The sequence below is a fragment of the Neofelis nebulosa genome, chromosome 4 (genome assembly GCF_028018385.1).
Source record: "Neofelis nebulosa isolate mNeoNeb1 chromosome 4, mNeoNeb1.pri, whole genome shotgun sequence".
NCBI lineage: Eukaryota > Metazoa > Chordata > Mammalia > Carnivora > Felidae > Neofelis > Neofelis nebulosa.
The window spans coordinates 13,381,229-13,669,586 of NC_080785.1; the positions used below are offsets into that span (position 1 = coordinate 13,381,229).

A 288,358-nucleotide genomic window follows, 5' to 3' on the forward strand; every position below is an offset into this window, starting at 1 on the left:
AAAGTAGGAACAGGTGTTCAAGAGTGGGTGAAGATGAATTCAAAAGGGGGGATCAGCGTTAACAAAACAGGTGACAATCAGGACAGCATGGATTTCCGGGGCACCTGGGTGGCTCAGTCAGTAAAGCGTCCGACTTTGGTGCAGGTCATGATCTTGCGGTTCATGAGTTTGAGCCCCACATCGGGCTGTCTGCTGTCAGCACAGAGCCTACTTCAGATACTCTGTCCCCCTCTCTCTTTGCCCCTCCCCTGCTCACACTTTCTCTCTCTCTCTCAAAACTAAATAAACACTTAAAAAAAAAAAAAAAAAAAAAAAGACAGCATGGATTTCCATAGGGAAACTTTCCTGTGCTGGAAAGCAGCACAGATTTTTATTAATTACAAGAGTACCCATTTCAAATCCTTATATTTGAGTGAATTATTGAATGAGTATTAAATAATTTTTTGAGTTTCAACATTTTTCTTTTTTAAATTTTATTTATTTTGAGAGAGAGCGAGCATGAGTGGGGGAGGGGCAGAGAGAGAATTCCAAGTAGGCTCCTTGCTGTCAGTGCAGAGCCTGAGGCGGGGCTCGATCTCACTAACTGTGAGATCATCACGTGATCCAAAATCAAGAGTCAGATGCTTAAGTGACTGAGCCACCCAGGTGCCCCATCAACACACAACTTTCTGAAAGAGAATTTTAAGTTATGTCAGAATTAGGCATTTTCCTAGCAGCTTCAAGAGGCAAGAATCAATTTGAAAACGAACAGTGCAGGGGTGCCTGGGTGGCGCAGTCGGTTGAGCGTCCGACTTCAGCCAGGTCACGATCTCGCGGTCCGTGAGTTCGAGCCCCGTGTCAGGCTCCGGGCCGATGGCTCGGAGCCTGGAGCCTGTTTCCGATTCTGTGTCTCCCTCTCTCTCTGCCCCTCCCCCGTTCATGCTCTGTCTCTCTCTGTCCCAAAAATAAATAAAAAACGTTGAAAAAAAAAATTAAAAAAAAAAAAGAAAACGAACAGTGCAGACCAAACGATATTTATTCCTGTAACTTTAGAAATGAATACATAAATCCCAGAACAATCCCAAGATTAACTTCTGCTTACACATGACCAAATGCCAAGTGGTATGGTGATCCTTAATGCTACATCCAAATATGACTTATTCCACAAAATAACAATGACAGCAACAGCTATTGTTTCCTCCATCTGAGATTCTAAGCACTCTTCATCTGTTAACTCACTCACTCCTGCCTTCATAACCACAACACTCTACACCTGAGAGCTCCATCAGTGACAGAAATGTGGATTCAGATTTGCCCTGGGTCCTGTCTATATTCACAAGTTTGAGAATTTTTCATGATCTTAAGAATAGTCTCATTGACTTCTTGACTCAATTCCTGTGTAATTGTATTAAAATAAAATTTATTAAATTTATAAAAACTGCTTCTATTTTTCTTAATGTTTATTTATTTTTGAGAGAGCAAGCGAGCAGGAAAGGGGGTGAAAGAGAGGGAGACACAGAATCCGAAGCAGGCTCCAGGCTCTGAGCTGTCAGCACAGAGCCTGACGCGGGGCTAGACCACACGAGTCGTGAGATCGTGACCTGAGCTGAAGACCAGACGCTCAGCCAAATGAGCCACCCAGGCACCCCTGCTTCCGTTATTGTTTATAAAACTCAAGTTTTAAAAGCTAACATGCACCTTGGTTAGTGCAGAAAAAAAACAAACTGCTTTGAGTTTTGCCCAATCTGAAAAATAAAAAATTACTCCGCAGTTGATAAAGGGAAATGATAGCAAAATGATAAAGGAATACCAGGACTATTGAAGTAAAACGACCACCACCAGACTGGTTTGGAGCCTAATATCCAAGGGTCTTGATTCTCGCTCCACTGCTTTTGTCCTCACGCGATGGATCTGTGGGAACTATCTCTCCAGGAAGTGCTCTTGCTGCACAATTCACTGTCGGTTACCAAACCGGCCTCACCCACTGAGGGCTTCACATGATACGCTGTGCTAAAATGTTGGCACGCATTGCCTCATGAATCTCCAGTAGCCTGTAGGTGAGTCTGCATTTTAAAATGAGGTAAGAGGGGATCACACAGAAAGGTTAAGTAACTCGCCTAAGGCCAAAGGTCTTGGAAATGGACAGAACCAGAATGCAAACCCAAGTCTGTGGAACTGCAGTGCTTTTGCTCCCTCCCTCAAGTTCATTACACCGTTATTTACATCAGCTCATCACTGTCCCGATAAATTTTACGCTAAAGCTAGTAATCAGTTCATTTTGTTGACAGCAATTAAAATACATGCCTACACCGTGAGAGTGTTACTATACTGACATTTGCCAAAGACTGTTTCACTCGCTTCCAAAACAACCATACAAAGAGAAGCCATGAGATGTGTCCCCCATGGGACAAGGCAATGCAGTAGTGTCCCTCTGCTACTGACATCATGGCACCGGAACCACAGGAGGGTCAGGAAGAGCCCTGTAGTCTTGAGCCAGGCCGAAGGGCACCCGGGCTCCCACCTGTGCCCTCTGTCACTCTACAGGGAAACAGGTCCTTTGGATCCAGGCTTCAGATGACCAGACGCACACCGCAGCATCCCCACAAACATATGCTTCAGCTTGCTGTTTCCCAGAATGAGAATGAATGAGTGGCTAGCAGGATAAAACATGGTAATGAGTTCTCCAATTATCTTCACCATCTCAGTTCCTGGTATGAAATAACTGGATGATGTAATTAAAAAGGCAAGAAAGTAAAGCAGGAAGAGAAGGAGGAAGGAGAGGATGATTTTGATGGCCCTCTTGTGGGCCTCAGTGCTTGGATCTCTGGAGCTGGTGCCGCTTTGCTCCATACGCTGTGTGTGCCTCCCCAGAGAGAGGATGAGCAGAAAGTAGGAGGCCAGAGACACAATCAGAGGAGGCAGGTTCCACAGAGTCCCAAGAACATGGATCAATTTATATTCATTTCTTTTCTTTCTAAAGTGCTCAGTCACATTCCCTGTGCCATCGATCCCACCGAGAATAGAATACATCTTAAATTCATGGATCAGGGACAGGGCACTGGCACACGATAAGACCAACGCACCCAAGATCATCTGTACGACCATCCTGGAAACTCTCCACTTGAGCCAGAGGAATGTAGGGTGAGAGAAACTGGCAATTTTCAGGCAGTAGAGGACACTGAGACAGGTGGCAAGCCAAATGCTCAGGTGGTTTGTAAATGTCCAGAAAATATCAATAATTTGCATTATTATCCCTTCATCATGCACTTTGGAAGAGAACACAATTAAAACACCATCAACCAAAAGAATCCACAGCAGAACGATCCTGGAGAGAGCCAGGTTAGTGATGATGAAGTCAGACAAAGAGATTGTCTTATTCTTAAACCAACTGCTGCCATTGACCAACACTATGAAACCATTCCCCAGCATCCCCAGAATGAACTGAGTGGCAGACAGAACCAGAAACACCCACTTGTGGAGCCCTGACATGTCAGCTACTAGGCAGACCGGACCTTGTTCTGTTGACATACAATCTCTGTGCTGACTTGAAATTTCTCCCTGTGAATCTGCCACCTTTCCTTGTCGCTCCACTGTACCTGTCTCTTGTCTCTGCCCAATTTAGTCTGTTGTAGAGCAAAGTTTAGTGAACCCTCTCTGGATCTTTCAGGTTAGTCTGTCCTCTTCACAGATGACATGGACTGTCACATTCCATCTATGACCTAAACTCAGCAGCTCTTTGCCAAAATGCAAATGGAGTAGTATCCAGTGTCACACAGAGAAGGAAGAGATCTGACTCGCAAAGAAGGTGAGGATTTGGACTGGATTTCAAAAGGAGGAGGGTTCCAAGCCACCCAGGACAGAAAGGGGCATCACCAGAAGAGTCACACAGAATCACTCCGAAGAGTGAGAAGTCTTATTCCTGGGGAGGAGGACCCAGGGACACACACAGAGATCAGAATTCCACCAGAAGGCACTATCAAAGTCACCCTGGAGGGAGGGTTAAGTGCATGAAATAAAGTTCAGGGCCACTGGTCCTGGATTAGAATTAAAAGGCGTGCCTGTTGGAGTATGCCTTACATGAGGAGGCTCCAAGTTCTTCCATAGTGAGCCAGATCATCAGAAATTCTTAACTACCTGAGTATGTGAATAACAGTAATCAATTATAGCATATAACCTATTCACTCAGGGTGCATGACTACTGTATCAATATGTCAACAATAGTTCAGGATGACAGAAATCACAGACAACCTCTTTGACCCAAGAAGCCTTATTTATGTAAAGCAATGCCTTACAAATTTTGACCATGGCCAGCATTAGTACTTTCTATATGGCTTTATAAATATCTACCTATCTATATACATACATATATACGTATATTATATATATACATATTATACTCAGAACACAAAGGAGTCACAAAATGATGTTTCCCCTTTCAACATGTGTGGCACTCTGATATTTTATTTGTTTATTTATTTATTTATTTATTTTACATCCAAGTTAGTTAGCATATAGTGCAATGATTTCAGTAGATTCCAGTGATTCATCACCTATCTATAACACCCAGTGCTCATGCCAACAAGTGTCTTCCTTAATGTCCCTTAATGCCCTTCCTTAATGCCCCATTTAGCCCATCCCCCCAACCACAATCCCTCCAGCAACCCACAGTTTGTTCTCTGTATTTAAGAGTCTCATGGTTTGTCCCCCTCCCTGTTTTTATATTATTTTTGCTTCCCTTCCCTTATGTTCATCTGTTTTGTATCTTAAATTCCACATGACTGAAATCATATGATATTTGTCTTTCTCTGACTAATTTCACTTAGCATAATACCCTCTAGTTCCATCCACGTAGTTGCAAAGGGCAAGATTTCATTCTTTTTGATTGCTGAGTAATACTTCATTGTATACATAAACCACATCTTCCTTATCCATTCATCTGTCAATGACATTTGGGCTCTTTCCATACTTTGGCTATTGTTGATAGAGCTGCTATAAACATGGGGGTACATGTGCCCCTTCAAAACAGCACACCTGTATCCCTTGGATAAATACCTAGTAGTGCAATTGCTGGGTCGTAGGGCAGTTCTATTTTTAATTCTTTGAGGAACCTCCATACTGTTTTCCAGAGTGGCTGCATCATTTTGCATTATAACCAGCAGTGCAAAAGAGATCCTCTGTTTCTGCAACCTTGCCAACATCTATTATTACCTGCATTGTTAATGTTAGCCATTCTGACAGGTGTGAGGTGGTATCTCGTTGTGGTTTTGATTTTTATTTCCCTGATGATGAGTGACATTGAACATTTTTTCATGTGTCTGTTGGCCATCTGGATCTCTTCTTTGGAGAAGTGTCTATTCGTGTCTTTTGCCCATTTCTTCACTGGATTATTTGTTTTTTGGGTGTTGAGCTTGATAAGTTCTTTATAGGTTTTGGATACTAACCCCTTATCTGATATGTCATTTGCAAATATCTTCTCCCATTCCGTTGGTTGCCTTTTAGTTTTGCTGATTGTTTCCTTTGCTGTACAGAAGCTTTTTATCTTGATGAGGTCTCATACTGACAGCATGGGGCCTACTTGGGATTTGCACTGTCTCCCTCTTTCTCTGCTCTTAACCCACTTGTGCTCTCCCACTCTCTCTCTTTCCCTCTCTCACTATAAATAGACATAAGCTTTTAAAAAAATCCTAAATTGTTAAGTCCAAAATGTACATCTTCATGCCATACACTCTTCTGAGCTATATACTCCCATATCCACCTATATAACTTTACTTGACACTATCACAGACATCTCAAATTTAACATGTCCAAAATAAAACTCTCAATTTACTCTCATTAAAAAAACAAAACTATCTCTTACTCTCAATCCTCCCTATTTCAGCAAATGGCAACATCATCCACCCAACTGCTCAAATCAGGCACAGCCTAAGGATTAACTTGATTCTCTCCCACATCAATCTATCAATGATGTCTCCATTGTAATCACAAAACGTATCCTGGGGGCGCCTGAGTGGCTCAATCCGTTGAGCTCCCGACTTCAGATCAGGTCATGATCTCACGGCTGTGAATTCGAGCCCATGTCGGGTTCTGTGTTGACAGCTCAGAGCCTGGAGCCTACTTCGGATTCTGTGTCTTCCTCCCTCTCTCTCTGGCCTTTCCCCGCTCACGGTCTCTCTCTCTAACTCATTCTCCACTTCTCATCTTTTCCTCTGTAACAGATTCTCCATAGAGCCACAAGAATGACTTTAAAATGTAAACCAGATCATTGCACTCCACTACTTGAAACACTTCAATGGTTTTCCAGTGCAACTATCGCAAAATATAAACTCCTCATATCGCACACTGAGAATCTCTTCTGCATGTCCTCTTGCATGCATCAGGACTCACAATAATTTCTGCCATATCATATGGTCTGAGTTAAAGAACAGGCTTTACTGGAATAAGAGAAAACTCCTATCAACACCAGAAATAAAAGCATGGCTCCTCTTCATCCTCCTATGATTACACGGAGCACAGTTCGGTTAGCAGTGTACTTTCGTATGCCAATGGAGGTGTCTCACCCTCCCTACTGTTCTCACAATTCTTGTAATAACAGTGTGAAAACAACTTTGTCAGTAGGAAAACAAACAGTCTTAGTGCCAGAAAATCTGGATTTGGGAAGCCAGCTATTTACAAGAGTTGTCTGAGAAAACAGCGGGCCGACACACGCAGACTCGGAGCCCACAGGACGTTATAGCTCCCGCTGGTGTTAGAGTCAACAGTTCTGTGGCAACTGAGCTTATGCGAAGCACTTTCGGGTGGGAGAAGTGAAAGAAAGCCTTTTCCCAGCTAGCTTGTGGTCCCGACAACCTAGATTGAAGTCCTAGAGTCATTTTTTGGACTTTTCTCATTGCTATATAAAACTCCTACAAGAAGAATGGTATTTCCCAGGTTGTCTAGGACAATCCTGGCACGTGCCTGTCACTCCAAGTAACTATTAACAATTCCCCCATATCAGTGCTTTCCTCACTGAACCGTCAGGCCCTAGGCGCAGACCTTGACACACAGCAAAACTTCGGTAAATATATATTGAAAAAATAAGTTTTCTAAAGCTAGCTTATTTTTTTAGCTCAAGTTTTAGATTAATTTTTTAACTGCCACTGACTCAACATTGTTTCTAAAAGTTATTTTTGTTACTGGAATAGCTGTTAACTCATTTACACAGCTGCATTCCATCCTGTGTGCATTTATTTACCCATTCTCTGGCTTGCTGATTGTGCTATTATGTACATTATTGCTAAGAACACCTTTGGACAGGTTTCTTGGGCCACAGGGGCAAGAGCTTCCTATAGGTGTACCTTAAAGATGGAATAACTACAGGGGCGCCTCGGCTCAGTCAGTTGGGTGTCCATCTTCGGCTCAGGTCATGATCTCACGGTCTGTAAGCTCGAGCCCCATGTCGGGCTCTGTGCTGACCGCTCAGAGCCTGGAGCCTGCTTCCGATTCTGTGTCCCCCCTCTCTGTCTGCCTCACTCATGCTCTGTCTCACTCTGTCTCTCAAAAATAAATGTTAAAAAAAATTTTTTTAAAGATGAAATAACTACATGAAATTTCAACACAAATTAATGCCAAAATGTTTTCTGAAAAGGAGTTGCCAATTTACCCTCTCCCCACCAGCACGTAAGTTTCCACCGGTATACAATATCCTCCCTCACACCCTGTTCTGTCAAATGTGTTTTCATTTGCGAGTGTGGAGGGCTTAAAATGAAATCTCATTGCAGCTTCTGGTTTGCATTTCCGTGATTATTTTTATTTATTTTTTCAAATATTGGAAGTACATTTAATGTTTAAGTTAACATATTGGGAAGGTAGGAAATCAAAACAAGGTGGAAAGAACAAGAAACTACAGGCCTGACAAGCCATATGGAGAGTCAAGTGGAAAGTAAACAATTGAGAATACAATAAGTGCATTTAATATACAATATATGTGTAAACATTTTGTTTCAGTTTTAGTTAACATACAGTGCAACAGCGGTTTCTAGAGTAGAATTCAGTGATTCATCACTTACATACAACAACCAATGTTCATCACAAGTGCCCTCTTGAATCCCCATCACCCATCCAGCCCATCCTGCACCCACCTCCCTCCAGCAACCCTGTTTGTTCTCTATCATTAAGCGTTTCTTACGGCTTGTTTCCCTTTTTTTTCTTTTCCCCCTTCCTACATATGAGTGAGATCATATGGTATTTGTCTTTCTCTGACTTATTTCACTTAGCATAATACACTCTAGCCCCATCCACAACATTGCAAGTGGTTTTCCTTATTAATGAAGTTGACCACTTTTTCACATATGAATGGATTATTTATATTTCACAGGCTCTGTGTCTTTGCCCATTTTTCTAACCTGTTGTCTCCTTGTTGCTTTGTAGGCCTTCCTATATTCTAGATCGTATTTTTTTTTTGCTTTGTAACCCTTATATATTCTGAGTTATATTTCAGTTATATGATTGCAAATATCTTCTCTCCAGTTTGTGACTTGTCATTTTGCTTTCTTTCCAGTGACTTTCTATAAACAAGTTATTTTTAAGTTAAATGTATCCCTCTTCTCTGTATTTACATTTTTGTTTAAAAGAGAAAATTTCTATGCCACCAGATCATAAAGACATTGTATTATAGTTTCTTCCAAAATTTTTAACATTTTGCCTTTCACATGTCTTTAAATCACCAAGAATTGATCTTTGCATAAGGTGTAGATATCTGATTTCATTTTCTTCTGCATGGATAACAAATCTCCCTGGCATAATTGAAACAATCTAGACCCAATGATCTATGCCACTTTTATCACTTTCTACATGTGCATGGTCTGTTTCTGGGTTCTCTTTGCTACACCACTGCCCTGTTTACTCCTGTATCCATAGAACAGTTTTTTATCACTATAGCTTTCATTCTAAAAAGGCTTGCCAACTGGCAGAGCAAGTCCCCCATCTCACTCTTCTTCAGAAGTATGTTGTGTGATCTTGGACCTTTGCGAATCAACGCATCTTTAGAGTCAACTTGTCCAGTTGTCCCCAAGAAACTGGGAATTTTTGTTTTGATCTGTAACATCAATGTGGGGGAGGGTTGAGATCTTTACATGATTGATGCTTACAATAAACATGATTTACCAATGTGTTTAGTCTTCTTTTAATGTATTTCAATCAAGTTTCATAATGTGCTCCACAGAGACCACACTCTTGGAAGACTCATTTTCTGATGCTCTTGTACACGGCATCTTCACTGCTGTTTGCAGTTGACTTTTGTAAACTGATCTTATTTCCAGCAACTTTTAATTATTAATCTACAGATTCTTTTCTTTCATGGTTTCTGTGTAATCACAGCATTTGTAACTTTCTTCCTTTCCATCTTAATACGTTTTCTTTCCTTCCCAACTATGCTTGCTAAAGCCTCAGTACAAACAACCTGTCCAAGAGAAGTAGTGATAAGACATCCTTGCCTTTTTCATTTTACGAAAAATCCTCTTCTAATTTCAAGTCTGTTTGAGGCACACCTTTGACACATATCCTTTGTTTTTATCTCCAAACCACGATGTCAATATTAGCATGTCATCAGGGAACTCCCTTTTTTCAGTGTGTCGCCTACTTATGCTCGTTTCCGTTTAGTTTAGAACCTGTCACTTGAAGAAGTCCCTTTCTTCCTGCAAGCCCAATGCTACAGATTGAACTGTGTCCACTCAACATTCACATATAGAAGTCTAATCCCCAATGTGACTACATTTTGAGATAGGGCCAGTAAGAAGATAAAGTGAACCCAGGCTATAAGGGTGGGGCCCTGACACAACTGCATTAGTGTCCTTATGAGAGACACCAGAGAGTCCACGCTCTGCCAGCACAAATAGGAGGCCATGTGAGGACACGGTGAGGTGGTAGCCACTTGTAAGCCAGCAACACGGGCCTCCCAGGAAACCAACCATCCTGCACCCCGTTCTGAGACTTCTAGCCTCCAGAATCGCAAAACGTCTGTTGTTTAAATCACCCACTCTATGGTATTTTGTTATGGCGGCCCGAACTTAGATTCCCTAGAATGCAATAAAAACTATGTCATACTTAGGATCTGGTTATTTTGCAGTGGGACACCTCCTCACTCCAGATTAGCTCGTCTGCTATACTGCCAGGAGAAGCAGAAGGTCAGTACTTCTGTTCTTATTTACGTGCTACTTTAGTAAACAAGGGGCTGTTAACTAAGGGTCCTCATTTCAGGCTTCAGGCAAAATTAAACTATTTGATGAAAAAAAAGTTTGTATTTACCCTTTTTAAGGTATTTGCTAAGGATCCGCGTACATTTTATGTCCCAGTCCCTCCCCAAATTAAGAATGAGACCTAGGTTAAAAGTCTGAGACACTGTGGCAGTAGAGGTGGTATTTTACTTCTACCAGTAGTGAACGGTCTTAGAAGAGAAAGAACTGAAGTAATGAATTGTGTATATGGAGATAAAGAATGTGTGAATTAGTAAGAATTAGGTTCAAATGCAAAGCACAAATAAGTGGCTTAAACAAGGTAGAGATTTATTTGTGTCTCCCAAAGAAGTCCAGAGGTAGACTGTCCAGGATCGCGATGGTGGCTCCATGGTCATCACGGACTCCAGCCTCTTCCATCTTCCATCCTGCAGATAGTCTTGTGGTCTAAAATGGCTACTGGAGATTCTCAGCCATCATGTCCACATTTCAGACCAGAAAAAGCCAGGTGAGGGTCTGGAGAAGCACAAAGGATGAGCCTCCCAACAGAGCTAACCATTTAAGGAGCTTTCCTGGAAGCACCACCAAATGGCGTCTGCTTCTACCCCCTTAGCAACAGTTAACTGCAAAGGAGAACAGGAATGCAGTATTTCAGCCGTGCACACTGTCACCCCCAATAAAACATGGGCTCTGTAAATTAATGGGTTCTGTAGAAAGGATAATAATGGATATTGGGCAGTGTATTCATCATGTTTCTTATTTTCTGTATTTTATTATCCTTTGACATCCTGGAGTCTGGCAGACCTTGGGAGGAACTAACTCCTTCCCAACATTAGCTAATTCCTGGAAATAGTAAACACTTGCCCAAGAGCATGTCTTTCATATGCAAACCAACCGATCCTGATTCCATACCTGCCATCAGCCTCCTTTTATCAGGCTCCTGCAGTCCAGAACACTGTTTCTCTGCTCAAAGGTACCAGACAACTAGAGACCCCCCCCCTTCAGCCCGGAGCCTGGTGAAAATCATTCGTCCCACGAAAATCACAATAAAAGCTTTAGGCCCGCCCCTGGGGCTCCCCCGGTGGCTCTAGTGGTGCGGCATGTGCCCTCCTCTTGGCAACTAGAATAAACTCCTCTTTCAAGACAGTTTCTTTATGTCTGTCATCTTACCACACCGGATTAACACAAATCCCACCTACATGTAAAATGGGTAAGCCACTGGAAACCTCTCCCACGATACGGTTTTCCACAGCAGAAAGCTGGAATCCTGGCAACATTTGTTATCTCGCAAAATATGCTTAAAATGTGTTTGGCAGAAGAAAAGGAGTCCCTCATCTCCACTTCTCTTCTGAGCTCCACTCATTAATCATCAAATAGAAGCCAGGAAGTCTACAACTCAACTATGTTCAGAACTACTCCTGATCTTCCCTCTTCTCACACCTGTTCCCACGTTCATGTTTCTTAGTCCCAGAAACAAAACGTCACTATCCACACAGCTGCCCGAGCAGCTTCAGAATGATCTCTTCGTGGCCCTTCTCTTCCCACCAGCACCTACTGTCCCCAGGGTGTCCTGGACAGGAGTTCCATGCTCTCAGTATCCCTAACCTGGAGCGCAGCACGGGATCTGGCACATAACTGTTGCACAGTGAACGAACCAGCGTGAACCCCAAACTCTCCACATGTCCCCTGTAATGCACACCCTGCTAACCTTTCGAGGCTCTTGCAGGAGCTTCCTAACGGCCTGAAAGCTTTCCCCCTTCTAACCCTTCACAGGCCTTCACTTGTTTCTCAAGCACAGTTCTGATACGTCCATTTCAAAACATGCAGCTCCCCACTGCCAAAGTCCTCTGTAAGCTTTCAAGGCTCTTTATGATCCAGCCCCAACCCCTTTTTCATGTTTTATCTTTCACGGATCCATATGCGTTTATGTTTCTGGACCTTTGTTCATGCTGTTTCCTCTGCTGAAAACTAATCTAATAACTATTCTCATCTGTGTCCACAGGACTTTATTTCTACCATCACTAGACTACTCCTCACACCACAGCACGCTTTGTACACAGGCTCCTGCCTCTGTCCTCCCCATCCAGCCCCCATCATCCTAGATTGTGAGCCCCTTCAATGCAGTAATCCTGTTATATTTATCCCTAAATCCAGGCCTGTATGCTTGCAAGGTTTAAAGCAGGTGCCCAAGTGACTTTTAAGTTTAAAAAGATGCTCAGATTAACTGTAAATAGCCACGGAAGATTAAAAGCAAACCAAAAAACACTACAAAAGTGGACTATATTCTCAGTAATCCACAGACATTAACAACAAGAAAGGTCAAGTACAATAAACTAAAGTTTACAGGCTCCCAGAAGTGTCCCGTGAGACTGGGGAGATGGGCATGGTGACTGAAAGGGATATGCCTTGTTTAAAGTAACTACAAACAACAGTAATAATGGCCAGTAGGCACTGAGCACTGGGTTCAGTTAGCATGTGCCAAGTTATATGTATTATTCATTGTGTTCCTCCCAGCAGGCTTATGAAGTAAGACTACTATCATCCCTGTTTTATTCACAGGAAAACAAAACGACAAAAAATCTGAGGCAGGGAAAGTTAAGAAACTCAGCAGAGGTCACTCAAGTGGTAAGTGAAGCAAATCCAGGCTGTGCGACTAACATAACTATTAAGTTAAACCACCTTCTTTTCAAAGGACAGGTGCGGCAGGAAAACTGCAAAATGTTAAGGTGTAGACCTGTATGGACAAACACCACCCTGAGGTCCAAAGCAAACAGATGAAGAGTACAGACAAAAAAGAGAAATTTCATTATTGTGTCTGCATGACTTGGGACAACCTAAAAAGCTACACACCATCCTATCACAGGCAATGACAAGAAATCCCCAAAACAGCCACAAAAACATGGAACAGCACAAGGACATATACAGTAGTGAGGGGAGGGGGGGGGGGGTATAACGCCGTTGATGCCTGCCAACAGTCTCATTCTCTAAAAAGTGAGCCTGTCAAATTCTTGCACAATCTTGCTGACAGTTTCAACTCTCAGTAGGAAGGAAACAATTAGAAGGAACAATGAAAGAAGGAGACGCCATAAACCTACTTTAACCAGTAAAGAAACATGGCTTGATAACAAGGGATCAAGAGGAATCAGTAAAGATAACCTAGCAGAAAAATTAACTGTGATCTATTTTCCTATAGGATCATCAGACTGAAAATGAGAAAGAATAAAGAGGTGGTGGTATTTCTCCCTAATTCTACCCCAGCCAAAACCTATGATGTAGTGGGACTCCCAGGGTGACTTAGACACACCCTGCAGGGCTAAAAGTTAGCAGTGGGGGTTCTGGATAGTTGGGCCAGTGGAGGTGGGACGCAGTGGGAAGCAGACTGTAGGCAGAGAACAAAATGCAAACTTCACATACCTACACTCAAACTCCAGCTGTGCCTCTTATAAGCTGCATGACTTTGACATGTTACTTAACCACGCAGTTTCAGGTTTCCTCACCTGCAAAATCAGGATAATACCACCTCTTAGGGTAATAGTGAAATGAGACAATGATAAAAAGCACTGAGCTCAGGGCCTGGCACCTAGTACATACACAAAAAGGTCAGCCTTCAATATGGTCATTGTTTTCCCTAAGAGATTTCTCTGTAACTCACGAAGTTTTCTACAACGATTTGCTTGCTGTTACTCCCACCAAGCTTCACAGCACTTAATGCAAACCCTGACAGAAAAATAAGTAAAGTGAGCCTGCCTTCATTTTCATGTCAATGTTTCAGTGCAATCCAACCAAACATTTTGAAAGCCCTATAATGTCACTTTGCTAGGCTAAGCTGGACAGGGACAAACGGGTAGTCTGAGTAAAAGATAAGCCCACCTTCAAGAACTGCACAATCTCTTTGGGGAACAAAGGGAAACCACCAATAATTCCTCCTGAGCTGCAAAGGTTAGGCTGCAACCCAGTTGGCAATGACAAGAAATCCCCAAAACAGCCACAAAAACATGTCTTTGGTATTTTTGGATGTCTCTGGGTCAACTGCCCAGTCGTTTTTAAGAAATGAATGACTCTTTGAAAACTACTGACAGCAAACAGTGGATCTCATACGGGTTGGTCTTTAAAGTCAATTGTTGTAGGTTATATACACGTATTAAGAGGAAAAGAAAAGAAAAAGAAGGGAAAAAAAGGTAAGTGAAGTATCTGAGCATGCACTACAAAGATGCAGACAATGGAGGGAAATACATGAAAGATATCTTGTTCGCCTCTAGGACAGCAAGCAGTAAGTACTAAATGAAGGTCAATCAGCAGTGCCAGCCTGGCTTGGAAATAACAGAAAGATTTTTGTTTTCCAAAAGTGAAAACAGTTTATTTGGTTTTTATTGTCAAAAGTAATATAAGCTCAAGGCTAAAAAACCGTAAGAATAATAAGGAAACTCACACATAATCCCCCCATCCAGAGATCATCACAACCTTTTGATGTTTCTCCTCCCAGACTTTTACTAAACATATATTCATATCTATTACTTCTTTTTCAAAAATGGGAGAGTACCACACGTGCTGCTACCTTCTCTCCCACACCTCCGTGTATCCTACTCATCTTCCCACCCAACGTGGAATCCCAAAATCAAAGTCACATGGCAGTTTTCCACAGGAATATTCCCTGACACCGTGAAAAGATGACAAAGGGAATGCAAGACACAAAACGTGGGGCTACAAGACCCCTACCGACTGTTAAAGCTACCAGGTTCCACACATCTACTCCGAGAGCAGCTTGGGAGAGGTACAGAGTTCTCAGCACCCAGGGCTGCCCGAGGAAGGGAAGGGCAGAGTCCATGCTCTGGGAGCTGCCCAGTTGCGGACCTCACATCCACACCATCAGCCTCGTGCCGAGGCCTCTGCACCGAACGCCCGCCTCTGAAGGCCCTGCTGCCCAACCTCAGAGCCTTCCAGGCAACCTGCAGCGGGAGGGCGGCGACGCCTTCGGCTCACAGGGATCCGGCGGGGTGCACCTTTCTGCCCCTGCGCCCTGGACTCAGAGCTGCTCTGGGCTGGTCACTGAATTGATCTGTTCACCTATTACCTTCCCAAAGCACAGATTCATCACACTATTTAAACAGGTATACTAATCTGCAGAACTTCTCACAACTTTTAAGGAGTATAAAAGCAGCTTTTGCTAACGAAGAGTTGCCCAAAGATCAATTTTATCTACATTTTCCTTAAGGAATGTGGCATAAAGAAGTGAGGGCTACATCACCAGACAGTTTTAACGTATAAACTCACAAAGCAGAGTTCATGTACTGATTAATGGTCCCAGCTGCAGGAAAAAAGACGGCTGATATGAGGAAACGGCAATTCCTTTTCTACTGTTCCTGGACAAGAAGAGAGAGAAGCTGAAGAATTCCATCTTTACCCTGACCCAACTGTACCTTAAGTGCAAAAAGGGGCTCAGGTGTGGGTCCATCAGGCAGCATGTGAACCGGGAACCCGTGACAGTCTAGCATGACCTAAACCACAGTCAGCACCCTGCTCTCGGGCACAGGGGACAAGATATGCAGTCCAGGGCACCAAAAAACAGGCTGGGCTGGAGGCAAAGCTGGAGCCTGAGTGGCCGAGACAGAATGAGGGACTGCTACAACTTGAACTGGACAACCAGCTCGACAGTGGCCAATTCTAAACAGGCACAGCCAGCTAGCAGACCTGTGGAGGTCTGATGCAAACCTAGAAAGTACAAGAGGCAATGAAAAACAGACTTTACTTTATGTAATACTTATTAGGAAATTACTAGTACTCTGTAATTTCCAGAATCTCATAATGAAAGTAATCGTGTGTACACAGTGATCTTTGTATGTGCATCAAGAGACCAGGTGGAAAAATAAAAGGAAAATGCCACAGCTCAGGCTCTAACCTACAGAGGCAATGTCAAAGGTAGTTTAGGGGACTCCCCCAAGTTCTGGGTGAGACTAAAAGGATAGAGAATGGGGCTTAGAAAGACAGAAACTAGTGGAACCAGAGCCCCTGTGGCATCACCTGGAAATGAACTAGTTCATCCCTACTTATATTTTGGGTCTCTACTATTGATGAACTCTATTTCATAAGTGTTACTAGTGAAATCTGTCCAAAAATAAAAGATGTGAAGAAAGTAGGTTAGTCTTAAAGCTAGGTTTATGTTAGATATCAACCCCTGTTCAGCAACCCCCTTCAGTTTGGGCTGAAGCTTAATATCCCATTGGGATCATTCATCTGTCAACATTTATCGAGTACCTATTCTGTGTCAAGCACTGGTTAAGGTGCAGGAAACAAAAAACATACAGTCCTCGCCATTTAGTAAGAAACAGTCCTCGCCAAACAGTAAGAAAATCATTATTCACAACCATGGGATAAAGGCCTGACATAGAATACTTAGTGGCTAGGGGCGCCTGGGTGGCTCAGTCGGTTAAGCGTCCGACTTCAGCTCAGGTCACGATCTCGCGGTCCGTGAGTTCGAGCCCCGCGTCAGGCTCTGGGCTGATGGCTCAGAGCCTGGAGCCTGCTTCCGATTCTGTGTCTCCCTCTCTCTCTGCCCCTCCCCCGTTCATGCTCTGTCTCTCTTTGTCTCAAAAATAAATAAATGTTAAAAAAAAAAAAAAAAAAAAAATTAAAAAAAAAAAAAAAAGAATACTTAGTGGCTGGATCAGTACTATAATACAAGCGTGTATAAAAAGCAAGAGGCCATCCCAAAGGACACCTATCCTTTTGCCATAACATAGATGAACCCGAGTTCATCTGTTTTATACTCTTGTACACAGAAACCATCCCTAAAAGAATAAACAATTAGCTACCAAGGTTTATGAGACAAGGGGGAGTAACAGTCAAAAGTATTATTACTCATTTTATATAAAAGAATATTTTAATTCTTGTCCTTAGGAACTATAAAGACTATACGTGATTTGGAAATGAGACCGTACCAAACAATGGCCAAAGAAGAATCGTCCACTCTATGCCTTTTCTTTGGTCTGGTCACTCAGAAATATAATATTATCTGTAAAGAAGCCAAAACATAAGTATTATTTTCAGAACTCTTTCTCCATCTCAATTAATCACTCCTCTATAATACACACAAACTTAAATGCTGTTAACTAAAGGACTTGAGAAAAATTCCCAAAATGTGAAGTAACTCCTGCTGTGTTCATTAGTGGCATAAACAACAGGCAAAAATGGAGCTAAAAGCTGGGCTTCAGCTATTTTTCAACAACTCAGACCTTGTCGGAAGACGTGTGATAGTTCCTGTCTTCCCTGAACACAGTTATAACCGCCTGGCAGTAACTTGCTACAAAAGAACTAGTCACCGATTTCAAAGTTTGCAATGCTCTGATCGATGCCATGATACCAGGCAGCACATCCACACACACAAGAGGGCCAAGGCACAATGTTACACATGCTGGAGGTAGAGAGAGGACAAGGTCCAACATATGGCCTGTTAGCAAACACAGATTTATTGATTTTTTTAAGTAGGCTGCAACACTCACACAGAAGACATTCTAGTTTTAAATTTTAAAACACCCTGATTTTTATATACTCATTCTTGGGAAAACTTTTACTACTCCATATCACAGAGAGAGCATTCTCATACAAGAACATCAGACATTGCACTTAAAACGTTGTCCCAGACAGAGTTAGTTCAGGACAGGCAAAGGAAAAGTAGTAGTACTTCCTGTATAACTTGAAAAGATCTAGATACCCGTAACTTTAAAATTACTTAAAAAGTGGCTATTACATGACAGTATTTATGACTAGTCTTCTAAAAATAGAATATTTTGGTAAAGAACGGTTATTTCAGAAGAGATTAGAACAGACACCACAGCATAAAATGGCAAGAGTGCCATCCACTGGTGATTAAGTTCTAGACATGGATCCCTAGGAGGAAAAAACATGAACCTACAAAACCAAGCAACCGAATTTAAACTCTATTTCTTTCAATTCAAATGTTACTAAACATCTATTCATTTTTACTACTAGCCATAAATTCACTTTAAAAGCTCAATCAACTCACCCATGCGGTGAATACTAGTTACAAGAAGAAAACAAAATGGCAGATAATCTGAACTGTTTCTACTGAGTAGCTGGTTTGGTTCAGAATAATTCACACAGTCCAAAGTTTACCCACACTTTTGGTTTACAACAGAGCATGAAAGTATTAAATAAACACATAATTGATAAAATAAACACAAAATTGATAAAGACTTAGAAATTCAATTATTTTACTAGAAAGTGGTTTGGGGGATCCTGGGTGGCTCAGCTGGTTAATTAAGCATCTGAGTCTTGATCCCATCTCAAGGTCTTGAACTCAGGATTGTGAGTTCAAACCTGTGAGTACAAGCCTCCATGCCCAGTGTGGAGAAGGAAGGAAGAAAGGAAGGAAGGAAAGAAAAGAAAGAAAAAGAAAGAAAAAGAAAGAAAAAGAAAAGAAAAGAAAAGAAAAGAAAAGAAAAGAAAAGAAAAAGAATGAGAAAGAAAGAAAAAAGGAAGGAAGGAAGGAAACAAGGAAGGAAGGAAAGTTTGGTTTTCCACGTTTCCACATAAAAGTCTATTATTTTGTTATTTTTTAGAGAGAGAGAATGCACATGCGTGTGCAAGCAGGGGAGGTGCAGAGGGAGAAGGGAGAGAATCTTAAGCAGACTCGAAGCTTAGCGGGAAGCCCAACACGGGTTTCAATCTCGCAACCCTAAGATCATGACCTGAGCCAAAATCAAGAGTCGGACACTTAACTAAGCCCCCCAGGCACCCCCAGAAAAAAATTTTGAACAGGTAGGTATCTCTGGAGACATGGCTCAAGGAAGACTAGGGCATCCAGAAATGAAATACTGTCAAGACACTCAAGAAATTATGGAAGCAAAATGGTCACAAAGGACCTCATCTAAGGTCTGATGAGGTTACAAAGATAATTATATTGGTTTTCAAGGTCAATACACATTCAAAGAAACCAGTAAGAGAATATATTTTTTGACTATTATTTACAACAAATTAGAACTTATCAATATGGTTAAGACATGAACTCTGGAGCAAAGTAAAAGAGAACGATAAAAGGAAAATCTGTCAATTAAAAGAGACTTAAGTTCTCAAGAGTTCTCGCCTCCAGAATTATGAGAAAATAAATTTGCTGCTTAAAAAAAATAAGAAAGAGACTCAAGATATAAGCCATGTAATATAGTGTATGGACTCGTATTTATTAAGCAATCAAAAAAATTTAAACATTGTGATGTCTGGTAAAAATATTTAAATTATTTCTTAATATTAGGTGTGATAACAGCATAGTAGCTATGCCTTAAATAGGAATCCATATCTTTCAGATATACCTATTGAAAACACTTATGGATGAAATAATATAATGTCTGAGATTCACTTCAAAATAATCCAAGTGTAGGGGCGCCTGGGTGGCTCAGTCGGTTAAGCGTCTGACTTCGGCTCAGGTCATGATCTCGTGGTCCATGGGTTCGAGCCCCGCATCGGGCTCTGTGCTGACAGCTCAGAGCCTGGAGCCTGTTTCGGATTCTGTGTCTCCCTCTTTCTCTGACCCTCCCCGGTTAATGCTCTCTGTCTCAAAAATAAATAAATGTTAAAAAAAAAATTAATAAAAAAAATAATAATAATAATCCAAGTGGAGGAAAAGTGGGTTGGGGCTATAGAAGAAATCACACTTGTCATCAGTTGGTAACTGTTGAAGCCAAATGATACATTTCCTTTTTTTTACTTTTCTATATTTGTGTATGTTTGACGTTTTCCATAATTTAAAAAAATCAATTTTTAAATGATGTCTAACATTGGCGTATCTCAAAAGTTCATAAACTGAGACATTACTTTCTTTCATTCCCATCTACTTATTAAAAAAAAAAAAATTAGGTTTCTCAGTATTTATGTCCATAAAAACAAACAAAAGAACAAAATTAACGTTTAACAACTGTCTTATTAATTTTTCCAAGAGGTTAAAAAAAAAAGGAACCATCTCCCTCATTAAAAAATGTATTTCTGGGGCGCCTGGGTGGCTCAGTCGGTTGAGCGCCGACTTCGGCTCAGGTCACGATCTCACAGTCCGTGAGTTCAAGCCCCGCATCGGGCCCCTGTGCTGACAGCTCGGAGCCCAGAGCCTGTTTCAGATTCTGTGTCTCCCTCTCTGACCCTCCCCCATTCATGCTCTGTCTCTCTCTGTCTCAAAAATAAATAAACTAAAAAAAAAAAAATTTTTTTTTAAATGTATTTCTAATAAAATTTCAGTTTTCATATTTATATATTAAAATTGTTTCAGTCACATATGTTCTAAAAACAACTATAATGATAACCCAATCAAAAAATATATAACATTTAGAGCCTTAATATCACATAATTTTTTAGTATTTTAAAATTTCTATTTAGGTATGTATTTTTGTTACAAACATAATATAATGAATAATGAAAAGTTCTGAATTGTACAATATATGTTAAAATACCTTTCTTAGGAGAAAATGGAAAAACAAGTTCGGAGAACAAGAAATAACAAAATTTCCAAATGCTTAAGAGCTTGTTCAATTTTTAAAAAAAAATGATGAGTATCAAACTGCTATGGTATTTAGAGCCACTGATACATTTCAGGGTAACAACTTCTTATTGAAAAAAAATTTTTACATCAACTTACGTATGTCCAAAAGGACTATATCTTTTCAAACTTCTTGTAGAATTTTCAAAACAGTTTGAAAACTCTGCTCTAGGAGATATCTTTTTTTTTTCTTTTTAATGTTTTGATTTATTTTTGAGAGAGACAGAGCACAAGAGCATGAGCAGGGGACGGGCATGGAGAGATGAGGACAGAGGATCGGAAGTGGGTTCCGCTGACAGCAGAAGAGCCCAATGCAGGGCTAGAACTCATGAACCATGAGATCACAACCCAAGCCAAAGTTGGACACCCAACCAACTGAGCCACTCAGGCGCCCCTAGGAGGTATCTTCTTAATCTTTAAGCTTAGTGTGTCCATGTTTCCTACATTGTTTGCATTTTCTTAGGAACTTAAAAATCATCATGTTCTGGGGTGCCGGGGTGGCTCAGTCAGTTAAGCATCCGACTTCAGCTCAGGTCATGATCTCACGGTTCACGAGTTGAAGCCCCGCATTGGGCTCTGTGCTGACAGCTCAGAGCCTAGAGCCTGCTTTGGATTCTGTGTCTCCCTTCCTCTCTCTGTCCCTCCCCCATTCACGTTCTGTCTCTCCATCTCTCTTTCAAAAATAAACATTAAAAAAAAAAATTTTTTTAAATCATCATGTTCAGCACCGAGCAGGTTCTCAATAAATCTGCACAAATGTCTAATGCCCCTCACAGCGGTGTAACTCTACCTTGGCACAGGCTTCTGCCTGTTTAGGCCATGTCCTCAGACAGTAAAGTTTTTTTTACTTCAAACAGTAAGGACCAACAGACCCTCTACTCAAAAGTTACTTGTGAAATGAAAGTGAGCACAGAGAGAATTTTCTGAAGGAACTGTAGAAACCATAGCAAATCCCTGAGCCACACTAGCAATTCTCACGGTGAGTTGCCTGACCATCTCAGCATCTGTACCCAAAGTCCCTGTTAAAGTTACTTATAAGAAGCCAAGCATTTTAAAAGGGAAGAGGGAGGAGGGAACAGCTGTTACCACAAGCTTCTTACCAGCTATGATTGTTGTTGCCTGTCGCCTCACATTGTTTTTATCTGTGTATTCACCATAGTCGACTTTCCCTTCCACATAGATACGGGACCTGATAAAAATAAAATTCACTTTTCAGTCCGGATATTCTAATCTGTTTGAAAAGAGAGTCAGGTGAGAGCAGGAACAAGTACATACTGAGGATGAATACAGAACCAAGTATAACCTCATTTTTGCCACCGCATCTCAACATTCAAAATTAGGAATATTAAGAGTACTAAAACAAAGTCCACACAGACCTGACACATTTAGGTAAGAAGGACAACGTTCTCAGCCTTGAGCTGACTGTGGTTCTTCAAGTTGTAAAAACTAAAGTGACTTTAAGACCATGAAATGGGGGAGGGGGGGCGCACCAAATGGCTCAGTTGGTTGAGCATCTTGACTCTTGATTTTGGCTCAGGTCATGATCCCAGGATTGTGGGATCAAGCCCCACGTTGGGCTCCTCGTTGAGCATGCAGCCTACTTGAGATTCTCTCTCCCTCTGCCCCTCCCCTGCTTGAGCGTGCATGTGCACACATGCTCTCTCTCTCCCCCTCTTAAAAAAAATTTTTTTTAAAAGACCATGAAATGGAAGAGCAACATAGTGGCATCCTTTAAATCTCTGGGACTGACTTCCAATCTGCCATTTTTCTTCACCTTTTTTATTTTTGACCCCCTAACAGATTTGTTGATTTTCACTTATTTTTCAATTCCTTTCCATAGTCATGTTCATGAATTTATTTTCCAGGGACTTAGATCATTAAAATTCAAAACAGAGGTTCTGGCGTAGTATTTTACTTAGACTTAATCACTAAGACCATTTCTGCATTGTTTAGAAGGCTGAACTAGAAGACAACTATAACTCTGATTTTAAAGGATAGAAAATGCATGCTAGCATTTATTTTCAGAGTCTACCCTTACCAAAAAAGCGTAATATAGGAGACAAAACTGGTAAAATGATCGGGTGTCGAATATACACATAAACCGCAAACAGATATTTTCCTTGAAATTTCCTGTATTTATACGTATATGTAGATGCACAAATTTATTCGTACATATATAAAGGACTAAGAAAGTAAATAGAAAAAAAGGAACACAGTTTATTGAAAAGAAACAGAAATTTTAGTTATTCCTGAAATTGTTTTCCGTGAAATCTATTTTACTTCTAAAAAATTAGCACATTTCTAAATAAATTAACTATGAATACAACTGCTGTTCAACATACGCTTTTGTCTTTCCACGGGTTTGGAGATGACACTTTTTATCTATACACTAAGCATTCCAAAAGGGAGCCGAACTAAAATTACCAAATATAAAACAACAGCTGTGAACACTGCCATAATACCTCACCTGTGCCAGGCTACACACATTCCAGATCCTGTACTAAGGACTCCATGCAGATGCCAAGAGGCAAGACACCCGCCGTGGGGATCCCTGGCTGCGGTGGCATAGGAACTCCTAACAGCATGGGTTGCACCTGCTCATACGGTGCTCAGTACACTTTGCCTTCTCTCTTGCCTCATCTGCTTCTGTTTATGTATACCTATTATTTGGCCTAAATTATAAATTCTTAGCAAGTGAAACCATGTTCTATATATCTGTGAATTAGACACACGGCGACACACCGTGCATATAACACTAAGCTCTGAGTAAGTATCAAGTTAACACAGAGTTATTAGAATAAAGGAGGTAGGCATTCCCTGAGAACACCGGTTACCAGTTTTTTTAAACCATTCAATCTGTCAGATCCTTCTTTTTCAACTTACCCCTTTTTCACATACTGATATGCCACATCTCTGAGGCCTGGTCGGAATACTGATATTCTGTGCCATGTCGTCTTTTGACTGACATCACCTAAATCTCAAGAATAGAAAATGTGGTTATAAACGCCAGCAGACCAAACCAATGCCAAAAGACAACATGCCCAGCAAAACCAACGTCACAATTTCGAAGAGAAAAGCACAGAATCAGAGAAGATTCTTTCTAAAAGCACCTCATATCTAATTAGCTAAGAATAATGTCTATTTATTGCTGACACAATTAAAACCCCAGTCTGTATACTCACCCATTTGGTATACTTCACTCTCCCCTGACCGCCACATCTCATTCGTTGCTAGAGAAAATATTGTGACCGGGTTCTTCCCTTCCACCTGTCTCATGACGGGGTCCTGACCCACTCGCCCAAGGAGCTGCACACGGTTCAGAGCTGAAACAACGTGCAAATAAAAGGAGCTTGAGAGAAAGTACAGAAGAGGAACAGCTACAAATATTACTTCAATTTCAATCTCAGCATTGAGCAAAACCCAAGTTCTACACGTTCAGAAGGTAAGTTGAAGGGACAAGTAAAGGCCGTATCGGAGAGAAAAGAGGATTGGCAAGAAAGGAGAAAATATTCTTTGAGAAAGTAGCCCACAAACAAACACTAAGTTCTTTACTTTACCTTAAATTCTTTGAAATACCTTTTTAAAAAAAAAAAACCGTATGGTTAAAAAAACAAATCTGAGATCTGAAAATCTTTATAAATACACAGGACTACTCCATGAAAGAACAGCTTTCACAAAGCTTCACTCTCTCAGCCAAATAGCACATGACCTTGGAAGAATTAGATAACCAGATAGGACTCAAGGAGATTCTAGAAGGCCCCTGCAGCCTGATGGGGCAAGGCCACGAGTGGAGAGCCCAAAAGGAGCCAAAGGCATGACGATTACCTGCGTGTAACGCAACCAGTGCACCTCTTCTACCACACATTTAAGAACAAACAACATACTTTAAACTTGGAAATTAGCCGCTACTTACATCTTTCAAGAACCAAGCTGCTGGCTATTTCAGACTCATGTCTCACGAACTGATGAAACACCTAAAGGGGAATAAATCAGTGAAATGGTTTTAATTTGGGGGGAAAGGTACACCCAAACAGAAGACCTGCTCACACTCAGTCACCATTTGGTTGACAGGTCCTACAGCATTCACGCCCAGAACACAAGCAGTGCCCTTCATGTGTCCCCCCACCACAGTTCCAGGAGGACCATGCAAATGCTTGAGGGCCATCTACTACAGAAGCCCAAAGGTACACAGAGCCAGACGGCATGCCCAGGAAAGCTAATTTAGAATCCTCTCCTGGTTCTTTCGCGGTAACCCTCCTGATTATGGTGCTTCCATAGTTGTGCAAAAAAAGGTCAAATCATATATATGCTGGAAAAATTCATGCTTTTGATAGACCAAAGAGAAAAGTCTAAGACAAATCTGATTCTCTGATAAGGTACAAAAATAGGACTATTCAAGTCAGTCTGTCAGAGGAAGGCAGTAACTGACACAAACTGGTGGCGGCATTCAATGATCTTGCAGCTATCACTACTGAAGACCAGCTAAGTGCTTTACCTCTTACAAATTAATCCTCAGAATAAATGTATACACTGTGTAAAATTATCCCTACTTTGGAGATGAAAAAAATGAAACTTAGGGAGATTAAGTAACGTGCCCAAAATCCTACAGGAAGTAACTGGCAAGTCATGCCTGGAACCCAGGGCCATCCAACACCAAGGCTGCCACTGTTCCCGCCGCCCTCTGCTGCCTCCTTAAGGACATTCTGTTCAAGGGCTACTGCCATGGTAGGAGCACAGGTCACCAGGCACATTGCTGATTTCAACGTTCAGAGAGCTAACCATTACATCAGAGAAACAGGTATCATATGGTAGCACTGTTAATATAAAAAGCAAACATCCACCAACCAAATGGACAGCCATTCCTGGAATACTGTTGACTATGGAATCCTACCACTGTGTTTTGGGGCGGCAGGTGGTTAAGAAATAAAGATGGAGTTATAACACAGCAAAGACTCAAGCAAACTAGAACTTGTGTCATACTTCTAGAAATGTACCAATTTAAGTACTGAGGTAAGCCAGAGCTCCTCAGTCTTATAGGATAATATGTCTCATTTTGGGCATACAAAAATTAAGACCTACTAGAAAAACAGAAATAGGTAAAGAATTAACTGGGATGATTTTTAAAATTAAATTCTTAACTTTTACATCTAGCTTTAAAGATTTCTTAAAGCATTAAGACAGTTGTTAACTTTTCTGTTTCACATTTACACACACACACACACACACACACACACGCAAAACGTTAAAAGTCTGTATAGGTTAAAGTGAGGATCCAAGAATACAGAGTTAATTCTATAGTAGAGGGAGGGAGATGAGAACAGGTTTCACAGAGCAACAGCTTCTTCATTAGTCTTAACAGGATGGGGAGTAAGAGGTGTTATAAAGGATCTACAGGGGCGCCTGGGTGGCTCAGTTGGTTAAGCGGCCGACTTCAGCTCAGGTCATGATCTCGCGGTCGGTGAGTTCGAGCCCCGAGTCGGGCTCTGTGCTGACAGCTCGGAGCCTGGAGCCCGTTTTGGATTCTGTGTCTCCCTCTCTCTGACCCTCCCCTGTTCATGCTCTGTCTCTCCCTGTCTCAAAAATAAATAAAACGTTAAAAAAATTTTAAATAAAATAAAATAAAATATCATGACTCCCATTATATACTGGTGGGAAATTTTTGTTTTGTTTTAGTAAACATTATTGACACAAGTAAAATCTACCCCCAATCCTATCAAAGGAGTACACATAAAGTAGGTGGGCTCAAAGGTCTTTTGCCTCTGCAGTCAAAAGCCTGTAGAAATCTGATCACTATGGTAGATAATAAGGCATCTCAACACTAAGAAGGAAAAGTGATTACCTGTAATACAGGTCTCCGAAACATGGCTTCTATTTGCTTTTCCTACAACCTAGTCTTTGGTCTTCCTCTGAAAAACAGAGAGAGAGAGAGAGAGAGAGAGAGAGAGAGAGAGAGAGAGAGAAATAAACGCATCTTATAGCAAGAGCACAAGTTCACTAATCCTAAATGCCTAACTGCGTTCGTAATTTTCATGCGGTGGGTCTTGCGACCATAAACATCAACATCCCTGCACATTTTAGGACTCCCCCAACCCCCCAAAACGCTTTACCGTCTTTTTTTTTTTTATTCCCCTTGGCTTCCTCTTCCTCCAAACCATACAGAAAATACTTTCTGATTTATTCCCATTTGCATTCCACCGACTTTTCAAATTTCTTTAAATTGCAAGCCCCTTAGGGCAGGGATTTTTGTCTGACTTATTCACTGCCACAACCAACATTCCTAAGTTAGTTCCTAACACATGGTAAGGGCTCAGTATTAGAATGTCACCAAGGGACTTAAATCCGAAACTTGTTGCTCCAAAAATTACTGCCTCCAAACCCGTTAGCAAAGACCAAGGAGAGCCCTGGACTCCCCAGCCTCACCGCCGGGGATGGGAGGGCGCCCTTTCTCAATAGTGGCGCTCCCAACCAACAACGTAAAGGGACAGGGAGGTGACATAAAACCCTGAAGTCCTCCGCATGGGTGCGAAGAGAAAAGCCAAGACACCGACACAGCACCACCACCCGAACCACAAAGAGCTGCACGCATACCTAGCAAAGAACTCGTGGCTCCCTCCACCCTCACCGGACGCTCTAGCCCGAACTAACCTGGAGCTAGGGACCACTTCCGGATACAGAGGCGACGCAAGCAACGCGATAGGGTTAAGAAAACGGAAAGTGTGTGGTGTGCGTCTGTAGAAATGCTCCGGCTAGCGCCGCGGAAAGCAAGCCTCCTTAATGCGGTAGTTCCGGGAGCTTTTTTTTTGCCGGAGGGAGCAGAGAAGCAACGCCGCCGGGTGGTGAGTGGAGCTGATTTGAAGTTTCTAAGGAAATGAAATTATTTGACAAGCTTCCCAGCTTGGACCAGGAGGGGGCGAGTTAGACGAAACAAAGGATGGCTGGTTCCTGGGAAAGACTGGAAAGGTCCAGGCCTGCTAAAGCAGTAAGGAAACCAGAAAAGTAGAGCAGGAGCTGAGAGCGAAAAATTAAGGGGGTGACAAAAAATTGGCAATCAAAATAATATTTCAAGAAGACAAAATTAATGCAAAAAATCAGTGGTGAACAAAAAAGCCAAAATTTTAATTAAGCGCAAGATCTGAGCCACGTTGGATCTGAGGCACGAGAAAAAATGCGTGCACCGATACACGTTTTTACATATTAAAAAAAAAAAAAAATCCCAGAGCATTAAAGTACTTGAAGAAATATGGAAAATTTGAAGAGTAGATATATTAAAACTCACAACACTATTTTAACTTTAAATATTTTATTTATACCAAAAACAGAAGTTACAGTAGCTTTACTGACCTTAATAGAAGTAAATTGATCAATAGTATTTACAAAATCTACTTCTTTGCTTATCTGACTTCCAATTGCAGGAATTGCCATGTCTGATGATTTTTCTTGACCAAGTTGCAAACTTAGTTTTAGTTAACTTCAGCTTACTGATCTTGTGGGGTTTTTTTTTTTAATTCTGATATTTTGTTCATTGTGGATTTTTTTCAGTAATTTTAATATTTTTTAAATATTGCATTAAAGTGTCCTTGATCTTGATTGCTGTGTTTCTTAGCACCCTTAAATTTTGCCTCCTTCACTCTAATCTTGGCCCTGCTTAGGAAGAAGTTATGGGGGCCCCACAGATTGCAGGATACAGGCCTCTCTCCTCTGCTGGTCCTGGTACTGTCCAACTTCTAGAAAATGAAGGTACCCTCCAGATCATTCTTTTTTTTGTTTGTTTGTTTATTTATTTTTGATAGAGACAGAGACAGAATGCGACTGGGTTAGGGACAGAGAGAGAGGGAGACACAGAAGCAGAAGCAGGCTCCAGGCTCTGAGCTGTCAGCACAGAGCCCGATGCGGGGCTCCAACTCACAAACCGTGAGATCATGACCTGAGCCGAAGTCGGACACTCAACCGACTGAGCCACCCAGGCGCCCCCCCTCCAGATCATTCTAACAAGCAAATCGCCTTCTTGGGATCCTACTTAAATCCTCCATTGGCCCATGTTTGTCCTTAAAAGAGAAAATATGCCCTTAAAGGAGAAAATAATAGTTGGCATATTCTAGATGTTTATCTCCCATGTTACCTTTTTACCATTTTATTTCAATGTTTAGCTCCTGAAACAGCGTGTTATACTGCCTTCAGGCCTTGCACAGACATTGATCATCCTACACCCCACCAGCTATGTTACTACTGCCAGTGCCTTCCAATGATTTCCTATTTAAAAATCTCAACTTCTACTTGAACGGTTGAGTCAAATGAAAAACGAAATTCATCCTTTCCTCCAAAGCCAATTTTTCGCTTCTAAGCTATTTGTTTATTTTAATGGTCCCAACATTCTCCCAGACTTGAACTTTGGAATCATCTTTAAAAAACGTCTCCCTGATCACCTACATGCATTTGTCTATATCCACTCACTTAGCCCTATAAGTTATTTCATTATTCCACTGACATCTCCCTCTTTCTATTTGCACATACTTTTGAGTGAGGAGTATGAAAAAGGTTGTTTCAAATTAAAAAGCAGAAAGGGTGCCTGGGTGGCTCAGTCAGTTAAGCATCCAATTCTTGATTTGGGCTCCCGTCATGGTCTCATATTTCATGAGTTCGAGCCCTACATTGAGCTCTGTGCTGGCAGTGTGGAGCCTGCTTGGGATTCTCTCTCCCTTTCTCTCTCTGCCCCTCCCCTGTGGGCACTCGCATGTTCTCTTTCTCTCAAAATAAATAATTTTAAGAAAGGGTCACACCAATTAAAAACAGACAGCCTTGGGCAAACTCATAACTTTATAAATAACATCTTAATCTACATAAATAGCATGTTAAGCTAATCTCAGTTCTCACACAGGATTTACCAATACACGTGCTCCTTAGACTGTTGGAACAGTCGCAAGTGCTGCTACTTTCCTTTTTCTTGATAAGCAAAAACATTGAAATGTATAAAATATACAATTTCATGGACGAATGGAGATAAAGCATTTTCCTGTTTTCTACTCGATCTTCCTTCCCCACAACAAATCCTCCAGCATTGCTTTGCTCTCACTGTCCTCAGGGTCTGAAATGCCCTTCTCCATACTTTCAAAATTTTCTACTCAAATAAAGTCCTTACTTTGTTCTCACATTTCACTTTCTTTACACACAGCTTATCTTGTGTTATAATCTAGATGACCACGAAGGTGCCTCCTCTTCCCCAGTGACTGTGAGTTATTAGAGGACAGGGACCTTGTGAATATCTTGTCAAAAATCATGCTTTAAATCAAGGAGAGGCTTTAAAAGGGTTCTGGTCACAGGCCAGAACAAAGAAATAGGAAGAAAAAGTAGAAAGAATGCAGAAGGATGTTCAAATAAGCCTGAAATTAGAAAACTAAAAACAAACAACAAAAAAATCAGGGACCTGGAAGAATGGCTGAATGCATTTTCATAATAGAGATACCCCTTCAAGAATCTCCAGTTTGCATAATTGGAGACTTTGTCATTCATCCATGGACCCAGAAAGGGCCTTCTCAGTGCTGAAAAGTATTGACAGATAACATTGCAGCTTTAATCAGCTCCCATTACCCCCGGCAGTAGTGGAATAATCAAGGGCTCTCATCCTTTGCAGAGCTAGCTGAGAAAGAGAAGTATCTCATAGATGCCCACGGCCACAAAGTTATCTTTGGCCATGCCTTTTTTTCCCCTCTAAATTAGAAAAAGTCTCAGCTATGAGCAGCTATGAGTAGTAGAGATTAAGGCTGGTAATGCTTTATCACAGATAGGAAGCTTTGGACAATATTATTGCTGTAGAAAAACATTTTTTGGAATTTTTAATCAGGTTTTCACTTTGCTTCTAAATCAGTTTTTCTCTAGCCTCATGATAATGGTTGGAAAATTACAGCACTTCCTATCTAAATGGATTACTAGCATCTATTTTAAAGTGGCTCAAAAGCAATTTTAGCAATACTTCAGTTATTAGTTATTATGGCTATGTTTTGTTGTTAGATCATTTTTAAAAAATCAACCTGACAATTTTTATGTAAATCAGGATCGAAATTATGGTTCATATAGAGATAAAAAAGTTAACCATTCAGGCTGAAATGCTGACCTTTATCTTCCAATGTTCATCTTTGTAGAGCTTTAGATGAATGGCTTCTATAAACTGATACGTATGTTAGAGCTTAGTGAAGTATAATAGTATTCCTTTAACTATAAGTCTCAAGATTATCTGTTGGCAGCTTAATGTCAGTGTGTGTTTAAGAATATCTATAGTTCTCAACAATAGCCAAATTATGGAAAGAGCCTAAATGTCCATCAACTGATGAATGGATAAAGAAATTGTGGTTTATGTGCACAATGGAGTACTACGTGGCAATGAGAAAGAATGAAATATGGCCCTTTGTAGCAACATGGATGGAACTGGAGAGTGTGATGCTAAGTGAAATAAGCCATACAGAGAAAGACAGATACCATATGGTTTCACTTTTATGTGGATCCTGAGAAACTTAACAGAAACTCATGGGGGAAGGGAAAAAAAAAAGGGGGGGGGGTTAGAGTGGGAGAGAGCCAAAGCATAAGAGACTCTTAAAAACTGAGAATAAATTGAGGGTTGATTGGGGGGTGGGAGGGAGGGGAGGATGGGTGATGGGTATTGAGGAGGGCACCTTTTGGGATGAGCACTGGGTGTTGTATGGAAACCAATTTGACAATAAACTTCATATATTGAAAATAAATAAATAAATAAATAAATAAATAAATAAATAAATAAATAAATAAATAAAATAAAAGAATATCTATTGTAAAGCACCATATTTATATCCTAAAATATTTAACTTTAATATTGGCAGTGCAATGATGTTAATACTTGATCATTAGTTCCCCGGGTTATCTTGTGATCTCTGTGCGGAAACAGAACTTCAGGACTGAGAATGCAGCTTCTTACTGAGGCAAGGGGTAAACTTAAACCTCCAACTGAACTGGAAGGGATTAAATCGCTAGCCCAGTGATGACCCAGTCCCACTCACACTCAGCAGTGTCTATGCAGCTACCTGCTTATTTAGTAGCTTTGTGGTGCTGTGGAAATCACCCCCCCTCGTCCTCCTCCCCCCAACCAGGCCATTCAGGTGCTAACAGGGGCTCTGAGGAACAGGGTAGAGGAGGGGTTACAGACCTTGATAGTACTACTTACCAGTGCTGAGAAGAACTCTGGTCTATGCATTGCATATTCATAATAATATACCTTTTTCTAAATCACAAATTGTAGTTGACCCCACACTATACTGCAAGGGATATGGCCAGGGTCAGAGAAGCAAGAGATACATTAACTCCATTTTAAAACCTTGAATAAAGATTAGATTTCTTTAAATGGCAATGGGCAATACACAGCAATTTACCCCACTTAACTGCATGGAAATAATTGCAACTCCAAGACAGAAGAAATAATGGTATGATGGTTTATTCAGTTTTTAAAAATTTCTTACTTTGCTTTTTAAAATGCAAGGGAAAGAAGGATGTAAGGCAGCAAAGAAAAAAAAAGCCTACAAACCATTAACAAGCTACCTTTATTAGTAGGACACACTAGAAGTTATCAGTGCCTTTATGACCAACATTATTTTATATATCAGAGCTTGACCATTATTAGCTTTGGGGTCCACAAATCTGGGCCTTGCAGCCAAGACCTGTTACTACCAACCTACTGATTCTCTCACCTATCTACTCATGAAATGATTTCCAACAGAAATTTCACTCTTTGTTAATTACATGTCACAAAGAAGAGTGCTTCACCCATATTTGGCTTTGGACAAGATAAAAACCTTTATTTACAAATGTTCCATTCCTTTAAAAATATATACAGAGAAAAGAATTTCGATTAAAATATGATAAAATCATAGGAAACAAAGCCAAATTCTGATAAAAACCCAGAAGAAATTGGTGACCCCCAGAAAATCAAAACCAGTCATAAATGGATCAGGGCAAACAGTTTGAAGGAGAACAGCCACACTACATTTTCCTCAAACCCTTTACCCAGCGGTTTGTATCATAAGTTAATAGCCAGTTCAGAAATTACAAGTTCTCTAGTCTTATTTCTACCCACCTCACAGAATGGTGAAGTCACTTTTTTAATAAATATAATATCAGAATAAGGGACGGTCTTCATTAAAAGAATAGAGCAGGAAAATCACTTGCTCAAAGTGGCTGAGAATTCTTTTAGGAATGCCATAATTTACCCTGAGAAGCGTTGTTGAAACACATGCACATTTTATTATAAGCTGTTACCTCAACTCAAGACAAAATTATACCCCTTTCTACGTGCAGGGAATGTCCTGTTCCTTGGGAGGCAGTCAGCTACCACAGCCCTGCAGTCCACAGGCTGTGCCGAGGGCCTTGCTCCCTCTTGTTTAGTTCAGAGACACATGCTTTCCCATTAGGCATGAATGTGAAACGTGACCGTGGTGACGTGGCCTTGGGAATATAACCGAGAAGAGAAATGGCTGCCCATGATTGTACGTGGCACCACCACTAATACGAGGCTTACTAGCTTTAGGATCTTGGCAGTGAATGCTAAATTATGAGTAGCTTTTGAAATCTTTGGGCATTCAAGTTGGTTAATCTCCCCATTTGTAAGAGGAAGATGGACACAGTCAATATCTATTTCTGGAAGCTATAAGTCAGAAGGAGGGTTGGTGTGAAGGGAGTTCTTATGGGGAAGACTTCCCACAGGTGAAGCTGGAAGACTTTGCACTTTTTCCTCCCACCAGGCGTTTGGTGCTTCTTGGTCCTGTGGGGGTCCCAGAGACCCCAGGGTCACCATGTTCTTCCTGGGGGGAACAGGCCTGCTGAGCTTCTCTCAGTTCCCTGGCAATTAAAAGGGGAAAAAACATATTACTTGATCCTAAATTAAAGAGAATATTTATGACCAAAACCAACATATAGATTTTTCTTTTTATTTCAGTATTTATAGAAGCAAGCCTGAGCTATACACGGAAGAGAAACTTAGCTCCTGTGATTATCTTTAAAAATAGCTGGTACACACATGCCACGACACGTGGCAGATTAGGTTTCTTAAATCCTACTGATTGGGGTATAAAGGATGTTTAAAATTTTTAAAAATAAAAACCAGATAAAGACACCACTAAAAAGGACTATAAGCCGGTATCTCTAACATAGAGGCAAAAATTCCCAGTTAAATACTAGCAAAACAAATTCAACAATACATTAAAAAAAAATCATTCACCACAATCAAGTGAGATTTATTCCTGGGTTGTGAGGGTGGTTCAGTATTTGCAAATCAATCAATGAGATATATCACATCAGTAAGAGAAAGGATAAGTACCATATGATCCTTTCAGTAAATGCAGAAAAAGCACTTGACAAAGTACAACATCGATTCATGATAAAAACCCTCAACAAAGTTTAAAGGCAACATATCTCAACATAATAAAGGCCATCAGTGAAAAACCACCGTTAACATCATCTTTAATGGGAAAAAACTGAGAGCTCTCCCTCTAAGATCAGGAACAAAACAAGGATGTCCACTCTCACCATTTTTATTTAACATAGTACAAGAAGTCCTAGCCACAGTAATCAGACAACAAAACGAAATAAAAGGAATCCAAATCAGTAAGGAAGAAGTAAAACTTGTACTATTTGCATATGACATGATACCATGATACTCTATATAGAAAACCTGAAGGATGCCACCAAAAAAAACAAAAACAAAAAACAAGCCAGAACTGATAAACAAAGTCAGTAAAGTCACAGGATACAAAATCAATATGCAGAAATTTGTTGCATCTCTATACACCAACAATGAAGCAACAGAAAGAGAAATCAAGGAATTGATCCCATTTAAATTGCATCAAAAACCATAAGATACCTAGGAATAAACCTAACCAAAGAGGTGAAAGATCTTTACTCTGAAAACTATAAAACACTGATGAAAGAAATTGAAGACAACACAAAGAAATGGAAACACATTCCATGCCCATGGATTGGAAGAACAAATACTGTTAAATATTTCACATTTTTCACATTTTTTCATTTTTCACAGAACTATAACAGAGAATCCTAAGATTTGTATGGAACCACAGAAGACCCCAAATAGCCAAAGCAACTCTGAAAAAGAAAAGAAAATCTGGAGGCATCACAATTCCAGATTTCAAGTTATATCACAAAACTATAGTAATTAAAACAGTATGATACCTGCATAAAAATAGACACACAAGTCAATGGAACAGAATGGAAAATCCAGAAATAAGCCCAAAATTATATGGTCAGTTAATCTTCAACAAAGCAGGAGAGAATATCCAATGGGAAAAAGTCTCTTCAACAAATGGTAATGGGAAAACTGGACAGAACATTCAAAAGAATGAAACTGGACCACCTATTACACCATACACAAAAATAAATTTGAAATGGATTAAGGACCTAAATTTGAGACCTGAAACCATAACAATCCTAGAAGAGAACACAGGCAGTAACTTGACATCAACCATAGCAACTTCTTACTAGATAGGTCTCCTGGGGCAATGGAAACAAAAGCAAAAATAAACTATTGGGACTTCATCAAAATAAAAAGCATCTGCACAATGAAGGAAACGATCAACAAAACTGAAAGGCAGCCTACTGAATAGGAGAAGGTATTTGCAAATTACATATCTGATAAAGGATTTATATATTTCAAAAATATATAAAGAATAGGAGTCAACACCCCAAAAACAAATATTCCATTTAAAAATGGGCAGAAGATGTGAACAGACATTTCTCCAAAGAAGACATCCAGATGGCCAACAGACTAATGAAAACATGCTCATCATCACTTATCAGGGAAATGCAAATCAAACCTACAATGAGACATCACCTCACACCAGTCAGAATGGCTAAAATCAAAAATACAGGAAATAAATGTTGGTGTAGAGAAAAAGGAACTTTCTTGCATTGTTGGTGGGAATGCAAATTGGTGCAGCCACTCTAGAATACAGTATGGAGGTTCCTCAAAAAGTTAAAAATAGAACTACCTTATGACTCAGCAATTGCATTTCTAGGTATTTACCCAAAGAATACAAGAACACCAATTGAAAGGGGTACATGCCCCCTATATTTATAGCAGCACTATCTACAATAGCCAAATTATGGGAGCAGTCCAAGTATCCATTGATAAATGAATGAATAAAGAAGATGTGGTATATATATATTGGAATATTATTCAACCATAAAAAGGAATAAAATCTTGCCATTTGCAACAATATGGATGGAGCTAGATGGTATAATGCTAAGTGAAATAAGGCAGAGAAAGATAAATACCATATGATTTCACTCATGTAAAATTTAAGATACACAACAAAGCAGCAAAGGGAAAAAATAAGAGAGAAACAAACCGAGAAACAGACTCTTTAATTATAGAGAACTGATGGTTATCAGGTGGTAGGGGAACGGGTCAAAAAGATGATGGGGGTTAAATAGTACACTTGTCTCAATGAGCACAGGGTGATGTATGGAAGTGTTAAATTACTTATATTGTGCACCTGAAACTAATATCTGACACTGTTAACTAACTGGAATTAAAACAAAACATTTTAAAAGGAAAGAAAGAAAGAAAACATGAAAAAAAATTTAAATAAGGAAACAACCCTACTGGCTATATATGAAAACTGCAGGGGTCTGTGAAGCACAACGCATGGGTCGAATCTGGCCCACCACCTGTTCGTTGGAACTCAGCCATACCCATTTGTTTATATATTGTCTGTGGCTGCTTTCACATTACTACAACAGAGCTGAGTCACTGCAGCAAAGATAGTATGGCCCACAAAACATAAAATATTTACTCTCTAGCTCCTTCCAGAAAAGTTTGCCAATCCTTGGTCTAGATAATTTCAAGAAGGCATCTGCCCCATCTCTGTGGTAGGCCCCCATTACTGTGATGTCTAACGACAGTCACCTGTGCCTCCATAGCTGGTTTTCACAGAAGGTGCACACTACACTTACATACATAATACAAACATATGTGAATATGTATATGTATATATAAGAATATAAGTATTTTTATTTTGTTTATTAGCTAGGAAAATGGAATCCAAAACTAGAGCAAAAAAATATCAAGTTGCGGGGCGCCTGGGTGGCGCAGTCGGTTAAGCGTACGACTTCAGCCAGGTCACGATCTCGCGGTCTGTGAGTTCGAGCCCCGCATCAGGCTCTGGGCTGATGGCTCGGAGCCTGGAGCCTGTTTCCGATTCTGTGTCTCCCTCTCTCTCTCTGCCCCTCCCCCGTTCATGCTCTGTCTCTCTCTGTCCCCAAAATAAATAAAAAACGTTGAAAAAAAAAAATTTAAAAAAAAAAAAAAATATCAAGTTGCTTATTCGGAAGAATCCCTGACTAAAGGCTTGGTGTCTCCACAACATTGCCAAAAAATCACTTGGGGGACTTTTACAGTTTATCATTTCAAGACGGATTGTATATCCAAAAGAAGTTGGATTTCTAAGTTTATTTCAAACAAGGACCATTTTTCATCTTTTATATTTCCAGCAGTGCATAGGGTATGCAATAATCACTTAAAAATGCCTTCAGAACTCTGCTCAAACATCAGTGCCTGACCTTTATACTAACCCCATCCTATCTAATTAATGAATTCCCATTTGTTTAATGAAAGAATAGATTAATGAATGCATGCGTGAATACAAGCTTGCGTGAATACAAGCTTGCGTGAATATGTGATCAGACTGCTTCCTTTGGATTGGAGAGATACTTCTTAACATGTACCAAGACAATGTGTCTGCCTGCCCTTGAAATGTAATGGATTTGTTAAATGGGTCTCTTCCGACCTTAACTATAGGTATCTTCACTGGGTGATCATTCACCAGTTACTTGAACCCCTATTGTCACACAGCATCCCACTAAGAGTTCTTTGCTGGTTGTATTTCCTTGTATTCCTCACTTTGCTTCCTTTGCATTAATGGGAATTTTCTCTCTCAAGGAGTCTAATCACAGAGTCTCCCAGCCCCATGCTACAAAGGGCCTCATGCTGCTCCTATCTTTGTGAAGAGGGGCCTATGTATTTTAATGTTGGGTTCCACTTGAGTCCAGAGAAGACACACCAGAGCAGTCATATCACTGTACATAGTACACAAAGAGATTCTTTCTAAACTCCAGCATCCAAAATCTACCTTTCCAGAGGTGCCCATGCAAGTCTCGATCTCAAGGTTGTGAGTTCAAGTGCACATTGGGCCCCGAGCTTACTCAAAAAAACCTCTACCTTTCCAGTGTGGCTGTCTTGAACTTTTCCAAGTTAAGCTGATGCTGGAGCTCTTCTGCTTTCCCAAGGGAGGGCCGGAGAACTCGACTTCTGGCCAGAGCTGCTGCAGAAGGTCTCTCCCTTGGGTCAGGGTGGATCATGTTCTGTTGGTGTTAGACCAAAAGGAAGGAAATAGAAGCTTCTTCACTGCTGGGAGAATCTCCCTACCCAAGCCAGCTGCGCCCAACCTCTGCTGGGGAGTTTTGTGAAACTGCTTTTAACTTTGCGGGGGAAGAAATAAGTGAGAACTTAGCTCCACCGAAGATGGGAGCATCTTCTCTACACTCTGCATCAGTCATCCACACCTTTGGCCTGCCTTTAAGTATCCTATTTTGGAGCTGGTTGGGTGGTTAACCAATCTAATGCCTTAATTTTAACGTTTATTTATTTTTGGGATAGAGAGAGACAGAGCATGAACGGGGGAGGGGCAGAGAGAGAGGGAGACACAGAATCGGAAGCAGGCTCCAGGCCCCGAGCCATCAGCCCAGAGCCCGACGCGGGGCTCAAACTCACGGGCCGTGAGATCATGTCCTGAGCCGAAGTCGGACGCTCAACCGACTGAGCCACCCAGGCGCCCCTAATGCCTTAATTTTAAATGGGAAGACACTGAGGTCCTGAGATAAAAAGTGGCTTGTTCAAGTTATTGATGGGACCAAGACTAAAACCCAGGTCACCCAACTCCTAGTTCAGTTTGCTTTCTACCACAACATGCTCCTTTTCACTTAAAACTAAGGCTACGCCACCATGGCCGTATTCCTACAGCATTCATCTTCAGGTAGAGGGTGTCTGTAACCTAAAATGGCTTAAATACCGTAGAAAATAGCTAATTGTTTACAGCAATTAGCAATGTTGTATAATGGAGAGAACACTGGGGCACCTGGGTGGCTCGGTCGGTTAAGTGTCCGACTTCGGCTCAGGTCACGATCTCATGGTCCGTGAGTTCGAGCCCCGCGTCGGGCTCTGTGCTGACAGCTCAGAGCCTGGAGCCTGCTTCAGATTCTGTATCTCCCTCTCTCTGACCCTCCCCCATTCATGCTCTGTCTCTCTCTGTCTCAAAAATAAATAAATGTTAAAAAAATTTTTTTTTTTAAATAAAAAAAAAATGGAGAGAACACTGAACCTTCCATTTGGCAACCAATGTTCAGAGGCAGCTCCATGATTTACTAAGTAGCCTTGAGCAAGTCACTTAACTTTGCTGAAACTCACTTCCCCTTTTTTGATATTTGGGAGAACAACATTCACCTACTGGAGTATTGTGAGAAGTACATGAATTAACATACATGTATTATTAGCACCCTGGGCCAGCACTGAAGTACTCAGTATGTATCAACTAAATCTAAGAGCAATTTACACATAGAAATAGATGATTAGGCTTGCACTAAAGTCCACTGTGAGCAAGGTTTGCCTATTCGGAAGAAGACAAGTTTGTAACTAAATTTCAAGTTTTCAGGTGAACTATGAAACTCACATTTAATCCCCAAGAGTAGATGTCTCTAAAGCTGTTTTAGGAATTCTAACCAATCCTGTTCTTTAAGCCATGAAGTCTTATGTATACATTTTTTTTCTTAGTATAATTCTAAACTTCTCAACAGTGTATTTTTTTGTACCTCTGTTTCAACATAACAACTTCCTTTCCTTGTGCCTCCACATACTCAGATACCATGGAGTTCAAGTAACACATAAATTCCTGAACTGACATTATGCCTTTTTCTAATAATGCATGTGATTGGTGGTGTTGTCCGTTATTCATCAATAAAGTAGCTTATGTTTTCTTCTATACACTCAAAATTCAAAATTTTTTTGTAGTCTCACCACTTCAATGACAATAGTTAAAACCCTAAAATAAGAGCAAAAAGACCTAAGTTTGATTTTAGAGTGAATCAATTATCAAAGATGAGAATACAAGTCCAGGAACTGCTCTGAGCCTTGGTTTCCTGAATTTCCCACCTTAACAGGGTTGTTGGGAAGGGCAGAGAAAAAAAATGTAACAGGATTTTAAACTGGAATATAAAAGGCTTTATGATATCCTCTAAGTTTTCTTGAGAAACTTTCGGTCTATCCTATCTATGCCTTTCCTGGTCTTCGGGATCATGATTCCTTTTTTCCTCTGCCAGTGGCACTACCAGCATCTGCTTTCCTCTTTCCCCACCTCCTTGCCATTACATTTTTTAAAAACAGACATTTCTATCTTCTCTTGATCTCATAAGAGATACCACCTTGAGTAGAATGCAAAATTCTTCTGAGAGTTCCTGAGGAAGGTCTGGAAGGTTACCCTCACGGATGTGATGCCACATGGCACCATTGCTGGGTAACGACTCTGCTCCGGCAGCCACTGCAATTGTTAATCCCAAGGCAAATATGTCTGCCTTGGGAAGGTGCCGATAATCCTTCAAAACAGAAGACGGGAAAGCCAGTTAGTTTGCTAAGTGAATTGAGTCTAGATCAGGACGACGGGCGAGAGAGATTACTGAGTACGTAGGAGGTTAAACAGACACAATGGGCAAGGTCACATCTGCTGTGGCTAGTGGTTTATTTCTAGAGAAGATAAAGGATACGGTGCAAATCCACCTGATTCACACTGCTGTGCCCTGAAGAGTTTATTCAGAATCTTAGCGTCATTTTGTTCTGTCAGGCTCAAAGAGACTCCAAGCATAGATTAACTGGTCGCAGATATGATCATCCTGGAAGGAGTTAAATCCTTCCTAGCCCTGACTCTGCAGACATCCTGGAAGGTAGACAATAACCAAAGCTCATTTCACCAGAGCTGGTGGTGCTATCAAAAGGATGATAGCCTGATAAAGATGGGTTGAACCAATAAAGGCTTCCTTTCTACTAGGGAATTCATGAGTTTAGGAAGTCTAAGAAAGACTAGAAACAGTAAAGGAACTTTATAAAGAACAGTAAAACCAGTGATTAATCCATGATTGAACCAGCTTTGCTCATGCTTTTTTTAAGTTTCTTTTTTAAGTTTCTTTCTTATCCTCAGTCTCAATTCTGAATAGGAAAAGAGATAATGTAAAGTTTAATTATAAATATATACTTTTCATTTCTTGTTCTGTGAACCTTCATTTGAGAGTCAAAGGATTCAGTGAATTATAAAATGCCCTCTGTTTGCCTGATCTTTACCTCGTGTAAAATCTCATTAGCCAGGAAGCGACTATCTCCCTCCTCTACCTTTGGTTCGTTTATTGATGTCACATGACCCAAGTCACCTAAAAAAAAGAAAAGAAAAGAAGAAGAAGAAAAAGAAACAGAGCCCTTTACAAGCATGTCTTTAAAACTAGAATAAATGGGAGTCATCAGTATACATTTTATAGGATGATAATATACAGGTTAAGATTTAAGGCAGACTCACCAATTTTATATATCACATTGGCAGAGAGAAACCAGTCAGCTTCATTTTCAATCTCTTCTGGGGCTACAGGAGAATCACTTTGCATCTTATGACAAATGAAGATGTTACCTAAATAAATACAGAATTAACGTAAGTAATGACTCCTAAGCTTTTTTACTCCCAAAGAGTCTTTTCTGTATTTGACATTTTGGCCGCCCTCCTTTCCTCCTCTTCTGAGTTCGTGTAACAAGACTACCAAGGTTTCTTATCTTCCATAGAATCTCTGAACAACTCAGTGGTTAAGAATACCTATTTTCGGGGCGCCTGGGTGGCTCAGTCGGTTAAGCATCCGACTTCAGCTCAGGTCATGATCTCATGGTCCATGAGTTCAAGCCTTGCATTGGGCTCTGGGCTGATGGCTCGGAGCCTGGAGCCTGCTTCCGATTCTGTGTCTCCCTCTCTCTCTGCCCCTCCCCCATTCATGCTCTGTCTCTGTCTCAAAAATAAATAAATGTTAAAAAAAAAAAAAAAGAATACCTGTTTTAAGTGAAACTGACCTCAGACACACCCCATCCTCTGAAGAGGCTGGTGGCTTCAAAACAAAGAAAGAAGCCCCTGAAGATGGTTACATTTCTCTGAGTTTCACATTATTGAGTGTCAAAAACATTAATTTCTGTTCACTTTAGTCAGTGCTGAATTAGAAAGAGTATATACAACAGTAGTCAAACACATTCAGGATGTAGCCAATATTTTCATACTTTGGCTTTACTACCTGGGAAAAAGTCTTTTCTCTGTCCCCTGGCCCTGGACGGGGGGTGATGGATAAAGCTGTTTGACTAAGATTTTCAGGGAAACACATGAAAGAAAGAAATTTTGCCAGCAAACAGCATCTTCAACACTTAGTAGGTACACAGACGACAATTCTAACACAGTGGGGAAAGAACTAAATCTGGCCAAAGGAGCAGAGGGGAGCCATACTGACTAGGTTTGATGTCCAGATGCACCATGCCAGAGTTGTGGATGTACTTAAGCCCAAGGGAAATCTGCAGAAGGATGTCCTTGAGTTTCGGCTCTTGGAAATGATTGCCAGACTTTGTGTTTTCAGATATAGCAGCCTGCAAACTCCCACCTAGGAAAGAACAACAGAGAGCAGCCCCACAGAATGGAGAAAAGGTATGAATCTTAATAGATGGAAGCATAGTAAACATTCAGTAAATTCCTCATGAATGAGTTCAGTCCAACAAATCTAGATTATTGTCTAGATAACAGTAATATCTGCCCTCCCGTCTGTCTATACCACAGACATATTGGAAAGAATTATAGGACTTTGAAAGAAAAAAATAAAGTGCCGTAGCCCAGGTATCCAATATGTGGTGACATTGCCTTGAGTATGCCCTGCCCCAGCTAACATTTTCAAAGTGTTACCTGATTATTAAGCAGAAGGCCAATCAAGCCTGGACAGATGGCTGCTATTAGCATTGATGATTAGTTCAGAGTCCAGCTAGTAATTATAGGCCACTAGTAACTTTAATGTAATGAGTTCGAAGTTTAACTTCAATATACACCTAAATCCTTTTTGAGCCACAGTATTTGCACATACACTACAGACTCTTAGTTTATCATTGTTATCAGTAAAAAATAAGGCCTGGAATCATGTGACCCCCCCCCTCCCCCGCCACTGCCAATCTTGGGTACCCTGTCCTAAGGATTTAGAATGCTTCTGAACCCTTTATTTTGTTAATCTGCATTTATTGGCAGCCTCTTCAGTCAAATTGTAGAGTCCTGGGTCTCCCTGGCAGTTAGAGCTCCAGCCCTCAAGTATGTGTCAGAACAACAGGATCTAAGATACTAATGGTTTTTAGGAAATCCATATTTTAAAGTATCCTATGTAATATTCAGTTTAAAGATTGATCTTTCATGTTAAAATAATTCAGTTAAGAAAGAAGAAGAGTTTCAGCCCTTTCCAGAAACACAAAGAGGGCTAAAGTAAAGGGTGTGTCTTTTTCCTGGGAATCTTCTTAAAAAAAGATTCTATGTTCTATAGATGACCTTAGCTAGAAAGGAAGAGTATGTTGAAGCTTATTAAGACCACAGCCACCTCAAGTCTGTTTGCAGATGAAGTTGTGAGGTGTGCCAAAGAGAAGGAAGCATGTATCCAAGGCCCCCATGTCTACTGGAATTCATTTCCCGCTAGACTGGGTGTTCATCCGAGACCCCCATCTTATCCATCCTCACTTTCTCAAGGTCTCGCATGCACTCTGCACATATTCTGGACTGAAGGTCTATCCTGGCAACAGAGGCAAAGGAAAGACAAAGACAAGGAGCCCATAAAAGGTATGCAAAGAAGAAGCACCCTAGCGGCACTTAGCAACCTTTTAACGTGGTCTTCTAGATTATAAGCAGAGATATTGCCGATTCCTGAAGAGCTACAGGTGTTGAGTAAGGGTAACTAGACCAGTGCCAGCAGCACTTTTAATTACTTAGAAGCCCTGCAGGTAATATTCAAGTTAGCCAAGTAATAATTAACAACAGTAAAAGTTACTGGAGAGCATTTATGCAAAGGTATTAGGATATCTTTATTTTGCTACAGCTAAAGCCAATGGTCTCCCTCTTATTGAGGAGCATAATTAACTGTTCTTTGCCAAACAGTATTAAGGAAGTCTGTGTGTATAGACAGAGCAATACTGAATGAACGATAAACCTCATCCCTCCTAATCTCAGCTATACCGGAGCCTTAACTCCATAACCCAAGATGCCATCTGGAGACAATACTGTAACTGACAGGATTGTGCCCTAGGAGGAAACAGCCAGCTCCTGGACAGCTCTTCTCAAACCATCTTGGTGAGATGAGTTGCCAAATTCTTTTCTTTAGATAAAATAAAGATACTTCCCCCACTTGGCTGAGGGAAAAAGGAAACTTAAGAAAAACAGATCTATGTTTTTCTGTCTGCTTACGAAACCTGACAGACACTAAAACAAATAGCAAATGCCTTCCAACACTGAAATGTAAACAGCAGACCAACAGGATATTCTGTTCATACATTTGTATTCTCAAAATCTTGATTTTATGTTGCTCTCTACAACACAAGCATATTTTCCTGCTGGTAAAGTTATTCCTTGTTTGGTGGGAAAATATAACCAATATATGGTGTTCCACAGATGGTGAAGACTTCTGGGTACCACATCACTAGAACAAGGGGAGCACGCTTCGTAAAACTTCAGTGACAGAAGACATCACAAGAAAATACTGCCTCTAGCGAGAGGTTAATCGTTCCATCCTGAATAGTTTGGAATCCTGGTGGTTGCACAATGGATTTACTGCTGGAAAGCCTTCAGATTTCAGAGGCTGACCCACAGGTGACGGGTAGGGGATCTTGGCAAGGGTGAGGGTGGAAGAAGGAACATTTGATTGGTTTAGAGTTTAGGAGGGACAGTAGGGGAAATCAGTTAACTGCTGGTCTCTACTAGTTATGATGTACATTATCTAAAACATCCAATTTATAATCTGAGTAAACCATAACTCTACATGTTCTAGCCTGACTGCTTTGACAGGCTGGGGGTACAGAGCTAAGGGTGGCAGGCATGAGGAGGAAGAGGTGAGAAAGAGGGAGAGACAGAGGGTAGAAGGAGAAAGGAGTAGCGCTAGCTACTCTGCTACCTTAATCAGGCGCTAGCTACTCTGCTACCTTACAAATACTTTGGACTTAACTCTCCTTTATTTAGAGCCACAGGGCAGAGTCTCAACATGGATTATCCGTAACTACAAACAAGACAAGTATAAGGGTGTGCTTTATTTTCCGTGATCAGTTCACATTTGAAAGCAATGTATATGAATTACATTTTGATAAATCAGAACTACATTTTAATTGGCAAGGACACAGTGAAGTTAGTGGACCACCAGGGCAAACAGACAATGATTCCTCTTCATCTATCACATCTTCTTGAAAATCTGCTGCCTGGAAACATCCAAAAGCTCTGTATTCCTCCCACACTTGACTCTGCTGATCTTATTTCCTGTTATAGGGTCACCTTAGTCCCATCAGTCTCCTTACCATCTGCTAGGTCAGACCCATCCCCAATGTCATGCCCTGTGCCTGCTTGCTGTTCCTCTAATAGATGTCTTCTTTGCTCTTCCTTAAACTCTGGTAATCCTTCTGCAAAGTCTCTTTCAAGTCTTACCTCCTTTTTGAGATTTTCTTGGGCTACGCTAGTAACAACTGTTTCTGAGTTCTCAATCTGTATCAGGTTTTGACGGTGTGCTAGCATTTGATGTAGGTTGTTCCGATTTTTCAAAATAAGAAGTATTACTGTCTCCTAAGTAGATATTACTATCTCTTTACTCAGTGGGATTGACATCCCAGAGATCACATAACTGGTATGCAGTATAGCTGGGTTTTAGACCCACTCCTGCCTGACTTTCAAGCCCAGGCCCATCCCACCACACTGTGCTGCCTCTTGCTCAAATTTGTCTTCTCTGAATGCTTTTTATCCATAGCTGTACCACCTGGTTTTGCACCAAATGGTCTCATGTGGATTCACTGTAAGCGAGCAAGTGGAATACAACTCCTCAAAAGACTTTTCTCACTCTCTGGTACAGCTCACCCTAGAACTTAACAGAATGACACGTCTGTAGAAGGTATTCAAATGTTGCAAAGAACTAGAAGAGGACTTCTAACAGGAACCATCACTCCACCTTATTCTTTTTTGAACACTTGAAATCTTTACAATGCCCTAAATCAGGTTAGATTTGTTTTGTTTGACTTTCTTGGTTAATTTTTATGATTTGCCATTATCTTTGTTAGTGGTTGAAAGTCATGAAAATAAAACCAATCTTGGGGGATGGGAGGGGCAAGAATAGGGAATCTCAGGTTACAGTAAGGAGGAATTAGGAAGAAAAGTCTCAACATCTCAATCACAAGGAAAGGGTCCATTTTTTATCCTGAAGAGACTATTAGAAAAAGGGATTTTTCCCTTTTCAGAAAAAAAAAGTTCACAGTTAAGACTACAAGGAAATCAGGCTCTAAGGAAACAGTAAGAGAAATGCCATTAATTTGCATCATATGTGTGCCATTTTCTGTGTTTCTAGTGTTTCATAATATTGTTTACTTAACCTACTTGTAGATATAATGATAAAGCTTTGTCAACTGTCCTCAAAAGTCAGGCTATGCTTACATACTCAGGGCTATCTGGTGGCTACTAAAATTACTCAAAGACTGTGCTATTAGAGAAACTTCAGCGTAGGTGTACATGTTGTGGGGGAGGGGAGCAGGTTTGAGAGGGGTGCCATTATCCAATATTGCCATGGCCAGAATATAGATCACCACTCGTAAAAGGATGGCAAGCTTCTATTTAATTTGGGAGCATTTTCCTATTTTACCACTGAACATTTTGATGAAAAATATCTGAGAATAATAATATGTAAAGATACCGCTAGGTCACCCCCTTAATCACAGAGTAGAAATACGTTAGGCCAAAGGACTACATTTTGCGATGTAAGTAGCCCAGAAAAAAAGTTTGACCAGTTATTTGTGTATGTATGGTCCTGAAAGACCTGCGAGAATAATCTGAAGTCACTGCATTTCATTCCCAGCGCTCACCCCATGCCCTTCCTCTGGTGAGAACACTAAGCCTCAAAGGTAACAACAATCCTCAAATTCAGGAATCCGCTTGAAAATTAATCAAAAGTTGGCTGTGTAAGTTTACCACCCGCTCCCCAAAAATGGTACAGAGTATGACTTGCTTCTCTAAGAATATCTAGCAAATGGTAAGAGGAGGATGATTTACCATTCAAACCACTGGGGTAAAGGTTTCTAAGTATTGAGTAAAGTGTGAGGGGATTAGTAGCTTCTGGGTGTCAGCCACACATCACCTCTGAAAAAAATATGAAATAGTATAAACCCGAAATTCCTTTTCAATGCAACTTCGTGTCTCCTGCTCTCTGCTTCCAAGCAAAACTGTAGTACAGACCTTTTAGGTAGGACTCTGCTACACGTGGCATAAACTACAAGGGGGAGGCAAAGATTTTCTTCCTGGGGACTAAAAGTTCATCTCCCTCTCCACCACTGATAGTCCACATACTTACCGTTGCAGTATTCATTCTGAATGATCATGTGGTCATCTTCTGCCCATGCAGAGTAGTAACGTACCACATGGGGGTGATGCCCAAGCACTGCATGAGCGTAAACTTCATGCAAAGCCAAACTCCTAACAGACAGACAAGCATCAAGAAAAATGAATCAATATACACACAAATGTTTCTCAAAGACAAGATATGAGGCGTTTTTTTTTTTCAATGTTTATTTCTTTTTGAGAAAGAGAGAGAGAGAGCAAGCAGGGAAGGGGCAGAGAGAGAAGGAGACACAGAATTGGAAGCAGTCTCCATCCAGGCTCTGCACTGTCAACACAGAGCCCAACATGGGGCTTGAACCCACAGACTGTGAGATCATGACCAGAGCCAAAGTCAGACGCTTAACTGATGAGCCATCCAAGTGCTCCATGATATGAGGCATTATTAACAGTGGCAGAATGTTGAGTGCTCATTGCTTGCTTACTATTTTACCTCATTTAATTGTCATAACTACTCAGTAAGATATAGTGGCAAGGATGAAGGCTTTAGAAAGCTCAGTGACTAGCCCAAAGTCAAACTGGTGATAGTAGACCTAAGACCAGAACCTTGGTCATCCTGGTGCCAAAATCCATGGTGTTTGTTTGTTTGTTTGTTTGTTTTCATTGAACATGGCATATGTAAAGAGGAGTCTTGGGTTGCTATTATATCAATGGCAGACATGCTTTGAGTCTTAATTTCACTGTATCACAATTTAAAAAAATATATTGATGGGCTTAACAAGAGGCCCACCATAGACTTGATGAAGGATATTGTGATGGGTCCTCTGTCTTCTCTGTGAAGGCTAGAAAGTCATAATACTGCACTCAGCCAATATGATATAGTCACAGGGACAGTCTTGGGGACTGCCAATATTCATGATTCATTATGGAATAGGAAATCCAACACAAAAAAGTAGCATGTGGTACTAGATGAATTTCAGTATAAAAATGAAGAATTCTAAGGCCCATAATTTCAGATTCAGCAAATTAAGCATTACATCCCCACAGTTCACAAAATACATTGGCTGAATCTGGAAATATTTGTTTTCCTTGTAAAAGGAGGAACTTTTGAACAATTAGTTCTGAGAATGAAATTTAAATTTTTCTTAATTTCTCACTTGTAGTCTTCAAAACATTGATTTCAATAGTCATAATGAATTTAGTAATGAATTCATTGTTAATACAAAGTGGAGATAACCAATGAGTTAACACTAACTTCCTGCTTGGCAGTATTTCTAATGAATGAAACAGGAAGAAAATCCCTAAATCTATTCATTAAAGAAAAAGCAGTTAAGACCAGTAGTAAAAGCCTCAAGAACCATGAAAAAATGCAACATGATTGTTCCCAAATTATCATGGTACATTTTAGGAAATAACTTATCTCTGACTTGGAAAATTCAGAAAAGTTATAAATGTGAGACCACATACAATGGAGGGGGTAGCAATGGGTATGTTTTTAATGACATCAGTGCCATTATTTAAAAATGTTTTGGGGCACCTGGATGGCTCAGTCAGTTAAGTGTTCAATTCTTGGTTTCAGCTCAGGTCATGATCTCATGAGGCTCTGTGCTGGCAGCCTGGAGCCTGCTTGGGATTCTCTCTCTACCCCCTCTCATCCCGTCCCCAATTCATGCTGTCTCTGTCTATAAATAAACAAACAAACAAACAAAATGAAATGTTTTAACAAGAAACAACTTAACAAATCCAAGTTTATACTTCTAGTACATTTCAAAGGTACTTACTCATTTGATGATCCTGCAAAAGGTTTCATGGAACGTTTTATTGCATAAACACATCCATCCAGCCTCTTAATACACTTGTAGACTGTACCAAATTCACCAACTCCAATTTTTTCTACCTCCAAGAATTCTTTCTCGTAGCGGGAAGCCATGTTGGTTTCTCGTAGAACACATCTCTGAAATATTTTATTAAAAAATTAAAATAATTCTAACATATTACGAGCAATAAATTTAAGGCATATTCCTAAATTTCTCTAAGTTTTCAAAAAGACTTTCAAAGCAAATCTATTGGATTTTGTCTGTGTATTTTTTTTTTAATTTATTTATTTTTGAGAGGCAGAGCTCAAGCACGGGAGGGACAGAGAGAGGAGGAGACATAGAATCTGAAGCAGGCTCCAGGCTCTGAGCAAGCAGTGAGCACAGAGCCTGCGTCACAGGGTTCGAACTCACAAACTGTGAGATCATGACCTGAGCTGAAGTCGGATGCTCAACTGACTGAGCCACCCAAGTACCTCTCTGTGTCAGTACTCATAGTAGCAAGAACCTCCCAATTGCCGACTACCTTCTTTGTACTCTTTATAACCATCTATACAACTCTGTACTTGCATTGTTTAATGTTTTTTAAATTTCTTTGGGGGTTTTTTAATTTTTATTTTATTTTTTAATTTACATCCAAGTTAGCATATAGTACAATAATGATTTCAGGAGTAGATTCCAGTGATTCATCCCCTATGTATAACACCCAGCTCACCCCATCAAGTGTCCTCCTTAATGCCCCTTGCCCATTTGGCCCATCTCTTCACCTACAACCACTACAGCAACCCTCAGTTTGCTGTCTGTATTTAAGAGTCTCTTATATTTTGTCCCCCTCCCTGTTTTTATATTATTTTTGCTTCCCTTCCCTTATGTTCATCTGTTTTGTATCTTAAATTCCACCTGTGAGTGATGTACTGGCATCCTTTAATAGGTTAGGTCTTTTTCTAGGTTATTTCTGTTGTCTGCAATATTCTTCTTCTCATTCTGTTTTTAGAGGGGACACACCTGCTCACAGAAGAGCTACTGTCCTCAGCTGAGAGAATGGCTGGGATCTGGGTGGAACATGTTAAGGGGTGGGGGGGGGGGGAAGGACACCACCCTCTGACTCCTGTCTACTTGTCTCACACTCTGGCTGCTAATACTTTCGTCTCAAGTTGAGTAAACTTAATTTGTGTTCAATTTGCCTCCTCAAAAATCTTAGTCTGGAGAACAAAATTATCAGATCGATTACCTCAGTTTATAAGCTCAGGTATAGCTCAGGTATAGCTTAGGATCTCAGCTTCCTGGCTCACTAGCACTATACCCCGTTGCCCAGCTAGTAAGTAACCCTAGACACATCACTGAACTCCTTTATTAGGTTTCTCATCTAAAGTAAAGTGAGGATGATAGCAACTACTCTTCCGGGTTCTTTTAAGTATCACATGAGAAGACGTGTGCATGTGTGCCTGTGTGTGTAACTTAGTTCAAGGCCAAGCACACAGTAAATTCTCAGTAAATGATAGCTAAGATGACAGAAAATCTCCACAAATTTATATGAATCTCAGTCCGAACTGATTTATCTCCATGAGGTCCTCATTTTTCAATGTCCCCATTAGCAAGAATTTTTTCATCTAGCTTTGAGTTTAAACCATCTTGACTCCTACTACCTCTTCATTTCAACAAACAATGCCAATCAGTCTCCATTAGCAAGATCTAGAATTTTCATTGCCTTTGGCCAATCTCAAGTTCTCTTTTCTCCATACCTGGAGTTTCTACAGCTACCAGCCCTCTCTCCATCTCTTCAAATGGTAACACATTTTGTAATCAAAAATAGTAATCGTTGGGGCGCCTGGGTGGCCCAGTCGGTTGAGCGTCCGACTTCAGCTCAGGTCATGATCTCACGGTCCATAGGTTCGAGCCCCACGTCAGGCTCTGTGCTGACAGCTCAGAAGCCTGGAGCCTGCTTCGGGTTCTGTGTCTCCCTCTCTCTCTGCCCCTCCCCCACTCATGTTCTATCTCTGTCTCTCAAAAATGAATAAGCATTAAAAAAAATTTTTTAAAAACATCAATCGTTTTTGCAAAATGATACCATAGAATCAGACACACCTAATTATCTCCCGCAAGGAAGCCAAACTTCTGGTCAGAGGCTTCAAGGCCTTCTACCAATTGCTCACCCACTATACCTTCCCAGCCCCATCTCAGACACCAAATAAGCCAGCTTACCATCCACATCAGTCCCCAACCTCAAGCCCTCCCCCTCTTGTATACTGAATATTGAACATAGGCACGTTTTCATATTATAAACATCTTAATGGCAATTTAAAATTCCACTTTAAAATATAATTTATTTGGCCATTTTTTTATTAGACATTTAGGAGGGTGTGGTTTTTTGCTTTTTGGGTTTTTTTTTTTTTTTTGTCTATTACAGTTAAGGCTGCGGTACACATCTCCGCTGATAACATTTATAGTATTATTTTCTTAGGCTAGGTTATAAAATGAGGGATGCTACCTCAAAAGTTGTGAACACTATTTAAAAATCAATAGGTACGGACACATTTAAGAGCTAAAATTTTACATTTAAACTTCCAGCTTTATGCCATTTTTCTCTGTCCTGTTTTTCCATTTTGGGGGGCCTTAAATATCTTGAATTTTCCCTTCACTTCTGTACCTCCATAAATATAGAATTTTTCCTGAAATCAAAGATAGAAGCAGTAGCCATTAATTTAAAAACACTCCAAGGTAATGATTCAGCAATATGCAGGTCAGACACTGTCTGATAAAGTAAGAACTAAGCAAAGAATGTAGACCCTGATGAAGAGTCCAGATAAATTCAGTTGCAAGGCACATTTGTAAATCTATGAAGTTAGGGGTGGGGGTGGGGGGGGAGAGAGAGAGAGAGAGAGAGAGAGAGGTGATAGACGAAGTGACCGAGTCATGACAGCTGGAACAGAGAACTGTGCTCACCTTGGCAGGCAGCCCTGGTTCTACATCGCTTTCCCCTGGACCAGCTTCTCCACTTAAAAAAAGAATAACAAAAAGAAATGATATCGATGTAGGATTAGCAGTATAGAGCTTGATACTATACTAGGTTCTGGGGCTCTAAGAGTGAATAAGACCATTCCTTTTCCCCTTCAGTTTTTATTTGGGGACAGGGATAAATAGAAAATTTCAACATAAGACACTAGGAAAGAATAAGAACAAGATATCAAGGGATACTATAGACAGCACCCAAATCATGATGTCACGAGTAAAAGTCTTTCCCAAAAGAGAATGAGTTTCCAAGCTAAGTTTCCAAGAATGAGTAGGAATCAGCTAAGGGGCAGGAGTGGGGTTCTAGGCAAACAGAGCAGTGCTGAGGAGTGGAGGGGAGAGTGCACAGAACATGTGACACTAAGCACTCTTCCCTGCCTCACTTCCCCTCCAACACCCACCTCCCCTGAACCTGGCCTTGCACTAGGTTCACAGGCAGACCATCGGTGTAGCAGAATAAGCTCTCACACTGGCTAAGAGATTTTCAGTGACTTTGCAAATCAGCTGAAGTCTCTGACAGACCCTCTCTTTGGCCTGAGCACTTGCATTCAGGATCTCTAAGCAAGATTTCAATTACTACATCAGCCAGCTCTAGATTTTTCTTCTGCAGAAGTACAGGGTAGAAATGGCAAATGGAGGATGACATAACACTCATGGAAACAAACTGATGCTGGACGTTTGTGACTTAAGTTTAATATTACATTCTAATACTTCATAAAATAACAACACCACAATAAGGAAGGGAGAAAAGTACTTTCACAGAAGCACTGAGAGATGTTACTCGAGTATCCCCACTTTCATTGCAGGATTGCAGGAAATTCAAATTAATGGTGTTTTCTGGCTAGCTGCAGTGAGAGGTGAGTCCATTAACTCTGATGGTTTCTAAAGAATCCTCAAGAGCTAAAACCAATTCTGGGTAACAAAAGTGGGCCTGTGTACTTGTGCTAAAGTCCCATTTACTTAAGATCCAGGAGATAGTACGGAGACAACCTATTCTGGCCACAAAGCTGGTTAATACAGAGTCACTGATTCCAAAAGAAATATCTCAACCTAACATTAAATGCTCTGCGGACTTCACATGGTTAGCTGTGCATTTATTTAGCTGAGTACATATGAACACAAATGACTGACTTCCATTCTGTAAAAAGGAAGCCTTGAAGAGACATGGTCAAGAAATGTCCCTGAGTAATCTGCACAATCCTCATCTGGACAATTTCTACCATTCAGCGGCTTTGTGGAGCATGCAATTTGGCTTTCCATTCTTAGCACCTCCAAACGCAACACTATCTTTTTTCTCAGTAGTCGATCTGCCATCACCTGTGGAAAAGTTCAAATCCTTGCTCTATAGCCCCGAGTCACACAAGCTAGACTTGAAGCAGTAGTAAAAGGTGAGCTACACCTTGAAGGGTGAGCTACACCTTCCCCGGGGCTAGCCTTCTGTTAACCAGAGGAGACCTCCTAAATGCAATTCTGTAGCTCATTCAACTTGCTAATGGAAGTCAGCGGTCTATGGCTTACTCTGCCCTATTCTTTTATAGAGAAGGGCCCTCACAGTACACTTCAGAATGGGGATATGCTGGAATCTCTGTGCCAAAAGCAGGTCACAAACCCACATTAACATTTAGGAAGGAGGGGATGTGTGAACTGCATTCAAATAGAGAGTTCTTGTTCCTAATCTTACTTTTACACTCTTCCTTCTACTTGACCATAGTAAGATCAGTTCTCAAAAGTTAGAGGCAACAGTACACTTACAGATCTCTTCGGGCTTTCCTCTTGCCATTGGATTGAAGGAATTGTTTTCTATAGGACTCTGGCGTAAAGGGATTAATATTGACCAGAGCTGATGAGGTCATCTCATCCACAAGGGGAATAGGTGTGAGCCTCAAGTGCCTAGAGCCTCGGGAGGGGAGCTTCTCTGTTGAAGAAATCACTGACTGGCTCAGCAGACACTGAATGAGAATGACAAAAAGGGAAGACAGAAGGAGTTTAGTAAAAAAAAAAAAAAAAAAAAAAAAAAAAATCCATTATCAGCTAGTTAATATTTGGACCAAAGAATGTTATTGCTGAAAAGGAATCAGAGGTTATCTGGTTCAGTGCAAACTAGCTGCATTGTAACTGGTCCTGTTATGAAAAGTAAAGATTCCTGGTCTTCCTCTAGATATTCCAACTCAAGGAATCAACACAGGAGTCTGTACTTTTGTTAGCTCCACTGCCTTCCCCTGGGCAATTCTGATGACCAGAAAAATACCAACTCTACTTCTATCACTAACTTTTTAAAGATGATAGGCTGAAGCTTAGACAAACAAAAAGGACTCTAAAAGACCTGGTCCTTATGTTCTCAATGTATGCTTTAACTCCCCCTATATCATTCATCCAAACATTTGTTTGGTGCCTACTAATTAGTAGATACTGGGCTAGATGCTGAGGCATACGTAGGTGAATTCCATCTCTTAAGGAATGCACAGTCTGTTGGTCACCAGCCCATCAGTCTTGCAGAAGTATTCACTTTGTACAGGAAGGATTTCATAGACTATCTAATCACGGAAGAAGCTTCCAGTTCCACTTATAATACAACACCAAAGGAGAAAATTTCCATAAAATGGGGTAAAGAAATTGAAAAATAATCATCTGAGCTTTGTAGTGGCTATAACCAACATACCAATAAGTAGGAAAATGTGCTGTACTTCCCACTCCAAGTGGAGTACAGTAAGAGAACATTAGGCCTACAAACTTACCAGAACTAAACAAAAGGACAGAGGTGACAGGCCAAAGACAAAGAATTCTGAGGAAACAGCAGAATGCCATTATGACCTAAGTCAGGGGCCAGAGGAATAGTTGTGTTATGGGCATAGCAGTAGACACAGGGCCATGATATAACCTCGTAATCATTTACTGTGGGGCTCTTTCTAAAAGAATGCCACTATTTGACATTCTCTGTCCATGGCTTTCAGAGTAGAAGCAGAAGCTAGACTATAACATGATTCACTCTATAAAAATGTAATTCAAGAATGTAAGGATACAAAGAATGAATATTGAAATTAGAAATCCAAAATGATAAAAGCAGAAATGAAGGAAAATACAGAGTACACCCAGTAACCTAACCATTTTTTTTATATGAAGAAAAAGGCCTTGCTGGCGTCAAGTTTTTACAAGGGTTTTACAGGTCTTAGAGTTTATAGGATGAACAATCCTGGGGCTATTGTCAGACAAAGCTATCAATGATAAATTCACAATTTTCCTGTAAGTGTATTATAGGACTGAGTACTTGCTCAAAGTACAACTGTACTATATAATATTTCTCAATTGTCTGTGACTCAGGCAATGAACATAGAATTACAGTAAATCAGTCCCTGAGAAGCAGTTTTTTGTGATACTGATGATTATATGGAAAGTAAAACGTATCTATCACATATGAAACAGTGGGGCATCCACACCTGAAATGATGCACATCCTGGTGACCACACTTCAAGGACAACAAAAAGAGCCTAGACATTTTCTGACAAAAGGAAGGAGAAGTATCCACATCAAGGCAGACAATATCAGAATTCCTAATCTGGAAATATGAAAGCCGATAGATTTTGTGAGCTCTGCTTATGACACAGGGAAATATATGAATTATATTAACATGGATTTTTATTGCCAGAATAATAGAATAATGAGTAATTCTTTTGGAAATTCAAAAGAACTTAGTTTGAACAAGGTTTATGAAAGGAAGTTCTGCCTAAAAGTAGAGCAGACTGAAAGTTTCTGGAGAAAGATGTCCAGATTGAGAGTATAAATGTGTTCCAGGGAGTATAGCTAATTCTAGAAGTAACAGCTCTGGTACAGAGGATAGAGGGGAAGAAAAATTGAGGAATACCTCCCACCTTCAAGACACAACATCCTAGTGTCTCAGGACTTGGAAAGACTTTAAAGGCCCAGTTGGTACAATTAGTCCCCTGATGCTTGAATCCCCCCTATAGTGTTCCTACCAAGTGATCATCAACTAGTGTTCAGTGCATTTAGCCACAGGGACATACAGCCTCCTTGGGACGCTCTTCTATTTCCAGGTAGTTCCGCTAGGAAGTCTTTATGGTGACCTGAAGTCACTTCACATGATTTCTAGTCCTATCTCTTGGGCAAGCCCGAACTAGGCCAATGCTCCTTTCCTGTGCATTCTTGTCTTTGGCATAACACCACTGCTGATCAGTGTCCCCTCTCTCTCTTCTGATCCAAACTATATTCCTCACAAAGTGTGCATTCTTCAGTAGCATTTCCAGTTTCCCTTTCAAGCTCTGTTCTTTTTCTGCCCCTCAAATCATGGCATTTCCAGAATTCCTAACTTGGACCACTTCTCTTCTTACTCTGGCACCCAGGCTACTTGAACTTATCTGCACCCAAGGCTTCAACAACTTCCAAAATGCTAATGACATCCAAATTTAGATCTCCAATTTAGTGTTTTCCTGCACTCCAGACTCATTTATCCAATGATTTACAGGACATGTCTGCTTTCTCCAGACCTGTATGTCCTCTAGCATCAACTATCTTGATTCAAGATATCATCTACTCAAACAAGACAGAAGCCTCACAGGACCCTAGATCCCTCATTTCCCCCTCAACCTCTCCATCAAGTTGATGAGAGAACAAAAGGCAAGCTAAAGTCTATTCAGACCAAGAAATTCATATAGCCCAGGAATGAGGATATTGAAAAAAATGCACAGGACTGACTTGTTAATAATGAGGGGAAAATCTTTATATCCAAAAATAACCAGTGGAAGGTAATATAGGGTTTATACCAGGCTACTTATTTGGGCAAAAATGCTTTAAAACATTGAATTAAAAATACATTTGACGGAGTGAATTTAACAGCTACAATAAACTAAGTGTGCCAATATTATACTATTTGTATGCAAGTAAATCTGGAAGGTACCGTCCACACCCCCCTCCCTTTCAAAATCAGTAGAAAGGCATGGAACATATCCAGGAGAGGACTGGCAGCTTGAGGTCACACAAATGCCTCCTTGCAAAGGCTAGAAGTTCCTACTAGTGTTTGTTGAGATTTTCACTGGGTGGATCGAGGCCTTTCCATGTCCAACAGAAAGAGCCACAAAAGTCACCAAAGTTTTGTTGCAAGAGATTATTCCTAGATTTGCCCTCCCACAATCCCTCCAAAGTGACAATAGTCCTTTTACTGCATAAATAACCAAACAAATAGCATGAACTTTAAAAATTAAATGTTTTCTACATTCAGCCTGGCATCTACAACCCTCTGGAAAGGTGGAGAAAGCTCATCATACTTTGAAACAACACCTTGCTAAACTTAGTCTAGAGACCCAGGGAAACTGGGATATTCTTTTACGAGTAGAACTTCTCAGGATTAGGACTGCACCAAAGCAACCTCTAGGACTCAGCCCTTTGAATGGTATAGAAGACCATTCCTTACAGTGGACCAGTTATTGGGTGAAGGTTCTAATACTTTATTAAATTATTCACTCAAGGCTGGTTTAATTCATAAGTTACTTAATGAATATACTGATCACATGCTCCTAAAACCTGATTTAACTGTAACTGGAAGTCCATCTCATGTAAGCCCCAGAGATGTGATTTATTTAAAAGATTGGGAGTCTAATACAGCAGGGCCTTATATCCAAAATGGAAAGATCCAGGCCACGCCCACCCCCACCCCCCCACCCCTGGGAGACTTGGTTAAGTGTCCACCTGATTTCAGCTCAGGTCATGATCTCAGTTTATGAGATTGAGCTTTGCATCAGGCTCTGTGCTGACAGTGCAGAGCCTGATTGGGATTCTCTGTCTCCCTCTCTCTCTGCCCTTCCCCTTCCCCTGTTCATGCGTGCACACATGTGCTTGTTCTCTCTCCCTCTCTCTCTCTCTCAAAATAAATAAATGAACTTATTTTAAAAAATAGAAAGGTCTTTGTTGGGTCATATTATATACTCCCACTGTAGTCAAATTAGAGGGATACTCTTCCTGGGCTCATATCAAGAATAAAACCTGTACCTCCTTCACAGAAAAACCAATGAACAAACTGACATGCCTTCTTACTCTTGTGAACCTGTACAAGATCCCAAACTGCTCTTCAAACAACGATGATCTTCTTTACCAACCATGGAGATACTTCTTCTCTGTCTACACCGGACCCAGCTGCCTCTCCCTTGTAACTCCCCTGTATGTTCCCCAACTGAACGGTGTTGGCCCATAGGTAGGGATATCTATACAACCCTATTCAGCAGGAAGAAGCTAGAAAGAGACCTTCTGCTTTCAACAATCTTAAAGACTTAAGGGTAAGATATGAGGAGAAAACAAAAAGCAAGCTGACAGAAAAACACGAGCTGACACCCCGTAATTCCCACCTTCTCCCCGCTTAAGGTGGGATATATAACATTCCTCAGGCACTAGGAACTGCCTAAGAACAAAGGCAAGGGAAAAACAAATGGGCAGTTGATAAAGATCACAGGCATGTAGGACAGGAAACTCCACTACAGTTTGTAACTGTCTTAATGATTTACAAGAATAACACAATAAGAAATCTCCAGGAACCTACTGACTCCTATAGGCCTTTCCTGGAGCCCTAACATCACCTTCACCTCCATAGGATGGAAAACCCTATATAATCAGTCACTCCTCACAATCACAATGCAGCTCTTTCTGTCCACAGGTCCTGGCCCCAAGCTGTAATAAAAACACCTTTTCGCAGCATAAAAGGTCTCAAATTCTTTCTTGACCATTGAGCTCGACAATCCCACATCAAAGTCACTTACCAAATCCTAAGCATCTCTCACTTTCTCACTGTCCACCACTGACCTAATTCAGGCCTTTCTCCTTTGTTAGCCAATCTGTCGTAAATACTGCTGTGCCTCAAGGTCTCTCCCACAACATGCCAGCCTTCACCTGATGGTCAGTTCTTCAAAAAGACCTCTGATCAAAACCATTTGATGACTGTCTCTAAGTTTTCAAAATAAAATCTCGGGGGTTTCTGGGTGGCTCAGTCAGTTAAGCATCTTGACTTCAGCTCAGGTAATGATCTGACGATTTGGGAGTTCGAGCTCCACATCAGGCTCCATCTGACAGCTCAGAGCTTGGAGCCTGCTTCGGATTCTCTCAGTCCCTCCCACACTTGCACTCTCTCTCTCTCACTCTTTCAAAAATAAATAAACACTAAAAAAAATTTTTTTTAAAGTAGATCTAGTTCCTGGCTACCTACTCTGGCCTCACTGCCTGCCCCCTCTCACATACAGGCCCCTGTCACTGAGCAACATGCAATTTCTAGGTGGGACATGATCTTTTCCCTCTTAACTCAGTAGATGCTTTTCCCTTGGCTTTCAGTTCTCGTTTCCGTCTTTACCTAGTTCATTCCAACTCATCCTTGAAGACTGCTCTCAGGAAGGGCATTCCTGATCTTGAGACTCAATTCCCAATCCTTTCTCAGCATGCCTGATCCGAACTTTATTGTTTCAGTTGTTTATCTGTATTTATTTTTTGGGCGCTTTTTGATGCAGTGAATAAGGTTTTCCAGCAGAAGGTGCAATAGCAACGTGCTCCATTTTAAGTGAGTGAATGAAATGAAATATACACACCGTGTCCCATTTCCTTTCCTGTGTAGTCTTGCTCAGAGCCATGTTCTTTCAGCCCACTCTCCACCTAATTTACATACGTCAAAACCACTCTGGAAGCACCTGTCATACAGTGTCTGTATCACCCAGTCTTTCTGCTGATTGTAAGCACTTTGAGGGCAGAGACTGTCTTGTACCCCTTGCCCACACTGGCTTCTGGAAAAAATAAAAGGATTATTGGTGTTGGGACCATTGAAAAACCCACAATGGACACCTAAGCGTATGAAAGCCGTTTGTCCACAATACAGTCAAGAAGCTTAGTCCTCCCTGGTAGTCGTGGTGTGCACACTCAGTAGGAACTGCAGAGACCTGCTGACAGTAACTGTGCTACAAACAGAAGCTCGGATGTTGTTCTGATGGCCTTAAGCACCTCAAGCTGAGCCAGAAGAAAGCGGAGTTAATACCAGTGCCGAGGCTCACACACCATGGCACTAGTCTGTCAGAGCTAACCCTGCCCCAACCCTGATTTTAATGACGTGTAGATATAACAGGAGAATAATCACAGCAAGAATAAAGGACAAAGCCGACCACCTGGGACCTTTGCCTATTTGCCCTCCGCAGCTTATAGAGAAGTATCAACAAGTAACCTCTTTGCTCACATAGAAGAGCCGGTCTCTCACGGGTCCGAGGAGAGGGGAGGATTTCCTTCTGGGAAGAGCAGCAGCAAAGATATGTGAATGTGTTCCAACAGTGAATGTGAACACTCTTTTATTAGGAAATATTAGTAAATAATTACATAAAAGGAGAGCTGGTTGGCGTAATGGAAAGAACAGTAGTAGACTGAGACCAAAAGATCAGGTTTCTAGTCCTGCCTCTGCCATTGGCCGAGCCAAAAGCCAGTTCAACTCTTAAAACGGTGATCTCGTTTGCAGAATGCACTAGGGCTCTAGATCTTAATATTACTTCCAGTTCATGCTTGGGATTCTCTCTCTGCCCCTCCTTCGTGCTCACATGCTCATGTGCGAACGCCCCACCCTCTCTTTCTCAAAATAAATAAATATTTTAAAAAATATTCCTTCCGATGGCTCAGTCAGTTAAGCGTCCGACCGACTTCAGCTCAGGTCACGATCTTGTGGTTCGTGAGTTCAAGCCCCGTGTCGTGCTCTGTGCTGACAGCTCAGAGCCTGGAGCCTGCTTCAGATTTCTGTGCCTCCCTCTCTCTCTGCCCCAACCCACTTGCATTCTGTCTCTGTCTCAAAAATAAATAAACATTAAAAAAAATTTTTTTAAATAAATAAAAATATTCCTTCCGGTTCCAATATTCTTCAACCAGGAATTTTTTCCCCACCAAGATTTATTTGTGGCCTACACCAAATAGTTGCTGATATCAATGGTTTTGAGAAGACAGCTAGCAAGGCATTTAGTTCTGTTTTCTGGGAACTTTGAACTCATCTTCATTTTCACCAATTAATATGTAATTGAGGAGATACATAGCCTGTGAGGCAAATCTGCCAGATACACATAAACGAACACATCCTCCTTCCCCATCAGCAGAACCAAAGGAGCACAGATCCTGGGGGCTTGGGTCCCCTTTCCTCCACAACTTACTTACTTTGGGAGTGAAGGGGCTCTCACAATGCAGCAGCTTGCTCCTGCTATCTGGCTGGGCTGGTGTCTCAGGACATTTTCGAGAGTGTGACACTGGAGTCCTCAGACCCTGATTGGGACTCATCTTGTCTGTTTCCTGAAATGTACCGATTTCATGAATGCTACTGAGGGAAGGTCTGGGGGGGGTGCACTTTGCCTCTGTCTCCTGAACTTGAGACTTGTCTGGGGTTTGGCTCTGGGCCTCGCTGTTCTCTTGTGCTTCCTCCTGCCCTTCATGCTCACCCTCTTCTTCACAGTAGGAAAAGTTTAACTTCTGCTTCAGTTCCTTGTTAATACCTCCATCATCCATCTCAGCAGAGAGCTCTACGGCACAGGCAGGGAGGCCTATCAGAAGGGAGCACTAGGAGCTGCAAAAGCAAGGAGGAGAAAAATATGTAAGCTGGCAGACCTCCCAATTTTAGCCTGCCTTTCCTTCTGCCCACTAACAGCTACACAAAGGCACACCATTAGTTTGCTCCCTTAAGTACCACATATGTGTAAGGCCTCAGCTTATCCTTATTTCCATTCTGATTAAAGAAAGCGCTAGTGTCTCTTAGAGCAATTAAGTCCAATTTATGTATAGAACCCCTTTGGATATCCCACATAGTCTCCCTGAACCCGTGTGCTACAAAACACTAGTGAGATAGTTGGATTCCTTTAATTTAGCACGGCTTTAAAAATACCCATTAGCCAATTCGGGAACAAGCTCATTATCGGAAAGAAATGATTTTCACTCTTTTCCACCTAGCGTTTAGAAATATCATGCTCTCCTCTGTCCCCCACCCCCCACCCAGTGGCTAATAGCAGTTAATTAGAACTCAGCATCACCAGGATATCATAATCATCCTTAAATGGTCTCCTAACTTATCTTGGCTGGAGTTCATCTCCCTACCAGAGAGGTGCCTTAGATTGTTGCCAGGCACACCTGCCATAATTCAGGCATCTCACATCCTCCACCTGCCCCCAGGTATTAGCAGTTAAAACTTGCAGGGAATAAGACAAATTTTTAAACTGACAAAAGAAAGCCTAGAAAGATCAGTGACACATAGAAGCAGGTATGTATCACTTGAAAATGGCAATTACTTTGCCCCCAAATACCTTATTTTGTATAAAAAAAAAAAAATTTTTTTTTTTTTACTCTTTAACCTACATCATTTAATTTCTTCCTCAGAGAGGCCCCCATGGGAAAAGTAAAAAAACTCTCTGAAGAAAAAAAAAAGCCACCGATATCACTTTAAAGGAGAAACCGTGTGAAAGGCAATCCATGAAGAAGAAAATGATATACATGAGCCCTCCTGTGACTTCGGGAGACACTCTGAAAGTCCTGGACACGTGGAATTACCTACATGATAAACGTGGGCCCAAAGAGAGAGGTGCTGGGGATAGTTTGATCTCGACCAAAACAAATTTAATTTCTCTTCTCTTACAGTCTTTGTCTTCTCATTGCCCATCACCTCTCTTCCATTTCCTATCAATCCCTCCACACCTTTCTCCTCTCTGGGTCTTTCCCATTTCTGACCTGAACCCATGAGGGGTGTTAATCCAAGTGAAACTAACTGGGAGGATGTGAAAGTATTTTTCCAGCTAAAAGCTTTCTTCTGCTCCAGCTTTTTATAGGTGGGCACACCGTCCGATCCTTTGCCCTTCCCTAGCTCACAACCACCCATGCAAACCTTCCCAAATGATTCCACAGGGGAAATAGTATTGCCCATAGCATACAGAAGCTCACGGCTGCCCTTTCTCAGGTTTTCACCATCTCAGAAGGGTCAGAGACATTGAAGTCATCAACAGGGGAAGGAGGACTCAGGTTATAAGGAAATAAATAGCTATTAACTGAGATTTTGGGTTGAGGAGCAAGTTTCTTGTTCACAAATCGGCAGGTCGTGTGATACTATTCCTTCCCTACGGTCTTGATGTTGACCAGTATTCCCATCTCAGGCCTCGGCCGGTCATTCTTGCCTGTCCAGGCCAGCTGGAGGCTGGCTCTGCTCTGAAGCAGGATAGGACTTGCCCAAAGCACTCTGAGCGTATCACAGGCCTGCAGGCAGGTCACCGGGCGGCTGTTTTATGGGGTGCTAACTAGACAGACCAAGTTGTACTTTACCATCACCACCTCCCCCTTTCCTCTTGGCCTTGCTAGAGTTCTCACCCTTATTTCTGACCACACTGTTTACCTGGGGAGGGAGCTGTGCTTTCATGATGCTTTGGGCCCCATGTCATCAGTGGCGACTTTGTTAGAAACTTGTGCCATTCACCTGTCACTGTCATGTATTGTCCCTTGGGCAAATGATCGTGCTAAGGCTTGAGAATAAGAAAGGCATAATAACAAGTACAAAAAAGATGCTCCCAACTTGGAAAGTAGAACAATGAGAACTAGGCAGTTGCTGACCTTGGTGGCCCACAGCCTCACTATTTGGGGTGTTCTTACTCTTTGTTCTCAGTTTCTGCACTTTATAAAAAATCCCATCTTTGCCTCACTGCATGCTGATACCCTAGGCAGCTATCCCTGGCAAAGAACTTCACATCATGAGATGACATGTCAAAAGGGGAACCCAGGTAATCTGTGGCAAGAAGAGAATGCCTGACACATAGTGGGTGTTCCTTAAATTGTTTTTGAGTAGACTTTGTACTTGGGAAAATAAATTAATGTATCTCAGTTTTCTTTAAAGTACTCAGTGTTTGGGGCGCCTAGATGGCTCAGTTGGTTGAGTGTCTGACTCTCAGTTTCGGCTCAGGTCACAATCTCAGGATTCGTGAGTTCAAACCCCGTGTGGGGCTCTGTGCTGATGGTGCAGGGCCTGCTTTGAATTCTCTCTCTCTGCCCCTCCCCTGCAGTCTCTTGCACGCACACTTTCTGTCTGTCTCTAAAAATAAATGTATAAACTTAAATAAATAAATAGGGACTCCTGGGTGGCTCAGTCAGTTAAGTGTCCTATGTTGGCTCAGGTCATGATCTTGCGGTTTGTGAGCTTGAGCTCATTGAGCTCACTGGGCTCTCTGCTGTCAGCACAGAGCCCGGTTCAGATCCTCTGTCCCTCTCTGTCTCTCTCTGCCATCCCCAGCTTGCACTTGCTCCCTCCCTCTCTCTCTCAAAAATGAATAAACATTTTTTTTTAAGAAAGGAGAAAACTATTAATAAATAAATAAATAAATAACTCAGTGTTTTACTTTTTAGAAGTTTGAATATTTTTCTTACCGTACCAGGGGTTGCTGCGCTAGAGGAAAGCAGTGTTCCCAGGAATGAGATGTAAAAGGAAGGAGCCAGCTTTGCATCCTAGGGCTAAGATCCCTAAACCCTGTGCTTGGAAGAAGTTCTCTCTCCCACCGCTGAGTGACGAGAAAGCGTCTCAACCCAGAGCCCCACTCTGACCAAACCTTGGTGCTGAGGCGTTTGAAACACCACTGGTAAGAACAGAAGCAGGAAAGTCTGTCCATTCAGATCGGTTTAGAAGAGGTGGAAAATTGTATTCACCTTCGGGGTAGCCTGTTCCTTTGTAAAAGTAAAGCTAAGCCCACAGAAAATGAGATATTTGGGAGTCTATGGCTTCAAGGAAGGACATGCTGGCCTCATTGTTCCCTCAGGAGGGAGAATTGCAAACAATGCGTGAACAGGCCAAAGCGAAGCTCTCTGGCACATTATTTATTGAAGACTGAATTAAGACTGAGTCATTCCAGACTCTGAAAAATTACCAGTGTTGGGTTATGGTATATTTAATGAGACTGCCCCATTGGGAACCCTTGGGAGGTCTGGTTTCCCAAGCAAGAAAGGGACGTGTTTGCCGTGAGGCTTTCTGGGAAGCCGGCAGGCTCCCGGACAGGAAGTGAACACCTGAGGAGGGCTAAGGCCGGAAGCAACTTTCCGGGGCTCCAGCCTGTTGGGCCTGGACTCTGAAGACTGGAGGCAAATCTGAGGGAACTCCAGGGTGACAGAGGGGGAAGTTGGCCTTCATCGCCAGAACAGACCCTGTGAGGCAACAGTGCCGCCATCAGCATGCTCAGACTAGGGCCTGTGGGCCTGTCGACTCAGGGGGGATTGCTCTTCCACTCGCTGAGGACACCAGCAGACTAAACGGTATCTCTAAGGGCCCTGCCCACGCCAGCCCCATGGTCTTCTTTGTCCTTATCTTGCTCAGTCTCTCATCACAACCGGAAGTGTTGCTTCGTCCCTGAAGGGGAAAGTTGGCAGTAACTTAGAGAAAAGCAGAATCAGTTCTTCATCTGTCGTATATCATATGTCACCAGCTCCCAGGACAAATCTATCAGCAGCAGTGACAGGAGGTGCAGACTGGAGCAGCTGCCCTGGGTGGGGGCCCATTGCAACGTGAGGTCTCAGATGCTCCTGACTCCTCTAGCAGCCCAGGGCAGTCAGCAAGGCCAGGAGCCTTGAAGGGGGACCTTATCTTGACCTCACAGTAAATCTAGTGATAATTATATAAATCATAAATCATTAACAATACTTTATATTTCGCCACCACCAAATTTTGCATTTCAAAGTGCATATACAACTATACTAAGTAGCCTTGACTGCAGAACAGAATTCCAAGGAAAGATTGTGGGCTGAGTAAGATAAAGCCTAGAGGTCATTCTATTTTATTTTTTTATGTTTATTTATTTTGAGAGAGAGGGAGAGAGAGAGGCAGAGATAGAGGGAGAGAATCCCAGGCAGGCTCCATGCTGTCAGCACGGTGCCTGATGCAGGGCTTGAACTCATGAACCGTGAGATCATGACCTGAGCTAAAATCAAGAGTCAGATGCTCAACTGACTGAGCCACCCAGGTGGCCCATCCTGGAGCTCATTTTAAAGCCTCATTAATACTTTTCTTCTTGCTTAGCTTTTCCTTGCAGAAATGTCCAAGCAGGCCGAGAGTAGAGAAAATACAGTATCAGGAGCCTTGTGGTATCAGTAATGTAGCTTCAAACAGTCACACTCACACAGCCTTGCTTCATTTATATCTCCAATTGTCTTGGGGTGGTGGGTGGGAGTATTTTAAAGCAAATGACTGATAACATGTCCTTTCACTCATGAAGACTTTCGTGCCATTAGTAAAATCCTCAGATTAATCTATTCTCTTCAAATCGACTATAAATCTACCTGATGAATAAATCAGATTCTAACAAACTGCTTCTCTCACCAGAACTTGCCATTTGCTAAATAGAAGATGTCCGTCAAAATAACTGTTAGAGACACATGACTCACAAGACATGGGATTCTCCTTAGAACAAGCACAGATTGCTAACCTGACATCCCAACAACTTAGAGACCGTTGGTGTGCTACCCATATTTTAAGGGGTAGATATTTTGAAACTACGGTATAGACTCAGTAGTCTGATCTCTTCCCTATTACCCACAGTTGGGAGAATTTATGTGGCCCTTGGCCATTCCCAGATTCTCCAAAGTTAGACCAGATGGGTTGTCTTTGTGACCTAGTCCAAGGCCATCCCTGCCACCACAGAGGTTAGATATCTGTGTCTCTCTGTTTCTCTCTCACGCACACACACTCACTCACTGCTTTACGGGAAGGAATTTGTAGGAACGGAAGAGAGCAGGATCTGCTGTGTCCGGGTCTTGACTTAGTATCTCTCTGCTCCCAGGACTGGGCTCAAGAAGTTGCTAGTAACTTGGTCAAACATTCCCAGCCCCTCTTCATGCTTCTGATCCAATTACAAGATCCCCACACTGAAGTTTTACCTTCTTAAAACAAAACAAAGCAAACGTTTAGTGATTTGGGGGAAGTGTGATCGGAAGAATTAAAGCTCTTCCACAGAGGGTAACCCCCAGAAGCTGTAAACACGGAAACTGTCAGAAGTGGCAGCCTCTGAGTCGGGGAGAAGGGGTGCAGGAAGGTTGGGGGACAAGGAAATTGCTGCTCACTGTATGTGCCGTGTGCAATTTGATTTAATCAAATGGAGACCTGCTTATTAGAATGTTAAAATAATATCTAAAAATTTAAATGGGCGCCTGGGTGGCTCAGTCAGTGAAGCGTCCCACTCTTGATTTCGGCTCAGGTCATGGTCCCAGGGTCTTGGGATTGAGCCCTGCATCAGGCTCCAACGCTGGGCATGGGGCCCACTTGGAATTCCCTCTCTTCCTCCCTCTCTGCCCTTCCCTCATTCGTGTACTCTCTCTAAAATAAATAAATAAATTAATTAATTAATTAAAATTTAAATGAAAATTATATATATATTTCAAACTGGTCGATAAAGTGCTTCAATCGCTCTGCCCACTCCTCTGCACCTCCTGACCTCTGAACTCTGCAGGTCCCTTGGCTCAGTCTCCCCTGCTTTTTTCTCTGTGCACATTCACTTGTCGGAATAGTGTGCAGCCCGCGGCCATGAACCCTCTACAAGCCAGTGACCCCCAATGTATATTTGCATCAGGACCTCTCTCCTGAACCTCCGCTCTGCAGTTCCCTAATCCAGCCTCCCTCTGGATGTCCAATAGGGCATCTCCGTCTTAACATGGCCAAACCCACACTCCCGACCTCTCCAACCAAACCTGCTCCTCCCACAGTTTTCTCCTTCCTCCGTAAGTGGAAACACGCTGAGCATGCTCTCTCCGCACCCCTGCCTCCGGTCTAGGAGAAATCCCTGCAGTTCCCCTGGCCTCCTACTGGCACCCCCTGCTTTCCCGCTGGCCTCACTTCAGTCTGTTCTGCAACAGTAGCCAAGGGGTCCTCCTGAAAGGATCGGTCCTGCACTCACATCCTCCAGGGCCTCCCATTTCACTGAGAATACACAGTCAGTCCCTGCTCCGTGGCCCACGGGGCCAGAGGACCCTCCCCACAACCTGTCTGGCTCCAGACTCCTCACTGTTCCTCCAGACACCACAATCTTTCCCTGCGTGTCTCACTCAGCCCCTGGCTTCCTCTGGGGGTCTGCTCAAAGGTCATTTGTCAGAGAGGCTTCCTTGACAACCCAGAGTTCCCACCATCTATTCTCTGACTTCTTAACCTGTCTCACGCTTCCTCACACTTACCACTACATCATATTTATACATTTAATGGTGCATTTTACTTTTTTTTTTTTAACGGTTCATTTTAAACATTGTGTCTCCCCATCCGACCCCCAATAGAATCTAAATTCCATCAGGAGAGGGGCTTAACTCTCCCTTGATGCTCTGTTTTCATTACCGGGAAGAGGGTGTGGCGCACAGAAGATGCTCTGAATCAAGGTGTGGGCCCTGCATGCATCCGATGTATCTTCATGTGGGCGCTACTGCAGAATGAGTACCTTTTAAGAGGTTTCAGATTTTAAGTTTCCTACTCCATTGCAAATTCCAGGGGCCTAAAAGGGAGGAATGTGTTGATTTTAAATAACTTAGTAATTTTGACTATTCATTTTATTAATCCCTATAACCATTTCTGCCTCCACCTGAGCTCCGCCTGTGTGGTACATGATTTATTGTGCTTTCAGCTTGGGTCAAACCAACAAATGCCTGTAGCACAGGCGATCTGGAAGGAAACAGTGCAGGCAGGTCTGACGTATAGCTAATATGGTCTAATGTATACAGTAGATATTAAGAAGGCAGAAGTCTGGAACAGACCAGGTTCACCAGGATGCCTCTGGATGCCCCGAGCTCTGGGTCCTCAGGACAGATGGGACTTAAGTTCACAGGACAGAGAAGGGTACAGATATTCCTTAGGCCACAGGAAGATTATTTTTTTTCAAGCCCTTTATTCACAGTCTTAATTTTACCCTCTTACACCTCAGCTTGTCCCACAGTCTGGACTCTTGTATGGACCAGTAGTATCCGTCCTAGTCAACTAACTATGCAGTTTGGTCACGGAGGTAGTGTAACCTGTTCCTTACCTGGGAAAATAACTGTCAAAGAAATAGCTGAAGATTTTTTTTTTTTTTTAATTTTTTTTTTCAACATTTTTTATTTATTTTTGGGACAGAGAGAGACAGAGCATGAACGGGGGAGGGGCAGAGAGAGAGGGAGACACAGAATCGGAAACAGGCTCCAGGCTCCGAGCCATCAGCCCAGAGCCTGACGCGGGGCTCGAACTCACGGACCGCGAGATCGTGACCTGGCTGAAGTCGGACGCTTAACCGACTGCGCCACCCAGGCGCCCCTAGCTGAAGATTTTTTTAAAGGGTAGAGAACACTACCTCTCAAAAAAAATTAAAACTTATAAAACTTGTAAGAATAGTCACATCAGTGGTGAAGAATACATAAATTAGTAAACATCAGGAATTTAATATTGTAATTTCAAGGGGAATTATTAATCATAGGAATTGAAAGAATTATTCAATAAGTGGTGTAGCAATTATTAACTAGTCAATAAAAATTTTAGACTCTCACTTCATATCACGTATCAATATAAACATGGATTAGATTAAGAAATCAAAAATCAACATAAGAAATCAACATATAAATAACTAAAAGAATAAAAGTGAATATTGAAAAAATTTCTGGGCAGGGACCAACTTTCTAAATGTCAAAGCAACATAAGAAATCACAAAAGAAGTGGGGGAGCCCGGGTGGCTCGGTCGGTTGAGCGTCCGACTTCGGCTCAGGTCATGATCTCATGGTTTGTGAGTTTGAACCCCGCATCGGTCTCTGTGCTGACAGCTCAGAGCCTGGAGCCTGCTTTGGATTCTGTGTCTCCCTCTCTCTCTGCTCCTCCCCCGCTCATGCTCTGTCTCTCTCTCTCTCTCTCTCTCTTTCTCTCCTTCAAAAAAAATAAATAAAAACATTTTTAAAAAGTTAAAAAAAAAAAGAAATCACAAAAGAAGTGATAAACTTGACAACACAAAATTTAGAACCTCTAAATTTCATAAAGCAATTAAGCAGCATTGAAATCATACAATAAATTATAACATTTATTTGTTACAATTTGTTAATATTTGTAATACTAACAAAAATTGTGCCAAAAGACTAATATTCTTACTATTCTTACTATATAAAAACCTCATGTAAAATGATAACAAGAGCATAAAGACCCCAAAAGTGAGGAAAAGGCATCATGAACAGACAATACACTGAAACACAAATCACCAACATATATTTTGAAAACATGATTAGATTCAGTCAATAAATGTTAACTTAAAAACAAAATGTCGGGGCGCCTGGGTGGCGCAGTCGGTTAAGCGTCCGACTTCAGCCAGGTCACGATCTCGCGGTCCGTGAGTTCGAGCCCCGCGTCAGGCTCTGGGCTGATGGCTCGGAGCCTGGAGCCTGTTTCTGATTCTGTGTCTCCCTCTCTCTCTGCCCCTCCCCCGTTCATGCTCTGTCTCTCTCTGTCCCAAAAATAAATAAAAAACGTTGAAAAAAAAAATGCCATGGGACACCTTGGGTGCTCAGGCCATGATCTCATGGTTTGTGAGTTCGAACCCCACATTAGGCTGTGCACTGACAATATAGAACCTGCTTGGGATTCTCTCTCTCCCTCTCTCTTTGCCCCCCACCCTCTCAATATAAATAAACTTTTTAAAATGCCATGTTCATCTGACAAATTGGCAAAAAGTACTTTAAACGGCAATATCTAATTGCGACAAAATGAAATCCTTACATACCCATGAATCAACAATTTGGCAGTATTATCGAGAACCTTAAAAACACAAATACATTTTAACCCAATATTGCTGCCTCTGGAAATCTGTCATACATAAGTCAACAACCCGAAAAGCTGATTGTATCTGCCCTGTCACCCCCCCTTCTATATTTCATTTCTTGCCTGATAGCTGCCTTCCCTGCCAGGCTATAAGCCTGATGAGAAGCGATATCTGCCTTCTTCCTGGCTGCCCCATCACTGTGTGCAGGGCTCGGCATATAATAGGTAGTGTTACTTCAGTGAAATTGGCCAACACTTTAGGCACAATGAAAGGGGGAAGGGCTTGAGTGTCCAACAAGGAGAAAATGGTTAAATAAATTTTCAAACATACATACAATGGGAACCATTAAAATGATGCATACAAAAAGTTGCTAAAAGGATAGGAAAATGTTCCCGGTCTGATGTTAAGGAAAAAAAATACAAAATTTATGTATGGTATGATTTCAACATAAACATGGAAAACTTTTCATTATATCATGTATTTTAAGATACAGCATTATTTTTACATGCCACTAAGAATTTTAAAATGCCCCAGGTGAGGAGTCGAGCACGATACCCCATATACACCTGTGGCAAATAAACCTTCCACATGGACAGGGCCAGGTAGGGAAACTTGTCTCTATCATTGGCTGGAGGGAAGAAAAACATGTCGCCCAAGAATTTGCACTATCAGCCGGTGTTTGCACTAGCTTGCGTTTTGAATTCACACTACCAGCACGGTCCAAAGAACCTCAAGCACAGGACTTAACTCAAAGTACTCTCTGGTTGGCTGTGCCTGCAGAAGGCCGGCAAAAGTAAACACAAATCTCCTCTGTGAGAACTCGATCTCAGCGGGGCTGGCAGCAATCAGGAGTCACCATAGCAATGCTAGCAAGTGAGAAGCTGCACCCGAGAACTAGCGAAAAAGATAAGCAAAATCTTAACAGTGGCCAACCCAGTGGTGAGATTATAGATCAAAATCACTTTTATATACTACATTTTATATACATTATGTGTTTTATATCTTATAGATATATAATGTAGATATGTTCAGTATTTGGGAAAATAAAATAATTTTATTTTAAAAGAGATATATGGCATTCTAGGGGAACTCATTTTAAAATATAATATCATCCAGGGCGCCTGGGTGGCTCAGTTGGTTGAACATCCCACTTTGGCTCAGGTCATGATCTCGCGGTTCCTGAATTCGAACCCCGAGTCGGGCTCTGCACTGACAGCTTGCTCAGAACCTGGAGTTGCTTCGGATTGTGTGTCTCTTTCTCTCTCTGCCCCTCCTCTGCTTGCTCGCGAGCTCTGTCTCTCAAAAATAAATAAATGTAAAAAAAAATCTTTTTAAAATATAACATCATCCTAGGGTCCCTGAATCTGACTGCCCTTCATTTCTTCTTGCCCTTCACACTCCTTTCCCACCAGAGCTATTCTAATAGCTAAATTTAATTAGTTTCTTTTCCTATCATTTCGTGAAATTCAGTAGATACAGAGAAGATAAATCTGATGGTCAGATGTAGAGCCCTTTCAGACTGTGAATGTGTTAAGAGGTCTGTCATCACCGTCATTAACATTTTTGAGCACGTGTTAAGTAAGTGCAAGATGCTAGGTTAAGCCTGGCAGGAGGAGCCAGTTGTACGGAGGTGTTAAGTCTCTACTTTTATTCATCTGCTTAGTTGACAAATGCTTCTTGTGCACCTGTTATGCAGGGCAGATAGACATGGTGGCTGGTGAGCTAGGACACATACGTTAATAAGTGCGGGAAAGGCTCTAGGTTTAAGGTTTGGACATTTTAGTCTTTTGTTTATATAGCAAATTATATATAGCATATATATCTGAATATATATAGGATGGAGATTATGAGTTTATTTCCTGGCACATTCACAACTTTTGGTACCTACACAACTTGAAGGTACTAAACTAGGGGGTTCTGGGTGGGGTTCACACAAAAGATCAGGAAAAAGAAGTCCCTTAGGGGAGAAAGAGAAAAGTCAGAACCAAAGCTGATGGCTTTGGAAATTGAGGATTTTCTATGAACCCCCCGTTTTATATTTAGAAATTATATTTTGAATGCCCCAACCCTTGGGTATATCTGGTGGCTAAGTAATCAGAGGAGGTGGGAATAAGAAATAGCCGTTAAAATAAGAAAGAATGAGGAGAGGAGAGAGACGTGTTCAGACATGACTCCTCCAAGGTTCGAGGAGCCCCAGCAGTTTGCCTGCTCTCAGAAGGATCTGGTGGATTTATGCACTGGGTGTCACTCAGGCAGTGCCGAAGAAGAAGCCTATCCTATGTGCCAGAGATACAATGAAGACACGATTTAACCCCTCTTCCTAAGGAGATAATAAATGACTGCCCGGGGCTGCTGTTTCCAAGCCAAAATCTATGACATAACCATAATCTATTTATGCGGCATTTAGCCTACAGAAGGGGGACTGCTTTCATCGTTTGGCTCAACCTCCCCTTCCCGGGCCCAAGGGCAAGTAAATGACCATCCACCACCTTCTCTGGAGGTTTAGTCACTGAAATGGATGAGCCCCAGGCAGGGTCCAGGGAAGGCCGGGGCCCGGCAACAGCCGACTGGGTTCTGCACGCAAAACTACCTCAGGCAGCACACCCAAGCCCACAGCTCCAGGAGGCCTAGGCCACATCCAAAGCCCAAACAACCCCGGGGCGGCCAAGGCTCCCTCTCCCGCTTCACTTCCCAGCCCAGCGCAGGCTTCAGCCACACTTCCAGGATTATGTAACACATTTCTGTCATGGTCCATATGACCAGGGAGATTACAAGAAGAATGATGGCGTATAAAAATTCACGGTGGTACAGTTATCCGACGGACTCCCAGGTGAGAAGGCACCTCACCCCAGCACAGGTGGACGGATCCAGGTGGATGCGCGTCCATGCCGCCAGACGTTTCCCGTGCACCGGCACACACATGCACCCGCGAATCCCAGCCAGGCACGCAGTTGGGCGAAGCCGGTGGGGAGGACGCCTTCTCCGGCTGGATCGGAGCGCCGGCCCCGGCGGGAGGGCGGCGGGAGGGCGGCGGCGGCGGGCGGGGCGGCGCGGGGCAGGTGCGGCTTCGGGCGGTGCGACGGCCCGGCCCGGCCCGGCGAGGGGAGTTCCCGCAGCCCGCCCCTGCGCCCGCCCCTCGCCGCCCGCGGCTCCTCCTCGCTTCGCCATGGTGGAGCGGGGAGACGCGGCGCCGCTGCTGCGCTGGGCCGAGGGCCCCGCCGTCTCCCCGCCGCAGGCCCCGGAGCCGCAGGCCGGAGGCCGGGGCTGGGGCAGCGGCGGGGGCGGCCGGCCGGCCGCGGAGCCGGCCTGGAGGCGGGGGCCCGAGGAGCTGGGCGCCTCCGAGGTGCTGCTGCAGCCCGGGCGCCTGGAGCTGGGCGACGTGGAGGAGGACCAGGTGGTGGCCGTGTTCGTGGTCACCTTCGACCCCCGCTCGGGTGAGAGCCGCCGCTCCGGGGGCCGGGAGAGGGTCGCGCACCCCGGGGCTTTGGGGGCGGCGGGGGAGGGGCTCGCTGCGCGCGCACCCTCACCCACACACCTGCACCCCCCACCCCGCCGCCCCGCTCGCTCGGAGCGGCCAGAGTGCCCCCGCGAGGTCCGGGCGCGGGACGCGGGGCTTTGTTCGCGGAGCACCCCCCGACCCCCTTCTCCTTCCCGTCCCGCGCGGCCTCCCGGCAGATCCGCGGTCCGCGCCCGGGTCCCCACAGCCCTGTTTGCACTTCTCCAGTGCTGCAGGATCCCGTCGGCGGCCGCGGCGCGCTGCCTTTTGTTTTCTGGCTCTGCTGAAAGGTGTTTTTTGTTTTTTGTTTATTTTTTTCCCCATCAAGAGGAGAAATGCCCCCCAGGTGAACTCCTGAAACAGATTGTACTGAACTTCCAGGTTTTCTGCTTCCCCGCCCTCGCTCCCCGTCACTCCCCGCACGGTAACTTTCCAAGCGGCCAAGTTCACTTGCTCTGGCAGCATCATTTTGAGGAATTAGTGCCGGGAGCATTAAGGGATAGGACTGAGGGATTAAACTGGAGGCGGATTAAAGGAGAAGCCTCCTCAGGTAGACTCTTGATGGTTTGTATGGAGAATTAAAGGGTTATCTAAAATAATCTTGAGCCTGATTAACCAGGAAGGAAGTGTCCAAGTGAGCGGTGAAAGACTTCGTGGGGGTTCAAAAGTGAGTAAATACACTCTCTGGGAAAGCCTCAGGTGGTTGCTGCGGGGCCTCAAGCCGGAGCTCATCAGCTCTCAGCATTGAAGGAAGGAGTGCCTATTCCTGGTTCTGGGGTTTTAGGAAACCCAGATATTTCTGACCCTAACTCCCCGAGGGGAGTCCTGGAATGAAGAGTGCCTGGTAGTGAATGGAAATAACTTCTTCGTGATCCTCCAGGGAGGAGCTGTAGAACTCATTCACAAGAACCTGAGGGTGGCCGTGGGGTGGGAGGAGAAAGGCCTGGGATCTTCAGGTGGCAGAAGATAGTGTCCAGGCCGGGTAACTGACCTAGGGTCCGGGATGATAAAGCAGCAAGATGCAGGAAGAAATAGCGCAGAATAGAAAAATAGTTGGTGGAGGGACTAGGCGTTTCAGCCTCCTGTCTATTCCTTGGCCCTTATCCCATTGGCGTTCAAACTTTTTTGATTGGGTGTGACCCACTGTTGGAAGTAAATTTGACTTCACGACCACTACACTCACAGGCATACAAATGAAACTGAAACCAGTTTCATGAAATAGTACTAACCCCTTCTACATGTGGTACATACTGGTATTCTCCTTTTTCTTAACACCTGCTGGTTGGGACTCCTAGATACCAGTGATTTCAGAAGCTACTGTTTCTGACCAAAAGCAGTCTTTATTGGTAAATAAAAACGGATACTTTGTAACTAATAATATTCCTTATCCCCTATCCCACCATCTACAGGTAAATGGACGCAGGCATGGGACTGTGGGAAATGCTGAAGGCTAGCTAGAAGAAACGGCAAGAGAGCACTGACAGGGTCCGATTCCGCAGTGGTATAGCACTGGCAGTAGAGTCTAGGGAGGGGAAAGAGAAAAGCCCACTAACCACAGATGCAGTTGATGACATTAAAAAGCACTACAGAGCTGGGACCCGCCCCCTGCCTTGTCAGTCCCAGCTGTGACATCATTTGGATGGGTATATGTATATGGAATATACATACAAGGGGGTATGTATGTAATGTTTTCAAATTAAGGTTAGAGCGGACAGAAGGGATTGTAACTGGTCCTTGGACTCTTTGTGCAGGCGTTTTACTATCATGGTGTTTCATGTAGTTGTAATCCTCTATTTTGATCATCGTTCATACCCAGTTTATACATGAGCAAGCAGACCAAGGGTGATTAAGTAATTTAGAGACATTAACTAGCCAGTACATACTTGACTCTTAAGTTCAGTTGTCTAATGTATACCACACTGTGTGAACCTCTGCCCCCCCAACTTTTCATCTTTACTGTGTCCAGAGGGTAGAGAGGAAGGGAAGGAGTGGGAGAGAGGACAGGGGAAGAGAGAGACAATGTGTGTTTAGCTTTGGTTGCTTTTGGTTTTTGTTTTTTCTGAAAGCTGCTGTTCCCTGCCCATAAACCTACCTCTCCTTTGTCACCTATCCCAGTCCAACAAGTCTCTTTGCATCTTGTAAAAATACTCTGGAAAAAAAAAATACTCTGGTAGTACCTCTATAAAGTGAAAGTAATATGGTGCATCTCCTAATGTAGAAGTTGGAATGAATGAATGCTGAGGTTCCTGGATCCTCAAAGGTTAGCACTAGGGCTCAGAGCTCCTGCTGTGTCCCTTATCTGGCGGTCGAGGCAGTCACTGTCCGGAGAGGTGAGATGCCCGTTCTCAGTTCCTCAGTGAGCTGGAGACATCACAGGACCAGACCATGTTTCCTGGTTCAGTTCTGTGTCCTCCTCACTCTGCTACTGAGGCTGATCTGCTATGTGTTACTCTTTAATCTTGGTCCATGTTGTTCAGTTGGGTTAGAGCACAATGCTAGTAACCTTGGTCCACCAAGACTTTTGCCTTCCTTAGCCTTTGATACCAAAAATAGTAAAGCAATTACTGGCTTCTTTATAAAAATCAGAACATATCACAGAGCTTCTCACGTGGGAGAGATTGGAGTTTTTTCTCTTGCCTGCCTACCTACCCACTCCCCGGTGTTTCTTCCACCTGTGTCCTGTTTCGTTCCCTAGGAGCCCCTCCCTTCTACCCTGACCTACCCAGTCATTTACTGCCCAGCCCATGGCTATTTCATTCAGCTTCCCATCTGGTGGAAGTAACTGTTGGCACTCGTGCACACGAGAGGGCGAGAGAGAAGATGTGGGAGGAGAGAAATCCACGGCTGTGGTGCACCTTGCGGCGGGGGGGGGGGGGGGGGGGGGGCGGAGAAGGTTGTGAGTAGCCTGTGGTGAAAGCGGATGTAAGAGGGTGTGAGGGAGGAGTGGGTCCTGGTGAGGGTGTGGGAGGGTGTGGGTGGACGTGCGCATGAGCACACGCTTCCAGCAGGAATACGCTTAGGGATTCTCAGGCTGGTGTATGACAATGGGAGAGAGCAGTTCTTTTATACTTGTGGATACAAGTTTTGGGTTGGGCATCTGTAGGAAGGATCAGAGAAGAGGGTAGAGGCGTAATGCATGCGATTTTCATTGGATTCATGGTTTGAAAATTGCGGTCGTATCTACAAATGACGTGAGGACCGGGGCCTCAGGTTCAAGTGCAGTAGAGGCGCGTGCTCTCTCTCTCTCTCTCTTTACTCACTCACTCTCACACACTCACTCACTCTCACACACTCACTCACTCTCACACACTCACTCACTCTCACACACTCAGTCTCTCTCTGGAGCAGGGAGCCCTGGGATGGCAGTTCTGGCCATCTGGGCTACAAAGCTGCTATTGACAGCAGGCCCAGATGCTTACTATGCAAGCCAGGTGGGAGGGTTTGGCAGCCAGAATCTTGCTCTTTCATTGTGATCAACCCATTATTCAAGCCTTCGATTCTTAATTTTTATTTTTTTTTCTGCCCACTTGTGTGTGAGCCTGCAGCAGGTAAAGCTTTGGACACAATGAATTGTTGGGGCTGTTTCTTTATAAGAGGTTCACCTTATTTTTATTTAATGTTTATTTATTTTAGAGCACAGGCAGGGGAGGAGCGGAGAGAGAGAGAGAGAGAGACAGAGGATCTGAAGTGGGTCTGCCCTGACAGCAGTGAGCCCGGTGTGGGGCTGGAGCTCACAAACCGTGAGATCATGACCTGAGCCCAAGTTGGAGGCTTAACCCACTGAGCCACCCAGGCGCCCCGTAAGAGAATTGCTTTAAACTGCTACATTCCCCCCAGCCTGAGTTATTTCATGGGGGGTCTGCAGATAATTCCTGTGTGGCGTATGCTTGCTTTGGACTGCTGAGGAGGGCACAGGGGAAGGCTGAGGGGAGGAGAGCTGAAGTTTTTGAGATAATCTCTTTTCCTTTTTGTTCTTCCGGATGAGGAATGAATTACTACCCGTTCCTCCCTCAGCCGCTAGCCACCACCTAAAGTACATCTAAACACCTGTTTCATTTAGTGAGTCTAAATGCCCCTAAGTTTATGGATTTGAGATCACTCACACACCAATTTTAATCTCCATACGGTCTCCAAAAGTCCACACCGTATAAGCATGTTCTTTTCCACAGCAGACATGAGGGGGCACGGCGGGATTAAGGTTAGGTGTGGTGTCTGAGACCCAGCTTGGAGCATGGCCCACGTCCCCTGACTTGTGCAAATCGTAAGTGGCTCCAGCCGTGACAGGGGCAGTGACAAAGTAGAGTGAGAACGGAAGATGTGGGACATAATTTTGAGATGCAAAGAGCAGTCCTAAGCACGGCCAGCTCAGAGGGCAAAGAGAGGGCGCTTTCTGCCAACCAACCAGGAGGTCCTTAGAATGATTAACTGCCACATCCTTTCCCAGAGTTCCCTCAGATGTCAGTGGAATGCAGTTGTGGTTAATTTCATTAATCCCACGTTGGCAGAATCTTCCCCGGCTGTTGGTGATTCACCTGCTTGTGGTTTTCAGGGAAAAGTCAGTCTGTGGCCATCTGCTGTGAATTCTGTTTCTTAAGAGAGTCAAGCAGGAATAAGAACCATAACACCCACCAGTTACTGGGTCCCCACTATGCGGGGGGTTTCGGGGACCTGGTCTCTAATCCTTCTGACGCTGCTCATCACGGTAATGGCTCGGGGGGGTTGGGGGGGGTGGGCAGGAGAAGATGCCCTGAATTCACGGAGCAGAGAGGTCAGAGCCCAGAGGCCAGCCAAGTCTCCAGGGCCAGTGCTCCCTCCTCACACCGCTGCCCAGGGTAATACGATACAGAGTCTGTGAACTGGAAGGGTTTTTCCACTTGAAATTAATGCATCGGAATTCAGCCATGGATTGGTTGAGGGCTGACTTGAAATCACCAGGATTGATTTCTTCCTGCCCCAGGTTTCTTTATCCTGACTCTTCTTTTGCTTCGCGCATACTCTCACCCTAGGTGGTTTTAAAATTATTTAAGACCATTTAAGACCAAAAATCAATAGAAGCTATTTCCGTTTCTGGTGTTTGGAGGCTGAACCAAATAATCTTCTGAGGTTTCTTCCCTCTCTGGCATTTGGTGACGCCCGCCCCGCCAAGGAAATGGTTCTGTAGAGGGAAGGTGGGGAGGGGAGGCGCCACGTACCCCTGGATTCTTGCCTTTCTTCCCGAGACAAAGTTCCTTTTTACTTCCCAGCTAAAACCAGGGCTCGTGTCTATGCTGATGAGACGATGGAATGGGTGAAAAATCAAGGCATATGTTGGGGAGGGAAAAGGGGGCACAAGGCTCTGCTCCTGAGGTCAGAAGGAGCTGTAGGACGTGTGCTGATGCAGCCACCGATAGCAAGACCTCAGGAGGAAATCCTTGATTGGAAACCACCCAACGGGAGGGAGGAGGGGGAAGGAAAGTCACGCGTTTCCCGTTAGAGATTATTTCGGTGAAGATCCTTGCTCTGTCTACTTTAAATACTTTGAGATGAACTTTGTAACAGGCAACAGCAGTAACAGCCCACATCTGTTCTCCCAGAGCAGTGGTGGTGCCGAATCACCTCAGTGTACACGGAAACAGTCCCGTTTGCAGTAGATGGGACAGAGCAGATCTCGCCCAGTGCAGGAGTTCATCAAACATCAACCCTGGGAGGCTCTGCCGTGGACACAGCTGCCAGGCTGACCTTCCGAACCGTGGAGAGGCAGGTTCAGACCATCTGTCCATCTGCACCAGGCTCAGCCTCGCCCTCTGGCTTCCCCTGGATGACTGGGCTGCCTGCGCAATAAGCTGGGAGTCCAAGTTCCACGGGGACATACATATTTGCCTTTGCATGAGCCCAGCCCCTGGCACTGGCTGCCAATTATGTTCTGCCAATATTTATTGAATGGCCGGCTGGACGTACATAATGCAGATTGCCACATGTGACCCTCGTGCGCTCATGTGGCCCTTTCCCATAGGTTGTCTTTGCAGCTAGAGATGAGGCTGGGCCTCCAGGTGGGCCCACGGTTGCGAAGGAGAGAAAGTGAGGCGGGAAAGCCCTTGTCATTGTCAACTCGTCTCTTTTTGATTGATTACCCCTCGGATGAGCCCTTCTGTAGAATCCTTTTGGGCCCCAGTTTCCTGGCTGAGTTCTAAAATATGGTGAGGGTATTTGGGAAGCCAATAATAGTCCGAAGACCAAGACCGGGGTAGTTAGCATTCAATGGGAAGTTTTTCTGGCATGCAATGGGTTTTATTTTTACAGAATCACTTGTCTTTAAGTCTCTACAAATTTTATATGTAAACTGGCTTCCAATTTTTGTGAATGGTGTAATGTTTCTGGAAAGGATGACCTTTAGCCATGATGCCTCGTTATTACCCTACTTAGTGTAGATTGCCCCCATTTATTTTCCTTTTGCAAAGTCCTTTCTGCTTACCTTATGTTTTTTTCACATCCCTATCATTTAAATTATGTTCTCCAGTTTGTTGAAATTTTTTAAACCTCAGAAAAGTTGGCGGAATAGTACAGTGAATACTTCGAGCCCGTCCCCATTTGTGGACATTTTGCCATATTTGCTTTATGCGTACACATCTCAGCTCTAATGTGGAACGTGCATTCCTAAAAGTCACTGTGCTGTGAAAGACTTATGGTAAAAGTCACAAGGTTTATGGAGAAGATGGGGTCAGGGCACAGCGCTCAAAAACTGTCAGTGACACATTTTTTTTTTTTTTAAAAAAGCGAACCAAATAAAAATGGTAGGACAACTTTACATATGATAACTAGTTAGGAGATGCATAAGTACTCAAAGTTTGGCACTTTACCTTAAGACACCTGGGGAGGTGGAGCCTGTGATTTATGGTGAAATGAATGGAAGCGGAGCTGTGTGACATTTGATGGACAACAGTAGGCCTGGAAGTGATAGTCAGGGCTCTTAACTCTGAAGAAGGTAATGTGTGAGTGTTTGAGGTTGGGGGGGGGGTGTGTTTTGTGTATTTCCGTGCGTCTCATTTCAACTGGGTGCAGTTTTCTGCATTCACATTGTGATCCTTGTGATCAAAATCACCTATCAGCAAACAGGAAATCCCCTACGATCAAATGGCTCCCTAATGTATCAGTTGCTTTGGATCGAATTCAGCTGGCGTTATAGCAGAACTGACTATATATAGAGGTGTGCTTATCTTTTTCTGCTGAACTATTTGACAGTAAGTTGCAGACATCATAACATTTCTTTTCTGAATACTTCAGTACAAATCTCCTAAGAATAAGGCCGTTTTTCTACATGACCACAATATCATTACCAATCCCAGGGTAATTCACCTACATTAATTGATCCGTTACCTTCTTTTTTTAGTTAATAAACATTTTTTTTTACGTCAGTTTCAGATTTACAGAAAAACTGAGAAGAACGTGCAGAGGGTCCCATATCCCACCTTTGCACCCAGTTTTCCGTTTTATTCACATCTAGCATTAGTGTGGCATGTTTGTTACAATTGATGAACCAATATTGATAAATAATTATTAACTAAAGCCCATAGTTTACATTAGGGTCTACTCTCTGCATTGTACATTCTCTGGGTTTGAAAAATGCACGATGTGGGGCACCTGGGTGGCTTAGTCGGTTAAGTGTCCGACTTCAGCTCAGCTCGTGATCTCATGGTTCCTGAGTTCGAGCCCTGCATCAGGGTCTGTGCTGACAGCTCAGAGCCTGGAACCTGCTTCGGATTCTGTGTCTCCCTCTCTCTCTGCCCCTTCCCATGCCCCCCCCCCCCCCGCACCGGGAATAATCATCAAAAAAAATAAAAATGATTGCTTTAAGTACGTATAAATATTTCATGAGGATTTGATAAAAGGAGTTTTAACATTGTTTAACAAAGCACACCAACTGTGAAAGAAATATAAAAGTTTTATCCTTGGGGTGTCTGGGTAGCTCAGTTGGTTAAGTGTCCAACTTTGGCGCAGGTCATGATCTCGTGGTTCGTGAGTTCAAGACCCACATCAGGCTCTGTGCTGACAGCTCAGAGCCTGGAGCCTGCTTCGGATTCTGTGTCTCCCTCTCTCTCTGCCCCTTCCCACTCATGCTCTGTCTCTCTGTCAAAAATAAAGAAACATTAATTTTAAAAAAAATGAAAAGAAAAATGCACAATGTTACATACGCGCTGTAAGAGTATCCTACAGAAAGGGTTTTATTGCTGTAAAAATCCTCAGTGCTCCCCCAACTAATCCTTCCTTATTTGCTGATCTTTTTACTATCTCTTAATTTTTTCTTTTCATGGATGTAACAGAGTTGGAATTATATAGTATGTAGCCTTTTCAGATTGGCTTCTTTCTCTTAGCAACATGCATTTAAGGTTCCTTTATGTCTTTGTGGCTTGATAGCTCATTATTTCTGAACAGTATTTTATTGTCTGGATGTTCCACAGTTTGTTTATCCATTCACCAACTGAAGGACACCTTGGTTGCTTCCAGTTTGGGACAATCAGAAATAAAGCTGCTGTAAACCATGGGCAGGCTTTCGTGTGGACCTAAGTTCTCACTCTTGGGATAGATGTGAAGGAGCATGATTGCCTGATCATACGGTGAGAGTATGTTTAGTTGTAAGGAAATGCCAAACTGTCTTCCAAAGTGGGTGTACCATTTTGCATTCCTACCAGCAACAAATGAGACTTCCTGTTGCTGCGTGCTCTTGCAATTAGCATTTGGTGTTTTCCATGTTCGGGATTTTGACCATTCTAATAGGCATGAGAAGAATCTTGTTTGGATTTGGAATTCCCCAATGACATGTAATTTTGAGCATGTTTTTCATAATCTCATTTGCCATCTGTGTATCTTCTTCGGTGAGATCACTGGTCTGATCTTTTGTCCATTTTTAATATTTTTTTAAGTACACTCCACGCCTGGCATGGAGCCCAACATGGGGCTTGACTGAACTCACGACCCTGAGATCAGTACCTGAGCCGAAATCGAGTCAGATGCTTAACCGACTGAGCCACCCAGGTGCCCCTTGTTCATTTTTTAAGTTGGGTGTTTATATTTTTCTTAATGTTGTGTTTTAGTTCTTTGTATATTTTGGATTTAAGCCTTTATCAGGTATGTTTTTACAAATATTTTCTCTGTCTATGGCTTGTCTTTATTCTCTTCATAGTATCTTCCACAGATCAGAAGTTTTTAATTTTACTGAAGTACAACATACCAATTTTTTTCTTCATGGATCGTGCTCCTGGTGTTGTACCTAAAAACTCATTGCTAAACTCAGGGTCACCTAGATTTTCTCCTTTGTTACCTTCCAGAAGTTTTATAATTTTGCATTTTGCATTTAAGTATACTATTCATACTGAATTAATTTTTGTGAAAGGTGTAAGTTAAGTTCTGTGTCTAGATTCTTTTTTTTTTTTTTTTTTTTTTGCCTGTGGTTATCCATTGTTGAAGAGATAATCCTTTATCCATTGTATGGCCTTTGCTTTGTTGGCAAAGATCAGCTGACTGTATTTGTGTGGGTCTGTTTCTGGGCTCTGTGTCCTGTTCCGTCGATGTGTCTAATCTTGTCTAATCACTGTCTTGATTACTGTGGTTTTCATGGTAAGTCTTAGAATTGGTTAGTGTCAATCCTCACTTTTTCTTCAGTCTTGTGTTGGCTGTCTGGGGCCTTTGCCTTTCCATATAAACTTTAGAATTAACTTTTCAATATCCACGAGTAATTTGCTGGCATTTGGATTGAGATTGCATTGGATCGCCAGCATAAGGAAATGTGAAATCCCTATGCTCAGATCGTTCTTTAATACTTCAATTGTGTTGGGGCGCCCGGGTGGGTCAGTCAGTTGAGCATCTGACTTCCGCTTGGGTCATGATCTTGCAATTTATGGGTTCAAGCTCTGTACCAGGCTGTCTGCTGTCAGCATAGAGCCCACTTCGGATCTTCTGTCCCCCTCTCTCTGCCCCTCCCCTGCTCACTCTTTCTCTCAAAGATCAATAATCTTAAAAAAGAAAAATACTTCAGTTGTGTTGACTCTAGTTCAGCAAGCAATGTGTCAAAACTGACTATATAAAGATATACTTTTTTTTTTCCTGAGCCTTTTGATAGTAAATGCAGACATGATGATCCTTCTAAATTCTTGAGTATAAACCTCCTAAGAAGGACATTTTCTTACATAACCACAGTATCATTACCCCTAGGATAATTAACATTAATTCATTAGTTGGCTCTTTAAAAAATGCCTGCCTGCAATAAAGCTGTTTTTCTTTCATTATTGTTATTACTACGTAACACCCATCCTGTACCGTGCTAAGCAGTGTGCCGTGTTGGGATGTGACGATCAACGAAGTTCCTGTCTTTAAGAAGTCCCGTCTCCTGTGGAAATAGACCTCTAAGACAGTGATTACATAGGCTGGCATGAGGACTGAAGTAGCTTCGTCTACTTCATTTACTTTCCTTTCATTCAAGGAGGGTGTCAGTAGGTAAAGGTGAGGGTAACTGGTCCCAGAGCAGTACTCTGGAACCCGTGCTCATTCCGTGACTCGCCAGCCTGACCCTGATGGAACTTTCCCCTGAGGGACTTACATCCATCTAGAAGTTAAGACTGTAACTACCAGGATGTCACTCCCTCCATCTGAGTCTGTCAGTTTCTGTAGCGCGAGGACCGGACACGCACAGAGGGACGAGGGTGGCGGCTTTGAGAGCCACGCTGAGGAATGGGGGCTTTCTTCTACAGGTCAGCGGTGTCAGGTAACACGTGGGTTTGGCCATGAATACCAGGGACCCAAAGTAACAGTGGCTTAATCAAGATAGGAGTTTATTTCTCTTTCATGCAACAGGAGATAGCTAGCCTAGGGCTGGAATGCTGGCTCAGTCCAAGCAGCCATCCAGGGACCTAGATTCATGATGGCTTGTCACTACATCCACATTCTAGACAGCAGGATGGAGGAAGGGACAGCACGTACACCTGCCCTTTAAGGTACTTTTTGGCAACCATACACCTCACTTCTGTCCGTTTCCCATTGGCCAGAATTGACTCATGTAGCCGTACCTACAGGCAAGAAGGTACTGAGGAACGTAGTTGTGATTTGGCTAAATATAGGAGGTTTTGTTCCCTGTAAGAGTGGATATTGAGGGTCAACTTGCAGCTCCTTGTGCGCTGGCATTTCTTAAAAAAAAAAATGTCTTCAGTAAAATTAGTCCCTTAAGATGCTTCTTCCCCCCACTTTGGTGGGCTGTACAGGAGATGCTTGTTAAGAATAGGTTTATTAGCCCCCAAAATTTGGAAACATTAAGGTCTCGTAGAGGTCCACAAAGCAGAGTAACATACTAAAGGCTCTGAGAAGTTCTGCAGTAAAGAAATGTGTCTATCCTTGTTTACCCTAAGATAATTTGGCCAAAATCCCTTTTGAAAAATGTGTTTTGTTTTGTTTTTGTTTTTGTTTTGTTTTTGTTTTTTTGCAGAAGCTCTGTCAACAAAAGCTTTGGGAAACACTGCTTTGGGAATTGTTAAAGATCTCTTAGTTAGCCCCGATGAAGACATTTTTACGGTAGTTCTATTCCTAGGGATGTTGTCGACGGAAATGTGTGCATATTGTATCAAAGTTTAATCGAAGAAACAGAACCGCTAGGAGATGTCTAAAGGGATTTATTGCAAGAATTTGATCTTATGCAGTTGTGGGAGCTAGGTAGGCAGGCTGTATAAGGCTGTGGTCTTTCTGCCTGATGAGGGAGCTGGAACTCTATTGGGCCGGCAGTTATGGAAGAAGAGAGTATAGTTGGGAACATGGAGAGAAGCTGGAACTCATGTACAGGAACCCGGGTCAGTCTGCCTCCAGCTTTCAGGATGTGGGTGTCCTGATGAAGTTGATGCCCTTCATTGTGGAACTAAACACACACCTGGCTTAGGAGTCAGAGAAGGTGAAAGAAGATCCAGGGGAAGGTGGGTCCAGCATTCACGGGCCTGGCTGCCACCCCCAGACCCCCGAGGTGGTCCGCAGACGAGCAGTAATGCACATGAGCTGCCTGGTGCTCCTTCCCCAGCCTCCTGATGTGCATACAATATGCCGACTGCTGCCCTGCCATATCACTCCCACATCCCACATCCCACCCGTCTCACCTGGAATTCACGAGGAAGGCAATTCTGAGAGACGTAGTTCGGCCTAGCCAGGCTGACCTATTACAAAGCCACCCCACATGTGTTCACCAGATGACTTAAGTATAAGACGTTTGGTAGTGGTCTGTTTGTAACAGCCTCAAATTGGAAATAAGCTAAATGCACATCAACAGTGAAATAGATAATCTGTTACATGCATAGGATGGAAGTAGCTTCGTGGATCCGCATGAATGAATCTTGCAAAGAATATTGAGCAAAAGAAGACCCAAAAGAATGTAAACTACAATTGCATCGATATAGATTTCAAAACAGCCAAGCGGATTTACAGCGTTAGAGGTCAAGATAATAGTTCCCGTTGAGAGAGGGTCACGAGGGGGACAGCGGGGCTTCTGGTGTACAGAAGGCTTCTCCTTCTTGGTCTGGGTGCTGGTTACGCAGGGATGTGCATGTTGGGGAAATTCACTGAGCAATAGTTAGGATTTGTGTGCTCTTCTGTACTTAGCTGTCAGGAAAAAAATTTTGTTTCTTTGTTTTAAATGTTTATTTTGAGAATGTGTGAGCAGGGGAGGGGCAGAGAGGGAGAGAGAGAATCCCAAGCAGGCTCCATGCTGTCAGTGCAGAGCATGATGGGGGGCTTGATCCCCAGGCCGTGAGATGATGCCTGAGCTCAAAATCAAGAATTGGATGCTCAACCGACTGAGCCACCCAGGCACCCTGGTGGTGTTTTAACAAGTTTTTTTGTTAGAAGTCATGGATCGGCTGGGTTGGAGGAAAGAAACAGCGTTAGGGCTCTCTGAACCCATTATGGAGTGGCAGCGAGGGAAGAAGGCAGTGGATAAGAGAAGAGGCAGGTTGGGTAGGCGAGGAGGACAGAGTCTACCTGAGGGACACTGCAGCAGCCCTGTCCCAGGCTGTCCCTTCCTAGGCCAGCCACCTGTTCCCATCGCAGAGGGTTAGGGCCGTGTACACAGGCTGAAGCAGGAGCTCGCCAGCAGAATCCCCATGTGCTCCGAGGCAGGGACCATGATCCTGTATATCGGGGATAGGCCCCAACACCCTTATAAGTTCCCTGGGTGCCCTGATGCACTCCACAGGCCGAAAGCCACTGAACCACAGAGATAGTAGACGTGCACGGAAGGGGAAAGATGGAAATCCCTTTATCCCCAAGTTCACCCCTCTTTCAGTGTGCAGCATGCTTTTCCTTGTCTTTAACCCGGACACGCACAACATCATTCTATCCTTTCTGTTTTATAAAATCCTAATTCCCCTTTACACGCTTTTGGGTTTAGCTCTTTGTTAGAGCCCTGATTCCTCTCTTGAAAGAAAACTATTTGAAAGCACCTTAGGCTCTGAAGGTGAGGCCAGATAACCCTCCGTGGTGTCTGCCACGTTTGGAGACTGGACCCATATGTAGTAGACTGATTATGCAGCTTCTCTGATGCTTGGAGTACGATCTGAAAGCACTGTTGGCTGGATTATTCACGGCATCTCTAATGCCTAGGAAAGTAGGGTTTGGGGTAGTGATAAGAAGTTTGTTCTAAAATAAAGTGTCATAATCCGTCCCACCCCTGTTTATACTCACAGGGCCATTGCCTACTCCTGGGCAGGTCACCCAAGGCCTGCCGCATCTGCTGCCCTCACACCGCCCCCCCCAACTCTTCCCACCTTTCTCTGCCCTCGAGAGGGTCATTTCACATGTTTCTTTCCCACTTGGCTGAGGCCTGTGCCAGGTGCTCAGAGCACAAGGGAAGTAGGCGAGCCTCTGTCTTCAAGGAATATATATTCCTCTTGTACTGGATACTTGGGAATTTGTTTAATTTTCTCCCCCTCATTGTAGTTGGGAATTAAAAGCTAGAAGCAATCTTACAGGTGAGTCAGCCTCCTCACGTATTGAATTGTCTTCATTTTACAATAAGGAAACCGAGGATCCAAGAGCTTTTACCAGAGGCCACACAGCTTGTGACAAAACCAAGCCTTGGAGCCAAGTCTAGCCTGGGCTAAGTGCGTATTTAACTGCTCCCCCCACACCGCTGTCAGGTGACTGGTCTAGCTTCATGCAAGGAGTCCAGGCCCGGCCTGGAAACCAGCTCTTTTTTTTTTTTTTTTTTTAAGTTTATTTATTTATTTTGAGAGAGAGAGAGAGAATGAGCAGGGGAGGGGCAGAGAGATTGGGGCACAGAGGATCGGAAGCAGGCTCTGTGCTATCAGTATACAGTCCAGTGCAGGGCTTGAACTCGAGAACCATGAGATAATGACCTGAGCCAAAGTCAGACACTTAACCCACTGAACCCTTCAGGTGCCCCCAGAACCCTAGTTCCTGGCAGCCCCTGCAGCACACCAGCTCAGCTGGTTAGGGGTGACTCTGAGCAAGTGTTCTATTTGTCCCATTGTTTCCTCGGATGTAAAAATGGGAGAACGTTGAAAATGTGGTAGTTGGTTGCACAGCTGACTATACTAAAAGCCGTTGAGTTGTTTGCTGTAAGTGAGTAGATGGCACGGTGTGCGAATTGTATCTCAAGCTGTTAGAAAAATAAAAATAAACTCACGCATAGCTCGATACTGTTATTTTGAAAAATTTTGAACACACAAGAAAACAGTAGGGAATATTCCGTATGTGTTCTGTCCGTGTTCTGGGTAACAGTGCTGTTGTGCAAATCTCCGATTCCCTCAATCTGATAGATGCTCATCGCTGCTCACATTCTCCTCTCTCATAGCGTTTATCCCCTGGAACTGTAATCTGTGGTCTCCTTGTTGATCTCTGGATTCTAATCTCTTTGCAGTCAGGGACTATGTCTTATTTGGCTTTGTAGCTCCAGCATCCAGCTTGGTGAAAGGTCAGTAACTGATGATGAGTGAATGAGCCCCAAGGTTCTGGAAGCAAAGAATTGAAGGCCAAGCCTTGGATATGGGCCTCACCTAGGGAGAGAAGAGAAAGACTTTGGGGAGGAAGCAGAGCTACCTAGACAGAGAAGTAGGGAAAAAACCAAAATAGTATTTTCTCATGGGAATCAAGGCAAAAGAGGAATACACTTTTGAGGAATTCTCAAATTCCACAAAGAGGTCAATGACAACGTGAATTAAAAAGAGTTCAGGGTTGTCAGAGTCATCAGTAGCTGTAGAAGGACAAGTTGGAACAAGATCTCAGGGGGTTAGGGAAAGGAGACGGGGGTAAGAATCATGCCCTCGGAAGTAAGGCCATGAAAGGAAGGACGTTTGAAAGTAGCTATGCAGAATGGAGCACCAAAGACCATATCGTCACTAGAAAGAATGTGCTCCTCTCTCGGCAGAGGGCAAGGCTCCTTTAAGGCCTGTCTCCTGGCCCTCTGGAGTAACTGGGGAACTCTGCCAGCGTGTGGGTGGTGGATGAGATGACCCACTTAAGCGTCTTGGTGGCTGAGCCAGCAGTGCATGTATTGGGCAGCCGTATGCCCTCAGCCCTTGTACTACGTCCTTTTCTTTGAATGACTTTGTTTCTTTTAACTTGTCACCTTCCTTTCCCACAGGGAACATGGTGGAATGGTGCTTACCTCAAGATATTGACCTTGAAGGTGTTGAGTTCAAGTCTATGGCCAGTGGGTCCCATAAAATTCAGTCTGACTTCATGTAAGTATTTCAGAATGTAAATCCCTGTACCATTTCTCTCTTCTCACAGACTTTCCCCACAGCGTAAGGGCTCTCATCAGGGGCTCTTCCAAAGGTGTGTAGAAATGCCCTGAAAATATAGATAGATAGATTTGTGTTTATATCAGTTTTCCAGCAAGAAGGCCCCCAGCTTTCATTAGGTTCCCAATGGGTTTCATGACCCCCAAAAGTTAAGAACTATCAGAGGTTCTCTCTCCCTTTTAAGAAAACGCTAGGTCTTACTTGAGGTTTGGCTTTGTTGAAAGAATGGACTTTCAATACAGTTTGGGTTAACTTAAGCCATTTGTGGGCTAAAACTTGAAAGTCCAGCTTTCAGTAAGGCCAAGTTATAGTCCTGTGTAATTAAGATTCGTGTGAGGAGCAAACGAATAGAACACGAGGGTAACGAGAGTAGCTTTAATCTTCTCCCTGGGCTGAAACCATGACAGAAGTGTAAGAAAGGGGGAGGAGATAAAGTGACAGCTGTGGTCATCGGCCCTGTTAAAAATCTCAGAGACTCAGGAAGTGAGGAAAGAATCGACGTGGCTTATGCTACTAAAACAGAGCGCCCTTCCAGAGGGGCCTGAAGATGAATCTTTGTTTTGGTTCCTTATGGCATCAGTAGTTATGCAGGAGCGAAGGGATCTGTCCATGGTCATGGGCAGTGCAGCAGCAGATTTGCCAGAGGTCAAGTCCTAGCTCCTGCTGGGTGACCCTTGGTGAGTTGGGTAATCTCTTTATACCTGGGTTGTCTCCTCTGTGGGGTTGAGTGGCCTGGACTGACATCCCCTTTGGTTCTAAAACATTGGTCTTCAGGCTGAGAGCTGTGTCATGCAGACCCCTGGACGCAGCTCTCTGTCTTCCTCGGGGCTGCATCTCACATTAAAAACCAAAGCCAGGGGCGCCTGGGTGGCTCAGTCGGTTAAGTGTCCGACTTCAGCTCAAGTCATGATCTCGTGGTCTGTGAGTTCGAGCCCCGCCTCGGGCTCTGTGCTCACAGCTCAGAGCCTGGAGCCGGCTATGGATTCTATGTCTCCCTCTATGTCTGCCCTTCCCCTTGCTCACATACTCTCTCTCTCTCTCTCAAAAATAAAAAAATAAACATTAAAAAAAATTTTTTTTTAAACAAAACAAAAACCGAAGCCAAACAAAATTTCTCTTCTCTGATTTTGAGCCCCACGACGCATTTGGTCCGTTTTAGCTATTTCCGAAAGGGACCCTTCTTCGGCCTGGCCTGCTTCGCCAACATGCCTGTGGAAAGTGAGCTGGAGCGTGGTGCACGTATGAAGTCTGTGGGCATCCTGTCTCCGTCCTACACCCTGCTTTACCGGTACATGCACTTCTTGGAGAACCAGGTTCGGTATGTGGCTCGCATACATGTGCGGGGTGGCCGTGGGAATCTGCCAGCCAGGTGTGTGTGTGTGTGTGTGTGTGTGTGTGTGTGTGTGTGTGTGTGAGAGTGATGAGTCCTCAGAGACATAGGTTGTGTGTCAGAACAGCAGATGCCCTTGCTCGAACATCCATGGCCACATTTCACACCTCAGGTGGTGGTCTTTTCTCTGTCAACCCAACTCATGGCCTAAAGACTCTTCATGCTGGGGCGGATTTGCCTTCGGTCTGTGTCAATACTGTCCTCAGTTTTGTTGAATGACATAATCTGTTAATAAGTACGTGATCTTTGTTTACCCTAAGCCACAGCAATTACCTCCTTCACCCCAGGTGGGCAAATAGACTCTAAACTCTTTTTAAGCCTCATCATTCATTATTCGGGGTCATTATTACTGCTTGTGGTAATAGGAAGGGAATCTTTAACAGAAGCAGTGAAACTATTCGTTATCTTCTGTAGTTTTTCATTACTCTCATTTCAGATTTTGAGAGAAATCTATCCCTAATCCCTGAGGCACTATTAAAATCTTAGCACCTTTGCCTCTTTTCGGGTACACACATGTGTATACTTTTTAAAAAATATATATACTTGGCATCATACTATGTATACACTTTTATACTTTTAGAATTTATTTGAATTTTTTAACATAACCGTCATTCTTGATGACGATCTTTGAAAGAACATGAAATTTGTTGCTTGTGGGAAAAAAAGTTTATTATTTAAAATGTATATAAAAGTACAAAGAGGGGCATCTGGGTGGTTCAGTCAGTTAAGCATCTGGTTCTTTTTTTATTTTGTTTTAATGTTTGTTTATTTTTAAGAGAGAGAGCGAGCAAGCACACAAGCAGGGGAGGGGCAGAGAGACAGGGAGACAGAATCTGAAGCAGGCTCCAGGCTCTGAGCTGTCAGCACAGAGCCCTATGTGGGGCTCAAACCCATGAACTATGAGATCATGACCTGAGCCGAAGTCAGACACTTAACCGACTGAGTCACCCAGGTGCCCCACTTTTTATTTTTTTAATGTTTAGTTTTGAGAGAGAGAGAGAGGGACAGACAGACAGAGTGCAAGTGGGCGAGGGGCAGAGAGAGGGAGACACAGAATCCGAAGCAGGCTCCAGGCTCTAGGCTCTGAGCTATAGTGGCGCTCGAACCCATGGCCTGTGAGATCATGACCTGAGCCAAAGTCAGATGCTTAACTGAGCCACCCAGGCATCCCCAATTCTTTTTTTGTTTGTTTGTTTTTTTAATGTTTTTCTATTTTTGAGAGAGGCCAAGTGTGTGTGTGTGTGTGTGTGTCCCTTTTGATCTATAGATAGATCTTTTATTTTTAATTTCAGGAACGTTTCCTCCTGTAAGAAAATATTCCACTTTTCCATTCCATTTTTTTCCTTCTTTATGCACTGGTTAGGCATATGTCTTCTCTGCATTATCCTCCGTGTATATCATTTTATCATTTTGATGATTATTTTAATAATTCTGTAATGCTAGACCTGTTCTCTAAGTTGTCTTCATTATTCACTATGGTTGTCTGAGTCCTGACGTCAGCTCAGGTCATGATCTCACGGTTCGTGAGTTCAAGCCCCGCGTCAGGCTCTGCGCTGACAGTGTGACCTGTGCTCACTCGTTCTCTCTCTCTCTCTCAAAAAAATTAAACTTAAAAAAATAAATAAAATATTCATTATTCAGTGTGGTTGAGCATTTAGCGTGTTGTTGTTCACTGGTAAGTTCACTTGGTAAGTTCACTGGTGAAACCGTGGTTCTCTTATTGAGAATCCCCTTGCCCGTTTTCCTCCGTGGCTCCTAGCTTTGCCTCCTAGGAGATTTTGTACCCATTTTCTGCCACAGCCACTTCTGAAGCAGGCATGGGGGAACGTGATCTCCCTGAGGCTGCACACCTAGAGAGCACATTTCTTGCTGGTGTAGGTTGGTGGGTGTAGTGGTTTCTTTAAGGGTGGAGCAGTCACAGGCTTTTATAGGCCAGCCACATGACAATACAGATCCCTCAAAAACCGAATAGGCTTCTGGTCTGTTTGCTTCTAGTCGGTCCCAAATTAAAGTATCTGTTGCAAAGGATTCTTTTCGGTCTTAGTTTTTAAGTCAGTGGACTGTAGACTGGTTACTGTTGTCTGTTCTTGGCCTATCCATCTTTTTCTCATTTAAATGGCAACTACCATAAATACATACGTAAATACATACATAAATACATACATATATATATACACACACACACACACACACACACGTGTATGTGTGTGTGTGTGTATATATATATGTGTGTGTATATGTGTATATATATATATATATATGTGTGTGTGTGTGTGTGTATATATATATAAAATATGACGCTACCTTGAGGCCATACCCTAAATCTGATCTTTGCAAATGGGTCTGTCTCCCATGACTCTACTCTTAACTGGAGAGTTTCATAAAAGCTTTGAAGGAAATTCTTATCTCCTGGTTTTGGGGTACAAAAGCGGTTGGCTTTTCTAGTCCCATGGGATCTCAAAGAGTTGGAGCCTCAACTAACTTATATTGCAGAACTCAGAACACACTGTCCCTTGGGCTGTATTTCTTTCCATTTTGGCCTGCAAAGTGGCCAGTTCTTGCCTGTCTTCATCTTACTCTTGTCGCAGCTCACTGCAAATGAGAAGCAATCAACGTTTGATTTCTAAGTGCTTCCCCTGGAGGTACAAGTTCACATGACACGGGGCCTGTCCAAGTTACTGAAGTTCTAGCAGGTTTTTGCTACAGGGGGACAAGGGTTACCAGCTTTCTAGTCTACAACACCTACTTCCTTACCACCTTCCCGTGCCAGCTGCGAATTCAAATGCCACAGTGTCTTGTCTGATACCGCAGCAACTCATTTCTGGGCACCACTTTCCGCTTTAGCTAGAGCACAGGCTACGTTGCTACAACAAAGAGACCCAAAATCTAGTGACTCAAAGGAGATAGCTTTTCTAGCACAGCAGTCCTGGAGGGGGAGAGGCAGTCCCGTGTACTAGATGGCTCTGTTCTGCTGGGTCATCCTGGGACCCAAGTCTTTCTGTGTCCTATGCTCCTGTCTTCTAGAGTATTGTCCTCATCTGCATGATAGAGGAGGACTCACCATTACCAGGTCATGTTCAAGCCTCCAAGAAGAGGAAGAACTCAGGAATCCCCCAAGTTAAACACATCACTTCTGCTTACGTGCCATTGGCCAGTTCATTCCTAGCCACACCTAACAGCAAGAAAGTCTGGGAAATGTGGTCCTTGACTAGGTGACTCTGTAATGCACTACAATCAGAAAGTTCTATTATTCAGGGAAGAAGAGAGTGGCAGTCTCTACTACTGGCATAAAATGAAAAGTCTTATCCCAGTTCCAATATTCATCCAATAATCCCAGCAATTACTGTTAATTTCTCTTCTATCTTTCCAAAATGTGTGTGTGTGCACAAATACAAATATATGTTCTTTTTTCCCCTCCTTTTCATGCAAAAAGTATCAGGTTGTACATGTTGTTTTACACCTTACCTTTTTCAACGAACAATATATCCAAGGAGATATCAGTACAGAAAGTTTATCGTTTCTCACCATTGTATTATATGCCTTGCCTAGAAGAACTGTGCTTTATCAAGTCTCTTATTGATGGACATTTGGTCATTTCCACTCTTTTGTTGTTACAAATAATGCACCGAATACCTATGTGCAAATATCATTTCACATATGAACAGAATATGTGTACAGTAAATTTCCAGAAATGAAATTGGTGGTTCAAGGGGTAGCGGTATTTGTAATTTTAATAGATTCTGTCCAGTTGTTTTCCATAAAGATTGTACAATTTTGCCCACCCAGCAGTAATGCAGGAGAATGCAGTTTCCTCACAACATTGCCAACACAAAAATAAAACTTTGAGGTTTTTGGCATTCTGTAGGGTAAGACACCATGCATGAGCATGGTTTTAATTTGCATTTTTCTTAGGAATGAGATTGAGCACCTTTATATTTATTTGAGTCACTTGTTTTCCCTCTTCTGTGAACCATTTCTAGCCTTTGCTCATTTCTGTTTTTTGTTTTTTTTGGTTGTTGACCTTATTAATTTCCAGGAGATCTTTGTATAGTAGGGACATTTGTTCTTTGCACTATAAATTATTTTTCCACTTTGTCATTCATCCTTTAGCATTACCTTTTGTCATGCAGATATCTTTCTTGATTGAATTCATTAATCTTTTCATGGCTTCTAGATTTTGAGTCACAGCTAGGAAGGTTTTCCAGCTTGCTGATTACAGAGGGCTTGAGGTGACATGAGAGGGAGGGACTTGCGTGACAGTGTGAGGGGGAGAGGAGCATGTGAGGCAGGTGCAGGTCCGGGCACGGGGCTGTTAGTCTAAATTAACTAGACTTGGTTTCTGAAAACACCGAATCTGTGTTTTCTGTCCATTCTTACTTCTTGTACCCAAACTTACTTATTAGATTTCCTCCATAGACCTGGGCTTCAGTATCTCTCTAGCTACTCCTTTCTGTGACTAGTTCTTTTTTTTTTTTTTAATTTTTTTTTTTTCAACGTTTTTTATTTATTTTTGGGACAGAGAGAGACAGAGCTGAACGGGGGAGGGGCAGAGAGAGAGGGAGACACAGAATCGGAAACAGGCTCCAGGCTCCGAGCCATCAGCCCAGAGCCTGACGCGGGGCTCGAACTCACGGACCGCAAGATCGTGACCTGGCTGAAGTCGGACACTTAACCGACTGCGCCACCCAGGCGCCCCTCTGTGACTAGTTCTTATTAATCAGAAGATACTGGAGAACTGTCTTATAATTTAAAAACTAAATTAGAAAAAGGGGAGCGTTCTAGCATAAAACAGGCTTATAAACATGTTAGTTACCATATCTCTGGACCCTCCTTCGATCATGATTCAAACAACCAACTGTAAAATATTTTGGGGACAGTTGGTATAATTTGAATGTGGACTGGCTATTATTTTGCATTCGGGCTTTGTTACTGATTTTGTTAGGCAAGATAATGGCATGGTGTTCAAGCTCTGTTTTAAATACACTTTATCAATTAGAGATGCACACCAAAGTGTTTATGGGTAAAATATTATGATAAGGGATTTTCTTTAAAGCATTCGAGGAAAAAGTGGTGTGGGGGCAGGGATACGGTGTAGATGTAACCAAACTGATAAAATATTGATCATTGTTGAAGCTAAATGTTGGATAATGGGGCTTATTATTCTTTTTTCTACTTTTTGTAGAAGTTTAAAATTTTCCATAATGAAAAGTTTAAAAGGATGAAACATAAAATTATCACATACTTATTGTAGAAGACTGAAAAATAGACAAAACAAAACAAAAAAAAAACAAAACCCCAACCATGATCCCACTAGCCAGCCCTATCTGCTGTGAACATAGCCTTCTGGTCTTTTCCCTGTATAAATATATACATACACAATTTAAAAAAATATATATCAAAGTCATTCAGCATCTAAAATTTCTAACTTCATACATTAACCTTTCTGTGAATGTCGCTCATAATAGTTCTCAACATCATGGTGATTTCAAAGCCTCTCAGTACGTAGACGTATCATGGTTTATTTAACTATATCCCTGTTATTAGGCTTTTGACTTGTTTCTTATTTTTTGCCACTGTAAACATGAGCTGCATTGTAGGTAAATGATCATTCGTATCCAGATATGGTTGTTTAGGTCACCTTCCCAGAAATGGAATCGCTGGGTTAGACAGTATATGCAGTGTACAATTTGATACAGATTGCAAGTGACCCCTCAGAAGGCTGGTACCATTCTATACCCACACCAGCAGTAAAAAAAAAAAAAAAAAAAAAAAAAGCCTATTTTTCTGTACTTGCAAAGCCAGAAGCCAGACTGGGTCAGACCAGCAGTGAATACACCAGAGTGAGGAAGGGTACCTATCCCGCAGAGGCATCTCGGACTCTGACGCTGGCCACTTCATTGCTGGGTATGTAGGGGAAGCCAGGATTAGCTGCAGTGGGCATCTTTGTGGTCACATGAGCTTATGTTATGTCCGTGAAGGGGCTTGGGCTTAAGGAGAACCCCAGCATCTCTGGTCCTGCAGGGGAGCCCTCAACTTAGCCTAGAAGCCTGAGGCTTCAGATCAGTAGTATCTATTCTGCCGTCATTCTCTAGTTTTTACAATGTCCTATGTTTTGGACACTTTCCCTAGATGACTTGGCCTGCCTTTCAGTGCGGTACTATGCATCCTGAGAGGCAAGATCACCCAGAAACTCACCCCTTGCACGTCTTTGAAGCTCACCATCCCTTCCAGCTCTCAACCTTGCTACAGTACCTTTGGGGTTATCTTGGTACTGAGGCTTGATAATCAGTGTTGTTTATTGCAAAATCTCCAGTGTGTTCAATTTTGACGCTTTCATACAACACTTGTTTAACATTTATCCAGAACTGCCAATTTATATTCCCATCCGTCCTCATATTCTGTCTTCCATATTAGTGCCTTGTTCCGTTCCATCAGTCAGTGATATCTTAGGCTGTCAGAGGACAGGGTCCTGAAACTAGCTTTTTGTCAAGGGACTCTAGCTTAGTGAGCTTTTTCTTTAGAAACTCAGTTCAAATATAGCATTTAAGGCAGTCAAACAGAAAAGCAAGCCAAGAACCAAGAAAATGAAACCAGCAGCAAACCAAGAACCTAGAAAATGAAAAATTATCATAGCAGTTACCCCCAGCCCCCTTTAGTGCAGAAAATAGAGTATTGAGAATACAGTAAACTGATTCTCATTGTTCTTTCAGGGAAATTACATCCCAGTGAAAACACTTTTGAACTTAATCATTTTTGAGTTATTTTGTATTAAGCAAATTTTCATCAGTTTGACACATGTCCTTGAAGAGTATCTGGAATCTGCCATCTTCTTAGAATTAAACACAATTTAGCCACCACGGGGTTCCCATCAAGCACATGAGTAGGAGTGAAAAAAGGATTATAGGCACCCACTCCTCATGGTCATTTATTGTTATATCACATGACTTCCTTCTTGTGCAAAGCTTAAAACAAGGTATAGGAACCCCCAAATTAGCCTCCACTCTAAGAGGAACTTATCTTAGTAGTGTGTGTGTGTGTGTGTGTGTGTGTGTATTTAATTTTAGAGAGAGTAGGGGAGGGGCAGAGAGAATCCTGAGCAGGCTCCAAGCTCAGCATGGAGTCCAGCGCAGGGCTCGATCCCACAACCCTGGGATTGTGATCTGAGCCTAAATCAGGAGTCGGATGCTCAACAGACTGAACCACCCAGGAGCCCCTGTAATAATTTTTTTAAATGTAGTTGATTTTTTTTAATGTTTATTTTTTTGAGAGAAGGAGGGAGGGAGGGGAAGGGGCAGGGAGAGAGGGAGACATAGAATCTGAAGCTGGCTCCAAGCCCTGAGCTGTGAGCACAGAGCCCAGTGTGGGGCTTGAACTCACAAACAGCGAGAGTATGATGTCGGATGCTTAACCAAACTGAGCCACCCAGGCGCCCCTACTTGATGTTGATTTTTTTTTTCTTCTTAAAAGGTGAATTTGCCTGTAGATCTCTTCCAGGGCTGGGCCTGAATTTGCCCCATTTACCCAGTGTTTTGAGCCCTCACTGTGCACCTGCCTAGATGCTGCCGGGTCGCTGGGGAGGAAGGAACCTAATGTTTGTGAATGACTGAAATGTGGCACAAGGCATATGAGGCTCTCTTCCTGCTTTATTTCATTTAGCCCTCAAAATAGTATTGAGTTGGCACTAGTACCTCTCTTTGAGGGAGAGGGGGCAAACAGCGGATTTTAAAAAGCTTAGTAACTTCCTGGAGATCACCCAGTGCAGAGTGACAGCTGTCACCTTGGCATCAGGAGCTGGAAGTCATTCTGGAGAAGAGACCGTTTGAGGGCAGCTGGCTCCCGGTTGGAGTAGGAAGATCCTGACTCTGAGCAGTTTGAGGAGGTCTGAGGTCTGAGCTTGGAGTAGGCCAACAACGATGGACTGGGGCGGTGGGGGGGGGGGGGGGGGTTCCCTGTTTTAGTCATCGTTGCTCCGGGGGCCAACCATAGTTTGTATGCTGAGTCTCTCTCACTGCAGTATGATGGAGATTGTAGGGCGCCAAGAAGATAAGACTAAAACGGCTTTACTGCCTTTTATTCCTCCCTATATTTGTTTCCTAAGGTGGTCGTAGCAAAGAACCCAAATCTAGGGGACTGAGAACAAGAGAAACCCTCCCACAGCTCTGGAGGCCGGCAGTCCGAGGTCAGGTGTCCGTAGGGTCAATTCCTTCTGGGGCCATGAGGGACAGTCTGCTCCTTGCCTCTCTCCTAGCTTCTGGTGGTTTGCTGGTGATCTTTGGTCTTCCTGGGCTTCTAGATGCGTCTCTCCCGATGTCTGCCTTTATCTTCATGTGGCGTTCTCCTTGTGTATGTCAGCCATGTCCAAACTTCTTCCTTTTGGTAAGATCAGCAGTCATATTGGCTTGGGACCCACCACAATTACTTCACTTCAACTTGACTCTGTAAAGACTCTTGTCTCCAGAGAGGGTCACATTCTTAGGTACTGGGAGTTAGGACTCCAGCTGATCTTGTTTCTGGTGGGGTTGGAGGGGGACAGTTGGACCCATAACACCCCTATCAAACATAGTGCCCACAGCAGTCCTGCGCTTGACTCAAGGCAGGATTCTCCATTGTCCAAATGGCCAAGGGCTTCACTGAGGCTTTCTTGGTCTTGCAGTCGGTTGACAGGGTTCCCCACAGCCCAGTCTCTGTGGGCCTGAGCAGGTGGGGTGGGAAAATAAGAGATTCTGAGTTTTTCCTTCCTTCCTTCCTTCCTTCCTTCCTTCCTTCCTTCCTTCCTTCCTTCCTTCCTTCCTTCCTTCCTTCCTTTCTTTAAATAATTTTATTACTTGATGCAGAAAGTCTGAGGCCTGGTGACATCCAATAATTGTTTTCCCTCATTTGAGACGTTGAGGGGTAAGTTCCCTCTGAGTCTTCTATAACGAAGCAAACAAGCATGGTTTCTCAGCAGAGAGCAGCTGTAAGCAGGGGATTTGTGGCCTTCCACGTTGTCCCTTGGCTCAGCCTTCCCTGGGAGGCGCCACACCCTCTTCAGCACACCTTGCTGGAGAACAATAAACATTAGTCACGGTCTGTACATTCTGTCGGTTTCCCTCGAGGAGGCGTGTGTCCCATGGTGTCAGGGAGAACCAGACCCCACGTGAGGATCTTCTGTAACCCCCGAGGGGGCATTCTGGGCAACCTTGAAATGAGGGTCTTTTTGGTTTATCGCTTCGTCCCCAAGGGTTCCAGCCCTTGGGGCAGGGCGACCGAGGGGCAGAGCCGGGGCCAGAGCTGTTCTCACTGTGTGTGTGTGTGTGTGTTTGCAGACACCAGCTGGAGACGCCAGGACATTACTCTCATCTGGCTGCGTTCTATGAGGACAAGAAAGGGGTGCTCCATGCCGGTCCGGGGAGAGGCGGCAGCCTGCCCCCTGTCTACTGGCTGCCTTCCATCCACCGATACATGTACCCTGAGATGAAGGTGAGGCTGGCCAGGCGCTCGCGTGGGCCTGGGCTCGTGTCTGCTACAGTGGTTGTTGATTATTTTTTTGATTCATAAGGAATTTATGTCTTGGGCTTATGCCCAGAGTCTGATTTTGATGGAATAGGTTTCTGACGTAAGCATTTGGGTTCTTTGAAAACCCATATGCTTTCCAGACATTTCTAGAACCATGGTGCAAAGCCATATAGGATGATAGGGCAGGCCAGTTGTGGTAGATTCCTAGCCGAGAAGAAGTGGATTTGTTTCTGCTGTTTGCTTTAGATATTTAAAGCCAGACGTTGGAGTCGAAAAGATGAAAGATGAAGAATTTGATGAACACATGTTGTATTTCGTAGTTACCATATTATTAGTATTTTTTTTTTTTTTTAAGATTTTATTTTTGGCACACCTGGGCGGCTCAGTCGGTTAGGCATTCGACGTTGGCTCAGGTCATGATCTCACCAGTCATGGGTTCAGGCCCCACATCAGGCTCTGCATTGACAGCTCAGAGCCTGGAGCTGCTTCGGATTCTGTGTCTCCCTCTCTCTGTGCCCCTCCCCCTGCTCGCTCTCTCTCTCTCTCAAAAGTAAATAAATATTAAAAAAAAAAAAGATTTTATTTTTTAGTACTCTCTACACCCTCCATGGAGCTCAAATTTACAACCCAATATCAAGGGTCGCGTGTTCTACCAGCTGAACCAGCCAGGCTCCCTGTAGTTACCATATTCTTGATACGACTTTGCGATGCACTTTTTCTGAAGCACTTAGCTTGTGTACTAGAATATGTTCGCTTACAGTTGACAAGTGTGAGGCGTTGGTAGGGTACAGAGATGACTGTGAACATAAAGCTCCTCCTTCTCCCTCCCCTGTAGGTGGCCACAAGGTACTTCAGGAGAAACCTAGGGCTCCCCGGTAGAGAAATTACGCCAGGGCTTTAAGGGTAAACTCTGGAAAGGCATCTTGGAAGAAGGGTTAGTCCCTGAAGTATTTGGCCAGGTGAGAAGTGAGGGAGGCTAGTTCCAGACTGAGGGAACAGGCCAGTGGGGGCCGTCACCTTCTCAGCCCCTCCTGTGAGGCTGGCTTTCTGCCAGCTATTTATCTATACCTGTTGCAGCATATTTTGTTTTATTTTTAACTTTAATTTTAATTTAATTTTAATTGTTTGTTTATTTTTGAAAGAGAATGTGAGCAGGGGAGGGGCAGAGAGAGAGAGGGGGTGACACAGAACCTGAAGCAGGCTCCAGGCCCTGAGTTGTCAGCACAGAGCCCAACGCGAGGCACGAACTCACAAAACGGTGAGATCATTACCTGAGCCAAAGTCAGACGCTTAACCGGCCAGGCTGCCCAGGCGCCTCTATTGCGGCATATTTTAAAGTAAATGATTGTTTACTCCCTGTTTCCAGATAAGCCAGCTGTGGTCTGTAAAGGTCCAGTGACTTACCTAGGGCCTTACAGCTAGTAGGAGATAGAGCCAGGACTGAAACACAGGACTGGTGCCAGAGTCAGTGCCAGCTGCTTAGCCCACCACCTTTGTGAAGGGGTAGGCGTGAAAAGGCACAAGCAGGTTCATGGAGCATGAGCAGGCCACAGGCATGCCTGAGATCCCGCGGGTTCGGCTCCAGGCCATGCAGGAAAGCGAAAGCCACAGTAAAGTGAGTCAGATGAAATTTCTGGTTGCCCAGTGCATTCACAAGTTATGTTTATACTGTGCTGTAGTTTATTAACTATGCAATAGCACCATGCCTAAAAAACAATGCACATCCCTTAATTAAACCATACTTTATTGCTAAAAAATGCTAACCATCATCTGTGCTTTCAATGAGTCATAATCACTGATCACAGTTGACCATGACAAAAAAAAAATAATAATGAAAAACTTGAAATATGGTGAGAATTACTAACATGTGACCCAGAGATGTGACATGAGCAAATGCCATTGGAAAATGGCACCAATAGGCTGGCTCGATGCAAGATTGCCACAGACTTTGATTTTATAAAAAAAAAAAAAAAATGCAGTCTGCAAAGCCTGATAAAGTGAAGTGCAATAAAACGAGGTCTTCCTGTAGCTGGACTGGGACAGAATTCCTATGTCCACTGAACAGGAGAGAAGAGAGTGGAAAAATAGATTGGAATCAAATGGTAGAGAACCTTAAACACTAGACCATGGAATGTGAACCCTAATAAGTACCAGTTAGGGTCTCGTCAGGAAAACACAAACTATGTTAGATATTCCAGGCTACTTCCATACAGGGAATCCGTGATCTAGGCACTGGAAGACTGAAGGAGCAAAAAGGGAGCAAGGTAATACAGATACTTCTAATTGGAGACGGCTACCACCTCATATTAGTTATCGCCGCATTAAAAATTATCCCCAGATTCACGGTTTGAAATAGTACAAATGTATTATCTCACAGGGTCTGTGAACTAGGAATTCAGGCATGTTTTGGCTGGGTCCTCTGCTTCATGGTCTCCCATGACACCACGTGCAGGGTATCGGCCAGGGTTGGGGGCTTGTCCGAAGGCTTGACTGGGGCGGGGGCAGTACCACTTCTGGGCTCATGTGACTGTTGGAGGATTGGTTTCCTTGAAGGCTAGTGGACCAAGGCCCTCAGTACCTCCGCCTCTTTGTTGTCCTCAGTCCATAGCCAGGTGGGTCTCTCCAACATGGTGGCTTGCTTCATCAAAGGCAGCAAGTGAAAACAAAAGGGAAATCAGAATCCTTTGTAACCTAATTATAGAAGTGACAGCCCTGCAATGTTGCCATATTTTGTTGGTCAAAGCAAGTTACTCAAGAGGAAGAGGGGATTACGTACGGCTGTAAATACCAAGAGGTGGGGATTACTCAGGGCCCTCTTCCAGACTGCCTGTCACACCCTCATGGGGCTGGGGTAACTGGAGAGGTGATGTCATCAAAACCGTGGCAACCTGAGGAGGAGTCCTACACAGCCTGTGCTCAGGTGTCTTAGGCACTGTGCACCTGCTGTTGCCGGACCCTCTGGGGGGTCTGGCTCAGCTGGAGCTGCGGCTGCTGGGAGAAGCTGGAGGTTAGAATCAGACGCGTCCTCTGCTGCTGGCAAAATACCAGCATGAGTGAGAAAGCGGAGAGCTCCCTCTCCCTGCCTTCTGCCTTCCAGTCCCCAGTCATTGCCTCCCGCGGACGAACTTAACTGGAAGCCAGCTGCCATGGGAGTCCAGGGAACATAGTTTAAGGATTTCCCCACCCCATGGCATGCCCTGAGAGGCAATAATCAAGAAATGGTCAGAGGGTCATTAGGGCGTTCTGGGTCTGTATTGACTGAACCCCACTCTTTTTCTCACCATTCCAAACTCTGACCCAGCTTTTGCTCTGAGTCCAGTTGCTGCTGGGCTATCTTGAAACCTAAGCAAGGTGACCTGGGTCACCAGCATCTGACCTGGGTGTCCCCAGATTCCTCTCCCTAACAGGCCACAAAGGAGGCACAGAGGACAGAAAGTAAAATCGCCAGCTGCTTTTCTCTAGTGAGGGCTGCTCATTAACATGCCTACCAAACTCTAGTTGATGTGATGTGGGAAGAAGTGTACTTTGTTGGTTGCAGATGGAGATGTGACTGGTCTTCCAAATTTGTTAGGGGGTGCCTGGGTGGCTCATTTGGTTAAGCGTCCAGCTCTTGGTTTCGGCTCAGGTCATGATCTCACAGTTCGTGGGTTCAAGCCCCACATCAGGCTCTCTGCTGACAGTATGGAGCCTGCTTGGGATTCTGTCTCCCTCTCTCTCTGCCCTTTCCCTGCTTTCCCTCTCTCTCTGCCCTTTCCCTGCTTTCTCTCTCTCTCTCTCTCTCTCTCTCTCTCTCTCAAACATAAATACATAAAAACATTTAAAAAAATCAAAATCAATTTGTTAGTACCTATTGAAAATACAAGTACCCTTTGTGTTAGCAATCCCACCCCTTAGGATCTGCCCTATATTTATAACCCAACAGAATATAATGATGTCTGTATAAGAATGTTTAAGTCAGCATCGTGTAGAGCGGTGGAGAATTAGAATGCCCCATATATTATACAGCCATTATAAATAACGAATTAGAGCATACATAGTTGACGTGCAAGGTTTACCAGCAAGTGTTTTTGTGTGAGAATAGCAAAGTACGGAAAACCGTTTGTGATACGATCATATGCTTTCGTAAAATAGTCACAGCCTCAGGTGCAGAAATGATAGATACACATACGTGCATATATAAACATGAGGCGGTGTTTGGGTGTATATACTAGGTTATTAATATATGTATTACCTGGGGATGAGATAAGGTATGGAGGGATGGTGCTTACATATGTAAAACAGGAAAGGACCAGGGAAAAAAATGGCAGCACTGAAACAATAATATATATGATACGACTCCACTGGCTGTTTATGGACTATCACATATAGGTACATATAAAGAAATTTGTCTGTAAGCTGTCTATTGAAACATCATATTTTGTCCCCACAAGTTAAAAGAACACCATACATATATAGTTAAGTGAATTTTTACAGAGTGAACACATGTATGAAGAACATGTAAAGTCGGGGTCAGATCTAAGGCCGTTGCAGAGTCAACACTAACTGGCAAGGGGGGAAGGACGGCCAGAGGCCGCTCGGAGGGGTCCAGCAGTGGCTGGTAGAGGCCCCTCCTTGGGAAGTGGACAAGTGGGGAGAGAGAGAAGGGAGCAGACGGAGTCCCTGGGCGGGGGCACAGGAGAGGCGAGGGACAGAGAGAGCCCAGGCGTTGCCAGCACAAGCCAGGGAAAGAGTTCCTTGTAAAAGCTGCAGCAGAACGAGGCCCAGAAGGGAGAGGTGGATTTTAAGAGGAGAAACGTCTGTTGTGTCGTGTGGTCGGACAGGGTCAGGTCGAGAGGGGTGCGTGTTCTCTGCCGCGGCCTCCAGAAGAGGGTGGCTCTTCTTCATCGTGGCCACTTCCCGCATCGCCCTGGTGCAGCCCAGGCCCAGCTCCTCAGCTACTGGCAGTTGTGTCCTATCTCCGGGCCTCGGCACGCGCTGGTCCCGCCACCAAGAACGGCCTCCCTCCAGTTACCCTTCATGTCAAAGATGAGACACGCTGCCTCCAGGAAGTCTTCCCTGTCTCTCTAGAATCAGTCTCTCCTGTGCACTCCTGCAGCCCTGCCCTCTCCCATTTCGGCTCTCAGGGTGGGATTGGCTCCCGTGTGCACCTGCTTCTTCTAGTAGTCTCCAGGCTATATGGGGGCAGGGGCTGGGCCTTGCCATTCATTGTTGGGCTGAGATTAAACAGTGTTTGTGCAAAGTATGTGAGAACTATTTCTTGTGTGTGTGCGTCCATGCATTCATGAATGAATGAATAAGATCAGAATTAAGGATTGGTCATTTATTCTGGGATCCTGGGGCCCAGGACACATTTGGACAAAATGCTGGCAGGCCCTCCCAGTGCTTGGGGCTTGGGGCCTGAGGATCAGCGGAGGGGAGCTGGGAGGGACCTGAACAGGCCTGGGCTCCCTTTCCTCTATAGTTGCCTTTGTTTCTTTCTTATTTAAATTCAAGTTAGTTAACATACAGTGTAGTTTTGGTTTCAGGGGTAGAACTCCGTGATTCATCACTTACACATAATACCCAGTGCTCATCAGAACAAGTGGCCTCCTTAACACCCATCCCCATCTAGCCCATCCCCCCACCCACCTCCCCTCCAGCAACCCTCAGTTTGTTCTCTGTAGTTAAGAGTCTCATGGTTTGCCTCCCTCTCTGTCGTCTTATTTTTGCTTCCCTTTCCCTATGTTCATTTGCTTTGTTTCTTAAGTTCCATGTATGAATGAAATCATATGATATTTGTCTTTCTCTGACTTATTTCACTTAGCATAATACACTCTAGCTTCATGCATGTCATAGCAAATGGCAAGATTTCATTCTTTTTGATTGTGGAGTAGTATTCGATGTGTGTGTGTGTGTGTGTGTGTGTGTGTGTGTGTGTGTGTGTGTATTACATCTTCTTTATCCATTTTTCAGTTGATGGACATATGGGCTCTTTCCGTAGTTCAGCTACCGTTGATAGCACACTGCTGTAAGTATTGAGGTGCATGTGCCCCTTTGAATCAGCATTTTGGTATCCTTTGGATAAATACCTAGTAGTGAATGTTGGGTTGTTACCTTTGGACTTTTGTGAAAGATTGTGATTGTAGGAATCTGACCAGATGCGGTGGCTCAGCGCCTCTGCCCCTGGAGATCTGGGAGAGGGGTAGGCACAGGAGCAGGACAGGGACCCTCAGCGGAGGGCAGCCTTTCTGCCCACTCGGGACAACTGAGAGGCAGTGGTGCTGGGGTGCTGCCTGGGAAAGGGAGGCTCTGGTGCTGCGTGTGTCTCAAGGTCTCCTAGCCAGCAGGCCCAGCACTCTGCCTTGGTGTGGGTACCGCTCCTCTGAAGTGCTCTCACCGGCGCCCCCCAGGGGTGGCGAACGATACTGCTTCTGACACTTGAGCTTAGAAGTGACGCTGCGCATTTATTTGTTGCATCGGCTCCTGTGTATTTCATGTGTTTTCTCTCATAATCCTGGAGAGCCATGTGAGGGATGGGATGGCCTCCCCGTTTCGCATGCAGAAAGTGAACCGGAAAGGTTGGCTACTTTCTCAAGGCCTTCCCTTACTAAATGGCAGAGCCGCGTTGGAATTCAGCTTTTCTGAGGTCACAGCTTCTGGGGTATTCCTGGCTCAGGGCTCCTAGAAGTAGTCTGCAGGGGCCGATAGGCTCTTGCAATTATCGAGAAGGAAGAGGCTGGACCCGGCGTGCATTGGTGGTCAGGCCGGGGAGGGGGCAGGGGGTGTGGGTCTTCCTGCCTGCACAACGCCTCACCTCACACGGCAGCGGGTCCCTGAGTACTTGGGGAGCTGATATGAGACCGTTGGCTCATCACTGTACTCCTTCCAGGGCTCAATCATGGTTTCGAGTTGGATGTTCTTGTTGAGAGGTACTGTCATTTCAGAGACTTTTCTGACTCTTCAAAAGTTAGGTTCAGCCTTGTGTCCTCTGTGCCTCTCTCTCCTGAGTACTTAATGATCCCTAAACTCAGACCTCACTGTATCAGGGGAGCTGTTGCAGTATCGAAACCCAGCATAAAGGTGAGACTTTAGAGGGAAAAATACCATCTTGTGTGGAAGTAACCGTCCCTTAAGGCATCTGTTGGTTGTACTTTGTGATGTCTGTGGTGCAGGGGTGTGGGGAGTGGTTAGCACACATCTGCACAGGACGTTTTTCACATTTTTTTAACAAACTCTTCTCCTCTCCTTTATTTTTTCAGATCACCCACCCAGCCGGCTGCATGTCTCAGTTTATCAAATTCTTTGGAGAACAGATCCTCATCCTTTGGAAATTTGCCTTACTTCGAAAGCGCATTTTGATATTTTCTCCCCCTCCTGTGGGCGTTGTATGTTATAGAGGTAACTAAACACCAAGGTTGGGTGTTGTGTCGTGAGTTTCTCGGGGCAGAAACTGCTCGAGTCTTTGCGTTGTTGACCGAGTTCAGAAATGTTGGGGCTGTCCCAGGAGGGTCCCAGGTTTTCAACCTGGGAATGCCAGGGCCGGACTTGCATTCTAGAATGTGGGCTCTGGCGGCCATGAAGAAGGTTGGTTGGGGGACGTATCCGTGGTCTAGTAAGAGGTAGGTGGCGAGAGGAGATGGGGATTCTGATACAGTAAAGAGGAAAACTTGGCAAGAGTTGGTGTGTGATTGGGTTGGAAGGTTCTGATGTGTGTGAGGTAATGGAGGAGGGGTCCAGGATGACGAGGATGGGGGGGGGGGGCCACCAGATGAGGGTCCAGGAGGAGTAGGGGGTGGAATGACAGCACTGGCTTTGAATACGGTGCGTGTCTGCTGTGAGGCCTCCGTGAGGTGGACACAGGCGCTGGTGCGGGTGGGTCAGGACTTGGGGGGAAAGCGAGGCCGGCGTGTGGAGTGCCAGTGACCGCGGGACGGATGGCGTCACCCGGGAAGAGCACGAGTGCAGGGAGGTGATGCGGGCACAGGAGGTGGAGCAGTAAAGGTGCAGGACAGAGGAGACTGCGGTGGGGCCATCAGAAGCAGGGAGGGAGCCGGGAGAAACAGGGGTTATTGCAGGCGGGGGTTCGGAGATGGGGGAAGGTCAGCAGTGCCAGAGTCTAAGCGGGACGCGGTGAGCTGCACACTGGAAGCTGGAGGGGGTGAGGCACCGTTGGCGCGACTGGAGGTCCGGTTCCGCTGTGGGACCCGAGAGGCTCGTGCCCCCGCCCCACCCCTCAGAATGCCAGAGCCTCCTGTGACTCCGGTGCCAGGACAGCGCAGAGCCAAGCCCTCCGCGGCGTCCTCAGAGGCTGACTGCTCCGAGGGGGGCGGGCCACACTCCTCTCTCACCTCCCCTGTCCCACAGTGTACTGCTGCTGCTGCCTGGCCAACGTCTCCCTGCCTGGCATCGGGGGCGCCATTCCTGAGTCCAAGCCTTTCTTCTACGTGAACGTGGCCGACATCGAGAGCCTGGAGGTAGAGGTGTCCTACGTGGCCTGTGAGTACGGGGCCCTCCCTGCACCCCACCCGCACATCCTTGCCCCAGCTCCCCGGGCCGGCTCTGCCAGAAGCCAGGCTCTGGCCTTCCAGCTCGCTCCCCGGGGGCCCCTTCTCCTCTCCTCGCAGTGCGGGGCTCCCGGACCCCTTGTTTCCCCGGTGGGGTCGGGCTGGTGCCTCTCAGCAATGGCCTCCGGGTTCCCATACCCTGAGCTTGGCTGTCACAGGCACCACGGAGAAGATTTTCGAGGAGAAGCGGGAACTGTACGACGTGTACGTGGATAACCAGAATGTGAAGACGCACCACGGCCACCTGCAGCCCTTGCTGAGGATCAACAGCGCCGACCGGGAGAAGTACCGGCGGCTCAACGAGCAGAGGTAGCGGGAGCCGGTCCCGGCACGTGCGTGCCCACGCGGGGTGGCGGGCACGGCCAAGGCCAGCACACCCTGAGAGAGACGGCCCCGGGGCACTGCCCTTCTCAGTTCAGCCGGGCCGGCCGACTGCCCGGGAGATGGGGGACGAAGGGGAGCCTGGGGCGGACGAAGCCGGGCTCCTGGCGTGTTGGCCTGATACGCGGGCGGCGAGCGTGTGGAGGTGACCTCTGGCTGATGGGCTCGGAACCGGGGAGGCCCAGGGAAGAGCACGAGCACCTGGCGAGCACAGTGTTGGCAGCTTGCCTCTGCGTCATCTCCCGCAGTTCTCAGGAGTTTGGTTACCCCGTAAAGTAAACGGCACCCCCTGGTACCGGTGGCGAAATAAATACCATCACCATCCCTATCCCTGTTTTAGGGGCAGTTACGAAAGATTGCCACTTGCCTGAGGTCACCCAGGGGCAGAGCTGGCCCTGGACCCTGGGGGCTTTGGCTCCAAGGCCCGTTGATTCCCTTCCTGTCTCCCTGCTTTCGGGCCGGGGGCAGGGGCCGCCCACCCCGTGCAGGTGCCTGACCCACGACCTGGCCGATGTCCGGGGTTCTGTGACGGCACCGGAGTGTGACGGGGGCCTCCTTCACCACAGGCAGATGCTGCTGTACTCCCAGGAGCTGGAAGACGACTACACCCCCTGTGAGGAGGACCTCTTTGTGCTGTAAGTCAGCCCGGGCAGCGGTCATGGGGCTTCCCGGGATCCCTGAGCGCTCGCCGCCTTGGGCCTCGACCCCTCCCGTGTCACGCTTGGCAGGCCAGGGATGGCCTTTATCGCTGCCGGGTACACTGAGAGCTGGGCTCCGTGTGGAGTCCACCGTGAGCCCTAAATGCCACTGGGGGACACCCAGCGGACAGGGAAGAGAAAAACGCAAGTCCTGATGTTTTGTCTTTCCGTTGAGGGTGTGCATCCAGATGTCCACTGCCCAGAAGCGTCTGCCCTGCAGGGTGCGGGGGCTTCTCATCTGTTGCTTCGCTCGAATAAAGAGTTCCTTGCGTTCAGTGTTACGGGACAATCAGAAATGTTAACTTTTGAACCTAATGAAATCCCCTGATTTCAGATGTGTTGGTTCGTGGTCGGGGGCAGGAGCCATAGTCTTCATACCTTACAGCATTTATGTAACTTCTGAGCAGCTTGTGAAACAGCGCTCAGCGGGGCGGACAGAACTGTAATTGGAACGGAAACCAATTCTCCTGGCTTCCTGTCTGGCCTTCCTTCCCCAGGCCCCGGGGTCGGGGTGAGGAACATGGCACTTGCAGCGAGAACCATCTCTGGCTTGGATGTTGAGAACTTAATGTGGACATTTCAACAGAGGTGTAGTTCTTGGATTCTACTAAAGCGTACCTCCCCACCCATGCACGATGCTGAGAGGTACAAGTTTTCGGAAATGAGCCAGGAGGCTCGTCGGGGTCTGATGCATTCCACTGCACCTGAAATTCACGAGCAGTTAGAACTTCTTTGGGCACTTAGATGCCTTGGTGGAACCTGAGAGCCCCTTGGAATAGATCTGAAAAGTCTAGACAGTTCACGCCTTTTCTGAACATGGCTCATAAATTTACGTGGCACCATAAATTGGTGACACGTAAATCACACTCTTGTGTATAATACCCCGCCCCCCCGACACACAAAAAAAGTAACCAAAGGAAAAGAAATACCCGAGGATGGTGGGGAGCTAGGGCAGTATTGGTGCCTACAGTGGGGCTCCACGGCCCCTTGGCCTTTCACTCCCAGTCGTGGTGGCTACAAGACATCCCCGTGCCTGCCCCAGCCCCGAGCCCCACCTCTTCCTGGTGGACGGCCAGCCACAGCCTGGCGTGCTCTGCGGTGGCTCTCAGGCTGGAGAGCCTCTCAGGGCCCTGCTCTGTTCCCGCTAAGGCTCGTCCATGCTGCTGGCCCCAGTGACCTGTCCGGGGCTTTGAAGGTGAATTTTAGTTTCTCACATTAAGTCTTGACCTCAGAGCTAGATCATCAGGATTTTTTTAGGGTTTTGTTTTTTCTTTCTCTTCCCCTTCTGACTAAGCAGAACAAAGAACACAGTGTATGTAGTAACCTTCCATAGGAAAGTTTGTTTTTGGCAGGCAGGCCAAAAGTCCCCAAGTTTGGGGACTTTGCAGGTCATGCCATGATTAATGCCAGCGGTTTCTTTGCTAAAGTTGGTGTCACTTTAGTAACCCTTGAACTTTGGTCCTAATTTTCTTATTTTTTAGAGATCATTCTGATTTTTGAAAGCATTTAAAAGCATATTAAAGCAATGTAGTTTTGGTTCCCCATGTGTGGATTATTTGGTGACCCTTTTTTTTTTTCTGCCCTCCCTTCCGTGTGTCTTATCTTGTGAACACAGGTTTTTCCTAGAGCAGAACAACCGGATATTTCAGACTCTGTTAGAGGTGTCCGCCAGTCAAGACAAAACTCTGACTGCTGAGCACGCCCGGGGCATGGGTCTAGACCCCCAAGGGGACCGGAGCTTTCTGATGGACCTGCTGGAGGCCTATGGCATCGACGTCATGTTGGTCATTGACAACCCCTGCTGCCCATAGGAAGAGTGAGCCCAGACCGGTGAGCCGCTCCTCATGTGGGGAGTTCACACTGGGCCCCCAAGGACCTCCTTTTTTATTAAGTTGACACAAAGGAATATGGTTTATACTTCCCAACAAATGTGATTTTTTGCAATCTCCTTTCTCCCTTCCTTCCTAGTGGTAAGATGAGACCACCTTGGTTTTGTGCCCTGCCCTGGTGCCATGTTGGAATGGACCACTTTCTCCCAGAGCTACTGCCTGGGTTTTGTCATAGGCGTCATCCGAGTGGCTTCTCTTGTGTCCTGGTCGAGTGACTTGAGGGGATGTGGTGAAGGCCATGTGTCACTGGGAGCGGGCTGAGCTTGGAAACACTGGGGTGGGCTGTTCAGAAAGTCTCCAGGAGTTCGTCCCTTGCGGTATTCTGTCCAGGGTGGCCTTGTACGTGCATCTCCTCAAGGTGGAAGCTAGAGCTCATGACCTTTCGAGGTGTTTTATCAGTTCTGGGAGTCCAGTGTTGGGATCAGATCCCTTTTCCTGTTCGCTGGGGCAAATCTGTCTTCTCTGTTCACGTGAGTGGAGACCTCAAAGAGGAACAAGAGGATGTTTCCGTCACAAAGCATGAGCTTCTCTAAGAACGGAATGACAAGAAGAGGTTTCTTACCAGCCAGCTGGAAAGTAAAATTGTAGCCTGAAGCGTTGAAACTTTCCTCAGAGTAAATTAACGGTGGCCACTCAACGTCAAACTCCTCCTTTCTCTGAATCCCGCTCCTTCAGGGATGGCCCTGGAGCTTGCAAGCAAATTCATTTTACAATTGAGCTTCCTTTAAGGGCTAACTATGCTCTTAGAGCAATGTTTGTTCCCACCAAAGGTAGAGCAGTTGGGGTTCAAAGAGGATAGAGCAGAAGATGTTTCTCTGAGAGTTCTCTGGACATATCACCAGCAGAGCCTCGGGATCAAAACAGAGATTCACTGGATTCCATATTCCAGCAAGGATCTGGAGTTGGTTACTCAGAGTTTGAAGCATGGAACAAGACTGTGTACCAGTCTGGAGCCCTCACAAACAGATTTCTTGTCAGCAGAGTTGACAGTCCTTGAGCTAAGCAGTTGGGGCCAGAGACAGAACACGTTTGTTGGAGAGCAAATTTGATAGTGCCTTCACCTAGAGAAGTGGTTGGAACCCCCGAGCGTCAGTGATGAGTTTACCTGTGTCCCCGTGACATGTTTTGGTGTGGGACGGCTCCTGTGGGTCCCTGCCTGTTCTCTTTGGCTGTGCATTCCAGGAAGGCCAACTTGGTGAGACCGTAGGTATTTGAAGCCAGCTCCTGTGAGTAGAGGTTAGGGCTTTTTTTGGCCATAGTTTAGGATTTTGACTTGGGCTCCTGGGTTGTTGGTGACCTTTCTTCCCTCTCGATCTTCTTGCCTGGCTCTGTTACTGGAATAGCCATCCGTGTATCCATGTCTGTGACCAGGTTCCAGCCAGGCTACTACACACAGCAGAGAAATGACTTTCAAGTGGATGGCACACAAGTCTTACAGCTTTTCAGGGCTCACTGCTTTACTCAAAAATATTTTCACTGTAGTTCCATGATAGGGGATTCACGACTAAAGAAATTCACATGTAAAAATGCAAATACGTATTGATTAATCAAAGTAGGTTCTTTTATGTAAATATATAAATAAGTTTGGGCATTGAAATGTAAACTGTACAACTAATACACTTTTCTCCTCTGCAGTGTGGATTTAGCCATTTCAGTAATATAGATGTTTACAAAAAAAGCCTTGCCGCCTCTTTCCTTGAAGAGCAACCTTCTCTTGTCTCTGGGGAAGGAGCAGCCTTTCGGACTTGGGTCAAGTCATGGTGACTTTTAGTGCTATCTGAAGGCTCAAGGTTTTCTAAGTTAGGGGGATGGTCGATCGGAAGCAGGAAAGGTCGGATTCTCTTGGTGGACGCAGGCCCCCTTCCTCTGGAATTGAGGGGTTTGTTGGAAAGGACTATCTTAAAGCACGTCCGTCCCCGCGCCCTTCTGCATGCAAACACTTGTGTTTCTGTGGAATTGTAACTCCAAGCTCATAAGTGCTCATGTAAAGGTCGTAAGGTGAAAATAAGGTTTCTGTTCTTTCCTTTGCGTGGCGGGTCGGGGTTCTGGGTTCCCTTTAGCTGCAGACTCTTCCAGGCGGTTGTCTGGCGGCTGTGGGCTGCCCCCTCACCCTCGGGCAGGGGGCTGGGGGCTGGGCACGGAGGGGAATAATACGAGTGAGCCTGGGCTCAGCTGACCCCAGGACAGAACTGCTCCCCCTCCTGCCCTGTATTCCCTCTGTGAGGAGACCCAGCCGTCCTTCCCTTGCCAGTGTCATTATCAGCCAGAAGCCCAGCACAGCACCTCTGGCTGACTGAGCAACATGCCCCGTTGCTCTGTAGTCAGTCATACGGAGGTCCCCTTTGGAAGACTTGCTCTGTCCCCCCCCTCCCCCCGCTTCCATCCCCCTGTCCTCTCCCCAGTGTCTCCAGTTAGCGGCTGCCCCTTCTCTACAAGGGGAACCGGAGAGTGAGGTACCCGGCAGGGCTCCCTGCAGTTACAGAAGCTAGAAGCCACGTGGACCAGCTTTTCTGTCACTGTTGAACTATTTCCTTAAAACCCTTCTGCTTTCGGTCAGAAGACATTGGTCAACGTTCTTCTTCACCGCCTCGTAGATCGATAAGCTCTGGAGGGCGGGGATGGTTACCACCGACCCTTGGGGCAGAGCTGGAAGCCTAGGTGGGGTGGCTGGACCTGTGGTAGCCTTCTGCCCTTCTGTGCTGTTGAATCTCACCCCCTCCCCTGCCTCCTCTCAGCTGGCTGGGTCCTTCTGAGAACTTTCAGCCTGGTCTAATGCCATGCTATGAGCCATGTGGTCACCTGGAAACGTTGCTGACCTGAGACACCTGGGCTGCTGCCGCCGTTGAATCAAGGCAGAAAAAACCAGGTGGCAGGACTCCTTGTGGGACCAAGAACCCAGGCCTGGGGTTTACTGACGTCCCGCCAAATGCGACAAAGGCCCATTTAGGTGGATTTTTCCAATTCTGCAGGCTCGGCAGATGGTAATAGCCAGCCATGGGGAAAATGTCTGGTTGCCCTCTGGCTTAGGCTTCTTTCTTCAGGAGTCAGAAAAGGTAGGATTTATCTCCTACGAGAGCAAAAAGGGTGGGCCAATTTGTGTAGAATTAACTATGGCTTTAGACAAGCACGAAGCACTCCTTAGGCCCGGTGTCTGTTCCAGTACCATTGTGCCACCTGGGGCCTTGCACGGTCCTCCGGCAGCCAGGATGGCCGTGAGTCAGAAGGCTCTCGCCTCCCACAGCCACCATCCAGCATGGCACTTCTTCCACTCGGCCGGGGAGGGGTGCCGAATTCATTGGTAATGATAGAAATAACTTGGCCCAGAATTTGCATCTATAGCTTCCCTTGTTTTGCTCCTCGTGAAAATCAAGATGGGAAATTGAAGTGTAGCACAGGGCACAGATCATTCTAAATACCACCTGTGAAGACTCATTTATCAGTGTTACTCCCTGATATTTTAACCGGAAGATAAAAGTAAAGAGAAATCTGAGCTGAATCGCTGTTTTTCATTCCGGTGGCTACGAGGACGAACTTGCTATTCGTCTTGATCCACTGAAAGCCCTTCCAACACAGTAAAAAGATGAGATGATTCACCTTTAAACCGAGGCCTTCAGGGAAGCTTTTGTAAAGGGCAGTCATGAATTAACGTTTTAATGGTAGGACAGCAACCCTCTGAGAAGAGGCAGGGACCTCAGGGACCTTTTTTTTTCCCCCTGAAACTGCATAGCCCAGGGAATGGATTGAGATGTTTTCCCCAGTCCCCATACAGATCATACTTGGAAAGGTAAAGGAGCAGGAGGGCGTCGAATAAAATTGTAGGACAACGTTCAGCTTGACACTGAACTTTCCTTCGTAGGATGCCAGTTCTGAAATAGGCAGGAAAGTCAACATGGGGACCAACACGTCATGCGGGGGCTTTCACCTCCCTGTCCAGTTCCTCACTAGTGGGCTCAGGATCTGAGGTCCAGCCCCAGGGTCTTCCCGCACTTCGTGCCCTGCGGTGAGGCTCCTCCAGAGCCGGGGTGCTTACCTCCGCTGGCCCCCACCTGCCCCTTCTTGTTTCAGGAAGATCCCTCTCTGATTTCAGGTAGGGGAAGAGAAGGGGTCAAGGGCTCCTCTTACCCCTGAGTCCATGGGTTTCGAAGATTCCATCTGATGACTAATATACCTCTGTTCCCAGGAGCTGCTAGGGCACTGAGTGTTGGGAGAAAGGCTAACTGTGAATTAAGTTACTGTTTGTCTTATGAGAAATGGGAGTTTATTTTTATGTCGATATTATTATGTGATGAATTAAGTGTGCAGATGTGGAAACGGAAGAAAATCTCAAAACTAGAATCCTGGAAGAAACAAGTTTTGTAACTTGGAAGCAACTGAAACCTCATAGAAGTGTCATTATTCGTCTTTGAGCGTGAATAAGGACACTGTGCTGGGAGCCTTAGCCACGCTCTCTGGGAGGTGAACGGGAGGGTCTTCGAGAGGATGGCACGGGCAGCGACCTCAAGGGAAACTCTTGCTTCACGTGAGGAGGCCGATTAGCAGGCCTCTTCCTGAAGCCACGTGGTCTTCTGCCTGGCACTTTCTCTCTGGAGCCAGAAGATGGGGGCAGTTGGGTAAAACTGCTCATTTAGAAAGGAAGTAAGAATTTTCTAGTGATTACAAAGAATGATGGGGGGGGGGGGGCAGGAAGCCCTCTTTAGAGTTATTCCAGAAGCTCAGCATAGGATGGGCTTTTAGCAGTAACGTAATCTAAATTCAGGAAATTTATTTACTTACCGTAGTGTAAGGATAGGTGTGAATTACTTACGTTGGCTTTAGAAGGCGTGTTTAGACTAACGATACATTTAGTCTGCTTTCCTAAAGACAGCTGGGGAATGCAGGGGTAGAGTAGGGCAGGGCCTTAGAAATTAGCCAGGGAGGATCCACAAAATGAAAAATCCCCAGAGAGGTCATAGAGTTATCTGGTTGCAAATAGATTTCATTGATGTTGGAGTGAAAACCTCCTTAGGCCAAATGAAGCGAAGATAAAAAGTGTTCAAAAACTTGGAAGGCGGCCTCAGGAATAGTTTGACTCGAGTGCCCACAAAGACCATAATGAGGAAAGGTATGAATTCTGTGCTGTTGAGCAGTCCAGCTAGGGCACTTCAGGGGTACAGAGTAGAGGAAAAGAAAATCAACCTCCTTATTTACCCAAGCTTGTTGGCTGAATTTTTTTTTTTTTTTTTTATAGGTCTGGGAAGTCAACCTTTTCTGAAAAAGGAATGGTTGTAGCCTTGGAAAAATGGTTTTCCTATTTCTCCCAAGTTAGGATTAACATAGCCTCCCTGTCGCCTTAAATGTCAAACCCCTATTTTAATACCCCAGCATAAGAGTTCTAGCAATAAGAGACACTGAATCTATTTTTGTTTAAATTCTTGACCTCATAGTATGAAGTTAGTAAGACAGTTGATAAATTTCACCCTGAATACTAGTCGCATAGGTACGTTCTTCTGTTTTGATGGTAATGAGTTTAATGCCCTAAAGAAAGCTGGTGTTAATCCTGAAGCTACGAGGAGTGAATGTTTCTTTAATGATTGTTTTGTGGTACAAATAACATCTGTGTATATCATATCTGTATATATCGGAACCAAGTTGTGTGCAGAGAGGTTGATAGAACTATATTTACAGAAAACAATTTTTACAATTAAAATTCACATTTTAACATGAACGTGTGCGTTTCAGTCCTTCCCTGGCCCGAGAAATGTGGTTTGTGGTAGGAAGGAGGGATGGCCCAGTGTATGAGCAGAACCTGAATGCGGACGTCACAGTGACAGAGCAACCGGGGCGCCTGGTACCTGTTCTCCTAGAGGCCACGGTCTGCATGAACATCCTCCAGGTAATGGGGACCAAAGCTGGGAAGAATCGTGCTGTCCGGAAGAGCCAGGACTGGGCGTACATATACACACCCACACACTGAAGTTTTCCTTCATTTTTAACCTTTGGGGGAGTTAGTGTAAGGGTAAAATTCCTAACATCACTGATGCTGTATTCAACACCAGGTTCCTGCTTTCCAAGGCACATGACCGTATGATGGTACCGACTTCCCAGGGATGGGGTGAGAACACGGCGAATCTGTTGCGTGTGTAAACAAAGCACTGCACGCAGTCATGACAGCCATGTGCCCAGACCAGCCATGGCACCAAGCAAAAGACTTGCGTGCCAGGAAGCATCTGGATTTGTATTAGAAATAATCTGGCTTTTGAGTAAAATTCGTCTTTCAAAAGGTTTGTGCCTAACAGGAGTGTCCTTCACCTGGATGTTCTGCGCCAGGACCATGGAAAGAACAAGAGCATGAACGATAAGAAACCACGTTCTCACAGGAAAGAGCCTGAATCAAGAAGGCAAAATTCACACCAGGGAGCCTAGATTTCAGAACAAATACAGATATTAATCTATTCGATATCCTTCCCCAGTTGAAATCCCACTATTTCACCACAAGGACCCGATTCACTAAATAAATACACATGCTGGTAGCCGATCAGGGAGGGAGCGAGCCGGCTTCTGGGCTCGTCCTTTACAGTCTTATCAGAAAACCAAGAAGGTGTTAGATGCTCCTCGCTCCCGTACAAACTTTTCCTCCTCCCACAGCATCCCTGCTCCCCTCTGTGGGCACCAGGGTGTGGGTCCTCCTTCCACTGCAGGGTTTTGGAGGCCAAAGCACAGCTTTTAACACCACTCTGAAGGATACAGAGCTGAACAGGTAAACCTTGGTTTTTTTTTGTGATCTTCATTCATGAGCTTTTTGTAGCTGCTTTGTAATCCTTTGAAGCATTAGTCTTCACTCTCCAAGGGACTCATGGGCACAGGCATACATACGGTCCTAAAACTGATCTGCCCAAGGATGTGCCTGTCGCCAAGGCCTGCCCATCTGCCCCTTTACACTCCAGTTTCCTCTTTACAAAGAGGAAGGCTCACATCTCCTCCAACCTGGGCATCACCTTCTGGAGTCTGAAAACCTCAGGGGCACTAAAGGTAAATCCCGATGGTAGTATTGAACGTAAAGGGCTATAAAGCCTGGTTAGCAAATCCTTCTCAAATCAGCCAGTTTCTGCTTTCAACAAACTAAAGGAAGATCATTAATAATTTTTGACATGTAATTCCAGAGGAATTCGAAGAACTGTATGTATGACATTAGAATCGTCTCTTCTGCTTATGTGCTTAGATCTATAAAGAACAAGGAATATCAATGATGTTGAGTCCTGTTCTAAGCTGTAAGTAACATGTGTTCTTGAACTCGTTAGGATAAAGAGCATTCTCATGAAGTGTTTATAGTATCCATTTTTGGTAATTAAAAAATTACTGAAATAAAATGGATGAAAACAATATTAGTTCTGGGTTAACACTAAAGAATTTCCATTTATATTTTTTGTTGGCAAGAAAATAGGGCAAGTGATAAAATTTCAAGCATGAAAATAGATCACGATAGCATTCTTTGCTGAAAGTGTATAGAAATAACCAAAGAACCTATTCGTGTATTTTTGTAAATGGAGGAGGAGAGTCAAATTGCTGTATATTTAAATTGCACCAAATATGTTTAAAAGAGTGATGTAACAGCTTTATTTTAAAATAACCAATATTTACATGACACCAGGAAATACACATACTGGCAACTCTTAAGTTGATATCTAGAAAGTGTGAGGGATACACGATCTTCCAAAATACTCGTAGGGGTGCGTGAACGGTGGCTGGTGTGCTTTACCACACTGACCAGCAAGGCTGGGGGACCGCATGGAGTAGAAGCACCTGGGCTTTTAATTAGAAATGCAGATCCCGGGGCTCCACCCCCAGCTTGAGTTGCTAGGTTTTCAGCATGCACCCCCGGGTGGTTCTCATGCAAACCAATACTTAAGCGCTACTGGAAAAAATAATACAAACTAGTATCTTACAGCATCGCGGCTGAGGGGGAAACACCTCACAGGTTTCTGGACTGAGGGGAGGACGGAGACCAGCGACATTCGAATCTGAGCTCAGAAAGCAGCAGCACCCATGGAGAAGCCCGGCTGCACCTGGGGGCCGGCGCGAGGTCGGGCCCCTTTCCCTCCACCGCACGCGGGCCCCCGGGGGGGACGGCGCCACGGAGGGGGACAGTGGTCACACGGAAGGAGGAGCATGCGCGGCGGGGAGGGGCGGGTACTTGCCGAGGCCTCTGCTCCCTTTTGGTCCCACCGGGGGTGCCGGCGCTCACTGGGCCGAGCGCGGCAGCAGCTGCTCCCGCTTCCGGGGGTCGCAGAAGAACTGCAGCTTCCGGGGCAGCAGCTTCACCTCCACGGGCATCGCCTCGTACTCCTCGCTGTCGATGCTGAAAGAGCCCCCCGTGCCCTGCGGAGAAGAGTATTCGCAACGGCTCTCACCCTCGCGCAGGGAATTACCCTCCCGTTCTTTAAAAACAAAAACCCGTGTCCCTGCCTCTGACTGGTGCTGGTTCCGGAAATGTCTCCATTCGGCCACCGGCTCTTTTTTTTCTCCCCCTCCCCTTGTTTGGCTTCTCTCTCTTCCCAGGGTATTTTGGGAGTCGAGAAACAAGGTTAGGATTTTAAAATACTTACTAAAATACGGGGGTCCTGCCACATCTTACAGGAATTCCTAAACTTAACATGTTCTATGACCTAGGAAAACCACTCTGTCCACCTGATGGATTGCATGGTTCTTCTGGAGGACTTGCTTAGCCTTATAGCTAAAGCACAGCAATATTAATATTACAGATGCTACAAAACCTTCCATAATTTGTGCATTTAGTTCCACATTTGCTATGTTGAAACTGTGGTGCCACCCCTGGTGGGGACAGCTTGTTTTACCTACAATCCTTTTTGAATGCCGTGGGACGACGAAGCCTGCCAAAGCCATCTGCAGCAACTCTTTTTCCTGAGGTATTACTCACAGAGTAACTACGTAATTTATATTCCTAACATTTTCCCCACTTCGATGGGTTATTCTAAGCTTGGCATTTTATAATACAGAAAAACTTACTGCCATCCCAAAAGTGGTTTTCCTTATTCTTTATAAAAAATGCGAAGGTAGAATCCACGAGGAGTGTCTGCCAGCTAGAAAATTCTGTGATGGCAGCCTCTGCCTACTTTACACTCGGAAGAATAAAGGCTGAGGAGCCACAAAGGTCGCTTTACACAACCCTGGCTTGAAAACACCGGAAGTCTGCGGGAAGCCCGCACCTCGCACTTCGGTCCCGGTCCCCGACGCAGGCAGGGGGTGCTCTCGGCTCCCCAGGTCTCCCAGAGCCTGGCAAAGTGCTCTCAGCCCATGCTAGGCGCCACGTGCGGGTCTGGCACCGGAAAGGCAGATGGACCAAGACAACCCAGAGCTGGGGGAGCGGAGCCCCCCACCCCCGCTCACCTCAGGAAGCAGCAGGGTGCACTGGCTGGCCTGGAGACACTCGGTGCCAGCCGCCCGCAGCCTGGGGTCCCTCACCTTTTTGCTTCTGTCGGTACAAGAAAAAGCACACTTGGGCACCGGCAACTGCGTTTGACTGCCGGAGCACAGCAAGTTCTTTTGTTGAGAGTGAACAGACGGGCTCGTGACAGGATGAACCGCGGGGTTCGGCGAAGAATTTTCCCACACTGATTCTTGCTTAGCCGTGTGGTATATTCTAGATTGAGAAGGTTAATTTGCTGAAAAGAATGGTGCAGCAAGTTAGGATGGAGTGATTTTGTACCTAATTCTTGGGCTATTAAAAATCCTCCATTTAAAAGTTAGAACGAATTGAAATTTTTGTAGGGAACTTACTAAACTTTTGCTATCTGATACTTGTGAGTCCATCATTACTTATGGAGAAAATATCTTTATTCTAATTTAAAGGAGACATTTCTGTTATAGATGTATATGAACAACCAGTTCTGGGGACGCTCTATATTCACGTTAACAGACCACTTGGCATATACCGCTATCTACCTGGGAGTACAGCGAGCAGACCACACACTCCGCCTCATGCACATACACCCTGGAGAGCTTGTCACGGTCAGTGGAGAGATAAAAGATAGTCCAAGTTAGTCCGTTCTTTATCATTAATTGATAACCAATTCGTTAGTATACGGAACTTCAGAGGTTTCTAAAGCAGCTTCACGATGTTCTATTCAGAGACCCAGAGGAAACGGACATGACTGAATCTCGCTTCCTGTAGAGACCAAAGGAAACCGTGTTACTGCTGCCGATGAAAATGTCGACGGCAATGATGCACAGCATCATGACTTCACCTACACGAAGCAACATAAACATAAGCAGTTTTTGGTCTCAGTTTTGGACGTCAGTATTATGAAGGAAATTTGAGCACAGCTGGCCCCGTGGGCCAGACTCTCAATCAAGACAGTGTGTGGCTTCTGAACAACCTCTAGGAGAAGGGAAAGGCTTTTCCCTTCTTCCTTCTACGACAGTTACAGCAAGGAAATCAAAGGCTGCAGAATCAGCTATTCAGCATTTGAAGACTGTAGCAAAGGCAAGAACAACACAAACCAATGAAAGCCATTCTGCTGCGAGTTCTGGTGCAGACAATGGAGTAGCCATGGAGACAGGGCTGCGGCAGCAGCAATGTCTAATCCTTAGACGGGCACAAGAGGGAGCTCTGGGACAAAGCACAAAATAACATAGCTGAGCAGATTACCAGTTGGCATGGCAACACGCAGCCTCCTCGGAGGGGTGGAAGACTGGTGGGGGGAGGGTTTAGGCCGTTCTTAACCAATAAAACTCTGGCAGAGGTCGGCCTTAACAAATCAGGACTGGAGAATATTTGCTACTGGAAAAGGGGAAAAGCCTGGAGAATGTCCAAGGTACTCAATACCTTTTCAGGTTTTTCATTACTGCCCTGGGAATAGGACAAGGTGGACCGACGTCCATAGTAACCCACCCTGTGAAGTGCTTCACAGCAAGGACTTTCCCACACATGCTCTCATGTGAGACTCAAAGACAACCCTGAGGTAGTGAGATGGGATTACAGTATTCCTTTCTACACACAGAGGAAAGGAGCCAGAGAAGTTAAAGCGTTTGCCCAAGTCATGAGGCCAGGACGTGGCAGATCCAGGTTTGTATCCAGTAACTCTGACCCTGAAGCCAAAATCCTGGACACTGTGCAATGCTACACAGAACCCTTCACTTCGTTGGAAAGGCAGCGCGTGCTCCCACGACGTGATTTTCCCAAAATGAACAGGGAAGGCCAAAGCAGGAGAGCTGTGCTCTACCCGTCAGCCCAGCTATTTGAAAGAAAGGCGGAGTCTCGGTCCCCAAAGCAGATGAGTCCTCTGCCGGGTCTCCATCTGAGGCTTCCTGGGCACGCGCTCTGAAGAGTGTTTCTAAGGATACAAACACTGAACCCGCACTTCCTAGGAGCCCAGTCCACTTACCCTATGGTTATGAAGTCTCCTTTGCTGACAGTGTCGGGTTCAATGCAGATGTTCATGAAGTCTTCTTTGCTCTACAAGGTCAGGAAGACGAACATTAGCACTCTACATTTTGGTGAACGCGGCCTGTTGTCCTCCTTTGCCCCAGAGTTTTATACTTTGAAGCTCTTTATTATACAGAGGCCTTTACTTGCAATAACTCCATCCTGAATACAGTCCCTTTCTTTCTTTTACATTAAGACTCTGGTTGAGGTACAATTTACGTAGCATGAAGCTAATCACTGCTTGCTTGTTTGGTTGGTTCCTACTCCCCAGACAGCGAAACGAAAACTCAGGTTTGTCGGAACTCCGAGCAGGACATTTGTGAGGCTTTCACTCATCATCGGGGCTGTTCTGGTGTGTACGGTTCCCTCCCTTGCGGGCCAGGTTTCAGCCCCACCACCGGCAAAGCCCGGATCCTCACCGTCCGCCAGCATCACCTCACACCGGCTGGAGCCGCTGCTCGGTGTGCGGGGCCCCACTACCTGTGTCTGTGTTTTTTAATGTCCTACGTGCAGTTTTGATATGCGACCAGAGTTGAAGGTCCACAACCTTGTTTCTGCCATGGTAATGTTTTTAAAACTTTTCATTACAGACCACCGAGAGCTCTGGAAGAACGGAGCTATGAGGAAGTGGCTATAAAACCAGACTGGGCTCTTGTACCCCTCCGCCCCCGTTTACTACCAGGCCGTGGCTAGCAATACAAATCTGGCCCTCTGTACATCAGTACCTCTACTTCTGTGTCTGCTTCAGGTAGAGGTTTTGTTTCTTCTTGGACAGGTTCAGAATCTGTTGCCCCAGGATATCTGCTGAGAGCAGACAGCCTTTGCCTAAGACTAAAGAGCGCTACCAAAGCACAACTTTTCTCTCTCTCCCAGGAATTACAGATCATAGAGGGGATGACTGTGCTCTAGGTTCACCTTTTATTCAACAACTTGCTGAGTGTCAACTACCATAAACTCTTCCAGGTGTGTGTGTTACATCAGTGAACTAAAAAAACAATTATTTCTGCTTACGAAGAGTTTATATTTGACTGGGGAGTGGAGATAATCCAAAAAATAAAAATAAACCCTAACCATAATAAGTTATAGAATATACTAGAAACATGTGAGAGTGTATCAGTACAAAAATAGCAAATTACATAGAAACATACATGGTATATTACAGAGTATATTAGAAAACAAGTATATTAGAAGTATAGGAGACTTTATTAGGAACGTGAGATAAAAGAACTAGCACAAGAAACACCAGATGGTATGGGTGGCAGGGGTGTGGGGAGAGGGTGATCTCGAGCAGACACCTGAAGGAGGTGAGGGAATTAACAATGTGGATATCCAGGACTGTGGTTCTCAGACTTCAGCAAGTATCACCTGCAAGGCTTGTTAAAACTCAGACTCTGGCCCCATTCTCAGATTATGGCTCAGTAGACCTGGGGTAAGGCCCGAGAATGTCCATTTCTAACAACTTCCCAAGGACTGTACTCAGAACCACTGGCCTAGGGAAGAGCGATCCACACAAAGAGAACCACCAGGGCAGGCGCCGAAGATGGAAGCATGCTCGACAAGCCCAAGAGCAGTGAGGAAGCCAGTGTAGCTGGAGTAGAGTGAGAGAAGGGGAAAATAGGAAGGAAGTCAGAGAAGAAGGAAGGCCAGGGCCCTAGGGCCTATAGACCATTCCAAGGAATTTAGCTATTAGGCTGAGTGAAATGAGGAGTCATTGGAAGGTTCTAAGCAGAGAAATATGATCTGGCTTCATTTTAATAGGACCTCTCTGGCTGCTGTAGTTAGAAAAGGAGGAGGGTGGGGGGAGCAGGGCAACCACTTAGGAACCCACTGGAATCACCCAGGCAGATGATGGTGGCTTAGAGCAGTGACTCGGGGAGATCGTGTTAAGCACTGGCAGTAATTAGAAGGTGAAGCCACCAGCACTTCCACAAAGATTAGATGTGAGGGGAAAGAGGATGGCTTCAAGAGGTTTGGCCTGAACAACAGAAAGAATGGAATTAGAGTCAACAGCAATGGGGAGTCTGGATGGAGCACCAGCATCCAGGGGTGGAAGTAAAGAACAGGAGCTGTTGTGGACACACTGAGTTTGAAAAGCATATTAGCCATCTAAGGGGAGAAGTTAAGTAGACAGTTATACACAGAAGACTAGGATTTGTTTTTTACAAATAGTGCACGTGCAAAAATCAACATCGTAGACCCAAAGAATTACATGAGAAGACTCTCTCAGTAGATGCTGGAAAGGGACGTGATGAAATTAAGTATCCATTCATGATAAAAAACAAAAACATTTCCCTGAGATCAGGAACACGACAGGGATGCCCACTCTCACCGCTGTTGTTTAATATAGTGCTGGAAGTTCTAGCATCAGCAATCAGACAACAAAAGGAAATCAAAGGCATCAATATTGGCAAAGATGAAGTCAAGCTTTCGCTTTTTGCAGATGACATGATATTATACATGGAAAATCCGATAGACTCCACCAAAAGTCTGCTAGAACTGATACATGAATTCAGCAAAGTTGCAGGATACAAAATCAATGTACAGAAATCAGTTGCATTCTTATACACTAACAATGAAGCAACAGAAAGACAAATAAAGAAACTGATCCCATTCACAATTGCACCAAGAAGCATAAAATACCTAGGAATAAATCTAACCAAAGATGTCAAAGATCTGTATGCTGAAAACTATAGAAAGCTTATGCAGGTAATTGAAGAAGATATAAAGAAATGGAAAGACATTCCCTGCTCATGGATTGGAAGAATAAATATTGTCAAAATGTCAATACTACCCAAAGCTATCTACACATTCAATGCAATCCCAATCAAAATTGCACCAGCATTCTTCTTGAAACTAGAACAAGCAATCCTAAAATTCATATGGAACCACAAAAGGCCCCGAATAGCCAAAGTAATTTTGAAGAAGAAGACCAAAGCAGGAGGCATCACAATCCCAGACTTTAGCCTCTACTACAAAGCTGTCATCATCAAGACAGCATGGTATTGGCATAAAAACAGACACATAGACCAATGGAATCGAATAGAAACCCCAGAACTAGACCCACAAACGTATGGCCAACTCATTTTTGACAAAGCAGGAAAGAACATCCAATGGAAAAAAGACAGTCTCTTTAACAAATGGTGCTGGGAGAACTGGACAGCAACATGCAGAAGGTTGAAACTAGACCACTTTCTCACACCATTCACAAAAATAAACTCAAAATGGATAAAGGACCTGAATGTGAGACAGGAAACCATCAAAACCTTAGAGGAGAAAGCAGGAAAAGACCTCTCTGACCTCAGCCGTAGCAATCTCTTACTCGGCACATCCCCAAAGGCAAGGGAATTAAAAGCAAAAGTGAATTACTGGGACCTTATGAAGATAAAAAGCTTCTGCACAGCAAAGGAAACAACCAACAAAACTAAAAGGCAACCAACGGAATGGGAAAAGATATTTGCAAATGACACATCGGACAAAGGGCTAGTATCCAAAATCTATAAAGAGCTCATCAAACTCCACACCCGAAAAACAAATAACCCAGTGAAGAAATGGGCAGAAAACATGAATAGACACTTCTCTAAAGAAGACATCCAGATGGCCAACAGGCACATGAAAAGATGTTCAACGTCGCTCCTCATCAGGGAAATACAAATCAAAACCACACTCAGATATCACCTCACGCCAGTCAGAGTGGCCAAAATGAAGAAATCAGGAGACTATAGATGCTGGAGAGGATGTGGAGAGACGGGAACCCTCTTGCACTGTTGGTGGGAATGCAAATTGGTGCAGCCACTCTGGAAAGCAGTGTGGAGGTTCCTCAGAAAATTAAAAATAGACCTACCCTATGACCCAGCAATAGCACTGCTAGGAATTTATCCAAGGGATACAGGAGTACTGATGCATAGGGGCACTTGTACCCCAATGTTTATAGCAGCACTCTCAACAATAGCCAAATTATGGAAAGAGCCTAAATGTCCATCAACTGATGAATGGATAAAGAAATTGTGGTTTATATACACAATGGAATACTACGTGGCAATGAGAAAGAATGAAATATGGCCTTTTGTAGCAACGTGGATGGAACTGGAGAGTGTGATGCTAAGTGAAATAAGCCATACAGAGAAAGACAGATACCATATGGTTTCACTCTTATGTGGATCCTGAGAAACGTAACAGAAACCCATGGGGGAGGGGAAGGGAAAAAAAAAAAAAAAGAGGTTAGAGTGGGAGAGAGCCAAAGCATAAGAGACTGTTAAAAACTGAGAACAAACTGAGGGTTGATGGGGGGTGGGAGGGAGGGCAGGGTGGGTGATGGGTATTGAGGAGGGCACCTTTTGGGATGAGCACTGGGTGTTGTACGGAAACCAATTTGACAGTAAATTTCATATATTAAAAAATAAAAAAAATAAAAAAATAAAAAAAACACAAAAACAAACAAAGAAAAAAAAACCCTTAGCAAATTAGGAACAGAAGGGAACTTCCTTCATCTTCTAAAAGGTGTCTACAAAAAAATCCCATCAAGGGGCACCTGGGTGACTCAGTCAGTGAAGCGTCCGACTCTGGCTCAGGTCATGATCTCGCGGTTCATGAGTTTGGGCCTCGCGTCGGGCTCTGTGCTGACAGCTCAGCCTGAAGCCTGCTTCAGATTCTGTGTCTCCCTCTCTCTCCGCGCCTCCCTTTCACTCACACTCTGTCTCTCTCTCTCAGAAAAGTAAATAAACACTTTTAAAAAGTCCCATCAAACTCAAGAATGAAGCAACGGAACCTTTCTGTCAACATCGGAGTAAGACAATGACATCTGCTAGCCCTACGTCTACTTAACACTCAACTGAGGTCCCGGCCACGGCGGTAAGAGAAAAGATTAGAAGGCTAAGTAGTTGAAAGGAAACACAAAACTTGCACTATTTGCAATTGATATGGATGAATCCAGAGGAAATCCAAAGGAATCCATAAATGATAAATAAGAACTTGGTCATAAGATTGTTGATCACATATCTGTAAAAAATCAATTACATGTCCACCGAAAATATTTAAAATAAATTTTTAAGGGATACTATCTACAAAAGCATCCAAAAATTAAGATAACCAGGAATATATCCAACAAAAGACAAAATGTTAGAGAAAACTATAAAACTTCATTGAAAGGCATTAAAAACCTCAGGAAGAGCTATGCCACTTCATACGACAGCAGAGTCTATATTATAGAAATGTCATTTCTCCTCAAACTGATCTACAGATTCAGTGTAATCCTGATCAATATGACAGATTTTTATGTGGAACCTAATAAAATAAACCTTTTAAGAAATTTATAGAGGTCAAAGAGCCAAGAATAGCCAAGAGACTCTTTAAGAAGAAAAACATTGAAGGACTTACAAAATGATAATAATTAAAAGCAGCATAGTACTAATCCAGGCCTAGAAAATCAGATCAATTGAAGAGAGAAACTGCGAACACGTCCATGTATACCTACACTTACAATACAACGGGGGTTTACAGCAGATGGGGGAGACAAGGGTGAGGAAATTCAGTAAATGCTGCCTGGACAACTGGCTTTCTATCAGAAAAGATTATAAAACTGAAGCCCTGCCTCCATCATTCACCAAACTCAATTATAGGTGAAAGTGTTTCTTTCTTTCTTTTTTCTTTTTTTTTTAGAGAGAGTAAAAGTGTTTCTTTTTAAAATAAAAATAGAATCATGTGATGCATACCATACTAGCCTGGTTTTTCACTTAATATATGATAACTATCTTTCCATGTCAGTAAACAGAGAACATTTTAAATAAATGCACCAGAATGTATTTAACCAGTCCCTTGGTTCATTTGTTTCATACACTTTGCTATTATAAATACAGTGAACAAAGCTGAACAAGAGATCCTAATTTGCACACACTCCACACCCCTTAAAGCCTCTTTGACTGTGAATGTACTTTTTTAAACGATAAATGAATTTTGAGCTATTACATGGTGGCATCATTGTCTTTGAATTATTTTATTGCATTTGCTTCTATTTCTACAAAGAGGTGTGGAAAAAGGAAATGAATGTGCTGCTACGGGTGATAAGCAGCACAGTACCCTACACTCTCCTAATTGCATGTGGCTAATCTTGAGCCACAATCACATCCTCGACTGAACTCCATCCATTCACTGGTATTCCATCATCAGAGAAAAGAACGACGATGAAGAACATGAACAAAGTACTAGAAACACACATTATCAGAGACTGGGTATAAAAGCAATGTGTAATTAGAAATTTTATCTTTCTTCTTGAAATCCTCCAGAACAAAAACTATTTTTTCAACCTTACTACATTCACTTCCACCAGTGTGTTCAGAATCCCATCATGTGAGAAGGGCATGTCTACACTATGTACACATCTGACTGTTCCTGTACGATAAATTCTGGAAACATACTTAACAGGGCCAAAGGTGTGCTTATGTTTTAGATGCCTCATAGAGACCACCAAGATGCCATCAGGAAAGGTGTTCTGATTTACCGTTCCAGCAGAAATGCACGAGTGCCCACTCGCCCACCGACCCCGACAGGGCACACTAGCATGCTTAATTTAGGACATTTCAATAGTTATTATTTTAATTTGCACTTCTTCGGTGTTGAGACTTTTTTCTGTTTCCTTACCCATTACATGGGTAACCCTTACCCTTACCCATTTATAAAAGTTACATCTACCTGATAAGGTAGTTCTAAGGATCCCATGAGTTGACACTATGTAAAATTCTTAGGACAGTGCCTCGCTTACATTCAGCAAATGTAAGCTATTTTCTCAGGTTTATATGTCCTTTGTGAATTTCTATTCTTGTCCTGTGCCTGTTATTTATATTAGTACTCTGCCTATTTCTTAAGAATTTGTTATAAAAGAAAGCTATTAACTCCTGCTCTATCACTTCTTTTTCCCAATTTGTCATTAAAAGTTTGGTTATAGTTTCTTTCATTATGAGTAGGCAAATGCATCAATATGATTTTTGCTTTAGATGCCATGCTTAGAAAGATCTGGTCCTCCCCAAGTTTACATCAATAATCACTTAGCTTTCAGTCGAGTGCTTTCATGGTTTTATTTTTCTAATTTAACTCTTTAATCCAACTTGAATTAATCCAGGGGAAGGAAGCTGTGTTATCCAAATCTTATAGAACGGACACATATTACTCTTACAGTTAGAAAACATCAGTACTCTGTTAACATTAGAGGCGAACTCCCCACTGTACTCATACGTTTAATCCCTACGTTCAGTCTCCAGACTGACTGGGTCAAGTGTAAACATACTACTTGGATCTACATAAAACCCGATCTTAGTAACTGGTCCACAGGTTAGGACAACTTTTCTATTAGCATTCTCACTAACATAAACTACTAAGGTTTTCTCTGTAGCAGGGGTCAGAAAACTCTGAATGGCCCGAGAGTCAATATTCTAGGCTTTGGGGCCAGAGAGTCTGTGGCAACTACTCGACTCTGCCGTCATGGCACGAAAGTAGCCAGACAGCATGTATGTGAATGAACGTGGTTCTTCCAATTAAACTTTACTTATGGACATTGAAACTCGAATTTCCTATTCTTTCTGCACATCACAAACTATTCTTTTGATTTTCTTACACCCATTTAAAAATGTAAGATCGATTCTTAGTTTGTGGGTTATACAAAAACAGGTGGCAGACCAGTGTGCCGACCTCTGTATTATGTCAACATTTTTTGGTGCATTGTCAATAGGGGCACGATCCAGAACTTTCTGCACTAACGGAAACATTTTGTATCTGTGCTTTCCAGTGTGGTAGCTACCTGCCACTATGGCTAACGGGCACTTGAAATGTGGCTATTGTGACTAAAGAAATGAGTGCTAGAGTTTATTTAATCCAAAGAGCCACGGGTCTAGAGGCCACTGCACTGGACAGTGTATGTCAACAGACTGGATTCTATGTATGTATATATATCTTTTTTTCTCCTGGGGACCTAAGTCCATACATTTAATGTAGTCACAAAAATAATGGAGAGTCGCTCAGGTAAAAGTTCCACAATTTTCTATTCCCGTGACAAAAGGGAACAGGTCAACTTTTCGTGTCTACTAAGCAGTGGCCGGAATCCTTGCTCAGAGCCCGTTAAGCGGGCTGTTCACTTGCTGTTTCTTTTCATTGCTATTATTCCTTAAAAGCACACCACACCCTCTTCTTCCCGATTCCTTTCCTCTCTCTCGGTCACTTTTCCCAGATACCAAATGCTCTTCTAATAAAGAGGCACACTCACCGTCAGGTCCAGCTGGCTGTTCCGTGTGGTAATGGACAGTTCAATGGTGGACAGCTGCACTTCTTTCCAGACCTTGGGGCTCAGCTCCTGGGACAGGGCTGCGTGGGTGCATGAGACTCAGGTCAAGTGCTCCCGTTAGCGTTCCACCACTGCCCCACCGAGGGCCAGCTGCCGGCTGCTCCGCTTGGCCTCCTAAGCCTGGCTGCTGACTCTCCACCTGTTTCCTTCCCCAGCTCTTACACACAGGATAAAGAGCCACGTGCCAGTGGCATCTCTACGCCTGCGACACCCCCACCCAAGCAGCCACAATAACATCAAGCTTGGTGACAGAACGGGGGAGCCGCAGTTGGTCAGCAAAGGCACGGGCTGCTGCCACATCCGGGACGCTGTGCTGACTCGGGTCCTGCTCTGTGGCGCACACACGGCTAATTCAAGGATCCTTGAAAGGCTCCCCCTGCGCGAGAGAAGTCTCTCGCGCTGATCTGGGGCCCGCGCCAGGCAGTCCCGAACGGACCGCGGCACCACCACACGGCTCACCGTCCTGCGGTTGGGCCCAGTAGGACGCGAGCCTTCGCAGGATTCTCCTGTACAAAGAGGGCCGGGGAGGGGTCTCTTCTGCTCCACTGGGAAGTCTCTCTGTGGGTCCCGTGTACGAGATAGAGGCTTGATGAGTCTGAGGCCACTCCTTTTAATGTGAAGAGAGAAGCTTGTCAGGCACACATCGGTCCAAACTCTGGGAGTATCTCTACCTGCACCCGCCTGGACGCTAATTAATAATCTCTCACTGACTGGAATCATCTCTACTTTGGAGCATGGAGTCCCCAAGCTTTCTTTTCCTACCGAAGGCCTGTCTTCTATCTTGAGAACCATGAACTCCGTGACTGCTGCCTCCACGGCTCTCACAGAGCAGAAGGTCCACGTGGACTAACCACCACTGCTTACGCTTCTCCAAAAACAACCATTTGAATGAGCATACAATCATCCCGTAATGAGTTTATCTTCGGTTTACAGAAAATGACACAAAAATGACACGCATGAAGTCCCGCTGCATCGAATACCTTCTTCACTTCTGGAATCGTACTCCACACAGAGGCCAGAGTGGCTTCAGCCAGCCTCGTGATCCAGCCCAAGGCTTCAAAGTCCATCATTCTCACACTCTAGATTTTTTTGTCTTCTACTTCCTGACACCCCAAGCCCACCTCATCAGTGTCTACAGGAATAATTAAAACAACACCCTAGCCTCTCAGTCCTTGACATCATCTCTAATCCCCGCCCCAAGCCACCCATTTCCATGGCCACATCCTGGTCGTTCCTGTTACCCAGAACTATTCCACCATGGAAGTCTAAAACCTTGATATCCTACTCTCTAACCACACCCCATATTCTTCTTTTGACTGATTCTTTTGTGCTCAATATATCTCTTAGGGTGAACCACTCCTCCCTGTTCTCAGAGTTCCATGCAGTGAATTACAAAGGAGTAACAATTTTGGTTTCTCTCTCTCTCACTCTCTCTCTCTGAAAGCAGCCGTCCTGGGGACTCTGCTTCCTACAGCAGTCTGCCCTGAAGGAGACGTTTTAAGGGGATGAATTCAATTTGGAGTACTCGGAAATCTGATTGTGACCGTATTATCTAAGCTGTGTCCTTTACTCCTGCTGACATTTATAAGGCTGGTATTTTGATCTCCCTCTGCCTGGTTCCTGCATTTGCTTTCATAACCTGGCTCAGACTCAGAAGAGGAAGACAGGGGTGTTCGTTTTAGAGCCCTGAAGATCCTAACCACACCACATTTCTAATCACATTGAGAATTCCTGTCCCTGACCCCATTTCCTTCAGTACCTAATTAACAGTTGATTACTTCAAATAGCTCCTTTCCCATCACTGTTGGCTCTCTTATGTCTTTGGTGTTCCATAGTAGGGGCCCTGAAAAGCCCCTATTCTGGATCAGTCTTATCACTACGTTTCTGTACTTGTACATCATGGCTCAGTGTTATTAGAAGGACAAACAACACTCCAGCTAAGAACTGATACAGGGAAAGGGGCACATGAGTGTCACAATTCTTGGTCTCAGGTTCTCAATGCCATTTGATAATCCTTCTCAACCTCCCTGTTTTCATCTTTCTTCAAATCCCCCCTCCCACTACCACCCACCTCGTTTTCAACAGATCACTTTGCTCCCTACGCTTCAGCGAGACTATCGAGACATCAGTGAGAACTGCCTGAACACTCTGTAAACCTGTTTTCACCTGGACCTCTGCTTTATTTCTCTTCTGTCTCAAGGAAAAGGGCTCCCCTTCCTCTGTTCAAGGCCTGTCCGTGGGCCCCACGCCCTCCTTCCTGCGTGTGCATTTTGCCACCTCAGTCACGCTTTGTGTCTCCCCTCACCTGTCCCTAGTCTCCCTTTCTCTTGTTTCAGGGTATAAAGACACGGCTCTCTCTCCAATCAATAAAAACAACACTCCACTGGCCCCTTATTTCTCACTAGTTTTTGCCTTTTCTATCTCCTTCCCGTCAAAGTCAGGCTTCCTGAAGGAGTGGCCCAATCCTCTGTGTCCACTTCTTCCCCTCCCATTTATTCCCTAACTTGCTTCAATGTGGCTCAGCAGCTCCACTCAGGAGGTGACCAGACCTTCAGAGGCCGCTGAGCTCAGGGGACACTTTCCTGCCCTTATTTAGCCTCTGTGCCGCTGCCTCACGAGGCTCTGGCTCCCACTAGTGTGCGTGTGTCCCCTCCCGGGGACTTCCCTCCCCGTGGGTTCCGGCTCCGGAGGCAGCTTTGAGGCTCTTTAAATGCTTACATTGCTTGGGGCCATCCCTGTATCCCTGACCATCTGTCCTGCACACATCCTCATCCAACCCACAGTCACAATGGCACTCAGACACTTACGATGTCTACACCAGTTTCTTCAGACCAAAGTCACAATTATGTCTCCACTGGCCTGTACCACAGGGAGGTTACACTCCGTATATGCCAAACTGAACATTTCATTTCTCTTTACAAACTTGATCCTACTCTAATATTGGCAATGTTGATGGAAAACTCTAGGCAGCCAACTAGTCCCTGAGACCAGAAATCTGGGGGTCCCATACTCTCCTTCCCACTTGTGAGGGGTCAACCTCAGTATCTCTGTAATCCATCCTCCTTGTCGACACGCACTGTTCTCACCCTATGTGGGCCTCATCCCCTCCCACCTGACTTACTTCCACAATCTTCGATCTGGTGCCCTCGCCTTAACCGCCCACAGCCATCACTCGTCTACACTGCTGACAGGTAACTTTTCTAAAATGCATACCTGCTCATGTCTCTCCCCTGCTTAAGACTCAGTAACTCCCCAACACTTTAATGGTATAAGTTAGATCCCACATTCAGACCTGCCGTGACCGGCCCCTCCCCAACCCCCCAAAACCCCCTTCCTGCCATTCTATTGCACTGGCCACGTGACAGCACAGGGCCATCCCACAGTGGCTCCTCCACTCAGAATTCCCTTGACCTAGTCTTGTACAGATTTCAAACTTTAGTAAAACTGTTCCCTGCTCTGAAAAGACTGCTGTCCCTGAGTCAGATATGAGTGCCCCTCCTCTCCGCTCCCACCTCATCCTTCCATGCTCTCCCAGCACTTGCCAAACCGCGGATTTACTTGTCCTTCACATTCTCCTTCTTGGGGGCAGGAAACCGGCCTTATTTGACTTTGTATTCCAAGCATTAGCAGGGCTTGCCACAAAAGATATTAAAAACCGTTCAGTGGGCACCTGGGTGGCTCAGTAGGTTAAGCATCTGCCTTTAGCTCAGGTCGTGATCTTGCAGTTTGTGAGTTCAAGCCCCACATCAGGCTCTGTGCTGACAGCTCAGAGCCTGGAGCCTGCTTCGGATTCTGTGTCTCCCTCTCTGTCCCTTCCCCGCTCTCACTCTCTCTCTCAAAAACAAACTTAAAAAAAAAAAAATAACTGTTCACTAAAGAAATGGTGGAAACAGTTCACATTCTCCTTACTCTACAACTTAAATAGGTACTCTATTCTTCCTAAATGCACCTACTACTCCACCACTGAAATTATTCTCTTAAGCAAGAGTAACAACGCATTTTGCGTTTTAGTCTGCTTTCGGTGTAGAAACGCATTGCCCTCCAAGTTCATTTTCATAATCATGTAAATTGGTTACCCCTAGTACTTTAGGGATTTCATGTTTTTACATTTCTTTAACATAGTGGGAATTTATTTAGAAGGTAAAGGGAGCTTTGTTTTCCAAATGTTTTGCAATGGACATACATCATTTTTATAGTTAGAAAAACACTTGATACTCTGAATATTAACATTAGAACCAAGGTTTTCACTACAAACTTCATCTGCCAATTTTCAGATTGACCTGCCAAATTTTGTGTTTAGAGCTTTGATTTGCATAAAAGCTGAACACAATAGATCACCCGCAGATAAGGATGACTTTTCTATTAGCATTTCCATTAATACACATTGTTCAGCTTTTCTCTATGCCAACATTTTTCAGTGTATAGTCTATAGCAGCAGCACTGCCCGATAGAACATTCTCCAATGTTGGAAATATTCTTTATTTGTACTGTCCAAGACAGTAACTACTACCCATATTTCGCTAGCACTGTCTGAAGCAGACTTTATTATACACAAGTCTGTACAATCATACATTCAGATACAAATCTCCAATTCATTTCCAGATACTAATACAGATACCCTTACAAATCACTGATGAGATATAGGTCATTCTGTTTCAGGTTTGTCTGGCAAGAATGAGTGAATAAATAGGCAAAAAGAAATGGAATATCAACAACAAATTAAGTATGGGTTTGGTAATGGAGGGAATGAGCTGGTAGAGGAGGGGTGACTGCTTAGTTAACAGGAATGCTTTCTGCATTCGTACCTATGTAAATATCCCCCATTTTACAGCATTGGAGCATGTCATATGTATCTGTAGCAAGGGATTTTTCAAAATCCAAATACACACATCACAGACTAACAACACAGTAACACAGGGCAAATTTCTACATTGTAAATTGCATTTACCTTAAGAGTACTGAAGAAGTGAGCCGCTTTGGTTTTTAGGGGACCAAGGTACCAGTACCTGAGAAAGATCAAGATAAAAATCTAATTAGAAAATTAAGAGAACTGGGGTACCTGGGTGGCTCAGTTGGTTGAGCATCCAACTTCGGCTCAGGTCATGATATCACGGTTCGGGCCCCAAGTCGGGCTCTGTGCTGACATCTCAGAGCCTGGAGCCTGCTTCGGGTTCTGTGTCTCCCTCTCTCTCTGCTCCTCCCCTACTCACACTCTGTCTCTCTCTCACAAATAAATAAAGATTTTTAAAAAATTTTTTAAAGAAAATTAAGGGAACTATCAACATGATAGAGACCATTCATGAAGGACACTACATTCGATTTCTGCCTCTACTGGGAGCACTAGTCATAAGCCCCCTAGTGTGAGCGGTGTACTAAGAATTACACTCTACTCTGAGCTCTGGAGGCTTAGGGATTGTGCTTTAGCAGAAAAAAAGTAAGGCAGTTAAGTTTTTAATCTGCATTTCAATGCCGCGTTGAACAGCGTGTAATTAGTTATACACTGGATATAGATCCTTGCAATTTGTAAGAAATACATAATCAGCAACTCCCTGACTCTCTCAATTCCCAGGTATCACTGTAATGTACACTTTCAACCAAAGAACGTAGTGGAGTCTACATTCAAAAGTGCAATGAGTGGAGGACAATGAAGCCACAATGAGAGGCAGATGCCAGGTGATCTGGTGTGTGACTCACAAGCTAAGTGACTGTATCCTGTATACCATGTTCTCTCTCTCGCTCTCTCTCTCACACACACACACACACACACAAACACACTCAGAATTAAAATCTGTAAGTCAGCATAACTTCACATTACTCGTGTTATACAGCTTTAAAATGGCAAGTGTTAAATCTAGGAATGAAGAGGGTCTTCATATTGCTAAATACATAAAAGCCTGGTGTAAAGAGAAAGATGACTACTGGAAATTAGAAAAGTGGCATAAAATAGATTCCTCTTCCTCTCCAGCCCCTACCAGCACATCTGAAGTGCTCCCTATTTGATTCTGATCAATATGCATTTATTTAGCACTTACTATGTATATGAAGCAAACAGAAGAAATACAGAGTATAAAATTCCTGCCTTTGAAGGCTTATAATTTGAGAAAACCCAAAAAAGTAGCAGAAAATGATAAATGACCATGTATATATATATTGGTATAAACCCATCACCGTTTATTGGTAAGGAGAGTCAAGAAGGGATAAGAAATCACCGAGGGCCGAAAATCGTCAGAGCAGCCACGCCTATATAACGAATGGCTCCAGAGCAAAGTAAAGGTGTGGGATTTAGAAGGATCGTTTGGATTTAGATATATGGAAGAGGGAAAGGAATCATTCTAGGCAAGAAGAGAAGCAAAGGCACAGGAACCACTGAGAATAACACCCACAGCAAAAACTTAAAAGTAAAGATATGTAACTATGGAATTAGAGTTGATGACAGATTAAGTTGGGCCTTGAATGCCAGAATAAGGAGGTTTGATAGGCTCCAATGAGCCATGTGGAGCCATCCTAATTATTATCCAGGTTAATACTGTGATGCTACTAATGAGGGCCTTGACCATCTGATTTTTTTTAAGCTTACGTAATAATTGACTTCTCTTCCCAGCCAACCAGAGAGAAAGGCGGTTTATTTCTCACTATCCATAGTTCCACTCATCTCTACCAATAGCAGAACTTGAGATGACACTTGTAGCCTGATGGCCAGCTAGGAAACCATGGTTTGCAAGCCTACTGCTTCTCCCACAGCACACGGAGCAACTCGAGTCCTACTCAAGGTGTTAGAAACCACCACCCAAAATTATAAAGTCACTGTTCCAAAACCAACCAAAATATAGGCAAGTGTGTGAGATATCCCTATGACCTATGCTAGCGTTCAGTTGTCAATGAACACATTTCAGGAAGCCATTTATTCTCATCAGACTCAGGGAAAACTAAGCAATTCCTCTTGATGGAGTTGCTGGTATTCGAGATCACAGATAAAACCTAGGGTGATTGGTGCAGTCAAGGTAATCATGGCAATCTTGCAAATAAAAACAACGTGAAACGCTAAAAACTGCAGGGCGTAGTGTAATACAACCCATCTCTGACATTCCACTCTCAGGAACTTCATCAGCAGGATACAAAAGTGAGACAAGTATGAGAAATTTCCGTAAAGAAAGTGTGGTGGGAAAGCCTATGAGGAAAGAGTTTTCTTGATGAAAGCTATGTGTCAGATCGATCATAACTCATTTAAACAGCACTAAACCTGTAAGCCCGATGTTAAGGAAAGTTAAAAAAAAAAAAAAAAAAAAAAAAAAAGGCACGACCCACCAGATATGGACCAAACCTCATACAGTGTCTCCTTAGTCCCACCTCAGGAAGCCTTTGCCTGCACCACCCTCCACTTCTAACAGAACACGGCACACCCTCTCTCCAAGCCAATAGTTTCATTTAGCACAATGAACTTTGCAAAAATAAGTCCATTTCTGTGGAAGCCAGCAACAGCTTCTCATCCCTGACTCCACGGGTCTGTTTCTTCCAGCTCCAAACACCACCAGGCGTCCACCTTTCTTCCCTCTCAGATAGGCAGCCTGCGGTCTTTCAATCTGCTAGGCTTGAGTTATACAGTGGATAGATTTACAAGAATATACAAGAAATACATAGTCAGCATCTGCCTGACTCTCTCAATTTCCAAGTATCACTGTCGTGTAGCTAGGCTTTCAAAAAGAACACATCTCAAGAAGTTGCTCTGGCCAAGGTCAAAGAGGTTTCTGCCTGGGTTCTCTTCTAGGATTTTGATGGTTTCCTGTCTCACATTTAGGTCTTCCGTCCATTTTGCATTTATTTTTGTGCATGGTGTTCAGAAAGTGGTCCGGTTTTCCCAACACCATTTGTTGAAGAGACTATTTTGCCTCAGATACTCTTTCTTGCTTTGTCGAAGATTAGTTGGCCATACAGATGTAGGTCCATTTCTGGGTCTTCTATTCTGTTCCATTGATCTATGTACCCATTTTTGTGCCAGTACCATATTGTCTTGATGACTACAGCTTTGTGATATAGCTTCAAATCCAGAATTGCGATGCCTCCAGTTTTGTTTTTTTCAGGATTGCTTTGGCTATCCTTTTGTGGTTCCATACAAATCTTACATTTGTTCTGGCTCTACACAAAAATGCTGGTGGTATTTTGACAGGGGCTGCATTACATGTGTAGATTGCTTTGCATAGTATAGATATTTTAACAATGTTTGTTCTTCCAATCCATGAGCACGGAAAGCTTTCCCATTTCTTTGTGTCCTCTTCAATTTCTTTCATCAGTGTTCTATAGTTTTCAAAGTACAGAACTTTTACCTCTTTAGTTAGGTTTATTCCTAGGTATCTTACTGTTTTTGCTGCCATTGCAAATGGGATCAATTCCTTGATTTTTCTCCTGCTTTGTTATTGGTGTATAGAAATGCAACAGATTTCTGCACATCGATTTTGTATCCTGAGACTTTGCTGAACTCATGTACTAGTTCTAGCAATTTTTTGCTAGTCTTTCAGGTTTTCTACATAGACTATAATGTCATCTGCAGATAGTGAAAGTCTGACTTCTTCCTTGCTGATTTGGATGCCTTTCATCTCTTTTTGTTGTCTGATTGCTGAGGCTAAGACTTCCAGTACTATGTTAAATAGTCATGGTGAAAGTGGACATCCTTGTCCTGTTCCTGACTGTAGGGAAAAGGCTTTTAGTTCTTCCCCATTGAGGATGACATTAGATGTGAGTCTTTCATATATGGCCTTTATGATGTTGAGGTATGTTCTGTCTATCCCTACTTTGTTGAGGCTTTTCATTAGGAATGGATGCTGTATTTTCTCAAATGCTTTTTCTGCATCTATCAACAGGATCGTATGGTTCTTATCCTTTCTTTTATTAATGTGGTGTATCATGTTGATTGATTTGCCAATATTGAACCAGCCCTGCAGCCCAGGAATAAATTCCACTTGGTCATGGTGGATAATTCTTTTAATGTGCTATTGAATTCAATGTGCTAATATATTATTGAGAATATCTGTATCCATGTTAGGGATATTGGCCTACAATTCTCCTTTTTAGGGGTCTTTGTCTGATTTTGGAACCAAGGTAATGCTGGCTTCTGGCTTCATAGAGTGAGTTTGGAAGTGTTCCTTCCATTTCTATTTTTTGGAACGGTTTGAGAGGAATAGGTATTAACTCTTCTTTAAAAGTCTGGTAGAATTTCCCTGGGAAGCCATCTGGCCCAGGACTCTTGTTTGTTGGGAGATTTTTGATTACTGATTCAATTTATTTGCTGGTTATGGGTCTGTTCAAATTGTCTATTTCTTCCTGTTTCAGTTTTGGTAGGTTGTGAGCTTCTAGGAATTTGCCCATTTCTTCCAGATTGCCCAATTTGTTGGCACGTAATGTTTCATCGCATTCTCTCATAATTGTATTTCTGTGGTGTTGGTTGTGATCTCTCCTCTTTCATTTGTGATTTTATCTATTTGAATCCTCTCTCTTTTCTTTTTGATAAACTAATCAATTTTGTTTACTCTTTCAAAGAACCAACTCTTAGTTTCATTGATCTCTTCTACTGTTTTTTGTTATTGTTGTTGTTTATATATTATTTATTTCTGCTCTAATCTTTATAATTTCCCTTCTTCTGTTGGCTTTAGGCTTTATTTGCTGCTCCTTTTCTAGTCCTTTAGGTGTAAGGTTCTTCTTACTAGACACAAGGCTGAAGGCAAGGGAAAGAAAAGCAAACAGGTCTATTGGGACTTCATCAAGATAAAAAGCTTCTGCACAGTGAAGGAAAGAATCAAGAAAACTAAAAGGAAACTGATGGAATGGGCTAAGATAATTGCAAATGACATATCAGATAAAGGGTTAGTATCCAAAATCTATACAGAACTTATCAAACTTAACACCCAAAAAAACAAATATGGGCAGAAGACATGAATAGACACTTTTCAAAGACGACACCCAGATGGCTAAAAGACACGTGAAAAGATGCTCAACATCACCCATCATCAGGGAAATACAAATCAAAACCACAATGAGATACCACCTCACACCTGTCAGAATGGCTAAAATTAACAACCCAAGAAACAACAGGTGTTGGTGAGGATGTGGAGAAAGGGGATCCCTCTTGCACTGTTGTGGGAATGCAAACTGGTGCAGCCACACTGGAAAACAGTATGGAGGTTCCTCAAGAAACTAAAAATAGAACTAAAAATAGAACTAAAAATAGAACTATTCCTACGATGCAGCAATTGCACTATTATTTACCCAAAGGATACAAAAATGCTGATTCAAAGGGGCACAGGCACCCCAATGTTTATAGCGGCATTATCAACAATAGCCAAACTATGGAAAGAGTCCAAATGTCCATTGACTGATGAATGAATAAAAAAGATGTGGTATAGGGGAGCCTGGGTGGCTCAGTCAGTTGAGCGTCCGACTTCAGCTCAGGTCATGATCTCCCAGTTTGTGAGTTTGGGCCCCACATCGGGCTCTGTGCTGACAGCTCAGAGCCTGGAGCCTGCTTCAGATTCTGTGTCTCCCTCTCTCTCTGCCCCTCCCCTACTGGCACTCTGTCTCTCTCTGCCTTCAAAAAATAAAGTAAAAAAAAAAAAAAAAAAAAGATGTGATATATATACACAATTGAATGTTACCTAGCAATCAAAAAGAATGAAATCTGGCCATTTGCAATGACATAGATGGAGCTAGAGTGTATTAAGCTAAGCAAAATAAGTCAATCTGAGAAAGACACATACTGCATGATTTCACTCATATATGGAATTTAAGAAACAAAACAGATGAACATATGGGAAGGGGGTGCCGAAAGAGAATAGAGGGAGGCAAACCTTAAGAGACTCTTAAATACAGAGAACGGAGGGTTGATGGAGGGAGGTGGGTGGGGGATGGGCTAGATGGGTGATGGATACCAAGGAGGGCACTTGTTGGGATGAGCACTGGGTGTTGCATGTAAGTGATGAATCACTGAATTCTACTGCTGAAACCAATACTGCACTGCATTTTAACTAACAACAATTGAAATTTTTTTTTAAAGGGGGAAAAAAAACCCCAAAACCCCTCTCAGGCAGTCTTGAGACCAGGGCGGTAAAAGCTCCATAAGGCTGGGGCTCCAGCACTGTCTTTCACTTGGTGCCCAGCTGAGCAGGCTGCAGGATGATAGGCAACTTCTGTGTAGCATGAGCCTAACCTGCCCTCAAATATGACCTCCAGGGACAGAGATGCATCTCCTCCACTCCAATACCAAGCTGGGGGCAGGGAACCAAACCTTCCCTAACTGCTCTGTGTGGAAGATACAAACCTCTACTTGTATTAGTCACACATAATTCAACCAGCAGGCCCACCAGATTTCTTCCTAGAAGATCACTGTAGATAAAAATGTCAAGGATAGGAGCAAAACAAGATTTTTAAAACATCATCCCATGGCAGTATAGTAATCCTTTACTTGCTAACTTTGACGCCAGCGTCTCTGAAGGATCCCCATCGAAGGCCGGTCACTGCAAACACAGGCTTTTCCTTTTCACCCTGGAAGTTAAATACATTCATTTTAAATTAATGATTACAGTTAACTTGGAACTCTCTATAGTTAAGTCAGCAAATGCTCACAGCCTAGTTTTCCTCAAACCAAATTCTAAAAAGGGTGTTCAAGGGGTGACTGGGTGGCTCAGTCGGTTAAGCGTCCGACTTCAGCTCAGGTCACGATCTCGCGGTCTGTGAGTTCGAGCCCCGCCTCGGGCTCTGTGCTGACAGCTCAGAGCCTGGAGCCTGTTTCAGATTCTGTGCCTCCCTCTCTCTCTGCCCCTCCCCCATTCATGCTCTGTCTCTCTCTGTCTCAAAAATAAATAAACGTTAAAAATAAATAAATAAAAACAAAAAGGGTGTTCAAAATCTCAGAAATTAACTGAGTACTCAGTAAAAGGACCTGAATAAACCATCCTGTAAAATGAAATTAATTTTTAAATATTAGGCCTCATGAATCTGCTGGCAAGGGAACATATCATCATACTTCAGACTGTAAAAGAAGTACCTAACTATGCTGGCTTTTTGACCAATCAGAAGTCGGGTCAGCCAGAAGTACTTCTCTCTCAGACTTGCCCAAGGCAAAGATCATTTCAGCCTGCATTCTCTTTAGAGGTCCAAGTGTTCTCAAGTAAGATCAGAATCCTGGTACTCTAGAAAATTTCACCTGAGCATCTAACAATACAGCCAGATATCTGTCACAACAAGTCAGAATAAAAAGTGATTCGGATTGGGGCACCTGGGTGGCTCAGTCGGTTAAGTGTCCCACCTTCAGCTCAGGTCATGATCTCACAGTTCGCGTGGGTTCGAGCCCCACGTTGGGCTCTGTGCGGACAGCTCAGAGCCTGGAGCCTGCTTTGGATTCTGAGTCTCCCCCTGTCTCTGTCCCTCCCCCATTCATGCTCTGTCTCTGTCTCTCAAAAACAAATTAAGAAAAAAGAAAGTGATTCAGATTTAGCCCAATGTTTTATGGCAAAATACTGCAATTACCATCAGTGAGTTACTAATTAATCTGCCAGTTAAGCATTATATAGAAAACATACACAATAGAGTCATTGTCTTTAAGAGTTTATACTTTATAATGGACCTTCCTTAGAATATAAAAATATATAAATATATAGATATAGATACAGATAGATCAGGATCTATCTATATATCTATATCTATATCTATATCTATATCTATATCTATATCTATATAATATATACAAGATCCAGATCCTAAAAGGGACTTTTCCCACAGCTCAGAATTAGAGCTAAAGCCCAAGAGTGTGCCCACATTCTAAACAGAGCAGCCACACGCTAGACATAACTCCATAGAACTTGCTAAATGGGGGCAGAGCCAGCTCGATTTCCACCAGGCCATCAGTACAAGCAAAGATTAGGAGCTGGAGGAGAATCCTGGACACCATAAATTGCTGGTCTAGGTCAAGTATATCAAGTGTTCTCCTCGGGGAGGGCGTGCTTCCCCCTCAATCCCGCGATACCGAAACCCAGTGAGGGATTTCCAGGAAAATCACACACTCATAGGGGCAGCTTGTAAATAAAGATACTGGCCTCCCATTCCTTGCTTGTGTGTCTGTTCCAGCAGATTTGCTTTTCCACCCTCTGCACCAGTTAAGCAAGGAAAAGGGAACTAGACAGAGATGGTGGAGCACAGAGGTCATGGTGAGGCACCTTGGCCCCTGGCACAGGAGGGGTATGTTAGTCCCCCAGGTGCCAAGTGGGTATTGCGGAAAACAGCAGGACTTTGAGCCATCCTGATGATGGAAAGCTCATCTTTTTTTTTCCCCATGGAATTATCATTGACAATATGATACATTAGGGAGTAGTAATAAAAATACCTGCTCTCCATTGAGGAGGGCACTTGCTGGGATGAGCACTAGGTGTTGACTGTAAGCAATGAATCATGGGAACATAACCCAAAACCAAGAGCGCACTGTATACACTGTATGTTAGCCAACCTGACAATAAATTATATTAAAAAAAAAAACAAACCTGCCCTCAAAGAGCTCAAGGTACAACAAGGGTAGACAGACACAGACAACAGCAATCCAATGCAGGAGGTTCCCACCACCAAGAAATGCATCGAGTGCTATGAAAGCACAGCAGGTGCGACTGGATGTGGTGTGTGAGGGGATCAAAGGACACACATGGTCAGGGCAACACAACATAAATTTTAAAACAAAACAAATTTTAAAGAATAAGGTGTCTAGATTGAGGGATGTTAGAGAGAAGCACGGAGAGAAAGAAAAGGGAGAAGAAAGGTCTAACCTGAGGAAGAGAAGCAACACTGTGTGAGTCTGCAGTGGACTATTTCCCTCAACTGTTCCATAAGGGGTTTGTAAGCGTCACAACTAATAATAATGATAACTGTACAAGATTCCATGATGAAAGGAGTTGAGAAATACCAAAATTCGTTGGTTTGAAACAAGTTATGTTCACTACAATTCTTCTTGGGGTCTTTAACATGTTAATGTATATTGTAAACTTCCAGAAGGAGAAATACAAATAGTTTTCCTGAATTGTTTGTGCAACCCTTCCCTGGGAGGCACTTTGTGTAACTAATACTCCTGGGGAAAGGCTGATCAAAAGCACATAGTCTAACACGATGTCCTGGTTTTAGTATTGAAGACTTCCCAACTGGTGCTCTAAAAATGTTTTCTCTGTCTTCATTGAGGAGGATTTTAGGAATATTCTGGGAAGATTAACTAAAAAGCCTTGTAACTTCAAGGTGCTACTGATTTGGGGTGCTATGTCCTAGCAAGGGGTAGGAATGACTCTGGACTAGGAAATGAGTGTGGAAAGATCTAGACAAGCCCAGCTAACAGCCAGATGGTCATAGGGCCCTCAGGATTCAGGAGAGGACAGAGGGTCGGTAATGAAGGGACTAGTCCTTGTTGGGGTACACAAGAAAAATAAGGGTAGGTGGACAGAGGAGAAGCCAACAGACAAATTACCACTGGAATGTTAACCCGATTAAGGTCTGGGTAATTGAGGATCAGATGGAAGGGTCAGTAAACAAAAACAGATAAAAACAGGCACACAACCAGGTCTTAACAGCAAAGGACATATGTTGTCCCAAGTCATAGACCCTCTGCAAAGGGAAAAGGGCCTACTGGTTTGCTAAAGAAAAATAACTCAGAAAGCTGGCTGGAATAAAAGCTTAAGGAACAGTGAAAAGAAAACAATTCTGGTCAACTAGATAGGTACCTAATCTAGGAATTTTAGGAACTCTAGATGAAGAGAAAGAAAATAGGAATTCTGAAGTTCTGAAGCAGCCCTAAGCGTCATCTTGAGAGAATGATCAGTCAGGGTTAAAAAAAAAAAAAAAAGGAAACCAGGAATGATAGGGGAAAGGAGCAGATTCTAACTTCAGCCAGCAACCCTATCCTCTTTGGGTTCTGGGTTGGCTGATTCTATGAGCCAACTGAAGTAGCAAAAAGAAAGAACTAGAAAGGCTTCTGTAGGTCTTTAAAGCCTTTGAAGTTAAGTACCAGGCTTTGTAGATGTCTACATGGGAAAATGCCATTTGGAAATCACAGGATCGTGCCAAGAGTGATACCACCTAGACAAAGCAGTCAAGTTGAAAAGCAATGGACTATAAAACAGAAAATCTAGACTCGACTTCTGTTTTCAGCGTGACTAGTCAGATGACCAGCTGACTTTTTGTTTTCACTCTATCAAACGAAGATAATAATACACATCTTGTCTTCTTAAGCTGGAGGTCCAAATGAGATGTGAGAATTCAGTAGACACTATAAAAAGCTAAATATAAAGCATTATTATAGCTTCCAAGGACTATTTTTGGGGACTCTTCAGTTATACAGGTTTAATTGGGTTTGGGTTTGTTTTCTTTTAAGAACAGGAATCCAGTATCAGGCTTTACCTATCATGCTGCCCCCATATTCTGAAAGCAATTTCTAGGAATAAGGAAGAAAGAGAAGACAAATTCAGCTCTAGCTGAGTGCCTCAGAAGCCACAGAGGAGGCTGCTGTACTATGTTTTCTAGGAATTAATTTTCAAAGTTTTCTGCTTCCTGGGCTGTGTCATCAATACATGGAGCCTGTGGCAAATTTGATGCTGGTTTCGTCAATTCACAAACTCAGTACATTTGGGAGAAAAGAAAAAAATCGGAGAGAAGACGTTTAAATACAAGCACAGTCAACAATTTCCAATTAAATCCTGATTACTCTGGAATGTATTACTCCTCACACATTTATAAGCAACAGTGAATTACCTAGTTATTATAAGATAGAGCCTGACTCACCTCCTTCGGTAATAACAACATTTTAAGATAATATCTTCATAGATGCCAATCTGTGGTGCGTTCCTAGGCTAGACTTTCACCCAGCTCTTGCATTTTGTTGAGAATGACTTAGATTTATTATCGCTAAAGAATAAAATACAACTTAAGTCACTTTTATCACGATCAATGACATCATGGTGGGGAGTCCAGACATCAGTGCAGAAGAACAAAGGAAAAGGAAAGGAAAACAGGCTGCAAATACATGGGTTCACCAGTCATAAATATGCATATGGCCAATGCTATATAATTAACACCAATATTTTAGGACTCAAGTTTGGAATTGTGACATAGTATGGAACATTCTTTCAGAGATATCAGGAAACTTGAATGAATATAAAATGTTCAGAGCCTCTGAAGGACAATCGGAATGTAGCCAGTGCATTTTAAGACCAAATCTCAGTAAAGGACACAGGGCTCACTGTTCATACAATTGTTTGGCTTTATGGCTTAGCCTTCTCGGGAATCTGTCCTTTTGTTGTGGGGAAAGAGGGGAGAAGATCTATGAAGAAGGAATGGTTACTTAACTACTGCCCAGAGAGAATATCCTTCGTTCCAGGAATTAAATTCTTTTTTTTTTAAATGTTTATTTTCCAGACAGTGCAAGTGTTGGAGAGGGGCAGAGAGAGAGAGAGGGCGACAGAAGATCTGAAGTGGGCTCTACACGGACAGCACAGAGCCCAACGTGGGGCTCGAACCCACTAATTGTGAGATCATGACCTGTGCCTAAGTCAGATGCTTAGCCAACCGAACCACCCAGGTGCCTGGGAATTAAATTCTTCTTAAAGAGAGGATTCTAGGGGCGCCTGGGTGGCTCAGTCGGTTAAGCGGCCGACTTCGGCTCAGGTCATGATCTCGCGGTCTGTGAGTTCGAGCCCCGCATTGGGCTCTGTGCTGACAGCTCAGAGCCTGGAGCTTGTTTCAATTCTGTGTCTCCCTCTCTCTGACCCTCCCCTGTTCATGCTCTGTCTCTCTCTGTGTCAAAAATAAATAAACGTTAAAAAAAATTTTTTTTTTTAAAAAGAGGATTCCAAACAGGAATCAGGAACGGCTACTGGGTCTTCTTCCCTCCAAAATTTTTCTTTCGGAAAAATGTCAAACCAAGAAATCCTTTAATGTACAATGAACACCATTTACGTCTTTCACCTACATTCACCAGGAAAAACATTGTCCCCTATTAGCTTTATCTGTCTACGTGTTTTGTAGTTTTGTTAAATCATTTTCAAATACGCTGAAGACTTCATGACCCTCACCCCTCAAATTTCAGCACATCTCATAAGAACAAGGACAGACATAAACATAATGCTGTCACCCTCAAGAAATCTAAATTGACATAGAATATCTAATATACAGTCCCTATTAAATAGGTCTGATTGTTCCAATAGTATCTTTTATGGTCTTGTTTTTCATTCTTCTAATCCAGGATTTTGTGCCAGATTTAATTCTATTACTTTGGCTTCTGTAATCCTGAATAGACCATCTTCTTTGGATTTCATGACACTGAAATTTTTGAAGAGGCCAGACCAACTGTTGTTTTTAGAAGGTCCCACAATTTGATGGACTTTTTTCTCATTATTATTTTCAGTTAGATTCAGATAATTTAACATTTTGAGCAAGAAACTATATACGTGATGATTTATCCTTCTTGATAGATCACATCAGAAGGCAGATAATGCCCATCTGTCCCATAACTGATGATGCTAAGTTTGATCACTAGGTGGTATATGCTAGATCTCTCTACTGTAAAGGTACACTTTTCCCTCTGTAATCATTAAGTAGGCTGTGATGCTTTAAGACTGTGTTGATGTATGTTCCCCAACAACCCTTTTATCCAGCGGTTTGAGCATCCACTAATGGTCTCTACTTGAATCAATTATTTCATTAGTGATTGCAAAATAATAACTATCATGTCTTCTACGTTTACAAGCTGGAAATTCTCTAATATTAAACTGTAGGCTTATAGATTCTTCATTTTTACTTATTGCATTATAATCCATCAGCATTATTATTCTTTTTGATGTTCAAACTATCCCAAAACTGGCCAGGAGGATACCATCAGACTAGCCTCCTATGTCTTTTCCTGTTGTCTCCATCAGTTTCTGAGTAACTCTTTGCTTGGTTCTTGCCTTGCCTCTGGAAGCCATCTTTTCACAGAGCCCTGGTCATGTTTATTATGGAACACTATTTAGAGACCAAAATCTGAAGGCCAGGTACATTCTTTGTTGTTTAGTGTCATTGCTTCTAAGCCCTTTGAGTGTGCAAAGCCAGCAGAAGTTTGTTTGTTTTTTTTTTAAACAATTCACAAGTTCATCTACAAATCAATAAAATGTTAGACAACCCAACAGAAAAATGGGAAGTCCTGCTCCCACTGAACATTAGGGTGGAACATTGTTTCCACCCTAAAAAAAAAAAAAAGCCAGATAATTTACAAACTATCATTTTTTCTTGAGCTCATCAGAGAGAGAGCAGAGGCTGCAAGACATTGAAGTAACCTGAATTCCAAAGGACGGATGTGACATGAGAAAGATTTCACCTTTAGCAAAGCCTGAGGGATGGCCACCACGCAAACAGGTTCAGATGAAACCAGTCACTGTCCTCAATGCTTTGTATAATTAGCTCTTCTAATATTCCAAACCACCACATGAGATAGAGAAATTATATGGTCCAAAGGTAATCAGTGGAGGAAGTACAAAGAGAAACAACTATACTGAGAGGAGATATAGAGGAATTCTTACAGGGTACGGAGAGGTCAAGAGAGAAAGTCTGACACCGGTAAGTCAAAGGCAATGTTATACACTGAACACTAATGATCAAGTGTACACGTAAAAAAGGTTATCATGGTAACTTTTCTTTTGTGGGTTTTTTACCACAATTTTAAAAAGTAGTATCATGAGCATGTTAACTAGTGATAACAACTAGAATAAACAGGTAAAGTTATTTTTCTGTGGGAGTTATGCCTGGGACGGAAACAATATTGTTTTCATTGTAACCTCATTTGAACTGCTACAGCTCATTTCTTTAAAATGTACGTGTGCACTACTTTGTTAATTTTTCAAACTCTGGGAAAAACAGACTTTACCTTGATCTGCAAGACATCGAGTGGAATGGTCTCTCCTTTCACAATGGCAAGTGTAGCATCTGTAATATGTCTAAAAGACAAAGGGAGGAAACGATCACGTGCGGAAAACAAGCAGCACTTCCCCCATCACTCACACACACACACACACACACACACACACACACACACACACACACTCACTCACCCACTCTCTCTCTCTCCTGTCCAGAGTACTAACAGGTTCAGGGAAAAGAAATTCCTTCAAAATACTCCAAGATAGCAGAACGAGTGAATATAAAAGAATTACTGATACAAACATAGTGAAAGGCTCTGATACAGACTCAAAAGAGAAGGCTTTGGCCAAGAGAAGTTTATACAAAGGGCCAGTCATTTGTTTATTTCACATTTGACTCTCTACTATGTGTCTGACTCCTATCACTGGAAAATATGATAGTTAATATTAACAGCATCTTTCACTCATTCTAAGAAACTCAAGCACTTGAAAAAACATTATTTCTTTTTACTCTATTAACCCAAAGGGTAACTAAAGGACAGGTTTGAGTTATCTAAGCAAAATATAATCCAGAACCCAAGACCTATTCCTCTGACTTTCCAGGATTACAAGGATGTAATTTTAATTGCTGATTCTTTTGTTCAAGGACACGAGACTGTCCCTATCTACATTCTGACTGTCAGTTGAAAAGTCTATAGGTAAAAAAAAAAAGCTTGTACTATCAGCAACCGTTCAGGGCATGTGAAACTATGCCAGGCTTGAAAGTAGTTCTAGGTTCATACTCTAATTAGATCCCAGGTCAGACACACATTAGGATACAAAAGACAGTCAGCAAAAGAAATATTAAATCAACAAGTGGCCAGACAATAAGATATTTTCTCTTGCAGCAGAAAGAACAAGCAAACCCACATTGAATACTTTCCTAGCCCGGCCTGTCCACCCCTCCTGTCACTTACCCGCTGTCCCTTTGCATGGCTCACTAGTCTCACCCTTCAGATCTTGGCTGATATGTCACCACTTCCCCTAAGCAGCCTCTAGGCCCTTCCCTATAATTCTCTATCACTGAACTGTGTTCATTTTCCTTCACAGCAGATCACAATTTATAATACATATTTTTTATTTACATCTTTATCATCTGCCTCCACCTGGAGACTAAAAGTTCCACAAGGTTGGTGATAATTTACATCCCTTATTGACCAATATAAAACCTAACACCTAGCCTAGTGCATGGTGCATACTAGGCAATCAATATTAGATGGATGATTTTATTCTATAAAATTCCAAGCATATAAAAAAAGTACAGAGAATAGTATCATGACTCCTGTGTATTCCTCATCCAGCCTCAACAATTATCAATGCACAGCCGATCTTATTTCCTTATACACCTCCCACCCACTTCTCCCCATCTGTATCAGAGCAAATCCCAGATATCTTAACACTTTATCCATAGATATTTCTTTATATATCTCTAAAAGATAAAAAGGTTCTTTAAAAAAAACATAAATTGCCATTATTTCTAAAACACTTAAATAATTCCTTTATATCAACAACATTTAGTCAATGTCAAAATTTCCCCAATTAACTCATATTCTTTTCAGCTTCTTTGTTCAAATCTGGACCTAATAGATAAGATCTATACATTGCAATTGGCTTATATGTCAAGTCTTTTCAAATCTACGGAGTCTCTCTCCTTTTCCCTACTCATTAAAGAAATGGGTTGTCTTACTGTGTTGCTGAGGATCTGGATTTTACTGATTGCGTTCCCATGATATTAACACATGTCCCAATTCCCTGCATTTCCTAAAAATCTGATTGGGCATGGAGTTTTTGGCAAAAGTACTCCAGAGGTAGTGGTGTGTACTTGTATCAGTAAGTACATGAAATCTGTTTGCCTCTTTTTTGTGTGATAGTAGCAACTATTGACAATCAATGGCTAGATTTACTAGTTAACAGAGAGTTGCAAAATGGTGACCTTTTAATTCTATTATTCCTTCTTATTTATTATCTGGTCCACAAAGAGAAACTTTCCCTCATCCAAAATTTGGTACCATAAAATTGAGGTCATATGAGAAAAATCGATAAACGCTTTTTTTTTTGTTAACTTCACCAATTTTCAAAATAAGTTGATATCCTTAGTATCCTCTAAAAAGGACCAGTAACTTTTTCATTTTTATTTCCTAGTATCATTATGAATGCATAGCTTTAAATATATTTGATATGTTTCAATACATTACAGGTATTAGCCTGATACTCAAATTGTCCCAAATGAATGAACTGCAAGGGTGGGGTACAAGGGTCAATAGATAATCACAAAGAACAATGAGAAAGAGGAGCCAAGGAAGGTCCAGGTCAATGTCAACCAAACTGAGAAGCGACTAACACTTCCACCCAAGCACTTATTCACACAAGTAGAATTATCTAAGCTTAAAAGAATTAGTTTAATATTTTAACTTCTTCTTTGAAGTTAGATTTATTGAGATATAATTTATACACAGCAAATTTCATGCTTTTAGTTATACTGTTCTACAAATTTTGACAAATGCCTTCAGTCATGTAATCATCACCATGACCAAGATACAGAACATTTACAGCATCTCAGAAAGTTCCTTCATGGCCCTTTGTGGCCAACCCACTCACCCCACCATCTGCTTCTGGCAACTACTGGCTGCTTTCTGTTTTCCAGAATGTCCTACAAATTGAAATAAGAAGTGTGAAGCCTTTTCACTAGCTTTTTTAAAACTCCTAGCACGAGTATGAGGCTCACGCTGTTGGATGAATTTAAAGACTATTTCCTTTTATTGCAGAGTTGCATTCCGTTGTATGGAAGTACACAGTTTATCCATTCACCAATTGATGGACGCTGGCACCGTTCCCAGTTTTTGGCAGTTACCAATGAAGCTACCATAAACATTCCTCTACAGGTTTTCGTATTGACAGATGTCTTCATTTCTTTTGGGTAAGCACCTATAATTATGGCTCACAGGTTTAATTTTATAAGCAACTGCCAGACTGTTTTCCATAGTAGCTATACCACTTGGCATTTCCATCAGAAATATGAGAGTTTCAGTTGCCTCATGTATATGTCAGCACTTGATGATGTCAGGTTTCTGTTTGGCTTGTTTAAGCCATTCTAATAAATGCGTCTCAAAGTGGATTTAACTTGCACTTCTCTAATGACAAATGCCATCTATGTCTTTGGTGAAGTGTCTGTTCAAATGGTTTGCCCTTCTTTCTACAAGGGAGTTTGTTTTCTTATTAGTGAATTGTGAGAGTTATTTGTATACTCTGGATACTGGTCCTTTACCAGATATGTATCTTGCAAAATTTTTTTCCCAATCTGTGGCTTGATTTTTCATTTTCTTAACAATTATTTTCAAGGGACAGATGTTTTAAATTTCACTGAAGCCCATTTTATCTTTTTTTAAAGGTTTCTGCTTTTTGCGTCCTAAGAAATCATTGCCTAACCAAGATCACAAAGATTTTCCTCTAGAAATGTTACAGTTTTAGGCTTTATATATAAGACTGTGATCGATTTCATGTTAATTTTTATAAGTACTATTAAGTATGTGTTATGGTTCATTTTCTTGCATGTGGTTAGCTCACTGTTTCAGCACTAACTATTGAAAGAGTTGGTCTTGGACTGTCTGTTACAGAGTTAGTCTTAGAATCAGATAGGGTAAGTCCTCAAACTTAGTTATTCTTTTTCAAAGTTATTCTGGGTATTCTAGTTCCTTTATTTTTCCATGTAAATTTTAGAATCTACAAGTCCATTTCTATAAAAAAATCTTGAAAAAGAGATCAATTTGGAAAACAAACATCAAAATATTAGCCTTGAAGTCCATGAACACAGGTCTCTCCATTTATTTATGTTTTCTTGATTTCTCTCTTCAAGGTTTTGTAGTTTTCAGCATATACATCTTACACATATTTTGTTGGATTTATCCCTAAGTGTTTCATGTTTTTTTGTAAAGGCTCAGCAATGTTAGTAGTCATTACTAATAAAGTAAAAGATTTAGTGTGTCTAGCCTTTAAGTGCAACTATAAAAAAGGAGACATTTAGAAATTACTATAATCTCTGTTCAAAAAAGTGTTGTTTCTCTCCTAATTTGGCTCCTCCTAATCCGTTCTGGTAGGAAAAAAAACCTTTCCATAGTAAAATGTTCTTTCCTTTAAAAATAAATGCTTTTCCTGGGGTGCCTGGCTCAGTCAGTTAAGTGGCCTACTTCGGCTCAGGTCATGATTTCGCAGTTTGAGAGTTCAGGCTCCGTGTCGGGCTCTGTGATGACAGCTCGGAGCCTGGAGCCTGCTTCAGATTCTGTGTCTCCCTCTTTCCCTGCCTCTCCCCAGCTTTCACTCTGTTTCTCTCTCTCAAAAATATATAAACATTAAAAATTTTCTTTCTAATAACAATAAATGTTTTTCCTTAGGTGAAACAGCAAGAGAATAGAGGGTTGTCTTTTTTTATTTATGTTGTTTTAATTATAGAATCTAAACTCATTAATTGTACAGTCATCCTATTTCTTATTTACTATTTTCCATCCTAAATCATCAATAAATATGCATAAAGTCTTATCCCATGGTTTACCAAGCATAATTGCTTGTTTACCTAACAAGTCCTTATTTTAACTTGTTAATCTTCTGAGGTACTATTGTTGGGCATCTGATAAATGCAGCTAAAGAAACTGACTCAAGAGGGAGATTTAATCATATTCTCAAGATGACAGAGCAAGCTGGTGGCAAAACAAGGTTCAACTAGGTCTAACTCCAAGGGTGCACTCTCTCACCTTCTGAGATTACTGTGAACGTACCAAAGGAGTACCTATGGTTCCCAAAGGGCAAGCCCATGACTTATAGGCCTCCTCATCAGTGTGATCAGACTTAAAATGTAAACAGCTAAGTCAGGAATCACATCCACCTGAATCGGCGCTTCTAGCAAAGTTACATACAGTTTAAGATACTTTCCCCAAAATATACACATTAACTCACTTAGAGTACATTCTGGGTTCCCCAGTAAACAAAATCAAAGTGAAAAGATGGCCTACTTTACTTTTCCGTATTCCTCTATCGACACGTCTTTACCCCATTTTTCCCCCTCCAGTACAGATGCTATCCAGGACGTAGGCAGCAGTTTAGAAAATGAGGTTCAATTTAGGAGAAAGCAAGCAGCATGATCACAGGTTTAGATCCTATAAATATATTAATTCTGAAGGAAGCTCTTAGAAAGGATCCAAAAGCTCTGGACTTGCTCTGAGTAACACCTAGCACATTGAGGGGTTTAGGAAGAGCTTTTGAGAGACTGACCTTAAAATACAATGTCGTGGCTGAAAAAAATCTTTTTTTTTTTTTTTAAAGTAGGCTCCACACCCAGCAGAGCCCAGTGCAGGGCTTGAACACATGACCATGAGATCAAGACTTGAGCTGAGATCAAAAGTCAGATATTTGGGGCGTCTGGGTGGCTCGGTCGGTTAAGCGTCCGACTTCAGCTCAGGTCATGATCTCACGGTCCGTGAGTTTGAGCCCCGCGTCGGGCTCTGTGCTGACAGCTCAGAGCCTGGAGCCTGTTTCAGATTCTGTGTCTCCCTCTCTCTCTACCCCTCCCCTGTTCATGCTCTGTCTCTGTCTCAAAAATAAATAAATGTTAAAAAAAAAAAAAAATTTTAAAAGTCAGATATTTAACCAACTGACCACCCAGGTGCCCCATGAAAAAGCCTTTTAATATTATTTTTTTCCCCAAAAATTATGTGGCAGAGAACAGCTAAGACACAACTCCAAATTTATCATTCTCTGGCAGTAATGGAAAGTTCTAAATAAAGCAGCACTGTAGCATGGAACAGCTATTTTTTAGGATTATTTACCTGCAACATTCCAGAGGCAAGACTCTTTTTTCTCCTGTAGTAATCGTGGTACAACACATCTTGAGAGCAGTGCAAAAAACAAAGCCTTGTTCTCTTAAATGGCCTTAGGCATCTGCCCTGTTGAGAGGTCTACAAAATTCCAAACCCAGGGCAAATTTACTTAATTACCTAAGAGCCCTTGGGCATGCTTATAAATTAAGTTTTATAAATCTTTAAATTATAAATAGAAGCAGCAACAACATTAGTTTAACCACAGGGAAAATCAGCTCCCAAAAAACTGAAGACCTTCAACAAACTAAGACCTTGAGGGCAGCTACGACGCACATAAGCTGGCTTTTTGGGTAGGCAAGGTGTTCTCCAAGGAACATGGTCTCCCTCTGGATCACTGACATATTTGGGAACATTGGCTAAGCAATTCAAATAATCTGTATTGACACAGAACGAAAGACTAACTCTCTAAAGTAGCCAAGGCCCAAACCACATAGAATTTATCTCAGATAAACAAAAATGTTTGAATAATTCACTTTTTGTTATATCTACTGCTCCTCAGAAATTCTAAATTGGGAATAACAAGTCTGGCAAACTGAAATGCCATGTCAGGCTTTAGGATGACTAATGAAGACCTGGACATCCCACACAGATTAAGGATTGAAGCAAGAGACGTTAGATGAAGGCCTGATATATGTCTATGTTTATGCCTCGTGTTTGACATACGGACCAAGACTTTTATAATATATATGTAGGTGTATACATATGTGTGTGTGTGTGTGTGTGTGTGTGTGTGTAGATATATATACACAGAGAGAGAAGAGAGACAATTGGTAAAAAGATATAAAATAACTCCTAAAATTGTAACAGCAAAAATAAATCCACAGAAACCAATTTAATCAAAATCCCAAAAGCAGAAAGAAAAAAAAAAAAAAAAACCCAAACAGTAAATCACCTGAATACTATTATTGTTATGATTCTAGAACCTTATATAACCAGAAATATCATGAGAAGATTTTAGTTAACACATTCAACAAGTATTTATTTATTGATCTCCCCTAACTGTGTCACAAAGCTGACATTAAAGATCAAGCAACTGACAACGAGAGCCTGCAAAGGATTTTCTCAGTTATACTATTTGTCACTGTTCAAAGCCAGGACTCCTATTCAAGATTTCCATCTTCTCGAAGGACTACAGCTTTGTTTACATAAGGCTTTTGAGAGAAAAGAACAACAACAACAACAATCTGCCCGACTCCTGAAGACAGATTCACAGCAATTTCATTTAGATGTTGCTTCCCCAGCTGCTTTATCCACACTGCCTTCCACTTTAGGCATTTCCCAAAGGATGCCGCTATTACTTAGCTATTCTAGCTACTTATATTATCAGAATAGAGAAGCCACGGCTACCAGTTCAGTTTTCACAAGGGACATGCTGTTTGTGATCATGCATTTTTAAAGCAAACAAATGATCAATGCAAACCTGTCTTCACTAGACAATCTTACAACATAAAGGCATAAAGACAGTTTGGGTCAGGCATGCAATCTTCAAAACTGACAAAAGGACATCAATATTCATCTCTACACCTGACCTGGGCACTTGATATCAGATCACCAGGGTCCCAGAACCCAAAAAAGGAAACTTCCCAGTGAACAGAAAGGTTGAAATTTGATCTAGGTCTTGCGCTTAATGATTTGAGGTTTCAGGCTATCAAAGCTAGAAACAAAACCAAAAAATTCATATCACCCACATGTGAACTGTCCATTCCCAGGCTCAGTCCCCCACAAATGCTACCGCCCCACATTGACAACCTACTGGACTTTGTTTCCACTTTCGGCAAAGAGAGTATGACTCAAACTACTGGTCTGTCCCAGTGGGATAAATCCAATGGGGATTTTACTGAAGGAAGCCTAGGGGAAAAAAAGAAAAGTTTTATGGTTATGGTCAAAAAAAGTCAGGCTGAACAGAGACACAGACGCGTCCACTATGACAAAGTAACTGACCCTAAGTCCACTACCCTGTCTCTCCCTTCCCTAGACCAGCATTCGGGTAACATTAAGTGAGCAGTTTCTAGAATGAGAAAGCCCTTAAAAACAGGACTCTGAATCTGGAAGAAATATTTGGGTACTCATTAACGACAATTGGTTCAAAGAAATTTGGTTACAAAAATGAGGGTCTTAAAGATATTAGATAAATGTGCTATTGTGACAGAAATTGTATTATGTTGTCACAGTATTATTTGAAAAAATTGTGGATAAAATTCAACTAAAAATATCTAACCTTTGTAGAGTAACTAATGACAAGGCTTTATAAACAATCTCCAGTATAAAGAAGGCAAAGAGAGTAAGCACATTCAAGGAGAAGTCCTTCATCCGTTTCCCTCTCTCCCTTCTGAGAGGCAACCATTATCCTGCCGTTGATGGGATTCCTTTCCAGCCACATTGTTATTCTTTTACAACATATTTAGGCATTCATCGATAGTATACAGTATTGTTTTCTGAATTCCAAAACCTAGTAGTAATGCCTAACATACTTTGCCAACCTGCCTTTTTCATTCAATATTTTAAAAATTTTATATGTACACATAAATATATATGTGTATACACACATACATAGAGAGAAAGATCTATAAATACTTATAGATCTAATTCATTCATTTTTACTGCTCCATGGCTTCCAGTATATGGATATACCACCATTCATTCATTTATGAAGGAATTCTGTGAACAAGAGTTTCCATGGGAAAGTTTTATATTCCAAACAATAGCTTTTCCAGTAAAAAGCTGTTCGGTACTCTGGAATACTACAGCAGAGAAGTCTGCCACAGATTAATAATAAAAGTGTTCTAGGACACAGGCAGCAGTATTTACTAAAACCCAAGGAAGCACCTTAACATATAAAATGGTAAAAAAAAAAAAAAAAAAAAAAAAAAAAAAAAAAAAAGGTAAAAGAAGAGAAAAAGAACAGAAATGCAGAAGTTAAAATGCAATTGCTCTTTCTTTAAAGCTCACCTCATCTGCTCTTTGAAGAACTCCAGTAATAACCTACAAATGTTAAAAAAAAAAATTATTATAAACAACGTGTATTCCCCTTATCATACAAGAATTAGACTCAATTTTCATGGATCACAACTTGTTCCTATTTTCTTCCTAGAAACTATGTGAAAAGATGTACTAGCTCTTCAACCACAGTATTCTGCAAAGGGATCAGAGCTAAATTAGATTTTATTCTTGACCTAAAATCAATAGTCCAATAGAAGCTAAGACAAAATAATTACAAAACCTCCACATCATATTAGCAAAATTGTTTTAAGTTCTATAAAATGGATACAAGTGTGAGGCACCCATCAATCATACGGAAGAGCTGAGGTTGTACTATAAGTGCACATACAGGAAAAAACTAACTCTTTGCTACACGCGGGAAAGTCTCTGCTCAATAAATGTTTCTTATTGATGAAAATGAAGACAAGGGGAAGAGTGGCCCCGCTTTTAAAAGGTATTTTTAATTTGAATTTGTACATGTTTTATTTTTAAAATATAATGCACAGGTCTTGTAAAAGTGGTGAAAAATACCCGAAGAAGAAAATTCTTTCTCAAAGTCCCACCATGCAGAACAACCATCATTAATCAGTTTTTTACGTTTTGGCATATTCAGTGCCTATTTTTATATGACTGTGATGATCCCAGATACGCGATTTGGTATATTTCTTAAAAACGTTTTGTGAAGTAAAGGCTGATGCCAATCTTCCCCCTTCACCTCCTGCCTCACTGAATTTCAGGATTAAAGGGGGCTGTCGTGAGGTCTACTTCCTTCTTTGTTGGCATGCTACCAGTATTCTTCACACTTCATTAAAAAGCCATAAAAACAATTACAAGATCATTAGCACAGCCTTTCTAAAAGAAGCTTACTAAGGCTCACATAATTGCTAAGTCAAACATAGGACACTGCTCTGTCTGCTGTTAGCTCCAGATCCCTCAACACTGAGGAAACCACCAAATGGAGGCAAAAGGCAATCAGAAATGAGGCACAAATGTGAATTATGGCCCATAGGATGGAAACACTGAGCCGGAGGAGGGGCACCTGACCTGGCTCTTCAGGGGTTTCCAATATATAATGAAGGTTTCAGTCTGCTGCCCTCCAAAAGAAGAGCACTTCTAGGGCAACATACTTCCTGTCCTCATTGGACCAAAGTAAGCATTAAGGACATGAAGTTTTAAAAGAGAGGCAGATACATACACCTAAATATATAGACGCCGGCCTGTAACTGTACTATTAGGAGATAACATTCCATGTGATGGAAATGATGTGAGGACAGGCAAATGCATTTTGTTCAAAAGGGGATCTTTAAGTTTATTTCAGAAGAATAAAATTCTTCATAATTAAAACTGATTCCCTAACTCCCTAACCAACAGGGCTTCTCCATCAGAGTCTCTAACGTATAAAAATCTTATTGTACTCAACACCATTTTTTCTCTGTATTCATTTTTATCCAACTTCAATTTGATAAAACAAAAATCCTTCTATATGCTGGGTATAAAGTTTATACGAAGCAATGAAATAAAAGCACATGAGGAAAACGTAATGCTATGCCTGTGTCAGAGAGTAACAATCCTAAAAAAATAAACTAAAAATAAATCATTTCCTTAAGTTGTAACCACTTTATGCCATTGCTCAACCATCTAGTTTCCATTTTTCTCACCTTCAAAATGGTTTCAAACAGAACAACAGCCATACCTCCTGCAGTGTCCCATCTCCCCCTGCAACAATGATCACATCTGTGTTTTCCAACAGTTCCAGGAGTTTCTTGGCTTGGCCCTCATAATCAGTCTGAAATACAAAAGAAGACTTTGGTAAATTTATCATCCTAGGGCCATAAGATCAAAGATGTAAACATCTGAGATATTTTCTTTAAAGTTTTACACAAGTCTTTCCTCAAAGTCTGCATAATTGATAGGCATGAAAAACTAAGCAGCTATCAAAGCAATTATATATATACTTTTGTACTGTTTAGAGCTGGAAGGGACCTCAGAAACCATCTTTAAGCTTCTTAACAATATAAAACTCGGGGCGCCTGGGTGGCTCAGTCGGTTCAGCATCAAACTTTGGCTCAGGTCATGATCTCGCGGTTCGTGAGTTCGAGCCCTGCTGTCAGATGTCAGCACAGAGCCTGGAGCCTGTTTCAGATTCTGTGTCTCCCCCTCTCTCTGCCCCTCCCCCAGTTGTACTCTGTCTCTCTCAGAAATAAACACTTAAAAAAAATGTTAAAATATATATTTATATATATATTTATATTATATAAATTTATATATGTTTATATATATATACACACACATATATACATATATATAAAACTCAAACCCAGTGATCTGTCTCCAATTATACAGTTAGCTAGTCAAAGGACTCATTTCCAGTCCAGTGCAGATTCAATTACACTATTTACCGGGTGCCTTTCATCTGAAAGCAGGAAGTCATGTGTATATGCAAATACAGAGTAACAGATGTAATGAAAAGAGCACAGATTTGGGAGCCCAAGAAACCCAGATTAAAGGCCAACCCTGCTTGCTACTTTTTAGCTGAGAGGCCTTAAACTCTCAGGAGGTTAATTTCCTTATCAATGAGATTATGTGTGTTGGGGGATGGGGTAATAATAACTTCCCCTTAGTACTGTTGTAAAGCAGTGTGTAAAACTACTAAACTAGCAAGGTAACTGTTCATAACTTGTACTGTACTTAAATGAAAGGTTAGGTTTTGCTATGACTACACGTTAAAGATGTACAGGTATGATTCAGAGTAGTTACGACACAGTACCTAAACCTCACCATTTTTACTGAAAGTATTTCCTCAGATACATATGCAGACTTCAATAAGCCACTACCTCTAAAACCAAACATTAAATTTTAAAACACATAATGCAACTAATACTAAAATAGGAAACAGCCCTTCCTATTGACACTGTACAAGACACACTAATAGGCAAAGTACCTGAGCACAGTTAACACAGAGGAAAAAAGAAGCCCCTGAACTAACACCATTAATCTTATGATGAATTATCCCACTTTTATTCTAAAAATGAAATGGCTGGCTTTATTGTTAAACACACGTTTGCAAATCGTTAATTTTTTTTAAAAAGAATATAGGTCAATCCTGATTAAGAGGATGGGTTGTGAGTATCCCAAAATAGGCGATCGTCAGGAATCAGTATGGGTTCGCTAAGAATGAGGCATTTTGGACTATCCTCATCTTCCTTGACATTACTAGATCAGTAGATATGGGAAACTAGACAGACATTGTATCTGCTCTTTAGCCAGGCACCTGGCAAGCTATGTGATGAGGTCCTCGGGGACAAAATAGAGAAATGTGGGAACGATACACTAGAATTTAAGCAGGTTAGTTAGCTACCAACTGAAGATCTGTGCTCCAAGGGAGCAGCTCAGTGGAGTGACATCAAATTGTAGGTAGATTCCCAGTGACATTTCTTTAGGACTCTCCCTTGAGCCTTTCTCTAAACAACACTATCAACAATAGAGGCAAAAGGTAATTTACTGAATATGTCAATGACACCCCTATTCCTGCCGGTCCTTACTCTACTTGATATTTCTTCTTGGCACTCATCACCATCCGACAAACCGTATGTTTGTGTGTTTCCTATCTGATCCTCCCCTTTCCCACTTTGAAGCTCTTTGGGGACAGACATGGAAAATTTATTTTGTTCAGCCTGTATCCCCAATACCTAGAACAGGACTTAGCTCACAGTAGACAGTCAATAAATACTTGCAAAAAAATTAATAAATATGAATATGTACATGAATGCACCAAAATTCAAAAATTTTTTGACAGATTTAATAGACAGTTATTTAAAAGATTACATTTATAAGGATAACATACTTGAAGATGAAAATTCCAAATGCACCAACAAAGGAAGGATTAAAAAAAAAAGTGGCCTAATGATATTAAATAAAGAAAAGTGAATCAAGACACTAGCTAGCATGACATGATATTAGAGAACTGTTACTTGTGCTGGGTGTAATAAGGACACCGCAGTTACAAAGAAAGGTAGTCTGATTTTTTTTTTTAAGTGCATACTGAAGAATCTAGGGATTAAAATGACATGATGTCTGTAATTTACTTCAGAGAACCCAGCTGCCAGGTGAAGATGTGTGCTGGGGACCACATGAGCCAGACAGCAGCAGAATTGACCGACAGATACATGAGTCAGGCCATCTTAGGCCATCCCTCCTCAGCCAGGCCATGGGCGAGCCCAGTGAGACCAGCACAAGGGCAGCTCTGAACAGACCACTGACCAACAGAATCAGAAGCAGAGAAGCAGTTGTCAAGGTGTTTCTTATGTAGCAGTAGATATCTAGTGTAGAAAGAAATATGGCAGTAATTATAATAAATGTTAATGGATTCAATGGTCCAGTAAAAAGACCAAAAAAAAAAAAAAAAAGGTGGATCCTTAAAATACCCTGTTTTCAAGCCTTTACCAGCAGTACATCTAAAATATAAAGATACAAAAAGGCTGAAAGTAAAGGGATAAAAAAATATTACACCAAGCAAAAACCAACCAAAGCAAGCTAGAGTCACTAATACTAGAGAAGACAGACTGTGGCAGAGGTAGTACTGGGGCTAAAGAGAATTGCTCTCGACAGGGTCAAAGTGCAAGACAAATGAGGTGACTTGAAACGGGAGAGCAATCTATCAAATCTATCAAATATATAAATATCTCAAAATATAAAAACCAAAAATGAGCAAAACTACATAGAGAAATAGAAAAATCTGCACTAACGGTGGGAGCGTTCTAATACCCCTCTCTCTATAGTTAAAGCAGAAGGAAAAAACTCAGTAAGGACACAGAAGACTAGAACCACACAACGAACAGACTTAACTCATTGGGCACAAGCAGAACATGGTACCCGATGACTGATACTCTTTAATGCATACGGGGAACATTTATGAAAACAAAACACACGCTAGGCCACAAAACAAGACTCGATAAACTTCCAAATGCTGGCATTGTATAGACTACATTCACTGACCCATAACGCAATCAAATAAGAAATCATTAACAAAATGCTAACTAGGAAAAAAGATAACTAGAAAAACTTTATATTTGGAAATTTAAAAAAGGGTCTAAAGAACTCACCGGCCAAACAAAAATCATGATGGAAATTAGAAAATGTTTTTTAGGGGCGCCTGGGTGGCGCAGTCGGTTAAGCGTCCGACTTCAGCCAGGTCACGATCTCGCGGTCCGTGAGTTCGAGCCCCGCGTCAGGCTCTGGGCTGATGGCTCGGAGCCTGGAGCCTGTTTCCGATTCTGTGTGTCTCCCTCTCTCTCTGCCCCTCCCCCGTTCATGCTCTGTCTCTCTCTGTCCCAAAAATAAATTAAAAATGTTGAAAAAAAAAAAAAAATTAAAAAAAATAAATAAAAAAAAAGAAAATGTTTTTTAATGAATGTTAATGAAAATATCATATGCCATAACTTAGAAGATGCAGTTGAAGAAGTAAAGCAAAATTTATAGCTTGAAATAAATACAATGAAAAACGGTAAAACATAAATAAACATCCAAGTTAAAATGTCAGAACAGAACAGCGGGAAAAACCCGAAGTAAGTAGAATAAAGGAAACAATAAAGACAGACTAGAAATTAATGAAACAAACATAAACGAGAGGATCAACATGCCAAAAACTGATTCTTGGCAAGGATTAAATTGACATATCTCTCACAAGACTAATGAGAGAAAAAATGGGGGCACATATCAACAATATTAAGAATTAAAATGAGATACTACAAGTATTACAGAAACTTAAAGTCAAAAGGAGGAAATTATGAACAACTTGGTATCAATTAGTTTGAAAACTTCAACGCAATGAACAAATTGCTTGAAAATCGTGCCTTACCAAAATTAATTCAAGAATAGAACCTGACTACTTCTAGAACCATACAAAACAATCTCCCCTCAGAGAAAGCTCCAGGTCCAGATGGTTTTGAGTTCAATCGAACATTCAAGGAAGAAATGTCAGTCCTACATAACAATTCTAGGATCTCTCATACGTGGAGCCTGAAACGTGCATTACAAGCACTCAGATGAACGTTAGCTCTCTTCCCCCTTCTCCCGTCCCTGGAGGTGGACAACTGAAGACCACATCTCGGACCAGCTGGACACGATAGGTCAACACGTCACGGTAAATTGGATTCAATTACCTTTTAATCTCTGATTTCATAAAAGTGTGTAATATTAAAAATAAACCACAGACTTACAAACATGAGAGGAGTGATTTTCACCAAATGCACACACCTCAGTACACACCATATACATATCGCTTCAAAGTTTTGGGGCTTTGAGTGGAGTCTTGGAGCATCTTCTCTATAGCACAATCCTTCTAACTTACTTTTGTCCCCTTGTCTTAGCCAAATGTCACAAATTCTACAGCTTTACCACTTAAAATTCCTCACCAGAGAGAAAATGTTTACCTGTCTGTGGCACTACCAAGTAATTAATTACTCAAAGTGGAAATTTTTTTATTTTCAGGAAAAGAATTCTTACAGCTATTACTACTTTCATCTTCTAAGAGACAGTAATTCCGCGTCCTATCTTGCAGATGAAAGGAATCAAGTTCATGCTTCCATCTAATCTTACTCTGAAAATGAAAAGCTGGCAATGCTTTGAAAAAAATAAAAATAAAACCACTTTTATTAACGATCAGAACAAAGACACAACATTGATTCCTCTGTTCCCAGCTTCTTGTGTGTTAAGTGATTTCTGCTATGGAGTCAAGAGAAGAAGGTAAGAAGCAGTAGCTCGGATAAAATCAACACTCTGGAGCGTTCTTACCTTAACGACAGTCACATCCATGCCAGATAAGTGTAAAATTGGGGCAGCATTTTTTTCAAATAGAGTCCTGGCTTTGCTGTAGACAAAGGAAAAACACAAAAATTTTAACACAAGTTCTCAAGAGGGAGAATAAAAAGCCCAGCCATCCTCGCTGGAGTAGAACAAGAAGCAGATTTCCTCTATTTGTGCAAGCACAGGAAGTCGAACAATGAGTGATGAGCTTCTATGGATAGAAACGTAGATGCTACCACTCTGGGGCCTCCAGGAGTTTACCTTCTAACGCAATCAGCTCTTACCCACCTGGGATGCTTATAGTTCAGAGTCTAGTTCCTCTAGAGGAAGCATGTTCACTGCGTATGGCTCCCCTCAGGAAACAACATTTGATTCATTCAGCAAGTATTTACTGAGGACCTACTATGCGCTAGACACAGGTATAGGGGCTAGGGACACAGCACAACAAAGCAGACAAAAACAACTAGAACTTAAGTATAATGTAGTAAGTCCTCATGGAACTGATTTATATTCCAGGGGTAGAAGGAGAGTGTATTTAACATTTTTCATATGGCCCGAGGGAATAAACTGAACCCCACAGAATACTGATTAATTCTAACTCAGTGGACACAATTTTTGATGAAGAAATACACCATTTTTAAGTTTCAAATACTAGAGATATCTCCATTTCTTGAGTTTCAAACCTGTAGTGAAATCCCAGGAGAAGGAGCAAAATTCTTTTCGATGAAGGCAGAATTTCTGCTAAGAAAGGGTAAGTTTGAAATTAATGTAACTTTAGGATAACCAACAGCTTGTCTGAAGCTCCCAGGCGTAGTCACATCCTTCTCTTTATTGCCCTATCACTTTGTATACACCTCTCTTAGGAATTTTCCTATTGCGTGACGATCAGTGATCTGGCAAGACAGTCTTTGGGACAAGACTAAAAGCCTTCCAAAAACAGACACCGAATCTTATAATCCTTGCATCCCCCGGCCTCTAGGATTATGTCTGGCACACTCAGAAGATATTTAATAAGTATCTGACGAATGAATGCACTAATGCATGAATGAATAAACCTGCCCCAAATGTAGACATGTAAATTCTGCGGAAAAGGAAACGACACAATTGTGAGGTGATCTAAGAACAGAAACAGAGTCCTTTGAAGAATGTCTGTGTTTTAAAAGCATCAAATACATCATTCTGACAGTGACTCTTGTCCAGTGCAGGTGAGGAGTCAGAAACACAGCCCAGGAATCAAGGGTTGCACAACTTGCAAAGAGTCCTCAAATGGCATAGTCTCAGAGTTGAATAAATGTTAAGCATACCAATCAGTTGACCTGTTTTTCGCCCAAACATTTTCAACTATCACATCGAAGAAGAACAAAAGCTAGAACTTTCAAAATGCCGAGCCTCTAACTTTCGCATCCACATTTACTCAGTCCTCTTTCAAAGACTTTTTTTTGGGGGGGGGGGTGGTGCTTGGGTGGCTCAGTCGGTTAAGCGTCCGACTTCGGCTCAGGTCACGATCTCACGGTTTGTGAGTTCGAGCACCGCATCAGGCTCTGTGCTGACAGCTCGGAGCCTGGAGCCTGCTTCAGGTTCTGTGTCTCCTTCTCTCTCTGCCCCTCCCCCACTCGTGCTGTCTCTGTCTCCCAAAAATAAATAAATGTTAAAAAAAAAAAAAAGTTTTTTTTAAAGCAGTTATGCGTGCTTTGACTTTCTCACAGGCATTTTATACTAGGAAGAGACGCACAGGTAGCTCATGGGCCACATGTGCAGTGAGGCACAAACCAAATTCAACATTCTTTAAAAAGAAATAAGCACCAAAGGGCAGAGAGAAACACAGAACATTTCTGATTCTGAATTAAAATAGAAATGGAGAAGGTTGGACAAATTTTCACAAGAACCACTCAGAAAGTGTGTCTCCAACTCGTGATTTACACGAGCACGTCAGAAGCAAAGGGCACAAATATCCCCTGCCCCGTCTAGTGCCCTGAGTGCTTCTTAGAACAAGCAGGGAAGGCTACATGAAGACCTCCCTTTTCCAGCTCACCATTTCTGGGGCTTCACCCAACAGCAGAGGGCTGAGCTAGTAACACTACAAATGCTTCTCCTTCCAGGGTTGTTTTCATTACTAGATTGATAAGAAAAGATCAGCTAGAAGTGGATCAGCTCTCACTGAGAAGCACAACTATGGACCAGTCTCAATCTGCTATATTAATCATTTACAACAAATCGGTAAACTCCTCCAAGTTGAAGAAACAGGATTTGAACATTTGGGCTTTTATTCACGTCTTTACGCGATACGATGGCTACAGACAATCTCTAAAATGAAAGTGATTTTTTTTCCCTTCTCATGTTCGATATAAAAAATTGAAAGTGTTACCAGGAAGAAATGCATTATTTATTACATAATTAAAGGTGAGATAGCACCAGAGCTAAAGGAAAACTTTATGTACCTACAGCAATTTCCAGGTTCACATACACACCAAAAAAACAATTACTTCTTAATGTATTATTTATTAATGCTAAACACACAGTTACCTTATTTCTTAAAGCGCCCATGTAGTTTTAAACCAGCACTACATAATGAAATAGCTACACGATGAATTATGAATTATGCGTCAGAGCAGAGCCAAGATGACAGAAATAGTGCAATTAAATAGTGAAAGCTTAGGGGAAAAAAAGATGCTGGAGGGCTGCAGAGCGGCGGCTGGCCAGAAGCATACAAGGGTTCACCTTACTAAAAGGGACACTAACTTTAGAAGACTTTCCCTTGCCTCACCTTTAAAGATAAAGATTTTATACTCTTAGACAATAACCCACCTTTAGAAATGCCGATACCTTCACATGTAAAAATGTACACAGAACCTAAACTGCTCTAAAAAAGTTTCCTAATTTTTTAATGTAAATATCTAAGTAGGAACTTAATGTGTCATATTTTTCTTCATCAGAATTAGCAAGTTGCTAACTTACTAGGTCTCTAAAGGAATAGGACCTACAACAGTGACACTACAGTAGGCAGGGGGGAGTTACAAGCACTTTCGAGAGCAAGTAGAGAGCGTTTTGAATCTCGCCAACAAGTCAAAAGTAATCACAGTGGCTTATAGTTCCCTTTTATCCAGTGCTTACAGGAAACAGAAACGCCCAACACATTATAGGCATTATCTCATCTAATCCTAAAGGCGTCTATTCTATATGGCAATTGTATAAGGTAGGAGCTATTACTTTCCCATTTCACAGATGAGTACACTGAGGATTTAAGTTATGTAACTCCCGTAGTACACAGAACCGAAGAGTATACAAGTCTGGTCCTTCCGACTCTGAAGCCCACAGAGTTCTCTGCCAGCTTCTGCCACAGGCCACCACTGTTTAGTTATCTTGGCTATTTTGATTGTGTGGTGTGAGGCCGAATGATCAACAGGCGTTAAGATTGGTATGTTCATGGGGGAGGGAGGTGGCTCTGACCAAGCCAGTCTGATAGGATTCAAGTAGGCAGAGTCAGTTCAGACAATCTGTAGTTAAGCGTCAGAAACTGCAGAACTAAAAATAAGGACTGACTCCTCCTTCTATCTATAAACCCACACTCACTATTCTCAAGAAATTATTTCTTTCTTACTCAAGAAACTTATTTCAGAGACCCTGCGTTTTACACAAGACTACTTAGAAGCTGGTCCCAACTATTCTTTTTGTTGTTGTTGTTCTTAATATCATTTGACTTAGATCTTATACGATCCAACCTAATACATATTTATTAATTTTCTGATCCTCAGAAAAGACAAAAAGAATTGTTCTGGTCATTAGGGAGAATAAAAAATATTATTCCGCCCAACATACACACACACAACCTTTTAATCCTTACTATATTTTAAGAATAATTTTGCATCTTAGGGGCGCCCAGTCGGTTAAGCGCTTGGCTCTTGATTTTGGCTCAGGTCATGAACTCACAGTTTGTGGGTTCAAGCCTTCATCAGGCTCTGTGCTGACAGTGCAGAGCCTGCTTGGGGATTCTCCCTCTCTTCCTCTCTCTCTCTCTCTCTCTCTCTCTCTGAATCTCAGACGCGCTCACGCACACTCTCTCTCTCAAAATAACTAAACTTAAAAAGAATAAGTTTTAAATGATTTTTTTCTAAAAGCCTTCAAAGTCTTTTTAAATTCACCTTTCCAACTAAATGAGAGCAGCACCTAAGAATGAAAAAAAAATTTTTTTCCCTTATAGTTTTTTAAAATTTATACACCTTATTATTTAGAGCAGTTTTCAAGTCCAGAGTAAAAATGAGCACAAAACACAGAGAATTTCCACGGACGCTTTGCCCTGCTAAATGCACACACAGCCTCCCCCACTCTCAACGTCCTGCACCAGCACAGGACCCTTGTTATGATAAATCAACACAAACATGTGATTATTAACCAAAGTCCCATGGATTCCTCACACCTGAATGCCCACAATGTCTTCACACAACCCTTCCAGGCCAGCCAGACCAGGTCACAGACTGTCATGGGACACAGGAGGGACCTAACTAGTCATTCCTGTCCCTAGCACAACCCCCACCCCCTGGCCCATCTCCTCCATCAGGAAGACTGAGTGCTCTCTCTCTGTCAACCTCCAAAGACCTAGCTCAAGGTTCCCTCCTTCTGGAAAGGTCATTTCTGACTTCACAAGCCCACAGTGCTCTTGGCCGTCGTGGAACATCCTGTGACAGAGAAGGCTCGATCATTGCCATCGCAACAGCAGGGGCTGTCCCCACACAGGGAAGACTTACGTGAGAGTGGGAATTCTGGGATTTTTATTAAACTGCAGCTAGACACGTTGCCTAAGCATCAGGCAGCTTTACAGTTACAGCTCATTAACTGCTGTTTCTCCATTACAAATTAATCATATTGCTAGATGAGTACTGAGCCTTCTTCCAATTCCACACAATCCAACTAGCTGCCTGATAGTCCAGGATTCCCCCCACCCCTGAGGAAAAGGGAGGATGTGACAAATCACAAACTGAGCTACCCTTTGCAAGCTGCGGGATTGAGAAAAACCGTGGCCTTCTTCACTTGCGCATTGGGAGGAATGAGTTGGTTGCCAAACACCTAAAAAGGAAAGAAGAAAAGTTTTAAGCAAATGTCTCTTTATTCAGTTAGCGATGACATATATTCTTTCAGTCCAAAGGCATTTACTTCCAGGAGACACAGTATCTACTCTGGGGGAAAAAATGTTCTTTCAGGATTTCATACTGACAAAAACACTGTGGGCAATAACAAAGTCTACCATTATTTAATGACAATCACCTAAATTCTATAAGAAAAAAAACCCTGCTTCATCTACTAGAGGTAAGTAACTTTTCTGTTCTCCATAGGATACGGGCAGGTTTATTATAAACACATAATCAGCAAGGCCACAGTCGATCAGAAGGGAAGTTTAACCCATTTGTCCTCAGTTTTCAGAGTATAATCTTTTTCTCCTTCAATTTATTACTAAAGCGTACTCATAAAGAACCTATGTGTGACCAATTAATGTTCATACTTTCAAAGCGCCTGGGTGGCTGAATTAGTTAAGCATCTGACTTCAGCTCAGGTCATGACCTCGTGGTTCATGGGTTCGAGCCCCGCGTCAGGCACTGTGCTGACCGCTCAGAGCCTGGAGCCTGCTTTAGATTCTGTGTCTTCTCTCTCTGCCCCTCCCCTGCTCATGCTCTGTCTCTCTCTCTCTCTCTCTCAAAAACAAACATATACATATAGAAAATAAACCTAATAGTCTATTGCCTCCTCCTCTTTGTGACCTTGTATAACTTGATAGCCAAATAGCATTAACTAGCAAGGAAAAGAAAGACGACACTTACTAAGCACCCAGTATTTGCCTCTGTCCTACACATTATTCTTGGTTCTCAGAAACTAAGGAGGTATTAAATGTCCCCATTTTAATAGTTGAGAAAACCACGATTCAGAAAGATTAAGTCATATAGTTAATAAATCACAAGCTTAGAATTTACATGTGACTCCAAAGCCCAAACTTCTTCTGTCAGCTCTAAAAAGCAGACAAAGGAGGTGGCGGCACTCAGAAGCATGCAGAACCGGATGCACAGAACCAAGCCGGGAACAAAGGTGAGCTGGCGCTCTCCCACCTGGGCTGGAAAAGACCATCACCAGAAGGAGTGAGTAGGAAAGCTCCAGAGCCAAGCTTTCAGGTCTTTGATTGTGGAGAGCAGGTCTGGGCCAAGGAGGCAGACTTCAAGTGTACAAGCACAAAGTCAGGAGAAAAATGAAAGTTACACCAAGAGTTTTATTAAGTGACTCTAAATCCACTGAGTCCCTGACAGTCCTGGGGAGAGCTGTTCTCACCACGCACAGTCTTTTAAAACAAAACAAAGCAAAACAAAACACTTTCTGAATGCTTCTGAAAGACCTACCATGTGTTTGTAAAAAGTTTCTGGTGTGTTCTAATTTCTTCTGTTTTCAGTTTCGTTGAATTCAACCTTAAAATTTCACTGCCAAATCTCCCAACATTGTAATGTGTTCTTTCTCTAGCCATATCTTTTCTGGAATGTGGCCAGAAGTCATTTAATTAACTAGTTTCTCTGGCCTACCAGATTGCAGATCTACAGTTCCAGATGATTCTCCCGTGTCCTGGTTTCCTAGTCTCTCCAGTTCTTACCTACCTCCAGTCTCAGGTTTACAGTGGGCTAAGGAGCTCATGTGAAGCTACAGTAAGTTGAGTTTACGGGAGATTAAAAAAAAAATTATTTCAAGAATTTAGACTGTAAAAGGAAGGACATGAACACAAAGAGTAATGAGAGTAGGCTCTAAGGATGAATTCACTTCCGTCTGCCAGATGGAAGGAGGTCCATGGGTGCTGAGAAGTAAAGAACTAGAGCCGTGGGAAGAGGTAAATATGAGGGAGCAAATGGCTAGGGGAGCAGTCTCTGAGAAAGGAAGAGCCGGCACTCAGAACAGAGGTGGACGCATTTTCCTTAAACAAGAAAGAGAGGACCCTATAACCACTCTTCCTTAGGGAGAAACAAAGAAGTCCATCCTCTCCCAAGAAGATTTTCCAGTTGCTAATGGAAAATTAGCTTGGGGTGGGAAACACCTCGAATTTAATACTGAAATTTATTTGAAATTTATGTATGTATGTATATATATATATATATATATATATATATATTTTTTTTTTTTTTTTTTTTTAGAGAGAGTGTGTGTGAGTGGGGGGGAGGGAGGGGGAGGGAGGGGGAGGGAGGGGGAGGGAGGGAGAGGGAGGGAGAGGGAGGGAGACGGAGGGAGACGGAGGGAGACGGAGGGAGACGGAGGGAGACGGAGGGAGACGGAGGGAGACGGAGGGAGACGGAGGGAGAGGGAGGGAGACGGAGGGAGACGGAGGGAGACGGAGGGAGACGGAGGGAGACGGAGGGAGACGGAGGGAGACGGAGGGAGACGGAGGATCTCAAGCAGGGTTCGCACTCATCATGGAGCCCAACATGGGGCTTGACCCCACGACCCTGGGATCATGACCTGAGCCAAAATCAAGAGTCAGACGCTCAACCGACTATGCCACCCAGGCGTCCCTTGAATCGATTTTCAAAACAGCAGAGCCATAGGAGATAAAAACAAACAACATAAGTAATCAAATTCTTAACCACAGATTTAGAACAGTTAGATAATCACCAAAGAGAAAAATTTATTAATAGTATCTATTGTCATTGTCATCTATGAAAACATTTCAGTAACAAATATGAGGCTTGCCACCACATCTTCTACTAAATACATCATACCTTTGTCGTTTTTTACTTCATGTTTCCTTTTTGGTATTTCTGATATCATAAGCTTAAATGACATACAACAAAAAGGCAACTCAGGAACTCATGGAATTTCACCTGCAAAGTATAATGTACAAACTTGGAGGGGATGGAAGAACAAAAACATGGTCTTGAACTTGAAAGGATTTTTTTTTTAATGTTTTTTATTTTTGAGAGAAAGAGAGAGAGACACAGAGTGCGAGTGGGGAGGGTCAGAGAGAGAGAGAGGGAGACACAGAATCCGAAGCAGGCTCCAGGGTCTGAGCTGGCAGCACAGAGCCTGACGTAGGGCTTGAACTCTCAAACGTTGAGATCAGACCTGAGCCGAAGTCGGATGCTTAACTGACTAAGCCACCCAGGCACCCCATTCAACTTGAAAGGATTTCTAATTCAACCATAACTAATGCAGCCAGATAGAGGAATATTTAAGTGCAGTATCACAGGCCTGGGAGAACCACACACACATGGTATGAATCAACTGTGCTAAACAGGCTTTAAAAATATGAATCAACAGTTTTAAGAAGATTTGACTTCGAGGGGCAATACCTGCTCTGAACGGACATCCTTGGGGGTTATTTGGAGCAGGGGAGATTCAGGGCTTAGTCTGATCTTCAAGGACAACCACAGACATGAACAAACTCCCCGAGCTCCAACCAGCCCACTTAATGCACTCTTAGGTCGAATCCAGAAGTAAGCATGTCTAAAGGGGTGGGCGTTAGAACTGCTCTTCACCAGATGGCTAACTTCCTCCAGCTCTCTTCAGAGCTGGCTCTCAGCCTGACTCATCCGGATAGTAGGAAAATCTCTCCAAACCACACCGAGGCAAGGCACCGCGCAGGTCCCCTGGAAGAGCCGGGGTGTTCTGCGCAGTGGAGATAAAGCGGGTTTTCACTTTAGCACATTAAGTGACATTACCTGAGCTTCTTGGCAGGCGGCTCTCCTTAGCAGGTTATCACTATCAAAGCAAACAAAGAGAATGAACATTAGCTTTAGCAAGCAGGTTAAGATCCAAACAAGTAAAACTGGCTTTTTCAAGTATTTAAAAAAAGAAAGTACAACCCTTCCCTATAAAATACCCAGGTGAAAGTTTCTAAAAGACCTGTAACAAAGCACAGGCACTTGTGAAAAGTACTTTCCCTGAATGAAATCCTGTGTTAAGTATTTACATAATGGTAGACAAAATACCACTCCCTCCAGGATGTCCACATCCTAATCCCCAGAACCTGAAAATATGTCACCTTACTTAGGTGGCAAAGGGGCTTTAACAGATGTGATTAAGTTTAGGATCTAGAGATGGGAAGATGATCCTGGTTTTATGCAGGGGAGCCTAATCTAATCTAATCACGGGGGTCCCTAAAAGTTCCTGCCTGTGATCAGCAGCAAAGGGGACTATGGAAAAATTGTCAGAAAGGTGCAAGTTTGCTGGCCCTGAGGATGGGAGGAGGCCGCCAATTAGCGAATGGAGGTACCTTCTAGAAGCTGGAAAGGCAAGGAAATGGCTTCTCCCCTAGAGCCTCCAGAAGGAGCGCGGTTCTTATGGACACCTTGATTTTAGCCCAGTGAGACCCGTGTTGGACTTCCAACCCCAAGCACTGGAAGATGATAAATTCTTGCCATGTTAAGTCACTAGGTTTGCAGTAGTTTGTTAGCCCGGCATGAGAAGATTAAAGCACCTATCCTGTACTTTCATTATCCAGTGGAAATTACTCAGGTCATTCTCCAGAAATAAATTTGATGTTTAGTTGCTGCTGCTACTGTTTTATCTGAATCTCTTATTTTTTATATCCCTGTCAGGCACTCAATTATATCACAAGTGGAAAATTCTGGCATGAGGTGAAATTTTGGCTTGCAAAAATGAAAACATTCTGTCAGAAAAATGTTTGTCTATTTAACATAAAAGGTTCCTAAAATGTGTCTATGCCATTTATACTATAAGAGCATTTTAAATGGCTGACTGCCTACCAGACCCCAGGTCTTCTTGTAAGAGTCTATCCTAATGCATGTTGATGGCGCTAAGATAGTAATTTGAACCTGGTTAACCACAGTTAAAAACACTAATAAACAATTTATAGGAAAGAACTGAAAGGAGAAAAGGGTTCTTTCACTTAAATTATTTCTAAAAAAATAAAAAAAATACTCTTTTTAGACCATTCTCATAACATTGGAGACTTTGAATTTTGCATTTTAAAAAAAAAATTTTTTTAACGTTTATTTATTTTTGAGACAGAGAGAGACAGAACATGAACAGGGGAGGGGCAGAGAGAGAGGGAGACACAGAATCTGAAACGGGCTCCAGGCTCTGAACTGTCAGCACAGACCCCGACGCGGGGCTCGAACTCACGGACCGTGAGATCATGACCTGAGCCGAAGTCGGACGCTTAACTGACTGAGCCACCCAGGCACCCCAAATTTTGCATTTTTACAGTCATTCAAAACCTAATTTTGAGTTAAGGTTAAACTAAAAGAAATTAAACAACCTTTCACTTTTTGCCATAGCTGCAGTCAAAGGCTACTCAATGATTTTTCTTCCACAGCCAGGCTGGAGAACCACCCCAGATTTCACAGAGCAGTCAACTTTCAGAAGAAAGCACTGTGTGAGGGAAGCACCCATGCCGCCCATCTGTGGGCTTTTATAAAGCACAACACCACTTAATTTGAAGGGATATGTGTCCCCCTATGTTTACTGCAGCATTATTTACAACAGACAAGACGCGAAAGCAACCCAGTGTGCATCGACAGATGAATGGATACAGAAGATGTGGTATATAAATACAATGGAATATTATTCAGCCATAAAAAGAATGAAATCCTGCCATTTGCGAGGACATGGATGGAGCTAGAGAGTATAATGCTAAACAAAATAAGTCAGAGAAAGACAAATAACATGATTTCACTCATAGGTAGAACATAAGAAAGAAACAAAGGGGAAAAAAAAAAAAAAAGAGACAAACCAAAAAAGAGACTCTAACTAAAGAGAGCAAACTGGTGGTTATGAGAGGGGAGGTGGGGGGCGGGTAAAAGAGGTGATGGGGAATAAAGAGTACATTTATCATGATGAGATCGCTTCTTGGCCTTTTGGCTAAGATCAAGTATATGATGAGGAGCACCGGGCGATGTCTGGAACTGCTGCATCACTATATTGTGCACCTGAAACTAATATAACCCCATATGTTAACAATACTGGAATTTTCGTTTAATTAAAAGTGCTCCCCATCTGAAACCTAAGAACAATGTGCTATTAAAATTAAAATGACACTCAAAAGTGCAGGCTGCTCTACAACAAACATTTTAGGGGGGCTAACCCTTTGTGAAATCTAGACCACAGGCACCTTTTACTGCCAGGCTCAGTCCCCACTTGCTTGGGTGACCATTCCCTCCTACCCTGTGGCAAAAGGTCGCTGCATAAGCTTCTCTCCTCTCCCCCACCAGAGATTCATAAATATTCATGTTTTGCTCTTCTACCCAAAAGCTCTCCATCAACTGCTCTCAGTGAATCGTCCTAACAGCAACAATTATATATGTCATTTAAACACGCGAGTGCGCGCGATTAGGGAAATTCAAGGCACCAAGTAGTAAAATATTTAAAAGTAATTAACATGACAACACCACTTTATAGTTGACTTGACACCTCACATCCACGACTTCCATACCGTGACAAGGTAAAAATACTAAACCCTTGGTAACCAATAGATCACCAAAGAAAACTGGGTTCCTTGCAGCAACCTGAGCATTTGTCACTGGATCCCCTGGACTGGGCTCATCCTCAATCCAGCTTCCACACTGCCCTGGGGGGACCACTACCACCACGCAGAACTATGCTCCTCCAAACACCCACTTTAATGTATTTTTCCTATAGAATTACCTGTGCCTCCAGTCTTTTATACGACAGATACATCCTACGGATTACTCTCTACAAGGCCTCTGTACTGCTATAAAAGCTGCCTACCTGCCTGTATGTCCCCATCCCTTTCCCCCAGCTGGCTCCCCTCCTAGCAGGGGCATGCCCTTGAACGTGCCAGGCTCCTCTGGGTCATTACTAGATACCATCCGCCTTACTGTATTTCAGCCACATGGATTCCTGCAGACCTAGGTAAGAAGAGAATGACCCCAAATACAGACAAGAGGATGGGTAGCACCTTGGATCATTTTTTTCCCCAAATTCTTTTTCACTAGAAGTAAAATTTTGAATGTTAACTTGTGATTAAGTAGATGATTAAAGACCTCAGTTCTCTTGAGCTTGCTAATACTACTTGATTTATCAGAGCACTATTCAAAATCAAAAGACTTTTTTATAATTAATTCCCTGGATTTTAATGTGCCAGATGGAATATGCTGTCAATGCCACCTGTGAGAAAGCTAGAAAATGTACCAATTTAGATGCTACAAAAGAAAAATCTCATTATAATCACCATTTTTTTTAATATCAAAAATGGTATTAACTATCTTGATCTTGCTCTCTGAACCAAGCTGTTTCTAAAAATCACACATCCTCAAAGAAAAAATGATTTCTCCCATTGATATATCCTGATGATCTATAACCAGCTCTGAAAACCATTTCAAAAAAGAAAATCCAAAAATGTTTCAGGAAAGGCAGCTTTGTTGGAATAAAAGAGAAAATAACTTAAAATTCATACAGCGACTTCCATGTGTCAGATATTATAGCAGCTGTTCTCACAAACCTTTAATCTTTGTAATGACCTTGCAAGACAGGCATTATATTCTCATTTTATGTAGGAAGTTGAGGCTCAGAGCAGGAACTGACTTGCCCGAGACCACCACGTGACTAAATGATACAGCTGGCATTCCAACCCATGCCAACTTGACCCTAAAATGCATGCTTTAAAGCTTTCTCTTAGCCTCAGAGAATCGTGAATGGGCAATACTCATTCATCTATCTACTTCATAGCACATTCACTCAGTTAACCACATTACCTCCTAATCTCACTGAACTTTTAAAATTTACATTCATATAATGTTTTTAGTAAGTTCAAGTACAATAAAGTTCCCAAAAGCAGCAGGTGAAATAGTCATTGAACACAAAGTGTTCGGTACGATACAATGAACCACATTTGGTCCTGACCTGAAATAGCTCTTGGCAAGTATTAGTGATAAAGTAAAAGATCGGCTTCTTGATAAATGATATGCCAGGCGCTGCGCAGATGTCCTGGATATACTAGTGAATAAACCCAGCCCTCCCCTCATGAAGTTTACAGATTCGAAGGGAAGAAAGACAATTTGACAGGCAATCGTAAGGTGACGTGACTTTTATGTGCTCCGTAAAAGGGGCGCATTTAGGAATACCTAATCGAGTCTTGAGGGAATTAGAGAAGGCTTTTTATAGGAAGCGGCCCTCAAGTGTACATTTAGGGGAGAAATAAAAAGTAGCAAGGCAAAAATAGGGAGGAGAACGCAAAGGAAACAGCATGTACAAGCCTGAGAGCGTGAGGCAGGGCCAATATGGGAAAGTGGAAGTTCAGGACAGCTGGAGGCCGGCCTGCCGTGGGAGGAGCCACGGAAGAGGGGGGGAGGCACAGGCCAGACTGCCACGGCCCTTTTAAGCTATTTAAGGAATCAGGGCTTTACCCTTAGGTCATAAGAAACTTTTTTTTTTTTATTTTTTAATGTTTATTTATTTTTGAGACAGAGAGAGACAGAGCATGAACGGGGGAGGGTCAGAGAGAGAGCGAGACACAGAATCTGAAACAGGCTCCAGGCTCTGAGCTGTCAGCACAGAGCCTGACGCGGGGCTCGAACTCACGGACCATGAGATCATGACCTGAGCCGAAGTCGGATGCTTAACCGACTGAGCCACCCAGGCGCCCCAAAACTTTTAAAAGGTGTTAGGAAGATACAGGATGTGGCCAGAGTGACGTGTTAGGAGGACCATTCCAGCTGCAGTGTGAAGTCAGCCAGCCATGGTTGAAGGAAAGACTGGAGCCAGGGAGACCTGGGAGGGTTCTCCAGGAATGCAAGAGAGCCAGGACGACAGGATGACCCACGGGAACCAGGATCCAGGAGAGGACAGAGGCAGCAGATGTTTTGGAAGCAAACCCAAGGGCTGGCCTGTGGGGAAGAAAGGGAAGGCAGGGGTCCAAGGCAGTGTCCACACTGTTGCACTGAGCCATCGGTGGAAGGCGGTACCACTCAGAAGTGGGCTGTGGTAGGGGACACGGGTTTAGGAGGGTAGAAGCTGGGCTTAGTTCTGGATTTGTCGATCGGAGATAGGGGTGAGTCCAGGTGGAGGTGTCCAAGGGACAGCTGGAAATACACGTGTGGAATTCCAACAGTAATCTTGACTAAAGATACATGTGGTAATGGAGGGATGAGAGCGGATCGGATGGTCTACGTGAGAAGGTGAGAAGCAGAAGCAGCCGAAGAGATGCCCTGAGCCCTGGGACAGATGACAGAGAACGCCGGATGAATCTCACGTACACAGACTGTACCTCATTTGAAAGCCAAAGGAAAAATGCAGTGGGTAACTGATGAAAGAAGTTAAGAACCACTTCCTTATCTCCCGTCGTGCTCTTGATGCTGCAAAAACCACACGCTTTTGCTTTTCCTAAAACAAACAGTGAACATTCCCCCCTGCAAGGATCTGATCCCTCTATCCCTCATCTCTTTTAAAAACTAGAAAGGCCACACCCGATGCCACCCACACCCTTAGCCCACCACACACAAAACTGCTGGTCTCCCCTTTCTTCCTTCACTATAACTGCCTTGAATTCATGGGTAATTCACCATTTTCTCATTTTCTCTTCTGCACACAGCACCTCTTGTAGATAAAAGGTACTCAATAAATAACTGTTCAATAAATAAGTGGCAAATGTTTCATCAGGAGAGACTGACTCACTGTGCTCACAGGCAGACTTTGTCCCGCAGAAAAAACTGAAGGTGATTCTTTGTATGAGTGTTTGGGATTCTTGAAGCCACAGACCCACCTGAGATAGCTCTTCTCTGTAATTACCACCAAAGGGCAAGAGAAGAAATCACCGTGGTACAGTTGAGGATGAAAAGTTAGAACGGTCATGGAAACCTGACCAGATCAAGAACCGTGTGTGTGCGCGCGTGCTTGGGGGAGTGGGTAAAAGAACTAGTTAAATGAGGAACTAGAAAGCTAAATGAAGAACTCCTTCTGGTATACTAAGAAGCATCCTAAGAACCGTCCCAGTGGCTGAGTCTGTTATCAGAGAAATTCTAGATTGCTCGTGGATCAAAAATCTGAAGGTGAAGCTAAAACCCTGTCACACATACACATACACACACACACACACACACACGTACCATATATAAATTCCAAGTCCATGCTCTTTCTAATACATCATGCGGTCTCCCAAGAGAACTGAAGTTTAGCACAATTTAACATGTAGTCATATCAAAAAGGGGTCCCTGAAGGGGTGCCTGGATGGCTCAGTCATTTAACCAAGCAGCCATTTAACCAAGCTCAGGTCATGATCTTGCAGTTCGTGAGTTCGAGCCCCAGGTCGGGCTCTGTGCTAGACAGCTCAGAGCCTGGAGCCTGTTTCAGATTCTGCATCTCCCTCTCTCTCTCTCTGAACCTCCCCAGCTTGTGCTTGCTCGCTCGTTCTCTCTCTCTCTTAAAAAGAAATAAACGTTAAAAAGAAATCATTTTTTAAAAGGTCCCTAAAGATCTATCTGCTCAGTACTAAAATGCAGGTCCTTTGACAGAAATCAGAAGCTTCTGGATTAGGAAATGAAAAAAACCTGCTGATGTCACTCTGCCTGAGGCTTTAAAAGAATACAAACATGCCTGCTACCACAGGAAATGGGATGTTCACAATTTATTCTGAGCCATAAATGTTTTACTTATTACTTTAGGACTGCAAAGTAAGATAAGTTGTAATTTCAATAACAACTTTGCATGTTAACAAAAAAATCATATTGATCTATCCAATTTCCCAAAAACAGATATTTCCCACTACAGTCTAGAAGCAAACTGTATAGCAATTTCTACCACCAGCTTTTCCCCTGGTGCATGCAACCCAGTTTCTGTTTTACACAAAACAGATTTCAAGTTTAGATGTTTACAGCAACTACTTCAACTCACCCAAGCCTACTCGAGTAATTAAGCATGATATTGCCAGGGGCGGTGAGCACTGGTTGTTCATCGAACAGCCTGGATGGAGTGGAGATGGAAGGAGAGACAGAAAAAACCATAGAGAAGGGATTCTCTTATGTGCACAGCAGGGAGCTTTGTCAAGCACACATCGCCCCCACCCGAACAGATAATGGCAGCGGCAGTGATCAGTGTCACCCGTGAGAAAATGGTGATCATCTCTGCCCAAGGGAAAGACTGGTCACCAAGCGGGAAGACATGCATTGTGTTCGAGAAGAACACTCGAAGATCTATTCTGGGCCTAAAGAAGGCTCACTCGGAGAGACGTAAATGGGGAACGTGATGGGTTACAAACTCTAGGAGAACGATAAAAACATTTATGACTTTGAGAAGGATTTTAGGGCCTTCTGGTCTGGTCTTCCCGTTTAACCAGAGAATGATGTCCCTTCTGGTTCTCCAGGCCTCCCCATGATGTGCTACCTGCGACTTCAGAAATTTGTATCTTCTTATGTCTCCCAATCATAATGAGATAAAGAAGTTCCCTAATGTGAAAGTATCAAGCGTCAAGAAGAATTACTACTGCTAAGCATACATTGAGTGGTGACTGTCTTCATTTTAATGACCCTTAGAATGCACAAAAGAAGAAAGAAAATAAGGAGGCAGGCAGGCAATCGCTGGCATTAAAATTCTGTCACCCCTGGTGCTGTCGGTGAGGTTTAGCAAAGGAAGAAGGAAGCTAAAGTCTACCATCAACTGTAAAGGACAAGGGTTCTGGGCTAGTGACAAGGATACACCAAACTTGGGTTCAGGAGCTCTGAGGTCAAATAGTGGTATATTTGGACTTCTTTCCCTGGTGGTATATTTAACAATGCAAGGATCAACATTTCCAATAACACTATAATGAAAGCCAAGGGCATTTTCCCCAGACTGTATTTACTAAAACAGGAAGGGGGAGTGGGGAGAGCCCCAGTCACTCAAGTCCACAGTGAACAAGAATGGATAACCCAGCACTGAAATTAAAAATCTAGTGGAAATAGCTACTCTTGTCAGTTTTACACAAGGTACCCTTATCTACTGCTGTATTAAAAGGCAAGAGAGAAAACGTTACAGAGAGGTTATGTCAGCTATTCGAAAAGATACTGTAGGCCGAGTCCCTTCTTCCCTTCCTCCTACCCTCCGAGTTGTGCTCTATAAACCACATGCATAAAGGGGTATTCAGCCTGGGCTCTGGAATACAGGACAGACCTTCTGACCTATAAACTCATCAACTATTGTCAGTATTTGTGCTGTTTCGTGACATACAATATTGGAGATGTCAGTTACCACCTACAGAGGGGTTAGTTTAGCCTGAGCTTCGACTGTTCTCTCTGCAGTGCTTGGAGCAGCTAATACCACTGATAGAAATATCACTAAAAATGATGTGAAATCAATAAAACAAAACATAACTTAAATATATCTCCTGCCCTTCCATCTCAGTCCTCTCCACCCCACCCCACCCCCCCACCAATAAACATATGGGAAAGAATAATACAGATTTTTTTAGAAAAGAAGAAATCTGTTTTCTAAATAAAATGACAAAAGAGCTAAAAGGAGAGGGAATATAATTAAACTTCATTGCACTTAAAAAAAAAAAAAAGTTCCCTATTCCCTATCAAATCTGGGCTGACAAGCATGTTATTTAATTGCCCATAAATGAGCTTCTTTAAATAGCACCTATTAATACCCCAAACTTCAGCATCAGCCTGCACAGAGAGAGAGAGAGAGAACCCTGAAATGGCTGAAAAGCAAAACAAACTGCTTTTTTAAAACCACAACAAAACGTGAAATGAGGAAAAGCCAGGAGGGGAAAAATCCCTCGCTACCTTCGGCCCGTGCTGGACCAGCCAGGCCTGGGACCACCGACTGCAAAGGCAGAGGCTAATCTCAATGGATGTCAAGGTAAAACATCTGCTTTCTCAGAACCCCAGAGATCCGGAACAAAATGAAGCCCAAGACATTACTAAAACCATAATGTGTACCCAAAGAAATAATACAGGTCTAGTCAAGTGTGGCGCATGCATAATTTACCCCTGGAATCTAACACATTTCCCCCTGGATCTGCTGTCAGAGTCTCTAACCCAACATAGCTTAAAGGGAAGAGAATAATACCTCCTCCTTAAACCAATTCTCCCTGGCGACTTGCCTCTTTCTGTATCACCAATTATCCTAGTCTTAAAACCAAAAAATGACTTACCTTCCTCTCCTTCAACCAAACAGCCAGTCCATCATCGAATGACAATAAGAACTAGCATTTACCAAGGGGAAGCTAGGAGACGGGCACAGTAGCAGGTACTAGGAAATGCATCATCTCACTTAATCCTTACAACTAACCTGCAAAGCAGATCTCATTATCGCCATTACCCCAGAAGGTGACTGGGGTGCAGAAGTTGAATGGATTAAGTACTTGATAAAGGTCGCAGCTAGTAAATAGCAAAACGCAAACCAACCAGCAGTCTACCTGCCTACAGTGCTCATGCTCAGGTATTACGTTATCACAGCCTTATTCCACCCATTTATTTTCCTACTCCCAATGCCATCACTGTGGTCTGGCTTCTCTTAGCTTCTATGATGAAATACCCTCCCAAACCACACGCCCTCCCCCTCCAACGTATCTTGCCCAAGGGTGCTGGACTAAGCTTCCTGAGTGCCACTTTGCTCATGACATGCTCCTCTCCTTAAACATCTTCACTGTATCTCCACTGTTCACCAAATACTACAAACTGCCTACAAAGACTTCCATAATTGAACTTTTTCTCCTATTCTACCAAAAAAAAAAAACAAAAAAACAAAAAAAAAAAAACTGTAGTCTATAGTGAAGTCAAATTCTTTGCTAATCTCCAAAAATACACTGCATTTCCAGTTTCTGCCTATGCTCAAGGCATTAACATCACCTAGCACACTGTCCCATTCACCGCAAGGCCCAACTCCAAACACATCTTTGTTATGAGGCTTTCTCTGATAAGGATGGAAAAGCCAGAAGACGAAGTGCTATTTCTGATGGAGAGCTTTTTTGTGCCTGGCCCTATTCTAAGAAAATCGGCATGACAACCCAAAGAAACGGGTTCCACTAGACAGAGAATTGAAGTTAGAGTTTAGAGAGAATTGAAGCACAGCGAGGTTTCATAGCTGGGCAGATGGAAAGCCGACATTTGAACCCGTATGGTCACTCCTCTTAACCACGTGGTTCTAGTAACTCTAAGAAGCCACGGTCTTCACTTTCTAATGGGTGGACTCAGCTGACTGCCTCCGAATCCACTGATCCGCCAAAAGCAGGACAACCCTACACCACATACTTCCTGACACGATACGGGAAGAAATCCACAACACGTGTATGAAGCATGCTTGCCCTAAAAATTAAACCTGAATCTAATTCTGCCTCGGGAGCCGTGATCCTCAATCTCAGTATACACACAAATCCCCTGGGGACCTGGTTAAATGCACATTCTGACTCAGCACGTCTGGGTTGGGTCCTGAGACTCTGCGTTTCTAATCCATTCCCAGGAGGAACTGCGCTGCAGGAGCACGGCCCACGCGTTGGACAGCAGCAAAGCTCTAGCACCTGGGTCTGATCGCCAGTTTATAAGACACAGGAGAGACAGGGGAACAGATTAAATGACTCAGGGCTGAGACTACAGTGAGGAGAATAAGGCATTCACCTCAGGTGCAAAATTCACGCCAAAAAAACCACAATGGAGACAATTAATAATTCTAAAAATCAAAATGAATGCCAAAGACCCATGATGAACACAGTATCACGGTTTGAAATAAACACAGAACCAACATCACCGATTTTTCTCCTTGCCTCAGGCCCCCACAGGACTCTGCGCAGCACTGAATGGTATAACTTATCCACCAAATCTCGATTATGAAAAACTCTCCAGGGAAAAGGCAGACCTGCCTGGTTTTGAAAATAAATAAATACTTTAGAAGAAGGAGGGGGTTATAGTTCGAGAGGCTTTAGAAATAGATACTAAATGCAATGTGTCAAAACTTGTTTTGACATTGATTTGAACAAACCATAAAACAAAGAATGGGGGGATAGGAGGGAAAATATAAACAGGCTGGATATGAGAAGACATAAAAGAATTTCAGGATTGTTAGGTTCATAATAATGCCATTGTGATCTTTTAAGTTCTTACTCATTAAAGACAAGGTACCGAAGTATAAATGATAGAAGCTAGAATTTCTGAAAATCTGCATCAAAATATTCCAGAGGGGGGAAAAAAAAAAAGTAGAGAAATGAAATGAGATCAGTAAAATGTTGGTATTTATTGAGGCAGGGTGAGAACACATGGGGATTATACTATTCTGATTTTTATATGACTAAAATATCCATAATAAAAAAACTTTAATCTTTTCTTAGGCACCCCTGACATTTACTTTGTACCTTCAAACAGGACCCAGCACAGAGCGCCTCATGCATTCATAATAAAAGTAACTGCTCTTTTAATTTGTGCCAGCAGCTGTGATTATATCGCCTAAGTGTCACAATAAGGTTGTCAGATGTTATACGGATGAATAAGGAGAAGTTTAACAAGGTTGAATAATCTGCCCAAAGTCACTCACCCAGCAAGTGGCACACACAAGGCTTGGACCCAACTAGCTCAGAAGCCCAGACTTAAAGCACTACGTTAAAGTATCTGTCTTCTGTCCTATGGAGTCTATGACAGATGACAATCTTCAGTTTACGGCTCTTCATTTCTCCCCGGCTCCCTTAGATACAGGAGCCATTTCCAGAGGTTAAGGTAAGGACTACCTGGTTTGGAATCAGGGCTCTCCCACTTTTTAGCTGTGTGACCTTGGGCAAAATACTTCATCTTGCTCTCCCTTGGTTTCCGCCTCCTTCTAGGGTTATTAATCTCACACTAGTAGGAGATGAATAACCATCTCAAAGTTGTTCAGAGGATAAAATGAGTTAATAAACATAAAGTGCTTAGAATCACGTCTGGTATATGACAAGCCCTGATTGAGTGTGAGTGATTATCATCATTACTATTACCAAGTTCTCGATAAAACTGAATGACACTCAACACACCCCTCGTGCCAACTTAAAACCACTTATTTTTACTTCTTCTAAGCAATTCTGGCCACAGAACTTGAAAGGTGAGCTCCCACCCGTGCTGGTGAAAGCTGATGATACAGTCATCAAGATTAACCTTTCTATATTCGGAGGGAAAAAAACTCCAATATTAATAAAAACCTAGGGACACACGGCCCAGGACCATTGCTTAGCTTCGCATTTGCTTTGCAAGTTTCACGTTCAGGGATTCATAGTGTCAATGGGACTTTAAAATCCCCAAGAAAGTATCAAGAGTTCTGGCTGAGAGCCTAGACGCCCCACTGAAATGAATGGCGGGAGCCCTGGGTCACAGGCCAAGGTGGGTGACTGAACCAGTGCCGGAGCACGGAGCCAAAGGACGGAGCTGAGCACGAGGAGCCAGAACAGAGGAAGAGCAGGGCTACCGTTGACTGCGGAGCCAGGAAAGGAAGTTCAGAACCTGTGCCAAGGCTCGCCAACAAAATCACAGGGAGAGAAACCAGACCCAGGACGAGCAAGCACGAGATCCCCAGAGATGAAAGCAACAATGGGAGCTGAAATCAGATGCATGATGGTCCAGACCAAGCCAACTGTAACTGCTTACGCCCCGCCTCGTCTGGGGTTATGTTCTGTCGTAAAACCACACTTTCCAAGCTGTCCTGTTCCACGTAAAGTGAAATAATAAGGCTGAGATCTTATTAGACCATCTGGCAGATCCTGGTCTTCCTTCCCCACCGGTTGTCTCTCAAATCATTCACTGCCAGTTACCAGAAGTAATTCATGTTAACTCCCAACGTACTGAACATCAAATTTACTCACAATTACTAGCATTTGTTGAACCTCATGTCTATCAGGCACGACGCTAACAGCTTTATGGTTCCTCACTCAATCCTTCAATGACCCAGTGAGGCACTCTTATCATCCCACTGTACAGGGGGACCTAAGGTTTAGGGAGCCCGAGGTCACACTGCTAGGAAGTGTCAGTTCTGCCTGACTCCGGAGACAACTTTAAGACTACACTGCCTCCTCTCCCCCGCACTTTTTATTAGCAGATTCTGTGCTACTGAAGGGTGAGGAACAAGAGAGGGACTGTTGCAGGGAACTGCCGACAGGATGAACTGAAGAACCTGGAGCATAATCGCCCCCAGGGAGCCCAGAAAGCCTAGAAAGAGCAGTTGAAGAGGAATGAGCAATACTTAAATTCGCTTCACTTTCAGCAAACAGGGTCATTTCCTCCTCTTCAATTGCTCTTGCTGAGTCCTGAGAGCAGCCCCCACTGCTCCTGCTCCGGTGGACTCCAGCAACCGGCTGTGGGGAAATTATGCAGAGGGAAAAATATCACAGGTTTTCTTCCTTGAAACTGAGAGGAAGGGAGACTAAAAGGGGAAGGCACTCCTGAGGAAGAAAACTTACAAGCACATTAACAATGGAAAAGAGCCTGCAAAAAAATGATACCTGGGTCAAAAGGCAAATTAAGGGCAGCAACCAAAAATGGAACAGATCAAGAGGAACATATGCAACTTCTTCCAAATCTGTTGCAGAAAAAACTTTTCCTTAGAAAAACCATGACCATTATTAAAATCTCAAAATCAACATTAAAATACAGTCAACTGTTATTACTGGCACATGAATCCTTCATCAGGAAATTGTTTTTCTTTCAAAGGGAAGAAAAAAGTCAAATACATATAATAAAACAATTTGTCTGGGGTTTTTTTAATGTTTATTTTTGAGAGACAGAGACAGAGAGAGAACATGCATACATGTGCAAGCAGGGGAGGGGCAGACAGAGGGAGAGAGAGATTCCCAAGGTTCTACTGTGTTGGCCCACAGCCCAACACGGGGCTAAATCCCACGGATTTTGAGATCGTGACCTGAGCCCAAATTAAGAGTCAGACACCTAAACGACTAATCCACGCAGGTGGACCACAATTTGTATTTTCTAAAATGAGTAATGCAAAATATTATGTTCACCAGTCTCAGAAATCAAAATCAAGGAATTTACAATTCTCTAAGTATAAAATATTAACCATTATAATATGCTTACCTTCTTACTATTGAGCAATATAAAGGAGTGAACTATAGATAAATGCAATAGCACAGATGAATCTCAAAGCCACTGTGCTGAGAGGAAGAAGCCTTTCAAAAAAAGAATACATCTTATTCCATGTACATAAAGTTTGGAACAGGGGGGAAAAAATCAATCTATGGTGGGGGAGAAAAGAATCAGTCTATGGTGGGGGGAAAAAAAATCAGCAGGACAGTTACCTCTGGGGGCAGGGGACAGAGATTGACCATGAAGGGACATGAGGAAAACACACAGAGTGATGGCAACATTTTGTATTGTGCTAGGAATCTCGGTGATACACGTATATGCACCTGACAAAAACTCAGTGCACGTACACCTAAGATCCGTACATTCCAGGGGCACCTGGGTGGCTCAGTTGGTTAAGTGTTTGACTTCAGCTCAGGTCATGATCCCAAGGTTCGTGGGTTCAAGTCCCTCATCCGGCTCTGTGCTGACAGCTCAGAGCCTGGAGTCTACTTCAGATTCTGTGTCTCTCTCTGCCCCTCCCCTGCTCATGCTCTGTCTCTCTCAAAAATAAACAAACATTAAAGAAAATTTTAAAAAAATATCTGTACATTCCATTTTACACAAATTCTATAACTAAAAAACCACCATAAGCAAATACTAATTTGCCTATAACCGAATTACTGATAAGCATCTTCAGGTATTTAGGTGGTAGTACAGACCTCTACAAATTATTTTGAAATGCATCAAAAAGTGAGACAGAGAGGGATGGACAAATGGAGAGATAGGTGATAAGGCAAATACAGTAAAATCTAGACTCCAAGTAATAGGCAGGTGTTTATTGTAAAATGCTTTCAATTTTGTGGTATGTTTGAACATGTTCAGAGAATTTAGGAAAATCAACTCATCTACTTATTAAGGAAGCTAAAAAGGGAAAGGCAGAGGGAAGGGCAAGAACAGGGAGCAAAAGGGGAGTCAGACAAAGGTATCAACAAAGACAGCTACAGAGCACAGAGGAACCAATGACACTGTGGAGGTTTTGAAATAGGTGTCTTGGTCCCTGGCAGTGTGTCCGGTTTTCACCACGGATGTATAGTGCATGCTAACAAACGTGTTCTAAGGGTTTTATTCCATTGGAGCAGTTAAAACTACAACAGGAACATTACGGAAGAGTTCTGATAAAGTTACACGAAAGGCAGTGAAAAGGTAGTGTCATTAATAAAGTACTTATACACAGAAGTGAGCATTGCTCTCCAAAGTCATCATCAGCAAAGAAAGGACATGGGATTTCGGGTAGGATTTACCTGGGTCCAAATCCCACAAGCTACTAATCTACCTGAGCCTCAACTTCCTAATTTCGGGTATGGAAATCTTCTTACCCCTCTCACAAGACAATTCTGAGGATTCGACGAGACCACACACACGGAAGTGACTAGCCTGGCACGGGGTTAAAAGTAATTCCTCAACACATTGTTTTGAATAATGAATAATTGAGCAACTGTGGTTTTTCTTTCCTCTTAATCTGAGAATGCCACCTCTGTGACATTTTTGAGTTAATGACCAGGTGAATAAAAGTCCAGTGTTTGTGGGGAGAGGGAAAAGAACACACACAAAGAAGGGTAGCAGAAAACAGGCCTTCTTTTAGGGACCGCTGGAACACAGGCCGAGCTGAGGGGCCATGGAGGTGGGACGAGAAGGGACCAGGAAAAGACTGGAGAGGAAGACAAGGGCAGGGTCACCAAGGGCCTTCTGTGCCGGATTAAAGAAGTGGGTCTCTGCACTCTAAGCACTGGAGAGCCATTTACAGGCTGTCTGCTGAGGAGGATCATGATCAGAGTTCTCTTTTGGAAAGCATGTTCTGATGGCTGATCCCAGGGTAGAACTCCAGGACCACTTATGTGCAGACAATGTCAAGAGAATCAAGGTAAAGACTAGAAAAATAGGACTCCAAAATTGATACACCATACTTACAAACAGTAGTGTGGTTATGACCATCTAACCAGTGTGTGGAATAAAAAGAGGAACCCAGGAGAGTCCAGCATGTAAGGGATGAGCAGAGAAAGACACCCTACAGGTAACTAAAAGAGAGACAAAGAGAAACAAATGTGGTCGATACGGACTGAAAAGTATCCATTGAACTTGACAACTATGGGGCTATTGATGACCTTGTCAAGAGCAGGTTCAATCAAAAGATGAAATAGAAATCAATTTTACTAGGTTTACTCTAAAGTGAAGGTAGAGACTGAAGATGTGGGATATGCTTCCAGGATGGCATCAATGGGGGGCACCTAGGTGGCTCAGTTGGTTAAGCATCTGACGCTTGGTTTTGGCTCAGGTCATGGTCTCATAGTTCATGGGATCGAGCCCTGTGTCAGGCTCAGTGCTGACAGTGTGGAGCCAGCTTGGGATTCTCTCTCTCCCTCTCATTCTGCCCCTCCCCCAAGTGCTCACACGTTTTCTCTAACATAAAAAAATAAACTTAAGGGGCGCCTGGGTGGCTCGGTCGGTTTAGCGTCTGACTTCGGCTCAGGTCATGATCTCACGGTCCGTGAGTTCGAGCCCTGCGTCGGGCTCTGTGCTGACAGCTCAGAGCCTGGAGCCTGTTTCGGATTCTGTGTCTCCCTCTCTCTCTGCTCCTCCCCTGTTCATGCTCTGTCTCTCTCTGTCTCAAAAATAAATAAACGTTAAAAAAAAAAATTAAAAAAAAAATAAATAAATAAATAAACTTAAAAAAAGAATGGCATAAATGAAAGAAGACAGAGCAGTAAATAAATGGAAGTACACAGTTGAGGAACAATATGTTTAAGCCACAGGGGTTCAACAAGTAGGAGGAAAAAGCAGGAAGGATGAGATTTAAAGATGAAGTGAGGGAGAGGATAACCCATGAGAAAGAACAGAATTTAGATCAGCGTTGGAGGGACTGGCCTTGGACAGGATGATAGAGACCTCACCCAAGGAGACAGAAAGGAAGAACATAAGTGTGTGTGCAGTGGGGCAGGGAAGAAATAATGTTCGAGACTTGGAGGAAAGGTAGCTGGCTGGGGAAGGAGGGAGGGGAGAGTGCTCCAGGGGGGAACAAGATGTGTGAAGGCCCTCCCAGGAGCCCTGAGATAAAACTTCAAGGAAAGTGAACTTCTTCCAAAGTGACCTGAGAGTTCTATAGACTAAGGTGTAGATGTGGCAGGGCTGGAGATGTGCACACACAACACCAAGTCAGGTCGAGTCGAATCCAAAAGCAATAGCAACCCGCACTTCTTTAAACATCACTCTGGCAGTGGAGTGCAAATTAGATACAAACCAGGCAGGAGTAGAGGCAAGAACAGTTAGGATGTATTTAGTAAAAATCCAGGCAAGAGGGGCATCTGGGTGGCTCAGTCAGTTGAGCGTCTACTTCGGCTCAGGTCATGATCTCACAGCTCGGCTCGTGAGTTCAAGCCCCACATCAGGCTCTGTGCTGACAGCTCATAGCCTGGAGCCTGCTTCAGCTTCTGTGTCTCCCCTCTCTCTGTTCCTCCCCTGCTTACACCCTGTCTGTCTGTCTGTCTGTCTCTCTCTCTCTCTTTCTCTCTCTCTCAAAAACTAAACAGAATCCAGGCAAGAGATGATGGTACTGTGGTGGCGACAGCAGAGCTGGCAAAAGAAATCAAATACGTTCCGAGATTTAGAAAAGGCAAAATCGCTTAGAATGTACAGCCTGAATGTAGCAAAGGAGAATGAAGGACAGATGGGGGATGAGGTTCACATCTCTAGTTTGGGAGGTTAGATAGATGGTGAGTGGTACCAATCACTGAGAAGGGCAGGTGTGGCCAGCGAGCTTTTGCTCTTCAGCCAGCCGAGCTTGAGGCATCTATCTGTGAAGCATGCAAGCAGACGCGTTAAGGAAGCAGGTGAGTGCACATACAGGTCTGGAGCCGCGAAGAGGTCTTTAGGGCAACAAACCTGGGACTGGTCTACAAACAGCTGGAAACTGCAGGCATTGAGTAGATGAGATTGAGTAGATGAGATTACGTAGAGAGAGGACGTAATGTGGCAGGGCCCGAAGGAACCGCTTCCCTAATGTATGAGTGGAGAGGAGGAGTCAACGAGGAGGAGGTGGAATAGCCAGACGCAGATGAGCAAAAACAGAAAGCAATGAAAAAATTATTTCAAGGACAGTAACTGTGTCTAAAGCTGAGCTGTCAAAAAGAATGAGAAGTAAAATTGGTGAGAATAATTCTAACAAAGACTGCATGGGATATAGAATGAGTAGGAGGTAGGGAAGAAGACAAAATCTACTCCAACAGCTTAACTGTGAAAAGGAGGAGGAACGAGGGATAGAAAAGGCCAGGGAGGGCACCTGGGTGACTCCGTCGGTTGGGCGTCCACCTCTTGATTTCAGCTCCAGTCACGATCCCAGGGTCATGGGATTGAGTCCTGAGTCGGGCTCCATGCTGTGAATAAGGGAGGGAGGGCTGCCTGCCTCTGGCTGAATGGAGTCAAGAGAGGGCCCTCAGGGTGTCCGTAGGGGCTCCCAGGTGGGTACATAGCAACAAGGCCGTGGGTGGAGTGCCAGCCAAGCCATGAGCAAGGGACAGGGAAAAGAAGAGGGCATTCCCCAGACACAAGCACCCCTGAGCCCGGCAGGAGCAGGCTGGAGACAAGACCAGCTCTGAGCACCGTCCTAGGTGAAACATCCTCTCAGAGAGGGGCAGCTGGGGCTGTCAGATGTCAGCTCATGATCCCAGGGTGATGGGATAGAGCCTTGTCAGGCTCTGTGCTGAGCATGGAGTCTGCTTGAGATTCTCCCTCTCCTTCTGCCCAGCCCCTGCATGCACATGCTCTCGCTCTCTCTCAAAGAAAAAAAGAAAAAGCCAGGAGGACTCGTGAAAAGTGCAGCTGAGAAGTGTGTGACAGGCGCATCAAGAAATCGAGGGAAAAAGTGAAGAAAGCAGCAAAGAGTGATGGATCTGGAAGAAACTGGAGGCTCTCAGGGACAAGAAGTCTTGGTAATATTAAAAAATACGAGTAAGGTTGGGAAACGTGGAATAATAGAAGACTGAGAGGCTGCGATACTGAAGTTCCAGATTTCAGAAGAAGAACAGGGGCAAGCAGTGAGAAGGTCTCAGCCACGGAGGTTTGGGGGGACCCAGAAGAAGGCGGAGCAGCAGTGAAAGTCCTGGAAGTAGACGAAGTCAGGAAAGGAAGGCCAGGCTGGTACACGGGTCACGTGCATATATACTCGGGGTACACCAGAAGGTAACAAGACTCGGCAGGAAAAGGACACTGGTCAACCAGGCACTGAAGCCTACAACTAACATAAGTGAGATCCCAGAAAGCCAGAAGGTTTACAGTTGTAGGATATAGCCCGATATTCTGAGCCTCAAAGTAAAAGAGACTTGTATAAGAAGATGGAAGACGAACTGTTTGAAACAGGTACTGAGGAGCTAAGAGATGTCAACCCCACCTTACAACCCATTTGAAGGGGCAAGGCAGCTCCTACTCAAGAGAGCCGCAGAGAAGATTTTCTCAGGAAAAAAGCAGATTAATATAAAGGACGAAAGTGAAGATTGCTATATGAAAAGGCTGAGGATATATAGGGGTGCCTGGGTGGCTCAGTCAGTTAAGTGCCCGACTTCGGCTCAGGTCATTACCTTGCTGTTCAGAGATCGAGCCTCATATCAGGCTCTGTGCTGACAGCTCAGAGCCTGGAGCCTGTTTCAGATTCTGTGTCTCCCACTCCCTGTCCCTCCCCAACTCATGTGCACAGGTGCTCTCTCTCTCTCAAAAATAAACAAACATTAGAAAAAATTTAAGGATAAGGATATATAGATAAAAGGAAAAAGACAATAACAAGAAATAATCTGAACATAACCAAAGAACCCATGTGTAAAGCCCACAGCTGACATCATACTCAACAGTGAGAAACTGAAAGCTTTTTCTCAAAGATCAGGAACAAGGCAAGGATTTGCCACTTGTATTCAGTGTGGTATTGGAAGTCCTAGACAGAGTATTAGGCAAGAAAAAGAAATAAAAGGCATCCAAATTGGAAAGGATGAAAAATTATCTGCTTGCAGAGGACATGATCTTTTACATAGAAAACCCTAAAGATTCCACATAACAAAAAAAACTGTTAGAAAATACAAATTTAGCAACATTGCAGAATACAAAATCAGCACATAAAAATCCAGTTTTTATATACTAACAATGAACAACCCAAAAAGGAAATTAAGAAAATAATCCCATTTACAATAGCATCAAAAAAAAAAAAAAAAAAAAAAAAAGTATATTTAGGAATAAATATAACCCAAGCAGGTGAAAGACTTGTACACTAAAAACTACAAAACACTGCTGAAAGAAAGATACAAGTAAATGGAAAGACATCCGTGTTCATGCACTGGAAGACTTAATATCATAAAAATGTGCATACCACCCAAATAAGCTGCAGATTCAATGCAATCCCTATCAAAATTTCAGTGGCATGTTTTGCAGAAATAGAAAAAAAAAATCCTAAATTCATATGTAACACAAGGGACCTTGAATATCCAAAAGAATCTTGAACAAAGTTGGAGGCCTCACACTTCCTAATTTCAAAACATATTACAAAGCTACTAAAGCCAATGGTATGGGCATGAATATACAGACCGGCAGAACAGAACAGAGCACCCAGAAGTAAAAATTTTAAAAAACGGGCTGGCATATATGATCGATGGATGTTAGACAAGGATGCCAAGACCACACAATGGGGAAAGGACTCAAAATGGATTAAAGACCTAACTATATGACCTAAAGTTATAAAACTCCTGGAGGAAAACACAGGGAGGAAAGCTTCCTAACACTGAATTTGGCAGTGAATTCTTAGATATGACACCAATAAGAGAGGCAACAAAAATAGAAATAGACAAATGGGATTACACCAAACTTTAAAACTTCTGGGCATCAAAGGACACCATCAAAAGAGGGAAAAGGCAGCCTATGAAATGAAAGGAAACATTTGCAAATCATCTATCTCCTAAGGGATTAAAGAATTCCTACAACTCACCAACAACAAAAAAACCCCAAGGAACCTGATTTTTTTTTTTTTTAATCTTTATTTTTGAGAGAGAGAGAGAGAGAGAGAGAGAGTGTGTGTGTGAACAGGGGAGGAGCAGAGAGAGAGGGAGACACAGAATCCGAAGCAGGCTCCAGACTCTGAGCTGTCAGCACAGAGCCCAACGCAGGGCTCGAAGTCACAAACTGTGAGATCATGACCTGAGCCGAAGTCGGACCCTCAACCGACGTAGCCACCTAGGCACCCCAGGAACCTGATTTTTAAAAACGGGCCAAGAATTTGAACAGACATTTCTCCAAAGATAAACAAATGGCCAAACAGTATACGAGAGGATGCTCAACATCACTAATTATTAGGGAAATGCAAATCAAAACCACAAGATACCCATATCATACCCATTACGATGGCCACTATCAAAAGCAAAGCAAAACAAAACACAAATAACAATCGTTGGTGAGGATGTGGCAAGATGGGAAACTTCGTGTCTGTGAAATGGTACAACCAGTATGGAAAACAGAATAGTGCTTCCTCAAAAACTTAAAACTGCAACTACCCTATGATCTAGCAATCCCACTTCTGGGTATACACCCAAAAGCATTGAAAACAGGATCTGGAAGGACTATCTGCTCACTCAAATTCATTGTAGTAGCATTATTCACAATAGCCGAGAGGGAGAAGCAACCCAAATGTCCATCAACAACGACTGGATAGAGAAAATGTGTTAGGTACGTGCGTATGATGGAATATTATTCAGCCTTTTAAAAGAATGAAATCCTGCCATCTGCTACGACATTGATGAACCTTAAGAATGTTACGCTAAGTGAAATAAGCCAGTCACAGAACACAAATACTATATGACAACACTCATGCAAGGTCCCTAAAGTAGTCAAACTGACAGAAACAGAAAGCAGACTGGTGGTTGCCAGGGGCTGGGCGGGGAGAGGAAATGGAGAGTTGTGTTTGATGGGTACAGAGTTTCAGTTTTTTAAGATGAAAAAACTCTAGAGCTCACTTGCACAACAATGGGAACGTACTTAACTCTACTGCTGGTACACTTAAAAAGGGCTAAGGTGGGGCGCCTGGGTGGCGCAGTCGGTTAAGCATCCGACTTCAGCCAGGTCACGATCTCGCGGTCCGTGAGTTCGAGCCCCGTGTCGGGCTCTGGGCTGATGGCTCGGAGCCTGAAGCCTGTTTCAGATTCTGTGTCTCCCTCTCTCTCTGCCCCTCCCCCGTTCATGCTCTGTCTCTCTCTGTCCCAAAAATAAATTAAAAAAAAAAAGTTGAAAAAAAAAATTAAAAAAAAAAAAAAAGGGCTAAGGTGACAAATTTTAGGTGTTTTCTACTACAATTTAAAAACAGAAAGACCACATGGCATGAAAGAATGGAGGAGAAAAGTCAGAAGAAAGGAAGAGCAACAGGACAACAGGGGTTTGCATTTTGAATGCACCCTTGAATGTCAAGGATGGAGGCAGAGCCAAAAGAAGCCAAAGGCAGGCTCCTACTACAAGATCAAGCTGTTTCTGATCTAATTTAGAAGGAGCGGGCCTCTTTTAAAGTCTCAAGATAACACTGGCAAAAAATTATTAGGGTGCCTACAAGACATCTTGAACATGGTTATTTCCTCAAATCTTCACCTGGTAGCAGAAATAGCAGTGATCCTTAGGGTGTGGGATGGGCAGGTGTCCCGAATGGACTTCTGTGTCGCCTGGAGCAGGTGCTCCTGCAAAGGGAATCCTAGTTCCCACCCAGTCCGACAATATAAGGACTCAAGGGTAGTTAGAAAAGGGAGAAAAAGCACACATTGTAGTTTTCACATTCCATTTGTGATAACATTTCCTCCACTTTTTTTTTTTTTTAACATACTACCAATTTTTTTTTTAATGTTTATTTATTTTTGAGACAGAGAAAGACAGAGAGTGAATGGGGGAGGGTCAGAGAGAGGGAAACACAGAATCCTAAGCAGGCTCCAGGCTCTAAGCTGTCAGCACAGAGCCCGACGTGGGGCCTGAACCCACAAACCACAAGATCATGACCTGAGCCGAAGTCGGACGCTCAACCGACTGAGCCACCCAGGTGCCCCCAGATCTGAGAAACTTAAAATTGGTAGTATACACGGGGCGCCTGGGTGGGTCAGTCAGTTGAGCGTCCGACTTCGGCTCAGGTCATGATCTCACAGCTCGTGGGTTCGAGCCCCGCATCGGGCTGTGCTGACAGCTCGGAGCCTGCAGCCTGCTTCAGATTCTGTGCCTCCCCGTCTCTCTGCCCCAACCCACTCACATTCTGTCTGTCTCTCTCAAAAGTAAATAAACATCAAAAAACATTTTAAATAAGCTTCTCAGGTCTGTTCTTTACATGCTAGCTAATGGAATTCAAGTGCTGAGCCTTGAGAATACTTGGGGGGAAAGGGGATATGTCCCATTCAATCTACAGCTGTGAAAAACTAGACACCATGTAGCATCCCCAGATTATCTCTGACAGTGGTGAACTGAGATGGTTTACAAAAATAACGGTATGAATCTCCTTTCAAATGTGGAGACTTCCAATGTGGATTACAAAAGCTTAATCCCCAAAATACTGTAACTTGATTGGCTCTCTTAATTGTTTGGATAATTTTCATATAAAAATGTTACTGAAATCTTATTATCATGCTAAATCAGAGGGAGCTCTGGCACTTCTCCCTTCATGCCTAGAGGCTAATAAAACCCATGACTGTTGAACTCCTTATTCAGTCAAAAGGTTTGAAAGTCTTTGTCTCATTTAAATTAACCCGGGCTAGGGGCGCCTGGGTGGCTCAGTCGGTTAAGCGGCCGACTTCGGCTCAGGTCATGATCTCACGGTCTGTGAGTTCGAGCCCCGCGTCAGGCTCTGTGCTGACAGCTCAGAGCCTGGAGCCTGTTTCAGATTCTGTGTCTCCCTCTCTCTGACCCTCCCCTGTTCATGCTCTGTCTCTCCCTCTCTCAAAAATAAATAAAACGTTAAAAAAAAAAAAAATTTAAATTAACCCGGGCTAACTGTATAAATGTGGAAAGTCACAGGGGTTGGAGGAAGCAGATTCACTCAGGGTCCTACAACAGCAGTGATAACAGATCAAGAGGCTGTAGTAAGAAACAGAAGGAATGAAATCCCGAGGAGACATAGGAGTTCAATCCCTGTCTAGTAAGAACTTGGGAAGTGACTCCTCTCTCCCTAGGCTGGGCCTCAATTTGTTCAGCTTCTGATCTCACAATCTATATCACAATCTATATCCGCTGTTATCCAGTGTTGATGGCACTGTTATAGTTACAATTTTCCAGAACTGATTACAACAAGAAGCCTTGGTCTTTGTGGTTTTAACATTTATTTTTCTTTTACACCACAATGTGTTCTAGAGAGGAGCACAGCTGAGCAAGATTTTGACCTTGGGCCCTTTTATACTGTTGGAGGTTGAAGGTGGGGTGGGTGGGGGCTGTCCGATATTTACCAGTGTTTTCCATACAGCCAATGGCTTCCCCATGTCAGCAGACAGATCCCAGCTGTAGTTTTCTTCCAATGATTTCTAAGTGTTTTAAAGAACACGGTCATCTTCTCCTAGGGATTTGCTAGCTTAATAGAAGCAGAAAAAGAAAAAGGTCAGTACCCAAGGTGATTGTGTAGAGGCCCCATGACACCTTCCATCTGCCCATCCTGCCCATTTCCTTCCCTCACTCCTGTTCCTTGTTACCGTTCCTCTGGCCTCTTCCCACCTGCTCCCTTCTGGTCTCACCAAATCTTCTCACTGCCCACCTGCCTCTTCTTTCTTTCTTTCCTTCTACCTGAACTCACTTCTTCCCCTCTCTGCTCCCTTATGCCTCACTGTATTAGAAGCAAGGGGGGGGGGGGGGGGGAAGGGCAGAGAAGAAGGCAATTCCAGGCCTCCTGCTTTTTCTTTCTTCCTACAGTCACTATACCACTGTTTAAGAGTGTTTGTCTAAATAAACAGTTTTAAAAATTAAAAGAAAATAAAAACTAATAAAAGGGGTACCTAGGTGGCTCAGTTGGTTGAGCGACTGACTTTGGCTCAGGTCATGATCTCTTGGTTTGTGAGTTCAAGCCCCGTGTCTGGCTCACTGCTGGCAGCACAGAGGCCCTTTCAGATTCTCTGCCCCCTTCCTCTCTGCCCCTTCCCTGCATTCTCTCTCAAAAATAAACATTAAAATTTTTACACACAAACGACTCAATAATAGATAAGTAATATAAAGAGCTTATTCAAAATAGAGGAAAACACTAGCCACTCAACAGGAAAATAAACAGAGCAGAGCACACACACACACACACACAGAAAATTCCATGAAGCACTAATACAAATGGCTGTGTGCAGTTTTCAACTTCCTGAGTAATCAAAGACATGCAAACTACAAGGAACTATCACTGTTCACCTCTCAAAGTAACAAACTTTTGAATGATCGTATTCACAGATGACAAAATGAGAATCGACCCTCTCGTGCACTCCTGTGAGCAAGGTAAATTAATACAACTTTACTAAAAAACCAAGTAACCGTATAGATCCTTATTCTGTTTGTTTTCTTCACAGCACTTATCACTGGATGATCTTTATTTGCTGATTTCTTTAGTAGCCTACCCCAAAGGAACATAAACTCCACAAGAGCAAGGACTTGGTTCTGGTCCCTGCTGTACCCCCAGGGCCTAAAATAAGATCGGGCACATAACAATCGATAGCTAGCTAACTGCTGAATGTGACAGGGTTCAGGACGCACCACCCCCAAAATATAGCAACTTAGCATGGTGAATATTTTAAGCTAAAGGAGTCTGAGAAGCTGTCAAAAGCAGGAAGGTCGCTTTAGCCTCACCACCTGACTCGTCTTCCCTGAAATAGGTCATAAAATCCTCATATATGAGGTACCCTCCCTAAACCCAGAAGGAGCATCACCTGCAAAGAAAAAAGGATGCCAAGAAGAATCCTAACAAACATGCCTTGCTAAGTTTCCTGTTAACTTCAATTTCCTGGAACTCAACTTACCATATTCCTCTGTGACTGTCCACTCTTCATCAAACCTAATTTTCTATCCACTGACCACTCCCCCCCACCCCCCCGCCACGCCCACTCCTGGCCTAGAAACCTCACTTGCCCACTTGTAGGAAGGGAGAGCAGAAACCAAGCCAGGTTTGTGCTTGGGCGACTGACTGAATAAGGATTTCCATCATTAGATCTGGAACGTAGGTTCGTGGAGAAATGTAATGTGTGCAGTTGAGGAGACAGTGAGTTTGAGATGCCTGCAGAACATCCAAGTGGATATCCAAATGATCAGTGGATGTCTGGATTTAGCAGTTTGGAGTTAGGAGAAGTTGGGTAGAAGATACAGATTTGGGACTCTTCAGTGTGAAGGAGGTCAAGTTTGACTGCAGATAAAAAATCACCCAAGGCCGGGGCACGTGGGTGTCTCAGTCCATGAAACGTCTGGCTCCGGCTCAGGTCATGATCTTGTGGTCTGTGGGTTCAAGCCCCGCATCGGGCTCTGTGCTGACAGCTCAGAGCCCGGAGCCTGCTTCGGAATCTGTGTCTCCCTCTCTCTCTCTGCGCCTCCACCGCTCACACTCTGTCTCTCCCTGTCTCTCAAAAAGGAATAAAACATTAAAAAAAAATTTTTTTTAAATCCCCCAAGGCATGGGTAGAAATGTCAACAGTATTAGAGGACAATTTAAGAGTCAATAAAAGTCTGTTTAAAGATCCAGTGGAACTCCCTTTTTGTCACAAAACAGTGATTCGTACATTATAAAAACGTGCAAACACGCAAGCACTCTAGTGTCGTGGAAAAAGCACTGGTGCAAGGGTCCTGAGGCCTCGATTCTAGAGTCGCTTAATTACTTCCAGACGCCTGGGTAAGTCATTTAACCTCTACCTCTCTCCCCTTGTCAGTAAAATCAGAATACACCACAGGCTCCTTTGGCTCAAAAGATCACGCCCCAAAGAACTGTGAATGCACTTTGTAAATTTCTCTGTAAGTATGTAAGTTGCCGTGGCAATGTGCAATGTATTGGCTAACAATGCATATTCCTTCTAGGTACCCAAAAGAATTCTTACTCCTCAATCTCTGTGGAAGTCTCAATGTTATACGTTCAAATCGACATCTCTCCTCTGAAAAAGCAGACCGGCAGGTTGGTTGGTTGGTGGTCGTGTTTTGTTTGTTTAAGAACTCCCCAATTCTAATTGTATTCAACCCTCCTCACCTGTCAGGTGGGGATTTTCTCACTAGGCTGTGAACCCCTCGTGGGTAGGTGCTGTCTATGCATCTCTAGCAAACAGAACCTAGTAAAGCATCTGGAATGAATGAACCCATCCATCGATCAGCAACTACTCGCCCCATCTTGCAAGTGAGTAAGCCGAAGCCCAAAGGGAAAAAGGGAGTAAGGGTCACACAGGCTAGCGACAGCTCCAGTACCAGAACCCAGGCCAGCTGACTCCCAGCGTGACAACCGGGACCCCGCCATCCCCCCGCCCGCACCCGCCGCCCGGACCCCCGGCCCAGGCGGGCTCCCGCGGCTGCGCCCCCGCGCCCCGGAACCCCCGGCCCGGCCCCGTCCCAGCGCCCCTGGCTCCGCTCCCCTCCCGGGCCCAGCGCCGCTCACCCGGGCCGCTCCCGCTCCGCGCCCTGCCTTCCTGTGTGCTCCCTCAAGCTTCCCCCGCGCTTTTAAGGGAAACCGCGCCTCCGCCCTCGGGTTCCGCTGCGCCTTCCCGACGCGCCGGGACCGTGCGGCGTGCGGGGGCCGCAGCCTGGGGGCCGCCTTCGTTTCTGCTTCGCTCGTTTTTTCGTCCGTTCCTCCCTTCACCCCTCCGTTTGTCGCTCCACAGTATTTTATGGGAAGCCTACCAAGGCAAACGCTGTTTTGGGACCTGGTACTAAATCGGAAAATAAACGAACAGGGTAAATTGAGATCAGAAGTACGAAAAAGAAAAAAAAAAAAAAAAAAAGAACCCGAAATGCGTGGAATCAAGAGAGTGAGGAGGAGGCAGTCTCAGCCCTTCCGAGTAAGGGGCAACCGATCTGAAGGAGAGGGAGCAGGTCCCCAAGGATCTGGAGGAAGGGAGCGCCTGGGGGAGGGAACAGCCGGTGCAAAAGCTCTAAGGCCTGAGGCAGTTTGGCAGGTGGCGGTCAGGGCAGGCGAGGAGGCAAAGGACTAAGCTGGGGAGGTGGGCCCCACAGGCGGTGGTGGTAAGGAGTTTGGACGTTATACCGCCGTATGGGACGTCACCTGGCCTGGGTCCTGGTGCCAGAGCTGTCGCTACCCTGTGTGACCCTTACTCACTTTTTCCCTTTGGGTTTTGGCTTACTCATTTGCAAAATGGGGCAAATAGTTCCTGATCCATTGGTGGATTGGTTGTCTCATTCATTCCAGGTGCTTTACTAGGTTCTGTTGGCTAGATATGCATAGACGGCACCTACCCATGAGGAGTTCAGCCAGAGGGGCGATGTGATGTGGTTTACGTTTTAAACATCTCTCCGCCACCACGTATTGAGTAAATTCCAGACAGCAAGAGAGCTACAAAGAAGCCAGGGCCAATGCTGACCACCAGATGGCAGTTTTAATTCTGTCCTCTTCCCACCAGTACTTCTCCCTTCCTCACCCCCACCCCCACCCCCAACGTTGGTGTTAGAACCAAACTAGTCAATCCACATTTCTTTCTTACCTTCTTCTTTCCATCATTCCCTCAACCAACTTTGCTGCGTGTAGACTGGGGATGCACTCATGTACAGCAACCCGCATGGTGCCTGCATTCATAGAGCTTGCATTCTAAATTCCCCATTTGGTACATGCAGACATGCATCCTTCCTATCTTCCCCTGGATGTATATTTTAGGAAAAATGAGAACATCCAGTGAGGTTATGGGGCAGTAAAGCGTTTCCTGCCAGGTTCGAATCCTCGCTGGGCCACACTGGATAACGTGAACTTGCTAGCCCTTTCTCCTGAGGTCCTGTCTGTATATTAGGGGAGGGAGAAGATCATCCTAAAACATACCTTCTAGCTATAAAATGTTGTGATATTGAAGGCATGGGAGACAGTTATTTTCACTTCTCCTGTCCCAACTATTTAGAATATTTGCATTTGAAAATGAGTTCCTGGGGCGCCTGGGTGGCTCAGTCAGTTGGGCCTCCAACTCTTGATTTCAGCTCAGATCAGGATCTTGCGGTTCCTGGGTTGAGGCTCTGCATTGAGCTTGAAATTCTCTCCCTCTCTCTCTGCCCCTCGCCCCTCTCTCTCTTTCTCTCTCTCTCTGTAAATAAATAAATAAATAAATAAACTTTAAAAAAAAAAAAAAAGAAAAGAAAATGAGTTGCTGAACTGCAGGCTAGAAAAGTCTGGGTCTAGAGGCTGCATTGTCCAATGGGCAGACTAAGCTTTAAGGCTTCAGCAAAACAGTAGTTCCCAAAAATAAGAGAAGTTCTGCGTGGATGAAATTACCATAATTTTCCAATCAGAAAATCGAGAAAGAAGTTCTTTCTTAAAACTTAGGAGAGGAAAACTTGATTTTAGTTGAGTGGGAGCCATGTCCTGTTGGAAAGATCAGGCATCACAAGGCAGATGCCCAGAGTGCCGGTGAAGAAGGGTGGGCTGGTGGGTCTCTGCGACCTGGGAGAAAGCCACACCCCAGAAGAGAGGCAAACACAGACATACACAGCATAGCAGGCCTCACTCAGGACCATCTCTAATTGAAAAGTGCTCATCAGGCCATGGTGGGGTATTTGTGAGTTTACATTCTTCCTTTAATAGGCAGGCTTTAATTCACTGTGGACAGCATGGTGGCAAATGGGGACGTCAATGTCACTCTGTTGTGTTCCCAGCAGAGAAATCTGGAAACAACTCCCAGGCTTCTATATGGATTATGAAACTAGAAAAGATGATACATCTCCACACAATACAAACCTCAGAATTCCATGTGCAAAAGAGGAATGTGGTGGGGGAGGGAGGGGCAGGGCAGGTCTCTGAAAGACGTTTTGTGTTCCCTCCTTAAATTGCACGCTTGTATAGATAGAAACAGTGGGTCCTATGACTCAGATATGTCACCTGCAAATGGGAAATATCTGCATCAAAATAGGACTAAGTCAGAAATTAGTCAGAAATTCATCTTCAAGGAGTTAACGGGACCCATTACATGACACGTATTTACTGACATTTTAATGCGTTGTTGTAATACCCCGTTTAGTTTTGAAGTTACATAACTCGTAAGAAGAGAAGCAGATCCCGAACACGTTCCAGGACGTTAGCTTCAAACAAGGCTTGGCCGACTCGGGCCTACATACCCCCCCACCCCCCCTTCGGTAATTTGTGACACCTGTTATTCACCTGGCATCTGCCTCTAATCAGACCCTGCCCTGGATTCCTAAAGGAACACGTACCCCAGACCCCTCTCCAATCTAAACCCCTGACCCCAAGTGGCAATGAGGCTCCTTCTCCCCTTTCTGAGTCTCCCAGACACTCTGCCTGCTCCTCTTCACTTATCACTCACACTGTTCAGTAAACTCAGTTATCACTTTCTCCAACTGGTGTTTGATTTCTCTCCCGAGTGAATCCAAGGACCATCTTGGCTGGTCCTGCAGGACCCTCCTCTGGGTCCTCAAGCCCAGCCTGCCTGCGTCACAGCCACAACCACTGTTCAGCCACGAAGGGAACGAGTTTGGGCCAATGCTAACTCATAGGGGACCGGAGGGGAAAGGCAGAAAGAACCTGGGTCGTTGATAACATCATGGAGCCAAATGGTTGTCCTGTGCCTGGAGCTTGCTCAAAGGCTGGATGTCCTATTGCGTGAAATAATAAATCCCCTTATTGCATAAGCTGGTTAGAGTCAGGGTTTTCTGTTTCTTGAAGCCAAGAGCACTGAACTGATAAACTGCAAGCCACAGGCTATTGGTGGGTAGAAGACATGGTAAGGACAATGTTTGTAAAAAGATAAGTTTTTATGAGGAATATGGGTGAAAGCAGATGGCAGATACCCGTGATATCGATGATATGCTTCAACGTTTATTGTTCCTAAAATCATTCTCCAGCCATCCCCCTGGCCCCTGGGCCTGTGCCACGCTTGCTGTCTACAGATCCACTAACAATAAAAGACAAAGGTTCAAACAACCTGAGATAGTGCTAATCATCACAAACAGCCTTCTATGTAGCATCTCAGATGAAATCTGCCTGTGGGAACAGGTGCCTCCTATTCCGATAGGAGTTAGAACTTCTACCGTGGAAAACTATGTATGAATTCTTTTAACATTCATTCTTGGTTTACTTACTTTATGCATACAGATTCTTCTTTAGACTACTTAGTTTCCCCTAAGAAAAAGTATAAAATGGTGTTCTTGTGGTATTTATGCTCAAAATCTCTTCCTTATTGTGACCTTTAATATCCACTGCATCTACTACTGCCAGATTGGAAACATGTAAATGAGGCCTTTTAAGAAACCAGCAGATTCTTAGGAGAGAGAATATCTTCCACAATGTAACATGGGATTTTATCAGACCCTCTGTAATGCCCATTCTCACCCATGCTCTGTATGGGCCTGCCTTTTTCTGAACAGGACTTCTCTTATTAATGTGTCACCTTGTCATCCTTTGCCACCTACTCCTCCTGGCGACATCTAGCTCTGGCTGACACTTTCTAGCTGCCTGTTTAATATGGGAGTGAAAAACGACAAAGGTGGGGTCCTCGTTGATTGCATCAAACAAGGTCTCCAATTTTGTTTTGCAAAACCCAGTCTCCCAGGGTAATTCAATTCTAAGTATTCTGGAACAAGAAGGGGGTGATTCCATCAGTAATGAATCTCGAGTAAATTTTTTAAGACTTTATTTTTTAGAGCAGTTTTAGGTTTATAACAAAATTCAGAGGAAGGTACAGAGATTTTTCTATACATGTCCCTACGCCTACACTTGCATAGCCTCCTACATTATCAACTTCTCTCACCAGAGTGGCACATTTGTTACAACTGATGAATCTATATTGACACATCATAATCAGCCAAAGTCCATGGTTTACCCTACTGTTAACTCTTGGTGCTGTACATCTTATGGATTTAAAGAAAGTATAATGACATATATCCATCATTATAATATCGTACAGAGTAATTTTCCATGCCCTAAAAATCCTCTGTGTTCTGCCTCTTTACCTTTCCCCACCCCCACCCTGGCAACCACTGACTTTTTGTTTTTGTTTTTTTAATTTTTTTTAACACTTATTTATTTTTGAGACAGAGAGAGACAGAGCATGAGTGAGGGAGGGTCAGAGAGAGAGAGGGAGACACAGATTCTAGAACAGGTTCCAGGCTCTGAGCTGTCAGCACAGAGCCTGACGTGGGGCTCAAACTCTCGGACCGCGAGATCATGACCTGAGCCGAAGTTGGACGCTTAACCGACTGAGCCACCCCAGGCGCCCCTGATTTTTTTTTTGTATTAATAGTTTTACCTTTACCAGAATGTCATATAATTGGAGTCATACATTATGTAGCCTTTTCAAATAGGCTTCTTTCACTTCGTAATAAGCATTTAAATTTCCTTCATGTCTTTTCATGGCCTGATAGCTCATTTCTTTTTAGCACCAAATAACACTTCATTAGATGGACCATAGTTTATTTATCTATTCACCTACCAAAGGACACCTTGGTTGCTTCTGAGTTAAGGCAATTATGAGTAAGTCTGCCATAAACATATGTGTGGAGTTTTTGTGTAGACATGTCTTCAACTTCTTTGGATCAATACCAAGAAGCATGATTGCTGGCTCATATGATAAGCATATGTTTAGTTTTGTACAAAACCACCGAACTGTCTTCCAGAGTGGGCACACCATGTTGCATTCCCACCAGCAATGAATGAGAGTTCCTGTTACTCTACACCGTCACCAGCATTTGGTCGTGTCCAGTGTTCCAGATTTGGGACATGTGAATAGGTGTGTGGTAGTATCTCGTTGTTTTCCTTCGCATTTCCTGGATGATACGTGATGTGGAACATCTTTTCATATGCTTGTTTGCCGTCTGTATATTTTTTTTGGTGAGGGGTCTGTAAAGGTTTTTGGCCTATTTTAAAAATCGAGTTGTTTTCTTATTGTTGAGTCTTAAGAGTTCATTGCATATTTTGAATAGTTGTCCGTTACCAGATGTGTCTTTTACAAATGTCTTCTCCCAGTTTGTGGTTTATCTTATTTTTTTTTGAAGTTCATTTTATTTTATTTTGGGAGAGATAGAGAGCATGAACTGGGGGAGGGGTGCAGAGAGAGAGAGAGAGAGAGAGAGAGAGAGAATCCCAAGCAGGCTCTGTGCTACCAGTGCAGAGCCTGATGCGGGGCTCAAATTCATGACTGTGAGATCATGACCTAAGCTGAAATCAAGAGTCAGATGCTTAACCAGCTGAGCCACCCAGACACCTCTGTGGCTTGTCTTCTAATTCTCTTGATATTGCCTCTTGCACAAAATAATTTTTTCATTTTAATAAAGGCCAGCTTATCAGTTTTTTTTCTTTCAGGGATCATGTTTAGTGTTGTATCTGAAAAAGCATCACCGCACCCAAGGTCATCTAGGTTTTCTCCTATCTTCTAGGAGATTTATAGATTTGTACCTTACATTTAGGTCTATGATCCAAAAGTTTGAAGTAACTTTTGTGAAGAGTAAAAGGTCTGTGTTTAGATTCAGTTTTGTTTTGTTTTGTTTTGCATGTAGATGTCCCGTTTTTCCAGCTCCATTTGTTGAAGTGACTATCTTTGCTCCAATGTACTGCCCTTGCTCTTTTCCAAAGATCAGTTCATTATATTTATGTGGCTCTATTTCTGGGCTCTCTATTTTGTTCCGTTTGTCTATCTATTTTTTCATCAATACCACAATGCCTTGATTACTGTAGCTTGATAGTAAGTCTTGAAGTTGGGTAGCATCTGTCCTCCAACTTTGTTCTTCTCCTTCAATGTTGTCTATTTGGGGGTCATTAGCCTCTCTATATAAACTTTAGAGGGACTTTGTCAATATCCATAAGCTGACTTGCTGGGACTTTGATTGGGATCATAATGACTCTATGGATAAAATAAAAGGAACTGACATCTTGAGAATATCGAGTCTTTCTATCCATGAACATGAACTATCTCTCCATTTATTTAATTCTTCTTTTATTTCATTTGCCAGCGAATCAAAATATAAAAGAGAGTTAACAGGCATGGAAGAGAGCATGAGAAGATCCCACCACCATCTAGTGGTATCTCCAGAAGGAAAGAATAGAGAATAGGAAGAAGCAGTATTCAAAAATACTGGCAGATATTCCATACTGAACCTGCAGAACACTAAAAGCAAAACCCTAAAAGCAGCCATAGGAAGAGGAAGGCAAAGGAATTAACTGAAAATGTATAAACATATGTGGGAAAGGAAACATAGGTGGGGGTTTCAGTTCTTGTTCTGCCACTAGTCTCTGACCTGTAACAGTGATTATAACCTGTCCCTCCACTACCCATTCCATACTTCCTCACCTTAGGCCAGGTTGTAGCCGGCTAAAATTTGAGGTAGGAGATCAAATCTTCATTCTCAGGGGACTGAGTTTGAGGTCCTGCCTGGACAGAAACACAGTAGTCCTTCATGAACATTTGCCCTTAGACTTGGCAAAATAAAGAAGTGCCCGGTGATCCCCTGGGTTTCATGCATATAACTCCCTGCTTTCATTGTATAGCGACAACTTCATTTGCCCTTACAAATTGGGTAAAAGTCCCTGACTGGGAGAGCCAGATCTTTTGCTTAAGGTCCCTGATGACTCTTTTCTGTCTTCACTTTATGCGGGTTTGGTTACAAGCTGAGTCAGTAGGGCTGAGCCAACTCAACAAAGAATGCAAGATCTGGCCTCAGGTGTAGATTCTGTTAGTTGAGCTCCAGACCCTAGTTATGTCCCTAGTAAAGATGCTCCCTCTGTCACATACTAGACCAAATGTTCCTGTCTTTCTCCCAATTTCCCTGGAAATATGGAAACTAGCAGAGACAGGATTTCATTACTGGAAGACTTTCCATGGCATTTCCAGCTGTGCCTAATTTAAGCACATCTCAATATAGAATAATGAGAGTTTGCAGGATCAATTATACACACTCCTTCTCCTTCTCCTTCTCCTTCTCCTTCTCCTTCTCCTTCTCCTCCTCCTCCTCCTCCTCCTCCTCCTCCTTCTCCTTCTCCTTCTCCTCTTCTCTTACTGCTGCTGTTTTTCTCTTTAACCCTCCTTTACACCTTCAATACTATTTGTATGTGACAGTGTGTGTTTGCCCGTGTGTGTACATGTGTATGCATGGCCATCCACACCCTTCACACATTGCCAGCAATCTTAGCCTACAATCTATGAATGCAGAGGCTGAAAGCTATAATGTATTGTTATTTTTTAAGACATGCAATCCCAGGGAGGAGCAAAAGGAGGAGGAACAAAGAGGTGAGGCAGCAAAAGTGGTCTCCCAAATGAGGATGTGTTATCAAGCTGGCCACCTGTAAGTGTGAACCATTGCTTCATCCGCGGGGACTGTCCTCTGAATACCCACATCAACTAAGTCTCAGAACTATCCCTGGAAGGAGAAGTAGGGGAAGGATCTATTCACCAGCTCTTGTCTTCAAGTGCAGGCATGGGTGCTGAGCAGGATCTCACAGCAGTATCAAGAAGGATGCCAGGGATACAAGACAAGCGCCCTGAGCCACACACTCAAGATGGGTGTGATCTGGCTGCGCCCCTCCAAAGTCAGAGCACATGCAAATCTGGTTGCCACAGTGACAGCTGGAACAAGAGACAGGTCCTTAGACATGAACTGACGCATAGGATGTGTCAGATACACTGACTTAAAAGCATAACCCTGATTTTTGCCTGTGTGCCCAGTGACCTCATGAGATATAATACCCAGTTGGTAGTCTAAGCTTCAAGTACAGTAAAAATATTGTTCTCTTGGTACCAGAATTTCTATTTTAGATATGAAGCTTTTCATACAATGGGGACAGGGAGTAAACATTTTAGAAGGAGGTCACCGGGCATTCATGAGATGTGCTACTCCCAATTCTACTACTTGATTCCCTGGCTTACATATTCTAGTTAAAGGAAGAATAACATCATATATTGTGCTGGTTCAAAGAATATTCTCTATCTTTCAGGCAACAATCCTTATTGAGAGTGCTTACTTAACCAGCTGGAGGCACAAGTGAATTTTAATAGACTATTCCACTATTCTGTGAGACCAGCTGCTTCTGGGGGTTGGGTACGTGATAAGACCAGCGATTCTAATGGGCTACAGCCCATTATCTAACTTGGACTCCTTGGTTAGAAGCAATGTTGTACAAGATACCATGGCCATTTTTAAGGCCTCTGAAAAGTCCTCAGACAGTGGTTCTGGCATGGCATGGCAGGCGAAGAAAATAAAAGCCAATCTGTGCATCCTTCACGGTGTCTTGCTGTGAGCTCCATTCAACATCCTGATCTGCTCCTGGATTCCAGGGGTATTAAATCTGCTAGGTCTTAAGGGCTGAAGGACAAAGTTGATGTACCAGATGAGCAAAGGAGCCTTCTCATGCTCTGAACCCACTCAAATCTGATAGCTTTTCTTCATCTGTGAAATGGGCCCCTGCAGGAAACAAAATCTCATATTTGTTGCCTCAAGAATATATGCCTTCCTGGGGCGCCTGGGTGGCGCAGTCGGTTAAGCGTCCGACTTCAGCCAGGTCACGATCTCGCGGTCTGTGAGTTTGAGCCCCGCGTCAGGCTCTGGGCTGATGGCTCGGAGCCTGGAGCCTGTTTCCGATTCTGTGTCTCCCTCTCTCTCTGCCCCTCCCCCGTTCATGCTCTGTCTCTCTCTGTCCCAAAAAAGTAAATAAAATAAAATAAAAAAAAAAAAAAAAAAAAAAAAAAAAGAATATATGCCTTCTTGTGGTAGAGGATACAGTGCCCAGCACCCTTCCTTCACTATGATGGCATTAATGGAATGGGCCAGCCAATGTGATGTCTTTGGCGTACAGTAGCAGGGAAAGTCTCTTGCCCTCTGTCATTGCATAGTCCCAGGATCACATAGATCACAATATTTTTTAAATCCTTTTTAATTAATGTATGATACTGCAACATTTGGATACATCCCTTCGTTGTTAAAGGTAGGGCTTTGAGATTTTAACTAAAAAACAAGATCTTTGAAGTCTTTTATGGTTACATTCCTAGGGTTAATTTTAAAAACTGGAATCAGAGGAAATATATTTGAGGTTCTAGATGCATATTCCCAAACTGTTTTATTAAAAACTTATAACCATTTTCCATTCCCATTATCTATATGGGATAGCACCTTCACCGTCATTAATTTTTCTCCCAATTTCTATTTATTTGTTAGGAAAATGCCATTTCATTTTTTGCAATTTATATTTTTTATTATGAGTTAAAATGCTTTTTATGTCCATCTAGCCATTTTCATTTTCTCTTCCATAAAATATTTGCTATGTCTTTTACTTGCATTTTTATTATATTTTCCCAACTTGCCTCCTACACTTATTTTTCTTTTTAAAATTCTCTAACTTTATGACCAAAGTATCACATTTTAGAAAGACAATATTATAGTAACTGGATTCTACTGATAGTCTGATGCCTTTCACATCAATTTGATACATGCTCTTTATAGATTTAGTACAGTAGTCCTTTGATTTGTTTGTTGCTAATATTTTCCTGGTTTATTTGCCTTTGTACTTGGCTTGTGATACATTCTATGTGAAAAACAAAACAAAAACCTTGAATTGTATGTAGATGAACCTTTAAAAAAATTTTTTTTACTGTTTGTTTATTTATTTTTGAGAGAGGGGGAGACACAGCATGAGCAGGGGAGGGGCAGAGAGAGAGGGAGACACAGAAACAGAAGCAAGCTCCAGGCTCTGAGCTGTCAGCACAGAGCCAGACATGAGGCTTGAACTCAGACCGTGAGATCATGACCTGAGCCAAAGTCGGATGCTAAACTGACTGAGCCACCCAGGTGCCCCCAAGTTTAATTAAGTAATCTCTATGCCCAACGTGGGGCTTGAACTCACAACACCAAGATCAAGAATTGCATGTTCTACCAACTGAGCCAGCCAGGTGCCTTGTAGGTGGATGAATCTTAATCATACTCTTGGAGAACCCTCTAATGATTAGAAATCCACATATCTATTTTTCTGTGGTTTCATTTTCTTATAAAATGAAAAAAATTCACCCATGACTATGTTTCTGTATCAAAATGTACCAAAATCTTTCCAACTTCAAGGTCTTCACTGAGGCCCCTGATCACCGTGCTCCCACTCATTCTCCTCCCTACAACCTGTTCACCCAACAGACTCCTCCTGCATCATCCATCTAAATCAGGTTCCTACTGCTACACTTGACCAAAGCTCCCGTGTCCTTTATGGAATTCATAATAACCTTCAATTACATATTCCGTTGTGTGGTTATTTAACACCTGACCCCTCTTCCCACCACAGTGTTCTAAATTCTGTAAAGGCAGTGACAACATTATTCTTTTTCCTGCAGAGTAGCCACATCCTAATATATATATAATGCCAGGTACTGTATATGTATATGTATATGTATATATATGTACACATATATATACACACTGTATATATATAGTATATACCATATATATTTCTATGTATATAATATATATAATATTAATATATAATATAATAATATATAATATAATATAATAACGATATAATATATAATAATATATATGGGAATATATATATATATATATATATATATAGAAAGAGAGAGAGAATTTAAAATAAATATTAAAGTTTAAGTGAACCACGAACTTCCTCCACTCTCTGCCCTCCCACATACTAAGTTACACACATATTTACTCAAACAATACCACACAGCACCTTCCTCCACTGTACGTCTGGGAGAGAATGTTCCCTCCTCCCACCCAAGGCTAATGCATCCACCTGTGTTTTGTACAGCACCCCCTTCTTCCTCTCTGAGAAATCGGCCTCACCAGTAATCTTCTCCCTGAAGTATTCTCTCCCTCCATCTCCACTGTCCTTCCCTCTTAGCATATAACACCTACTCAAAAACCATCCACTTCAACACACAAATATACCAAAACCTGTCCCTTCTGATCTTTCATTCCCTGCTACAATTTTAAAAATCAATTTTATTACCATATGATTTACATATGACAAAATGCACCCATTCTAAGTGCACAAATTGGTGACTTTTGATGACTGTATATGTTCCTAGAGTGGCCACAGTGGAAATACAGAACATTTCCATCACTGCCCCAGTGTCTTTCTGCCCTTCCTGGCCAACTTTCTCATGCCCTCAATCGGCCCCAGCACCAAGCAGCCATGACTCTGCTTTCTGCCACTGTACATTACATCTCTCTCTTTCAGAGTTTCATATAAATGGAATCACACTGTAGTTGCCTTTTGTCCCTGACTTCTTTCTCTCAACGTAGTGTCTAAGATGCATCCATGTTGTTGGGTGTATGAGCAGTTTGCTCTTCTTACTGCCAGTGGTAGCCTGCTCTCAGGGTCTACTGCAATTTGTTTATCCACTCACCCATTGATGGATGTTTAGGTTGTTTTAAGGTTTAGGGTATTATAAATCAAGCTACAGTTAACATTTGTATACAAGTCTTTGTGTGAACATATGCTTATGTCTTCACCACTTTAGGGTAAATACATAGAAATGTAATGGCTGGGTTATATGATTAAGTGTATTTTTAACTTTTTAATCAACTACCAAACTATTTTCCAAAGTGGTTGTACCATTTCACATTCCCACCAGCACTTTATGAGAGGTCCAGTGGCTCCAAATCCTCACCAACACTTGGTATGTCAGTTTCTAAATTGGAGGAATCCTAATGGGTCTAATTGTCTATTATATACCTTCTTGGGTTGAGCATCTATTCAAATATTTTGCTCATTTTGAAAACTTAGGTGATAAGTCTTACTTGAATTTTGAGTTATTTACATACTTTAGATACAAGTCCTTTTTCAGGTATTTTTTATAAATATTTTCTCCCAGTCTGTGATGTGTCTTTTCATTTTCATAACAGAGTCTTTTGAAGAGCAAAAGATTTAGATTTTGGTGAAATACAATTTATTTTTTTCTTTTATGGTTCAAACTTATGTGACCTATTTAAGAAATTTTTTGCTTAACCCAAGATCATTAAGATTTTCTCCCATGTTTCTTTTAGGAAGTTCTATAGTTTTCCTTTATATTTAGGTCTATGATCTATTTTAAGTTAATTTTTTGTGAGTGGTATGATGTAAGGGTTGAGGTTTCTTTTTTACATATAGTTTTACATACAGTTGTTTCAGCATTATTTTTCAAAATACTATCTTTTCTACCACTAAAATACTTTGCAAATCATTTGACCACAGATACATGGATCTATTTATGGACTTTTTATTCTGTTTTGTTGGTCTATGTGTTTAACCTTATGCCAATACTATCTTGATTAATAAGGCTTTGTAGGAAGTCTTGAAATTAGATAGTGTAAATGTTCCAATTTTGTTCTTCTTTTCCAAAATACTCTGGCTATTCTAGGTTTTTTGAATTTCTATATGGAGCTTAAAATCATTCTGTCGATTTCTACCCAAAAAAAGTCTACTGTGATTGTGATGGAGAGCAGACAAACTTTTTACAATATTATTTCAATCCATGAACATAGTATTTCTCTCCATTTATTTAGGCATCTTTATCTCAGTAATGTTTCTTAGGTTTTAAGTGTACATGTCTTATACATATTTTATTTAATACATCTATGTGTTTCATGTTTTTAGTATTATTGTAAATTGTACTGTTTAAATTCTAATATCCAATTATTTGTTTCTAGAATGTAGCAATACAGTTTGGATCCTGTAACTTTGCTAAACTCCACTATTAATTATGGTATTTTTTTTTGTAGAGGCCTAAGGATTTTCTATGTATACAATCATGTCAGTTATCAATAAAGGCAGCTTTACTTCCTTTTTATCTGAATGTGTTGTATTTCTTTTTATTTTCTTATTTTACTAATTAATTAATAAGGTGATATTAAATAGGATTGGTGAGAGTGGGCATTCTTGTCTAATTCTTGATCTAAGGAGAAAAGCATTCAAAATTCCACCATTAAGAATGATCATAGGGCACCTGGCTGGCTCAGTCAGTAGAGCATGTGACCTTTGATCTTGGGGCTGTTGGGTTTGAGCCCCATGTTGTGGGTAGACTTTACTTAAAAAGAAAAAGGTTTAAAAAAGAAAGAAATGATCATAGCTCTAAGTTGATCATAGATGGCCTTCATCACTTCAAAGGCATTCTCTGCATTTCCTAGTTTTATGAGAGTTTTTGTCATGAATAGTTGTTGCATTTTTTAAAAATGCTTTTTCTGCATCTATTTATCTGTGCCTCTAGATTTGGGACTGGGATGAGAGTCCCAGTTTGGACAGCACTGAATCTACTGGCAGACACTGAATGACATGGGAAAATAGAACACACAAGTTTAAGGTTAGAGGCAGACAATCTTTGGTACTCTTTCCCCCAAATCTCTCCAAAGCTAACTGAAGTTTTCCAGTTAGAGAATTATTTATATCAATTGCAAATACTCCTGAAACACTAAGGACTGATAATATAATCAATATGAACTTGATCAGATTTTTTTCCTAACCTTAAACTGACAAAACACTGAGGAAATGGGAATAGGTGTCAAAGGTAACTTTGAAACCTAGTGCGTGTGGAGATGAGCAGATTAAGATCGGCCACTAGAGTAGCAATACAAGAAAAGTTGAGAGATGTCACAAAAAGGAAGTGAGATGATACCATAGCATAGATACATTTTAAATTTTCATGGAGAAGTCTGGAGATAATCACCATGCCGTCGAAGTCCTGCTCTCCTACATTAATTCTTTCTTGAACAAGGACGGTTACAAACAAGAATTTTAAAATAAAATCATCCTCTAAGCTGTTTTGGGCAAGTATACCCAGTAACTACCTTGAAAGACTGAATCTTCATTCAGTTCACAACTATCTCTCAAGCCCACCTCTCCCCAGTCAGACTGTCCAGCCAGCATTTCTCATGGTGTGTTTATAGAGCACTATTTCAGAGGAAGGTTAATAGTTACACACACACACACACACACACACACACACACCCCAAACAACAACAGTGCCATAAGCTTGGGGATCACTAGGCCAAACGTGTCTTTATATTAGAATTCAATAGAACCTCTGATATACAAATGAGCATACAAATTTCCAAAGGAATAATACAGCATATGGTGTTTTCTGTATTATTTAAGCTGGGAATAAAACTTCACTTCTTGGCTTCAATTCTGGTGGAGTCAAGTGGTGTGGCAGAGATACTGCTAGACTTCAAGCCAGGAAACTTGGCTCAATGTCTAGTTCTTCTGACTAGTTGCTACGTCACTGGGGGTGCTTTATTAAAATGTCTGAGGGGCGCCTGGGTGGCTCAGTTGGTTAAGTGCTGACTCTTGATTTTGGCTCAGGTTACTGTTCATGAGTTCAAGCCCTATGTCGGGCTCCGTGCTGACAACACAGAACCTGTTTGGGATTCTCTCTCTCTCTCAAAATAAATAAATAAGCATTAAAAAAACATGTCTGAGGGGCGCCTTGGTGGCTCAGTCAGTTAAGCATCCGACTTCAGCTCAGGTCATGATCTCAGAGTTCGTGAGTTTGAGCCCCGCATCAGGCTCTGTGCTGACAGCTCAGAGCCTGGAGCCTGCTTCGGATTCTGTGTCTCCGTCTCTCTCTGCCCCTCCCCTGCTCACGCTCTGTCTCTGTCTCTGTTTCTCTCTCTCTCTCAAAAATAAACATTAAAAAATTAAAAAAAAAAACATGTCTGAATCTGTTTCTTCATCAATATAAAGATAATCCTCTAACTTACCTATAGGGCTAGTCATAAAGATTAAATTAGTTATTGGATGTGCTATCACCTGCTCAGTATCTCATGCCAAGTACACATGTGGTCTTTCAATTCCAAACTGCATCCTCTTAAAGAAAATACAGATTTAAAAATCCATTGTGAATTGTGTTAATTAGATTTTAAATGTTACATATAGTGATGGACCTAAAATGTTATAACCAATAAAGGGATATAAGTTGGCATTATACAGAAGGTACTTAATGTATACAACAAATGTAATAAACTGCCATCCACATTATCAAAATTGTCAGGAATTCTAGTTCCTGTGTGAGGGACAGAGTAACCAAAGTCCTTAAGAAAACAGGTTGTGAGTATAAAATAGAATAAAGACTGACCCATTCGTGGGAGAATATCAGAGAAATCGTAGCAAAACAGAAAATATCAAAAGAAAGAGGGCACTTTGAAGCAGCATAGCAAAGGGAAAAGACATTCCACCCAGTCAGGGTTCTTGCCTCATTTACTGGACACTTGACCTTGGGCAGTGAACGAAGACTGACTTGCTTTAATTGTGAAATGGAAACGACACGTCCCCTGTCTGGAGTCAGGGGCTGGATCAGATTCTCTTTCTCCACTTCTTAGTTCTGTATTCTCTTTACACAACTTTAATTTTTGATCTTGGCCCCATTGTCCAAAATTGCTCAGTATTCAAAACAGCAAAATGGTAAGCACAAATACAAGATCCTGCTCCTAATTGTGTATGTAATTGCTGAGATTAAGTCCTGTGACTTAAAATTCTCTGACATTAATTCTAAAGCTCTCCATTTATTCCTTATTTCCACATAGTGTCTTATCTTGAACCTTAAGAGGAAGGCTTTAATCCTCCCAGCTTTAAACCAGGGCAGGAAGCCCTGGTGGGCGCTTTGGCAATGCAGTGAACCCGAAGGGAGCACCACTAGGTGGCGCTGAAGATCCGGCTGTAGAAGGAAAATCGGGACAAACCCCGCACCAGCGTTAATTTCCTCTGGGTCTATTGGCTGGCACGGGGCTGTTATTTCCTTTATTGTCAGGGATCTTGGGGATGTCTTGGCGTGAATCTAATGCAAACAGTCCCTCTGCAGTGCTCAGCAGTTGGTAAAAGGGGTCTTGGGCTTGGCAATAGTATCTCCACGGGTTATTTACAAAATCACTAATGACCAGATCTTTCTGCCTCCTCCCAGAACCTTCCCTCAGTTCCCAGATCTGGGACCTATTCTGCTTCTTCAGCCATTCATTCATTCATTCATTCAAACATTTATTGCATGCTCTTACATATCAGGCATATAGCTGGGAGTAATGTGGTTTGAGAGATCCAGAACATTAGAATTTTTTTTCTTAGTCGGCCAACAGCACCAAACCCAGGTATGGTGCCTCAGAGTGACTGCTCAGGCCGTGCACTGAGGGGGCCAAGTTGCTGGCAGCTGAGCTGTGTTCCAAGGAGGGAGCAGAGGAGGAAGTATCGTGGTTCTTGCATTTACAACCAGCCCATAACACCTTCCTCCTCCAGCACACTTACCTGTATGAAGGCAGTGTAGCCTCTCTGCCTGATGACCTGCATGTCAAGCTGACCTTAGCACGTTCTTTTTCTCATTAATGGAGCTATTGATATTTACTTTAACTCTATTACAATGTAGTCTTGGGTTGTTTTTTTTTTTAAGTAAAAAATCTGGGGAAGTGAAAATACTCTGTATGATAGCAGAATGATGGCAATATACCATCATACATTTGTCCAAACCCACACCAAGAGTGAACCCTAATGTAAATACAGACATTGAGTGATTACAGTGTATCAATACAGGTTTATCAATCGTAACAAATGTACCATCCTGGTGAGTGGTATCGATAGTGGGGAACGCTCTGCATGTGTCAGGACAGAGAGTATATTGGAAATCTCTACCTTCTCTCAATTTTGTTGCAAACTTAATAAAACTGATCTAAAAAATAAAACCTTTTTTAAAAAGTCTATTGGGAATTCATTTATAATGGAATAGTATTCAGCAATAAAAAGAAATTAGTTATCCCGCTATTGATGAAAATACATGGAAGAATTTTATATGCATATTACTAAGGGAAACAAGCCAATCTGAAAAGGATACATACTATATGATTCCAACCATACGACATCTGGAAAAGACAAAGCGATGGAGACTATAAAAAGATCAATGATTGTCAGGGGTTGGGGGAGAGGGAGGACCAGATGAACACATACAGCAAAGGGGATTTTTAGGGCAGTGGAACCATTCTGTATGATCCTCTAACAGTGGATACATGTCATAACACGTTTGTCGAAGCCCATATAATGTACAATACAAAGAATAAACTCTAATGTCAACCAGAGACTTTAGTTAATAGTTATACATCAATATTGGCGTATCAATTGTAACTAATTGATTCAAGAAGTTAACAGGAGGGGGAACTGCAGAGGGAGTAAGGGTTTATGGGAACGTCTTGCACTTTCTATGCAATTTTGCTGTAAACCTAAAACTGCACCTCCAAAATAGTCTATTAATTTTTTAAGTCTGTTTGGAAAGACCTCACATTTATATGACGCTTCGTAATTTTCAGATCAATCCACTTGATTCTCACAAGAGCACTGTGAGATGTAAAGGATTGGTCTTGTCCCACGTTTGCAGATATATGGACATGGAGGGCAAGGGAATCAAGTGACTTCTCAAGTTCATGCAGCTAAGTAAACAGCAAGGCAAGGACTTGAACCCATGTCTTCCTGCTGCAGATCCAGAGCACTTTTCTCTCTATTCTAAGTACTTACAAGCAAGGAAAATGATACCAGTCCTCTGTACTCTCCAGTGACTTTCCTTTCTTTCTCCCAGGGTTTTAGAGTCAAACTCAATAGAGATATACACTGTAAATTACAGTGCAAGATTTCGGTCTGTGGCTATTCGATACAATGTAGTACAAGGATTTCACGTGTAAAACAGCAACTTTAACTTTTTTCCTACCAATTATTTCCTCCAGTGTCTTTTGAAATCTTTGCTTCCTCTCCACTTTCAGGATACTCCATAGAACAAGAATGAAAGCAGAGATGAGCGACAAGAATCTGGGGACATTTTTTACAGAATATAGCACTGAGAATGTGGGATTTTTCCCCTTAAAGAGCCACAGCAGCTTGGGATGAAAGAGGAGCCTTCTAGGGGGCATCATTGTCCCAGAGCAAATCAGCACCAGCTGTCCAACTGCACAGAGAGAACCTTTGACAGCGACACCTTGTGGTAATGAGAATTAATAGCAGTAAAAGAGGAGACTAATTTGCTCTCTTGGGTATGGAGATCAGACTGACTCCTCTTGAGACTGTGCAAACCTCCTCCAGAATTCCTTGACATGGCTGGGGGGAGGGGAGTAAAAATTCCCAAGAAAGGCATCTGTTTTCAGCTAAGTAATCATTTAGACATTTGAGCAATAAATTAGAAAAACAAAAGAGGAAAGACCTATGGAGGGGCAGAGAGAGAAGGTGGTCCTCTACAAACCCAGGAGAGAGGCCTCAGGAGAAACCAAACCTGCCAGCACCTTAATTCCGACTTCCAGCCTCCAGAACTGTGAGAAGATAATTTCTGTTGCTTAAGCCACCCAGTCTATGATATTTTGTTACAACAGCCCTAACAATCCAATACAGGCATATAGTAGGCACTCAGTAAAGTTGAAGGGATAAATGAATTCTGCAATTAAAAATTCACAATTGGTAAATACTAGGAAGGATAAATAAATGTTGCTGGGAACAAATAATAACGTGACCTGACCTACTCTGGGACAATGGGGAGGGCTGATCCAAAGAAGTGATATTTAGGTCGAGATCAGGAAGAAGGTGTTAAAGGTCAGGAAAAAGCCTTCCACACGCAGAAGGAAGTAGCATGTGCAAAGGCCCTGAGGTGGAAAGGAACACAGTGTGGTTTTGGATTTGGAAGACAGTACAGAGAGAAGAAGAGGGAGACAGGTTCTGGAAGAGGCTGGTGAGGCAGCTCAGAGCCTGACCAGATAGGGCCTTTCAGGCCATGTCAAGGAGTATGGAGTCATGGCAATCCATTTTAATTACGGGAGTGACAGGAACATATTTGTGTGGCAACAAGATTCCTCTGGCTGCTGTGTGGAGACTGCAGGGTGGGGTGGGGTGGGGTGGAAAGGGGTGGAGCAAGGCTGGATGTGGAGAGACCAGGAGTCCACAGGAGGCAAAGTAGGACATTGCGGCTTGAACTAGGGTGATAGAAGCAGAGGTGAATGGGTAACTCCAAAAGATATTTAGAAAGATATGCAAAAAAGAAAACAGCTGGATCCTCACCCTCAGAAACCTTACTTTTCCTGAGCACGGAAAGCCATGGGGAAGGTAGGAGTGGTAGTAGGGAAGGGAAGGAATAAATAGGAAGACAAAGAAGTAGAATCTGGTCTAATAAAACCTGCAAGTGTTAGAAAGGGATTTCTGAGAGGAGATAATCTAAGACTTGGGGGAAGATGAAAACCGGGATCATCCTGCTAACACTGCTGGTTTGATTATTTTACAAAATCCCCTTGGTAACACTGGAGCCACGACACATATTGGTTCGCCACTGGAAATAATCATATTTTGCATTAATAGTTTTGGCTTTCAGCTCATCTTCATGCACTTTTGGATCTGATTTTTTTTTTCTGTTTGACAGATTGCACTCTTGGTTGCCTTTTAATTATTGAATCGCTGTTCTTTATCTGCAGTCTTCGACTAGTAACCTTATTATAACAATTGCCCAAGACTCAGAACTGAACAGTGCACAATAAAAATCCACAATAATAAAAATGCTTAAATTAAATAAAAATCTCCCAACAAGTAGCAGAGCATGCTGGAATGGATTGTATGAGTCACCGATTGTATGAATGATTTATTTTGGAAGTTATATCAGCTAAAGAAAAGCGTATTTTGATCCTAACATTCAATACCCAGGCCTAATACACTCATCACAAAGCCTCTGAATGAAATAGCCTCATGCAAGATTATCAGCCTATAAATAACATCCTAATAGTCTGTTTGTATTTATGACTACTGTTTTTAAAAATAGTTACTAGGGACTTTCATAGTTGTTGAGTATTGCTTTGCACTGTCCCATACCCATACATGTTTGTAACTCTGTGCACACGTGTGTGTGTGTGTGTGTGTGTGTGTGTGGTGCGCTCACTAAAATAGTCATACTGTGATACACAGGCTAGAATCTGCTTCTCTTTCTTAATTTTAAAGAAGAATAGGAAAAGAAAAAAGTCTCATAGAACATTAAAGAAAAATCTCAATTTTGTGACTTGAGAATGCAGGATGGTTTTACGAATAGAACTAGAAAGTTATGTTCTAAATTCCATTCCTCCTTTACCGCAGCAGCAAAAAGGAACCACTTGGCTAGAGAGTTGATCAGACACTTTACAAAAGAGGAGATCAAATGGCCCATAATCATATGAAAAGTTACTCGACCCCCTTAAGAATCAAAGACACGCATGTTGAAATACAAATGAGATACTATGACAGAATGGCTATAATTAAACAGACTGATGATGCCAGGCGATGATGATGACGTAGAGCAAGGGGAACCCTCCTGCATACCTGTTAGAGGTATAACTGGCCCAACCACACTAGAAAACTCTTGGAAATACCTATAAAAGGTGAACATAGACATACCCAGTGTCTATGTATATTCCTATAGGTAGTATAGGAATATACTATATTGTATTAATTTTCATTGTATTAATTTTCTATTGCTGCCGTGACAAATTACCGTGAACTTGGGGGCTTGAAACAACAAGTTTATCATCTTAAGAACTTCAAAGAAAATTTCACTGTCATAGAAAATCTCCTGAGTGAATAAGTACATCAAAAATTACCTATTACACCCATATCTGCCCTTGGCTATGACAAAGGCCGTAAAGAATGGGTCTCAAAGGGGAACTTCAGAAAATGATATTCCGAAAGACATTTTCCTGTGGATCGCATGTGACATCTCTCTGAAGGATCGGGGGCAGGTTTCCAGATACTGAGCGTCTTTGCTAAGTGTCTCTTTCCATTCCCTAGGGGAAGGAGTGGTCTTTGTTGCTCTCCCTATTACTATGAATTCTCATGTTGTGTTATTTTTAAAAAGTAAAGCCTTTAAGTACTTTTTGAATGAAACAAGATTTTACTTGAAAGATGGGTCATACATAGTATCATTTCAATGAGTTAAGCATACGGCAATTTCCATATGCTTCTACATGTAAGTTTACGGACACTTATATCCTAATGAAAGAAGATGTTACCTGAAACAGTGATTACACACAGCATAGTTTCAGTGAGTTAAGCACAGGGCTATTCCCATACAACATTATTATTAGCCAATAATATGGGCTAATCCCATATTATTACGATTTTAATAATAAAAAGCAATGACCCTCTCCCACCTCCCTCTGCCGGGTCTGCACCAATATTCCAGAGCCAGCAAGGGACTGTCTGTTGCTTGAGAGACACTCAGCAGGAGGTGGGCTGAGCACATGGCTAAACTCTCCCAGCATCAGGGGCCAACCTCTTCCTAATTTCTCTTGGGGCCACGCGTTCTCATGAAGTCCATCAGGTTAGAAGTTCTCACCTTCTCCCCCCAACAAGGAGATACTTAGCAAATCCTAGCAGTGGTGTTTTTTTTTCTCTTTCAATCGAATGAGATCTAAAAATTCCATCACATGAAAAAAAAAATGCCATCATGTGATTTGAAACCACAGAAAATAATAGTAATAGGGGAGTTGCCATGATATTATGGTCGGCTTCTATCTTTTGCATTCAGTGTCGCTGCCTGTCTGTGGGTTGCATTTGCTCTGCTCACGATGTGTCATTGCAGTTAGCTAACCCATGGTGGAGCAGAAGAGAATTCCTGGTGAATTTTAGTTGATGTGCAAGTGGGAGGCATACGCTGCTTGCTAAGTGTCTGACAGATGTATGATGTTGTAGAGGTAAGAGTCACTAGGTAGCAGTGACCTGCACCACAGAGGCGGGGCTTGTTTCTGAGCGACTCGGAGGGATTTTCCCCTCCCCAATGCTAATTAATCTGTAGGAGCAAGAGATCAGATGAGAATCATAGTATTCAATGCCTCTTATTTCCAAGGCTGTGGTTGAGGGAATGGTCGTCAACCTATTCCCTTTGAAGTGCAAAAAAACCCTTTAAATACTTTTTTAAAAATGGCTTATCTTATAGTTCTGCAGTTCAGAAGTTTGAAAAGGCTCTCCTGGGCTAAAATCAAGGTTTCAGCAAGGCTGTGTTCTTTCTGGAGACTCTAGGGAAGAATCCTTGATTATGTCAGCATCCAGAGGCTGCCCATAGTCCTTGGTGGACGGTCCCAAATCCAGCAACAGTGGGTGAATTCTCACATGTATCACTCTGACCTCTTCTGCCCCCACTTCCCCATTTAAGGGCTCGTGATTACATTGGGCCCAGCCAGGTCTTCGAGGATTATCATCTTCCTGTCTCAAGCTGATTAGCAAATTTACTTTCATTTGCCACCTTACTTCCCCTTTGCCATGAAATGTAACATATTCATAGGTTCTGGGGATCCAGATGTAGACATCTTTGGGGGACTATTATTCTGCCTACCACAATGGCCAACAGCCATGCACGCATGTGTACATCAAAAGACACGTATAAGGATGTTTAGAGCTGTGTTGTCTTTATTGGCCAAAAGCTGGAAATACTCCAAATGTACATCCACAGTAGAATGGATTGTTATATATTGTATATTGCGGTATGTTCATAAAACAGAATCCTTTACAGCAATGAAATAAATGAGTCACAACTTCATGCTACAGCTTAAATGGACCTCACATAATGTTAATCAAGAAGCCAGACACAAAATAAAGCATATGGCAGGATTCCATTTATGCAGTTTAAAAACAGGCAAACTTGCCAATTATACCTCAATAAAGCTAAAAAAAGAGAAAAAACAACAATAGGCAAACCGTGCTAGAAGTCAAGGCAGTGATTAGATTTAAGGAAGAAGAGGAAAGGTAATGACAGTGAAGGACTGGGCCTTCTGGATGCTTCTGGACACTTCTGGATGCTTCTAGGTCATGTTCTCATTCTTGATCTGGGTGGTTACACGAGTGTGTTCATTTTATGAAAATTCCTTGAGCTATACAGGTAAGATTTGCATGCTTTTCACATCTGTGTTGATAAAAAGGTTTAAGAAAATGGTTCCCCTCCTTATTAAATATTTTTTACCTATTGTTCTCATCTGTCATGGGGCAGCCCTGTGGAAAAGTCCATATGGTGGAGCTTAGAAGCATGTGATCTATGGCGCCTAGGAATGGCTACACCAGTGAGTTTCCAAGTGGCCCTCTGAGCTTTCAGGTAAGACTGCAGCCTTCAGGGGCCATTGTGCCAGAGGCATCAGCTAAACCACTCCCAGAGCCCTGACCAGCAAGAATCATGACATAATAGATGTTTGCTGTTTTAAATCACTAAGTGTTGGGGATAATTGGTTAGTCGGTAATGGATCCCCAATAAGGAACCACGCGGTACTATTCCCCCTTAGCAGAGATCTGTGGGAGAGGCCAGGCTTGTACAGTTCACATCCCCTCGTGAGAGCAAGTGCGGTGCTGAGTGGAAAGTCAGCTCCTTGAAGGCAGTGCCCACCATGGGGTGTAAGGGACAGGTTTAGTATGCAAACCACATTTGTTGGTCAAAGAGCAACAATACCTTAGTGACAAAAGCAGACAGAAGACAGCCACCACGTGTCACAACAGCCATGTCTAGACATCCCGTCACAAACATTGGTAGCAGCAATAAAGCTTCTGTTGGCTAAGATTCCTACATGACCCAGATATGCATGCCAGGGCATGGATTCCTTTCCCGGGACACTTCAAATGAACTCTTCTTCTCCTTCTATTACAGCAACCAGTGGTTCCCGATTCAACCCCTATGATGGATACTGAAGACTTTCTTGGAACAGTTGTCTTGAGGAACGCCTCCCAAGTGAGGGACACAAGTGAGTTCTGGGAAGTCACACCTCTCCTCACCTGCTCCAAGTCTGGCCCATTCGGTCAAGTAACTGAGATCTGCCATTGGCTGCCACGTCTTCCCAGCTGCACCCCCTACAACCCATCTCCAAGGGGGCGTGAAACCTCCTCCAGGCCAACTTGTTCAAAGATGTTGTGGGTATATGTCATTGAACCCAGTCACATGCTTTCATAAGGATGTCTCCAACCACATCATATGTACCACAGCCAGACCAAGCTGGCTAGCTTTCTAAGATGGGTATTTTGCCTCATGCACCCTCTGTAGCATCACACACAACAGCAGGTTGGTCACATGCACCCTTGAACTCACGTCAGGAGCCACAGAGATGCATATGTGCAGAAGGAAGCTTGTTTCTACAGTTCACTCAGATGTGATTTTCCCTTTCCTGTAACTGATCTGCTCTATGTTATCAGTCCCTCATCCCAATGGGTAACTATGAAGAGAAACAAAACTAAAACATTATCAGTGTGTATTTCACAAACTACTTTGCTTTAAGTGACCTTTTAAAATATATCACCTAGCCTCTTTGTGGTATAAAGCTCAGTTGTTCAGATGTCCTTCAAACCCAGTTCCCTTAAAGGATGGTGTGTGGGAAGGTAGCCAGTATTCAGAGCCTTATGGTAACAAATTGGTGGGGGGGCAGGAAACTGGAACCTTCAGTTGAGTCATTTCACTCAAAAAATATTGATCAAGCACCTACTATGTTCCAGGCGGTGCTCCAGGTGCTGGATATACAACAATGAACAAAAGAAAGCTTTTTGCCCACTGGCCTTCTGGACCTTACATTCTGCCAGATATGTGGCAGATAATAAATGGACATAATATGTGCTGTGTCAGGAAGATAGGGATATGGAGGGTCAGAGGCAGGCGAAAGGAAATTGTGCAGGCGGGGCAGTTGTTATCCCATAAAGGGAAGGCCTTATTAATAAGATGATTTTAGAAGCAGAGTCCTGGAGACAGCGAGGGGCCAATTCTGGGAAGGCAAGGGTGGGCATCATGTATTGGAGAAGTGTAGGGCATCCTGGATGGCTGGACTAAATGCACAGGCAGCCCAATCATGGTGCATCTGGTGGACAGTGGTAAAGAGTTTTGCTTTTACCCTGAATGAGATGAGAAGCCTTTGGAGGATCTGGAACAGGGAAGCAGCTTACATGTTTAGAGCTGCACCCGTGGCTGTCGTGTGCAGAGCAGACGGGAAGCAAGAGTGGGTAAGGCGGGTGAGTTAGGGGGTGACTGCAAAACCCCTGGTGAGGAGGGTTGAGGGTGCTGGAGAGCAGAATAGTAGCACCAGCGGGACTTAACAATGGCTCAAGGAAGAGCTAGGACTGGACACACATAGTTGAGGTCTGTAGTGTACAAAAATGCTTAAAGCCATGACATTGGACAGCATCACTGAGGGAGTTGAGAACAGAAAGAATGCCAGAGTTTAGAGATAAAGAGGAATCTGCAAAGGGGACTTAGAAAGAGTCCAGTGACAGCCATTTGCCTAGTCTCAATGTCCTGCCATGGCCATGTCGTCCTCCAACCCCCAGCTCTGTGTGCCCCCAGCACTCTCCCTTCCTTTTTCTCAGCGAGGTGAAAACCCCAGATGCTGTGCTCTTCCTGGTCTGGCCATGGGGGGCCAGAGTACTGCCTCTGACCCCTTCATCTGGCTACCTCCTCAGCCAATGCCTGGCAACTGCTCTTTTGTCATCTTGCATAGATGGGATTTCAGCTGGGAACTGACAGTGTCCTCTAAGTTGTGCCCAGGCACCTGTGCCACAGGCCCTGGCGACAAAAGCCCTTCACTTTAATATTCTCAGGTTCCCCCATAACTACCTGTTTCTCTACTGTTTCTCTCCGCGTCCTCCACCTACACACATATATATACACGCACACAAGCGCATATGCATGCACACGCACACATCAGGGTCCTGTCCCTAAGAAGGGGTGACAAGAACCTATATGACCTCAGGTCCTAGCTCAATCTCTTCTGGCCCTCCATACCCTCCTTTTAAGCATCCACTGGATAGGTCTTCTCTCTGATGTGGACATTCCTTTTCTAAAACCTACCCATCTACCAATTAGGCATGGCTCTCCATATATCAGAGGAGGAGTTTGAGAATTTAGAAATCCCTATTGTCTTTCTGCAGTGCCTAGCTTCCAAGTCCAAGCTCTTGATTAAGAGAGATTTAATGCCCAAAGGTATCAGTTGCCCCTTATTTCTTCCCACCTTCTCCCTCCCCGGGGCAGTAAACACTTTCAGACTTGGGGTCGGAAATAAATCTGAAAGTAATAAGGTTTAAAGGAGAAACAAAAATAAGTCATTTTTAATATTTTCAAAATATGATTCCATTCTCAACTCAACCATCTACCACTCAGACACGATTTTTAAACATTTTTAATGTGCAAGTTCCCCACCTCACCCCCACTTGAACTTGGAGTCACGTGCAGAGAGAGGCACAGAATGTTTAGCTGTATGGGCAGCAGAGGAAAGCACAGGGGGAGTTGCTACTGAGCCCAGCGAAGATTTAGCACATTGATTTCCCCCCTTTATTTTCTCTCGGCACTGTGGTTTGTGATTGAGTGGGGAGGTTGGGGAGGACAGCCAAAGCTTTTAAAGGTGCCAATACTTTAGCAAGAAATAAGGAATAGTGGCTGTTAAAAGAGCCTAGATTCTCCACTCTACCCTCCCGTGCCTCATTTTTCTTTTCCTCTTTCTACTTTCTTAGATGACCCTGCCTGTCAGTGAGGTGACTAACAACTTTGGTGAAAGGAGAGGAGAGGGAGGGTTTGGGGGAGGGCTCAGAGCGGGAGTCGGGAGTCGTGGGTCCTGCATTCGACCGGTTATCCCACCTTGAGCCGGTCACTGCCCAGCTCCTCGGTTCTGCTCTTCCTTCCTCCACGTGCTCTTTCATTGCTGCATCCATTGAATCTTTCAGGAGGGTCTACTGTGTGCCAGGCACTCTGCGTGCCACTGGGACAAAGCGGACGTGGGCCCTGCCCTCAGAGAGCTTACACTCGAGGAAGGCAGCAACCAAGAGAATGGCAAGAAATAAATATGATGTGACAACAGGTAATGAAAAGTGCCACAAAGGAAAATGACACCACGCCATGAAAGAGAATCACCGGGCAGGGGCTTCCGACTTTAGACGGGAGTCAGGGACAGATTCTCTGAGAGGCGATGCTTAAATGGGGGCCGGAGGATGGCGTGAAATGGAGGCGAGACCCAGATCACCCCCACAGGAACAGGCCACCAAGGAAAGCAAGAGATCATGATGAAAAGAGCTCTCAGGTGGACTCCTCAAACCCAACAGAACAGGTTAGGGAGCGACTTGTACATTTTCTGTCATGCTTATTCATTAGCGTCAATCTGTTCAAGTCTGCTATTTTTTGGGGAAAAAAAATGAACTTTCTAAATTAAAAAAAATCGTGAACGATGCTATAATTAGGATCTAAAATACTTCTTAAAACAAAAGTCAGAAAGCACAGATACTTGTGAAATTAACTCTCTTCCTCGTTTTCAGGGAAAAGAACAGAACAAAACAGACTAAGTCCCTCTTCTCATGAAGATTATCTGTGGCCTGAGTGAGACAGTCAATAAACACATCAATAGGCAATGGGTCTGTTTGCCTTCGGTGATGAAGAAATAAAGAAGAGAAATAAGGCAGAGAGAGAGGGGACAGAGACCGACTCATGGGGGTCAGGGTTCCTACATGATAAATAGATGAAAATTATATTTGAACAGAGACCTGAAGGACAGAAGAGGAAGAGTATTTCAGGCAGAGGAAACGGAAGATATTAAGGCTCTGAGGTGGTGGGGTGTTTGGTGCGTTCTAGAAACAGGAAGCTGGCATGCCCAGAATAGACTGAGAGGTGCCTTAGTCTGCAAACTCCCTGAGACAAAAATATGGGTCAAGTGGTTTATTCTGGAGGTGATCTGATGAAGCACTAAGAGAGAATGGGGAAGTGAACGAGGGAAGAAAGGCAAGCCAATAAACAGGACATGAATGAGTGGGTTACCACTGTGGGCTACTGAGATTCACCCCTGCTAGGGACCTCTGGGACTGTAAGGAATATGCTTCAGAGCTACCGCAGTGAGCAGTCAGCAAGCTGAGTATGTATCCAATTCCTGTCTCACTGACGAAGATGGCTTCTGGAACCTGCTCCTGAGGCCATACAGTACCTCCAGGCAGATGTAAGAAGGCCACTGGAGCACAAGACAGTGTCTGCAGTAACCTCTGGGCCACCCTGGGGATGTGGGCAGGGCACTGGCAGTATCTGCTAGAGGGAACGGCATGATGAGATCAGAGAGGAGGTGGGGGCCCAGATCGCATAGGCCTGGTAGACCACGATAAGAACTTTAAATTTTATTTTCATCAAGATGGCAAGCATTTGGAGAGTTCAAGCAACATTATCTGCTTTCCTTTCCATTTTTAAAGAAAAACCTGATGAATGTAGGAAAAACAAACATGAGGGGAGCAAGGATGGATGCAAGGAGATGAGTTAGAAGGCCTTTGCAATAATGTAGGCAAGATGTGGTGACAGTTGGATACAGGGTGGTAACAGCCTGATGGTAAGAGGTCGCTGATCTCTCCGTGGATGTCGAAGGTGAAGCACACAGAATCTGCTAACGGATTAATAGTGGAGCATGAGAGAAAGAGGACAGTTAAGACTACGGCTTCTGGCCTGAGAAATGGGGAAAAGAGAACGGACACTGATAGAGATGGGGTGGGCTTGGGGAAGAACTTTGGTCCTGCTATGTTTGGAATGCCTCCAAGTGGAAGATGCCCGAGTGAAGATGTGGATTAGGCAAGATGTCCACTTGGAACTTAACTTGTGCCTACCTGACCCACAGCGTGGGCCAATTAATTCCCTCCTGGCCAGCCCAGAGTCTTCTCATTCCTGGCATGAAACTGCATGAAGGGGGCTCAGTTGGTTAAGTGTCCAACTCTTGATTTTGGCTCAGGTCATGGCCCCAGGGTCATATGATTGAGCCCCACATTGGGCTCCGTGGTAGGCATGGAACCTGCCTGGGATTCTTTCTCCCTTAGCCCCTCCCCACCCCCCACCCCCAGTTTTTTTTTTTTTTTTTAATCTGGGCCCTTCCATCGTCACCCTACACTTCTGAATTGGTACCATTATTTTTTCCTCCGTTCTCATACTCCTTTCTCTACCCCTAAACAAAAGATGAACAGGTGACTAGGAAGTAAGTAGCCTATGCTTGGAGAATGACCATTTTAATGCCTCCCTCCCCCTTACTTCCATTAGTTCCTTTCCAGTATCTCCTAAGCTACAGCAGAAATGCTAGCCTAAGATGTACCACAGCTTTTAAATAAATACCTCTCATGGCTTTGGTCCACTTCCGGCTAACCCAACAAGTCTCTGAGGACAAGGTTTCTCACGTACAAGTACCTGTACGAGCATCTTCGTATGGGAAGAGAGCGTTCGGAACAGTGCAAACAAGTTATTTTTCCCTGGAAAGATACACTCATGCTATCTTAGGAAATAAACAATCTTTAAAGCTCAATGTTTTAACATAATACAAGTTTACTTCTTGCCCACATCACAGTCCATTGTTGGTCAGGCATCTCTCCTGGTGGTGACTCAAAGGTCCAGGATCCTCCATCGTATGTCTCCTGTTGCAGAGTCCTTCACTTCCAGCACTTGGGACATTTTACGGCCAGGTCTGGAAGTGGCATATGTCACTTCTGCCGACATTCTGTTAGCTAGCATTAAATCACACGGTTCCATCTATGGGCAGGTGAGGCTGAGTCATACAGTCTCCCTACGTGTCCATGGAGAAGTTGCAGGATTGGCGAGCATCTAGCCCGTCCCTGACACAAAAGGCTTATCCCTTCCAGTAAATTAATACATTGCCACTCTGGTTTTGTCCTTATTCTCTTGCCACTGGTATGGGTGAATCTACTTTGCAATGAGTGATAGCTCCCAGTGAACCAAAAAGATCAAGTTCCTGAATCTGCAAAGTTGAGGACCAAACCATGCTGACCCCGAAGTGCAGTCAACCCACGAAGTTCCTCCAACCACATCTCATCTGGAACACTGCCTACCGGAGTCACCAGGGAAGGACCAAGTACATTACCTGTGCTCTGTTTAATATGCCAATGAAGTGTGTCCTAAATTTCCTTATTTCTAGCATCTCATCCTAATTCCCCAGTTGAGCTAGGTTTCACTGCTGTCACGTGCTACCCATGGCTACGGAGGTAGCAGAGGGAGTGATTCAAGAAAGAACAAAGAAAAGAAAGAGAGGGGAAGGCTATGCAGAGAAGATAAATGACAGAAAAGCCTGTGAATGACAGAAAAGAAGAGGCGCCAGAGGTGAAAGTCGCACAGGAGAGAAAGGGATGGGAGAGCAAAACAGCCAAAGGGCCAGAGCTTGGGAGAGGTGAAACTAAGGTGAGGGGGTGGGGTGGGGTGGGGTGGGATGGGGAGGAGAGCTGGCTGCGTACAAAGGTGCCAAGGTGCCAGCGTGCTTTTAGGAGACCCGGGGCGCAGCCTGGGAAAGGCGCGGAGCTGTTACTACTCAGGCGCGTGCAGCTCCTTAGGCGCCTTGGTGCCCGAGCGCCCCCCATTGGGGGAGCTGAACGGCCTGGTCCACCAGCCGGGGAGCGGGCAGAGCAGGGGAAGGGAGGCTGGACAGGCTGGGAAGGAGGGGGAGCAGAGGCTCCTGTGAGGGCCGGGCAAACTGCCCGTGCAGGAAAGATCAAGCAAGCCCCTTTGTGCTGGGCACGTGAGGTTTTTAGCCCCTGAAGACACTCTTAGCTCCCACTTTTCAGTCTCGGTTGGGAATAAATACACTGGCCCACCAAGAGAGGGCGGGAGCGAGGCTGGTGTGCCTCGTTCCCATGAGAGCTGCTCCCACGCCCCGCAGGCAGCGACTGGACCTACCTGGGCACACCTGGCCGCACCTGCCGCTGTTCTCCCGCAGCGCTGGCTGCCTCCTGGGCTTTGTCCTGGATTTTGTTCCACGGCGCTGGAGAATCCCGGTCTGGGAACAGGAGGCCAAGAAGTGCGAGGTGGGGTGGAGCTGGCGGGGGTGGGGGCAGTAATTTGGGTGCTCGGGAGAGAGCTCCTCCCAAGGAGCAGCGATGGCCAAGGAATCAGCCACAAAGGATCAAACCCTCTTTCTGGCTTTCTGCTCTGAACGTTAGCCTCCGTCGTGTGCTTGGCAGCATTTTTCAGATCGCTGGCTGTTAGCAGACGGAGCATGTGCAGAAGAGGTAGAGCCGCTTAGGGGAAGCGCTCGAGGGTTGAGGAATCAAGTTCAGGCGCAGGTGGAGCGCGACCGGTACTGAAGGTCACTCCCTTCGGGGCAACTTCCCACAGCGGGGCATCCTAAGGGCCTCCAACGTCCGGCGACCTTTCACTCTTCCACTCCATCACGTCTGCCTCGATTTTACTTTTTCTTTTGTTGGATCTTTTGTGTGTCTTCTCCCTTGTTTTTTTCATCAGTCTGGGCCACACCTGGAAGTTCCTAAGTCTACAGGGCATTTAGTAATAGGATATCCCCAAGGCCATCCCAGATGAAGGCTCTTTTCTCCAGGCACCTTGGGGAACTTTCTTCTCTTACCATCAAGCCTCCTCACCGCCAAACTCCACCCAAGCCAGTCAGTTAAAATGCTTAATTTACTTTACAGCTGTTTAAAGTAATGGAAAGGAACAGCTGATGTTCATAGTGCAGTTTTAAAGTAATACATTTGGCACTAGGAGCCACATAGGGAAACCACATTATCGCTTCAGTTATATCTGAACCGTGGTATATTCCTTTCACTCAACTATCTCCTCGGGGGTTGAATGCCCTTTCCAGGCACCCCCAGTTATCGTTCCGTCTTTGGACCCTTTAGCCAGGTTCCCAGGATCTGGGGGAAGACCAGGTGTGATTGCTCTCTCCCGGCTTGCACGCCCGCTTGCCTGCCTCTCCAAGGCTTCCAACCCAAGGCTCTGAAGTCCTCTGAACTCTCCAGGTCTGCCAAGCACCTTCTGGGCTCCGTTCTTACAGATCTGTTCTTCCTTTTAGTTCTCGCTATGCTTCTTCCTGTCCTTGCTCCCAGGGTTTCCTGGCCCTCCCTTCACTGGGATTCAGTTTGTTTTAGTGGCTCTCTAGCTTTCTGAAATAATTACACTAGAAAGTTCCCTTAGCTTGCCACAGCTCCAGTGCCTGGCCTTAGCAATACTGATCTACCCTGGATGCCCATGTTACCTTGACCAATACGGCTCAGCAGGCTCCAGATGATGGCCAGTCCCAGCTGGGTTCTGCCTTACAAATAAACATTCATAAGAAGTTAAAGGCTTTTTGCTTTACAGGGGACACTGCTTCATTTCCAAGTGCAATCTCAGATTCTACTCAGGATACAGCCGTTGTGAGAGAAGATTGTGGAGCTAGGGTCCATAACTGGGATGTCTTTGAATCATAAAGCGGCTTCTGGACTCTCAGAGCTGTTTTGGACCTTTGAGATCACCTAGTCCAGTGGTTTCCAGCAGAGACGGGGAAGACTGACAGAGATGGATCATACCAGTGATAAGAGACAGTGTGCCCAAGCATCTGCAATGTACTGGGCAGGTCATCTGGAGAATGGCTCCAAGCCAGGCTGATCACCAGGATCACAGAGGAGCTGGACCACAGAGGCTGCTGCGGGGTGCAAGCTTCCCTTCTCTACTGGCTTTCTCTAAAGTGCTCATTTAATTTCTTGAAATTCTTTGTCCACTTGTTTTTGTGAAATTCTCTATCCCCTCTACCACTCCCTCAGCGGTTTTCTCCTGTTTGCATTCTCTATTTTCAAAGATTCTCTGCTTTTCCACCCACCGATTTGAGTCCCACACAAATGCCAGAAAATAGCATGGACATTTTCATCCCTTTATATTTGCTACATGCCTTCATTCCATTCTCATTCATGCTGTCTCCTCAAGAAAATATCTTGATCAGTTTCCCTTCTATCCTGTGCCCACTTGGCACACACAGACACGTCTATACTTATACACACATAACAGAATGTTTAATCCTGTCTTTCCTGAGGTCTACTTGTTTGCACTGAATCCTCAAAGGTAGAGAGCAATATAATAGATGTCATATCCCACAAGTCCTAGTGGGTGTTAGTTCACATGTAGGACACCTTACAAGATTAAGAAAACGAGTGTTTCCAGAGTTAGTCCATCCTGTGAAAGAGAAGGCCTTGGAGAACCGAGGAGGAGCCTATTCCTTTGGAGAGAATGTTGATGCTTTGTCCTCCTCTCAAGTCAACAGGGGTTGCTAGGGACTGCCCAGACAGCCTGGCGTGTTTCTGGGGCTAGTATATTGGGAACTAGTATATAATACATGGCTGAAGAATGTAAAAGCAAAAGGCTTGAGATGGCAGATGAGGGGAAGGGGAGAGGAGGAGGGGGAGGGGGAAGGGGAGAGGAGGAGGGGGAGGAGGGTGGGGAGGAGGGGGAGAGAGGGAGAGGGAGAGAAGGAAAGAAGACAGGGAGAGGGGGAGAGGGAGACAAAGAGAGGGGAGAGGGTGAGAGAGAACTACCCCGGAAGCACTGTGCACTTGCACGAATAACTATAGAGCACTGATGTTTCCTGGTGGAAGAAGTGTGTGACATGCTAGAAGGAGATGGCCTGGAGCCATCTTCAAAGGGACCTGGCCCAGGAGCACTGCCTGGGAGGATAGACTGACCCAGCAGAAGGGTGGGCTCCTGAAGATGAGAGCCCGAGTGTTGGAGGCTTCAATGGCTTTTGGGAGGAGCCATCGCCTGGCTCATTGGAAGGGCACTGGGAGGTTCTGTTGGGGAATCTCAAGAGAAACCACAGTAGAAAGCCTGGAGTGAGGTAATCAGCTTTGAAATTCTACCAAGGCCAGAGACTGTACCTTTTCCCTAATCCCTTTCCCCACCCTCACCAGGGCCAGAAACAGCAGCTGGCTAATGGGGCAGAGAGAGTGGAGAAAAGAGAGCAGCAGCCTTCTGCCATCCTGCCCCGGTCCTGTACTGCAGGCAGGAGAGCTGGAGGAGGAACCGAGCTCAAGGTGGAGTGCCTTATTATATGGACTGGACATATTGACTATGAAAAGAAATCAGTTCTTGTGATTGCAAGGACCAGGAAAATCTTAAGACCAGCCCACAATTTCCCCCAAGGCAAAAACTAGGCCACAGAGCAAAGGGGCACACGAGGAAGGAGTCCCACTCGTTCAATATAATGAGCACACATATTCGTGCACACAGGTGATGGCAGCTGAGCAGGTAAGTATATAGCAAGACATTAATTGACCTGTAGTAAAAGCGATGGGGAGGAATGTGGACTTTGTATTTTGACTTGGTCATTCCCACTGCGGTGTGTCTTAGGACTAGAGGGTGGGCTTGCACACCCAGCAGCCATTGTGGAATCCTTGTTTCCTCCCAAGTAAATTTTCTGTTAGGCACTCCGCCATCCAATGAAGCAGGGTGGTGGGAAGGTGACTTGGCCATGTGTTCATAATCCAAACCACGAGGCTTTCTATAGAGTATTGAACAACATGCTTTTTTCTGCTCAGTTATACTTTTTGTATAAAAAATAGAAAACTTTAATAAAACCAGATCGGCATGGGGCGCCCGGGTGGCTCGGTCGGCTGAGTCTGACTTTAGCTCAGGTCATGATCTTGTGGCTGGTGAGTGTAAGCCCCACATCGGGCTCACTGCTGTCAGCCTGTCAGTGCAGAGCCCGCTTTGGATCCTCTGTCCCCCTCCTCCCACCCCTGCCCCACTTACGCTCTTTCTCTCAAAATATAAAAACATTAAAAAAAAAAAAAAACCAGATCAGTGTGTTAGCAGAACATAAGTTATTGCTTCAAATGGTGAATTTTCTTAAAAAAATTTTTTTTAATGTTTATTTTATTTTTGAGAGAGAGAGAGAGAGAGACAGAACATGAGCAGGGGAGGGGCAGAGAGAGAGGGAGACACAGAATCTGAAGTAGGCTCCAGGCTCCGAGCCGGACGCTGGGCTCAACTTCACAAATCATAAGATCATGACCTGAGCCAAAGTCAGAAGCCTAGTCGACTGAGCCACCCAAGTGCCCCTAAATGGTGAATTTTCTTTAGGGGCATTTTCTTTCTAAGCCAGAGGCTCACATGTGCATAAGAACTATCTTAGGACCTTGCTAAGCAGGTTCCCAGGATCCCTATCTCAGTTGAAGAGAGATTGTATCAGGGCACCTGGGTGGCACAGTCAGTTAAGCCTCAGACTCAGTCTCATCATGGTCATCATGATCTCATGGTTTGTGAGTTCGAGCCCTGCGTCGGGCCAGCTTGGATTCTGTCGCTCCTCTCTGCTCCTCCCAGACTTGTGCTCACTCTCTCTCAAAATAAAGAAATAAACTTACAGAAAAAAATTTTTTTAAACGAAAGATTGTCTTAATTAGTAGTGATCACAGGGCGACTCACTCAGTCTCCCCCTTTGCTTTCTCCTGGACGGGATGGAAATAGTTTACTCCAAGTCTTTTAAAGCTTGAACGTTTCGGACGGCCTGAGGTTTTAGCAGCTTTGCCAGGTATCCAACCCGCTCACATTCCTCTCGTGGAAAACTAGTAAATTAGTCCTAATTACCTGCTTTCTATTTGGCTAGAATACGTACTTGCCCCTTGAGCGAGCCTGTTTCTTCAGGCGACCGAATGAATGGAATGGCCAGCTCACCTGTGGGCTCACAGTGGTACCCCGTTCAGAACGACTGTTCTGATCAATACCGAACAGCGCTGACGTTTACTCACGAAATGCTTTCCCGAGCAAAGATCACACGCTCAGGATTACATACCAGTCTGCTTCGGAGACATTTGCTTTCAAAGCTTGGGGTTTAAAAAAATCTAAGCCCACCCTGTCCACCTAATTGGAATTTAACAAGATTTTAAAACAGATACAGTAATTTCTTCACACGCCTGGAGATAATCAGATAGAAACAGGTGTGACTAGAATAGCAAAAATCGGGAGGGAGGGAATCCATCTAGTCAAGGATTTAATCAGAAGCTCCAGTCAATGACCTTTCGGGTCCTTTTCCTCTAAGAATCTGCCCTTTGTTTTTCTCCATTAAATTTCTTCCTGGCTTTGGCCCATCATTCCAGCCTGTCGGCTTTGTCTTCTATCATATTAGCTATTCCTCCCCCCGCCCAACCTTTATTTAGCATCACTGTGCTAGCCCTGTGCGCACATGATCTCATTTAATTCCCATAACCCGTTATAGGAAAGAACCGGTAGCTGCCAGCATGGGCTCTGGGGGCGAACGGCTTGGGTTTGAATCCTGACACTGGCACTTACTAGTTGTGGCCTCGGGAGCGTTTTCTGCTTGAAGATTCTCATTCGCAAGTGATGAGAGTAATAGCCCTACTCATGGGCTTGTGACATTTTGTAGGGGACTCCACTGCTAAAACAGATAAGCCCTCAAATCTGAATGGCTTAACATAATGAAGGTTTACTTCACACATGTAATGGTCAATGCAGGGATCAATGGGCAGCCTTCCACGTGGACATTTAAGGGTCCGTGTCCCCTCTACTTTATGATTCTGCTAGTGGCTAGGTGGAGAGATAGGATTAGGGGAATGGGCCGAATGGGAGACGCGAGACTTATGGACCAGACCCAGAAGTGAGGTACATTCCATGGTACCCAGACCTAATCACACGGCTACTCTGACTGCAAGGCAGGCTGGGAAATGGGGTCCGTGTGTCCAGGAGGAAAAAGAATGAATTTGGTGTCTTCCATGGTTGTGATGATTAAATTTAAATCCCTTGGATCGGTACCAGTCACGTAGTAAGTGCCCAATAAATGATGGGTGATCATTACCACTTCTGTCGCCCTAGCTCTGGCTGTTTTCCTCATGTTGTCTTTCCAGAATGCCTGTGTCCCGATATCTTAACCTTTCACTCCAGAGCTTCCCCAGCTCTGGTTTAGCCTGACCTTTGTGATGCTTGGGGGTTCTCCCTGAAAACCTTGGCAACCTTTGGGCATTAGGGCTGCTGTTTTGTGGACAACAAACCCAGCATTTTCTCTGAACCCAAAGGTCCCTGCAACCCCAGGGGGATGTGAGGGAGAGGTCAGCTGGGTCCGGACTGCCTCGTGCAGTCCTGCATGGCCGACCTGCTCCTGCATTCCTGTATGCTATTCCTGAGGGCTAAGGAGGCCACTGCAGAAACCTTTGCATGAGAGCCTGTGATTCAGAGTTTGTCCCTGTGCCATCATCTAATCATTAATTGAGCAAGCAACTTGATCTGTCCACCTACTACCCTCAAAACACCCATAAACATAGTCTGAATGAAATGTTTGAGGATGGGGGGGTGGATGGAGTACAGAGTTTTTGAATGTAGAAGTGTAGAGCTTCAAGGTGGCTTAGTTGGTTAAGTGTCTGACTCTTGATTTCGGTTCAGGTCATGATCTCCCAGTTTCATGAGTTCAAGCCCCATGTTGGGCTCTGTGCAGACAGCGAAGAGCTTGCTTGGGATTCTCCCTCTCTCTGCCCCTCCCCTGCTTGCACTCTTCTGTTTCTCAAAAAATAAATAAATAAATAAATAAATAATCGGAAGTAAAACACTTAAAAAATAACATAAAAAGAAGTGTAGAGTTTTATTTTCTAGCTTGGTGAGATATTTGGAATTTTCGTACCACCGCACAAGGTGAACTGCGACGTTTGTTTTACGGTTTACGTAGCAGGTATAAGAAACTTTGAAAAATCAATCGTGCTCTTGTGAGCATAACAGCATGGTCGGGGCCAAACAGATCTGTATTTGAATTCTAGCCCTGCCTCTTTCCTGCCTTGCGACTGTGGGTAAGATACTTAATTACTCAAGCCTCAGCGTCTTCATCTGGTAAAGGACAACACCAGTACTTATGTCATAGAGGGGCTTTGCACAGCACTTGGCAACAGTGAACTCAGTAAATGGCAGTTGTTTTTGTTATAATAATGATCTCCAGAACTTCCCATAATTCCTCCTCTGTACCGTTGAGGGAGAGGCACACGTGTTCCTCCCCCTCCCCCACCAAAGCCACAAGTACCCTACCTACCTGGAGTTTTGAAGAATATTACTTGCAAGTTGTCTCTGGCATCCTAGTTCTGCATTTTTCCTTTATGGAGGCATCTATCTATCCACGTGATCTTCTTTGCACATTTAAGATGGAGGTACCCCAAACAGCTAATGTTTATTATCTAAACAGTTTGGTAGAAGCTGAGGGCTTCAGAAGATAAGTGTTTGTGAGGTAAGGGGTACTGATGGTGGGGAGGTTCCCAGGGAAAGACCGGTTGAAGCTGGAGGAGAGAATCTTTTTTTAAAATGTTTTTAAATTTACTTCTGAGAGAGAGAGAGAGAGAGAGAGAGAGAATGACCAGGGGATGGGCAGAAAGAGAGAGACAGACAGAATCCCAAGCAGGCTCCACACTGTCAGCAGAGACACTAATGCGGGGCTTGAACTCACTAGCCACAAGATCATGACCTAAGCTTAAACCAAGGCCAGACGCTTAACTGACTGAGCCACCCAGGTGCCCCTGGAGGAGAGACTCTTAAATGCCATCCAGTCTCACTCCATCTACTTGTTAATTCTCATGATGGTTCAATTTGGCAAGAAGAGGTTCTCCTCTTAGTCTTAAAGACCCCTCTGAGGAGCTGATGATGTCATGGACTCTTGTCCTAGAAAAATGCATTTATAGCCATATGCACAAAGGTTTGCAATCAATTTCAGTGGGCTCAAGATACCCCTATGACCCATTTGTGGACCTCAGGGTAAGACATAGCCCTCATATGGCCTATTTCCTTATGTGGCTGAAAACAGCAACCTGAGGCTCGGGACGAGAACGGTACCATCAGATCCAAGGGCTCGTGGCACTGCCCACGATGGGCATGACATTGGAGGCAGGGAGGCCAATTAGACCCTTCCAACAGATGATGAATCTGATTTCAGGCAGAGAGGAGGGAAAGGAGGGAGCCCACTCAGGTTGAATAATAAAAGAAGATTCCATCACTCACCCCAGTGGCTGAGCAGAGATGAGGGAGCAGGAGGGTCTAAGGATGACTCCCAGTTTTCCAGCTTAGATAACAAACTGGTGCCATTCTTTGGGGGTAGTAAATATGGGAAGGAAAGGATGATGATGGCTTGTATAGTTTAGAAAATGATGAATCTAGCAGGGCTGTGAGCTATCTAGTGAGGATATCCCATAGATGGTTAAATCTGCATTAACAGCTCAGGAGACAGCTACAGACAGAGATAATGGAGTCAACATTACATCCAATGTATGTGACTAGATGAGAAATCACAAAAGAGGAGATGAGAGCCTACGTCAGAGTCCTGAGAAACACTGGCATGGAAAGCAACGTTTCCCAGACCCCAGGCATTTGTATATCCTAGTGCTTTCTCACCTGGACTATTGGTTTTCTCAGGCTTTTTCTCAATTCACCTCAACTTTGATTAATTTTTTATAAGATTATTTGAAAGAAAATGCATAATATAATATTATAAATGATATATATTTAAATGATATATATATATATCATTTATATAATAAATGATAAAGTAATATCCCTTGCCACCAAAAGATAGTACTCCTTTTTTTTTTTAAGTTAGTACTCCTAAAAATAACTGCCAAAGGAAATCAAGAAAACCCTATTTCTACATTCTAGTTGGTGACTGTTGGCCAGAGAAGGCTCCAGGTCTGAGACTGCTCTTTTTTAATTTTAGAAAAGGAAAATGAGCAAGCCTTAGAAAAGTGTTAAAGACACACTAATTCCGAACAGAAACCTTTTCTTTGCTTCAATCAGAAGAACTGAAAGAGGATTAAGAGAGAATTTATTTTCTCACTATGCAACTCACATTTTATTTTGTGCTGAGGCAGGGCTGAAATCCAGAGGGAAAGATTTTACACAGTGTCCCCAGCCCTGGTTGTGGTCTTACAGCATCTAAAATTACCCCTTCTGCCACCAGTGGTTTGACTCCTTCACTTTGGGAATGAAGTCATGGGATATGGGGGTGGGGAGGCCCAGGAAGGGGAGTGGTCAGTGTCAGCAGCTTCAGAGAGGCCCAAGTCAGGACCGAAAGGCTCCCTGAACTTGGCAGCCAGGGGCCACCATGTCTTTGGTGGAGTGGATTTCATGGCACAGTGGGAGGCGGGGATCAGAATACAGCAGCTAGAGAGTGAGGGGGAGGAATCACTTGGCTGTGAAGGGAAGGAAAGAGGTAAGGTGCCACTTGGGGTTCAAGGAGATGTTGTTTTGCTTCCTTTTGTAAAATATGGGAAATAATCTGAACTACTTTTAGGTCCTTGGGAAGGAGATGGATGCAAGTCTGTGGGTGCTGGAGAGAGGTGGTGATAGATGGAGCTAGGTTCTGGTTTGGGGGAAGGAGAGAAGGGTTCATTGATTCCATCCAATCAGTTAAAGACCTAAATAGAAAGCAGAGTGAGGTCCCCAGAAGGAAGATGGAATTCTGCCTTAGACTGCCTTGGAATTGAGCTGCAAGGTTAACATTTCCGTGGGTCTCCAGCCTGCAGGTCTATCCTGCAGATTTTGGACTTGCCAGCCTCCACAAACATGTGAGTGAATTCCTTACAATCTCTCCCGCTCTCACTAGCTCTCTCTCTCTCAGAAGGATAGAGATACACCTTATTGGTTCTGGTTCTCTATAGAACCCTCATACACTCTTTAAACTGGAGGATGAGGCCCACCCATCATGGAGGATAATCTGCTTTACTCAGGTTAGGAGAAAAAATACCTTCACAACAATCTCCAGACTGGATGTTTGACCAAATATCTGGGTGGCCAAATCACGCTGATGCATAAAACTAACCGTGGTAAAGAGTATTAATGACCTGGTTTACATCAATAGCAAAACAAGACATGATGTAGATAAAGACTATAGAATGTGGAAAGAATCATCCGGATTCTATGAAATTCCAAGTGGAATTAGGAGCTCTTTGGACCACAGGGATTCTAATGAAGCCAGAGCAAATGAAGACAAAAGGGAAGAGCTGTGGGGGACGATCCACTATGGAGAGTTATCATCTCAGCATAGAAAGATAGATACAATGAAAAAGAAGCTTCTAGATGCAAATTTTGATTCTGAAGCCCCAGTCAATAACTTCTGGGGACCCTCCCACCATGCAAACAGCAGGGCACAGGTATTTCCAAGATAACACACTATAGAAGCTATCTTTTCTCCTCTCCTCTCCTCTCCTCTCCTCTCCTCTCCTCTCCTCTCCTCTCCTCTCCTCTTCCCTCCCCTCCCCTCCCCTCCTCTCCTTTGTTAGAAACACACACAGAGAGAGAGGGAGTGGGGAAGGGTCAGAGAGAGAGGGAGAGAGGGAATCCCAAACAGGCTTCATGCTGGGGGGGGGGGGAGGAGGAGGCTGACACAGGGCTGGATCCCACATCCATGAGATCTTGACCTGACCCAAAATCAAGAGTCAGACATTCAACAACTGAGCCACCCAGGTGTCCTTACTTCCTCTATTTTTAACAGGGTCAAAGCCATATACACTTACCTCACTGAGATCAGTATGATTATTTATTTTCAAGGCCACCTTTTCTCAGTGTCATAGAATTTCCGGCCCAGCCTATTTTTCCTTCACTCACAAGCCTGAGGTCTTTTCATATCCATCATGTCCTTGGCAAGAATCCTTGGAGAGTGGCCTGGGACATACCTAGTGGTAAAGCCACCTGCTCTGGGTTGAGGGTGGATCTATTCTGGTCATAGGCTTTGTGATCTGGACAAAGGAATTGAGTGTGTGCCTGTCGAATTGTAAGGCAATACTAAATTTGGCAGGCCAGCTGAATTCTACCAGAAAATCATGCAAAATAAGGTTTAGCAATTAGGAAAAAATTGGCCCACAGGAAAAGACAATTGGATAAAATTCAGCAGGACTTCACGGCCATAGAATTCTAAGACTGCAGCTAGCTATGTGGGCCTTGTAGCACAGGGCCCAATCCTCAGATCTAAGAGGGAGCTGTGTCACATCAAAGAGTCTTGGAGCCAAAGTGACCCTTGAGGAGAAGCCATCTCCTTGCTTTATAAGCATTAGAAACAACAAAACAACAACAACAACACAGGTTTTTTCCAGCTTCAAAAAGTTGTGGTTCTCAAAGTTCACTTCCTCTGAGCTTTCATGATCCTCTTCCTGATCCTTGTAACCAGAATTACTCACATCTGCCCCTCCGATGCTCACCACTCTGTAGTGTTTCCTTCATATGCCTTTGATTCTCTTCGAGATTGTCAGCACCTTGACAATAGGACCACACTGTGTGTGTCTGTTTACGAGGATTTCTGAGGATTATTATAGTGTCTGGCACATAATTAATGATCAATAAATTTTGGTTAAATAGTAATAAAAAGAAATCCCATTTTTTTTCATGTGTTATGGTTATTCTCATCCAAGACACTCTCGTCTATGCAGAGCCTAATTCAGTGACTCTCTTAAAACTGTAAAGGTCAAATATTTAACATGGTTCACCAGATCTTTGACCAACATAAAATGTAGGGTGAAAAAATCCTTCGTGCCTGGACATTTTACTTCTGGTAAAAGAATCTGAAAACTGCATTGGCTTAGTTTTAACCCTACATCACATTAAGCTTGTGACCAACTGAAATAGTAAGATGTTTTCATGTGGATATCTGCCAAGCCTCATCGCCTCCATTCTGCGTGTGTGCAACTGATCTTGAACCCAAAATGTAGGACTTTGTATTTTTCATTTCAGCTCAAGGTTAAATCCTATCGAAATCACTTTGAATTTGATGCTGTCAATGACTACATTAGCAATCCTTCCTGGCTTCAGGTCACTGGCAAATTTGACACGCATATCTTTTTTGTTCTTCCCAACAACGATGTTAGAAGAATTGAGACTAAGACAGAAGCTCCAGTAGTAACCACCACTCCATGTCGACCCAGAGCCATAAAACTTATGGGTAATCAGGAGCACCTGAGTGGCTCAGTTGGTTAAGCGTTTGACTCTTGGTTTCAGCTCTGGTCATGATCTCACAGTTTCATGAGTTTGAGCCCCACATCGGGCTCTGTGTTGGCAGCTTGGAGCCTGCTTGGGATTCTCTCTCTCTCTCTCTCTCTCTCTCTCTCCCTCTCTCTCTCCCTCTCTCTCTTCCCCTCCCCTGCTTGCATGGTCTCTATCCCTATCTCTCTAAAAATATATTAAAAAAAACTTACGGGTAATCAACCACAAACTGAAAATACACTGGAAAATTCTGCATCCCTTATTTCTCCATCTTACCCACAAAGCTCTTATGGATGACCTTTCAAAAAGATTTTCTGAAGTACACACACACTTCATCGACAATAGCCCCTGAAATTTGCCAGCCAAGTTACCCATTAAAGAAACACACACACACACACACACACACACACACACACACAGCTTGTATGGTACAACTTCTCAGCATGCGGATGCTAGACCTGATGCCCCTGGCACTCTTCTAAACTTCACAGTCTTCTCCCCCTTTAAATAAATCTAACTTACTGATTATAGCCTGGCATTGACATCGAGCTGATTTTCCATGGTTGGGATCCCATATGATGGTTTATCCAATCTTATTTATCTCTTTCATGATTCCTCAAAAATTACCCACTGTGACTGTCAGATCATAGTACAACTTCTTGACACATCCCAAGACAAAGTTGTTTGAACTTTAAACAATATTTGTGGAGAGTGGTCTTCATAAGCACAAGGAAGCTATTCTTGACTCTTAAGTGGCAAGGATCTGCACTCACATCAATTATTGTTTCTTCTGATTTTTACCAAATTCTGTAGGATGAGGCAATGGAATAGGCCTTTGTGACCCTGAACATCTACCACGATTAAACACAGCCACCTGCTGAGAATCTTCATCCCAGGGTGTTTTAAATCTTCTCCCTTGTGGATATGAAGAATCTATACATGTTAGTATTCTTCTGATCTTTTGATGCTGAACGTATGAAGGGCCTGAATGATACCTGTAGTACCAAGAGGCCAAGCTGATCGTCAAAAGATGCCAAGAACTGAGAAGAAGACCATCCAGTCAGCTATGTTAGAATTTGAGATGAAAGCCACAGGGCAGGCTCACTTTTCCCTAATAATACCTCTGGTTGCTCTCATGAGTAGAAAGTGCCAGAACTGAGAGATAACTAAAATGTCCTGATGGGACAAGCTTTCCTCTCACTCCTTTTTTTTTTTTTTCTTTCAGAATGTAAGCTTTGGAAGTAGGTGGGATACACCCATGCTTTTGTTTCCATAATGTGTCAGACATAATGAGATCAACAAAATATCCTAAGATTTAGAGCATGAAGCCAGGCTTTGTCTTTTCCACCTGACTCTTGAACTCCAAAAAGCCTTATATGTTCAAAAAGGGGCCCAGTAACAAGCTTATTTTACGGGAGAGTATTGAAGTCTGAGTCTTTAAAAGGTAGCTTAGAGATGAAGGAGTCAAAGTGCATCCTTTTATAGGAAGGGAAACTGAAGTCCAAAGGGGTTCAATGGCTTGTCCAAGGTCATGCGGTTATTGAAAAATGGAGCCGGCCCCTGATCCCAGGGCTTTGTAGTGTGGGCCCCTTCACCGTAACAGGTGCTGCCCCTTTTGTACATGGTGGTAGTTTGTCCACCACCCTTTATTTACTTCTACTCTTTCCAACTTGAAGATGTTTCTTTCTTCCTAGACAATAGTGAAAGAGAACATAGTTTGAAGAGTTCTGGCTTCTGCTAATCTCATGTTGTCTATGAGCGGGAATATGGAAGGTGGTAAATTTAGAGACAGAGAAGCCAGTAATGGAAAAGCAGGGCTGGGGGATGGGGGGGACAGATTAGGCACAGGTGCAACACAAAGAGACGACAGAGGTCATGGCTGACCACAGCGGGAGGGGTGCAGCAAGGGAGTGCCATTGCTGAAAAGCCAAAATGATACCAGGCTGTATTTATAGAAGGATGGCATGCAAAGTCCAGGAAGCAATCATTAGGCTACGATCTACATTAGTCAGCTCTCTATCGAAAATGATGCCCAGTTTGCCACACTTTGAAACGCAAGAGCCCGGAGCGGGGAACAAAGTGACAGGAAATCATTACTTAGAGTAAAATTAAAGAATCTGGATTGCTGAAGGGAACCTTTTCACTGATTCCACCCATTGTCTGATTGCTTGAGCAGCCAGGAAGAACGATGCGGGGTGGGGGACACAGAGGAGGAATTCCAGCTGGAAATTTCCCTTCACCCTGCTGTCCTCTCAGCACAGAATTTTCGATAGCACGTCTCTCTCCTCTCTTTCCAGTCAAGGTTAAGATCCCCTGCCTGAGGTCTCTTTCTGCAAAGACTTGAAAGCCCTGCGTAATCAATTCTTATCAATTAAGGATGGCTTCTCTACCTGTGCAGGGCTCTTACTAAGTTACCACCTGCACATGCTGGTTACAGGGGCTTCAAGAGCAAAGCAGCTGGGCAGACTCGGGCTCATGGCTGGACCCCCACACTGACCACAACAGCACTGGTTCTCCACATGATGTCTGAACTTGTTTTCAGCCTGTACGTGAAAGATTTTCTCATTCTGTCTTTAGTAGATCCCTGTAGGAGTCCACACCACTACCACCTTGCTTCCATTCTTGAATGGCTCTTGAATGGCTTACATAATTGTACGTTGAGCCTGGTGGTAGAGACAGATCAACCTCAGAGACTCAAGGCTGACTTCCAGAAGGTAAAAACTGAGGATCCTTCTGATTTTAGACAAATCGGACGCAGTAATTCCATATTTTGAAGAAAGGCAGTAATGACTTTAAAACAGTTCTTCTCTGTCATGTCTTCTTTGACCTTCTTCTACGGAGGTTTTAAGCTTCATTTAATCTCTCCTGAAAAAAAGAAAGACGGAAAAGAAAAAAGACACCAAAGCAGAAAGAGCCTTGTAGGGGTCATGCACAGGTTCTTGCAGACCAAAAACGGTAAGTGGACAAGTCCTGGGGCAGGCTTTTCCTATCTTGCCTCCAAAGAAATCCCTGGGGGGGAGACAGGAAGAGGACACTGCATCCCTCCTGCAGAGTGAGAATTCAGGAAGCCAAGTCCCTAGTGGCTGGTGGTAGCCAGATGGTCCTCATTTCTCTGGAGGAGCGTGAACTCTGCTTGCTCTTTCTGGTCCCAGAACTTAGGGACTCCTTCAGCGAGAGCTCTGGGGCACAAGGGGCCAACAAAGTGGGGGGCGTAGCAGAAGAGTGGCTGAATCTTCAAGCATCTGCCACCAGAATTTCAGAAGACCAACTGTGTTGACACGAAGAGGCCATTAAAATTTGGAGGCACAATGGGGCGCCTGGGTGGCTCAGTCAGTTGAGCGTCCGACTTCAGCTCAGGTCACGATCTCACGGTTCGTGAGTTCGAGCCCCGCGTCAGGCTCTGGGCTGATGGCTCAGAGCCTGGAGCCTGCTTCCGATTCTGTGTCTCCCTCTCTCTCTGCCCACCCCCCCCCCCCCATTCATGCTCTGTCTCTCTCTGTCTCAAAAATAAATAAACATTAAAAAAAATAAAAAAAAATTTGGAGGCACAAGCTTTGCAATGAGGCAGACCTGGGATGGAACATCATCTCTGTCAGCTCCCCTCCCTCAGCCCAGGGTGAGCCTCAACTGCATCCAAAGATAATCCTACACACCTTCCAGAAACAGCTGGTCTCCTACAGGACCAAAGCACATGTCTAGTGTTTTTACTCAGTGCATTATCTTGCACATCTCTCTGTAGCAGCACTCAGATTGACCTTGGAGGTTTTAATGGCTGCATGGAACACCATGCATGAATATGGCCATATTCACTCTTGCCATTACCCAAGAAAGAATGTGAACTTGTTTACGGTTTTTGCTGTAGCGAACAATGCTGCAGTGGATGTCCTCATGTAAATATCTGTACATGAATGCAGCTGCAGGAAAATTACAAGAAACAGAATTGCTGTGTCTCCAAAATTTTGACACTGTTAAATTGGTCTCTAAAGAGCCTCCACTGATTTACCCACCCACTAATGGTGCCCAAGAACGCTTCTTTCTGAGAAGGCTCTGTGAAGGAGGGTCCGACCGGCATGTGGAGGAAGGAACTAAAAACGTCTTTTGTTATTCTTTGGCTCTCCAACAGAGCATTGTTGGTGCTATTTTGGGGGGTCCTTGGTGCTGACTCCACAGACAAGGAGAGCACAGTTGTGCTTTTCTCAAAGGGGACATCTGTCAGAAGCTGGGCTTATTTTTGGCAACTCAGTGACATGCTCCCTGCCTTTCCAGGGGATTCTTGGCTTCCCTCACCAATGACCCATTTGTGGCTGAATATTTAGCTGCTCTCTCAATCCTGATGTCTGTCCTGCAAATTATTTTGAGATTTGATGGGTTGGTTCCCAGCAGACACTGGATGCAAACCCCGAAGTCAGGATCTTCCGCTCCGTTATTTGTCTGGGAAGGTAGTACCTGGTTTAAACATGTTTTCAATTTTTATTATTTACTTAAAATTTTTTATTATGGGAAATGGCAGACATATATAAAAATAGAAAAAAAATAGTGTGAGGAATCCCTATATACCCAGAACCTAGCTTCAATGATCCACTCATGATCCATCTTGTTTATCTGTACCCATGCTAATTCCTCACCTCCTGTGTTGTTTTGTAGCAGATTCCAGACATCTTGTCATTTCAGCCTTAACTGTTTCAAGGTCTGCCTACAAACTTCAGGTCTTTTTAGAAAGACACAGTCACATTACCATGAACACACCTAAGATAGTTCACAGTGATTTTTGAACATGCACAAATAATCCGGCCAGTGTTCAAATTTGTTCCAATTGTCTCCTAAAATGATTTAAACATGATTTTTTGAAATGCTAGAAAAACAATGTTCAGGGCCAGGAGAACTGAGTTTGAGTCCCAGGTTTGCCCCTCTCTCTTTGAGTGACTCTCGTTAATTCCCGAGTCCCCTTTGCCTCATTTTTTTTTTTTTTTTTTTTTTTTTAGAATATGGGCTTTGGAAAAGACCCATGAATCTAAACACTCTCAGATGATGTTAATTAAGAAAGGAAAAGAGCAGGAAAAAACCCACTGCACTAGCTGAAAGTAGAGTCAAGTTCTACTTTCTATTTAATGGTGACCGGATCAATAAATGTCTCCGAAAGTCAATACAAGTTACAAAATCTGTCTCCCCTTCTCCCTGTGGAAGAGAGATGTTAGGGTCAAGGGATCCTTATCTTCTCCTCTTGGCAGATAAGTGCTTTTCAAAATGAAGTAGATACACTTTGTACTAGATATACTATGAGCTGCTTTCATTTTAAAGCACATCGTCTTAATATAGTATTTGTTTACATTTTTTTTAACGTTTTTTATTTATTTTTGAGACAGAGAGAGACAGAGCATGAACGGGGGAGGGGCAGGGAGAGAGGGAGACACAGAAGCGGAAACAGGCTCCAGGCTCTGAGCCGTCAGCCCAGAGCCCGACGCGGGGCTCGAACCCACGGACCGCGAGACCGTGACCTGAGCCGAAGTCGGACGCTTAACCGACTGAGCCACCCAGGCGCCCCATAGTATTTGTTTAAAACCCACAGATACTCTGTTAGCATATCCTCATGTTAGTTAGGAGACTGGAAAGAGGGCTGGGGGAAAGGAAGAAAGAAGAAAGACTTGTCAATGATTCTGGAAGTCAGGCAATGCCATTGGTGGCTCCGTTGTCACATGAGATAATGTACGCATGCATAAATTATAAAGTGCCATAAAATTGTTATTAGACAAATGAGGATCTCCAGATGATCCTAAATCATGCCTACTGTTTTCCCCATTGAATTTCTATTAGCAGCAGATTTCTCTTCTAAAGAAAAAAAAAACACGTATTCCCTAGAAAATCTAGAAGACAAGGAGAAGGAAGCGGAAATAGCCAAATAAAGACATATTGGCAGGAAATTGAAAATACTGCCAAAAACTCTTGAAAGACTTTTTTAAAAAAAGACCATTGCAAATACCTTTTCCTTGTTCTGTGTGTAGGTGGGAGCACGGGAGGCGGTGAGCTAGGAGTGTAAAGGGAGGGAGGGGAAAATGAACAAAAGAAGAATCTTCGTTTCTCGTGGTGGTTGGCGAAGACAGAATGGAGAACACCTTCCCGGGAGAGGTGGCTTACAGCTGCCAGAAGAGGCGTGAGTCTCTATCTTCTCAACGAATGGGATCCTTTAGCAGAAAAACAGCTAGGAGACCATGAGGGGTAGGCACCTTCACTCTCTCTCTCTCTCTTTAAAATGTTTATTTATTTTTGAGAGAGACAGAATGTGAGCAGGGGAGAGACAGACACACATACACACACACACAAAGAATCGGAAGCAGGCTGCAGGCTCTGAGATGTCAGCACAGAGCTCGATGTGGGGCTCGAACCCACAAACCGCAAGATCATAACCTGAGCCGAAGTCAGATGCTTAACCGACTGAGTCACCCCGGTGCCCCACTTTTTCTTTCTTTTGAAGACAAGAGTGCTCAGGGTTTGAAGAGACTGATTTTTGTTAAGTTTATTTAGAGAGAGAGAGAGAGAGAGAGAGAAGGGGGGGGGGAGCGCACAAGCAGGGGAGGGGCAGAGAGAGAGGGAGAGAGTCCCAAGCAGGCTGTCAGTGCAGAACCCGACAGGGGGCTCAAACCCACGAACCACGAGATCATGACTGAGCCACCCAGGCGCCCCTGAACAGACTGGATTTCTGCTGTTTGAACATCTGCAGGGCACAATCCCTGACCTTTATCTGAACACAAGTGCTCACACATGCAGACGTGATACTTTCTCCCCCCAAATATACAGAAGACTCTAACAAGCCGCCCCTCTGTTCAAAGAGCAACGGTGACAGTCAGCAGCTTCCTGACATGTCAGGGGATGGGAGAGAGAGAGAGAGAGAGAGAGAGAGAGAGAGAGAGAGCAGGGGTGGGGGTCTTCACGGGTACGACCCTGAGAACTCAGCCGGATGCTGTGGGTGGGCGCAGAACCCCCGTCCTCATTGGCCATGACCGGTCAGAGCAGCAAAGATGAAGATTCACAATTACCTTGGCAACCAGATAGCAGGCAAAACTGTCACTTGGCAATTCCCATAGACTCCCTGTCCCTTCCCCCCCCATACCCATCGTCTCCCACGGCAGCGCATACAACACTTTCCCCCTTGAACGCGTCTCTAAGATCACAAGACTGTGTGTGAGGACACGAAGGGAGAAGGGGAAGACAGATCCGAGACAGACGTGGGGAAAGAGAGACCATTTTCTAAGCCCAGGTGGGAGGTCCTGGTTTTTATGACCTCCTCCCACTGGTGACAGGACACAGACGAATGGGGGACAGAGGGAAAAGGAAGAGGGGGTGGTTAGCAGAAAAGCTGGAATAACAGGCGGTTCGTTTGTTCATTGTTTCCAGAAATCACGAAAATGGAACAAAGGCAGGGAGGGAAGCAGAATGCATTTGCTCCCCTGTTCGATTCCCTCCGTCCCTCCCTTCTTTCTGGAAGTCCTATTATGGAAACCCGCCTTCAGCGGTCTGTGCCCACCGGGGTCCTGCCCGGTGGCTGCTGGCTTTGGACTCACGGGCCTGCTGCATGCAGTTCAGACAGACCAGTCTCTGCTCCCTTGGAGCCTGCAGTGGGGATGCCAAAGTCCAAGTGGGCAGACAAACAAAATCACTGGAAATTAGAACAGTGGTGCCAACCCAACAAGGACTGGGCACAGAGCAAGGGCTTGAGTGCAAAACTAACAGGAAAGGGCTTACTTTTGGTTTCCTTGGTTTTTTTTTTTTTAATTTTATTTATTTTGAGAGAGAGAGAGAGAGGAAGCTCGTGAAAGTGGGGGAGGGACAGAGAGAGAGGGAAAAAGGGAGAGAGAGAGGGGGAGAGAGAGAGAGAGAGAGAGAGAGAGAGAGAGAGAGAGAGAGAGAATCTCAAGCAGGCTCCAGGCTCTCAGCACAGAGCCCGATGCGGGGCTCGAACTCACCAACTGCGACATGGTGACCTGAGCCAAAACCAAGAGTCAGATGCTTAACTGACTGAGGCACCCAGGCACCCCTGTTTGTAGATTTAGTCTCTTAATTCATTCATCATTGCTTTTATTACTTCCTTTGATTCTTTAAACTTTCCATTCTGGAATATTCTTAGGCAGAAGAGTTGAGTTCTTATCCACACCTCCCCAAGCTTCCTGTAACGTTCTTAACAATTTTATTGAACTGTAACTGATGGAGAACGGCACACATTTAACTCACGATTTCATGAGTTTGGACACAGGCAAACTCCCCGTCATACCTTTACCACAACAAAGGGAGCGGGCACATCAGTACCTCCCAGAATTTCCTTGTGTCTTTCGCGTGTGTCTGTGTGTGTGTGTGTGTGTGTGTGTGTGTGTGTAAGAACACTTAATGTGAGATCTACTCTCTTAACAAATGGGTTTTGGAGTGTACAATTTCACACTGTTAACTACAGGCACTTTATGGTACAACAGGTTTTGCCAACTTCCTCATTTTGTAGGACTGCAACTTTGTAGCCATTGGATAGCAACTCCCCGTTTCGTCCACCCTCCAGCCCCTGCAGCCACCCCCATGTTCTCTGCTACTAGGGGTCTGATCCTTCAGAAACATCACAAGAGTGGAATCATGCAGTGATGGTCCAGTACAGCATCATGTCCTTCAGGTTCATCCCTGTGATTGCAAATGGCAGGATTTCCTTCTTTATAAGACAGAATAATATTCCTTCGTATTTTTTCATCCACTCATCCATCTTTGGACACTTGGGTTGTTTCCGCGTCTTGGCTACCGCGAACGGTGCTGCAATGAGCATGGGGGCACAGATGCTACAACTTAGCAGATGTGGCAGGAGCAAGACTAAGAAGAAAGGACTCTTTTGATTAGGAGACAAGGGAAGAAGGCCTTTCTGTCATTTAGGCCAAGATCTGAAGCCTTGGTATTGTACCACACACAGGGCCACTGTAAATGTTGTCCAGGTTGTACACTGCACAAATCTAGAGGGTGCTATTTGCGTTATGATCTATTTTGTACAAAAATATGCAGAAACCCTGAATCCACATTCAACCTCCTACACCCTAGTTGTTCTTCTCAGCTGCTTTTTCCCATCTCCTAGCTATGTATTCAGACTTACTTCTGGTCTACTGGTAGGGCTCAGTGGTGTGTGTGTGTGGAGAGAGGGAGAAGGAAGGGGAGGGAGGGAGAGGTAGAGAGAGAGAGAGAGAGAGAGGTATTGGAGGGAAGAAGGGAGGAGAAATGAGGGACATAACAGGGCAAGATAGAATATTCTGTATATAATCCTTCAAAAGGCTAACAACGGGCAAAGCAACATTTTAAGTTCTGATAGTTCTAGTAAGAAAATCCGTTAAATTATGGAGAAGAAGAACCAGCAGCCTAGCAATTGGCAGAACATCTGTGCTGATTATTAGGGGACAAAAGGAGGCAAAATTTAAAGCAAAGCTTCGCTGTCATGCACTTGAAGGCAAATATGAAGGACTGAAAACTGAGGTCGACTTCCAGATCTAGTCTGGCGCGGGTGCTTGGAGTCTGGCCTCATTTCAAGCCAAAGCATTGTGATGTTGCAGGAGGAAGTTGATACGATGAAGGACTGAAGGTCGGAGCTTTAGTGCAAGGAAGAGCATGCTTCTGATTTTTATAAGCTGGAATATCATTTGTGCTGCATAACCAGCATATTTACTGTGATTTTAAAAAATAACAGCTAGAAAGAAAGTATGTCAATATGTTACTGGTGATTATCTTCTTTGGGTGGTGGAACTCAGCAGATCCCCTCCTGCTTCTTGTCTCCTCCTCCTCCTTCCTCCCCCTTCCCTCCTCTCCTCCCATTCCTGTGTGTGTGTGTGTGTGTGTGTGTGTGTGTATGCACGTTCCTTATTTTCCCCAATGAAACTCTTTTTTTAAGGTAAGAATCATTTGGTTCTTTTAATTAAAGTTTTGGTGTGGCTAACATGGCATATCACATTTTTTCCTCTAAGATGGCAAAAAGCCATTGTGTATTTTAGTTTCAGAATATCCTTCAGTATCAGAGGAACTGCGTTATTCTAGAAGAAAATGCAGATGCCAGGATATGCAATATTCAACAAGATGAATCCACACTTGGCCTTCAAACTAGCTAAGGATAGATTTTATTTTTGCTTAGTCCTATATGAAGCTCATTCCTTCAACATTTAAAAGTTATTATTAAAAGGCAGACCTCTAGGGGCTAGAAACCAAATTCTTAAGCTTGGATAACTAGAGTACTTTCTGAAGGCCATTTTGTTTTTATGACCATTTGGTGCAGAATTAATGAGAACTACTTTGCATAGACATCATTTATATTCTAAAGCAATACCTTTTGGGGATTCTTCCACTCACCTTGTAGATATAGATGATCAAAGCTGGGTTTTTTGTTGTTTTTTTTTTTGTTGTTGTTGTTGTTCCCAACACATTCCTGTTCTAGTCTATGAACCTCAGAGATAATTATCTTTTCAGGCCTACAATTTTAGACACTTATCAGGTTATTAAAACCACCAATTATCATGGTAAACACCCAAGGAATTTGGAGACTGTTGGAAAGATTAAGAAAACCAACTGCAGTGATGCCTTTGGAGGGAAGGGGTACACAGAACAGAGAGAGCTCTGTGTCCTCATTGAACCCTTATATTTTTACGTCTTTTGAAATGTTTCTTGTTTCGTCTCAAATAGAGAGGACCCTTCTTGTGAACGAGATGCTGAGAAGGCGACTGGTGACTACGTATAAAATTTTAGACAGGTCTTGATGTCCCCATGTGGTTTTAAGCCACGAAAATGATTTGTGATCTCCGAGGACACAATACTGGAATTGGAATCGCACTGTCTTTGGCGGAGGGCCGTGTGGTCTGGGATGGATAGTGAAGACCTTTGTTGGCCTGGGATCTTCAGTGTCAGGTGTGCTGACTCCATTTAAAAATACTTTTGAACGCCCATCTCAGTGGTCTATTCTCAGTAGAGTGTGGGTAGGAGGAGACGGATGAAGAACTAATTTTCCCCGGGCCTCTGATCTATAGGAAAAGCAAACACAAGCAAGAACGGAGCCAAAGGTAGGTCCAGCTCCTAAGAGGTTGGGCTTCCGGGGAGATGAAGCATGAAGAGTGAGTCGTCAATATCACAGCGAGCAGAAGGTCTTATTTGGGTCCCACGGTTGTGGGAATGGTCACAGCGTGATGGAATAAAGCCGCGTGGATTCAACTTGGCACAGATTCTGTTGCCCCACCACCCTCCCACATCGTTCCTCCTTCTACTGTATGTTTCTGAAATCTGACCCAAGGACAACGGTGCACATATGTCCCTGCAAGGCAGGTGGCTTCATTAAAGGCACACCCCCATCACCTCCATCCCCTTTCCCTGATTTTTCCCCAAAGAACTTACCATATTGACGTTTACCTAGTTTATCATCTATATCACTGTATTTACTATATCATACCATCTGTCTCCCCCCTGCCCATGCTATACCATGAGCGGGCTCCGTGAGGGCAACCCTTTCCGTCTGTTTCATTCACTGCTCAATCATCGTGACCCAGGACAGTGCCTGACACGAAATTTGCACTTGAAAAACAGTCCACCGCTCCCCAGTGATCCTGAGGCCCTTTCGAATTTGAGGACAATGGTTACCGCCTCTTTCAGAACTGATCTGCTGTGCTTCTGAAGTGATTTTTCATTTTTATTTACCGTATTTATGAATTGCTTTACCTTATAAGTAGCAGTATTTTTGTTTGTTTTTGCTTGTGGTTTTTGTTTCGCTTTGTTTTTTGCTTGTTTTTGTTTTTCCCGTAGATCAGAGGCCCGGGGGAAATTAGTTCTTCTGTCTTATATGGCACATTGCCAAAATTTAAGGAACAGTGTAGGGAAATAAGGGAGGAGAAGCTAAGGAGAACCACCCCTTCCCTGCCACGGTAAAACCCCTCGTTCGAGGTAGACTCAGAGAACACAGATAAGACTGGTGTTAAGACGCAGGAGCTCTGTCCCCAACTGTAGCTTATCCTTCAACCCTTCTGCACCTGTGCCTGCCCAGGGAGAAGCTGAGGGCCAGGATGGGCATTATCATTCGGGTTCCTCACACCCCACAGGTGGGGCCCCTGGACCCGGGAAGGACAGTTGCTGTCTTTGCTCCACACGGAACACCAGGGGAGTGGGATCTCAGGGCTCAACCAGGCATAGACGGGCCACTCCGGTCAGCTGTGGAGTGGGGGAAATTGTACCAATCTAATAGAATTAAAGATTAAATGAGAGAACACAAGAAAGTGTCCGGCAGAAAGTAAATTCTTCCCCCCACCACAACTGTTTATTTTGAGAAAGAGAAACCAGGGGAGGGGCAGAAAGAAAGGGGAGAACCTTAAGTGGGCTCCAAGGTCAGCCCAGAGCCCGACGTGGGGCTCGATCACATGACCATGAGATCATGACCTGAACAGAAATCAAGAGTCAAACATTGAACCAACTGACCCACCCAGGTGCCCCAAAAGTAAATTCTTAACGAGTGGAGCATATGAGGGGACGCCTGGGTGGCTCCTTCAATTAAGCGTCCGACTTCAGCTCAGGTCATGATCTCACGGTTCACAGGTTCAAGTCCCGTGTCAGGCTCTGTGCTGACGGCTTAAAGCCTAGAGCCTGCTTCAGATTCTGTGTCTCCTTCTCTCTCTGTCCCTCTCCTGCTTGCGCGGTCTCTCTCTCCAAAAAAAACCCCAAAACCAAAAAACGAAACATCAGACAAGTGGAGCATACGACCATTGGCTGGTTCCAAGAGAGGCACATACATTACACTGCCTCTTCCTTCCGTGCCTTACAAATGGGTCTCACAGGCCTGGAGCAGCAAACTTGGTAGTTAGAAGAACACTTATTTGTTTAGCAGAAAGGAACAATTAAAAAAAAAAAATAACACCCTTGTTCCAAACCTCTATGATAAGAAGGGCTCTGAAGACATACACCGAAAACTCACCTTGAGGGGAGGGGTTCCTGAGGCAGGGCACAGAGAAAACCGAGAGGGGTCACTGCAGTCCTAGCCACTGGCCAGGAGGTAGAACTGGGGATCCCACGGCTCTAGGGGCTGCAGCCTGGCACGGGAAGGGTCAGGCCCCAGCCAGTGACGCCAACGGCTGCTCGTGGAGATGGGCCTCCCCACCTCCTCCACACAACAGGAGCCCCCATCAGCTTCACAGCGACGTTCTGCAGAAAACTCTCCATTACCCTCTTCCCCACGGCTCTGTCCTCACGTGTAGCCCCACAGTCCCACCTTCTGCTCAGGTCTCATTAGCCAGGGCGACTTCGCCAGGCTACTTAAAATTTGAACTGTTTAGTAATAAGTACATACATAGTACCTACTGTGTGTCAAGCTCCGTTTTAAGCACATGGCAAGTATTAACCCATTTTACCCTCACACAAAAAGGTACAAGGTAGGTATTGGTACCACCCTCGTCTGTTGAGGGGGAAACTGATGCTAAATATCCTGCCTGAGGCTATATCACTGGCAAGTGCTACCAAAGTTGAATGCGGGGTGGACTTTGTGCCATCTAGTTCACAAAGAGCACGAAAGAAGGGACATCAGGGCAATGGGCTTCTAATCCCCGTTCTTCAGATCTATTTGGTCTCACAGCCCAGGCTTTCTTAGGATGAGGCAAGGGCACACAAACGCCTCCCCTTCGGGCCACCCCAAGCCTGCCCTCCATGGTGGCCGAAAACCACATGGTGTGACGCACACCTGCTCGGACACAGCTGCTATGGTGTCGGGGTAGCCCGACACCTGCTCATGGGGACACACAAAACCTAATTACTTGGCCCTGTTCCCCCAGTGCTTACCCCCCAAAAGTAGGGTGAAGCCCAGAAGGAAGGATCTTTCTTGGGATGTAGGTTAAAATACATAACACCTGCTCCGATGTGGCTTGAAACCTCACCCTGGGACTAATTTTTTTTTTTTCGTTGTCCTTTGAAATCCTCCTGTGATCTCTATCCTAGATAAAAGATATTAACAGAAATGTTGAAAACAACTTTCCCGTCACGTAGCGAGGTTCGCTGAACGCTCCAGACCAGTGTGTCCGAATCACCTGGAGGTCATGTTAAACTGCAGACTCTGATTCCACGGATGGGGGGTTAGACTGAAGATTCGGCATGTCTAGCAAGATCTCGGGCGATGCCGGTAGAGCGACAAGGTTGTAGAGCGTTTCTGTCGGTCCTAGAAAAGGAAGAGGCCTCCACAAAGGGAAAGAGCCTTTCCAATACCAGATTTTCCTCCTCCCCTGAGTTAAAAATATTTCAAAGGATGATTTTATTGCACTAGCTGTATGCCTACGTAGGAGTTGTATGGACTAAATAGTGGTTGAATTCGGTAAGTGTGAGTTTGCACCTAAAGGATCAATGTTCGCCCTCTGTGGGATCGTGGGGTGGTGACTCCTGTGGGACTCTCACATCGCACAAATCTCCGTTTAGAAAGCCTTCCTAGAAAGGGAAGACGCGGGGCCTGCTTAAGAATGAGAGGGCAAAGTGCAGGCATACGGGGTGACCAACAGGCACTGAGTGACCATCTGGGCCAGGCATCTCCTATGGGTCCCTCACTTTGTGGAGTGGTATGGGGGGTAGGTGTTGCAGGGCTCAGTTACATACTTACGGGGACACAGGCTGAGGGGGGCAATGACACAACTTGTATGTAGAAGGACTTGAATTCAGATCGGCTCAAAGACTTGAGCTCCTGTGTTAACCTCCCCTGCCCCTCACCCCAGCCCCTTGTGAAGGGTGCATAGAGCTGTCTGCAGAGGCTGGATGGGAAGGGGACGAAGGCCAAAGAGCTTCAGTAAGTGACCCGCAAAGGGCAGGACCAGACTTGTCTGTAGATGGTCAAGGGGCAAGGGAAGGGATCTAGAAGACGTGGAGAGGAGCTGTGTTCACGTGGAGAGGAACCGAGTTCTGCTCGATGGAACGTATCACACAGCTTAGCGTACGTACGATAAAGGGCTGACACAGCAGGTCTGGGTTGCCCAAACCCCGCGCTTTCCAAAGAAGTAATATCCAGCTTGATGGCTGTGTCTTGCCTTACCTGGTTTACCTTGGGCTGTGCTGGGAAGTCTACGCTACCATTGTGATTTACGGCGGAGGCTTTGTCCGTGGGGTGTCAGTTTGACTTCAGGAGGGGTTGGAAGCTGCTCACATGAGGCCAGCTGTATGAATGCTTGAGCCTACATGGCCGACCTCCCCCAACTCCCTGAACACGAAGGCTTGGGTGAGCTCCCTGGTTGGCAATTCTTCTGTCACACAGCATTGCTGGGAGAATTAAGTGCCATCTGTATAAACCCCCTGGGAGAGGACAACTGGAGCTTGTGTCTGCTCTCTCCTGAACTCCGCCCCATGCGCCTTTTCCCTTTTTGTTTCCTTTCAGCGTTATAGACAATAACCCTGAGTGTAGCAGCTTTTCTGAGAGCCCATCTAGCAAATCGTTGAATCTGAGGGTGGACGTGGGGACCTCCAAGAACACTTACTTACAGAAGAATTGGACACCAGTATTGAGAGCCAACTTGAGTGAGCGGATGGGGGAAGACTTTAGTTTGGTTCAGGTCAGTCAGTATTTACTGAGCATTTACCTCACACGAGGCACTACTAGTCACCGGGATACGAAGGCGAGTTAAGTCAGGATCCCTGCTCTTCAAGACAACCCAGTTCCGGAGGAGATGGGAGAAAACACCAATTCCATCCGGAAGTGCTAGGTGCCATGAGAGAGACACAGCATGGTGCCATGGGAGTTCAGGGGAGGGCACTAGGTGAGCTGGACATTCAGGAAAGGAAGGCTTCCTGAAGGACGGTGTCCCTCCGTGGACCACCCTGGATATTTGGCGGACTTGGTCACAGTTCCCGGAGCTGCCTTTCTCCAATTACATAACAGCTCTCCCTGTGGGGGCCTGTGTGCCCGGAGGCACAGGTGCTGGGGCGAGAGGGAGTAGGTGTGCTTCTCACACACCCAGCGGACTGCATAATTCATCAGACACAGAAATCAAAGTTCTGTTTCATTGGAAAAAGGAGAGCCAGGCTGTTTATCTCTTCGTGGCCTACCCCAGGCTGTCGGAGGGGCATCCGGGCATCACACCTGAGAGCTGCTGGTGCCCTCACCCAGTCATCAGGTCAGAACGCTGCAACACACATCCGCAGGCCCTGGAGGCAGCGTCATCCTCCCCGACTCCACTCCATCTTGGGTGCAGCAGAAGCTCCTTAAGTCCACCTGCTTTCCCTTGAAGGCACAAGGACTGAAAGGCTTTCCTCACTTCTTAACCCCAGTGGGGTTTCCATTTTCTCTCTCCCAAGGGACATGACTACCAAGGAGGGGAGGGGCCCCTTGGGATTCTAGTCTCCCATTTCTTCCGAGATTTTCTCTACTTAGAGCCATTCCCCACCCATTCTGCAAGGCACTTACCTTTGACCTCTACCTACTTTTGAAACGTTTTACTGCTTAGTTCCATTACCTCCAAGACGATGGTGGTGATTCTTGGTCTTTTCCTCCTTTTAAAATTCCACTGCCTTAATATTAGTGTTCTTTTTTTCAGATCCAATCTATGCAGGTCTTCTGTACGATGGCCAGCATCGTGCCCCTCTTTCTACAGAGCTGTCAGCCGTGCTGCTAATCACTATCGTGAAGATTATACACATACGCCCTTGGCCACTGCTCAGATGCACCACAAAGATGGAGCATTATACCTCTCATTCAGGGAGCCTTCCTCTAATGGGCATTTCCCCCTTTTTGTCTTCCCAGCATTCTATGCCTCCTCGTATGTTTGGGGAATTGTCGGATCTTGGTGGGAGGCAGAGCTCGCCACCAGAGAGAGAAATAGGAGGCTCTAGGCTTGTTTTCCTGACCCCTCGGATGGTGTGCTCGCCTGGGATTTGGACTCTGGGGCTACCGCCTGAAAGGAGGAAGAGACCTGGGAATTCATCCTGGTGAAGGTGGTGGTAAAGGCAGGACCATCCGGTCTCCAGAGTCCAACAGCAGTATGGGCGAGGGTCCGGATTTGCCTGGGGTGTGATTCTGGCTATCTCGTGGCTTCCTCCTGCCTGTGCCATGGGCTTCCAGCAACCCAAGCTTCTCAGGAAATTTCTTTTCCACTTGCACCAGATGGAGACAGTTTCCTTTGCTTAACACTGGCGATGTTGACGGACACGTCATGCCCTTTAACAAGCACGTGCCTCCCACCGTCTTTCTTTCCTAGCTGTCCTATCCGGGCTGTCCCATCTGAGCCAGAAACTTTTAAAAGGTATGGGTGGCTGGCAACTGTGATTCTATGGGAGGGACAGAGATAATAGAGACTGAATGAGAAATTTCTCTCCTCACTGAGAGCCGGGAAGTAGGCTTAGGGGTTAGAATGTAACCAGTAATTGCAGGATCTCATAAAGCTTTTTTTTTTTTTTCCAAAAAGTTACTCAATGCTAGCGATAGGGAAAAAAGAACCATTGATTCCTTCTTGTTCTCTTCTGAGCTGCTCTCCATTTCCCCGCTCTCACCCAACTATAAAAGCAGGGACCTTTGGCTTGCACATGCTTGAAATGTTTATTATCTATTTCCTCCAGGATTAGTCTTCTGTCTGTTATCTATAGAAGAGTTGTCCTATTTTTTTTTTCCTATACGAAACCTGAGGGATGAAACATGGCTCTCCACCAAATACTGCGACGTCTTCCTCCCCTCCCCCAGCAGACACAATTACTTAAAACACACAACATGATCTTCTTTATTTAATTGTTTAATCAGTTTACATTCCACAACTGACAGGTTATTTATTTTTATTTTTTTTTCCATGAACAAGTCATTTAATTAATTACCAGACACTTTTTTTTTCTTCAATCGATGGAAATACGAGATTTCTGCCAATTTGAAAAAGAAAATTGCAAGATGCAGTCAGTGTCCGCGAGGTCCCCAAATGCTCTCTGCTTCCTCAGTCCTTGCAAAGTTACAGGAACCTGGCAATTTCCCTTTTCATCCCCCCCCTCCCGCTTCCCTGTTAAATTCACCTCTCCGGAGAGCACAATGGTTTCAAGATCTGGTTTGGATCACCTTTCCTGTAATTAATTAGTTAATTATGAGAAGGAACGGACAGTACAATAGATCTGATAAGATGTCGCATTCTTGTTAAAGATTAAACAACACAGTTATTCACATCGTATCAGAACAAATTAACATAATATTTATTCTTATTTTAGCACCAATAACCGCAGGAATGGCTACCTCTGAGGGCAGAGGCGGTGTTGGAATCCTGCAGTACATACTGCTCCTTGTCTACCCAATCAGAAAGCACTATGCAAATGAAAGGTAAATTTACGTAAATTTATATTGACCAAGCAATAATCTGGGACCATAAACCCTCCAAGATTCGTTTGAGAGTTTTGTCGGCTATGGTCCCCGTCTAATGACCATATATAAAACATACTCACCAAATCAGCTCATTTTCTTTCACTTGGTATCAAAGGGCTCAGAATGTTATATTTTAAATGAGTTAAATCATGTCATACTGGCTCTTTGAAATGCTTTGAGAATGCCCAGGGGTTGCTGGCGTGCATTTGATTCTGTTCTCTGTGCTGAGATCTGGCATTGTCTTCCTCCCCAACCACCCCCACCCCAAACAAAAGAGGTTTCTTCACCTCTAAGGAAGGTCTCTAGTCAGGAAGGACAGGGAGGCGATGGTGGACTGAGTCCCAGGGCAAAGGACAGAACCTGCCACCTTCTAGAAAAGCTGGTCTTGCCTCTCTACGGTCACTGCTCTAACACATCCCCTTTTAGCATCTGACTTTAAGATACAAATGTAAAGAAATGAAGGGATTGGGGAAAAAAACAAAACAAAACAAAACACAGCACCAGATATTAGTGAGATGTTATGAGCAGGTGACTGGACTTGATGACAAAATGATGTGGAGACCATTATTCTTGACCGAGACAGGGAGGCCTGTCTGGCCCCCTCTCCTCTGTAAGATAACGGGCCTGTGGACGAGAGATAAGTGGATGGTCCTATAGCTGAAGAAAGTGACCTGCTCTGGCAGGAGAACGTTGACGGGTCACCAGCACCGTGTCCAGGGGCAGCACTGACACCCTGTGGAGACGTGACATGTATTTGACAGGCAATAGTCCTCTCCTCCGACTAAGCAGGTGAAGTAGAATTTCAGGGGCCAGGAGGGCAGCTTGGCCATCACTGCTGTGCTCTCTACTCGGGGCCAACGCCAACTTCTGGCTTCCGTCCGCCGGGAGACCCGAGTGACTCGTGGGGGAGGGGGTCCTATTCGGTCTCTTAACAGAGTCTAAATCTTTGCTGTCCTATACGGTAGCCATTTGCCACACGTGGCTGTCGAGCACTAGAAATGTGGCTGGTCCAAACTGAGACGTGTTCTAAGAATAAAATTCACATTGGATTTCAAAGACTTCATTAAAAAACAAAGGTGGCAAAGTATTTCAGTAACTTTTTGACATTGATTCCACGTTAAAATAATATTTTTGATATGTTGGGTTGAAATGTGTTAAAATTAACTTCGCCTGTTTGTTTGGACTTTTAAAAAGGGGGCGGCTAGTAGGATATTTAAAATTGCATACGTGGCTCACACTGGTTGGACAGCACTGGTCTAAATGGGCTTCCTGAAGCCGGTGCCAGAGTGATGACCACTATGGACGGTCAGAAAGGAGGAGGGTTTGGATAGAAGGCGCCATGGATGGAGGGTTAGGGTAAGCGTGGTGGAACCCCCTCCCCCCAGGGCACCTCATCTTCTCAGTCTTAGGGGAGGCAGTCCCTTGTGCTATAGTATCACCCACTCCCGCCCTTCTTTCCTACTTCCCCTTATTTCAGGGTGCCCTGCCTTTGGGGGATCCTTCTCCACTGCCATGCTGAGGATGCTCTGGTGATTCTGCTGTTTTCCCTTCCAAAAGTTTTATCTTCCCTGCACGGCCAACTCCCATCTGCCGCCCACTGCCCTTACCCCACCCCCCCACCCGTACTTTCTTCACGGTGGCGGCATCCCATAGACAGCCTCTCCGCTTCTGACATCACAAGCCATGTTTGTATAGTGAGCCAGAGATTGCAAAGCCATTTCAGACACCATCTCCTCTGATGTCCTTCTCCTACCAAAACTCTGTCAGTAAGGACAGTCAAATGAGATAGGCAAAGTGGGGTGGGAAAAGGCATCTGAGAACAAAAAGGTAGATCGAAGGCTTTGGACTGGAGCACACACTGGCTGTTAGCTTGAGGTCACTTTCGGAGGAGTGAGGGGGGCAAGAGCAGGGGGAGGAAAACTCTCCAAATGTGCCTTCACACAGGAAGCAGACACCCACGCGGGCTCGAAGCCTCTGAGAATAGCGGCGGCATGGCCAAGGAGACCCGGTGCCCCAGGAGCCTCTGCTCCCGGTTTGCTTGAGAGGACACAGAGACAGTGAGGTAACGAGACTCGCCCGAGGCCCCAGGTGAGCCAGTGACAAAGCTATGAAGGCAAACCCAGGATCAGGTCTTTGTGTTGACCTTCACGATGACCTTCACCCTTCAGACTTTGATAACTTGCTTTCTACTTTCTGGAAAACAGATTTTACTTTAAAGGCAAAAAGCTTTTAGAACAGAGGGTCCCAAGCAGACACTAGTGACTGTCAGAGAAACAACCAGAAAACGAAACAAAACGAAACAAAGCAAAACAAAACCTTCTGTGCCAACGGCTTTCCTCCCTTCAAATCCCACCCAGAGTCAGGATTTTGGGGCAGTCTCTACATAAAGTCCTCCAAAAACTGAGGGCTACATCAACGCATTTGTTTCATCTCAATTCCCTCCCCCTTATTTTCAGTTTCCACTTTTATTTGTACATTTTTACAGAAAGTCTTGGATCTAAAACAGTCACAACCATGGACGGAAGTGGGAAAGGAATCTGAGAATGAGTGAATGAAAGGCATCATTACATCCACAACACAGGCACACTGATACATTCAGGCTCAAAAGGGTCTCCAGGTAACCAGGGAAAGAAGGGAAAGGCTTGGCTGGAGGGAGTAATGGGAGACAGGAGAGAGGGACACAGAGTTCCAACACCCAGTCCTTGGAAATGAAAGGCAGGGCTGTCATTGCTGAAGCTGGCATCCGTCAAAGTGAGGCCAGCCCCCATGCTTATGGTTTTCTGCCTCTCAATAGTGAACAAACACCCCCTATGGTTGGGTAGTCCCCCCATTTCTGGTTGGGCTCTACCCCTATAGTGAGCAAGGTTGTGGACTTCCCTTAGAGAAGACTTCCCCACAGCACCGAAGCCAGTTCCCCTGCAAAGCAGAAAGCGTGCAAACCCTTTTGGAAGTGCAGTCTTGTTTAGAATCTAGGATTCAGTCCTTCCCAAACAGGATTGCACCCAGAACATCTCCCAGTGAATGCACCATCCATTCTCAATCCCATGAGAACCCATATGCTTTTGATGAAGCCATCTGCTTCACCAACTGACAAGAGAAAGAAGATTCCAGTTCTCTGAAACTTGTTCCCATCTTAAACGACCATTAAAACATTTCAGAACCTGATCTGCTCCCACCACCAGTGCACGCACGGCTACAAATGACGTTTGCAGGAAAGAAAAAAAAGAAAGAAAGAAAAGCATTGACCCTGTGCCTTGGTTAATGGTTGTATGCTCTTTGCTCCACATGGTTTGCTCATTCCATCACCTCTGGGAATAATTGAGAGGGATTAAGAGTGCCTTTTGCAAAACTGGCTTTGGACAAAAGGAAGGAAGCCTGAGAATGAGTAAGTTAAGGAGCCAACCTCCGTGAGGGACCCGAATGATAGAAGAGGAGAATCCCACGTGCTGAAGCTGGATAGGGACGGTCCTGTTTGGCGGCCAAGATGACCTCCCACTCGCGATTGTCCTTTCAGCAACAAGGCCCAGGCACCACGTACGTGGAAGAACTCCGTGTAGTCAGGGTTCTGCTGCTGCAGGATCATTTGAACAGCACATAACTTATATGATACATCATGTCTGCAAATCACTTGGCAATTTCTTTGCCGCCCTTAATATACCATGAGGTAAAGTGTTATCACTATCCTCATTTTGTGGATGAGGAAGTTCAAGTATGGAGAAGACACAGTGCCCAGAGTCACAAATCATTGGAGGGCAGAGCTGAAAGAAACTTTACAGTAACCGTGTTAGAGAAGTGTAGCTTAATTAGTGAGTTACTCTGGCTTCCGTGCTCTTACACCTACAATTAGATTGAGATAGCACTTAAAAGAAAAAGAAGAAGAAGAAGAAGAAGAAGAAGAAGAAGAAGAAGAAGAAGAAGAAAAAGAAGAAGAAGAAGAGGAAGAAGAAGAAGAAAAGAAAAAGAAAAAGAAAAAAGGAAAGAACGTAGGAATCTTTTCCCTCTGTTCCACCCATCCCTAAGCTCTGGCACTGACCTTTTACAAAAGTCCCTTTGCCATCGTTAGGGGCTCAGAGCCCTGCTCTTCTCCTGCTATGAACACAGGGTTAACTCCATGCAGACCAGTGTGGTTCTGCGGCCTTAGACTACACTCCTAGCCCCAAGTGCCAACCCAAGACAACCACTCACCGTGTAGGTACTGGGGTCATCATGATGCCTCTGAGTGATGAAATTATAAACAATCCTTTCGTCTTTTCGGTACTTTATTTTTCTAATTCTCTACAATTTTCTATTATTCAGAAAAAATAATCCAATAGCCAATAATAAAGTAGTCTGAGAACTAACAATGTTTAAGAAACATTTTGCACCATGGAAGCATCAACGGAAAGAGTCCAAACGCAGCCCGCCAAGTTGACTGCTTTGAGACACCAGAATCTTTTATGTCCATCAGCTCAAGGGGACTTGTTTAAAAACCTGCCCCCTTACTCTGCCGGATACCAGCTAGAAGACAGCACAGAAGCCAACCTGGCTGGTATGCACCAATGACTTCTAAATATGGTGAAATCACCTCTATGATTCATCATATTGCCCTGGAAAGGGCTGGATTTGTCCACTGGGATGGTTGGCCCCTGGGGGAGGAGGAACACTTTCAGAAAAGCAGCTTCCCTTTAGTTGCAAGAATCAACCAAACAACCCACACAAACCACACCAAAGATGACCGGAGAGTATTTTCTTCTCGCTCCTTCCCCTCAGATACTTAAAAAACATTTAATTAACACTCTCAGAATAAGCCAGGGGAAGACAGAGTCCATGCCTCTGGGTGATGGGCTTCATTTCATTACTTTGAGTCTGACTCAGGTAGGCAGCTTTAGGGACCTAAGCAGCCCATCCCCCGTTGAATCAGAACAACCACACGTGGTTCATTTCACACGTCTTATCATGACTGTGGAGGACTGTTAAGAGGTAGGGCCTATACTCAAGAATTTCAGGATATTGCCTTCCCTGATCAAAGGAAAGGCAAGCACTGTTAGGTGGAACCACACACCCCAACAAGAGAATATGCCAGAATGGGCTCCGAGGGCGGCATATGGACATGTGAACAAGGAAGGCTTTGTCTTGGCTGGGTGATGCTGAGTCTTCTTGACTTTGTGATCCCTGAAGCTGAAAGGATATAAATTGTTGAAAGGCAGAGGGTTTCAGGAGGATTGAAGCTGGAATAGGCACATTTAAAAATTTTTTATATTTCAATGCCGGGAAGCCACGGACCTCCTTCTGAAGCCCACAGCCACAACAAATGAGGAAGGGGTTTGCTTGGAGAGTATGAGCCTCTCCAGAGACAAATTCCTTAACTATTTTAATTGATTGACTATTTTAAGTTGATGCAGAAGGAAAGAGGAAGGGAGCAAAGAGGAAAATGAAACATAAAGAAACCAAAGCTCCCAAAATGGAGAGAGAAAGAAATAGGACCTCTTTCCAGGCAGACACCTCACTTGTCTGAATCCCCAATCTCATAGGGTAAGGAAGGAAATGAAAGCTGAAAGCCCCATGCTTAAGGCTAATTCACATGGAGCTCAAAACACATACATGATCATAGACCTTGCATGCACACCGGTAAGGAATCTGAACTTCACCTGGGGTCGGGGCTGGGACTTTTATGAAGCTGCCGACCCTAAATCCCATCAGTAGGTTGGGTTCTACTTTGATTTGGAGTTAGCAGAGGCTCTCTTTTCCTTCCCCCACCCCCCTTCCCTTCTTCTTCAGCCACACCAGAGCCTCACTAATAGCGTGGGGACGGCGGGTCTTAACTTGGATCCCTACACTGGAGGGATTGAGCCCCTCCCCGGCCTCTGCCTCCCCGGTCCCCCACTCCTGGGCAAGGATTTGCCATCTGTATGGGGCTTTATTGGCCCCAAGCAGGATCAGACCTCAGAGTGTATCTGTTCCTATCTGGCCCCGCTACCAAAGAAGTAGCTCAAAGCTTCTGTTCTACTGATGGCAAGTTAAGCCCAGGTGGTTTACTTCTTTCTTAGGAGTCTCTTAACATTTCAGGAAGGCTTCAAAGGGACACAATAAGCTGTATTAAGGGTCGATCACAAAGATTAGTAGCTGGAAAGAGTGGATGATCCATTTATGGCAAGCATGGGATAAAAAAAAAAAAGGTATAAATAGTCACAGGTCAGTGAGGCAGTGTCCTCAAACACAGTTACTCAAGAAAAGTTTAAATGACTGATAGCAAGTGGCCCCTTGTAGAATTTCTTTCTCCATTTTCCTGCACCTGGGAAACAGCTGGTCACAGACAGGCTCTCTGCTCCAAACAGATGCTCGTGGACACCTGCCTCTCCCTGCTCAGCAGAGCCCACTCAAGATGCTTAGAAGGAAGACACGAAGCCTCTCAATCTGGGATGCTTCTCACTTTTCCCTCAAGCCCCAAACATGTCTTTCCTTTAAGGGGGAAATCTAGCTTTCCAAGAAAAAGAAATTTTTAATTCTGTATACATTAGAAAAGTTAGGGTTTCCCAAAAATGATTTCTCTTCTCGTAGAATTAATCCTTTATTTAAAAAAAAATCCTTTGAAGCCCAATTGGAAGAGAATAGCATTTCCTGCTCCACACCTTACCCCTCATCTCTCAGCACACCCACACAAGGGGCACGCGCACATGGGACCTTTTGCAGAAGCTGACCAGTGTCGCTGGGAAGGAAGCCTTGAGTAGCACACCCACACCTGTGTCCAGGTACATACTGACAAAAACACACAGAAAATGCACCAGGGAGCTACACACATACAGAGACCCACATTCAGGCCCATTCATGCACATGGGATGTCTTAACTGGATGTGAATCACACACACACAGTCAAAAAGAGCAGATGAGGGGACAGGTAGGACTCGTAGCCTGGCGGATGGAAGAGGGAGAGGTGGTTAGTAGATGAGAAGTGGGGACTGGTAGGAAGACAGATCAGGAGACAGGTCGATGAAACAGGTACATGGGTGGGAAAGAAGGCTGTTGAGCTGTTGGCAAAGCGCCCAAAGCATATCTATTTATGAAGCAACTGAATACTCAGCTACATGGTTGACCCATGGCTGTACAGCTCGGGGATTCACTCCTTGCCTCCCTGGGGCCGCTCAGCCCCAGCAGGGTCACTGAGGTGACTGTCAGCTGCTCCTGCCCACTCTTCCCAGCAGACTCTTGTCCCTACAGCTTCCACGACTCTGGCTGACATGGTAGTTCGCCGACACCTGCAGGGCCAGTGTGCTCAAACGAGCCTGAGACGTCGGGCTGGATTTATGCCACCTCTGTTTGGGGGCTAGCCACTAAGATGGCTATCTGGGGATGCATGGCCTTGAATACCAAGAGGGAAAGGAAGAAGATGGAAAGAGTCCGGAGTTCGCCATTAATTTACACAATATCATACAAACTTGAGCCCACGGAGCATGGAGATGCTCTCTCTGCACGTGACCCATTTTCTTTCATCTGTACAGAGGTCGCCCCCAGGAGAGGGGTGGATGTCCAGTGACAAAGGACAGCTTCCATGATGGGGAGTGAAGATCTGGTTTGGTACGTACTTGTACAACAGAGGCAATGTTCCTTCTCCCTCCTGAACCATGTTCCCCCTCTTCTCTCACAGCTTTGTGCCCAGCTTTGTCTTGAACTTCCAGATTTAGAGGACTAAATCCCGTGGCATCCCAGAACTGTGATGTGAAGGACCACCGGGCCCTCTGCCCAGTGATTTTGTTCTCAGTTCTGCCCTCTGGGAATTTCAGCTGCACTACAAATAATAGAAAAATGCAACACAAACAATAAAACCCCACACTCAGAAAACACCCACCACACGTACACACTCCAGGGATCTGAAACTACAGAATGGGTACCCACACTGGCCTGCCCCTCATTATTCCTCCTAGATCTCGGGACTCCGCCCTGGCCCATGAAACCACCACAAACGATAGAGACAACAGTCATAATGAAGTCTTTCCATTTTAAAAGGTGAAAAGGAAAAAAGGAAACCACCAAAAGTAGTCTCACACATACACACACACACACACACACACACACACACACACACACACACACACACACATGCACGCACGCACGCACACATCACAGCATTACTCCAAGGCTCCAATCTGCCCAGGGAGTGCAGGTGGGGTCGGGGGTAGGGCGGCCTCTTGTTTAACTGGATGTAAGGCAGCTGGAAGGTAAGACTGGGTTTTCTGAGCATCCACTGAAGTGTCCTTTTATTGACGTGGATCTTGCCCCTCAGCACGTTGTTCTCTCCCCCTTCCCACCTCTGTAACTTTGTCCAAAAGTTTGGCAACAAAGAGAAAACTTCCTTCTCAGTCTGTTTTCTCTTCTACTTCTTGTGTGTTGCTGGTGGGCCAGGAAGGGAATCAGAACAGGAAGATCAGGAGAAGTGATCTGCAAATGACGTCAAAGATGTGGTTACATTCTATGAACTAAGGGCTTTGTTTCCCTGCAACACGATCAGCGTTGGGGTGGTGTCCTCACTGCTGGCCCAATGGATGGTACCTCCTTCTCTACATCCGTGCCGCTTCAGACCACTGGCACTGTCCCTTCCCAGCCCACCACCCCATCCTCGTGAGTGATGGGATCAGGATGCTATCACAAGTGGTGATGTTCGCTCTGTCTTCAAAAAACCGTGGAGCCAAAAGTTAAGAAATGGTGGAAGAGCCACGTGACGGGGACGCTTTCCCCATCTCGGTGATGAGGCAACACAAAGTCCGACGAGATGCGGGTGCCTGAGCCAACTCAACTCTACCTTGGCACTGGCATCATCTTGAGTTAGTTTTGTTTTATATATGTATATTATATATATATTTATATATATATATATATATGTATGGGTTTGTTTTTTTTAGCACACTGTCCCATTCTCGGGTCTGGATTTAGGGCAGTTGGTCCTCGGGACAGGTTGGACAGAAGGGGCCAAGGTACAGAAGAATCCCGAGATTAGTGTGAGGCCCAGGCCCCCCCATGCACAGAACATGGACCATCCGTATCCATGGCTGATGTCATCGGGGAGTCCATACAGGTAGCGTGGGTAGCGTGACAGCTCAAAGTTGATTCCAGCCACACAGGTGCACAGTGATATGATGCAGAAAGTTCCTGGAGGGCAAGGCAAGGAACATGGGGTGGGGTGGGGTGAGGGAGAGGGAAAGGGAAGAGGGAAAGGGGAGAGAGAGGGAGAGAGAAAGAGAGAAGTGAGGTTGACAGCATTTTTCAATTTTCTTGAGTAGGCAAGGTGAAAAGACGCAGATATAAGCCACCAAGATCCGTAGCTGGAAATATTCATGGAGAGGAGAAAAGTGTCAAGAGATCATGGCTTCCTCACTCTCCAATAATTGTCCGGTCTTGGAACAACTTGGGAAGTCTTGCCTGTGGGAAAATACTAAGTAAGCATCGCAGTAGAGTCTCATGTGGGGTATGGTGAGGCAAAAGAGTATTCAATTCATTTTTCTAAAGCATTGAAAATTCACCATCTTTCTTGGGAGACACAGAAAACACACCCCACCCTCCCACCCGCTACTTGTTTACAGAGAAAAACGTCTATTCTTTCCTATATAAAACATTCCTATACGACATTGGGTTTTCCTTTAACCCATTCACCAACAAGTCACCCCAATCCTGGGAGCCCTTTTCCTTTTCCTGTAAGACAGCATCTCCCAAAGTTGGAACACCGACCCTCTGAGATATTCCTTTACAAAGGGGCAGCAGAGTCAAAACCTCTGGGAAACCCTGTACGTGACTTCTCACCATGAAGATGTATAACCCACGGTAGCATAAGCTCATGCATCTAACCTAGTCTTATGAGTATTTGACAGACTTGATGGGAACTCCTCTTTTTAAAAAATTACTCCCGGGGCGCCTGGGTGGCTCAGTCAGTTAAGCGGCTGACTTTAGCTCAGGTCATGATCTCACGGTCCGTGAGTTTGAGCCCCGCGTCGGGCTCTGTGCTGACAGCTCAGAGCCTGGAGCCTGTTTCAGATTCTGTGTCTCCCTCTCTCTGACCCTCCCCCATTCATGCTCTGTCTCTCTCTGTCTCAAAAATAAATGTTAAAAAAATTTTTTTTAAATAAAAAATTACTCCTACTAACCCTCAATGAGAAGGCTGCTATAAGAGAGAAAATGTTATAAAAATGTTATAAAAATTAAAAAATTTTTAACCATTGGAGATATGTGGCAAACCCAAAATGAGTTCAAGAGCTTTTCTTGGAGCACCTGGGGGGCTCGGGTGGTTAAATGGTTAAGCGTCTGACTCTTGGTTTCGGCTCAGGTCATGATCTCATGGTTTGTGAGTTCAATCCCTGCATCAGGCTCTGCGCTGCCAGTGCAGAGCCTGCTTGGGATTCTCTCCCCCGGGCCCTCCCCCATTCCCTCTCTTTCTCACTCTCAAAATAAATAAACTTAAAAAAAAAAAGGTTTTCTCAATATTGGCTGCGTCTCACGTTTCTTCTGTCAGCAACTGATATGACGGCAATGGCCTGTGAAGTTTGAGAAGGCTGGGTTGGGTCAGTAGAAGAAAGAAAAGGGAGAAGCATATTTTTTAGGGGGCGGGGACAAGAGGAGGGGCATTATATTTATATTTATTATGAGACCTCTTGCTTCCTGATGGCCAAGTTTCCTTAAGATCCAACCTTTTTCCCTCCAGGCCTCAGGCCCATGAACTTGTGATAATTTCAGCGGTCATCGTGACAGTCGCTGTACCTAACATTTATTAAGTGTGTGTGCTAGGAACTGTGTTGAGTGCTTAAACATGTATGGAAACTTTAATTCTCTAAATAAATCTATGCAGGTCACATTATTATCCCTATTTTGTCTCTGTCCCTATTTGATGGAAGAAATCGAGGCTCAGAGAGGTTAAGCCATCTGTCTAAAATCACACAGCTAGTAACTGGTGGAGCTGGGCTATAAGCTCAGGCAGGCTAGTTCCTGAGTCTGTGGTCTTATCCTTCATGCTTAGATGGGTGCCGTACAAGGTGGGTCCCTCCTGTTGTGCACGTGGGTTCAAGATGAATTCTCTATCACTCAGTCTGGGATAGGGCAGTTTGGAGTCTTGGGTGGCTTATTAAAGCTGACTGCTGGGCCCTACCCCAGAGCTTCTGGTGAGTAGGTCTGGGTAGCACCTGAGAATTTAGACTTTTTTTTTTTTAATTTTTTTTTTAACGTTTTTATTTATTTTTGAGACAGAGAGAGACAGAGCATGAATGGGGGAGGGGCAGAGAGAGAGGGAGACACAGAATCAGAAGCAGGCTCCAGGCTCTGAGCCATCAGCCCAGAGCCCGATGCGGGGCTCGAACTCACAGACTGTGAGATCGTGACCTGAGCCGAAGTGGGACGCTTAACCGACTGAGCCACCCAGGCGCCCCGAATTTAGACTTTTAACAAGCTCTCGGGTGATGCTGATGCTGCCGGTTCAGTGACTACACTTCAGGACCACTGAGTTAGAAAAAGGTTTTAGTAGAGAAAGACGAAACTTAATAGTCCAACGTTCAGAGAACGGAGAAAAAAAGACAAACGGGCTATAAATGTGAAAAATGCCCAATTGTGCCAATAATCAGAGACTTGGAAAAAAAAAATAATCAGAGACTTGGAAAATAAAGACATAGTAACAGAAGATAATCGAATCGGTGCCATTTGGGTTTTCGTCTTGCTTTTTAATGATTATTTCCAAACCTAGTGAGGAAGCAGCAAAATGGACCATCCCATAGACTCTGGGGGAGATGTAAGCTGGTGTTTCCTTACAGGAAAGTGATCCTCAAAATATTCATACATTTGACCTAGTGACTTCCTTCTAAATTAAGAAAGGAATCCCACCTGGGAACAAAGATTTAAATACAAAGATGTGCACGTGGCGAAGGGTGGAGCTGAGACGTGGCAGTTGGAGGGGCCAAAGTGAGCCTCAGATCCACGGTGAACACTGCTTTTTGGGCTGAGAGGTCTGAACATTAGGCCGAGTGAAAGAAGGTGTTGAGGCACTTTGGTGGCTCCGATCTGCATTCCCAAAGATCGCGAAGGAGCCTGCTACAAGGACCTGGAAGAAGGGAGATGGGGGCTGGCGTGGAGGGAGGAGGGCGCAGTGAATACCTGTTCAGTGAACACTCCTTCTAGAGGCAACGTAAAGTGATGTGTCAGGGGGGACCTGGGCTCAGGAGCCCCAGAAATAAAATGGGTGCATATGTGTGCCTGTGCAGTGTTTCTGTGTATGTATATGTGCATGCACGTGCATGCATTTGTGCACAGTGTGTGTATGGGATTGTGCACACGTGTGCATGTGTAGTGACAGCCACTATGTACAAACACGTGTGGCAGCATCATTACCTGGCAGAGCAGGGGTCCCAAACTTCAGGGAGTTAACAAAGCAACCCAGTCTCTCCTGCTGTGCACTGGGGCTCAGATGGAATTCTATGATAATATCTACACGGACTAGGTCTCACCTCGGTCCTGCTGAGTCGGCATGTCTTGGGGAAGAGGATGGGAAACTTTTGGTTCGTCAGGTGACTTCCGTTGATCAGGCTGGTGGGACCCTTGGGTTAGGGCAGAGGGCCTTTGTGTAACCTTGAGACAGAGCCAGGTGAGGGGAAGAGGAAAGGTGGTCTAGAAGGAAGGGGGCAGCCTGTGGGGCAAGGCCAACGAGAGGATGACAACCTGGAAGTGTAAGAACTAAAGAAAAGCTGCGTGTGACACCAGTTTCAAATAATCCAAATGCCAACAAACCAGAGCTGGCCTTCTGTGCCTCAAGAAGGCTTCTTTTACTGCCTGGCTTGGGAACCTGAGTGTGCACAGATACAATCTGCTAAAACTTAGATTAAGGACAGGAAAAATGTGTGTGTGTGCACGTGCATGCATGTGTGCTCAGTTCAAATCTGAGCTGCCGTTGAGATGGCGAGGTACTTGGCACCATGGATCTGGAGCCTGATAGAAAGTTCTGAGCTAGAGATGTGGATTGAATCATCATCTTATAAACTGAAGCTCTGTGTGTGAGGAGGTCACCCATGGATTTTATAAAAATCTACAAGATGCTGTAAAAAAATGGAGACACTCCTTATCATCAAAAAGTACACTATCCTCCCGATTAAATCCAGTGATTTGTTCTGGGGGAGAAGGTTGACCTCGAGTAGTTTTGATCTTCCTGAGTTGCCAGTAGCTGAAAAATGTTGACATACGCTGTTTTAATCGTGTATTCTGCAAGTACAGTGGACAGGACACAAAGGATGTGGTTGCTACGTTGAGAGTAAAGAGCTTAGGTCTGTGTGGAGCTAATTACCAATTGGAAATGGCCCAGCCTGTGGATAGCATACATCTTGTTGGGTTACGTTAATGGAGTTAATAGGGGATCTTCTAGCCTTAACTTCCTATCCGCTCTTCTGTGACTTTGGAACCTTTTGAAATTTCTGTTAGTGCTTGTCCATATTGCCCTTGACGGGAGAAAACTTCTAGGGGTCTCACGAAAGAGGGCCCTTTGAGCCAACCATCTAAGCGACTTGTTAGGAAACTGTGTGTGAAAAAGAGAGAAGACTGGAAACAGGTTCTGTTTCCACATAAGGCTACTGTTTTCTGTTACAATCAAGAACTTAATCGTTTTTACATATCTCTGTACTTGTAAATTCAAATTTGAAAATGCACATTAGTAATTAATGGATATTAATTAGTAATTAATGGATATTCACATGTACATGGATTAATTAGTAATTAATGGATATTCACATGTATAGTAATTAATGGATATTAATTAGTAATTAATGGATATTCACATGTATATGGCAGGTCCTCCATCAATGGACTGAATGAATGATGTGCTGCCCTTGTTCCTCAGCCTAACAACAGACTTTGACAAACACCCACTGAGTCCCTTGAATCCCAGAGAGTAGAGGAGATGGGGACAAAGGTGGCTGAGCACCCTAACTGTCCCAGTTTTCTCAGATGATGAACTAAACTCTCAGACCTGTAAACTGGCGACTAACTGGTGAGTGTAGGGTGCAGACCCCGCCCCCACCCCCGCCACCCCCACAGCTCTCTGGGGTTCTCTGCAGAGTGAAGACAGATTCTGAAGGCTCCTGCTGGAAACCATGGATGGCAGTGGATAGGACGGCCTCCCCTCATTTACCCAAAGTACAGTGTGAGGTCCTCCGGTCCCCCACAGCAGTAGACTGGAGCCTCTGGGGCTAGGTCTCTTGAATGTGTCATTTTGTTCCTCATGAGCACTTATTGAGAGATAGGCGAGGATCCAAGAAATAATGCAGCGTCACATCTTCTTAGGAATCCCCCCCGCCCATGGTTTGGGGTTTGGGCCTAATTCCAATCAGATTCCTAGACTAACTGCAGTCAGAATGGAGCAGTTAAATGAAAAGAACTTTGCCCCGAGCTCTTCCCTCTGGAGCCAGGCTCTGCTGTGTGCTCCAGACCTGGCTGTAAGAAACATCAGGTGGAAAGCAGGCCAGGGAGGCAGGGACAGTGCCCATATGATTGTCACGTCTCGGTGACGGCAGGCCTGGTGTGGGAGCGGGAGGGGGACATCCCTGTGGCTGTGGGCTCTGTGACGCAACACAGCTCATCAGCAAGTATTTGTAGAACTGTGTTTATGCTAGATGATAAAAAGGAGAATAAGATATGATCCCTGTTCTTAAGAATCTTTAAATCTAAACTAAAAGAGATTTTTTAAACAAGCTTCTCATCTAGTCGGCGATAGAATTGAGGATGCTGTGACCACAGAACCGGACCCAGAGGCTGCAGTTTAGAGCCAGCTCTGGGCCTCTACCTGCCCCCGCTTCCAGCAGGAAGATGGGGAGCGGAGCAGATGGCTGTGAGGTTCCCCCCCCACCATCATCCAGCCGTCTTTAGGAAGAGGAGGAATACCCAGTAGTGGGTGGTTAGGGTCAATCTCTGACAGAGACAATCAAGCTGGGCCAGGGAAGGTTTCCCAGGCGAAGAACAGAATTCCCGCAGACAGTACACAGAAGTGGGGGGCCTCACCGGGTCTGGAGCGTGTCCCTCCTTTGCCCTCAGTGCCCTCCTTGCCCCAGGTCTCTATGCAGAGATGACAAGGCAGGCCCGTGTGCCCCTGTCACAGAGCTTCTCACTTCCCAACTGCTCACTGCTCTAGCCTTGTCCAGCCTCCATCATTTCTCACGTGAGCGGCTGTAACAAGTCACTGCTGTCTTGCCTTCTGTTCTTGCCCCCGTAGAGCAGCCAGTGATATTTTAAAAATGTAATCAAATCATAATTCTCTCCCCTGCTTAAAACCCTCCAATAGCTTCCTATCACACTCAGAATAAATACAAACCCAACTCCTTACCCTGACCATAGAACCTTATCTCAGTAGACCCTGCCTCCCCATCTGGCCTCATTTCTCACCTTGACCCCCACACTCTAGCCACAGAAAAGAGCATTCTGTGTCTCAAACTAGCTAACCGTCTACCCACCCCAGGGACTTCGCACTTGCTGTTCTCTCATCTGGGACGCCCTTTTTCTAGCTCTTCTCAGATCTCAAATGTCATCCCCTCAGAGAGATCCTCCCTGGCCTCCTTCTAAAACTGTGCCTCCCCAGTGGTTTTCCAGCTGTGCCCCATGGAGGTTCTCAGGAGAGGGAGAGGGAGTAGAAGAGGATCCAGCCCTCTCTCCTCTCTTTGGCCAGAATAGCCCTGCTTTGATGTGAGTCCATGTGAAATTCCATTTGAAGAAAGGAGTCCAGTGATTTCAGCATTTCTGAAAAGCACTGGGCTTATCCATTCACAAGGGGGCCTCAAGGTATGTCATTACAGGGACTAAGCTTTGGACAGCAAAGTCCGATGGCTGCCCCCGTAGTTGCAAGTCTATGCCTTTGGCAGCAGAAGCTAATAGGTCTCCGCTCTCATCGCTGCTGGCCCTGGAAGGGGCCTCCAACTCCTACTCAGCCCCGCCCTCCAGGCAGCCAGCCCCGACTCGCCAGCTGGTTGGAAGAGAAACGAACTCTAATTACCCCTCTCTGTGCCAGGACCCTCATTCGCAAGGACCCAGAGTTCAGGAAGTCCAGCTAGAAGAGAAGCCACCACCCCTGGAACCTTGAGAGCCCGTGCTTGAAGACCCCCTGGCGTGGAGGGAACACTCTCCAGTCCCCTCTCGTGTCCCTATTTGCAAACCCCACCTGGAAAGGATGGCCAACAGGTGGGAGGAACTACATAAACATCATGTTTCCTTCTCATTGTACAAACAAACCACCTGTTTCTTTTAATGACCGTTCCCACCTGAAGCCCCTTCAGGACTCACCACCACCTTGTAACCCCCGGCCCCGCCCTGGTCGCACCTGCCTGTGTCCTGTCAGTCCCCGGCAGGCCGAGGACAGGGCCTGCTGCCCGCCCCGTCCCCAGTCCCCTTGGCTCCAGGCACAGCTGAGACTCGAGTGGGGGCGAGGGAGGAGACGGCTTCCGCCCGGCCTGCCAACACCAAACACAGCTTCCCCATCCACCTCCTCCACATGGCTGCCATCTCTAATTAGCACTCCCTGCATTGCCAGATATTAGATTCCAGTCTCTCTGCACCCCGCCCCCCAACCCTGAGCTTCAGTTTCTCTGTTGGACAACTTCCCCTTGCTTGACATCTCTTCCCTGGGTCTCCGAGCTGCCTCTTGATCCCAGCTCCATGCCACCTGTCTGTCCCTCAGATGGACTTCTCCTCCTCTAGTCTTTGTACAGTCAAGCTTTCCAGCTCCCCTCTTCTGCCAAGTCCCTCCTTCTGGCAACTTCACCCTCGTCTCCAACTTCAGCTACCACCAGGACACGACCGATTCATAGGATTATGTGATATTATGTGACACCCTGTACTATGTCATTATGTGTCCCCAACCTCAGGGACACAGTATGGATGGTCAAGGTATTCCCTGGCTACAGGTTTCCAGCCCAAGTTCCTGTAAGCTCCTGACTTCTTTATTCTTTGGAAGCCTTGCTTCCCTAGTAGGGTGACCACACATCCTAGTTTGCCTGGGAGTCGGTGGGGACGGGGGTGTGTCCCTGGAACGTGGGATTTTTATCCTCAAACCAGAAAGTCCTGGGCTAAGTGGGACACATCAGTCACCCTTCCTACAGGCTCCCTCACAGTCCTCCCCACTCGGGTCCCAATCAGTGATACTGCAGCAATGACACAAAGTAATCCTTGCTTGTCAATTCAATTAGACAGAATGCCTTCACCCAGCGCAAGGACGCAGACTCCGATGCCTGGAATGTGTTGCTAATGTTAAGAAAACACCATGCTGGGATTGCATTGTTTGGGGTTGGGGGCTGGCAGCTAAGTCTGCCACCCTGAAATGTTGCCCAGGAACACTTAATCAGCAGCCCAATAATGGTCCCATCCCAGCACCACCTTAAAGTTCAATTATTTTTAAGCGGCTCTTCAGAGTTCTGGTGGAAGCTTCCTGCTCAGCGCACCCTGGAGCACGGATTGCAGGTGTGTAGGGTGTGACCTGGGCCTCCCTGTGTGGCGGCTGCTGTGTTAGCACACACAGGCAGGGAGGGGAGGACGTGTGTCTCTGCCTCCCTGTAGGGACCGTCAGAGATGTCTCGGTAGTAATGCCACAGCAATGGACCTGTGTAGAAATCGCATTAAAACTGAGGCCTCAGATTAGGCAGCAGCAAAGCTCTTATTAATTCAAGAGGCCACGAGCCAGGAAACTGAAGGCCTCGAGAAGGTTCTCCCAGGAATCCAGGGCAGTTACATATTTGGTGCACAGGCACCTTCCCAAATGTCCATTCCTTATGGGGCCAAGTGGTACCCAAAACTTCACTGGACATAATTTTTGCAGCTTTCTGGGGCAGGAGATCCATCTGCGTGACATTTTCTGCTCCTGGGAATGAGGAATGACGTCTGTGTATCCCTGGCCCTCCCACGTTCCTGTGTGGCTTCGTGGCCAAAGAGCCCCTGGTCTGACCCGAGCCCACTAGCTTGCTGCAAAGTGGTGACTGCAGAGGTGCCCTCGTGGGCGTGCAGGTCAGGGACATCTGGGGAGCAGCCCAAGTCCTCCCTCAGACACTCCCCCGTGAGCCCCTCTCTGATCTTTAAAACCATAAAGAAGCAAATCGGCAAACAGAAAAAGGATCCCTCCTCCTCCAGCAGCAGCGAATGCACCCTAGGAAGCTGGTGTCCACTAAACCCTTCCTTTGCGGAGATTAAATGCCTCGGCAGCATTGAGCTCTCAAGAGCTCTTTATAGCTTTGCTCAGACCTGCACGGAATATAAATTACGGTTGAATTATACACCATCGCATCAGCACCAGCCAACAGGCAGGTCACGTGGGGTTTTCCATCCAGGGTGCCTTAAGGGTTCGTTGGGATGAGGCATGGAGTGGTGACAGGCCCCCGAGAACACACTGTGAGGCATGGCGCCCTGAGTTCGGACACAACCATCCATCATTCTGGAAGCTGTGCAAACGCTCCAGGCAGAGACACTGCAGGCGTGCCGCCACACCCCCACCCTCCCGGGCAAGCAGCGTGTGTGTTCCCGGGGTCGTGCCTACGTGCTACAAGGCTGTTCTTTGGGCATAATCATGCCATGGTAATGCAACATCCCCAGCTCAAGCACTGAAAGGGACTGGCCCGTGCATACAGGTTGGCATCGATTCTAAAGACAATGCTTCCAGATTCCTAACATAGAACCTGGAGTCTTATGCTTTAGTTTTTGCATATCCACAGGGTGGCCTCCAAATCCGGAAGCACTGGTGTCACGGACCGAATTGTGTCCTTGCAAACTTTGTACATTAAAGACCTGACCCCTGTGCCTCAGGATGTGACTGTATCTGAGACAGGGCTGTTAAAGAGCTAATAAAGGTAAAATGAGGCTGTTAGGGTGGCTCCTAATGCCAACTGACTAGTGTCCTTACAAGAAAAGATTAGGACATACAAAGAGACACCAGCCAGCTGTGTGCACAGAGGGAAGGCCACGTGAAGGGGCAAGCAAGAGGGTGGCTGTGTGTGAGAAAGAGGCCTCAGAGAAGACAATGCCACTGATGCCCTGATCTTGGACTTTCAGCCTCCAGGACTGTGGGAAGATAAATTTCTCTTGTTTAAGCCCCCCAGTCTGTGAAATTTTATCTTGGCGGCCCTAGAAATCTAATGCAACAGGTGAATACATAATAAGTGGCTTATTACCATATCATTACAATCCATAATAAAATAAGATCACCTACGTTTCCCGACTTTATAGCCACCCTGTAGCTAAAACAGGCATCTCAACATAGCCCTATAAAACAACAGGTGCTGGGCATCTTCTGGTTTTTGGCCCCCACCTCATCTTCCTCACCTATGTTATCTGTGCTTACTCTCACTCAATACCCCCCAATCCATTTATTCTTTTGGGTGTAGATTTAGATTTGATCTTAAGAGCCGTGGCTCTTGCGGCCTCTACGTCAAGGACGGAGCCTTTGCAAACTTGGGCAAATATCTAAAGGGCTGAACAAATGAAGAGGCCGTTGGTGGATGTCCACATGCTTTTTGTGGTGGGAATTTACTGAGATCAAAGAGCCTCTGTCCATTGACCTTGACTGGAGACAGACATTTCCGCTGTCCTCCCGGTCTACCCAGAGTCCACATAGCCACCCCTGATGGTCCAAGCCAAGTCCCGTCTCCCAAGAAGCCTTCCCTGAACATGCCTAGCATTAAGATTATTCGCATTTTTTCTGGTCTGGAACAGGCAACCTGACAATTATAGGGTCCCCCCGTTCTAGTTTGTGTTCAGCTAGACTGTCATTTTCTCCAGAAGTGGTGGGTAGTGATGTCTCTTGCATTACACACAGCACCAAGCATGAAACTCCATGTCACTGGGAGAAATGGACTTCCAGGCTATAGGGCTTTCCAGTGAAAATATGGGCTTTGAAACCTAGAGGGGAAGGAAGGCGACACCATGCCCGGTCCTCCCACCCTTCATCCTCCCATACCGTTCTGCGATGGCTGAGGGGTTTGCACACCCACGCATGTGCTCACCTACCCCTGTTTTAGTGGGCACCTTGGGTTTCAGGAAGCGTTTTTTATTCACAGAAATTCAGCATTGGAATAATACACTCTCTGCAGGATTATTTTGAAAAGCGATAATAATAAATGTGAAAAGGCTTACAGAAGTTAAAATTGCTTTCTATATGTAAGGTATAATATTATAAATGGAAGGCTTTAAGTGAGGGTGAAGAAAAATCGTCCTGGAGGACGAGAAAAAAAATGTGACTGCTGTTTCAATCTCCATCACCTACTCCATTTCCCCCCAGCCCTGCTCCAGGGTAAATACTACACCAGGAAAAAACGGCCCTTGACAGAAACCAGAAGAGCTCACTCAGGACTCTTCATTCTATGGACTTGGTTAAACCAGAACCATGGCATTTGGAAGATCTCAGAATACATTTCTGAGAAGGATCATCCTCAGAGGGGGCTCAGAGAGGTTACGGCAGCCAGCAGAGGTCATGTGACAACCTTGGTGGGTTTGCAAAGCAGCTTGTAAGCCTGTGGCTCAACCAGGATGGGTAAAAGGGAGCAACCCTGATAGCAGTGTTGGGATCACTATTTAACAGGAGTTGGGGACCTTTTACAGGTGCCACAAAGCTTCTGATCTGGTTCCTCTGGAACACAGAGGCGGCATCTACAGTTATCCCACACTTATTCATTAAACATCTACTATATAGTGGACTGTGAGAGCTATATTGTTATTATTTTTAGTCTGCATGACAATTTCCTTTCTTCCTTCTGTTAAAATCCACCACCATTTGTTCTCATGGGAAAGCCATGATTCATTCAGACATAAGCACCTGATATAAGCCAAATCTTGGGTGTTGTATCTTCTACTCCTCTTGAGGTTGTGATTACAGACATGTGCATATAGATGTGAATTATACATATATCTATATTTTGCCCACCTGCCCTTGGATATTTCATGCTTCATGGAGCAAAAAGTTGGGAATATCTGAGGTGGGTGGTCCGTGGAGAACTATGAGCTTTCTATATGGCAGGCACATATCTACGGGTGAGAAAAGTCCTAGGAAGACAATGAATCAAGAGTACAACATCACATCTTTCTCAATGTGAATCTTTGGAGCTTCCTATCCATCTGGGTCTTGGTTCAGAGCTGAGAGTTGGTGGGATCCAACTGGCTTCCTGACTAAACTGAGAGTGGCATCTACAGCTGTGCAGAAAGGAACATTCTCAAGCTGTGAACAGTGAGCTTCCAAGAGTAAAGCCACTTAGCGCATGCCATCTTCCTGCCGCTGCTTCTCTTTTCTTTCCTTCTCTTTCTAGGCCAACTCTTTCTGATGAGTGACAATGGTCCACAGAGCAAACTTGGAGAACCTCTAGGATGGAGGGCAATCTTGTCCTGAGTTTCTTGCTCGGGACAATGCTTGAAGGAATTCAAAACCTCCTGAAGATCATCTCTGACTCCTGGTTGCTCTACTCACTGGTCTTCCAAAGTAGTACACGAGGCATTTGCAGAAAAAGCCACATCACCTCCCAGGGCCAGCATGAGCCGGCACAAGTAGATGTATCATTACCTACGAACTCCTGTCTTGGTGGTCTAAGGCTCTCCTGGCCCAGAGGTCCACCAAGGCAGCCTGTACCAGCTTCCCAGTAGGAGAACTGCAGCCAACAGGGGGTTATGCATGGTGGAAAGAGAACTCCACCAAGAATCAGAAAATCTGAGTTCTGGTCTCATCTCTGCCCATGAAGTGGGCAAATCACTTCACCTCTCTGGGCCATGATCCCTCAACCACACAATACAGAGGATGGAACCAGATCTCTACAGTCCTTCCAGTTAAGCGATTCCCTGGCTCTTGGTATTGGGCTAAGTAGGTGCCCTTCTCTCTGAACTGCTCTAGGACCGGTTACCAGTTATTTTGTCACATGTGAGCCACTTGGAGAGAAGTTACTGCTTCTCACCTCCTGACATGCACAGAAGGGCTGGTGGATGAGACCATTAGATGTCATTACTCGACATCAATGTGCATATGAGGCTCTGCTCTAAATTGCCATGATTGTAAATGTGGAAGGATTGGGACCCAGCTGTTTAAGTGCCTGGAAGAAATTGGCTCCTGAAAGAAATCTCTCAGGCTTCTGCCCTATCTGATCCAAGCCAATGCCATGTTAATTAGGAGAGGAAGAGGCTTAGGGTGGGAGTCAGAAGATCAGGCGAGCCTGCCACATGGTGTGGTTTATGTTTCCATATGCCTGGCACATTTGTCAGCTGACCCCGGCCTTTCTTTGAGATGATGTCACCTCATCGCTGGGTCACTGAACACGTATATAGTTTCACATGGATCAAACACTGATATGTAATATTTATAATGTGGCAGGCATTGTTTCAAATGCTTTTAATGTTAGCTCTTTTAATCCTCAACGCAACTTTATGAGGTTTGGATAAGGGAAGTGAGGCATAGAGAGGTTAAGTAGATTGTGTAAGGTCACACAGCAAGTATGGGAGCCAGTAATTTCAAATCCACGCTTCTGACGCTTGTTATGTTGACGCTTGTTATGTTGTCTCTCATTTCTCGTGCATGTGGATTGTCTCTGGAGCTGGACTGTAAGCACAGAAGCTTCTTCCCCAGTAGGGCTCTCTACTCGGTGGTGATTCATTCAATCAGACTTATTGACTAGATGATGAGATTGGGAGAGGAGCCCCTGTCATGACTAAGTGCAGCCCCAAGGAGGTTCTGGGTACCACACAGACTCACGGCTCAGGTAATAAACTCTTGTTGCTGAATTCTTCAGAGAACTTGGAAAACCTATCATAACCTGTCACAACATGGCTTTGCTCCTTATCTGGGCCACTTAGAGGGGTGAGCTTCTGTGGAGGAACAGAGGTTTTCAATGAGGTGTAGGGTGGGCAGCTCAAGAAAGGCAACGAATCAAGATCACAGCATTAACTTTCTTTCACTTCCCAGTTGGCCAGAAACTAAACCCCGTGGACAGAGGAAGCTGGTGGCCAGAACAGGACCCGCAGGAGCTCAGTGTGGATCCCAGCCCGTCAAAGGGGTCTTCTCTCCCACCAGCATCTCCTGGCTCATGAACGGGTCTCAGCCTGGGCACCTCTTTTTCCTCTTTTCTCTTGGAGATTTGGAGAGTGATAATTACTCATCTTTGCTTGGTGAATCCATACTTTAGTGAGGAAAGAGTCACAGGAAGGAGATTGACAGGGCAAAAACATGTCGGCTTTATAAGGCTAGCATGGCAACCATGGCCACATTCAAGTGCACCTGTACCTTCCCTCAGGCTGACATTTTAGGATGATTTTCCTAGAGGAACATGGAGGTTTACAAAGCAGATACACTCACCTAGAAGTGTTGACTCACACTGGTGAGCCT

The 288,358-nt window shown here is 43.9% G+C and overlaps 6 protein-coding genes and 2 long non-coding RNA genes across 26 annotated transcripts in view; 3 read left to right on the forward strand and 5 right to left on the reverse strand.

Moving 5' to 3' along the window:
- Positions 1–2,517: 2,517 nt before the first annotated feature.
- On the reverse strand, positions 2,518–3,507 carry TAS2R3 (taste 2 receptor member 3). Its single transcript, XM_058723477.1, has one exon. The coding sequence runs from the start codon at positions 3,505–3,507 to the stop codon at positions 2,518–2,520; it is 990 nt and encodes a 329-aa protein (XP_058579460.1).
- A 6,989-nt stretch (positions 3,508–10,496) lies between these two features.
- SSBP1 (single stranded DNA binding protein 1) lies at positions 10,497–27,377 on the reverse strand. 11 transcript variants are annotated; one of them, XR_009260185.1, is made up of 10 exons: positions 27,313–27,377; positions 26,564–26,630; positions 24,638–24,698; positions 23,907–24,047; positions 23,608–23,701; positions 21,825–21,913; positions 17,123–17,196; positions 15,459–15,547; positions 13,602–13,684; positions 10,497–10,810 (listed from the first exon to the last, which is right to left on the reverse strand). XR_009260185.1 is itself a non-coding variant. In XM_058724054.1 (8 exons), the coding sequence occupies exons 2-7, from the start codon at positions 26,585–26,587 to the stop codon at positions 17,153–17,155; spliced, it is 447 nt and encodes a 148-aa protein (XP_058580037.1). In that variant the 5' UTR covers positions 26,588–26,630; positions 27,313–27,377; the 3' UTR covers positions 10,497–10,810; positions 17,123–17,152. The 11 variants fall into 11 exon arrangements, 8 of the variants coding, with proteins under 8 accessions (XP_058580037.1, XP_058580034.1, XP_058580033.1 ...); XR_009260186.1 differs by lacking the exon at positions 15,459–15,547; XR_009260184.1 differs by having other exon boundaries at positions 13,602–15,547.
- Positions 27,378–32,252: 4,875 nt separating this feature from the next.
- WEE2 (WEE2 oocyte meiosis inhibiting kinase) lies at positions 32,253–61,794 on the reverse strand. 2 transcript variants are annotated; one of them, XM_058724056.1, is made up of 11 exons: positions 61,397–61,791; positions 53,987–54,183; positions 52,169–52,220; positions 49,193–49,365; positions 47,428–47,549; positions 42,328–42,474; positions 41,367–41,474; positions 41,138–41,223; positions 40,228–40,398; positions 37,973–38,115; positions 32,253–33,579 (listed from the first exon to the last, which is right to left on the reverse strand). In XM_058724056.1, exons 1-11 carry the CDS (start codon positions 61,739–61,741, stop codon positions 33,423–33,425), a joined length of 1,701 nt encoding a protein of 566 aa, XP_058580039.1. In that variant the 5' UTR covers positions 61,742–61,791; the 3' UTR covers positions 32,253–33,422. The 2 variants fall into 2 exon arrangements, with proteins under 2 accessions (XP_058580039.1, XP_058580040.1); XM_058724057.1 differs by lacking the exon at positions 37,973–38,115 and having other exon boundaries at positions 33,416–33,579; positions 61,397–61,794.
- LOC131508873 (uncharacterized) lies at positions 41,362–58,910 on the forward strand. Its single transcript, XR_009260187.1, has 5 exons — positions 41,362–41,495; positions 42,451–42,518; positions 44,067–44,186; positions 44,505–44,702; positions 58,243–58,910. It is a non-coding gene; the product is annotated as an uncharacterized LOC131508873 (long non-coding RNA).
- Positions 61,795–74,035: 12,241 nt separating the features above from the next.
- Positions 74,036–129,865, forward strand: DENND11 (DENN domain containing 11). 6 transcript variants are annotated; one of them, XR_009260188.1, is made up of 11 exons: positions 74,048–74,423; positions 90,090–90,189; positions 91,409–91,567; positions 100,945–101,098; positions 108,373–108,511; positions 109,478–109,609; positions 109,836–109,986; positions 110,625–110,693; positions 112,372–112,586; positions 118,364–118,517; positions 118,681–120,092. XR_009260188.1 is itself a non-coding variant. In XM_058724061.1 (10 exons), the coding sequence occupies exons 1-9, from the start codon at positions 74,156–74,158 to the stop codon at positions 112,565–112,567; spliced, it is 1,368 nt and encodes a 455-aa protein (XP_058580044.1). In that variant the 5' UTR covers positions 74,048–74,155; the 3' UTR covers positions 112,568–112,586; positions 128,775–129,865. The 6 variants fall into 6 exon arrangements, 4 of the variants coding, with proteins under 4 accessions (XP_058580045.1, XP_058580044.1, XP_058580041.1 ...); XR_009260189.1 differs by having other exon boundaries at positions 118,399–118,517; XM_058724061.1 differs by lacking the exons at positions 118,364–118,517; positions 118,681–120,092 and adding an exon at positions 128,775–129,865.
- AGK (acylglycerol kinase) lies at positions 120,211–203,678 on the reverse strand. Of its 3 annotated transcripts, none has more exons than XM_058724063.1 (16): positions 203,552–203,678; positions 200,409–200,526; positions 175,657–175,696; positions 171,963–172,042; positions 166,970–167,045; positions 161,871–161,963; positions 160,148–160,180; positions 158,952–159,046; positions 151,301–151,370; positions 143,843–143,922; positions 137,342–137,399; positions 132,853–133,000; positions 132,316–132,413; positions 124,027–124,097; positions 122,030–122,114; positions 120,211–121,000 (listed from the first exon to the last, which is right to left on the reverse strand). In XM_058724063.1, the coding sequence occupies exons 2-16, from the start codon at positions 200,507–200,509 to the stop codon at positions 120,863–120,865; spliced, it is 1,266 nt and encodes a 421-aa protein (XP_058580046.1). In that variant the 5' UTR covers positions 200,510–200,526; positions 203,552–203,678; the 3' UTR covers positions 120,211–120,862. The 3 variants fall into 3 exon arrangements, with proteins under 3 accessions (XP_058580046.1, XP_058580048.1, XP_058580047.1); XM_058724065.1 differs by lacking the exon at positions 203,552–203,678 and adding an exon at positions 203,153–203,267; XM_058724064.1 differs by lacking the exon at positions 203,552–203,678 and adding an exon at positions 201,945–202,700.
- A 7,029-nt stretch (positions 203,679–210,707) lies between these two features.
- LOC131508876 (uncharacterized) lies at positions 210,708–212,309 on the forward strand. The gene is made up of 3 exons (XR_009260190.1): positions 210,708–210,777; positions 211,301–211,398; positions 212,048–212,309. It is a non-coding gene; the product is annotated as an uncharacterized LOC131508876 (long non-coding RNA).
- A 56,979-nt stretch (positions 212,310–269,288) lies between these two features.
- TMEM178B (transmembrane protein 178B) overlaps positions 269,289–288,358 on the reverse strand; it is a 379,754-nt gene continuing 360,684 nt past the window's right edge. Inside the window, exon 4 of the mRNA XM_058724067.1 lies at positions 269,289–274,167. Within this exon, the coding sequence (XP_058580050.1) occupies positions 273,917–274,167 (251 nt within the window). The 3' untranslated portion in view covers positions 269,289–273,916. The remainder of the gene's footprint in view (positions 274,168–288,358) is intronic.

Excerpts from the sequence above, each read along its gene's own strand:
- SSBP1 (XM_058724047.1), bottom strand. The coding sequence starts at position 26,587 with ATGTTTCGGAGACCTGTATTACAG. Across the intron at positions 23,702-23,906 it reads GAGTGAAGTATACCAAATGG|ATTTAGGTGATGTCAGTCAA; the intron begins GTGAGTATACAG and ends TCTATTCTTGAG. Across the intron at positions 21,914-23,607 it reads TATCAGTATGTGAAAAAGGG|GTCCCGTATCTATGTGGAAG; the intron begins GTAAGTTGAAAA and ends TATTTTTATCAG.
- TAS2R3 (XM_058723477.1), bottom strand. The coding sequence starts at position 3,507 with ATGTCAACAGAACAAGGTCCGGTCTGCCTAGTAGCTGACATGTCAGGG.
- WEE2 (XM_058724056.1), bottom strand. The coding sequence starts at position 61,741 with ATGGATGATGGAGGTATTAACAAGGAACTGAAGCAGAAGTTAAACTTT. Across the intron at positions 47,550-49,192 it reads TTTGCAGGATCATCAAATGA|GAGTTTGGCTTTGCATGAAG; the intron begins GTAAGTACCTTT and ends TCTGTCTGTTAG. Across the intron at positions 38,116-40,227 it reads AATTTTGCATTCTACTCAAG|AACATGATCCACCCTGACCC; the intron begins GTGGTATCTCTT and ends TAACACCAACAG.
- AGK (XM_058724063.1), bottom strand. The coding sequence starts at position 200,509 with ATGACCGTGTTCTTTAAAACACTTAGAAATCATTGGAAGAAAACTACA. Across the intron at positions 172,043-175,656 it reads CCGCCTGCCAAGAAGCTCAG|GTGTTTGGCAACCAACTCAT; the intron begins GTAATGTCACTT and ends TTTCCTTTTTAG. Across the intron at positions 124,098-132,315 it reads ACAGCCAGCTGGACCTGACG|AGCAAAGAAGACTTCATGAA; the intron begins GTGAGTGTGCCT and ends CTGACCTTGTAG.
- DENND11 (XM_058724061.1), top strand. The coding sequence starts at position 74,156 with ATGGTGGAGCGGGGAGACGCGGCGCCGCTGCTGCGCTGGGCCGAGGGC. Across the intron at positions 108,512-109,477 it reads GGGCGTTGTATGTTATAGAG|TGTACTGCTGCTGCTGCCTG; the intron begins GTAACTAAACAC and ends CCTGTCCCACAG. Across the intron at positions 109,987-110,624 it reads CGGCGGCTCAACGAGCAGAG|GCAGATGCTGCTGTACTCCC; the intron begins GTAGCGGGAGCC and ends CCTTCACCACAG.